Raw genomic sequence first — 212,959 nt, 5'->3', positions numbered from 1 at the left:
CATGGGAGATGAACCAAATGAATTAGATAGATTCATGAATCGAAATGGAGAATATACCAAAAATATTCAGGAATCCAAATATTTATGAACCGAATCTTCATGACATTTCTCAACAGGGTGACCTCTTGAAAATTTTCTTACAAAGCATATTAGAACGACTCATGTTGGTTTGTGAGAACAGTGTCCACCATGTCGCAGGGGATGCAAGAAAATGTTCCGACCATCAAATGTCAAATCCATATTCTAACTTCTAGCCACTGGGCGTTACAATAAGAACTATTTGATAACTATTTAAAGACAGTTTCTTCCTAATTAACATTTTTTGAATAGACGCATCATGATTAAGAAACGGATACCATTTTTTTGTTACTTCAAACGACCAATGATCAAACAATATACAAATAATTTAACCTTTATATCTCGATGACGAGATGATTTGAAGTCTCAATCTCAAAAAAGTTACGATAGAATGAATAATAAAACAAATAAGAAACACAAAAAATCAGTCAAAAAGTGTTGAATTCCAAAGTAATATGATTGTATCATTGAAGATGAAAAGAGGCCAAAGATCCATAAACTTAATAGTGAAAAAGTTATCAAAAAAAAAAAAGATGCCATAATTATGTTTGAATGCATTTGGCCTTTTCTTAATTTGATTCAAAATCTAAAGTTAAAAAAAAAAAAAATGCAATTTGGTCAAATATTTTAAGTAAATAAAACGCCAATCATGTTTCAGATCAATCTTAAAACCGAGTTTTAACGTGGAAACAGTTATAAGCCAAGAAGATAACGATTATTGACTGACTTTTGAAGAATCTTAAGAATTCGTTTATGATGTAGAAGATCAAGCAAAGCTACAACCATATAACGTATTAATAATTCTAAGATATCAGACAACTTACACCAACCTCGCTCTGATACAAGATTGTTGAACGCAACTCTTTTGTGTGAAACACTCACACTTATATTAAGATCAAATTAAGAAAAGATTACAAAATACTCTGTAAAATACTATTTAATGGGTTGGAGCGGTATTTATAGTGGATGCTAGCGGTATTCTGAATATGGCTTTGTCTTAATTTTGACGTACACATGAAATCACATCATCGGAAAAAGATAAACGTATCAATGTAAATAATAAATAAATGAAAAAAAAAAAGTAAATGAAATGAAATTGTTTTATTATTTGGGTTAATAACAAGGATGGTGTTGAATTGAATTGAATGGGTTCCATGTGAGTCCCACATGAAAGCTCTCTGAAACTAATCAGAGTTTTGAGGCAAAGCCCTCAATTATGTGCCTTTCATTACGTACCTCTTCAGCCCCTGTTGGAAAGAGGGATAGTGAAAGAGATAGGAATAGATGAGAATAGATAGAAGCTGCAGTGCTTTATTAATGTCTACTGACTTGATGATTAGAGGGTTACACAATTCCCGTATTTATAGCTAATACAGTGGACCAGAAATAGTAAATCATAGAAATCTAGATAAACTCAAATCTAATAACAATCTCCTAAAATCTTGTTAGTTTGAATATTTGAATCATATCTAACTACTCTAAATCATATCTTGATTTTGAATACTTTGAATCATATCTCAACACTCCCCCATGATTCAAAGTTGCAGATGTAAGTACAGAGCTTTTCTTCTGACAAGACCTTCGTAAGTATGTCTGCTTTAACCCGTACATTGTCTGTCTCAGCTTGTATACCTTTGTTTCTTTGTCTTCCTTTATGAATCCCTCTGGCGGTCTTACATAAACCTCTTCTTGTAAATCTCCATAAAACTTTTCGTTTGGTAGGTAAACCATATCCCATGTTTCATCTTTCTTAAAGGACTGCATCTCTACTGTCATGGCTTTCTTCCCGTCTTCAGTTGCTTCTTCATAATTCATAGGGTCTGAAACAGTAAGAGCAAATTGACATGATGCATATATGTCAGCTAAAGATTTATACTTCCTTGGAGGTGTCTCATCTGAAAGTTCTTCAAGAGAGGAATTGCTGTTAAGTGATTCTGAAGATGATGAATTTGACACACTTTGTGTTGCAGTGGATGCACTGGGAGATGCACTGGAGTTGACCCTTGTCTCTTCATTTGGGGAAACTTCAACTGTAATCTTTTGCTGCTCCTGTTCTTTACTCCAATCCCAACTCACGTTTTCATTAAATATTACATCCCTTCTAACTAAAATCTTTTCACTAACGGGGTTGTATAGTTTATATGCCTTTGATTGAGTACAATAGCCAATGAAAATGCATTTTTCAGATTTTTCATCAAGCTTTTGACGAGTTTGAGGATGTTTCAAAGCATAAGCAACACAACCAAAGATTCGTAAATGACTTACAGATGGTTTCCTTCCATGCCATGCTTCATAAGGAGTTCGATTCATAACCGCCTTTGTTGGTGAGATGTTTAATAGATAAACAGATGTTGCTACGGCTTCGGCCCAAAATTGGTTTGGAAGTCTCCTTGCTTGTAACATACTTCTTGCCATCTCCACAATAGTTCGATTTTTTCGTTCAGCGATTCCATTCTGTTCTGGAGTGTAGGGAGCTGTTAATTCCCTTTGGATGCCCTCTTCTTCACAAAAGAGATTGAAATCTTTAGATACGAACTCGCCACCTCTGTCTGTGCGAAGAACTTTAATGTGACAGCCACTTTGGTTCTCTACCATAGCTTTAAAAATCTGGAACTTCTGAAAAGTTTCTGACTTATGTTGTAGGAAGTAAACCCAGCTCATGCGACTATAGTCATCAACGAATAGTAAAAAGTATATACTTCCACCCAAGGACTTCGTTTGCATTGGCCCACATAAATCAGCATGAATTAGTTCTAGATAATGTGAAGCTCTTTTAGCTTTTCCAACAGGAAAGAACTTCCTAGTCTGCTTGCCATAAATGCATCCTTCACATAAATTAGTTGAGTCAATTCTTGGTAATCCGAAAACCATACCTTTATCCCTGAGTATTTTCAGGCCGTTCATATGAAGATGTCCATATCTGAGATGCCATAATGTTGAATCATCTTTCATGCTAGCAGTAAGAGCAAAATCCTCCATGTTAGAAACATCAAGTGGAAACATCTTATTTGAAGTCATGGCAATTTCAACTTTATGGCCTGATTTCTTATCTGTGATGACACATGTGTTATCATCAAATAGAACTGAGTGTCCTCTGGTCATCAATTGTCCAACACTCAATAAATTGTACCCTAAATCAGGTACAAATTGAACATTATCTAATTGTTTTATCTTACCGTGACTGGTTTCGACTTTCACTGTACCTTTTCCTTCAACTTGCATCTCTTTTGTATTTCCAAGTTGCACCTTAATCTTTTGCGTCTCATCAAGCTCTTTGAATAAGGATTTGGTGCCTGTCATATGGTTCGAGCATCCGCTATCAACAAACCATAAGTTACCTTTTTCTGGATTAGTATCCATGCACGCCACAAACAACTTTTCTTCTTCTTCTTCATTCTCTGCTGCAAAATTCATTCGTTGATTTTTATACCAACAATCAGATTTTGTGTGACCATACCTTCTACAATGGTAACATTGTATGACATTCCTTTGTTCATTAAATTGTCTCTGTCCATCACTTCTCCACCTGTTATCACGACCACCATGGAAGTTGCGAAATCCTCCTCTTCCACGACTTCTACCTGCTAAATGAATATTTTCTCTTTCGTTATTGGTTGTCTCCTTCACTTGTAGTGCCTTTTCTTCGTTTCTTTCTGATGCTCTATTGATTCTTGCCTCATGAGCCTGAAGCGAGCCCATCAGTTCATCAACGGAGAGTATGGATAGATCCTTAGCTTCTTCTATGGCGGCCACCACATGGTCAAACTTTGGAGTCAAGCTTCTCAACACCTTTGCAACAATTGTTTCGTTTGAAATTTTCTCTCCATAGGTACGCATCTGACTGACTATTGCCATTGATCTTGACAAAAAATCAGCAATTGATTCGCCATTCGTCATGAGTAGAGTTTCAAAATCACGTCTTAGAGATTGCAATTTCACTGTCATGACCTTTGAGTCTCCTAGAAACTCCTTCTGTAGAATTGACCATGCCTGCTTTGATGTGGTTGCTGCTGCAATTCGTGAAAAAATAGTCTCATGAACTGCTTGCTGAATAATGAATAGAGCCTTGGCATCGTTTTTCTTGGTTTCTCTTAGTCTCTCCTTTTCTTCTATTGTGGGTTCTAATACATCAGCAAACCCGTGCTCCACCAAGTCCCATAGCTCCTGCGATCTGAGCAAGGTCTTCATCTTGATGCTCCACCACTCGTATTTCTCACCATTAAATATTGGTAACAACGGTGCAGAGGAAGAAAAACCAGCTACTGCCATTTTTGTTTTGTGAAAGAAAATAATCACTCGCCCTCGTGTCGAACGAACCTGGCTCTGATACCAAAATTGTTGGAAAGAGGGATAGTGAAAGAGATAGGAATAGATGAGAATAGATAGAAGCTGCAGTGCTTTATTAATGTCTACTGACTTGATGCTTAGAGGGTTACACAATTCCCGTATTTATAGCTAATACAGTGGACCAGAAATAGTAAATCATAGAAATCTAGATAAACTCAAATCTAATAACAATCTCCTAAAATCTTGTTAGTTTGAATATTTGAATCATATCTAACTACTCTAAATCATATCTTGATTTTGAATACTTTGAATCATATCTCAACAGCCCCACCACCAAACCCCCTAATTGCTACATATTGGCGCGTAATACTTCACTATTTAACTACGGCAATCAGTGTACCAACTCAAGTCCACCGTTAGTCGATAGAGTTCAGTTTGATCTGTTACGTATCGTCACTAGTCTTACCGTTTTAAAACGCATGTGTTAGGGAGTTCTTGCAGAGTGGAACTGTACAAGACTTTTTTCGAATAAGCCAATTCATTTGGAATCCTGCCGATCCACTCTTTTTCCATTTCAAAGATCAGCCTTTTTCTCTGTGTTTTCGCATCGAGAATTCTTTGGAGACGAAGAGATATGATAGAGATATACAAGGTAGATATTTGGTAAAGGTTTGATAGAGATATATTTGTCAGATTATACGTCGTTCCTTTAAATCTTTGCAAGCTATATTTAGTAAATTGGCAGTGCTCTACTTCTATTTATTCTCTGTATTCTCTCTGTACAAACCTGTAAGTCATAATAATAAAACCTTTAGCCAATATTTGTCAATATTCTTCTTTGTATTTTCTCTCTCCTGTTATTTGTGTTCATCTTGATCTTGTATTTTCTCTCTCCTGTTCTTTGTGTTCATCTTGATCGAGTATGTGCGTTGTTGAGCGATACTAACAATTGGTATCAGAGCTAACAACTGGTATCGATCCTAACACAATATTTACCAAATATGTTCTTATTTAACGGAACGCTATTAGATCAAATGACAAAGACGTTGTTGAGAAAAAAATGGCTTTTCGGGGATGAAAATTTATAAAAAGATTTTATGCATTAAGATTATTAAATGCATGAGAGGAGAGGCACTTTATTCCCCTTCTCCCTTTATGAGTGCATAGGTGAAAGCTTATAAGCTAAGTAAGCTAAGTAAGCTCCTTCCACTAAAACCCTAAAAATACAATAAAACAAAAAGATAAAGAAGAGAATGAAGGGAATAAGAGACCAAAGTTCATCAAAAGCTTCCTCTCCATACCTTTAATTCTCTTCTTCCTTTTCTCTTTTACCTTCGTCTCTGCTTACGATTCTCCGAACGCATCGAATTCCGCTTTATAAAAGGATAAAAGATCAGTCCTTCCATGGATTTCTCCTCTCTTCCACTCTTTTTAGATCCTCCTCCCAATTGCCTTCAGGTTAGGGTTTTGTGTTCTTTTCCTTCTTCCTCTTGAATATCCCAAATATCTCAACTTTTTTCTTTATTGGGTTTTTTTGCAGCCATCAAATCATGTCGGTGGCAGTGGAGTTAGCTCGATTCGACGCGGTTCCATGGCCGACCGAGCTCGGTTGGCTAACGTACCTCTACCGGAGATGGCCCTCAAGTGTCCTAGATGTGATTCAACCAACACCAAATTTTGTTACTTCAATAACTATAGTCTCTCTCAACCGCGCCATTTCTGTAAGGCTTGTCGCCGATATTGGACTCGTGGTGGTGCGCTTCGGAACGTCCCGGTTGGAGGTGGTTGTCGTCGGAATAAGAAGATTAAAACTCGACGCTCGAAGTCTCCGGTAGCTCGGAATGAAACTCAGCTGAATGTTATTGGTGATTTACAGCCTCAAAATCCTCCCCTTTCATTCATGGCTTCATTCAACAATTTTCCTCAATATGGAACAATGAATTTAGGGTTGAATTTCAATGATATTGGAAACGATGCTCTTCAGAATCATCAATGGCGCAGTGTCATGAACTTTCCTGTCTCAGGTGGCTTAGAAACCCCATCGGGATGGTACCCAACAAATTCAAGCCTAATACCAAATTCAAGAGCGACCCAGTTGCCTTTAGGGAAGATTGAAGATAACCCAAGTGCTGAATTTGGTGAAATCCTCAAATTTGGGTATCAATAATTGTGATAAGCAATGGAAATGGGTGCACAGATCTTTCAGCTGCTATCAGTTCTTCTTCAAGTGGCGCCTCCCACGGCTTTGTTGTAAGTTTCATTGATATATATATCAACTTACCAAGATTTAAATGGTCAAGTGAGTTGACAAATGATTAAAAGAAAAAAAGACATCACTTGATCAGTTAAATCTTATATTAAGCTACTTAGGCTTTATAGATGTTAATCATAACAAAATATTGTTTTTTTTTTTTTTTCATTTCAATTTCTTTTGAGAATATGTGTGATTATGATCTGCATATGTTTATGTTTGTTAAGGTACTGAAATCGATCGAGTTGAATCTACATGGAAGAATGTTTTTTTGTTTGGGTATAAAATAAGCACACTATGTTGAAGTGATAGATCTAAGCTCAATTCTTAGATTCCATATCGGTTGGAGAGGAGAATGAAATATTTCTTATAATAAGATTAAAGCGGACAATATCTATTAGTGGTGAGCTTGGGCTGTTACAAATGATATCAGAGCCAAACACCAGCCCATGTGCCAGTGAGGACATTGGGACCCTAAGGGGGGTGGATTTTAAGATCTCACATCGTCGGTGGGAGAGAGGAACGAAACATTTCTTATACGGGCATGTAAACCTCTCCCTAGTAGACGCGTTTTAAAACCATGAGGCTAACAACGATACGTAACATGCTAAAACGGACAATATCTACAAGCGGTGAGCTTGAGCTATTACAAATGATATCATAGCCAGACACTAGACGGTGTGCTAGTGAAGACGCTGAGCTCCTAATGGAATGGATTGTGAGATCCCATCTCGATTGGAGAGAGAAACAAAACAGTGAAAACATCTTTCTAGTAGACATGTTTAGAAACCATGAAGCTGACGGAGACGTAAGATTGGAAATTTCATATGGTTTATGCGAGCATAATAAGTATTGAAGAAAGCTACCCACAATGGGAATTTGAGGCAGAAAATTTGAGTACATTATTCTCAAAGACACACCTTTTAATGCAGCTCTGATTTTGAAGAGAAAACTGTTGACCTGATTTGACACCTACACGTCCTTTCAACGTCATCGCTTATTATTGGTGTCTTTGTCTTCAAATTGTTTGATACAAAAAAGAAAGTGGTGTGAGTGATGAAGCTTTAACAGGTAATGGTGTTCCTTCCCACATGCTGGATTTTTCTTTTACTGATTGCTTCATATTTTTCGTCAAAACGTCAAGACATGTGTGTGTGAGTGTGTGCATGTGTGTAGAAAAAAACAAGACAGAGTTAGAACAATGATATTGTCGTAATATGTGTACAAGTACGGATGTAATGAAGACAGCAATCTTAAGAAAACGCCAACAACCAAACTAAAAAAAACCAAGAACACAACATTTTTCTAGAAGTTTTGTTTCTTGTTTTTTTGGTTGAAGATCTTGTGTAAAGATCCAAACTACTTGGAGTAGTTACTGAGATTCTCTAGGATTTGTTTGGATAATTCGAAATCTATGTTGGATATATTCGATATTAGATGACTATGAAATTTCGTCTCAAAACCAATTAGGATAAGTATCAGGTCTCATCTCTTTAAGACGGTGTCTCGTTAAGTTCATCATGCTTGGGTTGAATCTTTTTCTATTTCATTGAATACATGTTTGGTCTTTATAGGCTGGGTCCATTAATCTAAGAAATAATGAGAATTCTTGATCTCTCAATTCGAAAATCTAGGATTTGAATTGATGGTCGTTCATTAATTCAGACCTCCTAAATTGCATTGATTTATACTAAAGATTTCATTTTTATTGGAATTTGGTTATTCACCATGTACGAGAATCACCGCTGATGTAACAACAAGAAAATAAGAACTTGGAGAGAGAAAAGCCGAGGGAAAGGAGCAAAGCAGCTTTACCGAGTTCTCCCGGGGAGAGGAAAAAAAAAGAGAATAGACCAGTAGGGAGAGTAGTTTAGTCTCATTCACCTTGAGTCTTTCCTTCCTTAATAAGCGGAACACTTTCTATTGACAGGACATAAAAGATTGTTAAATTAGGTTAAAAATCAAAGGTAGAGAGAGAGAGAAAAGAACGGAATCGATAGCCTTAGATAAACATATGATTCTAACTTAAAATCAATTGACGGTTAAAGAAATACCTCATGTATCTTATTAAGAATGTGAAACCTCTTCATATTTTCGTATGAGATTCTCAACATTCAAGTGATTTCTTCTTTATAACAATGAACATTACATGAATTCAAAGGCCATATCTCCAACTCTTATACTGTGAGATTCCACATCGATTGAACAGAGGAATGAGTGTTAGCGAGGATGCTAGCCCCAAAAGGGGATGTAATATGAGATCCTATATCGATTGAAGAGATGAACGAGTGTCAGCGAGGACCTAGACTCCAAAAGAAGTGAATTGTGAGATCACACATTAGTTGGAGAGGGAAACAAACATTTTTTATAAGGGTGTGAAAATCTCTCCCTAGCATACACGTTTTACAAACTTTGAGAAAAAACTCAAAAAGAAAACCTCAAAAATGACAATATCTACTCGTAATGGACTTGAAGTAATGGAATGAATGCATAAAAGAAAGGTCGGATCAATATAACTTTCACACAAACCGAGAGAGAGATGAGATTGTAAAGATGTGTGTGGAAATGGGTGACAAAGAGAAAAGAAAGGGAAGAAAGAAAGACATAAAAGAGGAGTGGTTGCTGTTGTGGGTACGTACGAACACCACCCATCAAAGGCCCCTCCACACCTCTCTTTCTCTTCCACTTCCCATACATATCAATTCCGACCCTTATCATCGAAATATACTTTAAGCCCACCTACATCGATTAAATATGATTCAAGATCGAAATATACTGAAACTATGAAATGAAACAGAAACAACAATTCGAGGGAGAGATTCTTTGAACCGAAGAACTTTAAGCAAAAGAGGAGTAGATGAATAAACGGATAACGCATCTAAATGAAAATGATCTAGAAGATAGCATAGTTAAGAACGGCTTATAAGAATTGAAAAATATAATCTATACCAACGAGGTGCATTTTCTTTTTCGGTGGGTGTAAAATAATTTTGTATTGATTGACCTCGTAGAAATTTTCCTAGAGTCCATGTGTTCGAGGACAAAACATTATGAAAGGATCTGTGTTGGTTTGTGAGGATAGTTTATACTCTTAAAAGCGAGAAATAAGTAACGTAACTAAGTCGGTGGTTTTTCTTTATAAGTTCAACGTGCGAATGGATGCAACTTGTTCAGGTCCGACAGGGACACTGTTAAATCCATGAACACCCACTTAAAGCTATGTCTTTTCATTTATTTATATTATATGGTTATTATTATTATTATGAACGTAACGTTTCACATCTAAGTGGGTATGAATAATGGGGTGATAAAATATAAAAACGAATCTCCATGGGACCTTCTATTTTGGATTCGTCCACGTCATCATAACATTTGGAAAATCATTTTGCCCTCAACTTTACAATATGTTCATATAAATTTTTTTATATGTTACCCGAGTCGAATATTACGATTATATGAGTAAATGCGTTAGCCAAAATATGTTCGTGTGGGTAATGAGACTTTCAAAATTAAAGAGGTCATCCATGTAAGAAGGTTGTTGGAAGGTAGAGTATCATGTCATGGCAAACGGTATAGTCACCTCAAAATATGCAGAAGCCACAGTCACCAATCAATACTAAATTTGATTTTGTAACGACTCAAACCCACCACTAGTAGTTATTGTATTTTCGTTTCGGGCTTCTCCTCAATGTTTTTAAAACAAGTATGATAGCGAGAGATTTTCCACACCCCTTATAAAGAATGTTTCGTTCTTCTCTCCAACCAATGTGGGATCTCACGGATATCTTTGTGTTTATATCTTACTCTTTCGATACAAATGTTTGTATGGTTCAAGCCGAATGCAACAAAATTATATCTTCAACCTACCCTAATCGACATGTACAATCGTGAGTCAAGTTCAATACTTAAACCGTTCTTTTTTAAGTACTTTTAAGAGTTTAAGTAATTAAACACATGTCTATGGCTAATGTTTAAGTTAGATAATTAAATCATACAACTTCATGGACTCTAGAGATTATTCTCGTGTTTGTTGGATGAAAAGTCCCACATCGACTAATTTAGAGAATGATCATGGGTTTATAATCAAGAAATACTATCTCCATTGTTATGAGGTCTTTTGGGGAAGCCCAAAGCAAAGCCATGAGAGCAGTAGACAATATCATACCCATTGTGGAGAGTAGTGTTCATGTCTATGTACAAGAAGAAAAATATAATTCTCGATACTTTTTCTAGATTACTTTCATGAAAGCACGTGTTCAGTTTGTAACGACCATAATTTCCAAAGAGAACTAGAGTCGCTACCATCTATATGATATATTCTTTTTATACGAAAACATAAGTGACCTCACTATTGGAATTAGGGAATGCAAATGCATGAGATATGATATAATCTTTTTATACGAAAACATAAGTGACCTCACTATTGGAATTAGGGAATGCAAATGCATGAGATCTATTCTCTTAGGTGGAGGCGTGCGACATGTTTATTATGGAAGTTATCATCTCTTCCTCTCGTCAACTCTATAAAGCAGTATCACGCCTTCGTCTTAGTAGTATCCTTCAAACTCGAGATTGGATCTCAATTATTTCTTGTTTGTGAGTGAGAAGGAAATTGAGTGCCATTACCGAACTTAACCCTCTTATTTTCAAGTTGGGTTGGGTCACTATGGTTCATTTTTTTAATTATTTTTTTCGTTAGGATGGGTTGAGTTGTGAACCCTATAAATCGATTGTATAGTTCAAATTATTCGTAAATAGATTGTATAGTCCGAATTATTTGACACCCTTAAATCGATTGTATAGTCTGAATTGTTCGAGTCAATCAGTAAATCGATTGTTTAATCTAAATTGTTCAGGTCAACCCGTAAATCGATTGTATATTCTAAATTGTTCGAGTTTGGATGATGAAAGTCCCACCTCGGCTAATTTAGGGAATGATCATGGGTTTATAAACAAATAATAATACTCTCTTCATTGGTTTGAGGCCTTTTGAGTAAGCCCAAAGCAAAGCCGGGTTTGCAAAGCCATGAGAGCTCATGCTCAAAGTGGACAATATCATACCACTGTGGAGAGTAGTGATTCCTAACAGACTAACAGAGTCAACCTGTAAATCGATTATTTAATCCGAATTGTTCGGGTGACCGTGGACAATATTTTACCATTGTGGAGAGTCGTGGACAATATCATACCATTGTGGAGAGTCGTGATTTCTAACAGACTAACAAAGTCAACCTGTAAATCGATTGTTCGGGTATCTGATTGTATAAAGGGTAAATATTAAATAATGGTTGGAGGGCAACAAACTTTCGGTGGCCGAATCGCGTGATATAAACAATGACATTTCTTGTCGTTTGGGTAATCGATCAACTCAAACTTTCACAACTAATTTAAAATGGTTTATTTAAATTATTCTATTTTTCAAAGGGGTTTATTTAAAATAATAATAATAATAATAATAAATGACAAAATCATATTCAATTTCTTTTAAAAAAATAATTTTTTATTTATTTTCAATTATACTTGTTTGCTAATAATATTTTCGTAAACTTCTCACATTTTTATTAAAAAAATCAAGTTTTTAAAAAATAATTTTAAAAAAGAAAAAATTAAAAATAATTTTTTTTAGGTGTGCTAGGTTGATTGAATTAAATTACACCAAACCAAGCTATTATTATTGGAAATTACTTCATATTATTCAATTATAAATGCATTATTGAGTAGAGATTTAAAAAATATATATATATTAGGACAAAAAATGAAAATATTCTATTATAAATGAAATTATAAAATAATTTAATTAAAAGTTGTATAGAATTATTAAAGACATAAAAATAATATAAATAAATTATAAAGCAAGAATATCACTTTTTAATAAATAAACATAAAAAATGAAACCACTATTTATAATTTTTTTAGACATAAAATTTTAATTTAATTTTAAATTTATGATATATTTATTAGATAACATTAAATTTTTTTTATTAAATACTTATAAAATTTTAGAGAGTAAATAGATACATCTATTTTATCCTAAATATATATATATAGATATACACTTTTGAATAATACCATATATGGGTGTGTTCATAATTATTATAATTCAACTCAATCTCACCCTACTCTTATAATTATTATTAAGATTATGAATATTCGACAATCCAACTTAACATTTGGTTGAGTTGGGTTAGGTCGTGGACTCTAAATTCAAGTTTTCAGAGTCACCGATCCTAATTCAAAAGATTTTCACAAATTTTGAAAACTTTTCTAAAAAATAAAAAATAAAAAATAAATAAAAAAAGAAACCAGAGAGAAAGAACCTGATAAGAGATTGAAGAGGAATAATGTGAGATCCCTCAATTGGAGAGGAGAACGAACCATTCTTTAGAATGGGTGTGAAAACTTCTCTCTAGCAAACAGCGTTTAATAACCTTGAATAAAAATCCAAAGGAGAAAGTCCAAAGTGGACAATATCTACTAGTAGTGGGATTGGGCTTAGGCTGTTACAAATGGTATCAGAGCCAGACACAGAGCAATGTGTGAGCGAGGAGACTGAGCCCAGAAGGTGGTTGGACATAAGACGGTGTGCCATCAAGAACGTTGGGCCCCAAAAGGAGTTGATTGGGGGTCCCACATCGGTACTAGAGCCAAATACCAGGCGTTGTGTCAGCGAAGAGACTGAGCCCCAAAGGAGTGGATATGAGATGGTGTGCCACCAAGGACGCTGGCCCCAAAGGGGTGGATTGAGAGGTCCCACATCAATCGGAGAAGGGAACGAGTGTGAGCCAAGACGCTAACGAAACGAAATGATTTGATTATAACTTTTTGGTTCTCTGGGCTTCTTCCATTAGCCTTTTGCAGAGTTTCTCCTCTGCATCTCTAAGAAATTTGAACTTTGGAGGAGGCGAAGATTCAAACAGGGGATTGAATCCATGCAGTTTATACGAATCTAAACATCTGAGAGGAGGAGGAGGAGGAGAAGCCTTCAATGGCGGAGACGCCATGGGAGTGAAATATGGAGTTTCAATTGCTGTAATTATGTCACTCAACCTTCTGGTTCTTGATTCTTCTGATTCCAAATCTTCGTTTGATTCTTCCTTGATTGTGAACAGAAATCTGGGTTGCCCTGCCAGATTGTAAATCCCCATCACCTCTTCTTCATGTTCTTCTTCTTCTTCTTCTTGTTCGTCGCCGAGCTCAAGGTCCAATCCATGGCGGATCTCAGGTGGGTTTCTGGTGAATTTAGCATGGTCGCCGTCGCCGTCGCCGTCTTCAACCTGTGTAGTATTGATTATTTTCTTCTTCCGGCATAGAAGATAGTAAAGCTCTGCAATTATGCCCATGATGAGGAACCCCAAAACTACGGCTAACCCAATATTCAGGCAGCTGAAAGATGCCATTCCCAGCTTCGAAATTGCATCTCCTCCGATGGAAAAAGCTCCGGAAATTGATGACTGACAGAGACGGCAGCGGAAGGAAGACCACAACTACTTTATTTTTCACTAAATATCTACTTTATTGTAATTAAATTAGCTTTTATTAATTTTATGTCATTATCAAAAATAATTTTATAAATTATATCATAATTATTTTTCATTAATTAATCAAAATTTAATGTAAAGTTTGAGGCTAAAGTTGTAAAATATCAATTTTATAACAAAATAAAATTTATTTATGAACCAAATAAAAACTAAACGATAAATAAAAAAGGTAAATTAGATGCTCTGTGTCATTATATCTTCACGATTGCTCTCATTCAGATATGGTATTGGTTCATCCATGTGCTACTTATTTACTCGAGTATTAAGGGGAATGTCATACCTACATAGAAGAACCACTGTTCGTTGTCGTTGGAATTACTATTCTCATTAACAGTACTTTAACGAACCTACCAACTATATAGTTCGATCCACGTTGAAAATGTTGAACTAGCAACTAATCCCATCATTTGTGTCACTTATCATTGACCTATACAAGCTCGATTAGGAGGTAGACTGTTCTTCGAGGGGTTGATTTAATCGAATGTTTTTCTGAACACGTTTTCCGCCTATCTTTTGTACCTTTTTTAATATGATGTTCTTGATTACAAGGGACAATAATAGCAAAGAAACATGATATTTAGAGGCAAAAGACATAGTTCATGATTGGTGTAAGGACAAAAACTAAAGCAACATGTTCAGTTCATATGAAGATAGATCAGAAGTATCTACACAAAATCAAACTAACTTGGTAGCGATAATGTCAATAATGAGCAAGAATTGGTGTATTCAAATCATAGCTCTCGTACCTCAGTTCGAACTTTCATGGTGCGTCGTGCCTCTACTCATGAAATGGCGTCAAGTCGATATTAAAATGCTGCTTACCCTTGCTCGCTCGCTGAGGAAAGAAAAACAATCTTGGTAAATTTTGATAAACATGTATGAGAAAATAGGTATAGATCCTTGGCTAGTACGTCGACTAAACGGTACCAATAGCAACAAGCATTGATAATGTAACAGCCCAAGCCCACCGCTAGCAGATATTATCCGTTTTGGCTCGTTACATATCGTCGTCAGCCTCACGATTTTAAAACGCGTCTACTAGGGAGAGGTTTCCACACCTTTATAAGAAATGTTTTGTTTCCCTCTCCAACCGATATGGGATGTTACAATCTACCCCCTTGGGACCCAACGTCCTCGCTGGCACACCGCCCGGTGTCTGTCCCTAATACCATTGGTAACAACTCAAACCCACCGCTAGCAAATATTGTCCACTTTGGCACGTTATGTATCGTCATTAGCCTCATGGTTTTAAAACGAGTCCGTCAGGGAGAGGTTTCCACATCCTTATAAGGAATGTTTCATTCCCCTCTCCAACCAATTGTAATAGCTCCCCTTGGGAGCCCAACGTCCTCGTTGCCACACCGCCCGGTGTCTGGCTCTGATACCATTTGTAACAGCTCAAGTCCACCACTAGAAAATATTGTCTGCTTTGGCCCGTTACGTATCATCATTAGCCTCACGGTTTTGAAGCGCCTTTGCTAGGGAAAGGTTTCCACATTCTTATAAGGAATGTTTCGTTCCCCTCTCTAATAGATGTGGGATCTCACAGATACAGATTAAGATGGTGTAAAGAAGACGACGACACATCGTGTTCAGTCAACTTCAATTCAATCTAAAGGGTCATGTCTCACCAGTCACCAGAAATGGCTCAGCAAAAATATGAAAGAAATGTAAGTGAACTTACTGCAATTGCCACAAGCTCTTCCAGCAATTCCTCCAAATGACGCAAAGGCTAATCAGAAAAGGGAATATTCATTGAAAGGTTCAGCAAATAATCTCGTGAAAGATCTCAACTTATAAATGAAACTCAAACCCATTTAAGCAGAACTCACCCACTGCGTTGGACCATCAACTGGAGCGTTCATAGGGTCATCATGCACCTTCAAACCATAAGGAAACTCTTGAGACAGTTGAATTACCCATATAAATATCACCAAGTATTGATATATTTAAATTTACGGTAACCCATAAAAGTTTAAATTTTTTGGTTCATTGGTGACGTAACACGGTATCAAGGAAGGTCCTACGTTCGAACCCTCGTAAATGTCATTTGCTCCCTAATTAATATTGAATTCATTGATATAATCAAATTTACCATAACTCTAGACTTTTTACCATCATTTTATTTGTGTAACAACCCAAGCTCACTGCTAGCACATACTGGCCTCTTTGAGCATTCCCTTTTGGGCTTCTCCTCAAGGTTTTAAAATGCGTCGATAGGGAGAGGTTTCCACACCCTTATAAGGAATGTTTCGTTCCCCTCTCCAACCGAAGTGGGATCTCACAATCCACCCCTTTGGGGACCCGGCGTCCTCGCTGGCACACCGTCCAGTGACTGGATTTGATACCATTTGTAACAACCCGATGACTCGGCTAGGGAGAGGTTTCCACACCCTTATAAGAAATGTTTTGTTCCCCTCTCCAATTGATGTGGGATCTCATAATCCACCTCCTAGGAGACCCAGCGTACTCGCTAGCACACCGCCCGATGACTGGCTATGATACCATTCGTAACAAACCAAGCCCACCGCTAGCAGATATTGTCCTCTTTTGGCTTTTCCTTTTGAGCTTCAACTCAAGGTTTTAAAACACGTATGCTAGGGAGAGATTTCCACACCCATATAAGAAATGCTTCGTTTCCCTTTTCAACCGATGTGGGATCTCACAATCCACCCCCTTGGAGACCCAGCATCCTCGCTGGCACACCGCCTGGTGACTGGCTCTGATACCATTTGTAACAGCCCAAGCCCACCGTTCACAAATATTGTCCTCTTTGAGCTTTCCCTTTTGGGCTTCCCCTCAAGATTTTAAAACGTGTCTGCTAGGAAGACGTTTTCACACTCTTATAAAGAATGCTTCGTTCCCCTCTCCAACCGATGTGGGATCTCACAATTTTTCCCCCAAAGTTTAATCTACTACGGATTCAAACACATATTCTTACATTTACTGATCACATGAACAAGCAAAAGATGTTCAAACACCAGAATAGAATAAACACGAAAGTCTAAAGAGAAACAGACAAGTATCAGAAAAATAAGAATACCTCCATGAATATCCCATCTACTCCAACAGCCACTGCTGTCCTCGCAATGCACGGTATTAATTCACGTAGGCCACCACTAGCAACACCTCCATCACCCAACTTCAAAGAGACAAAACACTTAGATTTAACCTTCTAAATTCAAATATCCACTGAAAAATGTTATCAGGAGATATCGAGAAACAAAAAACGAGCTAACGAGGAAAATGATTGAGTATTGAATTATTAAGTCCCCGTTTGATAATGATTTCGTTTTTAGTTTTCTCCTTTCGAAATTTATGCTTGTTTTTTTCTCACTTTTTAATTATGGCTTCACCTTTATGACAAAATACTTGAATTCCTAGTCATATTCTACGAATAAAAACTACTCGCTTGGCTCGATTATTAAGACGTTAGTAGAAAAGTGGACAACATGGCTTAAGGGTCGAGCTTAAAAGCTGGATTTAAGCAAATGGTTTGAGCTACGTGCAATCAAACAACATAGAAGACAAGTCGATGTGTTACACGTCTCGTCTTGTTCTATGCAACTGTCGAATACATAAAACATAGAAAACAATATTAGACATACCTGTCTCCCAGCAGGTTGTTGCAATGAATGGGTAATGTCAGCAACCTGAAATGAAAGCATTTAGCAGATTACTTTAGCCCCGACAAGACCGATGCACGTCCAAAATGGATTATATACGTACAAATCCCCTTCTCCCAGCACCCCAAATTTTATGCAAAATAAATTGAAATATGCTCTTGAAGAACAAAGTTTTGAATATGTAAAGAGCTATTCTTTTCCTGAATAGAATAACTCAACATAGAGAAGCAAAAGTTGCAGGATCAAACAACTTACAACAGGGCAGTTTGCCTCTCTCATCCACTCCAGGTTCCGAGGATCAACGATTAAGTCATCTATAAACCAAATCATACTTATTATAAGATGAACTAAACGAGACGAGAAATAAGTAAATGTTGGTTGATTGAAAAAAATCTTTTCTTTTTGTAACAGACCAAGCCCACCACTAGTAGATATTGTCCGCTTTGGTCCGTTACGTATCGCCGTCAATCTCACGATTTTAAAACACGTCTATTAGGGAGAGGTTTCCACACCCTTATAAGGAGTGCTCGTTCCCCTCTCCAACTGATATGGGATCTCACAATCCACCCCCCTAGGAGACCCAGCGTCCTTGCTGGCACACTGTCCAGTGTCTCGCTCTGATACCATTTGTAATAGCTCAAACCCACCGCTAGCATATATTGTCTGCTTTGGCCCATTACGTACCACCGTCAACCTCATGGTTTTAAAACGCGTCTATTAGGGAGAGGTTTCCACACCCTTATAAGGAATGCTCGTTCCCCTCTCCAATTGATGTGGGATCTCACAATCCCCCCCTGGGAGGCCCAGCGTCCTCGTTGGTACACTGTCCAGTGTTTGGCTTTGATACCATTTGTAATAGCTCAAACCCACCGCTAGCATATATTGTCCTCTTTGGCCCGTTACGTATCACCGTCAACCTCATGGTTTTAAAACGCGTCTATTAGGGAAAGGTTTCCCCACCCTTATAAGGAATGTTCGTTCCCCTCTCCAACCGATGTAGGATCTCACAATCCACCACCCTTGAGGGCCCAACATCCTCACTAGCATACTACCCAGTGTCTGGCTCTGATACCATTTGTAACATCCTAAACCCACCGCTAGCAGATATTGTCCACTTTGGCCCGTTACATATCGCCGTCAATCTCATGATTTTAAAACGCATCTACTAGGGAGAGGTTTCCACACGCATCTCGCCATGACCTCATTTAAATACCAAAAAGTATACAGACAATAATTTGAAACAAATGCAAGCTTCTCTTCAACCAAACAAAAAAGAATGATAAACAGTAACTTACTATATCCAAACATAGTTCCTCTCTCACAAACCATCACATTTGAATTCCCAGCCATTCTGATCTTTTCAGCTGAATTTTTCATTACCTGAAGAAATGGATATTTGGAAAATGAAAAAACGATACTACATCGTATCGAATGGCTCGAAAACATTTTTAAAAAATAAAAGAACTAAGAAAACATCTCATTTTTCGAGTTATCAGAATTCACTCACAGAAGGAGCACAAAACTGGCCTTTCTTAATATTTATAATTCTCCCAGTCTTGGCTGCTGCAACTAGAAGATCAGTCTGTTATGGTGAAAATGAGATGAATAATTAAGACTCTAACTTCAAGTAAGCCAAACTCATCAACAAATATTAAATTACCTGTCGACACAAAAACGCGGGAATCTGAATAATATCTGCAACTTTGCCAACGGCTTCGCACTGTAACAGATGATACGTTAAAGTTCCACATTCGCGCACTAATTCTTAGTTCACACGCGTAACGGAAGTTCCATCAGTGACTTGAAGGAACATCGATCGGAAAATTACGAGTAAGAATTCAGATCTTAGAATGTTCCAAACATTGGTGGATCTAACAAGACATTGTTTAGACTTTTAACTAATGACCATACAAACATAGTGTTTATGTGTCGGTGAAGTAAACGAAATAAAATACCTGTATGGTTTCATGCACATCAGTCACTATGGGTATATCATATGCTAATTTAACCTTTTCAAGTATCTGCAACGATGGAGAAAACAAAAGATTTTGTAAGTATGCAAAATTGCTTGATAAGCAGCACGAGATCAAAAGAAAAGGCAAAGCAATAAACTCAAGGAATAAACAAATGCCACATCTAACAAATAAATATATGAATTTGTGAGATCCCACATCAGTTGGGGAGGAGAACGAAACATTCTTTATAAGGGTGTGGAAACCTCCTCCTAGCAGACGCGTTTTAAGAACCTTGAGGGGAAATCTGAAAGGGAAAGCCCAAAGAGGACAATATCTACTAACGGTGGGCTTGGGGTGTTACAAATGCTATCAAAGTCAGACATCGGGCGATGCCAGTAAGGAGGCTGAGCTCCGAAGGGGGGTGGACACAAGGCGGTGTGCCAGCAAGGACGCTAGACCCCGAAGGGGGGTGGGTTGGGGGGTCCCACATAGATTGGAGAAGGGAACGAGTGTCAGTGAGGACGCTGGGCCCCGAAGGAGGGTGGATTGTGAGATCCCACATCAGTTGGGGAGGAGAACGGAACATTCTTTATGAGGGTGTGGAAACCTCACCCTAGCAAACGCGTTTTAAAACCTTGAGGGGAAGCTCGGAAGGGAAAGCCCAGAAAAGACAATATCTGCTAGCAGTGGGTTTGGGTTCATGAAAGGTGTAACTATGCCTATACATGGTCGTGCAATTCACAAATGGACATATGCATGTGGAGGAACATGCACCACCATGATTCAAACATCAAACAAATAAATCATTAGAAACCTTCAGGCCTTCGACCATGCCTGGACCACGAAAGGATTTTGCAGATGTTCGGTTAGCTTTATCGAAGCTCGACTTGAAAACCAGTGGCAAACCAAACCTGCCAGATAACATATAAAGTATTTACTAAAGACAAAGTAAAAAAGAAAGCCAAGTTAAGAGTGCAATGTGTATCCTTGGTCACCTACAAATCAAGGATGCCATGAAATTATTGGCTCCATAAACTTACCTTCATCATTTAATGCTATATGATGGAATAAGTACAATTTTGTGCACAATCTTATTCAGCAATTTAGAATAAAGAACCTAAGACTCGAAGAATCTCGATACATACTTCGACGATATATTCTTGATGTGCTTAGCCATCCTAAATATATGCTCCTCCGATTCGATCACATTTGGACCAGCCAATAGGAAAAAGGGTTCAGCAGCCTGCCAAATTAGTACAATCATCATATAAAACGCATACACTGATTAATGGCTGATCTATAAAACAAATTGTCACGAAAACGAAATGGTTCAAACCCGGAGCTGGTTGAAAAGCAGCGAAGATTCCATGGCGTTTACTTCGGTGCAATTCAAGACTTACAGACAATTAATTCAGGATGTCTTGAGCTGTAACAAATGACCATCCAGTTAACATTGGACATTGCAAAAGTGAAGTTAAATGCACATAGAATGCCATAATGAGAGAGATCTTAAACACAAACACACACACAAAAGAAGAGGTGGATTCGGTATGCATCACAAATTCTAGCTAATCCAATAGATCTTAAATTTTTCAGTAACTATTTTCAATTTCCCACAACAAAAATCAGATGGCAACCATAATCTGCAGGAACAAGGACAGTGATTCGATTTTCGCTTGAAATGTTGTTGAATTCTTGTTTGTTTCTTGGGAAAATGCCTTCCAAATTCATGTTTTTCAAGATAAAGATCTAAAAACATGTTCATCTTCAAGAAATTGTTGGCGTTCTTAACCCCCCAGAAAAAACCCACTAATCATTTGAGCTAAAAAGAAGAACCCAGATGAAAATTTAGTGAAAATAAGAACATAAGCGAATGAACTGAACAAACCAAACCCGATTCCTAAAAGATAAAACACAAAAGGCATACAAAATTTAGAGAAGAACTACATTATATCGGCTTGTCTGAGATTGGATCAGGATCAATAGGTGGCAAAGTATGAACATTAATTTTAGCTTCTCACATGGGATCAAGTGAATGATTTGTATGAGAGATTTAGAATACGAAAATGAGCAAAAAGCAAAAGGAAAAAATCTAAAGTTCAGGGGCAGAAGAAGAATTATTAAAGTAAATGAGAGGGCAATGGATATGTGAGGTCGAGAAATGTGAAGAAATGGTTAATTACCTTTGAAGATGGTGTAATGGCGATCAGGCAGTGGAGGAGGAGAAGATGGAGTGTAACAGAGCTGTGCGAGACGGTAGAGACGGAGGGGAATAAAAATAAAACTAAATTAACAAAAATACCCCAAAACTTTTTATTTTCACCTAAAATACCCTTAAAAACTTAAAATAAAAAAAATATAAAAAAATAGATTTTGAATTAAAACTATTCCTATTTTGTTTCAAAAATACACTCTTTACATTTATACACGAAAACCTTCTAATAGACTTCAAATTTTTTAATATTACTTCTAAAAATTCATACTTATGTTTTAAATATGATACTCATGTCAAAAATATTTTTGAAGTTATAACAGTTACGTATGTTAGATGAACACGACTTTCCACAATACAATGGTATGATATTGTTCACTTTAAGTATAAGCTCGGATGGTTTTGCTTTGGGCTTTCCCAGGAGGTTTCACACCAGTAAAGAAAATATTCTTTGATTATAAACTTATGATCATACCCTAAATTAGCGGACGTGGGACTTTCATCATCCAACAACATATGCCTCACGATTTTAAAGTGTTGACCAGGAAGAGATTTTCACATCCTTTATCAAGAATGTTTTATTCTCCTCCCCAACCGACGTGGATCTCACAATCCACCTGTGAATGTTTGCTGAATCCACCACACCTAAATGGTGGTGAGAATTCTCTTATTTATAATCATTTACAGAATACAGAAATATGGTAAATTACAAATAATATGGAAATAGCGATAAAAGAAAAGAATAATAAATGAATACAATATATTTGCCTTTAATAAAATGGCAAATATGGTAACCCGTAATGTAAGGCAGATATTTGCCTTATAATGAACGGTCAACTATCCTTAACACCCCCTGCAAGCTGAGCGTCGGATTTGAACGAACGTGAAGCTTGGATCTGAAAAATTCAAAGAGAGGTCGAGAAATACTCTTTGTGAAGATGTCAGCAACTTGGAGATGAGAGGGTACATATTGTGTGCGAAGTTTGCCAGCGATAACAAGTTCTCGAAGGAAATGATAATCTAGTTCAACATGTTTGGCCCGCTTGTGAGAAACGGGATTAGAGCTCAAAAAAATAGCACTTTTGTTGTCACATAAGAGTAAGGGCTGCTGTGAAATAGGGACCTTGAGGTCATGCAAAAGATGCGTAACCCAAAGAAGTTTAGCAGCAGTTGTGGCAAGAGCACGATACTCAGATTCACAGCTGGAGCGTGAGACCGTAGGTTGCTTTTTGGCACTCCAAGAAACGAGATTGTTACCAAGGTAAATAGAATAGCCGGATGTAGAACGACGAGTATCGGGACAACCAGCCCAGTCAGCATCCGAATAAGCGACTAGCATACTAGGAACAGTGGATGGACGAAAGGTAAGACCAAAGTGGAGTGTTCCTTTGACATAGCGAAGAATACGTTTGACAGCAAGAAAGTGATCTGCAGTAGGGGCATGCAAGAATTGACTGACAGAATTGACAGCATAGGCAATATCTGGACGCGTAATAGTCAAGTACTGAAGGGCGCCAACAAGAGATCTGTAGAGAGTAGGATCAGAGAAAGGAGAACCATCAGCAGTTAGGTGTTGAGAAACAACCAAGGGAGTGTGAACTGGTTTGCTATCGAGCAACTGAGCACGAGTAAGAATATCTCGAGCATATTTTAATTGACTAATAAAGAGATCATCAGGAGTGGGTGAAGCTTCAAGACCAAGAAAGTAACTGAGAGAACCCAAATCTTTGGTAGCAAACTCATAATGAAGCTTGCGAGTAAAGCTGTCAATAAGAGATGAGTTGTTGCCGGTAACAATAATGTCATCAACATAAAGAAGCAAATAGATAAGGTTAGATTGCTGATGAAAGACAAAAAGGGACGTGTCAGCGCGACTGCAAGAAAACCCAAGTGTGAGAAGAAATAAGCTAAAACGCTGAAACCAAGCACGAGGAGCTTGCTTTAAGCCATAGAGAGCTTTCTTTAATAGACAAACATGAGTGGGAAATCGAGGATCAATATACCCAGGAGGTTGTTCCATATGAACACGTTCAATAAGAGTTCCATTGAGAAAAGCATTCTTGATATCAAGTTGTCGAAGAGGCCATTTATTTGTGACTGCAATAGAAAGCACAACACGGACAGTGGTAGCTTTGACAACCGGACTGAAAGTGTCAGTGTAGTCAAGACTAGGAACCTGAGTATAACCTTTGGCAACAAGACGAGCCTTGAAACGCTCGACGGATCCATCAGGCAAATATTTAATACGAAACACCCATTTAGAGCCCACGATGTTGGTTTTGGCAGGGCGAGGAACCAAAGTCCAAGTATCATTTTGTTGTAACGCTCGAATTTCTTCATCCATGGCAGCCACCCAAGCAGGATTCTTAGCTGCAGATTTGAATCCTTTTGGCTCAGTGGATGCAAGAAGAGCAGAAAGAAGTCCAGATGAGCCCAAAATACCAAGATTTGTTGGATGACGAGTCTTGAATATACCAGCTTTGGCTCGTGTGATCATAGGATGAGTGCCTAAAGAAGAGAAATCAACAGGAGGTTCAATAGAGGTCGAATTAGAAGTCGAGGGTGGCAAAGTGGAACTTGCAAGAGAAGTATCAACCTGCACAGACTCATCTACAAGGTCAGAACAAATATCATACGGGGATGAACTGGATCGAGGAATGTGCGGTGATGAAGTGGTAGGGGGGATAAATCAATATGATGAAGATGTGGTTCCAAGAAATTTGAAATAGGAATAGAGGAAAGAGGTTGGGGCTGGGAGCTAGGGATAGCAGGAAAGTGAGTTTCATCAAATTGAGCATGGCAGGTGATATATAGCTTAGTGGTGGCAGGATCAAGACAGCGGAACCCTTTATGAGCAGAACTATAACCCAAAAAAATACAAGGAATGCTGCGGGGAGAAAGCTTGTTAGGCATATAATCACGCAAATAAGGATAAACACGACAACCAAAGGGATGAAAATTGCATAATGTGGAGTCTAGCCATAAAGGAGTTCAAAGGGTGACTTACCACCAAGAAGTGGAGTAGGCAACCGGTTGATAATGTAAGCGGCAGTGCTGAAGGCGTCAACCCAAAAACGAGGAGAAAGATGAGAGTGAAAGAGAAGGGCCAAGCCAGTCTCGGTCACATGACGATGTTTTCTCTCAGCACGACCATTTTGAGCAGGTGTATATAAACAAGAGAGTTGATGGTGGATGCCAGAATTACGTAAATGAATTTTGAAACAAGTACTAGTAAATTCGGTACCACCATCGCTTTGAAATACCTTGATACGAGAAGAATATTGATTTTCCACAAATCTTTGAAATTGAAGAAAAATATCAAAAAAATCAGATTTAAATTTTAAGGGTAAAACTAAGTGAATCGAGAATAATCATCAATAAAAATAGCATAATAAAGAAAACCCGAATTTGATTTGACGGGAGAAGGACCCCAAAGATCACAATGAATAAGATCTAACACATGAGACGACCTACGTTCATTGCGGGAATAAGGCAATCGATGACTTTTCACAAGCTGACAAGTATTATATAATGATGGAGAAGGCAATAAAGACGTAAGAGAAAGATGACCTTTTCTATTTAAAAAAGAAATAACAAAATGATTCACATGACCCAGACGAGCATACCATAAATCATATGAAGCACGTAAAGATTTGTTTCTAAGGGCTGAAATAAAGGCAGAGTTGCCGCGCTCCAGCACATATAGCCCTCCATCTCTTTTACCGGTTGCCACCACCCTTCTTGTTTGACGATTCTGGATAGTAATAAGATTATTAGTAAATGTAACGGAGAGAGGAAAATCAGACGTTAATTTACTTATGGAAAGAAGATTTTTAGTGAGGTGAGGGACAACCAAGACATCTAATAAGTGAATATTTGGAACAGGAGAAAGAGTACCGGTGTGGGTAATGGGTAGGGATGCACCGTTTCCTACGATCACAGAGTCCTTACCCGTGTAATTTTTAGACTGATCCAGAATAGATGGGTCGGCAGTCATATGGGCCGAAGCTCTAGTGTCCAGAAACCAATCAGCAGCATCGGGTCCAGCAATAGAACATGACGTGTTAAAGGCTTCAGCAAGGTGAACATGAGAAGAATCAGGTCGAACATACCGTTGGTTGCAACGGTCAGCATAATGGCCCTCTTTGCGGCATATTTGGCAGTGAGGTGGTCGACGACCCTGACTGGAGTGGGTTCGTCCTCGATTAGAAGAGTTGTTTTTGTGAGAATAAGAACGACCTCGCTGGTTGGTAAAGGAAGCAGGGTGGCTTCCATGGGTGCGACCACGATTAGTAGCTGTGAATGCTGTAGGAGTGGTGTCAGAGGACTCAAGGGAGCGCTGGAACAACTCAAAACTTTCAGCTTTAGAGACTAAATCTGCAAAACATGGGATAGGCGTGAGAGCCATCTGAGCAGTAGAAAAAGCTGAAAATTCGGTGCCGAATCCACGAAGGAACCAGTGCACTTTATCAATGTCCTCGACGGGTCTGCCAATGGCATGAAGTTGGTCACAAATTTTTTTGAAGGCACGAGCATACTCAGCAACAGGTTTGGTGCCACGTTTCATCAACTGCAAGTCATCCTTGAGTCTCAGTTCACGAGCTTTCGACTGATGGCTGAACGTAGTTTCCAACGCAAGCCAAACATCACGTGCAGTAGATAGACCAACGACAACAGCCATGGCTTCCTCAGTGAGAGAGGAGAGCAGGAGACAGAGAAGTCGTTGATCAGCTGCTCTCCATGCCAAATATTTGGGGTTGAATGTTGAGGAGGTTTCTGGTTCAAAGCGAGGTGGTGGAACCATAGTTCCATCGACATAGCCCAGCATGTCTTGACTCTCAAGGAGAGGGAGAAGTTGGCTTTTCCAGAAAAGATAATTGGAGGAAGAAAGTTTGATGATGTGTAAGTTTATTTAATCTTGTATTAACCGTAATTCATTTTATTTACTGTTTGTATTTCAAATTATGTCAGTTGAGGGAAGTTATTAGCGGTTAAGGGAAGTTATTAGCAGTTAGTGTGGCTATTCTGTCTATATATGTACTGTGTAACAAGTTGAATAATGAGTAAGTTGGTTTATTGCCTCTCTTAGTTGTACGAGTGTTTTCTAACAATTGTATCAGAGCTTGGTTACATGCCAAAGATCATGCCGAGAAATAATAACAACACTGGAGAGAGAGGAGAGTCGTCGAAGTTTGCAACAAAGGAAGGTCTGGTAACACTCCAATACCCGACGTTATCGAGAACCAACTACTCAGCATGGGCTATGAAGATGAAGGTCTATTTGCGTGCTCAAGGGGTGTGGGACGCAATCGAATCAACCGAGTCTCTAGATAGACTTGATGAAAGGAAGGATCAAATGGCCTTAGCAGCTATCTATCAAGCAATCCGTGAAGAGATGTTGTTTTTGTTAGCAGAGAAAGAAACAGCAAAAGAAGCATGGCAGACGTTAAAAACTATTCATGTCGGTGCTGAACGTGTAAAGGAGGCAAAGATCCAAACTCTGAAGATTGAGTTTGAAATTACGAATATGAAGGAGTCCGAGACTATTGATAATTATGCAGCAAGGTTGACAGAAGTTGTTAATAAAATACGTACGTTTGGAGACAAGTTTGAAGAGGCATACTTGGTGAAAAAATTTCTCCACTCAGTACCTCCTAAGTTTCTTCATTCGCATCGGCAATAGAGCAATTTGCCGATTTAAAGGTGAGACCATGGAGGAAGTCATCGGCCGTCTTAAAGCATATGAGGAACGGATCGGTGGCAACAAAGAGAATGCTGAGCATGTCTTATTGACTCAAGGAGAATTGAAAGAGAAAGAATGTAGCGACAATGGAGGCCATAGCCGAGGGCGAGGTCGCAGTGGTCGCTGGAGAGGGAGAGGTCATGGACGTGGAAACGACTCGTTCCATCAAGAGAAGAAGGCTGACAAGAGCAAGGTAAGATGCTACAATTGTCAAGGCCTATGCCACTATGCCTCAGAATGTCGGAAGATGAAGTGTTATAATTGTCAAAAAAATTGGCCATTATGCATCCGACTGTAGATCGAAGAAATTGGAGGATCAGACGCACTTGGCTGAGACGCAAAGTGATGAGGATGAGCCAGCCTTACTTACGGCACAAGTTTGTGAGGTCCGAACTCTCGATTCACCAGAGTTGACGGAAATGGCTCTTTATGAAGAGAAGATTGTCCCGGAAGAAATTGAGAAGAAAAACAACATTTGGTTCCTAGATATGGGAGCCAGCAATCACATGACTGGTTGTAGAAGTTGGTTCTCGGAATTGAACGAGTCAGTGACTGACACGGTGAAGTTCGGAGATGGATCACTTGTAGAGATAAAAGGACGTGGAGATGTGAAGGCTGCGTCTGTGAAAAAAACAGAGAAGATGATCGATGAGGAGAAAATCGATGGCTCTGTGAAGATTGAATCGGAGGAAAAAATAGAGAAGCGAGAAGAGAAGAAGAGCGATGGCGAGAAAATCGTTGGCGGTGTGAAGTTTGAATCCGAGGAGAAGAGCGATGGTGTTGTGGCGGAGGTCCAGAATGTGGCAACGGAGGTAGCGAAAGCAAAGGAGATAAAAGAGAAGGACTGTGACGACGAGAAGAAGGAGAAGGAGGACGGAAACAATGGCTGTGCTATTGAAAAACAGGTCGCCGGAGAAACGAAAGCAGAGAAGGAGAAGGAGGCCATTATTTCCGGCAGTGCAATTGAAGTAGCACAGATAATTAAACCTGTTGAGGAAAAGCTGTTGGCCGGACAAGTAGAACAGGTAATTAAAATTGTCAATGAAAAGCAGTTGCCCATTGAAACGAAGACAGAAAAGAAGGAAGACGGCGATAATGGCGGTAGCGGTAGCGTTGAACAAGTAATCAAACTGGTGAAAGGAACTATTGATATCGAATGTCATTATGTGAAGGCAAAGCAAGCAGAAAGAAACAATTACATGGAAATCCAATTACATGGACTTCAAAGAAACAAAAGATGGTGGCACTTTCATCCTGTGAAGCGGAGTATATTGCGGCAACGTCAGCTGCTTGTCAAGGAATATGGTTAGGACGTTTACTGAAAGAATTGGCTTGAAGAATGTAAGAATGTGAAGATCGAAATACAAGATTAAGGGGATGATTTGTTAGTTTTTTTTAACTTGTATTAACCGTAATTCATTTTATTTATTGTTTATATTTCAAATTATGTCAGTTGAGGGAAGTTATTAGCGGTTAAGGGGAGTTATTAGCGGTTAAGGGAAGTTATTAGCAATTAGTGTGGCTATTCTGTCTATATATATGTAGTGTGTAACAAGTTGAATAATGAGTAAGTTGGTTTATTGCCTCTCTTAGTTGTACGAGTGTTTTCTAACATGGTAATCATATGGATTAGAGTATTGAAAGGAAGAAGATGATAAGAAGAATCGGAAGCCATAGAGAAGAAAGGATCAGGATTGTTAAACCGAAAGGGCTCTGATACCATGTGAATGTTTGCTGAATCCACCCCACCTAAATGGTAGTGAGAGTTCTCTTATTTATAATCATTCACAGAATACAGAAATGGTAAATTACAAATAATATGGAAATAGCGATAAAAGGAAAGAATAATAAATGAATACAATATATTTGCCTTTAATAAAATGACAAATATGGTAACCCGTAATAAGACAAATATCTGCCTTATAATGAACGGTCAACTATCCTTAACACCACCCTTATTCGGGGTCAGCGTCATTGATGACACATCGCCTTGTATCCACCCTTTTGGGGCTCAGCCTCGTCTCTGGCACATCGCTCAGTGTAAGCAAAACCCACCATTAGTAGATATTGTCCTCTTTAGGTTTTTCCTTTCGGGGCTTCGCCCTCAAAGTTTTTAAAATGCGTATGCTAAAAAGAGATTTCCACATCCTTATAAATAATGTCTCGTTCTCCTCCCCAACCGCTGTGAGATCCGATGATGAACATATTTTTGATGGATATATGTGAATTAGTGATTGATTTTGATTGCATTTTTTGATTTATTTTTGCTCATCTTTTGTTAAGCATCCAATTGTAAACAGGTATGTAATAATGATATGATAATGATATTTGATAATAGAAAAGCAGTAGAGGAATACAGTTTTTTATCTTTTGAACACAGAAACAGATAGACAGCCAAAACGCCTGCTTTGGTCACTTCCTTGATGGAGGCCGATGATTCCCCTCTGGATTTGGCACTGATGGCCTTTTATAACCTCTCTTCTCTGTTGCCTGCTTTCAGTCATCACATAAATGAATCACTTTCAGGTATGTATTTTCTTTTTTAGTGTAATCTTTTTTTGGAGTTCAATGATTGCAGGCATGAAATATGTGCATGTTATTGAAGGACGCTATCTTTTAGAAAGAATGATGAAAATTAACTTGAGATCCCACATCGATTGTGAAGGAGAACGAAACGAAACATTTTTTATAAGAGTGTGAAAATCTCTTCCTAGCAAACGCATTTTAAAGCTCCACGTGAGGCTAATAGTGATACGTAATGGGCCAAAGCAGATAATATATGTTAGCAGTGGGGTTGGGCTGTTACAAATGGTATCAGAGCCGACGATGTGCCAGGAGGTTGAGCCTCGAAGGAGGGTGGACACGAGGCAGTGTGCCAGTAAAAACGTTGGGTCTCAAAGGGGGTAGATTGTGAGATCTTACATTGGTTGGGAAGGAGAACGGAGCATTATTGATAAGGGTGTGGAAACCTCTCTCTAGTAGACGCGTTTTATAAACGTTGAGGAGAAGCCCGAAAGGGAAAGCTCAAAAAGGAGAAGCCCAAAAGGGAAAGCTCAAAGAGGACAATATCTACTAGTGGTGGGCTTGAGCCGTTACAAATGGTATCAGAACCAGACACCGGGCGATGTGTCAGTGAGGAGGTTGAGCCCCGAAGGAGGGTGGACACGAGGGTGTGCCAGGAAGGACACTAAGCCCCAAAGAGGGTGGATTGGGGGTCCCACATTGATTGAAGAAGGCAATGAGTGTCAACGAGGACGTTATCCATGTTCCACTAGGCCTCAAAGGGGGTGGATTGGGAGGTTCCACATTGATTGGAGAAGGGAACGAGTGTCAGCAACGACACTAGGCCCTAAAAGAAGAACAAAGCAAGAGTTGTGGAAACTTCTCTCTAGCAAACACGTTTTAAAAACATTAAAGAGGTCTGAAAAGGAAAGCTTAAAAAAAACAATGTCTGTTAGCGGTGAGCTTAAAGTGTTACAATTAAGCTTGTGGTAAGAAAACGAAAACAAAATGGATAAAAGAAATATAGATAATACCTTTGAAACTAGAGGAACATGGATATACCTCGAGTTCCAGCTCCAATCATGAACTGAGCTTAGCTCTACGTAGAAGCAACATTGGTTGGTATAAGAATATATGAAACAAATATAATCCAACATATATAATCCAACATGAACTGAGTAGTGATGAAGTTTACCTGTGTCGGGGACAGCTCCAGAAGCCATTGGAGGAAGGGAAGGTTGCAAAGCTGCAAGCAGAAGAAATGAGAATAGAAGCCGACACACTGTAATTGCTTTCATATTGAGCACATAAGAGAGATTATTTGGAGGACACATAAAATAGGGTTTGGGTTAAGGAACATTCTTTCATAATTATGACCTATTTTTAAAACGAATGGTTGACAATTTAGAGAGAATCCAATGCCACCATCATCATGATTTCATTGCTTTTGATTTTCTTTTTTAATAATTTCTTCATGTGGGAAGTCTACCAATTTTGAAAATTTTATTTATTTTTAGGGATATGATGTGATTTTTTTTTTGTGTAATTTAGAAACTCTACCACGGTTATCGGCTAAGTAGTCTGTTTTCACGACCCCGACATATGTCTAGAAGTGAAGTAATTTTCTTATACAATCATTTAATGTTTGGGTTTACGACACCTTCAAACTGGATCTTCATGCTATCAAAACTGATACCCGAGGATTAAAGAGATGATATTTGGAATGTTTTTTAAAACATAAGAAAAATGGTTTTAATCCTTTCAAAATTACTCTCAAACATGCTCTAAGAGCTAGTGGTAAAGTTTGATAGTTGATCCTGATATAGTCGAGAGTGAGTGATATTTCGTTTAAGGGTTGGAGAGTTCGATCATAGTCCAAGGTCACCACTAGCGGATAAATATTGTCTGCTTTGACGCATTATGTATCATCGTCAACCTCACGAAATACAAAAATCATCTAAGAAATGTTTCGTTTTGTTCTCCAACCGCTGTGAGATCTATAAAAAATGATTTCATAATATATTTGAGAATTATTTAAGTAAACAAAAATATATGTTTGTTATAATATTTTGAAATAAAATTCACCCTAAGAGAACGAAACATTTTTTATAAGAATAAGAAACTTTTCCTTAACAGATGTGACAATGATATATAACACAGCAAAGTGGACAATATCGGTAAATACAACCATAAACAAGTTAGGTTAAAATTGATGTAATTAATTAACTGAAAATATATGTCATAAATCATCACTTTTTTGTTCCACTAATGTCATATCAATGTTTAACAAATAGTTGTAATAACAAATGCGTGTAATCATTAGGTTAACCTTTTATTAACAAAGTCAAAACTTTAAATTTGGAAATTTAAAATATATAATTTAACTTTAAACTTTTAATTATTGTTTTGGTAAAGAAATTGTGGTGTAATTCTCATTGAAGATTGACATCAGAGGAACGTGGTTCGCGACGTTAAAATTTCTTTTATGACATTTTTAAAAAGTAAAAGTAAACGGTTTGGAAACTGACCTAGCTTCAACAGATATTGTCCAGTCTTACTTGCTTATGAAATAGGTTACGATGTTTAGTTCAACTTTTTTATTGAAGATAGTCGTTATTGTCATGTTTAGTTTGACTTTTGGTTGGAAGAGAGCCTACTCTTTGTCAATATAGTACGGTTATTATCTTGGACCTGGTGTTCTGGCTCAAGAGAGTCGGCAAATCTCTCGAAGTAGGTTCACCCGATGATGTTGATTGTTCAGATCGTGTGACCTGGATTTACTTGTCGTGTGGGTCTTTTTTTGGTTGCTAGTGTTTAGGAGTTCTTACGTCCTAAGTATCATGTAGTGCCTTACTCCATGTACACTTTCATATTTTTGGATTTTGGTTGTGTTCTTTGCAAAAGTAAGGTTGCATTTCGAGACCATTTATTTTTTGAATATCGCATTAGCTAAGTTGTTTGAAGATGTGCTCGGATTTGATAATAGGGCGTAGAGCTTGAATAGATTGTCATTATAGTGTAGGGGGTCGTCTACGAGTTACCTAGTTATATATCATTTTGAGAGAGCATAACTTTCGTATCCATAGTGCTAACTTTAGCTCCGAGGTGATTTGTCAAGTTGTATGATCTAATATATTTATTTGTTGTTCTCAATGGCTGGAGAGTAAAAGTACAGTGTTTACAAATATTTGAATTAATTTAAATTTTTTTTTATTTTTCCTTTTGTTTCTCGAACTTTCTAATATCGGTTTTTTTTTTTTTTTTTAATTGAAAAAATTGGGGGTAAAGGTGGGAATAAAATAAAAATAAAAAGACGGTCAAGGCGGGCAGTTTAGTGATTGGTGGAAGGGGGGTGGCGTCCAACTCAGCGTAAATCAGCGCCGATGTCTGTGCTCATCGGCAGTTGCATCGGATTCTCTGTTCATTTAGGTTCTCAAAATGATTTTCCCTCCATTTTCCTCATTTATCGCCAACACAATTTTATATTCTTTTTTATTTACTAAAATATTTAATTCATCATTTATCGCCAACACAATTTTATATTCTTTTTTATTTACTAAAATATTTAATTCATTAAGTTTTGATAAGCCTAACCAATTTTTTTAACTTTTAATTTCATGGCCTTAAATTAAATTAAGTTGCACGTGAACTTTGTTTATGCTTTTAGTATCATTTTTTTTATTAAAAAAATTAAGGATGCTCAAATAACTCAAAAATTCAACCAACTTCAACTATTCAATCCAAATTATAAAAGTTGGGTTAGGTTAGATTAATTGATGTTCGTAGTATGTAAGGATGCATGCTATTAATGTTTATGATTGAGACGAGCTAATTTGACGGATGATAAGAATGTTGAACCATTAGGATGCTCAATTTTTATTTATTCTAATTTGAACGAAACTAAAAGCATGAGTAGATATCCATATTCATGGATTATTAGAGTTAGGCAATTAATTTCATTTTATTAAACCTCTCGAGATAGTGATGATCTTATGAGCGAAACATTTTTTATAAAAGTTTGGAAATCTATTCCTAAGACGCGCTTTAAAAACCTTTTAGGAAAACTCGAAAAGGAAAATCCAAATTAAGCCGTTATAAATAACGATGTATCAGCGAGGAGGCTAAGCCACAAAGGGAGGTAGACACGAGACGGTGTGCCAACAAGAATGGTGGACCCAGTCAAAATTAGTCAATTATACAGTAATGTGAACAAACATACTTTTAAAATATATATTGGAATCTGGAGGCATATACCCATATGCATGAACAGAACTACTTTTTAAAAAGCAAAAGCTTACACAGAGTTTAAACAAACCATAAACATACAACAATCATACCCAAAAGCTTATTGTTAACACAAAACAACGACACGTCGACAATGTTAAGTGGCAGGAGAATGCTCACGTGGCAGCTCCATGTAAGCAAGCTTGAATCAATGGCAGAAGATAACCTTAAGCTCACGTGGCGCGGCGCACTCATGCATCAGCGACGGAGTGTCATGAGCGTAGGTGAAAGCGGAAGGACAAGCGTGCTTGAAGAACAGTGAAAACGACGACGGTTTGCAAGTATGTGGACTGTTGTAATGCCCTCTGCAGCAGAGCTGGTCTTTATTGAAGGCCTCACACCCGCTCTTGCAGGCTATCACTTGGCCGTAGCGGTGCGGCGCGTGGAGTTGTAGCTCGTTTGGGCAGGTCTTGAGGAGGTTGGCTTGGCAGCCGACCACCGGGCAGACACCGTGACCTTCGTGTGGGGTTATGGTTAGTGGGATGTTGAAGCCGTCGACTAGGCTGACGCCGTAGGAGGAGAAGTCCTTGTGGCCGTGGTGAAGGCTGAACTGGGCTAGGGTCGCTGGGGTTTTTCCGCCGGCGCCGTTGCATTCCAGCTTCCCGCCGCAGTCGCCGGTCAGGCAGGTTAAATGGTGGTGGTCCCCGACGCAGCCGGTTCGAGCCCAGATACGGCCGGACCAGTGGTGGTAGGGGGCAGGGAAGGAGCGGTGGGAGAGGGACGGGAGGAAGAAGCCGCCGCGTTCCGGGACTAGGTGGCCAGCGTTGGGCTGGATGGCGGGCCAGATGGGGTACGGGCAGTTGTTGACGAGGGTCAGAGTGAGGCCTCTGCCCGGAAATGTGGCTTCGGAGAGAGAAACGACGGCGAAGAAAGCGAGAAGGAGAGGGAAAGAGGAAGAGGGCGACGCCATTGATGAGGAAATGAGAGCTCTGAGAGATGATGTGAAGGAAGGGAGAAGGGTTTGGTTAGGGTTTTATAGGGGGAAGAGAAAAGGTGTGTTGGGTGATGTGGAAAGACCATTTTGCCCTTCGAATCTGTGTGTATGACGTGGATGGATTTGATTGGATGTGTTTGGTGGGCTCATATGAGAAAATTGTATTTGACAATAGGTTCAAAATAAACGACCAACCTAACCTCGATGAATAAAATACGAATGAAACCCTCAATTTTTCTTTTTCCTTTATTTTTATATATATTAATTTATAAATTAAATTTGGCATTCAAAAATATTTTTCAAACTATAAATTATTTAAAAACATATTCAAATAGTCATATAGTTGTTAATAATATTTTGGTTAGTTAGCGAATGATATTGTTATTATTTTTTTTTTTATTAATTAGGATATTATGATTATTGTTTGGTAATTGGGTTTTGAATGATGACGTGGCAAAAGAGAAGACAAAAAAAAAAAGTAATAATAAAATACCAAAATTAGAGTTTGAATGCTTTTTTATATTTAATTTAATTATTGTTAAACCACCATTGATAAATAATAAATTTAACAAACTCAAAAAGTTAGTTGTTTCCGCTTATTTATTCAAATTTGCTTGTTTTTAATAAATAAAATATTAATTTATTTATTTTTAAATCCCACCACTCAATTTTAATATATATTTTAAAAATTATTTTTAATAGAGAATAAATAATAAATAAAATTAATTATGAAATTAAAAACAATAAATAAATAGTTATATATATAAAAGTTCAGGTTCAACTTCTCGCATTACGTTAGCGAACCCACATGTTAGATTGGAATTTTGTGTTATTTCTTTCTATGTGGGACGATGTCGGGGGATAGAAGGGAATGTGTCGAGACGACAAACAACAATACTACAACTCAATTTTGATTTTTCTCTCCATGAGATGAGCCATGTGCATTGGACTGATGGATAAGAGAATGAAACATGCATAAAATAATGATTGGACACAGTACATAGAATGTAAACTCTATTAGATACATATCGATTTCTTTCAAATAGATCAAGAATAGATAGAAACGGGAGATTCCTCCTTATTTATGGATGGATCCCCTCATGAGACATTTCGACTCTATCAATCTGTCTAATATGTATATATTTATATACGTATGTACATACATGTCATTTAGTACTCATTAAACCCCTGAACGTTCATACGTACTTATTTTTTTAACTTAAAGGTCATATATCTAAGCTTAACTAGACTAGGTGTGTAACTAGGTAGTTCCCTATTTAAGCAACTAAGATGTGTGTATGTGAGATTAATATAATAAACTCATCGTCTATAGAGGTTAGTTGATGACCCTTTAGTAGCTCCTTCATGGTAACCTGATAACATCATGACTACGATGGGAGACGCCTCGTGTCAGAACCAACTACGATACATATGTGAGTCAATTCGTAATAGACTGCTCGATACTAAAGGTTAGTTGACAACCCTTTAGTAGTCCACTATAATAACCTCTTAACTCGAAGAGGCATAGAAATATACAGGGAACAATGATTGGTACTATAGATGGTTAAACATGTTCACACCTAATCCTTACTTGGAAACATATGTGTCATGCTATAACATTTCATTCATAGTTAGTTCACGAAAACTCTAGCGCTAAAATCATACCTAATATTATCAAACGAAATTGGTTGAACCGAATGGTCAAAACCCTACTAGAGAACAACAACAAACGTGTCTTCAATGCAATTTCTTTGGGCGACGTGGGTGGCTTTCTACAATGGTGACTGGGGTAGACCCGGCGACGCTGCTCATGATTCTGTCATGAACCACAAGGTACAACTTGATGAGCAGCGACACAGTGACGAAAATTTTATAGAGATGAGATAGAGAGTGAACAACAAAATTTCGACTGTGAAATGAGATTGACGATAATAGAGCTCTTAGATAGGCAGTGGAAGATGAGAAACTCCGAGGTGGTCGTTAACATAACTAAAATCGAAGGCGAACGTAGCTTTCTTGAACAAACAACATGCAAATTAAGAAGCGGAGAAAAACAAAAATTGAACTCAAACAAGCGATATCAAATGAATCAAACATTGGACGAACGACAAATGGACAAAGCACAAGAGGAAAAGGCTGGGAGTCATGAGGTAGTTGACAATGACATTGAATTTATATCCGTGTCGTTAACGAGTGCTGGCGGTCACCGGTCGTCATTGTCGATCATCGTTCAATTATTTTTTTTTTGGCACTATATTTTAATAATAAGTATTTAAATAAAATAGTCCAAAAATAAATTTGGAAGGTAGCAACTTTGAGATGGTAAGATAAGATACAATGGGCTCCCCTCCAATATATCAACGGTTCTTATTAACCCAAATCCCGTGCAGAAAGACCACAGTCGTTCGGCCCCTCGGAACAACATGGGAATCACGTTGATTAAAATCCTGTGCGGTACTCACACTGTTCATATATAAACAGATCTCTAAATCACATACGTGGCAGCCTACGATTGGAATGAATATGAAGTTCCCATGTATTTACCCGTGTGTGATTATTATTATTATTATTAATTTTTTTAATTTTCCTTTACAGTCCACATTCCGTAAACTCCTCGTCTATATAAATAGCGTGAAGTCACAACATGTTTAGACTCTCTCTGTTATTTTCCTTTTCCTCCGCCCTCCGCAATCGAGGAGCACGCAGGGCTCGCCGAATCGAACGATTGTAATCTCCCATGGCTGTTTCTCAAGCAAGTCTTCTCCTTCAGAAGCAGCTTAAAGGTAGATTTTTATTTACTTTGATTCGATTCTTTTTTTTTTCTTTTCCGATTCTGTGAATCATCGACTCGTAGGGTTTATTTCGATGCGTTCTTTTGAACTGTTGTCTGGCTACTCTCTTTTGTGCCTTTCAGATCTCTGCAAGAACCCTGTCGATGGATTCTCCGCCGGTCTGGTGGATGAGAGCAATATATTTGAATGGAGCGTCACGATTATTGGTCCCCCTGACACGCTTTAGTATGTTTTTACACTGCTTCAATTTTCAATTCCTTGTTTTCTTTTAAATTTAGGGTTTATATTGGTTTTTATGGCCAGGTAATATAGTTGATCTTGAATAAAATGGTTTAGGTGTTGATTTGCCTTATTTCTCTTGTTACATATGGGTTTTAGTCTAATTATTGTTCATTTGCGTTCTTTGTTATTCTTTTTAATTCATACGTTCTATCATTGTGGAAAGGAAACTCCCCTCAATTCCGATTGCGAATGTTTGGTTATATTTGTGTTTTGCCAGTCTTGATCATTTGAAGTTAGTTTGGCTGTTTTTGTATTGGTTAATATCTGAATGTGAATCTAATGAGAATTCTTGTTATAATAATCTAATTGCAGCGAGGGGGGTTTCTTTAACGCCATTATGAGTTTTCCATCAAATTATCCAAATAGTGCTCCGTCCGTCAAGTTTACTTCAGAGATTTGGCATCCTAATGGTCTGTTACTCTTGTTATTATATTATTTGGTATTCTCTTTCTTCTCAATGAAGAATTTGAGTTTGATTTCTTGAATTGTAGTCTATCCTGATGGGCGTGTTTGTATTTCAATCCTTCACCCCCCTGGTGATGATCCTAATGGCTATGAGCTTGCTAGTGAGCGTTGGACCCCTGTTCATACGGTATCTATTATTTTATATCAATTTTTTAATATTTAAATATGTCTTGCTTTTCATTCATCAATGAAACTCTTTCTTCTAAAAAAGAAACAAAGAGAAAAAAAAAATGTTTCTTTTTATTTTGTCATTATCATCCTGTTGGTAAAATGGGTTTAGAAGTTTAAATTTGAAGTTATGGATGTCCGTTATTCTCTATTTACTTTGTACTTTGGCAAGAGCGTGTAGAGCCACTTGTATAAAATGGATGATGACTGGTTAGGAAGGTTTATTAAACAATTTAATATTATTCTAGAGTTCCATCATTCACAAGATTTGAATGCAAGAATATCCCCTAAGAAGCACAAATATGATATAGGGACACGACACAAATACGGTGACATGCCATCTTTTTTAAAAATCTAGGATACGGACATGACAATGACACGTTTATTAAACGGGACACGACACAAATACGGTGACATGTCATCTTTTTTAAAAATCTAGGATACGGACATGACAATGACACGTTTATTAAACTAGGTCTAATTTTTATACAATAAAGAAGTTCAAAGTCAATCAGTTTATGCATTTATATGCCTACAAAATAAGTTTGATATATTTCACTCTTAAAATTTTTCTAAGTCAAGTGTTAGATACATGTCTAACAAATAAATATTGGACCTATGTTGACTTTGTACAATTAGTGTCTAATATGTCCATTGTGTTAACAAGTGTCCAATAGCCAAACTAAAGTATCCATGCGTCTTAGAATTTCACCCTTGAATACTCGAGGCAGAAGCAATATTAGACTCTTGAATAATATGACCACCTTGTGTTGACCTAGAGATCAATTAGGCGAGGTAAATAAAGGGCTTATAGGGGATCAATTCAAGCCATAGTAACCACCTATGTAGGATTTAATATCCTATGAGTTGCCTTTATATTTAGACATAGAGACTTTCTTCCCTGCAATGTTCATTAATCTTCTTTTTTTTAGCCTTCTCACAACTAGAGCAAATGATGTGGTGTAGGCACTTTGTTTTCCTTGGGGTTTCGTAAATATTAACGAAGACTCTGTTGTTATTGGTGTAGGTTGAAAGCATAGTTTTGAGTATTATATCAATGCTATCGAGCCCCAATGATGAATCACCTGCGAATGTCGAAGCTGCTGTAAGTGATTGTGTTCCAGCTTGTTTACCAACTTTTGTTTTATCTATGCTTCATATATGGCTACATGCATTGGTTTTTGTTTTGAGTATTTTACATGGGATTGCATTATGTCTTTATATTAGCTGAATTAAAGAAACACCTGCAGGATCTTAATATGCATTATACTCTTCTTTTGTGTACATGGATATCACATCAAAGTTAATGTTTTCCCTTAAACCTATAGAAATGTTGATGTACATGGATATCAGCGCTAAAACAGTTGACGTCGTTATTTGTATATGGGGCCCTCTACCTATAGAAATGTTAAATATGGTTTGAGTATTTAAAAATACCTTATAAGTGACCCCATTGTTGGGATGGAAAAATGCAATCACATGCAACATGGTTCATAGTAGGTCCTACTTTTTGTGACTGTTTTCTTGAGTTTTGCTTTCTTTTTTGGGTAGGGTTGGGTGCATAGTATTTCTCTACACACGGTTCATGCACACACTTATGAACCCATTAGGTGGGCTCGTATACGTACCCCTTAAACCTGACTAGGGGCTAGTGCATGCTCATGCTGGTGGAAGCTAATGAAAAGAAAAGAGCGCATCATATCATGATGTACACGTCCATACAAAACATACTAGGAAAGTAACTTGTGCCAGTGACATATACAACATGCACGAGGTCTTGCATTTTAAATAATGGTACATGGTTATGAAGTACATCATTCACTCATACTTTTCATGACATATTTTTCATATGAGACAAACATACATGTGCATGTTCAATCATTCGTACTTATCGTACATGGCTCATCAAGTGTCTCATAGAGCATAACATGAACGTAGTTTCATAGCATACATGGATTAACATACTGGAAGTATATGCATCATAGATAATTTATAAGAATATTATAATTCAAGAATTAACACGTAGATAAGACACATAGTACGTGCTATAATCATATGTAAGTAGAGGTTTGGTTTTGAAGTTAACTTCGAACTTGCTTCCTCTCCTTTTTTTCTCTCTCTCTTCTTCTCCTTTCTTCTTCCTTTTTTCTTGTTATTTTCAAAATTGGTGTGACTGGAGATAAAAAAGGATGATATGGAGATAAGAAATAAGGAGAGGGATGAGTTGGGATGATGGAATGTTTGGTTTAGGAGATCATTTATAGGGGAAAGGAGAAGAAGAAGTGGAAGAAATGAGGAGAAGTGGTTGAGGATTTGAGGGAGTTGTGTTGAGATTTTTAATGGAAAGGTAGAAGACCATTTAAGTTGTAGACCAACTCTAGCCTCAACCATTCACATTCAACTTAAGGTAGAAGACTATTTAAGTTGTAGACGAACTCTAGCCTCAACCATTCACATTCAACTTAGGTAGAAAGACTATTTCAGAACGAGGATGCGTATGACCCGAAGTAGATAGAAAAGTTACGCCGATATGAAGCGTAGAACTTGGAGTTTGAGATAGGCGACAAGGTATTCCCGAAGGTGGCACCGTTAAAGGGAATTTTGAGATTTGGATGTAAGAGCAAGTTGAACTCACGCTACATTAGACCTTTTGAGGTGTTCGATTACTATTGGGGACAAAAGTTTTTTTAGATGTAACAAAAAAAAAAAAAAAAAAAAACATAGTAATCTCACATTTTCCCCTTAAAAATCTCAACCCTTTAACTCAACTCCCTCAACCTCTTCTTTCCATTTTCTCTTTTCCTTCCCTTATAAATAATTTCTCAAACCCACTATTTTTATTATCTCAACTCATTGCTTTTCTTATTTCTCCATCTCCATATCATCATTCTTTTATCTCTCTCCAAAATCAATTTGGAGAATTAAAAGATGAAAGAAAGGAGAAGAAAGAAAGAAGAGAGTGAAAATATATGTTCAAAATTAGCTTCAGAACTAGGTCTCGACAAACAGGATCAAATGAACATCAACCCAGGAATTTAGTGATTATGGTTTAGGCCTACAAGTTATTGAACTTCCAGTTGGAGCACTTTCAAGCTTAGTTGGATAATTGTATGATATATGATTATTACGTACTATGTGGTTTATACATCTTAATTCTTGTATTATGGTATCTTAATTCTTGTATTATGGTATTTCTATGAATTTTCTATGATGCATGGACTTTTGAGTCTATTGATTCGTTTATGCTATGAAACTATGTTGACATTGTACCATATGAGACACTTGATGAGCCATGTATGCTGGACATTTATGTATGTCTCATTATAAAGGTTATGTCATGAAAAGTATGTAAGTATGAATCATAAAAATGTTCCATGATTTAAAATGTGGGATCTCATGCATGTTGTATGTCACAAGCATGAGTACTTCTCCAACATGTTTTGTATGGATGCGTACACCATAATATGATACATGCTCCTTTCTATTGGTTTTCGGTAGCATAAGTGTGTATTAGCATATAGTCAACTTAGGGGGTACGTATACGAGCTGCCTAGTGGGTTCTTGCACGCATGTGTGAACCACGTGTAGAGAAATATTATGCATCAAACCTTATATGAAAAAGAAAGTAGATCCTAAGGAATAGTCATGAAAAGTAGGTCCCAACATGAATCTTGGTGGTTATTTTAAATAATCAAACCACATTTAACATTTTACCGCTAAAAAACAAGGGTCCCATATGCGGACAACGGTATCAGATGAGAAAGTTATGGAACCCATACCAGATAGTTAGTTTTTACGCATTTAAGTTGTAGACTCCATGTTGAAGAAGGATCTGAGCATTTTATCTCAAAACTTTGATAGGTGTTATTTTTTTATTTTAAACCATGCTATTATTATTGAAATGAATTTATTCGTGTAAGTTCTAAACTATTTTTAAATGATTTTCTACCCATAGTAGTTATGACATGTATGTAATAGTTGTCTTATTTTAAAGGAAAAAGTAGGGTCGTTACACGTTTCACCAACCTGGTGGTGTTGACCGAGAGTTGTGTTGAATATAGGTTGATGTCATGTTCTAAGTCGAATTGGGTTTGATTATATGGTTTTGGGATCTTCTAGAAACCTCTTGAATATCTATAGTTTTTTTTTTTCTTGTCCCAGTTTGTTAAATGCTTTATAGGCGATGGGCTTGGACACCTATTTTTGGGAGGATTGTTGGGTGGGGGAAAACCCCTTTGCTGGTTGAGTATTAAGTTTTAATTTGTGGCGTCTGTTTTGTTGGCTTGGAGTGAGTCTTTTTCTGTTTTGGGGTTTGGCTGCCTTTCATGGATAGGCAGTCATTGAAGGTTTTTACTTCAATCTTTCTTTCAAGGGATTCTTACTTATGTCATGGGGCAGGAGGGATTCTTCGTATCATGGATGAACCCTTGCTTTTCAGAGTTTTTTTTTCCCTTTTCTTTTCTAGTTTCCTCTCCCATGTTTTTAAGTGTTTCCTCACTACTCACTTCCCCGTCACCCCTTCATTTTCCTCGCTTTGGAAGGTTAGATCTTTTAGAAAAAGTTCTTTGCCCAATAGGTCTTGTAGGGGGAAGTTCATTCTTCAGGCCATGTGCAGAGAAACTCTTCCGTTTATTGGAGAGCCCTAGTGGTGCTGTCTTAGAGTTGCATCAAATGACCTTGACTATATCCTTGAGAGTACTATTTTGATCGGTTGATTTGGTCTAGGTTCTTAGACGCTTTTGGAGTTTCTATGGTTGTGGAGCATGAATTGCAGGGATATGAGGGAGAGATTTTGTTGGATCCTCTTTTTAGAGGGAAAGAGAGGGTGAGAGAACTACGGGGGAGTTGCGGGTATAAGGCCTTTTGTCATTCTTTTGGATTGAGCTTTTTTTTTTTGTTTTTTTTTTGCTTTTTTTGTTTTAATAGTGTATATATAAGAAGTTGTATTGAATCATTGATCTTATTGGGTCATCTAATTTGATTCAAGGAATTGTTTACATGTGTGTTGGTGCAGAAGGAATGGAGGGAGAGGAGGGAAGATTTCAAGAAAAAGGTAAGCCGCTGCGTGAGGAAGTCACAAGAAATGTTATGAGGAGGAAGCAGCAGCAGCAGCAGCAGCAGCAGCAGGAGCAGCAGGCAAGTTCTTTGGCTTTGTCTCTTCTGCTTTTTGTGGCAGTGAGTGTTTAAATTTTACATTTGCCCTAAGTAAGGAGGACTTCACCTGTTTCACTTGGTGCCAGTGGGTCTTGTTGTAGAACGAACGTCGTCGATGGAGCTGTCACCCTCATCATATTTTTACTCTCTTTGTTTTTCTCTTTCTTTCTTTCTTTCTTTAGTCATAATTTTTATTTTGCTCTCTTCTTCTCCTATCTGCATTTTTAGAAGTAAGCATTAAAATGATTTGTATAACAAAAGCATCTTGTTTAATGCTTTTTGCTTTGTTAAAAGAAGGGGAAAAAAAAAAGAAGAAAAAAAAAAAGAAGAGAGAACCTTGTCTGCCAAATGACTGATTCATCTCCGATATACACTTCTAAGCCTAAGTGTTGTGGTTGATCAGATAAAAGTCTTCTGGTTATGATTGTAGATTTCCAAATGTAATAATAATGAAAAAATGTCTTGGATTTTGGATTTGAACCCTCCAAGGGATTGTTCTTTTTGGGTTTCTAATAGCTATATACGTAGCCTAGCACACATAAGCAGCCTGTCTGCTTGCAGGATGGTTCCCACCCGAGTACGAACTAGTGTGTTTCGTAATATCGGTTAGATAAGGACTTTCTTTTCAAGGGGCGAGAATTTGAACTTTGAACTTCCTAGTTGGAGATAGTATTTCAAGTTAATTGAACTATGTTGTGGTTGACTTTGATTCATGGTTTTAAAATGGAGGGTTTGGGTTAGTTTTGCTCTACCTTAGATAAATCTAAATTTAATAATCACGGATCCCCACACAGATCTACTTATATATACCTCATAATATTAAATATACCTTTACATTAGCCATATCTCACACTTATATCATATGGCTTCCACGACTAGAGATTCCAATTTGTCTTTTACCTAGAAACATGGTAGCAATCAAAAAATGCAAACACATAATATTTAATAGGATTGATGAGACTTTTATTACACTTGTGCTCTCATGTTGAAGGTTGGAGTTTTCACCTATTATTGAGTACGGTATTTGTAAATAACATGACTTGATCATGGAAGGGTTAATGCCTTGATAGAACTCAGATAGATGGATGTTCGGGATTTTTTGATGTTATGAATGACATGTAAGCTTGTTCTCGATGGCATGATTGAGTAAGCTACGATGGTCGATGACATCCCATGACTTGGGATGACATCAAGACGTGAGGACCATGTTAATTGGGAATCAAGATGATGTTGGATGTAACGTTGCATTGAGACCTTGACTCCGAGTAGAGTAAGGTTGAGCTGAATGACTTGGCCTGGTGTAGAGACAAGTGGTTGTGTCGCATATGATTGAACATGTATGCACAAATGAATGTATAATACTTCTCTATACAACCCACACGTATACATGGACCCAAACGACGATATATTTAATAGCTACTACTCACCACTTAAAATGGTATTTGACTAAAAAAACTTGTGAGAAATATTTCTAAGTTTGTGATAACAAGGTAGCAAGAAATTTACTATTTACAAATTGCTTAAAGAAAAAATTTAGTATTTTTGGATATAACCTCCAAAGTCTATCATTAACAGATATTGTCTATTTTAAAATGTGTCTAGTGAAAGGTTTCCAAAACCTCAAAATTCCTTAATATTTTGTTCGGTTATGTCATGTCGAGACATTCATTTGAGAAAACATTCTACATTTACCCAATTATTCAAATTTCTCGAGCGAGATATTTATAAATTATAACAAAACAATACTTATCTACTAACTAGTTCTCAAAACGACAGATTCTCAAGACGGATTAGTATATTATTAAATGATATCGTTTCTTTTAAATTAACCCTTTACACCCTTTTGTACAACATGAATCTTAGACATGATTTCATTGAAATCAACATGGCTTGAAGGATTCTCCCATTGAATCAACTCTCTAATTCCCTTCCCAATTTCTTCAACCTCCTTCATCAAACAGTTCAAACAAAAAGCCAAAGCACCTAAGCTCACAATTGCTTCACTTTCACCTCTCTGCTCAACAATCTCCACTGAATGCTCCAGAAATGAACTAACCATCTTTTCCTTCGCCATTTTCTCCATTTCCATTACCCTTTCAGCTTCTCCCATCTCAACGTCCTCTAACCCATCCTTCTTCTTCTTCTCTGCTTCCTTCTCAAGCTTCTTCAATGACTCCAATGAACTCACATCCACACAACATCTCACCAACCCACCAACCCTCTCCTTATAATCCTCGACGTCCTCTGCTAAATTCTCGCCGATTTTCCCCCACGACGACGAATGATTCTGTCGGATTTCGAGCATAGAACGATGAGCGAAAGCAAACAAATCAACCGTTTTCGACAAAGATCCAAACAACTTTCCATATAAACCACTCTGAAATGGCAAAAACCAAAAGTTTGGTTCCATCCCAGCTTCATCAATCAGCTGCTTCAGCTCACCGACATGAACTCCCAAATCTTTGGAGCTTTTCTCCAATTCTTCCCCTTGAAAACTCAATGAATCAATGCATTTTTGAAGAGCTTGTAAAGTGGAAGTGAGCTGAATTTTAGCTAATCTAGAAGCTCTGGTCGGGTGTAAAATGATATCAACAATGATTGAAGATGATACTCCAATGATTGTCTCCACGATTCTAGCAAAGGCGAGATCTTTAGGAGAGCCGTAATTTGTTCTTCCTAAAATGATGACAGCTCCAATAATCGCGGAGACTCCACCAGCTGGGCCATACATTTTGCTTCTTTGAAGAAAGCTAGTGAAAACAAAACATGGAACAAGGCAAAGAAGCCTCCCCAATAAGAACTTCTCAAAAACAACGAAGCTCAAAAGGCCATAAACAGAGCCCACCACGGTTCCTTGCAGCTTCACATTAGCTACCTTGAAAGTAGCCTCTCGAGTACAAGAAATGCTGACAGCCACTCCCAAACTTGCCCAAAATCCATTCTTTTTGCTATACATTAGTCCCAAAAACACTGCCATTCCCAACGAAACAGCCGATTTTAGCGCTGCCATTAGTCTCTCGCAGCTCAAAATCGGCCGTTTTTGTTCTTGTTCTTGTTTTTGTTCTTGGGATTTCTTCGGTTTTTGAGGGTCTTTTTGGGATTTTTCAAGGAGGAGTTTCATGCAGAATACGAAGAACAGGGAGGGAAGATTGTTGATTTGAATGGATTGGACATTGTTGATTGGATACTCATCTGGGTTTGAATTGGGGAAGGTATGCACTGAATCAAGGTGTGGAAAGGCATTGGCTTGGTTTAAAGCTTGGGTTATGTGCTTTTCCAAGGCGTTTACGCCATTTTTGAGAGCTTCATTATGAATTGGATATGAAGGAATGGTTGATAAAGCTAATTCCATTCCCCTTATGGGCCTTTCCAAATCTTCTAATCTTTGGCTGCTGCTTAGCCATCCCAATTGCCATATTTTCAGTGGTATCCACTCCCATTTCATGCTTTCCTGTTCGTCCCAATTACAAATTTTAGTCCCTCCACTTTCAAATTTTTATCAAATAAGTTCTTAAACGCTAACAAATTCCTACACTTTCGATGATATTGTATGTCGGGTAGGTCATTAAACTACCCAACGTCTCATAAATCCATAAAGTTTTGGTTTTTATATCTCTGCTCAACCCAAAATTCATTTTTTTTTTTGTCATAAATTTGTTTAATTTAAAAAAGGTTGAATTTTCCAGGTGAAATTACAATTTTGTCCCTTTAACTTATAAGAATAAGTCCTTATACTCTTAATAATTTCTAATAAGTTCCTAAACTTTCGGTGTTGTATGTCTCATATATCATTGGATTGTAAGAAGTGCCTGATAATCCCATAAAGTTTTGATTTTATATCTCACATGTCGTTGAACATTTTCAATTTTTTTTTTTTGTTTAATAAATCGTAAGTCTTTGAACCTTTAATGATCTACTGACACAAAAATTTAATTTTTTATGTCATAATTTGTTTAATTTAAAAAACGGTTGAATTTTTAATAATTGTTGTAATTATTATTCTAATTATATTCTTTTATTTGCAAAAAATAAGAATATAATGCTTACTTGGTATTGTTTTATGGGCCGTAGGAGTTTGGTTGCTGACGTGGACAATAGTGAGGCTTTAGAAATGGACCCTACTGCCACTGTGTCACTGTCAGCAAGAAGTGCTTTCACCAATAGCCTTAACCGCTCTGCCACGTTGTCCACCATTGCTTCGCTCTTCTTTTTCACCTTCACATTTATATTATTATTATTATTATTATTATTATTTTAACTTATTATAAAATTTTCAAACAAAATCATTATTTTATAACGTGTTGCAAAATGACATCACACATATAAATTCAGCTTTCATTTTCATTGATAAGTTGATCTGTCGTGTGTGTATAATTATAGCCCGTACGTCTTGTACCAAATTTTTTTAAAAAATAATAAAAATTATTAAAAAAAATAGAACGGGTACGAAGATTTGAACCTATCTCGAAAAAAACGATACCGTACATGAAAACTAGCTTTGATTTTCATTGATAAGCTTATACTTGAAAAAATTTCATAAAAATAGCTTATACTTGAAAAAATTTCATAAAAATAATTTTTTTTTAAAAAAAAATTAATAATAGATATGTAGATCTGAATTTTTAATCTCGAAAAAAGCAACATTGTACATGAAAACTAGCTTTGATTTTCGTGGATAATGTATCTTATGTATAATTGCAGCTTATATGTCAGAAATTTTTATAAAAACTATTTTTATTAAATGTTTAGTACAATACAATTAAAACCCATAAATTTGAACTTCGGATCTCGAATAAAAGAAAATATATATTAAATTATGATTGAGGTATGCTCGAGTTAAGAACTTACCAGAAGAGAAGCAAGGCGGGGAACGGGAAGGAGGGTGGCGACGATAGTGGCGAAGACGCCCATGGCTGTCGAAGCGGCGACTTGAACAGGGTGCATGAGCGGCTGAGTATGAGCGCCGCCAATGAAACCGACCACGTAAATAATCACAATCTGACCCAACGCAATCCGTTTAGCCAACACATGGGTGGAGCTCGGCAGCACCACCACAACCGAAGCCAGCGCCACCGTCAAAGCAATCGTTTCGTACGAGAATTTCGTTGGTCCGATGAACCAAAACACCGCCATGGCTGGACACACTGTCTGCACCGTCGCGTACACCGCCAGCCAGCAGCCACGGATGGCATCGCCCACCGTGGCGTTCGTCACTATCAGGATGGCGGTCACGTAAGAGAATGCCGGAAACGTCACAACCCGGCATAGAGAAGCCGGGCCGTACATGGTGGCTCCGGCAATTATAGCGCAAGCCACCGCCGTGCGACAACCGGCGGCGAGGCACGTCAGCCACAACGAGGCCATTATAAAGACAGTGGCAGTGATGTAATTTTGGAGTTTAAGGTTTGAGGCCGAATATGGAAAGGGTTTAGATGGGTTTAAGTAATGAATGGGAAAGGCTGTGGGTTACGTTATTGGAACCCATGTGGCCCTACGTTTTATTATTTATTTATTTATTATTTAAAAAATTCCACAATTGTGGTGGCTCTCAATTTTGCTGCCCATTAATTTAACACAATTTTCCCTCTCTTTCTTACGTACTACCTTTTCGTCCTTGCTCCCATTCTTTATATAATTTGGATTATCGAACTCAAACCATATTTGGGTTGGTTTGCGAGTTAAAATCTTTTTGTTGTAAGGCCTATAGCAGTCTAAGCCTACCGTCCGTTACGTATTGCCGTCAACCTCACAGTTTTAAAATGCGTCCGCTAGGAGATGTTTCTACACTCTTATAAAAAATGTTTTGTTTCTCTCTCTAACTGATGTGAGATCTCACAATTTATCCTCTTTAGGGCCAACGTCCTCGTTGACACTCGTTTCCCTCTCCAATCGATGTGGGATTTCACAAGGTCAATTCGACCAACCTGAAATCAGGGTTACAACCCAATTTAACCCTACCTTACTTTTAAGATTATTATGAAGATTAATGATATTTTACGTTTGTAATCGATATTAGTGATCGATAACTTATGAATGGTCAAACCCAATGAATAATATGAGTCTTCATTCAACTATTTCACGGACTTTTAGGTAAGATGAAAAGCAGCAAGCCCATAACATAGGAAGTTGTGGCTCGATCTATCTTTTTGTCTAAAATGAATGCCCAGCGGGTAATCTCCTTTTTATTTATTATTAATGGTATAGGTGGATGAAAACTCGAAAACTAGGGTTCTAAAAAGCATATTTGAAATTTTTTGAGATTTTAGTTATTAATGTAACATGTATCGTGGAAAAGTATAATTTTTTAAATAATAATAAAAAAAGAACAACCCAACAACTGAACGTAATCCAACCCGAAAATAGAAGGTTGGGTTGGGTTGGACTATGAAATCTTTTCGGGTTGCTAGAGTCACCAACTTAGCAAACTTGAAATTTCAGATTGGCTCAAAAGATTTCATTAACCCAACCCATGCCAGCCCCTACTTTTTGCACTTGAGTGTAACGAAGAAACCATATTATATTATATATTTTTATGCATAATGCTTTTACCTAACTAATATATGGAAAATAATAAATTATTATATGGTTTGATTTTGATAACGACACTCCAAACTTTAGATTATGTATGATTAAAAATGATATATAGTTAGAGGATGGATGAGGTTGTCCTTTGGGTAAATGAGTGGTTACATACTTTCTCATGATTTTATTTTCTTAATGGTAAAAATAATATGCTTTTGTTTTTTATATTATATATATATATATATATATATTTTAAATTCTAAAAATTATATATTTATTTTTTATTTTCTAAACGAGACATATATAACGCACATGGTTAGGCCTATATTAAAAATAGCTTTCAAAAAAGTGTTTTTTTTTTTTAATAAAAAAAATCACTGTTTTTTTTAAAAAATATTTCCAAAATTCACCCATTAATTACTCTCTCAAATGATTAAAAGTATATAATTAACTATCGATATTTAATCGAGTACTCTCGACTTAGAAGACATAATTCATTTAAATTTTCTTGCTTTTTTATGTAACTTATATGACTCGACCCACTAAAGCACGAGAATGCAAAATATTTTAGAAAATGGATTTATGATTAAATGCACTTGAAAAAAAAAATAATTTGACACTTATGCGAGTGGTTGGGGAAAAGCCTTCTATTTTTATCAAATGACTCGACCTCCCTCGACTCTTCTACCATGTGGACCCCCTTTTCCACTTATGTTATGCTCTCGAGCGCAAGTCTACCATACTTTGCGCTTGTGACATTTTCGCTAGACGGTCTATAGTGGTAATGTCATCCTCTCTACTGGATGTATGGGGAAGTTGCCTTTCGTTGAAATCCCTCTTTATTGACTGTATGGGCAAATTGCCTCTCGTTTAAATCTCTATCTATTAGATGTATGGATAAGTTGTCCGTCATTCAAATCATTCACTACGGGTTGTATGGATGAGTTGCCCTACGTTAAAATCCGTTATTATTGGAAATAAATCATTATTAGAAATGATGATTGAATTATATATTTGGAACAAAATTGAAAAATGACATAAATGTTTAGAGGCTAATAAATAATATATTTAGGATTGTGCTAATTCTCTCCTATTCTAAGATCCCACAATAGTTGGAGAGGGAAACAAAACATTCTAAAACCTCTCCTTAGTAGACATGTTTTAAAATCGTGTGACTAACGACGATACGGGCCAAAGTAGACAATATTTGCTAACAATGAGCTTGGACTATTATAAATAGTATAAGAGTCAGTCACCAGACGGTACGAGACACTGGTCAAAGTAGGGCTAGACCTTCTCCATAATAGACGCGTTTTAAAACTATGAGAATGATGATGATACGTAATGGAAAAAGCAGACAATATCTATCCCGTGGGGTTAGGTTGTTATCTTCTTATTTCAACTCACATTTTTCTAATTAAATTTATATATTTATATACATTTTTTCTTACCAATTTCTCACAACGTTCTAATCTTACCCAATAAAAATATTGCATTGGAGATGAGTACAAGTAACGTATAAAGAATTTGACGTATAAATCCTAACAATCTTCACATATCTTAAAAGTTACATAATTATCATGATTCTACCTATAGATAAGCTCCCATTACATAATCCTATTCAAAATAAAATTAGCGTTATGAAAAAAGCATTTTTGTAACGCACCATGTTCAGGATTTGAAATTTGGATTCGACACCTATATACCCCGACATTTTCTTGCATCCCTTGTGACATAATCACGTTACTTACTTTTCTCTTCTAAGAGTGAAGACCATTCCCACATACCAATACGAGTTCTTTCAACATGTTTTGTCCTCACTCACATGCATTCTAGAAAAATCCTAGGGAGATCACCGAATATTGAATTAAATTTGGAGTTTTTATGATTTAGTCACCGAAAAGAATGATGCAACTTGTTGGTATAGATAATAATTTTTAATTTTTTTAAAAAAGTTTTTCTTAACCATTCTATCCTTAGGATCGCTCTCATTCAGATGTGGTCTCGATTCATTCACTCGGGGGTCACATTATAGCTCCAAGTAACTTTTCAGGTTATTAGGGCTTTAGGTCTAAAAGAGAGCTCATGTGGGTTCTACCCTTTAGGTTCTATTCCCATGAATCGTACGTGTTACTTGAAATCTTATTTGGTGCATCGATTTAATTTCTTATTGTCCTTTTCTTATAACCTTTGTAGTTGGTTTTATTCGTATCTTGATCTCAAATCGTAAAGCCATCTTTTTGTTCGTGCAAGTCAATATATTTGCACTGTATGACATCAGAACAAACCACATGATCGTCTCTAAGATATTATCTAAAACAAATTAAAGAAAGTCGTTCTATGTCAGCGTCCGCTCGTAGGACAGCTATCATGTCTTTAGTGGCTGAAATTTTAAAAATAAGAAACAAAAATAAAAAATAAAAAATAAAAAAACTTGCCAAAAGAATGATAAGGTTGACCTAATTTTGTAGAATTAAAGAGAAAGTTGAATGGCACTAAGTCACAAACAAAGGTAATGGATTTTACAGTGTACATATTACTATTTTAATCCACCAACCCATTGTGGAAGACATTTTAATTAATATTTTTCTGTTTAAAAAATTACTAAATATTAAATAAATCAAATTCCAAGAGAAGGGGTCGCTCTCTAATTAAAAATTTATTACTTTTTCACTAATTATAAGCTATTTATTTATTTATTACCTACCTGATTTAGATGTTATACGTAATTAATAATCCATGTTAATGATGAATTAATTATACAAAAATAAAATTAAAAATAGTAAGTTTATTTTATTAACAAAATACGATGGGACTAATCAAATATTAAAGATTCCTATAGTCCTTATACTTTCAAATCTTTAAATTTTAATGTTGAGTTGGTATCGGTTTGAGGAGCCTATGTATATGTTGGCTTATCTAGAACAAACAACCATCTTTGGTTCTTCGGGATGTGGCTCGATGTAGGAATCAAGGGTATGGGTTCAAGGTTGCTTTACTTATTGAGAATGAAACCCGACACATGACGAATGAGACCCCGCCACTGACATATGAGATGTGGATGAAGAATTACTTCAATCATTTCATGACTTACACTAGCGTTATGTTTATCAACATCATTTTAAATTAAGTTAGATTAGCATAATAGGACGACATATAAAGAAGGAATTCAATAAAAACTTTATAATAATATAAAAAATTGTGACATCCGAGTAAAAAAGAGGGAATGAATCTAGAACACATCCGAATGAGAGCGATCCTAAGAAATAAAAGTGCACGTTCTTTTTACGTGGCTCAATCATAGGAACTCAATGGTTAAACGTGTTTTACTTTCAATTTTATGTCTAATTAAACATTAAAAATTTAGGGATTATTTACAAATTTAGACACCAAACGCCCCATGCATGGATCAAGAATTTAGATTTGGTACCCGATGACTCAATCACGTTACTCATTTCTTGCTTTTAAAAAGTGCAAACTAATTCCACATACCAGACCAACATGTGTCTTATCAAAAATTCATAATACATCTCCTAACATAGAACTGCTCGAAATAGAACATGTTTACTATAAAGTTCTTATGATTGAGTCACCCTATATGTAATAATTTTCATTTCTTATAAGTATTTTTTAATCGCCCTGTTCCGATAGGAGTCTCTCAGTTAGTTGTTTAGATATTAATCCGCAAACTTTGAAGAAAGGAGAATTAATAATAATAATAATAATAATTAATTAGTAAATTAATTAATAATTAAAAAGATGATTAATGGGTTAAAGTTGAGTACAAAAATGGTTTGCATGGGGAGGAAGCTCATAGTTATGGAAGTCCTTGTTGGAATTTGTTGAAATGGAATCCCTTTAGATTTCCACTAACACTTAACTTTTCCCCTCCTTGTCGTTGCTCTTTCGAAACATCTTTGGGTCAAATTGTGTACGCGGAGGATCAAAATCGTTCCCACTCTCACAACCACAGATATTTCCATTTTCCTTCTCATATCTAGTATTCCGATCACGATTTTATATCGTATTCGACACCTGATGGTTCCCGGCATCCTCTGCAACATGCCCATCATGTCCATTTTATTTACCTGTCGTTTGTACGAGTGAACACTATACCTACAAACCAACACGAGTTCTTAAAAAAAATTTCAGAAGGTTATTCTAACATATGATTGTTCCAAGCTAAACGTGCTTAACTTTTGAAACCACGACAACATGCCTCTAACGTTTCAAAGAATGAAGACTATACCTACAAACCAACAAGGGTTATGAATAAAATTTTCAAAAGGTCGTTCAACATATGATTGTTCTAAACTAAACATGTTGAACTTTTGAAACTGTATCCGACACTTAATGGCTCTGATGTTTTCCTGCATCCATTACGACATGACCATTTTACTTCTTTGTTGTTTCTAAAAGTAAAAACTATACCTAAAAACCAACACAGTTTCATATAGAATGGTTTCTCACTCATACTTCATAGGAAAATTTTTAGAAGTTAAACGTTCTTAAGTAACTTATGAGTTTTTATAATTGAGTTATCGAAAATAAAATATATTTTGTTAATATATAATAATTTATAATTTTCAATCTTCCTATTAGATCGATATGTGACATAAAATTTCAAATCAAATCATGATATTGGATAGTTTTCGCCACAGTATCTATATCTATATATATATATATATATATATATATATATTTTTGAAGTAAATAGTATTTGAGAAAGAAAGGCTGCTGACGTCCGAAGACAACATTTAAATTAAAACATTTAAAAGTAAGAGATTTTTTTGGAAAATGGTGTGCAAAAACAAAACATTGCTTCCTTAGCCATACAAGGTGAGATCTTATGTAAATAATAAAGTTCAATAAGTTAGGTCTTTCCACTATTTATTAATATCATCACATTTTCATTGTCTTTTATTCTTAGATTGCATTAATGTATTTAACCCTAATGATTCGATTTTATGCTTTGGTTTGTGATATGAACTCTGAATCATGTAATATAAACTTCAATAGAAAAATAAAAAAAATGTTCAACTTACCATGAGAAAAACTTAATTCGCAAACAATGATATGACTTTGAGATATTTGATCAACAAGATAATTTAAATCTTGTTTTCCTTACGGTGATTTTTTTAATCATTTTGGGGCTTTTTGATATTTTAGATCTGATATGGAATCGACCCAAGGGAAAATATGGAATGGATTACGTTGATGATCAAGATCAAGAGAGAAAACTTGTTTCTAAACTCGTGATTCGAATTACTCTACAAGAGGTTTGATCAATATCACTTGAATGACTCTAGCATGCAAGTTCTAAACACAAAAATTTGCAAACAAAATCTTAGCTCTCAACAGAAGCTAAATAAAATAGAAATTCTATTTTTTTTAATTCCAAAATGTGATGTCGCTAATAAAAGAGAAGAAGGTTTTATAGCTTTTACAATCTTAACTAACACATAACTCCCAAATTAAATTGACTAGTAAATGAGAAATACCGATAACCTCCCTACTAAAATGGCTAGTTAAGGGTGGAATATCGTAACCTATGTCGGTTACAATATAACCTTAACTCCTATATTAAAAACTAGCTTAAATATAACAAACAAATATTTAAACTATAATTAAATAGTGCAACGAAATAGTATCTTTGGACTAGTTCCATAAATTCACCTCAATTCATTAAATGTCATTTATTAGTGAGGTCTCCAACATCTTCTAAAATTTCCTTTGATAAGCGCACCATAGCTTGAATATAAGTGTACAAAGTTTGTTGTAGCTTCTTGGTTCTCGTCCTTGTAATTGGACCATGAGGTATGGAAATTTCTGGGTCGTGGTTCATATCAAGATATGAATGTCTTGTTCTTCAACAAGGTTGTTAGATCAAATTTCTAGGAGTTTCATATCATGAGATGAAATCATCTTAATTTGGGAGTTTTAGCATTTACGCTCTAGGGGTTTGTTGTAATACTAGAGTAAAAAAGGGTATATGAATGAACCATATGACCATATAAGAATGAAAACGATCTTGAAGATAGAATGACTAAAAAATACTTAAAAAAATTGAAAGTTACTACCTATACTAGTGTACCTTCTTTTTTAAGTGGCTCATTTATAAGAAGTCTAAGAGCTATACCACATAGATGAAGTACTAGAAAGTTGGGTTGAATTGTCGGCAAGTCTCAAATGAAGTTCAACTGCATAATGAAGTACTAGAAAATTGGGTTGTCAATGCTAAATACTTTATTGGAGTTGGTCTGAAGCGCACTGAGTGGAAGCCCAAATGGCCCATAGTGGAAGCCCAAATCGGTCCATATTGGAAGCCCAAATCGGCCCACAGTGAAAGCTTATTGGCACATATTGGAAGCCCAAATAGGTCCATAGTGGAAGTTCAAATAAGCCCATGTGAAAGCCCAAACTGGTCATAGTGGAGATTCAAGTCGGCCCATAGGTGGAAGCCCAACTAGGCCCATAGGTGGAAGCCCAAGTCGGCCAATAGGTTGAAGCCCAAGTCGGCCCATAGTGGAAGCCCAAGTCGACCGTAGGTGGAAGTCTAAGAGTCGCCCCATAGGTTGAAGCCCAAGTCGGCCCATAATGGAAGCTCAAGTCGGCCCGTAGGTGGAAGTCAAACTCGGACCAGAGTGGAAGCCCATGTTGGCCCCCAGTGGAGGCCCAAATCGGCCCATAAGTGGAGGCTAAAATCGGGCCATAGTGGAAGCCCAAGTCGGCCCATTGTGGAAGCCCAAGTCGGCCCATTGTGGAAGCCCAAGTCGACCCATTGTGGAAGCCCGTCGGCCCATTGTGGAAGCTCAAGTCGGCCGATAATGGAAGCCGAAGTCAGCCCATAGGTGGAAGCCCAAATCGGGCCATAGTGGAAGCCCAAGTCGGCCCATTGTGGAAGCCCAAGTCGGCCCATAATGGAATCCCAAGTTGGTGCATAGCGGAAACCCAAATCGGCCCATAGTAAAAGCCCAAGGGGCCCATGTGGAAGCCCATGCGGCCCATAGGTGGAAGCCCATTTCGGCCCATAGTGGAAGCCAAACTCGGCCCATAGTGGAAGCCCATGTCGGCCCATAAGTGGAAGCCCAATTCGGCCCGTAGGTGGAAGCCCAAGTCGGCCCATAGTTAAAACCCAAAAGGCCCATAGTGGAATCCGATGGCAGCCCATAATGGAAGACCATGTCGGCCCATAGATGGAAGCCCATGTCGGCCCGTAATGGAAGCCCATGTCGGCCCATAGGTTGAAGCCCAAGTTGGCCCATAATGGAAGCCCAACTAGGCCCATAGGTGGAAGCCGAACTCGGCCGATTGTGGAAGCCCAACTCGGCCCAATGGAAAACGAAATCGGCCCATGGCAGCGAAAATCGGCCCAATATGGAAGCCCAAATCGGCCCATAGTGGAAGCCCATGCGGCCCATCCTCGAAGCCCAACTAGGCCCATTGTGGAAGCCCAACTTGGCCCATAAGTTGAAAACAGTCCGTCCCATAGTGGAAGGCCAAGTCGGCCCATAGTGGAAGCCTAACTTGGCCTATAGTGGAGCCGAACTAGTCCCGTAGGTGGAAGCCCGAGTAGGCCCATAGTGGAAGCCCATGTCGGCCCATAGGTTGAAGCCCTAGTGGGCCCATAACGGAAGCCCAAATCGGCCGTTGGTGGAAGCCCAAGTCGGCCCATAATGGAAGCTTATGTCGGCCCATAGTGGAAATCCAAATCGGTCCATAATGGAAGCCCAACGCGGCCCATAGTGGAAGCCCAAGTCAGCCTGTAGTGGTGGCCCAAATCGGCCCATTGTGGAAGCCGGAACCGGCCCATTGTGGAAGCCCATGTTGGCCCATAATGGAAGCCCAACTAGGCCCATAGTGGAAGGCCAGCTCGGCCCATAGTGGAAGCCCAACTCGTTCCATAGTGGAAGCCCAAGTCGGCCCATAGGCCCATAGTTGAAACCCAAATCCGCCCATAGTGGAAGCCCAAGGCGGTCCAGAATGGAAGCCCATGTCGGCCAATAGGTGGAAGCCCAAGGTGGACCATAGTGGAAGACCATGTCGGCCCATAATGGAAGCCCAACTCGGCCCATAGTGAAAGCCCATGTCGGGCCATAGTTGAGGCCGAAATCGGCCCATAGTGTTAGCCCATGTCGGCCCACAATTTAAGCCCAACGGGGCCCAAAGTTGAAGCCCAAGTCGCGCCGTAGGTGGAAGCCCAGGTCGGCCCATTGTGGAAGCCTAAGTCGGCCCGTAGGTGGAAGCCCATGTGGCCCATAGTGGAGGTGCAAAGAGGCCCATAGTTGAAGCCCATGGCGGCTTATAATGTAAGCCCAACGAGGCCCAAAGTTGTAGCCCAACTCGGGCTGTAGGTGGAAGTCCGCGTGGTCCATAGTTGAAGCCCATGTCGGCTCATTGTGGTAGGCCGAGTCGGCCCGGAAGCCCAAGTCGTTTAACAAAATAGTTCAGCATAAATTAGCTAAAAATTTTCAAAAACAAGAAAATAACAAAAAGTGCAGATAATGTAAATAAAAAAAATTGAAGAATAATAATTAAATATTTAAATAAAGGTATAGTGCCCTAAATCGGAGATAGCCCTAACTCTGATTCAGTCTCGTTTTCTCTAACGATCATCCCTCCGGCAGTGGCTTCCTGGTGGGCGGCGGCGGCTGTTGCCTCTCTCACGAGCATCCACCTCAACGGCGGCGGCCGTACATTATTATCCAGTTAGCAGCAGCTCCTTTGAGACTTCCATAAATCTCTCTCTCTAAAACCTGACAGTTTGTGGACATCATGGCTAGAGTTTTGGTTCAACCGACAAATTTTCCTGGTTTGATTGGTGGAAGAAGGTGTCCGCCTTCAAAAGTATCAGGTAATGTAAGACAGGCTGTGAAAATGATGTCGACTGTCCATGCGCCTGGTTTGAGGATAAGAAGCTTCTCTGGACTTAGGGGGCTTAATTCTTTGGATGACATGTTAAGAAATGGGCAAGATTTCTATTCGAAGATGGCAATTGCAATCTCTTCCAGGGGAGGAAAGGCTAGCAGATGTGTTCCAAAAGCCATGTTTGAGCGATTCACTGAAAAGGCAATTAAGGTAATTATGCTTGCCCAGGAGGAAGCGAGGCGGCTTGGTCACAATTTTGTTGGCACTGAGCAGATCCTTTTGGGCCTTATTGGGGAAGGCACTGGTATTGCTGCTAAGGTTCTTAAATCTTTGGGAATTAATCTTAAAGATGCACGCGTGGAGGTGGAGAAGATAATTGGTCGGGGCAGTGGTTTCGTTGCTGTAGAAATTCCATTCACTCCTCGTGCAAAGCGTGTTTTGGAACTTTCTCTTGAGGAAGCTCGCCAACTTGGTAATCTTAAACATGTTTGAACTTTCTTTGGATAACACAGAATGCTTGATAAGAAAAGAACAATATTGTTTTCTCCGAAATTGTGTCTCAGAGCCCGGTGTTGAAGCACTAATAATCTTTCTCTGTAGTTTTGGATGTGGCTTGATACAATGTATATAATTTTGAAAATCATGGTATTGATATTAGTAGTATTTTGTTATTTTTTTCAACTTAAAAAATTGATGCATTTCACCATTTCTATTCGTAGATGTTAAATTTATGCTAACTTCTTAGAAATCTAAAGGGATGTGTATCCCTGTGTATTTATGTTGGCTATAGAAATATAAGTCCATGCTCTATTATATGGACCTTATCTTATGTGTATCTTAAGTGTGCTTTACGTTATTGTATTGATGCGAAACTTACATGAATTTCCTGCATTTTCAGGCCACAATTATATTGGATCAGAGCACTTGCTTCTGGGACTACTTCGTGAAGGGGAGGGTGTTGCAGCTCGTGTTCTTGAAAATTTAGGTGCTGATCCCTCTAACATTCGGACTCAGGCAAGAATTTCGTCCGGACAATATCAATTTAGTTTATTTGAGGCAAATATTCAACTTTAACCTAATAATTTACAAATTGAGTGAATAGGTTATTCGAATGGTGGGTGAGAGCGCAGAGGCTGTTGGTGCTGGTGTTGGAGGAGGGACCAATGGGAACAAGATGCCTACCCTGGAAGAGTATGGGACAAACTTAACTAAGCTGGCAGAAGAGGTGCTTTGGAAATATATTTTCAGTGACACCTGACAAGGAGTTTTTTATTCTGTGGAAACACAGGTTCTAATTTCAGTTTCTTGCCTCTGTAGGGTAAACTAGATCCTGTTGTTGGTAGGCAGCCGCAAATAGAACGTGTAACCCAAATTCTCGGTCGGCGAACAAAGAATAATCCTTGCCTCATTGGTGAACCTGGTGTTGGGAAAACTGCCATTGCTGAAGGTCTGGCTCAAAGGATTGCTAATGGGGATGTTCCTGAAACGATAGAAGGGAAGAAGGTTAGAATTTGTTTTTACAATAACTGGCCGCTTTTCAGGAACTCAAGAACATATGTCCTTGTTGCTTGTTGAACAATCAATCCAACCATAATTATAATTAAGCAGTACGCTGTACCTTGTTATGCTGAAAAGTCCCAGATACTCTGTAGGCTATTTATATGGCCCAACTTAAATTAAAATAGTCTTTATTTCTGCTAGTCAGCAAGCTCTGGCAATTGTTCTTTTGAGACAAATCAAGGAATTATTTTGTTTGTCAAACCCGTTCTACACCGTTGTTTGAAGTTTGACCTAGTAGGCTATTTTTCTCCATTATGTTTGTGGGGCATTTGTTATTGAAATATTTATTTAAAATTTTCCGTTGTGCAGGTTATAACCTTGGATATGGGCCTTCTTGTAGCTGGCACAAAATATCGTGGGGAGTTTGAGGAAAGACTAAAGAAACTGATGGAGGAAATAAAACAAAGTGATGACATTATCCTTTTTATTGATGAGGTGCACACATTAATTGGCGCAGGGGCTGCAGAAGGAGCTATTGATGCAGCAAACATATTAAAGCCTGCCCTTGCAAGGGGTGAACTGCAGGTAATCTTGAGACCCTATAATTCACTATAATAAAGCCTAAACAACTTAAGAGGCCATGGTGGAGGAAACGCCCACCAAAGAAAGCTATTGTATGAAGACCTTCCACTCTAGTTAATAAAAGAAAAAACTGGATAGTTATCTAACATTATTTTGTGATAGGAGACCCTACATTCCCCAAAGAAGAAGGCCAAAACAACTTAGAGGCTGGGCAGAGGAAACCCCAGAAAAGAAAGATATTGGATGAAAACCCTCCACTCTAGGATAGTTAAAAATAAAATGTGGGCAATGAACAATGTTTTCTTATATATATATATATATGTATGTATATATATATATATATATATATATATATATATATATATTGTGAGAGACGCTTCAACATGAGGTTATCTAATGAACAAGATAAAAAAAAAAACTACATATGAATTTCTGTTTCTCGTTACAATTTTATGGTTTCTTTAGAACTGTATGAGCCACAAAAATGCTCTAATGGCGCAGTTTTAAAGATCTTTAGCTTTTCTTTTCAACCAACTAGTAGTTTTACTTCGGAGTCTAACTTGAGTAACTAAGCTTCTGTAGGCAAGGGATCACCAAAAAAACTTGTCCTTCTTTAGCACTTGAATTTTGTAAACTAGATGCCCAAGGACGAGCTTCAATTTCTGAGGGAGTAGTTTGGAGCTTCAAGTCTAAGAACTGGAGCTATCAAGGGTCCACGTCACCATATCTTTGTTAGAACGAAAACTAGTCACCTGGATCTTGTCTCTATTTTTAGCAACCAAGTTGTATTGTAAGGAGGATTCTTCTCAATGAAGAGATATCCATCATGACAAAGTAACGAAAGGTACTATAGTTGCAAAATATAGGATAACAAATGTTTATAAAGTTTTTAACCGTACTAGCTGGTATTTTTCAATCATTGTAATCCTTATAATGTTTCTAGTGTCGTTCCACATCTCAATTCTTTCTCCCTGTGCTACCAAAATAAATTTTCCGGTTTTCTATTTTTTACAGTGCATTGGAGCTACAACCTTGGATGAATACAGAAAGCACATTGAGAAAGATCCAGCCTTAGAAAGACGATTTCAGCCAGTCAAAGTGCCAGAGCCATCTGTGGATGAAACCATACAGATTTTGAAAGGCCTGAGAGAGCGCTATGAGATCCACCACAAACTTCGTTACACAGATGAAGCATTAGAGGCTGCTGCACAGCTGTCATACCAGTACATCAGGTATGTTATCGTTGCCTTGAAAGATATAATATTTAGCTAAGTGGAAAGAAAAGCTCTGTGGTGTTTAACCTCCATTTATTTTACCTCCTAATAGACCGTTTTGGTTGGATAATATTTGATAACATTGAAGTCCACGTATTTGAGTGGATTATGTAAGCATGATAACGTGTTTGAGGTTATTGCCTTGACATTTTTATGTATTATGATAATGTTGATGTGTAGTTGAGAGATTGCCTTGTAATATCTGTGCTTCGCAATAATTAGTTAAGATTGTAGTTAATTTTCATAATTAGTTTGTGAAGGGTTTGTTTTGATGGGTATCTGTAAATTTCAGTGATCGATTCTTGCCTGATAAGGCAATTGACTTGATTGATGAAGCAGGTTCCCGAGTTCGCCTTCGTCATGCTCAGGTCTGTTCTCATCATCCTTGCAACTTCTCCAATCCTGGTGTTTTTCTACACGATTTTGCTACATTTTTAATGTTATTTGCAGCTACCTGAGGAAGCTAAGGAGCTGGAGAAAGAGCTCAGGCAGATTACGAAGGAGAAGAATGAGGCCGTTAGGAGTCAAGATTTTGAGAAGGTAATTTTGTTCTCTTTTATTTTTCTCCCCTGTTATTTGCAATGTTTTACAGTTAAGCTTCCTGAAACTGCATGTTGGTGTTCTTTCTCTGGGTTTTTCTATGAATGATCAAGTGGTTGCAATATTTAAATTTTAGTATTTCCATGCCATTTTGATAGTTGATTCAGCTCTAGCAAAGGAAACTTAAGTGAATTTTTACTTTAAACAGGCTGGAGAATTGCGTGATAGAGAAATGGAACTTAAGACTAAGATCTCTGCTCTCATAGATAAAGGCAAGGAGATGAGCAAGGCGGAAAGTGAGGCAGGAGACGTAGGAGCTGTTGTGACTGAAGTTGATATTCAGCATATTGTCGCTTCCTGGACTGGCATTCCTGTCGATAAAGTATCCACTGATGAATCTGACCGCCTCCTCAAAATGGAAGAGACCCTCCATACGAGGGTCATTGGTCAAGATGAAGCAGTTAAAGCCATCAGCCGTGCCATACGTAGAGCTCGTGTTGGACTCAAGAATCCCAATCGTCCCATTGCAAGCTTTATATTTTCTGGGCCAACGGGTGTTGGTAAATCTGAGTTAGCAAAATCATTGGCTGCTTACTACTTTGGCTCTGAAGAAGCAATGATTCGTCTCGACATGAGTGAATTCATGGAAAGACATACTGTCTCCAAGCTCATTGGTTCACCCCCTGGTTATGTTGGTTACACAGAGGGTGGTCAATTAACTGAGGCCGTTCGTCGCCGTCCATACACAGTGGTTCTCTTCGATGAGATTGAAAAGGCTCATCCTGATGTGTTCAACATGATGCTTCAAATTCTGGAGGATGGAAGGTTGACAGATAGCAAGGGCAGAACTGTAGACTTCAAGAATACACTTTTGATTATGACATCAAACGTGGGAAGCAGTGTAATTGAGAAGGGAGGTCGCAGAATAGGGTTCGACCTCGACTACGACGAGAAGGACAGTAGCTATAACCGTATCAAGAGCTTGGTGACAGAGGAGCTGAAACAATACTTCAGGCCTGAGTTCTTGAATAGGTTGGACGAGATGATCGTGTTCCGTCAGCTCACAAAACTGGAGGTGAAGGAGATTTCAGATATAATGCTGAAGGAGGTGTTCAATAGGTTAAAATCCAAGGAAATCGAGCTTCAAGTGACAGAGAGATTCAGGGATAGGGTAGTCGAGGAAGGATATAACCCAAGCTACGGTGCGAGGCCATTGAGAAGGGCAATCATGAGACTTTTGGAGGACAGCATGGCTGAGAAGATGCTGGCAAGGGAGATCAAGGAGGGTGACTCTGTAATTGTGGATGTTGATTCAGATGGAAACGTGACAGTACTGAACGGCAGCAGTGGAGCTGCTACTACCCCTGAGGCTTTGGCGGATGCTTTGGTTTGATAGAGATGAGAACAACAATCCATATTATTTACAAGGTACGAAATGAAACGCATGTTCATCTTATTTATTGGCTTGTTCTTGTATAGTCCGTTTCTATCTGGATGAATGTGTCAGCTGGTGTTATTGGATTTGGAAGTGCGTAGTGGAGCTTTCTAAGTTAGATTTGAGTAATGAATGCCTATTTTCCCCTACGAGGATTGGCAGGACTTTGAGAACTTTGTTGTATGAATAAAAAATTATTAATGCCTTTTACAGTTCATCCACATTGCATTTGTAACTTACTTTCTTACCTCCATTGATTAAGATTTTTTTTTTTTTTTTTTTTTTGGTCTTATAACTGATCTGCCACTGATCTTAGAGGCAGCTTGGTTTGAGCTTTGTTGTGTGTAGAACACAAACTTTATGTCAGAGAACTTGAGGCGATCTATGAACCAAAATTGCATCATTTTTTTTTTTTTTTTCCAATCAAGGCTTTTTTGAGTCTGAAAACAAACATTTGCTACGAGAGGAGCTTGACACCATGTATGAGTTTTCTTGAATTTGAAGCCAAAAGTTTACCTTGGAGAGTTTGGTGCTATGTACTGACTATAAAAGTGTTCAGCTTTGACTTGGTTTGAATTGTTTCGGAGTATGAAACTAAAGGTTTAAGTGAAGCTTTCTCTAATATTGTCACTTGAAGTGTACAACCATAACCAAATTATCTCAACTCCATGAAAACTTATAAAGGAAAAAAGTATTCATGGGAATACTTTTCCTTTATTTTACTTTATTCCATCTATTTTATTGGGTAGAGTTAGATGAAAGAGTAGCAACTAGCGTCTTTTGCAACTTTTACTCTAACATTTGAGACTGTCAGTCCGGTAGGTTAAGTGAACATCTCTATTTAAAAATAGTCTTAGTAGTTGGACACTTCAACCACGCACTTAAACTTTAAACTTCCACCAACTAAATGTTGTGTTACTCGAGAAATACCAAACACAGTTATCTCTCTTCAAACCATACATTTCTGAATGTTTTCTCGATGATTTCTTCCATCCCTCTCTAAGCTAAATGGATGATTAAACTAACAAATTAGAAAGAAAAAGAAAACAACAATATAGCTTGAATTCAGTGATTCTGCCTCAAAGCACACAGTTCTATCATTTCTAGTTTGTATTGCAGTTGAATCCTTCCCTCCTACACATCACAAATTCCTCATCTCCAACTATGCAAATTTCAACTAAGAAAGTCTCCAGAAATTCTGTTTCGAACTCCGAAATAATCATAAGGTAAAAATCTAGAAATTAACAAAAGGTTACTCAAAAGGGAATAAACAGCCCATTAAAAAGGGCTAGATGTATACATGAATCAGAGACTTTGTTCCTAACCGGTGTGAAGACGATATATTTACTAGCTCTGATTAACACTTCTCGAAGGATTTAAAGTTTCCTCCATATGTTGATTATACCATCTACAATTGACTTAATGCGTCCTCCCCAGGGTTTTGAATCACTTGTTGAAGGCTGAACCAGATCCATTGTCCTATTGTCAATGTTCTCCCTGGAAAATAGAAGAATTGCAGGAAGGAACATCTCAGTTATTTCATAATAAGCAGCCATGAAAACTTTGAAGTAAAACATGGAAATGGGCATGTGAAGAATCCCAAGGTGAAAAAGATCAGCAACATGATTGGCACATCTTAAGGAGTCCAAAAGGAAAAGGTGTTTGAGGAGTACCCATCTAATCCAATACGAACAACCGTACCTTTTTTTAGAAATAGTTCTCAGGTCCATGTTCATGATTCTTAGATACAAGTATTAATTATTATTCTAATTATCGGAAACTTGACGGTGAATCGAGCATATAAAATACAAAAATTTGTAACTTAAACGCAACAATAATTAAGTAATTATAATTCAAAACAAAATATGAATCATCAAAATATAAAGATTTCTCTTTTTACTTGTGCAGCTAAAGGGTATAGTTTAACTGCAAACCTGTCTATTTCAGGAGAACTATGAACTTGTTGCTCCTTACAATTTGGGTCTTCATGCTTCAGCTCTTCCGATGAAGAACTACTTTCAAGCTGAACATCAGAAACCACATCTCGTTCATTTTTTACTACGTGGCTATCAGTACAAACATGTTCAGAAATGTCCGACTCTTTATTATCATTATCTGGTTTCTTATGAGAAGAAGAAATAACTTCCTCGGAGTCGTCCAAAAGATTGGTTCTCAATGGAATGCCAGAATGGCTAACCTGTGTACAATTACAAAAATCAATTAACAAACATAACACAGAAGGCCGCCTCAACCAGTGTCAACATTTATGATCGAATATAAAGAATGATAGAAGTCTCTTTAAAATTGATGTTATATAGCCATGTGAGAAAGAAAGTTTATATCATTTCTAAATAATTCGGGACTAAAGTAAAATGAAAACTGTGATACTTGTTTCAAAAAAGAGAATTTCTTGATATGATTAACCTCAAAAGAAAATATACTTAAAATAATTTGATCCAGTAACTCCCTTATTTCATCACTAATTCCTACAAACATATAAATTAATATATGTGTGTGTAATTTCGTACTTCCAATGAAAGGAGTTCATAATAAATAAATAAAATCCAATCATTTTTTTTGATAGAGTAACATGTTCAATCATAACCTTATTTTCCATCTTTTGAAGTATATCACTTTGGTGAAAAAAACAAAAACAGGCTAGCGACGGAATTTCAACATGCAAATGACGAGATAGCATCTAGGTGTCCCATTGCAAAAAAAAATTTATACATGCTGTGGCACCAGTAACGAAGTGAATCCACCTATACGGTCCTAATTAGATCAAAACGTAAGCTTACAACTTTCTTAAGAGAGCCCTGTAAACTTCATATCTCCAAATTCAGTGCGAATACTTGTTTTGACAAAGATAAGACTTACAAGAGTTGCAGGCTTAACATCCTCATTAGCAGACAAGATCTTCTCAGCACAAGAGGACTTTTGCCAATCGGACGATGCTTCCAAATCTTTGCCAACAATATTAGGGTTCTCTGCATCATGAACGATCATTGAATGGGAATAGTTCTTGTTGTTGAACTCAAAGCAGCAGTCCACTCAATATATTAAAAGATAACGGTGGCCTTGTGCATTAAAAAAAAGAAGAGGAAACTTCTGAGATAATGAGATGTAAACTTCACAAAAAACAAAAACAAAAACAAAAAAGTGTATATATATCTATACACATCGATCAAAGTCATAAAAATGTAATCCATTATTCAACATTATATATAAATAGAAGTATAGAAAAAAAAAATCAAGTCTCAATGATCTTTTTCTTAAATAAATATTCATAGGGTTGTTTGATAGAATCAGTAAGCCTCCAATTTAAGTTTTTTTTTTTTTTTCCTTTGGGTAAAAGAACTTGGTTTTCATAGAGAAAAAATGTAACTTCCCAGATCCACCGCTAGCACCGCTAGCAGATATTGTCCTCTTTGGGCTTTCCCTCAAGGCTTTAAAACACGTCTGCTAGGGGAAGGTTTCCACACCCTTATAAATGGTGGTTTGTTCTCCTCCCCAACCAATGTGGGACATCACAATCCACCCCCCTTCGGGGCCCAGCGTCCTCGCTGGTACTCTTTCCTTCCTCCAATCGATGTGGGACCGACCCCAAATCCACCCCCCTTTGGGGCCCAGCGTCCTTACTGGCACACCGCCTCGTGTCTACCCCCTTTGGGGAACAGCGAGAAGGTTGGCACATCGTCCGGTGTCTGGCTCTAATACCATTGTAACATCCCAGATCCACTGCTAGCAGATATTGTCCTCTTTGGGCTTTCCTTTTCAGGCTTGCCCTCAAGGCTTTAAAACACGTCTGCTAAGGGAAGGTTTCCACACCCTTATAAATGGTGGTTTGTTCTCTTCCCCAGCCAATGTGGGACATCACAAAAAATTTGAAGAATACACGAACATACAAAAAGGAAAAGCCTACGACAGTTCAGTCAAGAGCAAGAGAAATAACGCTCAACAAATAGTTACCGAAGAGTCAAGAAACAAAGGTCCGAAGAGAAATAGAGAATCCAACCAGGGACCAAACATGGATATTCAAGCTCTCACATCCTCTAAAGATTCTATTGTTTCTCTCTCCCCAAAGCCCCCACAGTACAGCACACACCCCAACCTGCCACAAAAATCACTTTTCATCACAAAAAGGCAAGTGGAGGAAAAGCTTATCTAACAACTTCCTGCAACTTCGATGGGTGACAAAACTAAAACTGAATACTTGAAAGAAACTGCTCCACACAATACGGGCAAAATAACAGCTTCACATGATATGCTCTAGGTCCTCAACTCCCTTCTTGCAAAAATACAACAAAGTAGCCCAACCACTAAAGACCTGATGTTAACTCTTCCATGCAACCCTTGCCACAAGAAGAACTGAAAAGAATAGAACCCCCACTAAGGATGGGTTGGATAATCATTGGAAGAAGAACTACAAAGAAAATCTTTTGAAGGACACAAGTTCAAAAGGCAAGAATCTCTACCCCAGGTTTAAAGCGAAAAGAGGAGAAGCACGAAAGTAGAGTTGAGAAGTCTGATGCTTCCTTATTGGTCAATGAACAACGAGCACACAAGGAAGGAGACGATGATAAGTCTGACTGACCAAGGATTGAAACAACTGAGTGGTTCCTCAGAGAAGATAAGGGATATAAACAAGGTACAAGGAGTAGAGGGGTCGATCCCCCAACCACTTGTCCTCCCAACAATAGGTATCCACCCGTCCTCAAAATCATTATTAAGAAATTGAGAAAGCAAAGGAATATTTGCTACCATCACTTTCCACAGGTTTTTGAAAGTGTCTTTTAAACCCACACCAATCCACTCAAAGAGGTGGGACTCGTATTTCTTAACAATAACCTTGTGCCATAAGATATCGACTTCATGATAGAATTGCCACAACCATTTAGCTAGCAAGCTAGTGTTTCTCATTCTCACATTACCAATACCTGAACCCCCTTAAGTCCAAGGGCCTAGAAACCACCTCCCAATGCACCAGGTGCAACCCTTCCCTTCTTCTAGCTCCTCTCATAAGAAATCTCTCCTAAGCTTCTCGATCTCCTTTCCAATCGAACTTGGAACTCTAAGAAGAGATAAAGTAGAAATACCAATTGAATAAGAGAGTGATCCTTTTGCTCATCTTCCCTATGATATCCCACACTGAACAGAGAAGAGAACGGACCACCCTTTATAAGGGTGTGGAAACTTAGGAGAGATTTCTTATAGGGAAACATCTTCCCTATCAGACGCGTTTTAAAAATCTTGAGGGGAAGCCTGAAAGGAAAAGCCCAAGAGAACAATATCTACTAGCGGTGGGCCTGGGCTGTTAAAAATGGTATCAGAGCCAGACACCGGGCGATGTGCCAGCGAGGAGGCTATTCCCCGAAAGGGGTAGACACGAAGTGGTGTGCCAGAAAGGATGTTGGGCGCTGAAGGGGGTGGATTGTGATATCCCACATTGGTTGGAGAGGGTAACGAAACACCCTTTATAAGGGTGTGGAAACCTTTCCCTAGCAGACGTGTTTTAAAAACCTTGAGGGGAAGCCCGTAAGGGAAAGCCCAAAGAGGACAATATCTGCTAGCGGTGAGCATGGGCCGTTACATTCCCAATGACAGGGTCCCAAAAGAAATGACCACCAGGGGAGTGGCCTATGGGAAAATCTAAGTAGGATGAAAGGAAAACCCCAACATCAAAACCCACAAAGCCAGATCACCTCTCGAACTTGAAAGAGTTACAATTAATGCCCAAAAAGCCAGATCACCTCTCGAACTTGAAAGAGTTACAACTAATGCCCAAAAAGCTAGATCACCTCTCGAACTTGAAAGAGTTACAATTAATGCCCAAAATTTGTCATTTACCTCCATTAATCTTAAGGCTCGAGATAATCACAAAAAGCCCGAATATGATTGAGCTTGAGAAAGGAATCCTTTTTACCATAGCAAAAGAAGACTATCAACAGCGAACTAGAGATGAGAGGTGAACCTTGTCCTTTCCAACTTGAAAGCTTAACAATATTACCTTCCACCCCTTTTAAGATCATCCTTCTCAAAATGTCAACCACCAAAAGAAATATAAACGGAGATAGGGTGTCACCTTGTCTAATTCCTCTAGAGGCACAAGTTCTACCCCTTGGATTCCCAGTTGACATTCCTGAGGCAAGTCCCTATCCAAGCTCTCCATTTGGAACAAAATCCCTTCTTCGTCATTATCTTGTCTACAAACTCCCACAAGCTTCAAAAAGTGATGCAAATTTCCGTAGCACTGAGGAAGGAGGAATAGGAATCTCATTTTCACATTCTTGAAATAATGATATTAGATATTCAGCAAAAGATTCTTCAACCACTCTCATGCCCTCCAAAGATTTTGTTGTTTCTCTTGCCCTAGATCTAATCCAAGGTGTTATTTCTTCCATGTAAAACCTACCACATGAAGAACTTCACCTTCTAGGAAATTTTCAGCTTCCAACCTGAGGAGAAAATAGAATCACCCACCAAGGAGGTCTTGGAAAAGCACTGGAAGAATGAGCTATGAGAAAAACCTTTGGATGGACAAGGAGTCCAAAGGTAGACATTCTCCCTCCTGGACTTAAAGAGAAAAGAGGAAAGCGAGGATAAAATAGCCAAGACATCCGATGTTTGCCTATGGCAATGGATGCCAGAGACACAAGGAAGGAGAAGCTGGCAAATTTACCTAATTAAGGATTGATACTACCGAATGGTTCCTGAAAAAGGTCAGTGGTATAAGCAAAGGTATAAGGAGCAGATGAGTCTATCCCCAACCACTTGTCCTCCAAAAACAAGTATCTTGTTCATTCCCCACCACATTATGAATTGACTGAGAAAGAAAAGGAGGATCCGTCGCAATTGTTTTCCACAGGTTTCTGGAAATGGCTTTTAACTCCCCACTAGTCAATTCAATGGGATGGGGCTCGTACTTGCTAACAATAACCCTGTGCCAGAACGTATTGGGTTCAAAACAACATCACCATAACTATTTAGCCAACAAGACTGTGTTTCTCGTCCTAACATTACCAATGCCTAAACTCTCCTGGTCCAAAGGCCCAGAGACCACCTCCCATCTCATCTCACCAGATGTGAAACCTTTCCCTATCCACCCCCTCCCATAAGAAATCTCTCATGAGTTTCGCCATCTCTTTTTCAATCGAACTCAAGACTCTAAAATGAGATAAAAAAGTAAATAGAATGTGGTAAGCTGATGGAGGCGTGCATCTCTCGTGATCTAAAGAAGGCAAGAAACAAAAAGCCAAAAAAGAAAAGGAGATTCTCACTCTTAGAGACTAAAACCCTTCTAAAAAACAAGAATACTTCTGGTAAAATTTACATCTTGAGCTAAACTTCCATTACCTTTGATTTCTGTTTCTCGAAACGACTTTTTACTTTTACTCATTAAGGACGTCATTGTAGATTCATTTTGAAGCTCCTGAAGGATTTTCCTAATAGTATAAAATGAGCCACCTACTTGTTTCTTAGTGTCTGATACCGAAGGGAATTTCCCAGTATTTGATGCCTTGTACCTGCAGAAGGAATAATCAAGTATTGAACCACCAAAATTCAATTACCAAGAAAGTATTAGATGCAATTAAAAAACTTGCTCACCTGCAGACAACAAAAAGAGTAACCAAACAGAAATGAATACATTATTTCTTCAAATTGACGGGCAAAAAGAAGCTTGCAACTGAGGATGCATTAAAACATTCAAAAGCTATCGAATTACTCCCATGTGATCAGTGAGCAAAGTACAATATGGAAAGATGGAACATTCTGTGATCAGGTTAAAAGAAAATGATATTGAAAAGAAAACGGAAATCAATTATTAGTTATTTTTCTCAGGTTGCATTATGAGTATGAGCAATGAATATCTTTCTAGGAACACATGTCAATTCCTTGAGGTAAACAGTAGTAGTAAATGTAATACCAGTCTTCTTAATGGTCATGATAGATGCTCTTATTGTTAAAACTAAAGAGTAAAAGAGTGAATTTCAAATGAGGAGAAAACAAGAAAATACTTGTCTACAAAAGATTCGACCATTGCTCGCCGATCTTGTTTAGAGACTTTTTTACGACCCTTCTCGGGACGGGGTACATCTGAAGCAACAGACGCAGCATATGATCTTCCAAGCCACCATGCATTTGGGGTAGGTACAAAATTGTCGACCTCTTTCCGAGTGAACGCTGCAAAACGATGAAGATTAATCAAGCCCTAATAGACAATGAACTAAAAACCGAATAATTCCATTCAAATCAAAGCCGGAAATTGAAATAGCTTCAGTCATCAAAGAGGGAGAGGGAGAGAGGGTTTATACCCGATTTTAAGCCGGAAATAGAGTGCTCGAAAGAACAGTTGGAGTGGAGTCCTCTTCCAGCAAGAAGCTTAAGCCTCATTTTCACCATAGATTGTGGTTCCTCAGTCCATCGGAATAGGAAGAAGAAGCAGAGGGGAGTGGAGCAGGGAAGAAGGCCCTCAGGGTTTTAGGGTACTCTTCCGCTTTTGAACGTTTGTTTGGCCCTTTATTTTTTATTTTTTATTTTTTTTAACCAAATAATAAAAGTAAAATATCAAAACATTTATTTATTTCTTGAATATTTAATTAAAATTTGTAATTTATTATCAATATATATTTTATAAAATTAACTTTGTTATAAATTATTTTTAATAACATAAAAAGTAATTATTAAATTAAATTAAAAATAAAATAAATGTATGTATATATATAATTATATCGGAAATAAAAATGATAACAAATTCTTTAGTTAAAACATTTTTTTTTTCTTTTTATTTTTATCACTTCTTCATTTCTTATTCTTCTTCTCTTCTTCTTATATATTACATTTTTATTTAGCTTTTGTATAATTAATTCTTTTATTGGACTCTGGAAAAAGTTTATATAATTTTATTAAATTTAATTTTTTTTAAAGATATTATTAGGATTGATTGTTATGTAACCTCAAAAACTTAAAATTTAAAAAATATTATTCATAATATATTTATAAATTAATGAAATTAAAATAAATTTTAATTAGTTAAATTATTTTATAATTTAACATAGTTAAAATTTAAAGAATATTATTCACGTGAAATTAAAATAAATTTTAGAATAAAATAACTAAATGCAATAAACATGTTAAAAGGAAAAATAGGAACGAAATAGAAATATTATTTATTATTATGAAAATTGCTTCACCTAATTTCTAAGCTTAGCTCAAATTAATTTAAATTAGCTAAAAAGTGATTATACCGACATTAAACACCTTCTAAATTGCAAAAAATGTCTCCCAAAGAGTCAAAAGTGGTAGAAAAGAGTTTGAAGGTATCATACCTGAGCCAAGATCAGCTGCCCTCAAAAGGGTTCAAAAATATCAAATCCGAGTCGAATCAATTGAGAGATAGAGCTGAAGCCATCAGAACATGTATTCTCCGACTGGCTCTGAATCGCCAAGGTGGGATGAAAAGATCAGCTGCTCTCGAAAGGGTTTAAAAATATCAAACTCGAGTCGAATTAGTCGAGAGACAGAGCTAAAGCGGTCAGGACATGAATTGTTATGACTTAGTGTAAGCCAAAGAACCTCCCTTTTTATATTAGAGTCCATCTCTCCACTTTCTAGTTACATTTGCGTTCTCCATCGAGTACTTCATCTCTTGATAATATTTAACATCTTTTTATCTCTATCTCAAACTTGTAATTTAGTTTTAAAACCTCTAAATAATATTTTGGAACGTGTCTCTTTCTCATGACTTCTTTAAATTCTTTAGAAGGTTCTATATAATCCTCCTCATTTCTTCTTCTTCATGATTTCAGACGTTGATATCATTCACCATGTTAAGAATGAGAAATAGAAATAGAATTAGAATCCAAGGTGTGTATTCTCATTGATATTCATAAGCTGTAAATAGGATACAAGCTAACAACTAATATCTACGAATAAGCAAAATATAAACTAATTAAATATCAAAAATAAAATAAAATATACTATAAATTAAATTATAAAGAAAGAATATTAAGATATAATATCAAAAATATATTCCATAAATAATATATATTCCAAATATTATATCTCAATACTCCCCCTCAAATTGTAGAGGGTATGTCAATCACACCCAACTTGTCTTTCAAAAAATCAAATTGATGTCTTCCTAAAGCTTTAGTGAAAGTATCTACCAATTGCATTTTAGTCGAAACATAACACGATTGGATAATTCCAGCTTGTAATTTTTCTCGAACTATATGACAATCTATTTCAATGTGTTTCGTACGTTCATGAAAAACTTGGCTGCTATGTGTAATGCTGCTTGATTATCACAGTACAATAATGTTGGTTCGGACAGTGGAACTTTCAAGTCTTGGAGAATGTATTTTAAACAAGTATTTTCCATAGCTCGAAACTCGGCTTCTGCTGATCTGGACACATTGGTTTGTCTTTTAGACTTCCAAGAAATAATTGAATTTCCAAGAAAAATGCAGAGCCCAGAAATAGACCGTCTGGAAGTTCGACAGCCACCCCAGTCTGAATCGCAATATGCTTGTAATCTTAAGTTATTTTCAGATGGTAATAGAAGTCCTTGACCAGGAGTACCTTTGATGTATCTTAGAACTCGAAGAGCTGCCTTCCAATGTGGTTTTTTTGGTTCAGGCATAAATTGACTAAACATACGAACTGAATACACTATGTCAAGCCTAGTAACAGTTAAATATATTAATCTGCCAACCAACCGTCTGTATTTACTTGATCATTCATGTTAAGGATATTTAGTAATAAATTATACTTTCCCGTATATATTATATTTGATATTTTATTATAATGCAAATATCTAATATTTGCCTTATTACCATAGGTATCTTTCCATTTATTGTTATTTCCATTTATTACTATTTCCAAATCCTTGTAATTTATTTGATTATAAATAAGATAACTTTCACACCATTTAGATGTGGTGGAATAATCAAACATTTACATGGTATCAGAGCCCTTCTGGTTTAGCAACCATGATCCTTTTTTCAATGGCTTCTGAATCATCTACTATTCTTCTTCGCCACCCCTGCTGACTTTGATGCCGCAGGTGCAATCTCCATGACAGCCTCAGGTAGAGCCGATTGATTACTCTTTGGCTCCTTTCTTTTGAGCTCCAAATCACCCTTTGCCATACTTTGTACATACAACCTCACTTTTTCCAAACATAGCCTCTTTCATTTTCTTCCCAATTTTCTCTTCATCCTTCACATAAATCCTAACATAAACCTATCAATCTTCTACAGAGATTTACCTTTCGAATCTGGGCACTTGCCTCTTCGCCAACCAAGTTGCCGCTGCCCTTCTCGCCAAAATTGGCTCCTTCGCCCAATGTGGCGACTCTTCCGGCTGCCCTTCTTGCCAAAATTGGCTCCTTCGCCCAATGTGGCGACTCTTCCGGCTTCAACATTGTCTTTGTCCCTTGCTCTAGGTTTCCCCTTCTACTTCTTGGGGTTAGACATATTCTCACCAGAGCCAAGGTAGCATCGTTGCTAAGTGACAATCCCTCTTCATGGGTTAGACATATTCTCGTCGAAGTCAAGGTAGCATCGCCGCTGAGCGACGATCCCTCTGCAATTTTCGATGGCCAAGAAAGTGTTTCTCTACGCCTCCTCTGAACCAGGTTGTTGACATCTTCACGAAAAGTGTTTCTCAACCACTTTGAATTTTTTAGAACCAAGGTTCACGTTCGTTCAAATCCGACGCTCAGCTTGCGGTGGGGTGTTAAGGATATTTAGTAATAAATTATACTTTTCCGTATATATTATATTTGATATTTTATTATAAGGCAAATATCTAATATTTGCCTTATTTCCATAGGTATCTTTCCATTTATTGTTATTTCCATTTATTACTATTTCCATATCCTTGTAATTTATTTGATTATAAATAAGATAACTTTCACACCATTTAGGTGTGGTGGAATAATCAAACATTTACAATTCAACTTTTCTCCTTCGGTTAAAGAAAGTTTCAAATTTTGCTCCATAGGAAATTTTTCTGGACGTGCTCCTGTAAGATCTGTGTCTTGAAGAATAGAGCATACTTCCTTTGAGACCTAAAGATTCCTTGTCTAGACCTAGAAAATTCAATACCTAGGAAATATTTCAAATTCCTTGAATCTTTGATAAAAAGTTTCTTGAGTAAACTAGTTTTGAGATGTTAAATTTCTTTGAGATCATTGCCTGTCAACATAATATCATCAACATAGATAAAAGTTGCAGTGAAAGAAGTACCTTTACTCTTAGTAAATAAAGAGTAATCTGCTTTAGACTGAGTGTAGTCTGCATTTTGTATAGTGGTAGAGAATATGGAGAACCAATTGCGAGAAGCCTGTTTTAAACCATAAAGAGATTTATGGAGCCGACATATTGTATTCTCCCCTCGTCTAGATTACCATGGAGAAAGACATTTTAAACATTCAACTGATGAGTGAACCATTTTTTAGCAGTGCAATAGTGAGTAAGCAACGAAGTGTAATAAGTTTCACTGTAATCAACGCCTTCAACCTGAGTGTATCCCTTTGCTACCAGTCGAGCTTTATAACGTTCAACAGAACCATCAGAGATGTGTTTAATCTTGTACACCCAATGGCAGCCAATAGCTTTATGGCCAGGTGGTAGAGGAACGAGAGACCAAGTATGATTACGTTCCAAAGCTGCAATTTCATCATTCATAGCATGCTGCCATAATGGGTCGCCAACTGCCTCATCATAGGTTTTAGGTTCTGTCTGGGCTGTAATAAGAGCTAGAAAAGCACGTTGAGTAGGTGAAAAACGAGAGAATGAAAGGTAATGATGAAGGGGATACCTGGTGCTAGTGTTGGGACTTGAGCTAGAGTTTAAATGATTGGCTCCAGAAGACATCTCATAATCATTATAACAAGCTGGAGGTTGTTTGGTACGAGTAGAACATCGGAGTAGAACTGATGTATCAGGTGGGATAAGATTAGATTTAGTGGGTGAATCTAATGAATTTGGAACTGATGAATTTGGAGAAGGAATAGAAGGCGGAGGAGACGACGAAGGAATAGAAGGAATAGAAGGGAGGACTAGAGTGGATGTTTGAGTAGGATGGATCATGAAGTGGTAAAATGGGAGTTGAAGGAGCTAATGTCAAAGTTTGAGAAGCTCATGAAAAAGGAAAATCATCTTCACAAAATTTAACATCACGACTGATAAAGATTTTTTTAGATTGCATGTCATATACCTTGTAACTTTTGTGACCACAAGGATATCCTATGAAAACACAAGGATTTGCCTGATGTTCAAATTTTTGCTTAGGATGTATTACAGTTGCATAACACTTACAACCAAAAACTTTAAGATGGTGAAATGTAGGTGGTCGTTTGTAGAGTGTTTCAAAGGGTGTCTTGTTAGATAACAATGGTGATGATGTTCTATTTATAAGATAAACAGCAGTTAAAATGCATTCTCCCCAAAAATTAAGTGGAACCTGTGACTGAAAAAGAAGAGACCTAGCTACATTTAGGATGTGACGATGCTTACGTTCTACGACTCCATTTTATTGTGGAGTATAGACACAAGTGCGCTGAAATTCAATGCCATAAGAAGTAAAAAATGGTTACAAAGATAGGAACTTAGTCCCATTGTCTGATCTAATTATCTTGATAGTAGTATGAAATTGAGTTTGAACGAATTTAACAAAATTTACTAACAAATGACGTACTTCTGATTTGTGTTGCATAAGAAAAACCTAAGTACATAGAGTACAATCATCAACAACAGTGAGAAAAAAACGCAAACCAGAATAGGTTGAAATGGTCCCCAAACCTTACAATGTAACGAATCAAAGGTAGAATGGGTTGTTATTGAACTTCTTGGGAAAGACAACCTAGTTTGTTTTGCTAATGGGCAAATAGTACAGTAATGAGAAAGAGTAGCATTATTAAGATGCAATTGATCAGGTAGAAATTTAAAACGAGAAGAAGAAGGATGACCTAGGCGTAAATGCCACAAATCAGATGATTGAGATACTTGATTTGCTGAATATTTGATTGGAGATGACGAAATATGATAGAGACCTCCGAATAGTTTACCCGAGCCAATCTCTTCCCCGTAGCCAAGTCCTACATAACACAAGAATTAGGATAGAAGGTGACATAACATTTAAGTCATTGGTAAGTTTGCTGATGAACATTAGGGAAGGCACACATAAAACATTGTTTAATTTAAAGTTAGGATTAAAGGAGACATTGCCAGTATGTGACACATGTGTTATCTCTCCATTAGGCAAATTTATCATAGATATGGTGGTAGCCTTTGGTTCAATCATAACAGAAGCTTTGGATACTATATGATCCGTAGCTCCACTATCGAGAATCCATGGATTAGAACTTGTAGAGTTAATAGATAATGCAGATACTGGAAACAAACTTGCAACATTGATGTTATTATTAGAATTACCAAAAGGATGATGATTGAGTGCAAATAAGGCTTGTACAATCTGTTGTAATTGCTCAGAAGAAAAATTTGGGTTGGAATTAGGTGACTGTTCTTCTGTATTCAACTGAGAAACATCAGCCATATTTGCAGATGATCGATATCCTCGATTGTTGCGTTGATTGATTTGTACTGCCCTTCTAGAATTATTTTTATGTTGACATTGATCTTCTGTATGTTTTATCACAAAATTTACAGTGAAACTTAAGGATTCGACACTCATCAATTGTATGACCACTTTTATTGCAGTGTTCACATGACTTATCCTTCGTGAATTTTGAATATGTTGTTTTCTTCTGCACTGCTGTGCAATCGAGAAATTCTTAGTAGGTTCAGAAGTTACCTGACACTGCATCTCTTCTTGTACAAGTAATGAATAGGCTTGTCTCACATTAGGTAATTGAGTCATCATCAATATGTTAGATCTTACCGTTTTATAAGACTTATTGAGCCCCATGAGTAGTTGCATCAACTTGTCTTCTTCGCGTTGATCAACATGTATTTGACGTTGATTATAGGTAAATGGTGCATAGTATGCTTCTAATTCATCCCAGAGTGCTTTGAGCTTGGTGAAATATGCTGACAGTGTCATGGTTCCCTTGATATCATTGCTATCGACTTTTGTATCTGAAAAATTGTTGGAGCATTCTTTTGTGAGAATTGATCGTGAAGATCAATCCATACTTAATGAGCTGCCTTGGCGTGAATAATACCCTCAGCGATATCTGCTTCAACTGAATGAGTTAACCAAGATTTTATCATACTGTTGCACTAATTCCAGAGTTCAAATTCGGTTGAATTTGCTTCTTAATGGTTCTTCAATTGTGTCATCAAAGAAGCCAATTTTTTTTTTTGGCAATAAGAGCATGCATAACTGATTTATGCTAGGATTGGTAATTTGTTCCATTTAATTTGATTGGTATAAGTGAATATCCTTGCTGATCAGAGTGATGAATAAGTCAGAACGTAGATTAAAAGCTATCTTGTGATCATAATTGCTTTAGAGTTCAAGAAGGTTCAGGAGAGAAGCTGTGAGACTGTAAAGGAGAGTCATGTCTTCTTTCTTTCATGCAAGAAAGAGTTAGGTCTTAACGCTCTCCGCGCTGGCTCCTTCTAGTAATGCATGAGAGGCTGTCTTCCTCCATGACCCAACCATTCATATCTCCCGTTTCTAGATCATCATCAATCGCGATAATAAAGTCTTCGTATATCAAAGAGAGTAAGGAATTTCTCGAACAAGCATATCAGCAAGCTACAACTAAATTCAACGAAAAGCAAAGCTTTCGACGATTTCGATTTGAGTTTCTGGGTTTCCTGGCAGGATGGCTTTTCTTAAGACCAGAATGCTACCCCCGCTCGAACTCAAGAACGAAACTCAAGTCATTGCTCATTCTCGCTCATGCTTGCTATAACAATTCCTTACGAGAGGCTACTAGACTTGTCTAAAAGAGATGCACAAGCCACTCTTTCCTCCGGTCATGGAATAGATGAAATAAATAAATGGATTTTTGTTTAAGAATGAAATCTTATTGTAACTGTCCATATCCAGTTTATCCTTCGGAACCATATCACATCCCGGATCTGATGAAATAGGATGAATTGAGACGTTATTTTGTAAATATGTAATTATCTTGAATATATTAACTGTGTTAAATCAACATCCGAAACTTTGAAGGTAGATTTGGCTGATTCCGCCATAGAGGAAATTTTGATATTTAAGAATACCAAGATCGTGCTTTGATGCCATGTTAAGAATGAGAAATATAAATAGAATTGGAATCGAAGGTGTGTATTCTCATTAATATTCATAAGCTTTAAATTTTAAATAGGATACAAGCGAGCCACTAATAACTACCAATAAAGAAAATATAAACTAATTTAATATTAAGAATAAAATAAAATATACTATAAATCAAATTATAAAAAAAGAATATTAAGATATAATATCTAAAATATATTCCATAAATAATATATACTTCAAATATTATATCTCAATACACCATTATGATTGGTAAACTCGAAAATGACAACAAAACTTTTGAATAAGTATGATTAATCAAATGAAATAAAGTAGCTCGATAAGACCCTATACCCAAAGCTAACATCATATAACCTAATTGAGAAATTGTAGAATAGACCAAACTTTTCTTAATATCTTTTTGAGCTCGAGCTAAAGTAGCTCTAAATAGTATTGTTATTATACCTATAAAAGCTATTAGATTCATGATGTAAGATATTACTATACAAAGCGGAAGAAGTCGAACGACAAGAAAAATTCCAGTTGCTACCATCGTAGCAGCATGATGTAATTGTGAGTTTAACTCCGCTATGTTATTTCTTCCTCTTGTCTTACACATTCTCTTCCCAACTTATCTTTTTTGTACAACTAAGTCAAATGTCCTCTTATAACTAAGTCAAATGTCCTCTTATAACACTCGTTCTTCTATTTGTTGCGTTGTATTCTTCTTTCTCTCATTTCCATCGGGCATTGAATTGCTTGAAGAATAGCTACTAATTAGCTTAGTTACAACTCTTAGGTCTAATTTATTAAGTGATTCACTCTCAAATTAGATTAATTAGAGCTAATCCAATGAATCGATTAAACATCAAACATAATGCAAGATTTGAAAAATAACCAATACCAAGGTGAGTTTTTTAGAAATTGTGCATAGTTTTATGGTCCATCGTACCATTTTTCAAATAACGTAACTTTTTTCGATGTCATCTAAAATGCTAAAATAACATTATAAATAAATTTATGTGCAATTAGCTAGTCGTTAGAGATGCAATGTAAAATTCTCTTTGCATTTTCTTTATCTTACTTCTTGCAATAATCTCTTCGGATATGAACAATGGATCAAATATTGTATTCACTACGGGTGTACATTCAACCCGGAAACCCGACAACCCGGACCAACCCAACCCGAACTATAAGGGTTGGGTTGGGTTGGATTAGCATTTCGGGTAGGGTTGGGTTCATTTTGCTGAACCCAAACTGAAACGGTTCGGTTTCGGGTTCACGGGCAAAATCTTCGGGTTGACCCGATCCAAATACAAATATATAAAATATATTAAGAACCTTTTGATATTAATGGATTTGCCGGAGTGGAACTGAGTCCAGTCTAAGTACTCTCACCCCCGAGTTCGACGCCAGCCAAATACATGTTTTTGTTTTTATTTTTAATTTCTTTTATTATTTTTAATTTGTTTGTTTAGTGTTTAGTTTGTTTAGTTTCTTATTTTTAATTGGTTTGTTTAGTTTCTTAATATATATATATATATATTTAATTTATATATATATTTAGAAAAAGTTTTTATTTTTAATTTCTTTTATTATTTTTAATTTGTTTGTTTAGTTTCTTTTTTTATATATATATATATATTTATTTAATTTATATATATTTTTATTTTTCTATTAGTTTAAGGTAACGTATAAATAAATAAGCATATTTCAATTAAAATATTTTTATATATTTTTTATTTTTGTTATAAAAATACAATTAAATTAATCATTTTTATTTAAATTAATTATTGTTTATTTAATTTCATTATTTATTCTTGTATTTTTGTTACTTTAACGAATTCTCAAAAAATGTATTGTATTTAATTGTTTTTAGTTTTTATAACAATGTTGAACTATGTTAATATGTTATAATTTTCGCTCGTTACATTTTATTATTATTTTTTTTTGTCAATAATTATAGATTGATTTATGTTTGTTTGTATCCGAATAATTATAATTATAAATTGTGGATAAATAAAACTTCTTAACAAAATTTAACAACCCAATCCAGACTCAACCCAAACCCAACCCAAAAATAGAGGGTTGGGTTGGGTTGGGTTGTGAAAAATTTCGGGTTGGGTTGAGTTACCAATTCAACCAACCCGAACTTTTGGGTTGGGTAAAAAAAATCCCCCAATCCGACCCAACCCGGACCATGTACACCCCTAGTATTCACATCGATACATTAAATTGTAGCAAAAAGCCATGGGCGGTAATGTTGTCACCTCGATCTATAATAGATTATTCAAGACGTTTCTTCTTCAAATAGACACAAGAAAAAGGAGGTTGATTGTTCTTAACTACGTTTTGATTTTCTCTAGTGGAGGATCATGATCCTCCTCTCATGGTCTCTTTCTTCTTGCATGGACAAGGTAGTTTAATAGGTATCTCATCAGTGGTAAGGGGAGTAAGTAGCTCGAGATCATTCCGAGGGGATTGGCTGGATCAAGACTAGGAGATATGATCCCCAGGATGAGAAGAAATTGAATCCATACACTCGATCCATTGCTTCTACCCCTCCCTGATGCAACCAGATCAGGACCTAGACTCAAAATTTAGCCGGCCCAAGATCAAGACTAGAAGAGATATCTAGTAGAATTGTTAGTAGTTTTAACCGAGTAAGTTAGTAAATTTGTTAGTGATTTCTTCCTTAGTGATTTCTTCCTTATAAATATTCATCATATGTATGTTCTATTAACAACAACAAAAGAATCGAAAAGCAAGTTGTTCTGGCTGCTTTACTAATTTGTTTTACCTCGATCAAGGGTCAAAACCAACAAGATGCACAGCTGTGTTCTTGATTAATCCCTTTATCCATGATTTAGACTAAAAGTTGGAATCAGAATTTGGCATCGGATGGCCTCAACATTCTATTTCATCAAGAGACATGACCCCTTATCTCTTGTCATAGACCAACACGAGTCCTTTCATTTTGTTTTGTCCTCACTTATATGCTTTCTATAAAAATTCTCGAGATGATATCACCCGATATACCATTTTTCTTAACCATCATGTCCCATAATCACTCTCATTCTTATAATTCGGATTTATTTTCATACATTTTTCTTTACTCGAGCATCACAATCAAGGAACTAGTTGTCGAAACTGACCCTTCGCTTTCTTCTTTTTCTTCACCACTCGGGTTCCCCAATTATCCTCATTTATTTTGTTGCTAAAAATTTTAAAACATAAAGTACTTTCCTAAAGGAAATCATTTTCTACCATAAGATTTGACTCAAGAAAAAAAAAGGCATCTATTCAATAAGCACAAAAAAAAGATACATACATAAAAGATGATGAACATGTCATTTCAGGTTAAATATTAAATACAATTTAATGAGTAACACTATTAATTAAATTATTGTACTTTTTCAAAATATCTTATAATATATCTTTTTATATTTATTTTATTTTATTTTTATTTCAAACCCTCCATGAGCTTCCCATAAACATAGTATTAATTTTGGGAAACATTTTCATTATCAATACATGTTCTTGTTTCAACCATTATAATGATTAGAATAATCTTTCAGGGTGGTTTTTAATTTTATTATAATTTTTTTTTTCTTTTATTTTATTTACTTTTGTCTTATTTCTTTTATTCGTGGTCTAAAATTCGAAGTCTCAAAAATCAGGTCACGACAAATTGAACGCATAAAATTTTTCTAACCCAGATCAAATAAGTTGATAATCCAATTTAAACCGTACAAGTTATGTTAAAATATCATCACTCGCCTAATTAAGTCAAACCCAATAATTGTATGAACCAATTGTCTACGTAGGTTAAGAATAAGTATATACGTATTTTAAGAATAAAGATATCTACATAGTTTCGGAAAATGATTTAGATATTGTAGGAATAAATTGTTAAACATCTACTATAAATACCTTTCCACCCTACTAAGAAATCCCGAGCAACCTCAAGTAAAGTAAAGTGTAGTAGTATTATACAGAATGTCTTCTAATCTCTTCTCGATTGGTCTTAATAAAGAGTGTGAGTGTTTCCTACGAAGAGTTGTGTTCAACACAAGCTAGATTAGATTGATCGAGTTCTTCACGCCATCAACATTTTATCAATATTTTCATCAACAATTCTATAAAATTGAGATCTCGAAGCTCGAATTGGTGTGACATTTAGATTAGTTTTGTCTCAACCCGAACTAATTTTAGGTAAACTCATGAACCAACACCCAAACTCATTCTCGTTTGTAATAAATTCGATCCGCTTATAATTGGTGTTGTTTGTTTTTAATTTTCATAAAATTTACCATATTTTATTTTATTACACTTTATTTATTTTTTTTACTTTTGTCTTGTCTTTTTAGTGACGGTCCGACATTCGAAATCTCGAAAATCAAATCGTGACAGATTGAACTCATAAAACTTTCATTTATTTAATTCCACCCGAACTTAAATCGTGCGAGTTAGATTAAATTGATCGAGTTCTTCATGTCATCGACATTTTATCAATAATTTTACAAAATTGAGATCTCGAAACTCGAACCGAGGTGTCATTTAAAACTTTGGTTAAGGAGGAAAAGTTGGATGGGTGTTTATAAGGAAACCCTAGCTGTCAAAGAGTAAAATTGAGTATCATATAGAAGTGGGTTCTTAATTGAGTAGGTGATGTTCATAATGGCTGTTTTAAAATCTACTTTTTCCACCATTTTCTTCTTTTGTTCCTCACATTTAATGCACTCCACCATTCCCATTTGTTTTTGTAACACCAACCAACTAATTTCAATTAATATCAAACATTATGATATGATAATAAATATCACATTTACAAATTCAGTTGTCAAGTTTGCTCCTTCTTCTCTGGGTCGAGTTAGTTCGGGTTGAGACATTTTTTTCAATCCAAACGACCCTTATTAAATAATGAACCCAACTCAACTCAACCGCTGAGATCCCACATCGGTTCGGGAAGAGAACGAAACATTCTCTAGGTGTGAAAACTTTTCATTAGCAGCGTGTTTTAAAAACCTTGATTGGAAGCTCGAAAGGAAAAATCCAAAAAAGATGCTAGCGGTGTAAGACTTATTGGAAAATAAATAGTCAAAAGTAATTATGAAATTAAATAAATAGATGTACATATAATTGTATCCTAAAATTACTCATAAGAGTGTGAAAATCTCTCCCTAGTACACCGTTTTAAAATAGTGAGCATGGCCGTCATACATAACAGACCAAAACATACCATATTTGCTAACGGTGAGATTGAGCTATTATAGAGTTGGTTAAATTTAACTCATTTTAGTTTTAAGGGAACCATGAATCTATTTAAATTTAAAAAAATTCAAAGTTAGTATCTATACCAATAATGTCCATTTCTTTTTCAGTGCCTCAATTATAGAAACTTCACGATTAAACGTGTTTTTGCCTGAAGAAATTCTGGAAGGACCTTGTGTTGGTATGTGGGAGGACGGAGCGAGGAATATATAAAGTGACCATGTCACGAAGGATGCAGGAGAAAATCGGAGCCATCAGATGCTGAGTCCGGATTAGCTATTTTAAATAGAAATAAGTGAAAATAGTCATAAATCATTAATAGATGGTCTAAATTGATTTCAGATACGAAATTTTATAGTTGAAATCGATACACAATAGACTCTCGATCTCATTATTAAATGATGATATTAACAATATTTTAATATTTAAATTTAAGATATTGAAATAAAATAAAATCTATCTTTGCACCACTCCTCAATTATTCATCACAAATGCTTTAGTTTCAGCTTTTTGTAGGGTATACCCACACAATAAGTCTTTCTTGTTGGACAAGAGTCCCTACAGGTTCTCAAAATTAATTAATTAATTATTTGAAGTATTTATTTTTATTGCCATAATAGAGAAGCTATTTTTTTTTTTTTAATAGGAAAATATCATTTTGTCACTAAAAATAATCTAGCTAAGAAATTCTTAGTAGTTTTTAATCTAGCTTCATGTAGCAAGGGTTGATTCAGTTGGTTTCTTCGATCATTCTGCGAACGTAGCAGAAAAGGGTCGGTGTGCAGTGGCCTACTAGGCCGAGAACACGAGCAAGCTTGGACTCCCAAGCTTGCGTAGCTTCGAAGATGAGGCTATTCTTCGGGTTTGTTGTCTATTGAGGCTCTGTTCAGATTTAGATTCAAAATTTGAGCTTGAGGTCTAGACCCGAATTAGAAAATTATCCACAATCCATCTTTTTGCAATTTTTCTCATTTTTGGCCCTAACTCCGGCCGAGTTCTTGGTCCATTTTTACCACCAGTCTTTTCTAAAATTTTCTATACCACCACAAACAACATTTATAGTTTTTCTAATGCTAAATCGAGAGATATTTAGTGAAATTTGAACGAGTTAACACGGAAAAGAGGGTTAGGGATTTGATTTACCGTGATGGCTTCTTTAAACGATGGTTGAGATATTTCTACATCATATACCTTTAAAAAAAACTTTCGTGCTCGAAATTGGAATAGCTTGAGATATTTCTCCATCATCTTCTTCTCGTGTTCCCATGTGGCTTCTTCTACTAGGTGGTTTGACACAGTAACTTGACAAAAGCTATTTCTCTCCTCGTACAGCTTTCACCTCACACCCTAAAATTCTTATGGATCTCTCTTCATAACTCAAGTCCTCATCTATCTATAGAAGTTTGTAATCTATCGTGTGGGTCGAGTCAGTCAAATACTTAGGAAACATAGATACGTGGAATACATTATACATGCAAAGAGAGATGATGGTAGAGCTAATCTGTATATTACTTCTCCAATCTAATATAGAATGTCCAAAGGTTCGATAAAGCGTGGATTCAACTTGTCTTTCCCTCGGAACCTCAAGACACCTTTCATTGAAGCTACCTTCAAGCATACATTGTCGCCTACCTCAAATTCCAAGTTCTTGCACCTCACGTCAGTGCAACTCTTTTGTCTACTTTGAGTTTTGCACATCCTCGTTATGATCTTTTACACAACCTCATTGGTTGCTTGAACTAACTCTGGTCCCAACAGTTTTCGATCACCTACTTTGTCCAAGCACGTCGAGAACCTACACCATTTTTCGTATAAGACTTCAAAGGGTGACATACCAATAGTTGCTTGAAAGTTTTTGTTGTAGGCGAACTCCATGAGACGCAACTAAGAGCCCCAACTACTTGTAAAATCTAACACTAGACACATAGCGTGTTTTCCCAAATTTGGTTCAAAGGTTCAGTCTAACCATCTGTCTGTGGGTAGAAGGTAGTACTGAAGTCGAAGCAAGTTCCCAACGCTATTTGGAGGTCGTACCAGAAAGCTGATGTAAAACGTGGGTCTCGGTCTGACCCAATCGACACTAGAACTTCGTGCAATCTAACAATCTCTCTCTTGTACAATCATACCCAATTATCCACCGTACATGTAATCTTACCAAATAGGAAATATGCCTCATTGGTCAATCTGTCGACGATCGCCCATATCATTATATAACCTTTTAACGTCTTGAGGAGGCTTATGATAAAATCCATGGCTATATTCTCCCACTTCCATTCTGGTACGCTCAAGAGCTGCAACAATCATGTTATCCTTTGTCTCGGTGCCTTCACCTGCAACATACCAAGTACTTAGTTACAAATTCCACGATATCTTTCTTTCATACTACACCACTAGAATTTGTGTTGGTCTGTGGAGATAGTTTTTACTGTTGAAAGCCGGAGTAAGGAACATGACCATATCGCAGAAGATGTAGAGGAATGTCAGACCATCAATTATCGAGTCTAGATTTCGGATCCTAGTTCGAAACTTGGACATAAGTCATTACCGGATGAAAAAATTAGTTGTTATATATAAAATAACTTACAAATAGGACAAATTTGTCCTCTTGTATCACTAGCATACCATTTTGTATCACTCGCAACATCTATCACTCATACACCTAATACAAAGTATATCATTAATACACCATTTATATGACAAAATATATAACTCTACATAGTATAAAGTATATCGCTTTGTTACGTAAATTATGCATATACAAACTATTACATTTGTATCTTGACTAAAAATATGTACGTAATTTTTATGAATTCTATTTTTATTAAAATATATGGATAAAGGAAAACTTCTTTTACGAGTATTCATGACTTGAAGATTCGATAAACCTGGACTATCTAACCCGAACTTTAAAATTGGGTTAAGTTAGATTACCAAAAAAAATTAGTTCAATTTGTGGGTTGATATTTTTTTAGTCGAGACAACACGACCAACCCGAAAATACTATTACAACCTAACCCTACACTACTTTTAAGAAGATTAAGAATATTGAACGTTAGTAACCAATAGTAGTGATACATTATAACCTATAAATTTTATGAGACTTTAGTTATTAATGTAACATGTACCGTAGAGGAGTAGAATTTCTTCAAAAAACCGACAACCCAACTCAACTTGGGTTGGATTGTAAACTCTAGTCACGGTGTTTGAGTCACCAACTCAGTCAATCTGAAATTTCGAATTTGTCCAAAAGATTTTTCCAATCTAATCCAATTCAACGTGGGTACACCTCTATTTTTAATTTTTTGGCGTCGAGAATGGTCAAAGGTCAAAACTGCCGATGCATCATTGACTTGTGTAAACTAGACTTTTGTACCATTGGTAGTTGAGCATTGACTTTTGCAATAATTTTTCATTTATTACATATTTATGACATACGGCGTTAGTTGGTAATTTTGTGGAGAAAATTATAATTTTAGTTCATAATATTATGAAAATAATTTTTTTATATTTTATTTTATGATACAAATATGAAATTAATTGGTATTCAAAATCAACATAACTCCATAATAATTTGCATATATTCATTGTTCGGGATTAGAGGTTTAAATCAACGAGATTAGGGTTTGTTTTACGAGATTCACATTTTTTTCGTAATTGAATATTGTTTTTTAATTAAAAATTACATTGACTTATTATTTGATAATACGTTTTAACGAGTTATAATATATCGGATTCCAATTTTGACCCCGACCGTCTCTAATAAACAACATTAATAAGCTTCGACATCGGTTTCCAGACCACTATGATCTTAGTAAACAACAAATGAATAACATTTTCATTTTAACTAATGTAAAGGTATTTCTATTCTTGGTAAGTGAACAGGGGCCTTATCGTCTTTTCACTATTGTTTTTCCTTTTAAAGAAAGAAAACAAAAATATATATTAGTATTGTCATTTTCTCTTCAATAATATTTATTCATAATCGTTCTGTCGTTTTACAAATTTATTTCTTGGATTTAATTTTTTTTTTCTCTTCTTAAAAAATAATGAAATTAAGAAGATATTAAAAAAGTTAGAGAAAAAATGGAAAATAAAAAATGAATTTAACGGTATTAATGCTAAATTTTATAACGATTCCATGTACGAATATTAATTTTTTTATAAAGTTTAAGGATATTATTTAAACCGTTTTAAAAGTTTTTATCCATTTTTTATTTTTATTTTTTAAAAAAATTAAAGATATGTTTTTTAGACAAATAACTTAATATTTATATATTTTATTAATTTTTTAAAACCAAATTTATGTAGAAAATATTTGAACTGCAAAATTCTTAATAGTATCATCTAAATTAATTGAAAATAACCTTTTTTTTTTAATTAAAAAAAAAATCCAATCTCTTGAATTTGCAAAACATCAGTCAATTTTTGATGTACCTCCATGGAAGGCGAGTCTTCTTCAATGTTGCACATGCTCTTTACTTTCAACCTTGTGTTCATTTGCTTGAAATATTCGAATTTATGATCTTTTGATCGATAATATAGATCTGAACTAGGTGAGTTAAATTGTAACGATCCACGTTCAAAATTTGAATTAAGATTTAAAATTTGGTCTAGTAAAATTCTCGAGAAATAACCTAATATAGAGTTCTTGTATTTTGTTAGTATAGGTAATAACTTTCATTTCTTTTTAGACTTTTTTAGTCATCTTATCTTCAAGATCGCTTTGATCTGGATGTGATCATGATTTATTCATGTACCGCTCATATTTACTCGGGTATCACATAAATTATAAAAAATATCTTGAATTTTGTTTTAAACGTTTCATTAATATTCTTAAAATTGATTATCCCGATATTCCCTTGCATCTTTTGTGATATGGTCACTTTACTTACTCTTAGTCTTTTAGAGTGAAAGACTATCCTCACAAACCAATACGAGTCATTCCAGCATGTTTTGTCCCCACTCATATACATTGCAAGAAAATTTTCAATTTATTGGTATAGATAGTGACTTTCAATTTTGTTTGAGCATTTCTTAGTCATCCTATACTCAGGATCGCTCTATTCGGATGTGATCTCAGTTTATTTATGTATCTCTCATTTACTTAAGTGTCATATACCCAACTTCCGTCCTATTTCGTTCCCAAACGACATCTTACTAAGAGAGGTACTGCTCTAATACCATTTGTAACGACCCAACCTAAGTTTAAGATAAGAATTTCAAATTCGGATTCAACACTTTATGGCCATGACATTCCCCTGCATCCCCTACGACATGGTCACATTACTTTCATCTCAGCTAACTTTGCTATCTCCTCCATTGCCATTTTCTGGTGTAGCTGGTGTAGCTGATGATTCTCTTGGACTAGCTACAGATCATCGACTTGATAAACTATTACCTCACCAACTAGCTAATCATACCCAAACCCTTCCTTGGATTTATTCCTCCTCTTGCTCCTCAACATGTGGAGTACACAGTCGTTTCCAACTATTTTTCCCTCCCGAGGGTAGGTATTTACTTGTTACTCGCTCTGTAATAGCCCAAGTCCATCGCCAGCAAACATTGTTTGCTTTGACCCGTTACATATCGTCATCAGCCTCACGATTTTGGAAAAGTTTCTACACCCTTATAAGAAACATTTTATTTCTCTCTCAAACTGATGTGAGATCTCACACACTCATTCCCCACTTCTCGCTCGACTTGCATGTGTCAAGCATGACACTAACGTTCATCGTGAACTAGGATCTATATCTCGTGTAATTCAAAATTATATTTCATTCCAAGGCATAACTCACATTCGTTCGCTCCCATAAATATAGTCATCCCAAAACCTCACGGAAAATTTTTAAATTCATCGATGATTTACTTTAATACACGAAATAGAGTTAAAAACATCCCACGTCTATATTTTCAAGCATTTAATGGTAGATAGTATCCTTTCAAACTAAAGAACTCTAAAAAAAAAAAGGGGAGAAATTGAAGAACTTGGCAATTTGCATTCATATACGCGTTAAGCCAGCCAGCTGCTCCCTTGCTATAAGTGCTCCTCTTTTCTTCCAAACCCATTGCTCCATTTTCAGTTCCCAAAATCTCTCTCTCATTATCTTTCTCTCTCTCTCTCTCATCATGGAGCCATTGTTGTTACTCTACGCACTTCCATTACTGTTTTTGGCACTAAAAATATGGAACCATTTCGATGCAAAAAGGGACCAACAATGCTACATTTTGGACTATCAATGCTTCAAACCCACCGACGATAGAATGCTTGGCACTGAGCTCTGCCGTGACCTTATGAGACGCACCAAAAATCTCGGCCTTGAAGAGCTCAAATTCCTCCTCAAAGCCGTCGTCAACTCCGGCATTGGCGAGCAAACCTACGGCCCTCGAGTCGTCTTCTCCGGCAAAGAACAACGCCCTTCTCTCCTTGATAGCATCTCCGAAGTTGAAGAATTTTTCCATGACTCTCTCCTTAAGCTCTTCCAAAAATCCGGTGTTTCCCCTTCTCAAATCGATCTCCTCGTCGTCAACGTCTCCATGCTCTCCACTTCCCCGTCCCTCGCTTCCCGTATCGTCAATCGGTAAATTTATCGTAAACTTTTCGATCTAATATTCATAGCCTTGGACCAAGTTTTGTGCTTTAATAGTAAGATTTGTCCGGGATTCTTAACTCGAGAATAAAGTTTAGGAAGCAAGTTAGTACTTTCTCCACTATAAATACTTCCCGTCCCGTCACTCGCTTCCCGAATCGTCAATAAGTAAATTTACCATAAACCATCAACTTAAGCTTTTCGATTTAATATTCATAACCGGTTAGTAATTGACAAATTATAGATAAAGTTTTGTGCTTTAATTAGTAAGATTGTCAGTGATTCTTAACTCGAGAACGATGTTTAGGAAGCTAGTTAGTGTTTTCTCCACTATAAATACTCGCGAGATGTATGTATTTTTTTTTTTTTTCACAATAAACCACGACGAAGAGAATTGAAAAGCTAAGTGCTTACGATTTTTTTGCTCCAAAAGATCTCTCTCCTCGAGTTGTTTCTGATCATTTTATTTATAGGTACAAGATGAGAGAAGACATAAAAGTGTTCAATCTAAGCGGAATGGGATGCAGTGCGAGCTTAATATCTGTGGACGTTGTAAGGAGAATGTTCAAGTCATACAAGAACTCATACGCCATTGTTGTCACCTCCGAGTCCCTCACTCCAAACTGGTACTCCGGTAACGACCGATCCATGATACTATCCAACTGTTTGTTCCGATCTGGTGGCGCCGCCATACTTTTGACCAACAAAAGGGATTTGAGACACAAATCCATGTTTAAGCTCAAGTGTCTTGTCCGAACTCACCATGGAGCTCTCGACGAGTCCTATGATTGTTGCTATCAAAAAGAAGACGACCAAGGCAACCTAGGTAAACAAATAATACATATGGCCTCTCCTTGATAATGTTTTTTAAAATTAAATTAACCCATCTTATTTATTACTTTATAATTATTCATATTGAGGTGACCCACAACGTGACTAGCAGATCTTATGATTATTAGGCCATGCACCTTTTTGAATCTATATCGAGAGTTAAATTGTAACCGTCTTACTCAATTATTTTTGTAGGGTATGCACTGTTGACGATATTTAATGTTAAACATAGTTTACTATATGTATCATATTTGACTTTTTATTATACGCAAATATCTTTGTATGATTGATGATATTTAGCTTTCGATCATAGTTTATCATAAATATCATATTTGACTATTTATTACAGGCAAATATCTTGTATAATTGATAATATTTAGCTTTGAGTTTATCATAAGTATCATATTTGACTATTTATTACAGACAAATATCTCGTATGATTGAAGATATTTAGTCTTATATTACGGTTTACCACATGTATCACATTTGACTATTTCTCATAGACAAACATCTCATATTCTTTTATTATGTAAATGATTATAAATAGAGAACTTTTGTGCCGTCTCTAAAAGATTTACTAACTCTTTCCAGGTTTTCATTTGGGGAAGAGCCTCCCGAGGGCGGCTACTAGAGCATTCACGGACAATTTAAGAGAAATCTCTCCCAAAATCCTCCCGATAACGGAGATATTCCGACTAACAATCCTAACAATAATACACAAACTCTCGTCGGCCAGCTCCTCGAAGCCGCGGTGGGGAAAGCCAACGGCGAACTTCCGAAGCGGGGCGGAGCATTTCTGCCTACACACGGGAGGAAAGGCAGTGATAGATGGGGTAGGAAAGAGCCTAAGCCTAACGGAGCAAGACCTGGAGCCAGCAAGAATGACCCTTCACCGATTCGGGAACACATCGGCTAGTAGCCTATGGTACGTTTTGGGGTACATGGAGGCTAAGAAGAGGCTGAAGAAGGGAGATAGGGTGTTGATGATAAGCTTTGGGGCAGGGTTTAAATGCAATAGCTGCTTGTGGGAAGTGGTGACAGAGTTGGGTGGTCGGAAGGGTAACGTATGGGAAGATTGCATTAATGCCTATCCGCCTCTCACTTTGGCTAACCCTTTCATGGAAAGGTTTGGGTGGATTCAGAAGGAAGATGCAGCTTCATTCAAGTCACTTTGACTCTCAACAAACTATAAATAAATTAAAAAAAAAAAAAAAAAAGATTTTATTATTATTATTTTTTAAAGGAAAAAGTGTTTCATTTGTTGAGATTTTTCTTTGTTTCATGTTGATATAGGTTATTGGTAATGCTATTTAATTTTCATTTATATGGCTCCAAATTTTATTTTATTTATAATGTATTTATGTCCATCAATTTATGAACGAAACTGTCTACTTACATTTCATACATCATTTCAAAACGTTTTATATTTAATTATCTTTATTTTAATTTTTTTTTTTTTTTTTTTTTGTAAGGTTGGAAGATCTTTAACAAACATGTAAATCTATAACATTGTTTCATGAAGTTGTTTTAAATTAATATTTCTGTACGAGAAGTTGTTAACTACTTTATTCTTTTATTTCTCGTCTCTAACAAGGAGGAACTCTCTCCACTCTGTAGCAAGCAATTTGTTTGCAAGTTCGTTCTTTCCAAATTCAAGATAAATTTTAAGAAATTGACTATTATAAATGTAGATAAATAACTTACATTTATATATTAACGAGAGTATCTTTAAAACATAGCATTAACGGTGTTCCTAAAATTTAACCATATTAATAAAATTGAGAAAAAAAAAAAAAAAAACCTTCGTTGTATTTTTATTAATTTAAAGAATTCAAATATTAAAAAGAAAAAAAAAGGAAAGCATTAATGGGTGAGTTGAGTAACAGTATAATTTACTCTCTCGCCATTCCCCCTCATTAGTTAGGTTAACCTAACCTCTCCCCAAACTTTAATTTCTCTTATCTCTCTCCCCCCATAACTTTCTCCTCCTACTACTTCCATGATTTTGATGTATCTATGAACCCTTGACACAATATCGCACTTTCGAAGGCAGCGGACTAGCGATTGTGCGGCACTCACTTTCCAACGACAAGTGAGCTAAGCCAATTTGTTCTTGCGTCGCCTACGGCCAAGCGACGTATGATCGAGCCTCTAGCCTCGGTTTTAAAAGAAGGTTTTAGAAAACGAGGAGAGAGAGAGATTTTAGAAAGAAAGATTTTGGAAAGAGACGTTATATAAGCAAGCAAGAGAAAGATAACAACGGCTTAGCATATATAACTTTGGACCGGGAGAAGTTGGCTTATAAATATTGTTCGGTTATTACTAGTAGATATTATCCGTTTGTTTTGACCCATTAGAAAAAATCGAATTTAATTCTGTTCTCTAACGTCCAACACTAGTGGATATTGTCTGTCATGTGAGAACTTAATTCCATAAAAGTAGAAAGTGATTGAAAGAGTATTGGAATTTAAAAGGAAGGACAAAGAATAGAGTATTGGAATTTAGAAAGTGTTAAGAGATATAGAGAGAAAGAGAAACGTCATTTTATGGTTCTCTAGAGACAATTGGGAATAACTTTGTAAGTAAGTCTTTACGGTGTAAGAATGTAATAGATACTCTTCTAAACACGTTGGTTATACTAATTGAATATCGCTCGTAGACATAGGAGAATTTCTTCTGTTCGAACCATATAAATTTTTGTGTCGGTCTAAAAACAAAAATAAAATTCAATAGGTAATTTTGTTGTAGAGATTTATGAACCAAAACTTTTTCGGTCCATAGGAACTCATTTTATTTTAGTTCGTACTTTTATAATGTTTAAACATGGTCAACATATTTTAATTAATTTAAAATTTGTTCTTATTATTAATTATTTCTAATTTAATTTTCATCTAATAATAATAATTAGAAAAATTGTACCTTAATGAATCGATACTACATCTAAACGAGAACGATCCTGAAGATAGGACCGACTAAGAAATACTTAAAGAAATCTTACCTGGCGTAATTTTAACGATAATTAATAATAAATAAATAAATAAATATGGAAGGTTTTTTTATTTAAAAAAAATGTAAAAAAATCAGGAAGGTGATTTATTTATTTTTGGTGGCGGTCATAATGACGAATGAAATTATGGGGGCCAACCAGCCAATGGCTTCAAATGAGCAAAAAATGAAATAATTTTCACGTGCATGCATTAATTAATTTTTTTTTCTTTCATCAATATTTAAATTTTAAATTTTGTTTCACGCTCATAAATTAATAAAAATATTCATAAATTTGTATTTTTTCTAAAAAAGAATATTATTAAATTTGTAAAACTTTCAATAATATATTTAAACTTTTTTGTTTTATTTCAAAAATAGGATTTAAAAAAAAAACGCTATTTAACTTTTGAAAAAGTTAAAAATCTTCATTAATAATCTTCTACTTTTGAAAAAAAAAAAAACTTCGAAAAATACCTTTAAACATTTTTTAAAAAGCTTGCCATTAAAATATGGATGGAACCATTAGTACTACGTGTAACGCCTTTGCTAGTAATAGAAAGTTGTTACTACATGTAAGACATCAATGTAAAGTGCGAAATACTTCATAAATGAAAATTTAAAGCAAAACAATGAAAATTTAAACAAAATAAAGAGAATAATAAAACGATGCCCTAATCTTACATAAGGGCTACAAAAAAAAATATACATTCATGAGGTTGGTTGTAATTACCTGAAATTTTCTACTTAATTTAAGGTCGCTACTGTATACATACATAAACATTGAATGCGGAAGACTTCATTTAAATTTCATAAAACATAACCTTTATCTTAGAACACAGTCATGGACTTACGTGTTTCGAAAACATCTTTAAAACGACACAACAAAAGACTAAATAAAATGAATAAGAGTTTAAGTTAAAAACATCCTATTCTAGCCTAAGACTAAGAAAATAAATACCACTACCCTATGCATGTGCCATGGTCTCGAGTTGTGATGTCATCGTCAGCCGTACAGGAATGCCTTGCCTTCACCTGAAAAATATAGTAGCACATGGCTTGAGTATTTAAAGAAATACTCAGTAAGTGACCCCACTATTGGGGTTCAATGCAACAATCACATGCAATGAAATGATGGGGACCTATATTTTCGTTTCGTTTTCCCTACGGTGCTGTCTCAACGGGTAATTTTGAACGTGTACCATATACTCTACACACGGCCCATACGTGCGAGTATGGGCTCACCAGCTAGTTTGCACACCACTGGGGCCACTTTCCTTATCCAGTGGGCATACTCTGAGAGCCCCTTATGCCGGGACCCGTTAGAACTAGTAACCGTCACGGCAACGCTATGTAAAGCGTAACGATCGTTGTCCTGCCATTGGATGTACGCGTCCGTACCCTCGTGATGGGATAGGGGTATCTCCCCAGATGCATGAACACACATAATGCATGAGGCCCCACTACTTCTACAATTTCATTATCCTTTAATACAACCCCGCTAGCATTATGTACATGTCATCATTTTTCATATCGTTTCAGATATCGTTCATCATTCATGTCATATCGTTTCTCATTCTTCAGTTCTCAAATCATACATAATTCTAATAGGGTTATACTCATGCCATTTATCGTAATTTCATGTCATTCATATCATGCTGTATACACACAATTAAGAGACCTAACATAACGTTCTATGCTTTTAACATAACATTTCATCATATACACATCATACCATGACATATTGCATCACAATGTATCATATCATAAACGAGTCATAACGTAAACACTTCATAGTTATATCGTTCTCTAACTTATCATAGCCTTAACGTTCTTATACCTATCACAGACATATCATTACGTGAACGTGCCTTAGTCATATCATCACAACAACTTAACCTAACACTATCGTTCTATCAATCTATCACAAACCTATCCCTTTCTACTCGTAACCTAACCGTATTCTTCCATCAATCTCTCTTACCCATATCACTCCGGTATGTAACCTAACCTTAATGCTTCATGAACGTATTTTACTCCTATCGTTACATTTCGTTTTGTGCATTCTTCTTGTATCCTATCTCAAACATATCATTGAGCACATTGTACAGTAACTATTATCATACAATTCACATATTATAACATATACATAACATATAGGAAGCATATCGATCCACAGACAATTCACACATATCAATATATATGACACGTGCAGAACCACAGGGCACGTGTCAACATCAAGATATAACCATGCCGATAGTAAGGTCACTTACCTGACTAGCTCAAGTCGTTGTCACGAATATATCTTTAATTAAAGTTCGATTCCGTCCTTTGAAATCCGAGTCATCCTATATGAGCCCATGACATTAGTTTCATATTTGAACTCACAACATTATTTCTCTAATCTACATTGATCCATTCTTAAAAGTCTGAAATGTTATATATCTATAATTATAATTTTATTAAAAATATTATTGTTCATGGCTACTGTTGTATAAGAAAGTAATACAGCTCTTTCAGGTTATTCTTGGCTTTAGTACTCTGTGTATTTACCCTCTATATTTAGTTTCCCTCTATATTTGTGTGTGGTTTTTAATTCCCTAATCTCCTTCTTTTTATCTGTTGTCTTTTCATTCTGTTCTCATGTATTCCAAATTTGTAGTGGATCTCTGTTTCCAAATCTTTCCTTATCTCAATGTTTCCTATAGAAGTTTTCTTGGTCATTCTATCTTTAATCTATTCATTTGGCTACGGATAAAAATTTAATCTAATATTACTAATCTGACTTGATTGACATTTAGTTCCTAACTCAAAGCTAGACCATTATAATAATTCAATGAATACCTAGACCATTGTAATAATTCAATGAATATCTAACTATAGTTGGTTGTGATTTCTAAAAAAAAATAGGATAAAAGAAAATGAAGATTTAATATATACCTTATTGATAATATAATTTGTTATGATTTTTTTTGTTTATTTATTTATTATTATTATTTTAACTACTTTTTTATAATGATTTTTATTTGTTTATTTGTTTATTTATTTTTGGGCTATTACATTCCTATTCATCGCAATGGGGAAATATCCTGATGAACGTGTTACATAAACATGCATGAGGTCCACGTAGCTTATAATCATGACATAATGTATGATGCAAGACAAACTTCCATATATCTAAGTTTGTGAATTATGCTTACATAATTCTCGTACATTTTGTAATCCATGGCGTAACTTTCATAATATGGTTTGATGAGGTTTATGTATCATACATTAACAATTCATAAAAACTTTATACAACATATTATGATCACAAAATAACATAGTTTCATAACATGACATGACTACAAATAGTATAACACAACATACCATAGCATATCATGACATAATATCACATAGCATGATATATCATAACATAACTTTGCATAGTATAGCATAGCATACCAATTATACATATGAGACGTGCAGGGACCATGGGGCACGCACATCATACATAATACAATTTAGTTAACCTAACACTGATTCCATGACCTTCATTACAACATTATCGTCATTCGTGCAGAGGTGTCTTACCTTTACCTGAAATGTAAGAGTAGCATAAGACTTAGTATTTTAAGAAACACTTAGTAATTAACTCCACTATTGGAGTTGGGAAATGCAATGCAAATACATGTAACATGGTGAGACTATCATTTTATCATGTAACGACCTTAATTTCTACTAAAATAAAGTCGCTACCATATGCATGACATAACCTCTTTATGCAAAAACAATCATTTAAAAGAGTTTCATAAATCAATGCCATGAATTATATGTTTGCATAAAAGTTTTAAAATAAAACAAGAGAAATATTCAAAACAAATTAAGATAAAGGAAATAAAATATTAAAAAGAACACTGCCTTATGTGATGTCGTGATGTCGTCGTCAACCATTAGTAACATGCATTCATAAGCTTTCATACATTACATATAATGGTAGTTAGGGGTTGTGTGTTAGAAAACTCTTCATTGCCATACATGTCGTAGCATGTCATATATTTCATTGCCAATCATATCTAGGTCATAGTGCAACATGACATCTCATACATACATATCATCATAACATGATATATCATCATAATGTATCATATCATCATATATCTCATGTCATCATAACATATCACATTATGATAACATACCACAACATCGTAACCTATCATATCATCATAACGTAACCTATCATCATAACGTATCACATCATCATAACATAACATATTATCATAGCACATCATAACAACCACATGAGGCGTATTGTCACGGCCTCCTCTGCCATCACGTCCGCGCCCATGTCCACAATGACATCTACGACCACGTTATGGTTGCCAAGTCCCCTCATACTTGAAAAAAAAGAGTCAACCATATCATTCCTTTTCGTCTGTGCGAGTCACTCCTCATGTGTGAGTAAGAGGTGTTTCTCTCCTCTTTGTCTTTATAACTACAAAGTCTCTCCTCATGGACCTTAAGACGACCAACAACCTCCTCAATTGACATGCTCTTGAGGTCACCAAACTGCTTGATGGAGGTAACAATTTGCATGAATCTCGAGAGAACAGCTCGAAGGAACTTCTTGACGATGGAGATCTCCTCCACCATATTTCCTAATGAACGGATGCTGCTAACGATCGTCATCAACTTCATGGAAAATTCGTCTATTGACTCACCGTCCTTCATGTGGATAGCCTCGAACTCACTCTTCAAGGTCTCCACCTTTGTTTTTTTAACATGTTTCACACCCACATGCATTGTTTGTAGTGTCACCCAGGCTACCTTTGCCGAGTCCTTCTCTACTAATATGAGAAGAACGTCCTCCGAGATTGTTTGGTAGATGTCGACAAGAAACATCTTGTCCTTACGCTCCTCAACGTCACCATGCTCGACGGTGTCCCACACGCCTTGTGCTTGTAAGTTGACACGCATCTTTATCGACCATGCTTCGTAGTTACTCTTCGTGAGTAACGGGTACTGGAGCGTTAAACTTCCCTCCTTTCCGCTCTTTATTGTTGTCACTTCTCCTCCAGTGATTTTGTATGGTGACGACATTTGTTTCGACATCCTGGGAGCTCTGATATCAAATGTTGGATGTGACCCTTGATCGGAATTATGTCAAAGCAAGTAAAAGTGGCAAATGAACACCTTGACGGGAGAGATCTTTTGGAGCAATGCGTTTCAATTCTCTTTGTTGTTGTTATTGTAGTGAAAAAGCATTTATAGGGGAGAAACCACTTCCTAGCTTCCTAAACTTTCTCAAGTTAAGAACGGTGATCTTCCTAATTAAACCATAAAACTTAGTCTACAACTACAAAATTTGATCCACAATTTGAAAACTACTACCAATTCTTCTATAGTTGCTCCATAAGTTACTAACTTATTCTACTAAGCCAAGTTTATTCATACCCCATGCTTCTAATTGTATGTTAAATGTCGATGCAACAATCGAAGAAATCAGCTCTCCATTGATTGCTTCCAGTGAACTATGTGTCGCCAATCAGCCACATGGTATTTTGTGATCAGCGCCTGCAAGCAAGGTGCATGCGGCGATGGCCTCAAGCTATAACTATCCGTAACGTATAATATAGAATTGAATATCTATAATTACCTACCATATATATATTTACTATATATAACTTTATTTATTACACATAATTGTTTAAGTGTATAACTCATTATCGTATATAGTTTTACTAGATATAATAAGCAGCATGATCTGTCCTCGACATGGACAAAAACAAGAATATATATTTTAATTGTTTTCAATGGATATTAGAGAACTTACCAAATATAAATGGATATTAGGGGCTATAAATGGAACGATCATATTACCAACTCATGTCATCTTCCTCCATTTCAAAGCTCATGGAAGGAACAACAAGTGTGAAGATAATTGAGATCTGTAAAGTGGCTCCTCCGCCGGAGGCGTCACGAGCGGCGGCTGTGCCGCCATCTCTTCCTCTAACCTACTTCGACCTGTTATGGCTGAGGTTTTATCCAGTCCAACGCCTTTTCTTCTACGAGTTACCATCTAATGATATATCTTTTGTTGACGAAATTGTTCCGAAGCTCAAAAGCTCTCTCTCTCTCACTCTTCGCCATTATCTTCCTCTGGCTGGCAACCTCGTCTGGCTTCCACAGTCTGAGTTTCCGACCATCGAGTTTGTCGATGGGGACGGCGTTTCTCTAACGGTAGCCGAGTCCGATGCTGACTTTTACCAACTTTCCGGCAATGGGTTGCGTGAAGCTTCTGAGTTTCATCCTCTTGTCCCCCTCTTGCCAGATTCTCATGATCGTGCTGCACCAATTGCTATCCAGGTTCGTAGCTAACAATGTTTGATTTAAATATACACGAATCTTGGAGGTTGAGAAACATAGTAGATAAGTTAGGAATCTTTGTTTCATGCATTTAGGATACATGTACAAGAATCATGAACCTCTACAATAGTATGATATTGTCACGAATCTCCACACTAGTTTGATATTGTCCACAATGGCTTCCCGAAAAGACCTCATATCAATAGAGATGTATTCTTTACTTATAAACCTATGATCATTCCCTAAATTACCCAACGTGGGACTCTCTCCCAACAATCTTCAACAATCCTCCCCTCAAACAAACTACACTATAGAGCCTTCCCATAATCGAGTCTCGACTCTGTCTCTAGAGTCCTCGAATAAAGTATACCCTTTGTTCGACATTTGAGGATTCTATTGACATGACTAAGTTAATGACATGACTCTAATACAATGTTAGGAATCACAAACCTCCACAATGGTATAATATTGTCGTGCTCTCAAGGCTGTGTTTTGTAGTTCTCCAAAAGGCCTCATACCAATGAATTCCTTACTTATAAACCGAGAATCATTCCTTAAATTAGCCAATGTTAGACTCCAAGAGTTAATCCATTTGGTAGATACATATATTAGATTATTCATATATACCCATGAATATAGTACATGTATTAAGTAAATTCGTTATTTAATATTTAGTACGTGCATGTCTATGGAGGATACGATACATTTAATCAATCATTTATATTCTTAACAGGTCACCACATTTCCAAATAAAGGATATTCCATTGGCATAACATGTCATCATGCAATTCTAGATGGAAAAACCTCAACTTCATTTATCAAATCATGGGCTCAAATTTGCATGGACGAATCATCTGTTCCGATTACCAACCTGATGCCAGACTATAAGAGATCGATTATTGATGATCCAAAAGGTCTTGCAAAAATTTATACAAACGCATGGCTGAAACTAGACGGACCCGACAACAGGAGCTTGAAACTTAAATTACCCAAAGCTAAACCTAGTTTAATCCGAAGAACTTTTGAGTTCACACACCAAAACTTGGAAAAGCTAAAGCAATGGGTTTTGAAGAAGAATGATGAGAAAATGTCTTCATTTGTAGTGGCAACGGCTTATCTAGATGGAAAATTATTGTTCGCATTTTCTGCTGATGGTCGATCTCGTTTAAAGCCACAAGTGGGTTTGAATTACTTTGGAAATTGTTGGATTAGTTGTATTGTTTGTATTGAAAGAATTAAGCTTTTGGGTGAAAAGGGAATAGCTTTGGCTTGTGAAGAGATCTCGAAAGCTATTAAAAATTTAGGAGGAGGAGGAGGTTTAGAGGAGTTAGAAAATTATGGGACACTTGTGAGTGAAGTGACCAATGATTATTCTAAAGAAATGGCTCTTACCCTTGCTGGGTCACCTAGATTTGGAGTTTATAGTGCAGATTTTGGGTGGGGAAAGCCAATGAAGGTGGAAATAGTGTCAGCTGAATCACCATTAATGTTTACTTTGAGTGACAGCAGAAATGGCGATGTGGGAATGGAGATTGGAGTGGTTAAAGAGAGAGATCAAACGGAAGCTTTTGCTGCTCTGTTTAATGAAGGTTTTGAAGCTCTTTGAAATCATCAGAGTTGATCCAAATGCGTTATCTAGGTTGAAACGGATCTAGTTTTTCTTTTTAGAATAAGATCGTTGGTGCATGTATGTCATGATTAGTGTGTACGAAAAATTATTAAAGATTATTTATCTTAAACATTGTCATGAACTTAGTCCGAAAATGCAATTACATGCATCATGATTCATGATAGAACCTACTTTTTGTGACTATTACTTCGACTCTTGCTTTGTTTTTTGGATTGGGTTGGATGCATAATAGTTCTATACACATGGTTGATGCACTCTTGGATGAACCAACTAGGCAAGTTCTTATTACATAATAGTTCTATACCAACAAGGCTTTATAAAAGCAGCCGTTATCCTTCCATGAAGATTAATCAATTCCCTTTATTTTTATTTGGTATGAGAGCCTAATTGAACCTGGAAGAAGAAGGAAGAAATACACAAATTACACAAATTGAGTGTTTGAGAGGAAAAACACTAAACAAATGACAAGTGATTTAGGAAGCAATACTGAACAAATGGCAAGTGATTCACGAAGCTTTGCTGCATCATGTGTTCCTAAATTCGATGGAGACTACGAGCATTGGAGTTTGGTCATGGAAAATCTTTTGCGTTCCAAAGAATATTGGAGTGCTATCCATTCTGGTTTTGAGGACCCAAAAGGAAACGAAGCACTAAGCGCGGCCCAGCAAAAGGAAATCGATGAAGCAAGGCTCAAAGATCTCAAGATAAAGAATTATCTCTTTCAATCCATTGATAAGAGTATCCTGAAAACTATCATTCAAAAGGATACTTCCAATCAATTGTGGGATTCAAAGGATCAATTGTGGGATTCAAAGGATGCTTCCAATCAATCGTGGGATTCAAAGGATGCTTCCAATCAATTGTGGCATTCAAAGGATGCTTCCAATCAATTGTGGGATTCAAAGGATGCTTCGAATCAATTGTCGGATTCAAAGGATGCTTCGAATCAATTGTGGGATTCAAAGGATACTTCCAATCAATTGTGGGATTCAAAGGATGCTTCGAATCAATTGTGGGATTCAAAGGATGCTTCCAATCAATTGTGGGATTCAATGAAACTCAAGTATCAAGGAAATGCTAGAGTGAAGCGAGCCCAGCTACAACGACTTCGCAGAATATTCGAAACTTTAGAGATGAAAACAGGAAAAGGTGTTTCTGAGTATTTTACAAGAGTTATGTCTACTACTAATGACATGAGGAATTGCGGAGAAGATATGTCGGATGTCAAAATTGTTGACAAAATACTTCGAAGTCTCACTAATAAATTCAACTTCTTAGTATGCTCAATTGAAGAATCCAAGGACATTGACCAATTAACAGTCGATGAATTACAGGTATTTTTGCTTGTACATGAACAAAAGGTGATTGATAAGAGGAGTGAAGAGCAGGTTCTGCAGGTGGAGAATGTACCAAGGTATGGACAAGGAAGAGGCAAAGGGACATTTCAGAGTGGAAGAGGTTACTCTAGAGGACGGGGAAGAGGTAGATCTTTTGTGAATCTGTCGGCCATCAACTGTTTTCGATGTGGAAAGCAAGGACATTACCAATTTGAATGTCCGGGCTTAGAAAAAGAAGCTGCCAATTATGCTGAATTTGACGAGGAGGAAGAACTGCTATTGATGACATACACAAAGAAAAGTAAAGTTGAAAGAGAAGGCATTTGGTTTTTCGATTTCGGGTGCTCAAATCATATGACAGAGGAAAAAACATGGTTCTTGAGCTTGACGAAAGTTTCAAAATACAGTGTCAGGTTGGGAAATAACTCAAAATTGGCAGTTGAAGAAAGAGACAGTGTCAGATTCGAAGTTGAAGGTATCACACAAACCGTGACAAATGTCTACTATGTCCCCAATCTCACCAACAATTTGCTAAGCATAGGGCAGCTACAGGAGAAGCGCTTGGTGATCTTAATCAAAGAAGGAACTCGTAGAGTCTATCATCAACAAAGGGGCCTGATAATGAACATACAAATGATGACAAATCGCATGTTCTCAGTTCATGTAAAGATGAAGCCATTGGTTGACAAATGTTTGAAAATAGAAGATGAAGACTTGGAGGCTCTGTGGCACAAGAGGTATGGACATTTGAATAGTAAACCTATTCAAATCATGCAGCAAAAACAAATGACGGAAAGATTACCCAAATTAAAGGAAGCTATCAAAGTTTGCGGCAAAAATTCCCAAAGAAAAGCAAATGAAGAGCATCAAACAAACTGAAATTGATTCATGAAGATCTTTGTGGACCCATCACTCCAACCTCTCACAGTGGTAAAAGGTATTTGTTGGTACTTGTAGATGATTTTTCCCGCAAGACATGAATTTATTTTCTTACAGATAAATTAGAAGCTTTTGAAACATTCAAAAACTTCAAAAATCTTGTTGAAAATGAAGCAAAAACAGCCATACATGGACTCAGAACTGATCGGGGAGGAGAATTTACGTCAAATAAATTCAACAAGTTCTGCAAAGATAACGGGATCAAGCGACAACTAACAGCTGCTTACATCCCCAGCAAAACGGAGTTGCAGAAAGAAGGAACCGGACCATCATGAACATGATACGGTGTCTTTTATCTGAGAAAGAGATGTCGAAGAAGTTGTGGGCAGAAGCAGCTAGATGGACAACTCATGTTCTGAATCGAAGTTACACAAAGGCAATCAAGGACATGGTTCCTGAGGAGAAGTGGTCAGACATAAAACCAAATGTGGAATACTTCAGATTATTAGGTTTAATTGCACATGTCCATATTCCCAAATAGAAGATAACCAAACTTGATGATCGAAGTCTCAAATGCGTCCTACTTGGAGTTAGTGGTGAATCTAATGCTTATTTGGGATGTCATATTTAAAGAAGGTGCAAAATGGGACTGTAATTTAAGATAATTGAGATCACCTTCCATCAAAACAGAATTGAGATCACCTTCCATCAATGTGAGAGAATTACGCATCTACTTTCCATATATTGGAAAGATTAATTCCATCTTATAAAATTACATTATCAACTCTCTATTTTGTCAAGTCTCCAAAATAGTAGACATATTAAATCGACTACAAAAATCATTCCTACCCATGCAACTCTGAGACAAGCCCTCATAAGCAAGAGTGCTTCATAACTCACTAAAAATTAAGATTGAGACATAATTTACCAAGAGATATTAAATATTTACTTCGTGGATCACTCTCATACATACTCATCTTCCATTGATTTTTTTTTTATTTTTTATTATTATTTTTTTATTTTTGAGTTTTCATCCATTTATAGTAATTTTTTTATTTGATTGGATTTTTCTTTAAAAGAAGTTGAAAAAGTTCAAAATACTAGATTTTCCAGTCATACATACTTGGTTTGAGGGTCAATAGAAGGAGAGTTCTTAATTTAGAAGCCATTTTTGTCTCTCTTACAAATGGGACATACCTCCTCAAAATTCAAGGAAGGAATAAGAACCATGAAGAACAAAGACTAACCCAATTCATCATGAATTATAAGTAAAGAACCCAACTTTTTAATTTTCCACATCACTAATATCATATCTCCAAAAACCTACTTTCCAATGGATCACCTTCCATCTGTTAAGATAATTGAGATCTGTAAAGTGGCTCCTCCGCCGCCGGAGCCGTCACGTGCGGCGGCTTTGCCGTTGTCTCTTCCTCTCACCTACTTCGACCTGTTTTGGCTGAGGTTCCATCCAATCCAACGCCTTTTCTTCTACGAGTTACCGTCTAATGATATATCTTTTATTGACGAAATTGTTCCGAAGCTCAAAAGCTCTCTTTCTCATACTCTTCGCCATTATCTTCCTCTGGCTGGCAACCTCGTCTGGCTTCCGCAATCGGAGGTTCCGACCATCGAGTTTGTCGACGGGGACGGTGTTACTCTGACGGTGGCTGAGTCCGAAGCTGATTTTTACGAACTTTCCGGCAATGGGTTCCGTGAAGTTTCTGAATTTCATCCTCTTGTCCCCCAATTGCCTGTTTCTCATGATCGTGCTGAAACAATTGCTATCCAGGTTCTTAGCTCCAAAACTTAGTAGCTAACATGATTGGTTTTCGTTTTTAGTTATTAAACTTAGGAATCACGAATCTACACAATACCATGATATTGTTCAATTTGAATATAAACTCTCATGACTTTACTTTTAGTTTTCCAACAAGACCTCATTTCAATATAAATGTATTTCTTACTTGTAAACCCACGATCATTCTCTAAATTAGCCAATGTGGGACTCCCTCTCACAATCCTCAACAATCCCACGTCGATTGGAGAGAGAATGAAACGTTGTGTGGAAACCTCTCCCTAGCAGACCCATTTTAAAACATTGAGGGGAAACACGTCAGGAAAGTCCAAAGAGAACAATATTTGTTAGTGGTGAGCTTGAACCGTTATAAAGGAGGTGGATTTAGGGGTCTCACATTGATTGGAGAAGGGAATGAGTGCTAGAGAGGACGCTAGGTCCCGAAGGGGGTGAATTGTGAGATCCCACATCTGTTGAAGAGGGGAACGAAGCATTCTTTACAAGAGTGTGGAAACCTCTCCTTAGCAGACACGTTTTAAAAATGTTAAGGGGAAGGTTGAGAGGGAAAGCCTAAAGAGGACAATATCTATTAGCTGTTGGCTTGGGCCACCACAAAAAGGTGTGGATTGGAGGGTCCCACATAGATTGGAGAAGAAAACGAGTGCTAGAGAGGATGCTAGGTGCGTTTTAAACATTTTTTATAAGAATGTGGAAACCTCTCCGTACCAGACGCATTTTAAAAACCTCGAGTGGAGGGTGTTACATTAAATATATATTAAACACAAAATTGAAAAGTTTAACCGGTAATTTAATATACTTTTTTTATTAATCTCAATTATTTAAAAGTTTTTTGTTTACTTCTTTATATTTTAACTTTATTCCACTATTGATTAATTTACCATACTTGATATGCTTAAAATCAGAAACTTTATGGAAGTTTAAAATTTCTTCTTTGTTTCTATTTTAAGAAATTACCTGAAAATTTTAGCGTATTCGATAAGGACTAAATTAAAAATTACTCCATTGAAGATAAAAATGTATATTTAATAATCATTCAAATTCTTAATACAGGTCACCACATTTCAAAACAAAGGGTTTTCCATTGGAATAACCAATCACCATGCAGTTATAGATGGAAGAATCTCAACTTCATTTATCAAATCATGGGCTCAAATATGCATGGACGAATCAACCGTTCCAACCGCCAAGCTAAAGCCATTCTATGACAGGTCGGTTATTGATGATCCAAAAGGTTTTGCCAAAATCTATGCAAGCGCATGGCTGAACCAAGACGGACCCGACAACAGGAGCTTAAACCTTAAACTACCCAAAACTAATCCTTGTTTAATCCGAAGCACTTTTGAGTTCACACACCAGAACCTGCAGAAGCTAAAGCAATGGGTTTTGAAGAAGAATGATGAGCAAATGTCTTCATTTGTAGTGGCAATGGCTTATCTTTGTGTATGTACAGCCAAGTTGGAGGGTTTAAGCGATGGAAAATTGTGGTTTGGATTTGCTGCTGATGCTACGTCTCGTTTAAAGCCGCCAGTGCCTTTGAATTACTTTGGAAATTGTTTGATTGGTGGTATTATTCCCTTTGAAAGAGGTGAGCTTTTGAGTGAAAATGGAATAGCTTTGGCTTGTGAACAGATCTTAAAAGCTATTAAAAATTTAGAAGGAGGAGGTTTAGAGGGGGGAGAAAAGTATGGGACTATTATGTGCGAATTGACCAATGATTATTCTAAAGCACAAGCCATTTCCCTTGCTGGGTCACATAGATTTGGAGTTTACAATGTAGATTTTGGGTGGGGAAAGCCAATGAAGGTGGAAATAGTGTCAGCTGAATCACCATTAGTGTTTTCTTTGAGTGATAGCAAAAATAGCGATGTGGGAATGGAGATTGGAGTGGTTAAAGAGAGAGATCAAATGGAAACTTTTGCTGCTCTCTTTAATGAAGGTTTTGATGCTCTTTGAAATCATTGAAGTTGATCCAAATGTGTTATCAATTCGCGTCTTTGTAAGAATAAATGCATTTTAAGGCCTATTTTATGTACTCTCATGTTGTTGAGGTTTATACTCCTAATTAATGCATTATTTAATTTCCATTTTAATTTCATCCATTATATACAAAATATAAAGTTGTTAGTGGAATGTTGAACAATATGTGGTTGATATTCGAAGAATCACGTTCAAGTAATAACGCAAAGGGTCGGAAGATTTGCCTTAAAAGAAATTAAATTTCAGAGAGCAACGTTAAGCTAGCATCAAAGAGTTGTAGTAGCTTCAGCCTAGGCCGACCAAGTAAGTGACCTTATTATGTATGACGACATGTACATAGTAGCCCTTGCATGTGTCATTTATGGTTTATGGTTTATGTTACATGATGATGTAATGATGTTGTATGATGATATGTTGATATTATATGATGATGTGGTGATGTTATATGATGATGTGATGATGTTATATGAAGGTGTGATGTTGTTATATGATGATGCGATGATGTATACGATGATGTGAGATGATGACATGATATGACGACAAAATGATGATGATGATGCATTATAAAATGATGATGTAAGATGTATGATGATGAGGTAACTTAATATGATGATATTTCATATTAAGATCATGTGTATGTGTTAAATTTTATGATGCATTATAACGAGTTTTCTAAGACACAACCCTAATTGATGTTAATGATGATGAATGTATGAAGGCTAATGCATGCATGTTACCTAGGGTAATATGTGAATGATGTATAGGATTGTGTGATAAGAATGATTTAAAGGCTAACACATACGGTTGTGTGTGATTTAGAGGCTAGTGCATGTTACCTAGAGTAATGTGTGAATGATGTATAGGGTTGTGTCATAAGAATGATTTAAAGATGAAGATTATAGGGATCTCATGCATATTGTGTGTTCATATACATTAGGTTACTTTCCCATTTATGATGATAAGTACAGACTCGCACACTATGATGATGATGATCATCATGCCTTGCATGAGATTCGGGGGTTTAGTGACCTCCGGGCATCTACCTGCGGACAACTAGCCTGACTATGATGGGTTCAGGGGGGTGCGAACCGCCTAAGGACTCACGCTCGCACGTGTTGGTTGTGTGTGGGGAAGTACTACACATCCAATTTTGTTCGGACTGGAGGCAACAACTACGATAGTGGTATTTCATTTCTTAAACTTTAGGTTAGTATAGAGTGTTTTAACTTTTAATATTTGTTTGTTTGATTTAGTATTTTGTTATGTTGTTTTAAAGATATTTTTAAACATGTAAGTCCATGACAGTATTTTATGAAGAAGCTTTAAATGTTTATTTTCATATAAGAGAGTATGTTATGGTGAGGGTAGTGACTTTAGGTTAGTAAAAGTCTAGGATCGTTACAATAAGTCCCACCATGTTGCATGTGTTTGTATTTACTGACCCAACAGTGGCGTTATTGAGTAGTTCTTAAAATATTCAAGTCACGTGCTATAGGTAAAGATAATACACTCCTATACGGATGACGTTGTTGCGATGAAGGCCATGGGACCAGTGTTAAGAGTAGTTGCATTATTTTATTCTCTTCTTTGTTTTATTAAATTTCACATTATTTATTTTCCATTGTTTTGTTTCAAAGCTTTTATTACCCAAGTTTAAGTCTATGACACTGTTTACTTGACTTCTAAAATGAATATTCCACATGATAGTGGCAACCTTCAAAATCATTTCTACACTTGGCATACTCAAATGCCTCAAGGTTCTCTTTCCTTCATCGATTGGTTATTCCTCCCCGTTCGTCTCTCTTTTTCCAATTGCGGTCTCGATTAGTTTACAAGATTCAATGGCTAATTTGCCTCCGGACCCTCGATTCAATTGTTTTCCAAGAATGTTGAGCGGCGTATGTAAGCCGTGTATCTCGGAAGAAGTGAAAATGAGGGCTTTCGCTTTTTTGCACCTTGTTTTGGTCTGGCAGCCATTCAAATTAAATAATAATCTCTTTCCCTTATCTTTCCCATGATGTAAGGAGCTACACTTAGTGCTATCTTTGATTATTTCTGTTTCCATTGGTCTCAAATTTGGTTTTCATGGCGGCTGAGAGTTTCAATTTGAGCATTATTATCTTGAATCTTCCGATATTCTAAATTAGCATGAAATTTTTTCCTTGTGCGATATCACTTTGTAAGAAGTCGGAGCTCTCTCTGGCACTGATGTAGAAGGTGACTTAAACGTAGCTAGATTTTTTAATGAGATGCTTGCTGGCACTAAAACTAGAACTAATGGAGACAAAGCTGGTCTAGTAGCCAGGGCACAATCGATTTTCCAAACGTTTTCTAGAACTTTCTTTGTCTCATTTTCTAAAACATTTTCTCAAGAACTGGACTAGAGACTTGAGTATACCTCACCTATGCAAGGATCAAAATTTCAATTGGTTGACTTAATTGAGAGCGAGACTAAATGCCACCCAATTGCGTTACAAACTCTAACTAAATGCAATTGTGACATGGGTGGGATTCTCCAAAGGAGACCATCTAATTACAATTATGATTCTCACTTTTTAGCAATATTTAATTTTTAATTTTAAGGCTAATAAGTGTTTTAAACCAATTTTAAAATTGACAAACTAATCAACATACAAAATAAAAAATTAATTGTATTGCAAATAAAATACTAATTTTGTCTTTTTATGGTCAATAAAGAACATAGCAAGGATATGGTACCCACTTAGACAATAACCTTCCTTATTAAAATAGTAAAGAAAGTCAAAGAGAAAGCAAATTTGTGCACCCAACAATCATAAGCTCAAACCAACCTTTCTACAATTTATTTCCATACTTCCATGTCGGCCAATACGAGGAGAGCTTGATTTACGCGTCATAAGTCTTGTTCATAACGAACGAACACGAACCCTTTAGTCAGAAAGTAGGTCCCACCATAAACTATGTCTTGAGGAGAAATTAAATATTTGATTTTTTTTAAAATTGAATTTTTATTGATGGTCTTAGATTATGAATTTCATGATGATGTAGAAAATAAAAATGTTTCCAATAATTTTGAAAACCTAAAAAAAATATAGGAGAAAAAATAAAAAATTATTGGTTAAAATTAATTGATGAGGGATTGGAGAGATCACTTGCAAATAAAACAAAAGGTTCGGGTTTGAGAGGAAGAAGACGACATAGGAAAAATCGAAACAAATCCGTTGAAGGTTGAATTTGACTGAGAGTTCTTCGTAAGAAACTCTCATCAACATGAGGAGATTCATTATGAGGGCTTGATTCGTTCGATTCCTTCAAGAAGCGAGGAAGAACAAAAAGGTTAGTTTTTGAGTTTTAGATCTTAGGTTTCCTCTAGAGATCCATAAGTATTTGATGGAATTAGCCTCTTTAATTTTAGTATGTTGTCCTAGGTGAGTTTTCACATTTTTTTTGTGAAGAAATAATTCTGAAAAGCCTTCAAGAACGGTAAGAACATTAATTTTGACCAACTTGAGATTTGAATATATTTGTCTGTAGTTAATTAAAAACTATAAGAAAAATACATTCGTGTAGGCAAATTAAAACTCTATAACTTTCATGAAGAAATCAAGTTGAAACAAATTTTGTAGGAAAAGTTATGAAAATCTAAAGTTACTAGAAAACTCATCGAAATCTGAAATTTGAAATACATTTTAAGACGTTTCTAATCTTTCTGGAGTAGACATCATTTTCACGAGCGGTCATACAGCTCTATGGAGCATCTGTAACATATTCGATTGACACCAAACTTAGTGAGCTTTCATCTTTCATATAAATGAATTTAACTCCAGAGCCACATGCCGCAACTCATATCGAAACTCTAAATTTGAAGTTATGACTAAGGGCCCTTACTCGGCCCTTTTCAAGTTTGTCTTCGACACTCGGGTCGCCTCGTTCTCTCCAACGTTGCTTATATCTCAGCTTTGCTTTGATGCACACTCTTCTTGGTGTGTTGGATGATGCACCGTCCTCCTCAGTCGCATCATGACACTTATCTGTCTCAAACCCTAGTGATCGGATGCATGTCACTTGAGAGTTGCCACCTTGTTGGTTTACATGTGAGGGTCGCAACCTACTTGTCTTCTTAGTGAGGTTATGACATGTGATTTCTCTACCTATTTGGCCCCCATTCGATTGCTTTTCGTCTTGATTTTGATACTCACCTTATTATGACTTGAATTAGGACATACCAGAGAAATTTCAGTAATTCTAAAGCTCCTAACATATAGAAAAACTAGCTCGGGAAGACACGCGTCATCTAGGTAAGTAACACACGGACTAGGCAAGTAATACTTGTAAGTATCACTAGAACGTGCTAACATGCGAGCATTCCTTACCTAAGGTGGTTAGAAAATGCATGTTAAGGACTTAAGAATGACGTTTAAAATCACTAGTATGCCCTAAGTTAAGATTTCCTAGAAGCATGTTGTTTTATGTATAATGCAAAGTTAGAAAGAGAATATGCATGACTAAAATACGAGTTGGGTAATATGGATGAGTATGTTATACATAATGTAAGAAATTACTAAAATGACCCTATGAAGAGATTTGTGATCAATGTTATCTTATATGATTTCCGCTTTGTTAGAAAGGAGGATAGACTATTGGGTTCTGTGCTTTGAGTGATTAAGGGATGGTATTTCCCCGTTGAACTTGTTTTCTTGTATGTTTGCATGATATAATATGTTATAGCTCCACGTGTTAGATTATGTGTTCTCCCTATAGAACGTGTTTATCTACACAGAGTTAGGACATAGAGTTAGGTTGGCTAGACGATGACTTGGGTCAGAACGTCTCTAGTAGACTGAATACCTTAGAATTGTGAGTGATGGTCAGAGGATTTAGACCATAGTGCTCCTAGACTAAGAAAGACTTGAGGAGTCAAAACAGAACAACCTGAAGCCAGAGTCGATGAGGCAAAGTGCAATCCAACCAAGTATCGCATGGAAGCAAAATTACAACTCGAAAAAGTTGTTGAAGGAAGCTTGGTGAATTCCACAAGTATAGACGCGTCATCGAAAGTTTGAGGTACTTAACTGATACTCGTCCAAACCTTCCTATGTTGTTGGAATGATGAGTAGGTACATGAAAAAGCCTACTATGATGCATCATCGAGCGATTAAGCATATTATTCGCTATGTGAAGCAAACGACATGCTACAAACTGAAGTATCAAAGAGGCCGAGGCCCTAAAGAACTAGTCGGTTTCACTGATAGTGATTTAGCTAGAAACATTGACGATAGAAAAAGCACCGCAAGAACAGCGTTTTATCTAAACGAAAATATGATTTCTTGGCATTCTCAAAAGCAGCGAACTGTGACACTTTCTTTCAACGAGGTCGAGTTCATGGAAGCAACTGCAGCATCATGCCAAGCATTATGACTAAGAAATTTTTTGAGCAAAATGACCAGAAGTGAACCAATATTAGTAACTCTCTACATCAATAACAAATCTGTGATTGCATCGATGAAAAATATGATATTTCACGGACACAGTAAACACATTGACACTCGCTTCCACTTCAACTGTGTGTGTGTGGAGAAGAAATAGATCGTTGTGGAGTTGATATGCACCCGAGAGCAACATGCCAATATTCTCACCAAGGTTCTAACCAGAGTTAAGTTGACTAAGGCACCAAAGTTATTGGGAGTGAAGAATCTCAAACAAAGTCAAGCTTACAAATCAATTTGAGGATACTGATTAGTAGTTGCCAAATCGTCAAGAAAGGTAAGTGATTTATTTAGAAAATTTGTTACAATTTTCTCCATTATAAATACTCATCAGATGTATGCTCTATTCATGGCAACATAGAGAATTGAAAAGCATAATGGTTAAGATATTGCATATGGTTATTTCTAATTCACTCATATCAATTTGTTTTCACATCCCACAGGTACCCACTCATACATTTATGTGTTTCTATTATTGGTTCATATTATAGTCTAAAGAGGAGGAAGAGAAAACTCATGTGAGCTTTATAATATGAAACCGACACTTTTGCAGTTCATTTACATTCTTCCTTGTCGGTCAATACAAATAAGCCTTCATTTACACGCCATTTCTCTCTCTCTCTTATAAATCGGCAAACTCGTCATCCTCCTCCTCATCACTAATATCATATCTCTACAAACCCACTTTCCAATGGATCACCTTCCATCTGTTAAGACAATTGAGATCTGTAAAGTGGCTCCTCCGCCGCGGGAGCCGTCACGTGCGGCGGCTGTGCCCTCGTCTCTTCCTCTCACCTTCTTCGACATGTTATGGCTGAGGTTCCATCCAATTCAACGCCTTTTCTTCTACGAGTTACCGTCTAATGATATATCTTTTGTTGACAAAATTGTTCCGAAGCTCAAAACCTCTCTTTCTCTTACTCTTCGCCATTATCTTCCTCTGGCTGGCAACATCGTCTGGCTTCCACATTCGGAGGTTCCGACCATCGAGTTTGTCGATGGGGACGGTGTTTCGATGACGGTGGCTGAGTCGGGAGCTGACTTTTATGAACTTTCCGGCAATGGGTTCCGTGAAGTTTCTGAATTTCATCCTCTTGTCCCCCAATTGCCTGTTTCTCATGATCGTGCTGCAGTGATTGCCGTTCAGGTACTTAGCTCCAAAACTTAAGTAGCTAACAATGATTGGTTTTTCTTTTTTAATTATTGAAGTATGAGTTTAATCTTTAATAACTCTTTCAATTGATTATTATTATTTATTTGATGTTCGTTTTAAATCAATTAATTTTAAAAAATTGAGGAATTAATTAGCCATTTTTAGAACTTCAAATGTGAGATCCCATTTTGGTCAGAGAGGTATAGAGTCATACACAAGGGGTGACAACAAGGAGACTAAGTCCCGAAGGAGGTGGACACCAGGCGATGTACTAGTGAGGATGTTGAGCCCCAAATGGGGGTGGATTGAGAGGTTTCACATCAATTAGAGAGGGGAGCGAGTATCAGCGAGGATGCTGGACCCTTAAGTGGTGGATTAGAGGGTCCCACATTAATTAGAGATGGAGAACGAGTGTCGGCGAGGACGCTAGGCCTCAGAGGGGATGGATTGTGAGATCCCACATCAGTTAGGAGGAGAACGAAACATTGAGAGGAAGTCCAAAAGAGAAACCAAACGATGTGCTAGTGAGGACGTTGGGCTCCAAATGGGGGTGGATTGGAGGGTTTCACATCGATTAGAGAGAGGAACGAAACATTAAGATGAAGTCGGAAAGTAAAACCTAATACTAAGAAACTAGTTGAAATTTGGCTCCATTAAGGATAAAAAAAAGTATATTCAATTAATGATTTAAATTCTTAATACAGGTCACTATATTTCAAAACAAAGGGTTTTCCATTGGAATAACCAATCACCATGCAGTTGTAGATGGAAAAACCTCAACTTCATTTATCAAGTTATGGGCTCAAATTAGCATGGACGAATCATCTGTTCCAATCACCGAGCTGATGCCAGTCTATGACAGATCGGTTATTGATGATCCAAAAGGTCTTGCCAAAATCTATGCAAGCGCATGGCTGAACCAAGACGGACCCGACAACAGGAGCTTAAACCTTAAACTACCCAAAACTAATCCTCGTTTAATCCGAAGCACTTTTGAGTTCACACACCAAAACCTGCAGAAGCTAAAGCAATGGATTTTGAAGAAGAATGATGTGCAAATGTCTTCATTTGTAGTGGCAACGGCTTATCTGTGTGTATGTACAGCCAAGTTGGATGGTTTAAGAGATGGAAATTTGTTGTTCGTATTTGGTGCTGATGCTAGATCTCGTTTAAAGCCACCAGTGCCCTTGAATTACTTTGGAAATTGCTTGGTTGGTAGCTTTCTTTCCATTGAAAGAATTGAGCTTTTGGGTGAAAATGGAATAGCTTTGGCTTGTGAACAGATCTCGAAAGCTATTAAGAATTTAGAAGAAGGAGCTTTCAAGGGAGAAGAAAATTTGGGTGCAATTATGAGTGAATCGACCAATGATTATTCCAATTCACACGCCATTTCTCTTGCTGGGTCACCTAGATTTGGAGTTTACAATGTAGATTTTGGGTGGGGAAAGCCAATGAAGGTGGAAATAGTGTCAGCTGAATCACCATTAGTGTTTTCTTTGAGTGATGGCAAAAATAGCGATGTGGGAATGGAGATTGGAGTGGTTAAAGAGAGAGATCAAATGGAAGCTTTTGTTGCTCTGTTTAATGAAGGTTTTGAAGCTCTTTGAAATCATTTGAGTCGACTCAAATGTGTTATCAATGGTGGATGTATTTTAAGGCTTATTTTATGTATTATTTTGATTGTTTTGTTTGCATTTTTATGTCATCCCTTATATAAAAAATTTAAGGTTTTTGGTGTAATCTTGAATGGTAGGTGGATGTCTAGGGATAAAATAAACTTTTGACTTAACTCTAATTATAAAAAACTATGTAAATGAACTACTTTCTCTGTAATGACTATATTAATTAATACAATTTGTCCTACAAGGCATAAGAGTACACTTCAATGTCTTTAGTTGTAAGGTCGAGTTTAAAAGAAAAAAACACACAGAAAATGTGTGTGGCAATAGCCACCGTACCATTTGAGGCCAACATCGGATAGAAGAAGGTAAATATTAAAAGACAGCTCCCCACCCAGTTTTGAGTTGAGGAGGTTGAGGAGGTCGGGGAGGTGATTTAAGAGATGTAGGAGAAGAACAAGGAGGAGAAACATGCGAGATTTTGGGATTAAGTCGCTAAAGAAGTTGGAGTTTAACCCAGTTTAACCCACGTCTGCCGAAGAGTAAATAGCCCATATTAGATACCAGCAAGGGAAATGGCTTGTGCCAATGCCTCGACCGCTATATCAACTCTAAGACACAACTGTGGAGTCCTGTCACTCATGACAGGTTTCAAAGGAGGCTTGTGTCAATGCCTCGACTGCTATATCAACTCTAAGACACAACCGTAGACTCCTGTCACTCATGACAGGTTTAGGAAAGGAAAGCTAACTGAAAAACTTTTAATATTCCCCCTAGAACAAAAATCATAAGTTATTGTGAATGTTTGCTTAATCCACCACTAGGTGTGAAAGGTATCTTATTTATAATTAAATAAATTACAAGAATATAGAAAGAGTAATAAATGGAAATAAACAAATATACAGATATTTGCCTTATAATAAAATATCAAATATGATATATACGGTCAACTATAATTTAGTACTAAATATCTTTAACAATTATGAAACATTAGATACCAGTTCTATGGTTATATGAACTTCTAACAATCGAGTCAGATTTACGGTTAGGGGTTAGTTGGCATCTAACCAGAACTGCATAACTCACATTCATGAACAATAATCATAGAAAATTAGTAAGATATAACTGTAGACTCCTGTCACTCATTACAAGCTCATTACAGGAAGCTAACTGGCAAAATTCATCGTAGTCTCCACACAGTACAATCATAAGTCATAAAATATCTTAAGCAAGTTCTTCTTCTTTCGGAGAGCGAACAACCCAGATCTGTTGTGCGACTGCACCTTTCTCTCGGCTCCTTCTTCCTTCAACCAACATGTGCCCATACTAGCCTCCTCCACATTCGGCTTCTTCACATATCTTATAGATCTCGTCAAATGGAACCAATAGGGACAAGAATCGTGGCATTTAGTTGACTTCAAGATAGATATAAGTTGAGGAAGTTTTGGTTGACTTCAAGATACTGATGTGTGTATATATATACAATTTTCTATTGACTCTAAATCTTGTCTAGTCGACCCGATCATGATATTTCACTCTAGATCTGGCCTGAGCGACACAATCATGATATTAATGTATCAGACATTTTCTATAAAAAAAAACTTTAGGCCCGGACAAAATCTATGAAAGACAAAAAATTAGATTTGTGGATTTTAGTAGAATTCATTCTCATCAAGTAGAAATGAGAAAATCAGAGGCAGGGTCAACGATCACTCACGTCACAAAGGTAAGCTCTGTTTGGGTCGGAGCATTGATTCCACATCACGAATAGGTTAGATCGAGATCTCAATTATTTACACTTTTTTCTTCATAAAATGGTCGACTAGAGTGCTAGTGAGAGAGGACATAATTTGAATTTGAATTTGAATTCTATCTTTCACGTGTCTCTTTTTTCATTTTTTTTAAAATTAAAACATCACCAACTCACATTTATTATTATTATTATCATCATTATTATTTTACCCCACGTTTTATTTTCTTATTTCTATTGTTTTTTTATGTCCATTTATTTTCAGCACTTTACCAAACTTGCAAATTTGTTCATAATATTTAAAGTTGTGTACAAAAAAACTTAAATGCACTGTCAATATAATTAAATAAAAATAAATATAACGTGCTTGGTGGGCTCGCACACTCTTTAGGTCCACCGACGAGTTAGGCCGAGGGAATGTGCGAGCCCGCTTGGTGGGCTCATGTTCCTATGGGTGGACTATGTGTATAGAAGTACTATACATCAAACTTTGTCGAGACTAGAAAGATGCGTGAGGCCATTCCAAAATATTTTTAAATGATAGGTCCGAGCATGTTGTATTGTTTTTATTTATTGACCTCAGCACCTAGTTAGTGAGTATTTCTTAAAATAGGCAAGCCACGTAATACTCAGATAACGGCATCTCGAAGGCCATGAAAGCAGGGTAGTTGCATTATGTCTTTAGTAGCCCTTATATTAGATGAAATTATTTTATTCTTTTCTTTGTTTGATTTAATTTCATATTTTATTCTAAAGTTTTTATTACGATAGTTTTAAGTCTATGACACTGTTTACTTGATTTCTAAAATGCGGATAATAGACATTTGATGCATCCTTATTTTCAATAGAAAATGGTTATTTGCCACATTCATGTTTACACTTGGCAAGGCTAAAATGTCTCAAAATCAACTACAAGGGGACGTGACTAGTCGTCAATTCTTCCAACCCAAGTTACACGCTATCAAAATTGAGTTATTTATTTGCTTAATTAGCCTATAACATTTTCCAAACGTTTTCTAAAACTTTCTTTATCTCCATTTTCAAAAACATTTTTTCAAAAACTGAACTAGAGACTTGAACATACGTCACCTATGCTAATGGCGACCAAAATTTCAGTTAGTTGACTTACTCGAGGTTAAAGTAAATGTCACTCAATCATATTACCAATCCTGACAGAGTACGACTGTGACACTCTGCCGTTCACACGAAACGTGATTGCTGAGGTTGATGGCCAATTTAGGGGTAGGGACAAATTTCATGTTGTATTGCAAATAAAATATTTTTGTTTTTTTGTGGTCATCAAAGATCATAGCAAGGATATGGTACCCACTCATACAACAACTTTTCTTATTATAATTGTCAAGAATGTCAAAGAGAAACCAAATTTGTGAACCCAACAATAATTTCATAACCTCAAACCTTCATGTCATCTTCCTCCATCTCAAAACTCATGGAAGGAACAACAACTGTGAAGATAATTGAGATCTCTGAAGTGGCTCCTCCGCCCCCGGAGGCGTCACGTGCAGCGGTTGTGCCATCGTCTCTTCCTCTCACCTTCTTCGACATGTTATGGCTGAGGTTCCATCCAGTCCAACGCCTTTTCTTTTACGAGTCACCGTCTAATGATATATCTTTTATTGACGAAATTGTTCCGAAGCTCAAAACCTCTCTTGCTCTCACTCTTCGCCATTATCTTCCTCTGGCTGGCAACCTCGTTTGGCTTCCACACTCCGACGTTCCGACCATCGAGTTTGTCGATGGGGATGGCGTTTCTCTGACGGTAGCTGAGTCCGGAGCTGACTTTTACCAACTTTCCGGCAATGGGTTCCGGGAAGCTTCTGAATTTCATCCTCTTGTCCCACGCTTGCCTGCTTCTCATGATCGTGCTGCAGTGATTGCTATTCAGGTAGCTAACACATTCAAGACACCACCTTTAAAACTTACTTAACTGTTAAACATAAAAGATTCGAATATATCATGTTTATTTTTTAAAAATTAGTTAAATTAGTTAAAATTTATAAGACTAAATTACCTCGCTTTTTAATTCTTTTTGTTGTTGGAGCAGTAACAGGTTAAAATCACTAACGTTGTTCCTAATTAAACCATAAAATTTGGTCAATTCTATCCGGTCAATTCTATTATAGTTGCTCCATAAATTAATAATTTATACTCTTTATACAGGTCACCACATTTCAAAGCAAAGGGTTTTCCATTGGAATAACCAATCACCATGCAATTCTTGACGGATTAACCTCAACTTCATTTATCAAATCGTGGGCTCAAATTTGCATGGACCAATCATCTGTTCCAATCGCCAACCTAATGCCATTCTATGACAGGTCGGTTATTGATGATCCAAAAGGTCTTGCCAAAATCTATGCAAGCGCATGGCTGAACCAAGAAGGACCCGACAACAGGAGCTTAAACCTTAAACTACCCAAAACTAATCCTCGTTTAATCCGAAGCACTTTTGAGTTCACACACCAGAACCTGCAGAAGCTAAAGCAATGGGTTTTGAAGAAGAATGATGAGCAAATGTCTTCATTTGTAGTGGCAATGGCTTATCTTTGTGTATGTACAGCCAAGTTGGAAGGTTTAAGAGATGGAAATTTGTTTTTCGTGTTTTCTGCTGATGTTAGATCTCGTTTAAGGCCAGCGGTGCCTTTGAATTACTTTGGAAATTGCGTGGTTGGTAGTTTTCTTTCCTTTGAAAGAATTGAGCTTTTGGGTGAAAATGGCATAGCTTTGGCATGTGAACAGCTCTCGAAAGCTATTAAGAATTTAGGAGGAGGAGGAGCTTTAAAGGGAGCAGAAAATTTGGGTACAATTATGAGTGAAGTGACCAATGATTATTCCAAAATACAACCCATTGGCCTTGCTGGGTCACCTAGATTTGGAGTTTATAGTGCAGATTTTGGATGGGGAAAGCCAATGAAGGTGGAAATAGTGTCAGCTGAATCACCATTAGTGTTTTCTTTGAGTGATAGCAGAAATAGCGATGTGGGAATGGAGATTGGAGTGGTTAAGGAGAGGGAGCAAATGGAAACTTTTGTTGCTCTGTTTAATGAAGGTTTTGAAGCTCTTTGAATCATTTGAGTCGAATCAAATGTGTTATCAATATGGTGTATGTATTTTAAGGTTTAAAGGGTATGGATAAGAATGAGTGTTTTATCCCAATAATCTCATTGATATGATCTAGTTTATAATTGTTACAAATGATTTAATTGAAATAGTTAGTGTGAAGATATGTGAGTAAGGGTTTGCTATAGAATGAATTTGTATATGATTTAACTACGAAATATTTAATTTCTCTTTATAAATCTGTTAATTCAAAAGATCTATACTTCACAAGATGATCATGTGCGACACAATTCTAATCCGTAGTGAATTATGAACTCCTGCTTATTAGGGATTGTTCTTTGATTTGCAGGACTGAGAGTGGTTTTTGTAGCAAATTTAATAAGCCTATCATTTTCGGACTTGACCAAATAAGGAGCTGAAAACATAATTTCATAAGATGAAATTCATTTCTTCTGGTATAGAAAACTAAATAAATAGTTTCTTTAATGTTGATTTAAAAATTGGAACTGTCACATCCCAAAATTTGAATCTCGAAATAAAGGGCGGGACTCACAGACTATGCAATGAAATCATGTAAAACAAGATCGACAAAAGAATTTACAAGAAAAAAAAAAAACTTTAGCAATTATGTAGAAAGTTAAAAATCAAAACAAAGTGTTGAAGTAGCGTATGAGTTCCATGAAAAGTATTTAAATGGTTTACAAAAAATGTATGACAGAACTAAAACAAAAACATGTGTAGACTCGTAAACGCCCCGGAACACTCCTTAGTGGCTTTAAGATTCAGCACGCGTTCCCGCCTCGAACCATGGCATCACTCACCTGAAAAAAAAAAAAAAAAAAAAAAACAGAAAGGAATGAGTATAAAAATACTCGGAAGCAGCCTAGTTGTAGGCTCTTCTCGCATCCTTATCTTAGTAGGTATCCACGGTCTTATCTCGGGGTTCTAAGGGAAGCGATCTAAGCTGCAACTCTCTTTTTTTGTATCTTAAGAGACTTGCTCATCTTATGCAGTGGAATGCTTAGTGTCCTGAGGTGAGGCGCGACCTCACAAGCAAATTTGAGGGGATCGTATGGCTGGATTTAAATAAGTAACAATGTCTGAACATCATCCGTGGAGGTTAGCTGGCAACCCTCCCACGGGACCATACATCCACTAAAATCGGGGGTTGCAACCCCTGTGTGCCGGTCAGCTACTAAGTCATCCTACGTGGCTCCACGTTCCCCGCTCAGGGATGGGTTCCTATAGCCCAGGGGTCCTGTTTAGAAGACCCCCTAGCTAACACCACTAGGTCGGGGCACCTGTCACACTTCCCTGTCCGGATCTGTCTGGCTCAACGATCTTAATACTGGAGCTTTGTCTCGACAGTACGATATCGGAGCAGAGAGGGAAGTGGAGGTTCTGGTGACACTATCCCCACTACTCAACTCTAGCGGGCTACCTACAGTTACCGTGGTGTCCTACTATTCTTTTTAGGGTGGAACTTGGTGGCTTAGACTTGGATTCATACGTCTCTAGGATTCTCGTGCAAGGTCTCACAAACCTATCCAGTTTGGAATTCTGGGCTATGGATTCGCCGGTAGTCGTTTTGCGGGTTTAAATGTACGTTACTCTAGAGGTCTCCGAACCTAGGGTCTCGTCTAACCTACTTAGTCACAAACACCCTAATCTAAGCATGTAGTTTCTTCCTATTCAACGAGAAAGATAACACAAGCAATCATACACAGGAGTTAACATGCCGTAGTTCATGCAATATTAACAAACATGCTCAACAGGAATATAACGTCCATCTTGACCCAGAGCGCAGATTTCACAAGTTTCCCATCCTCTTCATGCATACATACATTATCAGAATCTCAATCTAAACAGATTATATTATCATTCATATATAGAAGCCATAGGTTTCCTTGTTTATTTCATTTTCACGGTTTCCGTACTAATATGCTAGGTTCGACTAGCTAAGTTTATGGATATGATACCATGCAGGCTTATTCCAAGCGGTTCCTATAAGTACTGCTCGTGGGAATCCAAATGGCTACTTACTTGGTTGACGCGTGCGTTCCCTAGCTCGAGTTTCTTGGCGGAAAGGATTCCAAAAATTCTGGAATTTCCTTGACATATCCTAATTCACATAACAATAGGGTCAGTATCGAAATCGAGACGAAAAACAAGCAAACAGAAATGTAACGGAGGAAAAACAACTACTCGCGCGCCTACACGGGCGACTAGCGCGCTCTGGTGAATTACTACGCATGGTTCCACTCGTGCGTATCTACTCGCGCAACGCCTACTCAGTCGCGGACCAGAAAGCCGGGTCAGACCAATTGCGTCGAGGCTGTTCTCCAGATGCGGTTTGGGTTGCCCACTTCGGACTCGGGTTGGCTTGAATCCCGCGCTCTGCCGCGTGTCAGCCAACGTGTGGAGCACACCTCACCAACCGGAACACGACACGTGTCTAACGTCGATTCTGCCGCGCTCCTCCTTATGTCGGCCGACGCGTGGCGACGTCCTCTCTCTCTCCTGCATATGTTTAAATTTCCAAATCGTTATGCGTATTCGCATTCTCGATCTATTTTCTTCAGATTTTTTTATGTTCAAATCTGTAATCCGAATCAACAAGTTTTCTTCATGAACATTGTAGATCTCATATTCTATTCATTCGATATGATTTTCTTATATTTTTCTGATTATCATCGGTCTTAATATTTGAGTTCAAATTTAGAGAAAAATACGAGTTCTTACCAAAAATCTCGTTTTCTTGAAACTCCGATTCGAACGGAAGTCTCGACCGCCTTCACTCCAAAACTTGCGAAGATCACAGTCCTGAGGATTAAAGTCCAAGAATCACTCAAAAACGCCACTAGCACACGAAATTATCGATAAACATTTCGATCTAGACATCCGCGAACTAACCTTGAGTTCTTGGTTGTTTTTGACGAAATAGGAAAGTGCAATTCGTGAACCCACCTTGCCTTGGACTGCTGAAGGTCTAGGTCGAGAATTCTCAGATCTTCGACATCAGTTTTTTATCCGACCTTCTCCTCCAACCTCAAAACCTTGATCTCCTTTCTCTTTTTTCCTCTCGCCTCAAGTAATAATAGTAGGGCAAAATGACTATTTTGCCCCTATGTTGACCTTGAGCATTTTTTTTCTTTTTTTTTTTTTTTTTTTAAATAAAAACTCCGGTGCTACAATTCTCCCCACCTTAAGAACTTTTGTCCCCGAAAGTTGATCCTCCTCGAAAGAGTTCGGGATAAGACCTCCTCATGTCTTCCTCACATTCCTAGGTGGCTTTGTTGTCCCGTATATTTTCCCATAAAACCTTGACTAAGGAAATTTACCTTTCTTCGTACTTTCCTCACATCACGTGCCATTATTCCTATGAGTTTCTCTTCATATGATAGATCTGTTGGATCGGTATGGCAACCCTAGAGGGGGGGTGAATAGGGTTTTAACGATAAAAGTGTTTAAACGTGATTAATTTTTCTAATGATGAAACTTTTTACAAATAAGTAAAAGATGATAATTACTATAACAAATAATTCAAGTCAAAACAATAATCAAGTAGAACATGCAATAAATCACAATAATAATTTTGAAATTAAATAGGAAAGAGTTAGAGAAAATGACACCGTAGTTTTATAGTGGTTCGGTCAAACTCGACCTACTCCACTCCCCAAGCGCCTCTTGGGAATTTGAATAAAGAACTTTCTCGACTCTTTCCACGGATCTGGGTCAAACCGCTACACCGCTCTTTTTACGAGTTCAAGAGCAAACTCAATCCTTTCCACGGCGCAGGATCAAACCGATACAAGTATTTGAGTTTGATAATAACACACCACAACTCTCTCAAAGAGTAGATTTACAATTTGGGATACTCACAACTATTTCCTCACAATACAATAATAATCCCTCTCAAGAATAAGATGAAAAGAAATAAACTTGTAAGCTTGGAGAGAGCAACAAACAATGAAGACTTTGAACAAATGAGGATTGGAGAATGTATGTAAGTTGTGTTTTAAAATGTGGGAAAGATGAGTTTATATAGAGGAGAAAAGTCGCAAAATGTAGGATTGAATATTGACCATTGGATTGTGTTAGGAATAATGGAAGGTGGAGATTAAAAGTAAATAAATAAGAAAATTTTCTAAATTCATTTATTTCAAAATTTTAATTTAATAGTAATATAATATAATAATAATAAAAAGTTATGTGAGTAACGATCAAATGAAATTCAAAATTTATTATAAATATAATAATATAATAATAATAAAAATTATGTGAGTAACTACCAAAATTTTAAAATATAATAATATAAAAATATAATATAGTAATAAAAATCGATGTGAGTAACGGTTAGATTCAAATTTATATTTTGTAAAAATAACTTTATTTAAAAATATAGTAATAAGAAAAACTCCACCATTTGTTACTCTCCCAAAATCATAAATGTCATACTTTCATATATTTTGATTTGTCCATCATTTTGATTTTGCTGCCACATCATCACGTCGGGTATGTTGTCTCGACTGTAATTTCTTCGTTTTAGCTCTGATTTGAGTAATTGAAAAGTCGTTGAAATTGTTATTCCCGACCTTATACTGTGGACAGTTCAAAATACTGAAAATAATTAATAATTAAAAAGTAGGTTTGTTATCATCAAAACATCAATTAATTGATTGAAATTAATTAAAGTGAGATCAAGGCCAAAAAGCCAACAATCTCCCCCTTTTTGATGATGACAAACCATTTCAAGAAAAATTCATAAAAACCAAGGTAATACACCATCCATGTAATAATACTAATACATGCTAATATATTATCATAAATTTTACTCAAGCATATTCTCCCCCTATATTAATGCCTCAACCTCAAGAAATTATAAACATCAAACAAGTAAATGATTCATAAATAATAAAACAACAAACTTAGAGCATATTTTTCTTAATTTTCTCCTCCTTTGTAATCATCAAAAACAACAATTGAAAGAGAATACATTTAAGAATGACGTAATGGCTCCCCCTAAAAACATGCATTAAAAAATTATAAAATTCAAGATATATCACAACGAATAATACCAAGCTCAAGCCTATTTTTGCAAAAATTTTCTTCATTTAATGGCTTGGTAAAAATATCGGCTAGTTGATTATTAGAGTTTACAAAATCAAGAATAATATGTCCATTTTGCACATGCTCTCTAATAAAATGATGTCTAATGTCAATATGTTTAGTTCTAGAATGATGAATAGGATTTTTAGTTAAATTAATAGCACATGTATTATCACAAAATATAGGCACACTATGAAATTTTAATCCAAAATCACAAAGAGTTTGTTTCATCCAAAGAATTTGAGCACAACAACTAGCAACCGCAATATATTCCGCTTCGGTAGTAGATAAGGCAACCGAATTTTGCTTTTTACTAAACCAAGAAACTAAGGAACTACCAAGAAATTGACAAGTTCCACTAGTACTTTTACGATCAAGTAAGCTTCCGGCAAAATCCGCATCAGAATATCCTACCAATTTAAATTCAACATTTCTAGGATACCACAATCCTAAATCAATAGTTCCAAGCAAATATTTAAATATTCTCTTAACCGCATGTAAATGAGATTCCTTAGGAGAAGATTGAAATCTAGCACAAAGACACACACTAAACATAATATCGGGTCTACTAGCGGTCAAGTAAAGTAAAGATCCAATCATACCTCGATAAGTTTTAATATCCACACTTTTACCTTTTTCATCCTTGTCAAGCTTAGTGGATGTGCTCATGGGAGTTCTTGCAATATTACCTCCATTGAACTTGAATCTTTTGAGCAAATCTTTAGTGTATTTCTCTTGATTGATGAAGATACCATCCTTGAGTTGTTTGATTTGAAGTCCAAGAAAGAAACTAAGTTCTCCCATCATACTCATCTCAAACTCATTATGCATACATTTAGCAAATTCTTCACATAAAGAAGGATTAGTAGAACCAAATATGATATCATCCACATATATTTGCACTAATAGCATATCATTTTCTTTAATCTTAATAAAGAGTGTAGTGTTGAGTTTGCCCATTTTAAAATCATTCCCGATAAGAAAATTGCTAAGTCTATCATACCAAGCTCTTGGAGCTTGTTTTAAGCCATAAAGAGCCTTTTTCAACTTATAGACATGATGAGGAAATTCTACATTTTCAAATCCGGGAGGTTGTTCTACATAAACTTCCTCCATAATATAACCATTCAAAAATGCACTTTTCACATCCATTTGATATAATACAAAATTTTTGTAAGAAGCAAAAGCAAGTAACATTCTAATAGCTTCTAATCTAGCAACGGGTGCAAAAGTTTCTTCATAATCTATGCCTTCCTCTTGACAATAACCTTGAGCTACAAGCCTAGCTTTATTTCTAATGATATTCCCATTTTCATCCATTTTATTTCTAAAAACCCATTTGGTTCCAATAATAGAAGTATTAGATGGCCTCGGCAATAATTCCCAAACTTTGTTCCTTTCAAATTGATTTAGCTCTTCTTGCATGGCTAAAATCCAAAACTCATCATTTTCGGCATCCTTATGACTTTTTGGTTCAATTTGAGAAACAAAAGCAAGATTATTAAATAAATTAATAGAAGAGCGAGTTTTCACACCTTGTTTGAGATCACCAAGAATCAAGTCTTTGGGATGAGACAAGGCATACCTCCATTCTTTTGGCATTGATGAAGAACCTTCTTCCTTTAAGCTCACCTCTTCTTTACTCGTAACCATTTCTTTGCCGTTGTCACTAACGAGTAAATCTCCAAAATTTCTTTCTAAATCATCACTACAAATAGACTCATTAGAAATATTATTGCAAGATTCATCAAATACCACATGCATAGATTCTTCAATAACTAGAGTTCTCTTATTGAAAATTCTATAAGCTTTACTAGTAGATGAATAGCCAAGAAAAATACCAATATCCGTTTTTGAATCAAACTTTCCAAGCTTTTCTTTGTTGTTCAAAATAAAACATTTACAACCAAAAACTTGGAAATACCCAACATTCGGAATTTTGTTATGCCAAAGTTCACAAGGAGTTTTATTTAATGAAGGTCTAATTAAAACTCTATTTAAAATATAACAAGCGGTATTAACGGCTTCCGCCCAAAAATATTTAGGTAAATCATACTCATTTAACATTGATCTAGCAAATTCTTGTAAAGTACGATTTTTTCTTTCAACCACACCGTTTTGTTGAGGAGTCCTCGGAGAAGAGAAGTTATGAGAAAGACCATTATCTTCACAAAATTTTTCAAAGGCAACACTATCAAATTCTCCTCCATGGTCACTCCTAATTTTAGTAATTAAAAATTCTTTTTCATTTTGAACTCTTTTTACAAAACTAGCAAATCTTTTCAAAACATCATTCTTATGTTTTATCATCAAAACCCAAGTAAATCTTGAAAAATCATCCACTATAACAAAAGCATAATAATTTCCTCCATAACTAAGCTATTTTAGAAGGGCCAAATAAGTCCATATGGAGTAGTTGAAGAGGTCTAACAGTAGAAATCATATTTTTAGATTTGAAAGAAGACTTAGTTTGCTTACCCATTTGACAAGCGTCACAAATTTTATCTTTTTCAAATTTAAGTTGAGGACGACCTCTAACTAATGAATTTTTTGAAATATTTGAAATCAAGTACATACTAGCATGTCCTAGTCTTCTATGCCATAGCCAAGAGTTATCAAGCAAAATCGAAAGACATTTATCATTTGTAGGACAATCATTCAAATCAATAGTATACACGTTATCATCTCTATTTCCTACAAACAAAACTTTTCTATCACTAGCATTTTCAATTATGCAATTATTATTATCAAATACAACTCTAAAACCTTTATCACATAATTGACTAATGCTAAGTAAGTCATGCTTTAAACCATCAACTAATAATACATTTTCAATGAGAGTACAAGAGTCATTACCTATAGTACCCTTACCAATTATTTTACCCTTCTTGTTATCACCAAAAGTTACTAAGCCACCATCCTTCTTGGAAAGATCCACAAACTTGGATGGATTACCCGTCATGTGTCTTGAGCAACCACTATCCAAGTACCACTTATTTTTCTTGGAGGCTTTCAAACAAACCTAAAAACAAAGATATTCAAAATTGACATTTTGGTACCCATACTTGTTTGGGTCCTAGAAAGTTAGTGTTCACAAATTTAGGAATCCATTTCATATTTGCATTCATATTAAAGACATTGTATTTGGATAAGTAACAAGAATAATCTTTATGTCCAAACTTACCACATGAAAAACAAACAACATTATGCAATAATTTATTTCTTGGACTAAATTTGTGTATTCTATTTTTATTCGAAAAATTATTTTCTAAAATATTGTTAAATTTTGTATTTTGAGAAACTTTTCTTCCTAAAGGAATGTTTTGAGAATTTTTCAATTTAAAGCACTTAGGTCTAATATGACCTTCAACACCACAATAATGACATATAGGCACAAATCTAGATTTATCATACTTAGATACAAATTTACTGTTAGATTTAGACAAGATAGGGGATGCTTTAACAAATATTGTTTTAGAACTTGAAGGTGTAGAACATTCATCAATATAGCCTAATCCTCTTTTATCACCATATGACTTACCTCCCTCAAGTATTTTATCTAATTTTTGAGCACCTATTGTTAACATTTTGATAGATTCCTTAGCCCTACCAAGTTCTTGCAAATTATTTGATTCATTTTCTGTGAGCAATTTAATTAATTTATCTTTTTCACAACAATCATTCTCAAGAGACTTGACTTTATCAATTAATGCATTTTTCTCATCACAATCAAATACATGCTTTCCACAAGGTACATCAATTTTAACAATATTATGATCCTTCTCTTTTAAGCAAGAAATTTCATTTAGTAAAGACTTATTTTCAATAATTGAAGTCTTATATTTCTTTTTAAGCACAACATACTTTGAACTAAGTTTTTCTAAATCAATTGTCATCTCATCAACAAGTTTAAATAATTCATGATAAGAAAGAGATTCAAGAGTTACCTCATCTTCTTGTTCATCTTCTTGTTCATCATCTTTGTCACTATGAGCCATGAAGCAAAAATTTGCTACTTCTTCATCACTTCCACTTGCACTTTCATCACTATCATCCCAAGTAGCCTTCATTGCTTTCTTCTTGGATTTCTTAGATGATTTGAGGAGAGGACAATCCGTTCTTATATGACCCGGCTTTTTACATTCATAACATATTACCTCATCGTTTTTGCTCTTTTCACCTTTTGACTCTTTTTGATTTGTGAAATGTTTCTTGAATTGTTTCTTCCTTTTAATAAAATTTTTATACTTACGTGTGAAGTAGGCGACATCATCTTCATCAAGGACGTCCTCATCTTCAGAGTCAACTTTGATGGACTTTAGGGCTATACTTTTCTTCTTTTTGGATTCTTCTTCCATGTGGCCGTTCATGGTAATCTCATGTGTCATGAGAGAACCAACGAGTTCATCCAAAGGAAGCTTTGTGAGATCCTTTGCTTCTTGAATCGCCGTCACTTTTGCCTCCCAACTTTTAGGTAGAGACCTAAGAATTTTTCTTACATTTTCGGAAGTAGAATATACTTTTCCAAGATTTTTCAAAGCATTTAAAATATTAGTAAATCTAGTAAACATATCACCAATAGGTTCATTTTCCTCCATTTTAAATAGTTCATAATTATGAACTAACATGCTAATTTTTGTTTCTTTAACTTGATTGGTTCCCTCATGAGTTACTTCAAGAGTTTTCCAAATTTCATATGCCGAAGAACACATACATACTCTATTAAATTCATCATTACTTAAGGCACAATACAGACAATTGATAGCACTAGCATTTAAAGAACATTTTTTCATATCATGCTCATCAAATTCATTTTCTAATTTAGGCACCTCAATATTATTAACAATTTTTATTGGAATGTAAGGACCATTACTAACATTTAACCACAATTGATAATCAACGGATTGCAAATAAATTTTCATTCTAGCTTTCCAACATGTATAATTTGTTCCATCAAAATAAGGTGGCCTAGAAGTTGATTGCCCTTCACTAAAACCATTTTTAACACGTAGGTTTGCCATAAGCTCGAACAATAAAGTTTAGATAAAAAATCTATGGGAGCAACCTGCTCTGATACCAATTGTTGGATCGGTATGGCAACCCTAGAGGGGGGGTGAATAGGGTTTTAACGATAAAAGTGTTTAATTTTTCTAATGATAAAACTTTTTACAAATAAGTAGAAGATGATAATTACTAGAACAAAATAATTAAAGTCAAAACAATAATCAAGTAGAACATACAATAACTCACAATAATAATTTTGAAATTAAATAGGAAAGAGTTAGAGAAAATGACACCGTAGTTTTATAGTGGTTCGGTCAAACTCGACCTACTCCACTCCCCAAGCGCCTCTTGGGAATTTGAATAAAGAACTTTCTCGACTCTTTCCACGGATCTGAGTCAAACCGCTACACCGCTCTTTTTACGAGTTCAAGAGCAAACTCAATCCTTTCCACGGCGCAGGATCAAACCGATACAAGTATTTGAGTTTGATAATAACACACCACAACTCTCTCAAAGAGTAGATTTACAATTTGGGATACTCACAACTATTTCCTCACAATACAATAATAATCCCTCTCAAGAATAAGATGAAAAGAAATAAACTTGTAAGCTTGGAGAGAGCAACAAACAATGAAGACTTTGAACAAATGAGGATTGGAGAATGTATGTAAGTTGTGTTTTAAAATGTGGGAAAGATGAGTTTATATAGAGGAGAAAAGTCGCAAAATGTAGGATTGTGTTAGGAATAATGGAAAGCGGGGATTAAAAGTAAATAAATAAGAAAATTTTCTAAATTCATTTATTTCAAAATTTTAATATAATAGTAATATAATATAATAATAATAAAAAGTTATGTGAGTAACGGTCAAATGAAATTCAAAATTTATTATAAATATAATAATATAATAATAATAAAAACTATGTGAGTAACTACCAAAATTTTAAAATATAATAATATAAAAATATAATATAGTAATAAAAATCGATGTGAGTAACGGTTAGATTCAAATTTATATTTTGTAAAAATAACTTTATTTAAAAATATAGTAATAAGAAAAACTCCACCATTTGTTACTCTCCCAAAATCATAAATGTCATACTTTGATATATTTTGATTTGTCCATCATTTTGATTTTGCTGCCACATCATCACGTCGGGTATGTTGTCTCGACTGTAATTTCTTCGTTTTAGCTCTGATTTGAGTAATTGAAAAGTCGTTGAAATTGTTATTCCCGACCTTATACTGTGGACAGTTCAAAATACTGAAAATAATTAATAATTAAAAAGTAGGTTTGTTATCATCAAAACATCAATTAATTGATTGAAATTAATTAAAGTGAGATCAAGGCCAAAAAGCCAACAAGATCCTCCCAGAGGGGCAGCGTCTCCTGATCAATGATGTGAATGAGATCTGGAGTGTACTTTCTCAACATCGATACATGGAATACCTTGTGCACTACGACAAGTGTGGGTGGTAATGCTAGTCTGTATGCCACGAGTCCTACCCTTTCTAGGATTTCAAAGGACCCATGAACCTCATTTCTCTCTCTCTCTTACAAATTGACTGCCTCTTGTCATCTTCGTCCTTGTCAAAACTAACGAACAAGAACTCTGAAGATGATTGAACAAAGAATAGTCAGAAAAGAAGGTCGGACCATAAACTATGATAGGTAATACTTAAGCATTGACGAGAAATTAAATATTTGATTTTTTTTTAAATTAAAATTTCAAGAATTTATTGAGAATCTTAGATACTGAATTTGAAAATGACCTAGAAAATAAAATAATATAGTAGAAAAAAAATATATATATTGGTCCAAGTTAATTGATGAGGCATTGGACAGAGCAAATAAAACAAAAGGTTAGGGTTTGAGAGGAAGAAAAGACCACAATAGGAAAAATTGAACCAATCCGGATAGAAGGTCGAATTTGATTGAGGGTTCATCATAAGAAACTCTTGTCGGCATGAGGAGATTCATTATGAGGGATTGATTCGTTGGATTCCTTCAAAAAAAAAAAAACAAAAAAAAACGAGGAAGAATGAAAGGTTAGTTTTTGAGTTTTAGATCTTAGATTTCCCTCAAGATTCGTGAGTATTTGATGGAATTAGCCTTTTTAATTTTAGTATGTTGTTCGAGGTGAGTTTTCACATATTTTTCGTAAAGGAATTTGCAGCCGAATCACGCTAGAAGAAAGAATTCTGAAAACCCTCCAAGAACCGTAAGAACGTTAATTTTGACAAATTTTAAATTTGAATATCTTTGTTTGTAGTTAATTCAAAACTGTAAGAAAAATCCATTAGTGTAGACAAATTAAATCTCTATAACTATCAAAAGAAACCGAGTTAGAAACAAATTTGGTAGGAAAAGTGATGAAAATGTCAAAGTTACCAAAAAAAAATTCATCAAAATCTAAAATTTGTAGTACATTTTAAGACGTTTCTAATCTTTCTGAAGTAGACATCATTTTGACGAGCGGTCATATAGTTCTATGGGGCAACCATAACATATTGGAATGACACTAAATTTAATGAGCTTTCATCTTTCATATAGATGAATTTATCTCTAGAGCCACGTGCCGCAACTCATATCGAAACTCTAAATTTTGAGGTTATGGCCAGGAGCCCTACCCGGCTCTCTTCGATTTCGTCTTCGACACTTGTATCGCCTCGTTTTCTCCAACGCTGCTTATGTCTCAACTTGGCTTTGATGCACAGTCTTCTTTGTGTATTGGACGATGCATCGTCCTCCTCAGTCACAGCATGACACTTATCTGTCTCAGCCCTCAGTGACCGGATGCACGTCACTTGAGGGTTGCCACCTTGTTGGTTTACATGTGGAGTCACAACCTACTTGTCTTCTTAGTGAGGTTGTGACACGTGATTTCTCGACCCATTTGGCCCCCATTCGATTATTTTTTGTCTTGATTTCTATATTCGACTTATTATGACTTTAATTAGGACGTACCAGAAAAATTTTAGGAATTCTTAAGCGCTTAACATGTAAAAAAAAACTATTTCGGGAAGACCCGTGTCATCTAGGTAAGTAAACACACGGACTAGGCAAGTAATACTTGTAAGTATCGCTAGGACGTGCTAACATGCGAGCATTCCTTACCTAAGGTGGTTAAAAAATGTATGTTAAGGACTTAAGAATGACGTTTTTGGATGAGTATGTATTGTATGTACGTTATGATAAAATCACCGTTATGCCCCTAGGTTGAGATTAACTAGAAGCATGTTATTTTATGTATAATGCAAAGCTAGAAATAGAATATGCACGACCAAAATACTAGTTGTATAATATGGATGAGTATGTTATACATAATGTAAGAAATTACTAAAATGGCCCTATGATGAGATTTGTGATGAATGCTATTTTATATGATTTCCACCTCGTTAAAAAGGAGGATAGACTATTGTGATCTGTGCTTCGAGTGATTGAGGGATGGTATCTCTCCGTTGAACAATGTATGTTTGTATGATATAATATGTTATAGCTCCAAGTGTTAGACTATGTGTTCTCCCTGTAGAGTGTGTTTATCTCCACAGAGTTAGGACATAGAATTAGGTTGGCTAGATGATAACCTGGGTTAGAACGTCTCCAGTAGACTGACTATCTTAGAATTGTGAGCAACGATCAGAAAATTTAGACCATAGTGCTCCTAGACTAAGAAAGACTTGAAGAGTCAGAATAGAACAACCTGAAGCCAGACTCGATGAGGCAAAGTGTAACCCGACCAAGTATCCCATGGAAGCAAAGTTACAACTCGAAAAAATTGTTGAAGGAAGCTGAGTGAATTCCATTAAGTATAGACGTGTCATCGTAAGTCTGAGGTACTTGACTCGTACTCGTCTAGACCTTTCATATGTTGTTGGAATGATGAGTAGGTACATGGAAAAGCCTACTGTGATGCAACATGGAGTGATTAAACATATTCTACGCTATGTAAAGCAAACGACATGCTACGGGCTAAAGTATCAAAGAGGGCGAGATCCTAAAACTAATTGATTTCACTGATAGTGACTCAGCTGGAGACATTAAAGATAGAAAAAGCACCACAAGAATGACGTTTTATCTTAACGAAAATATGATTTCTTGGCATTCTCAAAAGCAGCGAACTGTGACACTCTCTTTCTATGAGGCCGAGTTCATGGAAGCAAATGCGGCATCATGCATTAGTATCATCATGACTTAGAAATTTGTTGAGCGAAGTGATTGGAAGTGAACCAATGTCGAATCTGATATTTCACTGACGCATCAAACACATTGACACTCGCTTCCACTTCAATCGTGCATGTGTCGAGAAGAGATAGATTTTTGTGGCGTTCATATGCACCAGAGAGAAACATGCGGATATTCTTATCAAGGTTGTAGCAACGGTTAAGTTTGCTGAGATGTGGGAGTGAAGAATCTCGAACAAAGTAAAACTTATAACCGAAATTGTGTAACTTGGTAAAAAATATTATTAGCTTATAAAAAAAAAAAAAGTGAGGAAAATGATTAGTACTTGTCAAATGGTAGAAAAATTGATAGTAGTTTTTACTTGGGCAGAGCGTAGAAAATTTGTCGGTACTCTAAAATTTGTCAGTACTCATTTGGATACCTCACGTTTAATACAAAATTGTGAGCATAATTTTATTATATGAAATTCATTTACATTCTTCCTTGTCGGTCAATGCGAAGAGGCCTTCATTTGCGACATTTCTCTCTCTTATAAATGAGTGGCACCTTCCAATAACTCTAAATGGTAACCCACCCAAAATTTATAACAATCAAACTTTATTCATCTTCAATCTGACATGAATTGCTGGATAATTTTGACAACATTTTCTTCACATCTTCATTGAAGTATATTGTATGATTGATGTTTTTTGATTCATATCATTCAACACTTGTTCAAGAGTATTCGTCCTTGAATCTATTTGTGAAACTTTGCTGCAAAAAATAAGATATGGAAATGCAAACGACCTCACAATAATCTCTTACCTCTATACACTCAAGAATTTTCTTAGGGCACTCTGTTTGCACTCATTTACACAAATGAAGCTCTCAATCTCACCTCTCAAAATTTTGAATAGAGCAAAGATTGAATTTTGAACTCTCGGTCGATTAAAATCTAAAAAGATAAAGAAAATAAAAATCAAATTAAAAAAAGATGCAAAGGAAACATATATCCGATCTTTGATTCCAAGGGAAATAAGATTCGGATTACCTTGTTGATTGAATATCTTGTTAGGATCACACAACAACGCACACGCTCGATCTAGATGATCACAAAGAATAGGATAGAGAGAATTGCAAGGAGAACTCTGGCTAAAAGGATTTTTTATTGATGACTTCAAGCATGTACAACAAGAGAGTATAGAGAATAGAAAGTACATTTCAAAGCTTTACTGGACGGGATATATATATGGTTCAGTCTACTAAATATAGCTTTACCAGATTTAACCATCTACTATATATAGCTATGTACCATATATAGTTATACCGGATATAGCTTCACCATATATGGCTTTACCAAATATAGCTTTACCGGATATAGCCATTGACCAAGCTATAAATACAGGGAGCAGACTCCATAACAAACAATTCTCCCACTTGGAGACTGATCCTACACCATACCAATTAGGGCTTTGCATAGCTTTAATTTTCCAACATCAACACATTTTGTCAACATGTCTGCTGGATTCTTTGCACCCTCTATCTTCTCCAAACACATATCGCCTTCTTCCACTAACCTGCGAGTGAAATGATACCGTCTTCTAATGTGTTTTGTCCTTGAATGATAGACTGGGTTTTTCACCAACTGTATGGCACTCTGACTATCTGTATAAAGGATCTTCTTGCATTGCTTCCGGCCTAATTCTTCTAGATAGTCTGTCATCCATATCATCTCCTTTCCAGCTTCAGCTATGGCCACGTACTCAGCTTCAGTAGATGAAAGAGCAACGCATTTCTGAAGCTTGGACATCCAACTCACTGCTGTTCCATCTATAGTGTAGATATACCCACATGTGCTCTTGCTGGAGTCTACATCTCCACTCAGATCAGCATCCACAAAACCTTGCAGAACTACTTTGCCATTGCCATAATAAAGTGTAGTATTGGATGTACCTCTCAGATATCTCAGAAGCCACTTCACAGCTTCCCAATGTCCTTCCCTGGATTTGCCATGTACTTGCTAACAACTCCCACTGCATGTGTTATGTCAGGTCTAGTGCAGACCATAGCATACATCAAACTCCCAACTGCAGAAGTGTACGGAACTGATGCCATGTGCTCACGTTCCTCAACTGTCTTGGGAGATTGCCCCTTTGACAATTTAATATGATTTGCCAAGGGGGTAGTCCTGGGTTTAACGTTATTCATCTTGAATTTGGACAACACCTCAATGTACTGCTCTTGGGATAGATTTAATGTGCCAGCAGATCTATCTCGAGAAATCCTCATCCAAGGATCTGCTTCGCTGCACCTAAATCTTTCATCTCAAATACTGAAGACAAGCTTGCCTTCAGGTGGTTTATCTCCCTCATACTTGATCCAGCAATTAGTATATCATCCACATACAGGAGTAGAAACACATAAGAATCAGTGTATTTCTTGAGGTAGCAACACTGATCCTTTTCACTTCTGTGGAAATCACTCTTGCTCATGAAGGAGTCAAACTTCTTGTACCATTGTCTCGGTGCTTGTTTCAGTCCATACAAGCTCTTATTGAGCTTACACACCATGTGCTCCTTGCTTGGAGCTGCAAATCCTTCGGGTTGTTGCATATAGATCTCCTCATCTAGATCTCCATGTAAAAATGCCGTTTTTACATCCATTTGCTCAAGGTGCAAATTCTCCGATGCAACAATACTCAGTAGAATTCGGATAGTAGTTAATTTCACAACTGGAGAAAAGATCTCAGCATAATCAATGCCTTTTCTTTGTGAATATCCTTTAACTACTAACCGAGCCTTAAACCTCCTTCTGCCATCTGGTTCAACCTTGATTTTGAACACCCATTTGTTCAACAGAGCTCTCTTTCCTGTAGGCAACTCAGTCAGCACCCACGTATTATTCCTTTCAAGTGAGCTCATCTCATCATCCATGGCTGGCTTGCTCCCACTTAGTTGAATCTTCCACTTGTAGGGCCTCATCAAAGGACTCTGGTTCTCCTTCGTCAGTCAGCAACAGATAATGTAATGAGGTTGAATATCTATCTGGTGCTCTGGTAGTTCTGGATGATCTTCTCAACACCTGCTCAGGTGCAACTTGCTCCACGTCTGGTTCTTCAGCAATAGGATCAGCCACGTCTGGTTCTTCAGCAATAGGATCAGGAGTTTCTTGAGCTTCTGTTGTACCATCACTGTGTGAATTTTCTTGCCACTCAAATTCAACTCCCACTTGCTTCGTAGTCTCAGAGTTTATCTTCTCTCTGTCCTTGTACATGACATTTTCATCAAAGGTCACATCACAGTGTCTTAGGATCTTCATATTTTTCTCATCCCAAAACCTATACCCGAACATGTCAGAGTCATAGCCTATGAAGTAGCATTTCACAACCTTAGCATCAAGCTTATTTCTCTTCTCTGGATCAACATGAACATACGCAGTACAGCCAAAGGTTCTCAAGTGAGAGTACTTGAGTTCTTTTCCTGTCCATACTTCTTCGGGCAATTTGAACTTCAAGGGTACTGACGGCCCTCTATTAATCAAATATGTTGCTGTGTTCACAGCATCAGCCCAGAATGTCTTTGGCAATCCAGAATGAATCCTCATGCTTCTTGCTCGCTCATTCAAGGTTCTGTTCATCCTTTCTGCAATACCATTTTGTCTTGCCTTACAGAGAATTGTTCTTATTAATCTAATTCCCTCAGCTGCACAAAATGTTATAAACTCTGATTTGTTGTACTCTCCTCCATTGTCAGACCTCAAGCATTTGATCTTCAAGCCGGTCTGATTTTCAACTTCAGCTTTCCACTTCTTGAAGGTGGTAAACACATCTGACTTGTGTTTCAGAAAGTAAACCCATACCTTCCTGCTGAAGTCATCGATGAAGGTGACGTAGTACCTTGATCCACCAAGTGATGAAACTGGAGATGGTCCCCAGACGTCTGTATGGACCATTTCCAACCGCACTTTCTTCGGTTCTCTGGCAGCCTTTGTGAAACTAACTTGTTTCTGTTTGCCCATAACGCAGCTCTCACAAAGACCCATATCAACAGATTTTAAGCCTTCTAAAGCTCCTTTCGCAGTCAGCATCTTCATTCCTTTGACGCTCATATGTCCAAGTCTATTGTGTCATAGACTTGAATTGGAAGCACTCTCAGCAGCAGCAGTCATGTTTATACACTCTGCAGTAGTGTATAAGGTTCCGGATTTTGTGCCACGCACAACAACCATGGCGCCCTTCACAATCTTCCAGGAACTATTTCCAAACTCTGCTGCATAGCCTGTGCTATCCAACTGACCAATAGAGATCAGGTTCTTCTTGAGACTAGGAATGTATCTGACATCTTGTAATGTCCATTGATTTCCTGCTGGAGTTTGTACGGAGACATCTCCCTTTCCTTCAATCTCCAAGGTTTTATTGTCGGCAAGATACACCTTCCCGAAATTTCCTGATTTGAAATTTCGAAACAATTCCTTACTTGGAGACGAATGGAACGATGCACCTGAATACAAAATCCAGGATTCAGCTGGGCTATCCACACTAAGGATTAAAACGTCCTCAGCATCTTCTGTTGTGTATATAGAATCATCATCATCTTCAGATTTATGATTCTGCTTCTTCTTTAGCTTTGTACAATCTGTCCGAAAGTGTCCTTTTCCCCCACAGCTCCAACACGTTACGTTGGGTTTGTTTGGAGATTTTCCCCGGTTCTTTGATTTTGAACGCCCATGTTTGTTTGAGCTCTTTGATTTGCTTCTTCCCCTTCGATCAACACTGAGAGCATTGCCTGATGAATCTCCAGTTTCCCGTTTGCGAATACTTTCACTGAGAACTACATCTCGAATTTCATCAAACTTCAGTTTATCAGATCCTCGGGAACTGCTGATTGCGGCAACAACAGTATCCCATGACTCGGGTAAGGATGACATCAAAATCAACGCTTTAATTTCATCTTCGAAATTAATTTCCACCGAACCCAGTTGACTTATGATCATATTGAATTCATTTATATGATCCGCAACACGTCCACCTTCAGACATCTGTAGATTGAACAATCTACGCATCAAATACACCTTGTTCATAGCCGACGGTTTTTCATACATATTTGACAGCGCCTTCATCAGATCTGACGTTGTCTTCTCCTTGATGATGTTAAACGCCACGTTTCTGGATAAAGTCAACCGGATCATCCCTAAGGCTTGTTGATCCTTGAGCTTCCACTGTTCCGTGGTCATGGTATCCGGCTTCACCCCCAACAAAGGTTCGTGAAAATCTTTCTGGTACAGATAATCTTCAATCTGCATCTTCCAAAAACCGAAATCAGATCCATCGAACTTCTCAATTCCAATCTTTGAACTTTCCATCTTCACAAATCGTGGTGAATTTTGCCTTGCTCTGATACCAGTTGTTAGGATCGCACAACAACGCACACGCTCGATCTAGATGATCACAAAGAAAAGGATAGAGAGAATTGCAAGGAGAACTCTGGCTAAAAGGATTTTTTATTGATGACTTCAGGCATGTACAACAAGAGAGTACAGAGAATAGAAAGTACATTTCAAAGCTTTACTGGACGGGATATATATATGGTTCAGTCTACTAAATATAGCTTTACCAGATTTAACCATCTACTATATATAGCTATGTACCATATATAGTTTTACCGGATATAGCTTCACCATATATGGCTTTACCAAATATAGCTTTACCGGATATAGCCATTGACCAAGCTATAAATACAGGGAGCAGACTCCATAACTCAACATATCTCAAGGCAAGAACATTGTTTGAGATTCGAATCGCTCCACAAGCAAGATCGATCATGTCTAGCTTGAATGATTCTTGTTGATCAAATATCTCAATGCAAGAACACTTGTTTGAAATTCGAATTACTCTACAAGTAAGATTGATCATGTCGAGTTTGAATGATTCTACATGCAAACTAAACTACAAAGAATTGCAAAGAAACTTAGCAATTGGCTAAAAAAGATTACAAATGCTTCTTTAATAATATTTTCCAAAGTCTACTTACAAATACAACATACATTGCTTTATATAGCCTCAAAATGAAACTATCAAAGACATTCCAAGAGTTGTAACCTTCGTACTTAATGGCCATAATTAACCATTATGTAATTGTAACCTACAGTAAATTAAAAGTCTTAAAATACAATAATGAAATACAATTACTCTAAATTGTAACCCAGCCAAAATTTATAACAATCAAACTACATTCATCTTCAATGTGGCATGAATTGCTTGATAATTTTGACAACATTTTCTTCATATCTTCATTGAAATATATTGTATGATTGATGTCTATTGGTTCATATCAATTCTTAATATAGGTTACCACATTTCAAAACAAAGGGTTTTCGATTGGAATAACCAATCACCATGCAGTTGTAGATGGAAAAACCTCAACTTAATTTATCAAGTTATGGGCTCAAATTAGCATGGACGAATCATCTGTTCCAATCACCGAGCTGATGCCAGTCTATGACAGATCGGTTATTGATGATCCAAAAGGTCTTGCCAAAATCTATGCAAGCGCATGGCTGAACCAAGACGGACCCGACAACAGGAGCTTAAACCTTAAACTACCCAAAACTAATCCTTGTTTAATCCGAAGCACTTTTGAGTTCACACACCAGAACCTGCAGAAGCTAAAGCAATGGGTTTTGAAGAAGAATGATGAGCAAATGTCTTCATTTGTAGTGGCAATGGCTTATCTTTGTGTATGTACAGCCAAGTTGGAGGGTTTAAGCGATGGAAAATTGTTGTTCATACTTACTGCTGATGTTAGATCTCGTTTAAAGCCACCGGTGCCTTTGAATTACTTTGGAAATTGCGTGGTTGGTAGTTTTCTTTCCTTTGAAAGAATTGAGCTTTTGGGTGAAAATGGCATAGCTTTGGCTTGTGAACAGATCTCAAAAGCTACTAAAAATTTAGGAGGAGCTTTAAAGGGAGAAGAAAAGTTGGGTAGACTTATGAGTGAAGCGACCAATGATTATTCCAAAATACAAGCCATTTCCCTTGCTGGGTCACCTAGATTTGGAGTTTACAATGCAGATTTTGGGTGGGGAAAGCCAATGAAGGTGGAAATAGTGTCAGCTGAATCACCATTAGTGTTTTCTTTGAGTGATAGCAAAAATAGCGATGTGGGAATGGAGATTGGAGTGGTTAAAGAGAGAGATCAAATGGAAACTTTTGCTGCTATGTTTAATGAAGGTTTTGAAGCTCTTTGAAATCATTGAAGTTGATCCAAATGTGTTGTCAATTCACATCTCTGTTAGAATAAATATATTTTAAGGCTTGTTTTATGTACTCTCATATCCTTGAGGTTTATGCTCTAAATTAATGCATTATTTTGTTTGCATTTTAATGTTGAAGAGTATGTAGTTGACAATTGAAGAATTATGTTCAAGTAATAATGTAGAGGGTTTATAGAATATGGATAAGAATGAGTGTGTTATCGATATGACATACTTTGTAATTGTTACAAATGATTTAATCGAAATTATTCATGTGAAGCCATGTGAGCGAGGGTATCTTACACAATAAATCTGTATATGATTGAACTATGAAATATTTAATCTCTTCATAAATCTTGAGTAAATTATGAGATCGTACTTGTGGGAGGTTGTCCTTTGATTTTCATAATTGAGAGTGGTTTTTGTAGAAATTAAACAAGTTTATCATTTCGGCAAGTAAATAAATAGTTTCTTTTAAGTGTTAGATTTCAAAACTGAAACAAGGGTGTCCCACTCTTACACTCACTCTTAGTTTGTTTGATCATAAATAAATTATTCATGTGAGGATAAGTGGTACATAAGGTATAAAATGTCATTATAGGAATAGACTTTTGACCAACTCTAATTATGAAGAACTCATGAACGGATAACTTGCTTGTAATGACTATATCAATGAACACAACTTGTCTAAGAGTACATAAGAGTACTCTTAACATGATGATGTAAGATACATGATGATAAGATTACTTAATATGATGATATTCCATATTAAGATGATGTACATGTATTAAATGTCATGATGCATTATGATGACGAGTTTTCTAAGACATAACCCAAATTGATGTTAATGATGATGAACGTATGAAAGTCAATGTATGCATGTTGCCTAGGATAATGTGTTATAATGTATTGGGTTGTATCATAAGAATAATTTAAAGATGAAAACTATAGGGATCTCATGTATATTGTGTGTTCATATACATCGGGTTATTTTCCCATTTATGATGACACGTATACTATGATGATAATCATCATCATGTCTCGCATGATACTCGGAGGTTTACTGACCTCTAGACATCCGGCTACAGACAACTATCTCGACTATGATGGGTCTAGGGAGGTGTGAACCGCCTAGGGACTCATGCTCGCACGTGTTGGTTGTATGTGGGGGAAGTACTATGCATCCAATTTTGTATGGACTAGAGGTCAGATCTACAATAGTTTTAACGATAGGTCTCTAAGCATGAGTTGCATGTGTTTGCATTCCCTAACGCCAATAGTAAGGTCACTTACTGATTATTTCTTAAAATATTCAAGGCATGTCATACCTCTATTTCAGGTAGAGGCAAGACATCCCTATACAACTGACGACAACAACACAAGTAAAGAACATGACACATGCATCAGATAGTGGTATTTCATTTCTTAGACTTTAGGTTAGTATAGAGTGTTTTAACTTTTAATGTTTGTTTGTTTGATTTAGTATTTCGTTATGTTGTTTTAAAGATGTTTTCGAACATGTAAGTCCATGACAGTGTTTTGTGATGAAGTTTTAAATGTTTAATTCTTCATAAGAGAATATGTTATGATGATGGTAGTGACTTTAAGTTAGTAGAAATCTAGAGTCGTTACAATAAATCCCACCATGTTGCATGTGTTTATATTTCCTAACCCTAATAGTGGGGTTACGTAGTAGTTCTCAAAATATTTAAGTCACTTGCCACTCTTATTTTTTAAGTAAAGATAATGCATCCCTATACGGATGACGTTGTCGCGATGAAGGCCATGAGAACAGTGTTACAATAGTTATATAGCTCTTAGATTAGATAAGGATTTTAATTTATTCTTTTCTTTGTTTTATTTAAATTTCGCATTACTTATTTTCCATTCTTTTGTTTCAAAGCTTTTATTACAAATGTTGACGTTTGGGGCAAGGTTTAGATTTTTAAAAGGAATATTTGGCATGATAGTGGCAACCTTATTTTCAAAGAAAAGTCAAATCATTATAATGGTCATCCGCAAAAATTATGTCTACACTCCACAAGTTTAAAATGCCTCAAAATGAACTATAGGGGGTGTGACTAGTCGCTAATTCTTCCTACCTAGGTTATACGCTATCAAAATTAGGTTGTTGTTGATTTGTTTAATTAGCCTATAACATTGCTTTCTAAAATCAAGTTTCCAAACATTTTCTAAACTTTCTTTGCCCCATTTTCTAAAACATTTTTTCAAGAACTGAACTAGAAACTTAAGTATACGTCACCTATGCTAGGTGCAATCAAATTTCAGTTGGTTGACTTATTTGAAGGTGAGCCTAAATGCCACCTAATTGCGTTACGAGTCACCTATGCTAGGTGCAATCAAATTTCAGTTGGTTGACTTATTTGAAGGTGAGCCTAAATGCCACCTAATTGCGTTACGAGTTCAAACAAAGTGCGATTGTGACATTGTGCAGTTCAGTGGAAACGTCGTGGCCAATTTAAAGTCAAAGAGCATAGCAAGGATATGGTACCCACTTATACAATAACTTTTCTTATTAAAATAGTAAAGAAAGTCAAAGAGAAAGCAAATTTGTGCACCCAACAATAATTTGATAACCTCAAACCAATTTTTCTACAATTTATTTCCATACTTCCGTGGGGGCCAATACGAGGAGAGCTTGATTTACACGTCATTTCTCTCTCTCTCTTACAAATTGACTGCCTCTTGTCATCTTCGTCCTTGTCAAAACTAACGAACAAGAACTCTGAAGATGATTGAACAAAGAATAGTCAGAAAAGAAGGTCGGACCATAAACTATGATAGGTAATACTTCAGGGTTGACGAGAAATTAAATATTTGATTTTTTTTAAAATTGAATTTTCAAGATTTTATTGAGGGTCTTAGATACTAAATTTGAAGACGACGTAGAAAATAAAATAATATAGTAGAAAAATTAAAAAAAAATATTGGTCCAAGTTAATTGATGAGGCATTGGAGAGAGCAAATAAAACAAAAGTTTAGGGTTTGAGAGGAAGAAGAAGACCAAAATAGGAAAAATTGAACCAATCCGGATAGAAGGTCGAATTTGATTGAGGGTTCATCATAAGAAACTCTTGTCGGCATGAGGAGATTCATTATGAGGGATTGATTCGTTCGATTCCTTCAAGAAACGCGAGGAAGAATGAAAGGTAGTTTTTGAGTTTAGATCTTAGATTTCCCTCGAGATTCGTGAGTATTTGATGGAATTAGTCTCTTTAATTTTAGTATGTTGTTCGAGGTGAGTTTTCACATATTTTTGTGATGGACTTTGCAGCCGAATCACGCCAGAAGAAAGAATTCTGAAAATCCTCCAAGAACGGTAAGAACGATAATTTTGACAAATTTTAGATTTGAATATCTTTGTCTGTAGTTAATTCAAAATGGTAAGAAAAATACATTCATTTTAGACAAATTAAATCTCTATTAACTTTGGTGAAGGATCTGAGTTAAAAACAAATTTGGTAGGAAAAGTGATGAAAATGTAAAGTTACCAAAAAAAAATTCATCAAAATCTAAAATTTGTAGTACATTTTAAGACGTTTCTAATCGAGTAGACATCATTTTGACGAGCGGTCATACAGTTCTATGGAGCAACCATAACATATTCGAATGACACTAAATTTAGTGAGCTTTCATCTTTCATATAGATGAATTTATCTCTAGAGCCACGTGCCGCAACTCATATCGAAACTCTAAATTTTGAGGTTATGGCCAGGAGCCCTACCTGGCCCTCTTCGATTTCGTCTTCGACACTTGTGTCGCCTTGTTTTCTCCAACGCTGCTTATGTCTCAACTTGGCTTTGATGCACAGTCTTCTTTGTGTATTGGATGATGCATCGTCCTCCTCAGTCACAGCATGACACTTATCTGTCTCAGCCCTCACCAGATGCACGTCACTTGAGGGTTGCCACCTTGTTGGTTTACATGTGGGGTCACAACCTACTTGTCTTCTTAGTGCGGTTGTGACATGTGATTTCTCGACCCATTTGGCCCCCATTCGATTATTTTTTGTCTTGATTTCGATATTCACCTTATTATGACTTTAATTAGGACGTACCAGAAAATTTTCAAGAATTCTTAAGCGCTTAACATGTGCAAAAAAACTAGTTCGGGAAGACACGTGTCATCTAGGTAAGTAAACACACGGACTAGGCAAGTAATACTTGTAAGTATCGCTAGAACGTGCTAACATGCGAGCATTCCTTACCTAAGGTGGTTAAAAAATGTATGTTAAGGACTTAAGAATGACGTTTTTGGATGAGTATGTATTGTATGTACGTTATGATAAAATCACCGTTATGCCCCTAGGTTGAGATTAACTAGAAGCATGTTATTTTATGTATAATGCAAAGCTAGAAATAGAATATGCACGACCAAAATACTAGTTGTATAATATGGATGAGTATCTTATACATAATGTAAGAAATTACTAAAATGACCCTATGATGAGATTTGTGATGAATGCTATTTTATATGATTTTCACCTCGTTAGAAAGGAGGATAGACTATTGTGATCTATGCTTCGAGTGATTGAGGGATGGTATCTCTCCGTTGAACAATGTATGTTTGTATGATATAATATGTTATAGCTCTAAGTGTTAGACTACGTGTTCTCCCTGTAGAGTGTGTTTATCTACATAGAGTTAGGACATAGAATTAGGTTGGCTAGATGATAACCTGGGTTAGAACGTCTCCAGTAGACTGAGTATCTTAGAATTGTAAACAACGATCAGAAAATTTAGACCATAGTGCTCCTAGACTAAGAAAGACTTGAAGAGTCAGAATAGAACAACCTGAAGCCAGACTCGATGAGGCAAAGTGTAACCCGACCAAGTATCCCATGGAAGCAAAGTTACAACTCGAAAAAATTGTTGAAGGAAGCTGAGTGAATTCCATTAAGTATAGACGTGTCATCGAAAGTCTGAGGTACTTGACTCGTACTCGTCTAGACCTTTCATATGTTGTTGGAATGATGAGTAGGTACATGGAAAAGCCTACTATGATGCAACATCGAGCGATTAAGCACATTCTTCGTTATGTAAAGCAAACGACATGCTATGGGCTAAAGTATCAAAGAAGGCGAAATCCTGAAAAACTAATTGATTTCACTGCCAGTGATTCAGCTAGAGACATTGACGATAGAAAAAATGGTCTGAGCTTAGAAAATTTGTCGGTACTAAAGAGGAGGAAGCGAAAACTCATTTGGATACCTCACGTTTAATACAAAATTATGAGCATAATTTTATAATATGAAACCGACACTTGTGCACTTCATTTACATTCTTCCTTGGCGGTCAATACAAAGAGGCCTTCATTTACACGACATTTCTCTCTCTCTCTCTCTCTCGCTCTTATAAATCGGCAAACTCTTGTCACCTTCCTCATCACTAATATCATATCTCTACAAACCCACTTTCCAATGGATCACCTTCCATCTGTTAAGACAATTGAGATCTGTAAAGTGGCTCCTCCGCCGCGGGAGCCGTCACGTGCGGCGGCTGTGCCATCGTCTCTTCCTCTCACCTTCTTCGACCTGTTATGGCTGAGGTTCCATCCAATCCAACGCCTTTTCTTCTACGAGTTACCGTCTAATGATATATCTTTTATTGACGAAATTGTTCCGAAGCTCAAAACCTCTCTTTCTCTTACTCTTCGCCATTATCTTCCTCTGGCTGGCAACATCGTCTGGCTTCCACAGTCGGAGGTTCCGACCATCGAGTTTGTCGATGGGGACGGTGTTTCTATGACGGTGGCTGAGTCGGGAGCTGACTTTTACCAACTTTCCGGCAATGGGTTCCGTGAAGTTTCTGAATTTCATCCTCTTGTCCCCCAATTGCCTGTTTCTCATGATCGTGCTGCGGCGATTGCTGTTCAGGTACTTAGCTCCAAAACTTGAGTGGCTAACAATGATTGGTTTTTCTTCTTTAGTTATTGAAGTATAAGTTCAATCTTTAATAACTCTTTCAATTTATTATAATTTTCTTTTTGATGTTCCTTTATGATGGTGATTAATATGTTTTTAAATTCTTAATTTTATATTAAATTCAATTGTATATGGAATAAATCAATTGATTTTTAGAAATTGAGGAATTCATGAGCTATTTTCACTCGATCTCATATCGGTTAGGGAGATATCAGAGTCAAACAATGGTGGTGTACTAGCAAGGAGGCTGAGCCTCTAAACGGATGGACACTAGGCAATGTGCCAACGAGAACGTTGGACCCCGAATGAGAGTGGATTGGGGGATCTCACATCAATTAGAGAGCGGAATGAGTGCCAGCATGGACGTTGGACCCTGAAGCGAGGTGGATTGAGGGTCCCACATCGATTAGAGAGAGGAACGAGTGCCAGCTAGGACGCTAAGCCTCGAAGGGGGGTGGATTGTGAGATCCAACGTCAGTTGGAAATGGGAACAAAACATTCCTTATAAAGGTGTGGAAACCTCACCCTAGCAGACGCGTTTTAAAACCTTGACGGGAAGCACCTATGGGAAAATCCAAAAAGAACAATATCTATTAACGGTGAGCTTGAGCTGTTATAATGAGGTGTGGATTGGGAGTTCCACATCGATTGGAGAAGGGAACGAGTGCCAGCGAGGACGCGAGACCCCGAAGTGGGGTAGATTGTGAGATCCTACGTCGATGAGGGAGAAGAACCAAACATTTTGAAGAACCTCAAAAGTGAAACCCGAAAGAGGACAGGTGTGTGAAATACTAAAGACGCATTTTACCATACTACGCTTAAAATCACAAACTTAAATCACAAACTTCAGGGAAGTTTCAAATTTCTTCTTAGTATATATTTTAAGAAATTAGTTGAAAAAGCGTATTCGATGAATTACTCCATTAAAGATGAAAATGTATATTTTAACTAATGATTTAAATTCTTAATACAGGTCACCATATTTCAAAGCAAAGGGTTTTCCATTGGAATAACCAATCATCATGCAGTTCTAGATGGAAGAACCTCAACTTCATTTATCAAATCATGGGCTCAAATTTGCATGGACGAATCAGCTGTTCCAATCGCCAAGCTAATGCCATTCTATGACAGGTCGGTTATTGATGATCCAAAAGGTCTTGCCAAAATCTATGCGAGGGCATGGCTGAACCAAGACGGACCCAACAACAGGAGCTTGAACCTTAAACTACCCAAAACTAATCCTCGTTTAATCCGAAGCACTTTTGAGTTCACACACCAAAACCTGCAGAAGCTAAAGCAATGGATTTTGAAGAAGAATGATGAGCAAATGTCTTCATTTGTAGTGGCAACGGCTTATTTGTGTGTATGTACAGCCAAGTTGGATGGTTTAAGAGATGGAAATTTGTGGTTTGGATTTGCTGCTGATGCTACGTCTCGTTTAAAGCCACCAGTGCCATTGAATTACTTTGGAAATTGTTTGGTTGGTGGTGTTCTTTCCTTTGAAAGAGTTGAGCTTTTGGGTGAAAATGGAATAGCTTTGGCTTGTGAACAGATCTCCAAAGTTATTAAGAATTTAGGAGGAGGAGCTTTAAAGGGGGCAGAAAATTATGGGACACGTATGAGTGAAATGACCAATGATTATTCTAAAGCACAAGCCATTTCCCTTGCTGGGTCACATAGATTTGGAGTTTACAATGTAGATTTTGGGTGGGGAAAGCCAATGAAGGTGGAAATAGTGTCAGCTGAATCACCATTAGTGTTTTCTTTGAGTGATAGCAGAAATAGCGATGTGGGAATGGAGATTGGAGTGGTTAAGGAGAGAGATCAAATGGAAGCTTTTGTTGCTCTGTTTAATGAAGGTTTTGAAGCTCTTTGAAATCATTTGAGTCGACTCAAATGTGTTATCAATGGTGGATGTATTTTAAGGCTTATTTTATTATTTTGTTTGCATTTTTATGTCGATCTGAGGTTGAGAGGATTATGTTCTAAGTAATAACTTAAAAAAGGGCTTAAAGAGTATGGATAAGGAGTGACTTATCCTAATAATTTTATTAATGACCTAATTTATAATTGTTACAAATAATTTAATTGAAATTGTTCGTGTGAAGATATGCGAGTGAGGGTTTGCTATACAATGAGTTTGTATATGATTTTCTCTTTATAAATCTATTAATTCAGAAGATCAATATTTCACTAGAGGATCATATGCGACACAATTCTAATCCTGAGTGAATTATTAACTCTTACTTAGGAGGGATTGTTCTTTGATTTACATGGGTCAGAGTGGTTTTTGTAGCAAATTCAATAAGCATATCATTTTGGATCTTGACCAAATAAGGAACTGAAAACATAATTTCACTAGATGAAATTCATTTCTTCCTTTATAGAATTAAATAAATAGTTTTTTAAAGGTTGATTTCAAAATTGGAACTGTCACAGCCACCGACTATGCAATGATGAAATCATGTAAAACAAGATGGACAACAAGAATTTACAAAAAAAAAATAGCAAATATGTAGAAAGTTTAAAATCAAAACAAATTGATCAAGTAGCGTATGAGTTTCATGAAAAGTATTTAAATGATTTACAAAAATGTATGACAGAACTAAAACAAGAACATGTGTAGACTCCTAGACGCCCCGGGACACTCCTCAATGGCTTTAAGATTCAGCACGCGTTTCCGCCTCGAACCATGGCATCACTCACCTAAAGAAAGAAAAAAAAAAGTAGAAAGGAATGAGTATAAAAATACTCGGTAAGTAAAGCCTACTTGTAGGCTCTTCTCGCATCCTTATCTTAGTAGGTATCCATAGTCTTATCTCGGGGTTCTAAGGGAAGCGATCTAAGCTGCAACTCTCTTTTCTGTATCTTAAGAGGCTTGCCCATCTTATGCAGTGGAATGCTTAGTGTCCTGAGGTGAGGCGCGACTTCACAAGCAAATTTGAGGGGATTGTATGGCTGGATTTGAATAAGTAACTCTGTCTGAACATCATCCGTGGAGGTTAGCTGACAACCCTCCCACGAGACCATACATCCACTAAAATCGGGGGTTGCGACCCCCTGTGTGCCGATCAGCTACTAAGTCATCCTACGTGGCTCCACGTCCCCCGCACAGGATGGGTTCCTACAGCCCAGGGGTCCTGTTTAGAAGACCCCCTAGCTAACACCACTAGGTCGGGGCACCTGTTACACTTTCCTGTCTGGATCTGTCTGGCTCAACGATCTTAATACTGGAGCTTTGTCTCGACGGTACGATATCGGAGCAGAGAGGGAAGTGGAGGTTCTGGTAACACTATCCACACTGCTCAACTCTAGCGGGCTACCTACAGTTACCGTGGTGTCCTACTATTCTTTTTAGGGTAGAACTTGGTGGCTTAGACTTGGATTCATATGTCTCTAGGATTCTCGTGCAAGGTCTCACAAACCTATCTAGTTTGAAATTCTGGGCTATGGATCCGTTGGTAGTCGTTTCGCGGGTTTAAATACACGGTACTCTAGAGGTCTCCCAACCTAGGGGCTCGTTTAGCCTACTTAGTCACAAGCACCCTAATTTAAGCTCGTAGTTTCTTCCTATTCAACGAGAAAGATAACACAAACAATCATGCACAGGAGTTAACACGCAACTATTCATGCAATATTAACAAACATGCTCAACGAGAATATAACGTCCATCTTCTCCCGGAGCACAGATTTCACAAGTTTCACATCCTCCTCATGCATACATACATTATCATAATCTCAATCTAAATAGATTATATTATCATTCATATCTAGAAGCCATAGATTTCCTTGTTTATTTCATTTTCACGGTTTTCGTACTAATATGCTAGGTTCGACTAGCTAAGTTTATGGGTATGATACCATGCATGCTTATTCCAAGCGGTTCCTACAAGTACTGCACGTGGGAATCCAAATGGTTACTTACTTAGTTGACGCGTGCATTCCCTAGCTCGAGTTTCTTGGCGGAAAGGATTCCAAAAATTCTGGAATTTTCTTGACAGATCCTAATTCACATAACAATAGGGTCAGTATCTACTCGCGCAACGCCTACTCAGTCGCGGACTAGAAAGCCGGGTCAGACCAATCGCGTCGAGGCAGTTCTCTAGATGCGGTTCGGGTCGCCCTCTTTGAACTCGGGTTGGCTTGAATCCCGCGCTCTGGCGCGTGTCAGCCAACGTGTGGATCATGCCTCACCAACCGGAATGCGACACGTGTCTAACGTCGATTCTGCCGCGCTCCTCCTTATGACGGCCGACGCGTGGCGGTGTCCTTTCTCTCTCCTGCATATGTTTAAATTTCCAAATTGTTAGGCGTATTCGCATTTTCGATCTATTTTCTTCAGATTTTTTTATGTTCAAATCCGTAATCCGAATCAACAAGTTTTCTTCATGAACATTGTAGATCTCATATTGTACTCCTTCAATATGATTTTCTTATATTTTTCTGATAATCACCGGTCTTAATATTTGAGTTCGAATTTGGAGAAAAATACGAGTTCTTAACGAAAATCTCGTTTTCTTGAAACTCCGAATTGAACGGAAGTTTCGACCGCCTTCACTTCAAAACTTGCGAAGATCACAGTCCTGAGGGTTAAAGTCCAAGAATCACTAAAAAACACCACTAGCACACGAAAATCTCGATAAACATTTTGATCTAGACATCGGCGAACTAACCTTGAGTGCTTGGTCATTTTTGACGAATAGGAAGGTGCGATTCGTGAACGCACCTTGCCTTGGACTGCTAAAGGTCTAGGTCGAGGATTCTCAGATCTCCGACATCGATTTTTTATCCGACCTTCTCCTCCAACCTCAAAACCCTAATCTCCTATCTCTTTTTTCCTCTCCCGTCAAGTAATAGTAGGGAAAAATGACTATTTTGCCCCTATGTTGACCTTGAGCGTTTTTTTCTTTTTTTTCTTTTTTAAATAAAAACTCAGGTGCTACAATTCTCCCCACCTTAGGAACTTTCGTCCCCAAAAGTTGATCATCCTCGAAAGAGTTCGGGGTAAGACCTCCTCATGCCATCCTCACATTCCCAGGTGGCTTTGTTGTCCCGATGATTTTCCTATAAAACCTTGACTAAGGAAATATCCCTTTCTTCGTACTTTCCTCACATCACGTGCCATTATCCCCATGAGTTTCTCTTCATATGATAGATCCTCCCAGAGGGCCAGCGTCTCGTGATCAATGATGTGGATGGGATCCGGAGTGTACTTTCTCAACATCGATACATGGAATACCTTGTGCACTACGGCAAGTGTGGGTGGTAATGCTAGTCTGTATGCCACGGGTCCTACCCTTTTTAGGATTTCAAAGGGACCCACGAACCTCGGGCTCAGCTTGCCCTTCTTCTCAAATCTCAGCACTTCTCTTATGGGGGTTACTTTCAGGAAGACGTGATCACCCCCTACAAACTCGAGATCTTTCCTACGAGAATCTTCATATAACTCTTTTGTTGAAATAAACTTAAAATGCCAAATGCAATTAATTTGTTTTGAAAAAGCCAAATGAAAGAAAAGGCCCAAGAGTTTTTTTAGGGAATGATGATACGGTTTATCAGCGTTTCTCTCACCCTATTATTAGTGTTAGAAAAGATATAAATACGTAATCCTTTTCCTATAAAGTTAGATAAAAAACGGAGAGAAAAAGGATACATAGCAATAGAAAAGGTTTTTTTATTATTTTTATTTTTATTTATTTATTTATAAAATCAGTGTTCTTTGTCTCGTTGTCTCTCCTCTCTCAACATCTCCTTCACAAGTACACGAGTAGTACTTTCACAAAGCGGTATCGGAGCATTCTATCGTTAGTGTGTGTGAGATTTACTTCACAGATTAATGAGTCTTATGTTAACACAAATTGGTATCAGAGCAGATGGCGAATGTGATGGGTCAAATGCTGCTGCCGCGACTAACGAAGACGAACTACGAGAATTGGAGCATCCAAATGAAAGCTCTTCTCGGTTCTCTAGATGGATGGGAGGTGGTCGAAGAAGGTTTCGAAGAACCAAAGGATACCATGGGTTATACGGTGACACAAAATAAGGCGTTAAAAGAATTGCGATCAAAGGATAAGGCAACATTATACATGTTGTTGCGGGCCGTTGACGAGTCGGGCTTTGAGAAGATTGCCAGGGCAACTACTTCAAAAGAAGTGTGAGACACTTTAGAAAAAGTATTCAAAGGAACCGACCAAGTCAAGCAAATGCATCTCCGAACTCTTCGTGGCGAGTTAGAAAGAATGAAGATGAAGGAGCCAGAAAATGTATCTGACTACATTACGCGCGTACAGACTGTGGTAAACCAACTAAATCGAAACGGAGAAATGTTACCCGAGACGCGGGTTGTGGAGAAGATCTTGAGGTCATGAACCAACAACTTCGAGAATATTGTATGTGCGATAGAAGAGTCAAAGGACCTAGTGACGTTCACGTTCGATGAGCTCTCTGGTTCTCTCGAGGCACACGAGCAACGTAAGAAGAAGGAGGAAACACTCGATCAATCACTTCAAATCAAGGCATCAATAAAATATGAAAAGGTACTCTACTCTCAAAATTTTCAAGGTAGAGGTCGTGGAAGTCGCGGAAATGGTCGAGGTGGTCAAAGTAGCAGTAATGAAGAATATTATAAGGAGAAGAGTCGAGCCAAGAAAATTTGCGTGGAAGAGGACGCAGTCAAGGAAGAGGCGGTCGATCAATTTACTCCAACATTCAGTGCTGTAAATGTCACAAATCTGGTCAGTATGTGAATAATTGTAACTCCGAAAAATGTTACAATTGTGGTAGAATGAAGCATGTTACAAATGATTGTCGAGCCAGAAAAAGGGTGGAAGGAGCAACCAACCTAGTCTTGGAAGACGTAACAACTGAAGGTCTTCTCTTGATGGCTCAAGATGAAGACAACATCAACCACGACACTCTTATCAAAGCCTGGTTACATGCCAAAGATCATGCCGAAAAATAATAACAACACTGGAGAGAGAGGAGAGTCGTCGAAGTCTACAACAAAGGAAGGTCTGGTAACACTTCAATACCCGACGTTATCGAGAACCAACTACTCAACATGGGCTATGAAGATGAAGGTCTATTTGCGTGCCCAAGGGGTGTGGGACGCAATTGAATCAACTGAGCCTCTAGATAGTCTTGATGAAAGGAAGGATCAAATGCCCTTAGCAGCTATCTATCAAGCAATCCGTGAGGAGATGTTGTTTTTGTTAGCAGAGAAAGAGACAGCAAAGGAAGCATGGCAGACATTAAAAACTATTCATGTCGCTGCTGAACGTGTAAAGGAGACAAAGATCCAAACTCTGAAGATTGAGTTTGAAATTATGAATATGAAGGAGTCTGAGATTATTGATGATTATGCAGCAAGGTTGACAGAAGTTGTTAATAAAATACATACTTTTGGAGACAAGTTTGAAGAGGCATACTTGGTGGAAAAATTTCTCCGCTCAGTACCTCCTAAGTTTCTTCATATCGCATCGGCAATATAGCAATTTGCTGATTTAAAGGTGATGACCATGGAGGAAGTCATCGGCCGTCTTAAAGCATACGAGGAACGGATCGGTGGCAACAAAGAGAATGCTGAGCATGTCTTATTGACTCAAGGAGAATGGAAAGCAAAAGAACGTAGCGACAATGGAGGCCATAGCCAAGGGCGAGGTCGCAGTGGTCGCTGGAGAGGGAGAGGTCATGGACGTGGAAACGACTCGTTTCATCAAGAGAAGAAGGCTGACAAGAGCAAGGTAAGATGCTACAATTGTCAAGGCCTAGGCCACTATGCCTCAGAATGTCGGAAGGTGAAGTGTTATAATTGTCAAAAGATTGGCCATTATGCATCCGACTGTAGCTCAAATAAATGGAAGGATCAGGCGCACTTGGCTGAGACGCAAAGTGACGAGGATGAGCCAGCCTTACTTACAACACAAGTTTGTGAAGTCCGAACTCTCGGTTCACCAAAGTTGACGGAGATGGCCCTTTATGAAGAGAAGGTTGTCCCGGAAGAAATTGAGAAGAAAAGCAACACTTGGTTCCTAGATACGGGAGACAGCAATCATATGACTGGTTGTCGAAGTTGGTTCTCGGAATTGAACGAGTCAGTGACCGGCACGATGAAGTTCGAAGATGGATCACTTGTAGAGATAAAAGGATGTGGAGATGTGAAGGCTGCGTCTATGAAAAAAACAGAGAAGATGATCGATGAGGAGAAAATCGATGGCTCTGTGAAGATTGAATCGGAGAAAAAAACAGAGAAGCGAGAAGAGAAGAAGAGCGATGGCGAGAAAATCGTTGGCGCTGTGAAGTTTGAATCCTAGGAGAAGAGAGATGGTGTTGTGGCGGAGGTCCAGAATGTGGCAATGGAGGTAGCGAAAGCAGAGGAGATGAAAGAGAAGGAGGTCACCTGTGACGGCGAGAAGAAGGAAAAAGAGGATTGAAAAATGGTGGTGCTATTGAAAAACAGTCGCTGGAGAAACGAAAGCAGAGAAGGAGAACGAGAACGAGGCCATTGTTTCCGGCAGTGCAATTGAAGTAGCACAGGGAACTAAACCTGTCGTGGAACAGCAGTTAGCCGGACTAGTAGAACAGGTAATAAACCTGTTGAGGAAAAGCCATTGGCCGGACAAGTAGAACAAGTAATTAAAACTGTCAATGAAAAGTAGTTGCCCTTTGAAACGAAGACAGAGAAGAAGGAAGGTGGCGATAATGGCGGCAGCTTTCATCCTGTGAAGCGGAGTATATTGCGGCGACGTCAGCTGCTTGTCAAGGAATATGGTTAGGACGTTTACTGAAAGAATTAGTTTGAAGAATATAAGAATGTGAAGATCAAAATACAAGATTAAGGGGATGATTTGTTAGTTTATTTAATCTTGTATTAACTGTAATTCATTTGAATTTACTATTTGTATGTCAAATTATGTCAGTTAAGGGAAGTTTAGTAGTTAAGGGAAGTTTAGCGGTTAAGGAAAGTTTAGCGGTTAAGGGAAGTTATTAGTCGTTATTAATGTGTGACTATTCTATCTATATATGTACTGTGTACACAAGTTGAATAAAATGAGTAAGTTGGTTCCTCTCTTAGTTGTATGAGTGGTTTCTGACATTTGGTATCAGAACCATGCCCTAAACTTAACCATGTCAATAGAATCTTCAAGTATCGAAGAAAGAATTGTGAGCCTCGAAGGTGTAGTCAAAAGTGACTAAAGCGTCGAACAAAGGGTGTATTTTGTTTGAGGGCTCCAGAGAAAGGAGTCGATTAAGGGGAGGCTATTCGAGAGCTCCATAAGCCTCGGGGGAGGCTTATAGTGTACTTTGTTTGAGGGGAAGATTGTTTTGGATTATTGGGAGTGAGTCCCACGTTGGTTAATTTAGTGGAAGATCATGGGTTTATAAGTGAGGAATACTATCTTCATTGGTATGAGGTCTTTTGGGGAAGCCCAAAGCAAAGCCATGAGAGCTTATGCTCAAAGTGGACAATATCATACCATTGTGGAAAGTCGTGTTCGTCTAACAACTCTGTGGTACCTCGACTCAGGGGCAAGCAACCATATGTGCAGTCACAAGTACCTATTCTAAGAGATGCAATAGATTGAAGATGGTCATGTGTCATTTGGAGATGCGTCAAAGGTGGAGGTCAAAGGCTGATGTACAATACATTTCTTGAAAAAGGATGGTGTAATGGGGTAAATCCAAGATGTTTATTACGTAGCAGTCCTCAAGACCAACATATTGAGTATGGAGCAACTCACAGCAGTCCTCAAGACCAACATATTGAGTATGGAGCAACTCACAGAGAAAGGTTACTCGATATTCTTAAAGGACTGCCTCCTACACCTGAAGGATAAGCAAGGGCGTTTGGTTGCTCGATTTAAATGGCCGATTTTTTAAATGGATGTCAAGTTGGCATTCTTGAATGGTGTACTTGAAGAAGAAGTTTACCTCGAACAACCACCCGGATACATGAAAATTGGAGAAGAGAAGAAGGTACTAAAATTGAAGAAGGCGCTTTACGAGTTGAAGCAAGCACCGTGAGCAAGGAATACTCGTATCGTACATACTTCTAGGAGAACGGGTACAAGCAATGTCCCCACGAGCATGCACTTTACAGTGTCACAATCTCTCACGCTCAAAGGTGTGAGTAAATATGAAACTATTATTACTCAAAGAGGGTGATACAGGAACAATTGAAATATAATACTGTGGCTTGTGTTTAACTCAGCCAAGGGCTCCTATTTAAACAAAAGTAAATGCCATAAATAGCTCCTACAAAAACTCAAATAAACTATTACAAAAACTCAAAAACTCAATAAACTATTACAAAAACTCAAATAAACTATTCCTCCTAATAAGGATGCTGAATTAACAATTTTGACTAATTTCATCTAAAATAAGCTGCATTAATTTTGACAGCCTCCCAATGCAAGTTTATTTCTTAATAACTCCGAGAGTCTTTACGAAAGAGTTCAAACTTCACTTTGGCAAGTGCCTTAGTAGTTTTTGTTGTCTCTCGATCTGACATTTCTTTTTCAACCTCTTTATCTGATATATCAAAATCTCTGGTCTTCACTTCGTGATCGATGCCCTTGCTTTCCTTGCACTCGTCATCCAACTGAACTGAAGATTCTAACGAGTTCTTGTCATCCATCCCCTTACCTTGTTCTCTTTCACCAACCAAACTGTTTTTCAATTTGTCGCCTTCGCCAGTCACAACATCACGTTCATCCTTGGTATAATTCCCCAAAATAATCGATACATCTCGACTTTCTGATAAACCAACGTCATCACTGCTATCTTCTATCTCTTTAGCCAGGAACAATTGAAATATAATACTGTGGCTTGTGTTTAACTCAGACAAGGGCTCCTATTTAAACAAAAGTAAATGCTATAAATAGCTCCTACAAAACTCTATTGAAATAACCATTCCTACAAAAGCTCGGCTGAAATAACTATTCAGGATGAATTCCATCTTAAAATAGGTTGCACTAATTTTGACAGCCTCCCTTAGTGCAAGCTTATTTCTTGATCACTCCGAGAGACTTACTAAAGGTTTCAAACTTCACTTTGGCAAGTGCCTTGGTGAATATGTCTGCAACTTGCTTATTAGTATGTATTTTCAGCAATTCAACATCCTGCGATAACACTTTCTCTCGAACAAAGTGATAATGAGTTTCAATATGTTTCGAACGAGCATGAAACACCGGATTTCCAGCGAGTTTTATTGGACTTTCATTATCACAATTGATTTGAGTTGGCTGATTGAGAGTAGTCACCATGTCTTGAATAAGCCTTCTGAGCCACACGCATTCTTGAGTAGCCATTGTAGCAGCTACATATTATGCTTCACAACTTGACAAGGCAACGGTACTAAGCTTCTTACTGCACCATGAAATTGCAGCAGAGCCTGCTGTAAAACAAAAACCTGTTGTGGAGCGTCTGTCGTTTACGTCACCAGCCCAATCAGCATCTACAAAACCACTCAATAAAACTGACTTTGACTTCTCATACATTAATCCATAATTTAGAGTACCCTTGATGTAACAAAGAATCCTTTTTGCTGCAATTAAATGAGACTCATGTGGTTGATCCATAAATTGAGACACAACTCCTACTGAAAAGGCAATGTCTGGCCTTGTGATAGTTAAGTAGAATAAGCTACCGACAAGTTGACGAAAGAATGTCGTATCTGCAAGTTGCTTCCCTTCATTTCTCGCTAATTTTAGATTTGGTTCCATAGGAGTAGTTTTTTCTCTTGAATTTTCCATACGAAACTTTTGCAATAAACTTGATGCATATCCTTTTTGAGACAGAAAATAACCATCATCACATTTCTTAATTTCTAACCCCAGAAAACAATCAGCTTCAACTAATCTTGAAGACTATTGATTTCAACACTATCATCACCAGTAATAATCATGTCATCAACATAAAGTAAGAGCAAGGTGCATCCAGTTGTTGTTTTCTTAACAAATAAGCTCGGATGAGCACATGAACACTTAAAACCACAAAAATTAAGATATTGAGCAATCTTACCAAACCAAGCACGGGGAGCTTGTTTGAGTCCGTATAATGCCTTCTTAAGTCTGCACACGTAATCAGGATATTCCTTAGAGGTAAATCCTTGCGGCTGCTCCATAAAAATATCACGATCCAACTCTCCGTAAAGGAAAGCATTTTTCACATCAAGCTGCCATAATTTCCAGCCTTTATTGGCAGCTAAAGAGATGATTGTCCGCAATGTTCATCTCGTTTGAGTAATAATTTCAGCCGTATCAACGAGGCTCTGATACCAATTGTCACAATCTCTCACGCTCAAAGGTGTGAGTAAATATGAAACTATTATTACTCAAAGAGGGTGATACAGGAACAATTAAAATATAATACTGTGGCTTGTGTTTAACTCAGCCAAGGGCTCCTATTTAAACAAAAGTAAATGTCATAAATAGCTCCTACAAAAACTCAAATAAACTATTACAAAAACTCAAATAAACAATTCCTTCTAATAAGGATGCTGACTTAACAATTTTGACTAATTTCATCTAAAATAAGCTGCACTAATTTTGACATACAGAACATCTAATGTGATACTTGTCGCTCTTTATGTCGATGACCTCATCTTTTCAAGAAACAATGATAAAATGATAGAAGAGTTTAAAAGCACAATGATGCGAGAATTTGAGATGACAGAGTTGGGCTTGTTGAAGTTTTTCCTTGGTTTGGAGGTTAAACAAGGAGAGACGGGTATCTTTATATCACAGGAGAAATATGCAAAGGAGATTTTGAAGAAGTACAAGATGGAAAATTGCAACCCGGTATCAACACCAATGGAACCAAGTGCAAAACTCTCAAAGTACGATGAAGGAGAACGAGTAGATGCAAATAGGTACCGGAGCCTGGTATGAAGCCTTCGCTATCTTACATGCATAAGGCCAGATCTTTCATTAAGAGTCGGCATTATAAGCCGGTTCATGGAGGAGCCGATTTATTCACATTGGAAGGCGTTGAAGCGAGTCCTATGGTACATCAAAGGAACGGCGTCACTTGGGTTATTCTACTTGAAAATAGAAGATTACAAATTAGTTGGTTACTCTGACAGTGATTGGTGCGGAGACATAGACGATTGGAAAAGTACATCGAGTTATGTATTCTTCATGGGCAACAGCATTTACTTGACTTTCAAAGAAACAACCGATCGTGACACTCTCGACGTCTGAAGTTGAGTATGTGGCAGCATCTTGGTGTGTGTGTCACGCGATATGGCTTAGAAATTTATTGAGCAAGATAGAGCTAAAGCAAAAAGGTGCAACCGTGATTCAAGTTGACAACAAATCAACAATTGAGTTGGCAAAGAACCCAGTGAACCTTGAAAGATGAAAACACATTGACGTTCGATTTCACTTTATCCGAGATCATGTGAAGGGAGAAAACGTGAAATTGTTGCATGTGGCAAATCAGGATCAAGCTGCGGGCATCTTTATAAAATCGCTATCGAAAGTACTTTTCGACAAATATAAGAAGATGATTGGCATGACAAATGGTAGGAACATCTAAGTTTATGGGGGATTTTTGTTAAATAAACTTAAAATGCTAAATGCAGTTAACAAAAATTAATTTCAAAAAGCAGGTGAAAGAAAAGACCGAGAGTTTTGTAAGGAATGATGGTAGGGGTTTATGGACATTTCTCTCACCTTATTATTAGTGTTAGAAAAGGTATAAATACCTAATCCTTTTCCTCTAAAGTCAGATAAAAAACAAAGAGAAAACAAATACAGAGCAATAGAAAAGGTTTTTTTTTTATAATATCATAGTTCTTTGTCTCCTTGTCTCTCCTCTCTCGACATCTCCTTCACAAGTACGCGAGTAGTACTTTCATAAAGTAATATCGGAGCATTTTATCGTTAGTGTGTGTGAGATTTACTTCAAAGATTAGTGAGTCTTATTTTAACACATCTTTTGTCGACTTTGTGCAGAGAGTATCCTCTGTCTGATTTTCTGTACTACTACGTTGGTTGTCTGTACCAACTCTGGCCCCAACAACTGTTTCTTGCCTACCTCTTCCAGAATATAGGGGTTCTGCACCTCCGCCCATAATAGAGCTTCGAATGGTACCATCTGAATGGTTGTCTGGTAACTATTGTTGTAGGCAAAATCCATAAAGGCTAGGTGCTCATCCCAACAACCTACAACGTCTATAACACACGCCCTCAACATATCCTCTAGAGTCTGATGAAGTCTCTCAGTTTGCCCATCGATTTGAGGATGGAATGCTGTACAGAACTTGAGTTGCGTTCCCAACGCCTTCTGTAACCCTTTCCAGAAGTTAGAAGTTAACTTAGCATCCCCATAAGACACAATGGTCACTGGCACGCCATGCAGGTGGATTATCTCCTTAACGTACAACTGGACCCACTGGTCCACTCGATAAGTAGCTCTATCGGGTATAAAGTGGGCTGCCTTAGTCAATCTGTCCACAATGACCCAGATGACATTAAAGTCTCGTCGATGTCGAGTCTTTGGTAGGCCCGCGATGGAATCCATGCTTATTTCCTCCCATTTCCACTGTGGGATATTCAACGGTTGCAACAACCCTACTGGTCGCTGTCTTGGGGCCTTTACCTGCTGATAGGTCAAACACCAAGTCACATACTCGGCTACATCCTTCTTCATTCCTGGCCACCAATAACTACACTTCAAATCCTGATACATCTTAGTACTACTAGGGTGGAACGTGTAGGACGTGTTGTGTGCCTCAGTCATGATTTCCTGTAGGATCTTCTCATCCTGAGGTACGCATAATCGGTCCTGCCACATCAAACCCTCTTCAGAAGAAACTGAATATCCCTCTGGTCTCTCAGTTTCTTGCTGACCCCAGATCTTACTAAGGTGCATATCAGTTCTCTGAGCTTCAATGATACGTCTCTTGAGGGTGGGTTGGACTGAAAGTTGCTCTAGTTGAGCGGTGATGCCTCTAACCAAGACTTCTATTTCGGCCCTCTGTATCTCATCCTGTAGATACTTCTGCCTTGTGATCAGGGCAGATGTGTGGGTTGTCTTTCTGTTCAAGGCATCTGCTACTACATTAGCTTTCCCTGGGTGGTAAAGTATTTCAATGTCATAGTCCTTAACTAGTTCTAATCACCTCTGTTGTCTCATGTTGAGCTCTTTCTATGTAAACAAATACTTGAGGTTCTTATGGTCCGTATACACCTGAACTCTCTCCCCATACAGGTAGTGACGCCAGGTTTTCAATGCATATACCACGACAGCTAGTTCTAGATCATGGGTGGGGTAGTTGCGCTCATACTCTTTCAGCTGTCTAGAGGCGTATGCTATCACCTTGCCTTTTGCATGAGTACACAACCCAGCCCTTTTTCTGAAACGTCGCTGTAAACCACAAGTCCCCCTGATCCGTCGGGCACTGTAAGTACAGGCATAATGACCAACCTCTTTCTCAATTCTAGAAAACTCTGTTCACACTCTAGTGTCCAGATAAAAGGTTTCTCCTTCTTGGTTAACTGTGTCAAAGCTGCAGATATTTTAGAGAAATCTTATACAAACCTTCTATAATAGCCTCCTTACTTCAACGACCATGGTTGGTCTAGGCCATTTCAAGACTGCTTCGATCTTAGCAGGATCCATAGTTACCCCCTTGCTGGATACCACGTGTCCAAAAAAGGCCACTTCGTGTAGCCAAAATTCTCACTTCAAGAATTTGGCATACAACTGATGGGTTCTTAGTTGAGTTAAAACTCTCCTCAGGTGTTCCTCGTGCTCCATCTCAGACTTAGAATACACCAAGATGTCGTCAATGAACACAATCACGAAGGTGTCTAAGAATTCCTTAAACACTTGGTTCATCAACTCCATAAACACTGCAAGAGCGTTGGTTAAACCAAATGACATGACTATGAACTCATAATGTCCGTAGCGGCTTCTAAAAGTTGTTTTAGGTATGTCTTCCTCTCTGATTCTCATCTGGTGATATCCTGATCACAGATCGATCTTAGAGAACACCGTCACACCCTGAAATTGGTCAAACAGGTTGTCTATCCTTGGGAAAGGGTATTTATTCTTGATTGTGACCTCGTTTAACTCTCTGTAATCTATACATAATCGCATAATTCCATCTTTCTTCTTAACAAATAGCACAGGAGCTCCCCAAGGTGAGACGCAAGGCCGTATGAATCCCTTGTCCAAAAGTTCTTGTAACTGTACCTTCAGCTCCTTGAGCTCAGCAGGTGCCATTCTATATGGCGCTTTGGATATCGGTGTTGTCCCGGTTCGAGGTCAATAATAAAATCTACCTCTCGATTAGGGGGCAGCAGCGGAAGCTCTTCTGGAAAAACATCCTCAAATTCTCCAACCACAGGAACAGAGGATACCATCAGACTAGACTCACCGACTTTCGTTACACTAGCCAGAATTGCCGAGGCTCCCAGATACAACAACTTTCTAGCCTTCAATGTTGTGATGACCCTAGAGGTGCTTCTTGATATATCCCCTTTGAATTCAAAATTCTCTCCTATCAGGGGCCTAAAGGTTACCTTTCTCGCTTCGCAATCGATGAGGGCACAATTATCGCCCAACCAATCCATCCCTAAGATCACATCGAAGTCTTGCATACACAGAACAATCAGGGATGCTACAAGCTTTCGCCCTGCAACTGTCACACTACCACCTCCAACTCTATGGGTAGCAGTCAGGTATTGTTTTACTGGTGTAGACACAGTAAGGGGGAACTCTAGGGGTTCTAGTTCTAAGTTTGCAGATTTCACAAATCCCTCAGAAATAAAAGAGTGAGTAGCACCAGAACCCCTCAGAAATAAAAGAGTGGGTAGCACCAGAATCAAATAATGTAAATGCTAGGTGACCAAAGATAGGTAGTGTACTTGTTACCACTGTGTCAATCTCTTCTACTTTCCTAGTCGTGATAGCATGGGCCACAACTCAGGTCTACTGTGGGGCTCCCCGACCTCGCTGATCTTGTCCCATTGGTCTGTTTTGTTGGGAATAAACTTAGATGAAAGAAAAAAAAAAATAGTAGTTTCTATTTTTAGTTAATGTGGGTTTTAAAATTCAGTCAAGAGCCAAACATTTATTTCAGGAAGTAGTGGTTTTATGGGATAGAAAATGTGGGATTCTGATGGCCATTTTTAGCTTTAGAAAAATTATAAATATGTTTTGGTTTCTCATTGTAATAGAAGAGAGCAAAGAGTAGAGAGAAAAGAGCAAGAGTTACAGAGTTAAAGTACAGTGTAATAAAAAAGGGTTTTGAGAATTTCTTTGTCTACTTGTCTCTCCCCTCTCGACACTTCCTTCACAGCTTCGTGAGAGTTATTTAAACAAGTTTGTTTCAGAGCGAGCGTTTATTTTCTACAAGTTGGTATAAGAGCTAATTTTTATTTCCACATGTTTCCCACATGGTTTCTCTTATGAGGACAGTCTGCTACGCGATGGCCTAGCTTGCCACAACCAATGCATTCTCCTATTCCAGTAAAACACTCTCCCTCGTGATATCTCTTACAGTTAGCGAATTCAGGTATGTTCGGCTCTAGGGTCCTAACCTGACGCTCAAATCGCCCTCGAGGCTATCTATCAAATCTAAAGGAATTTCTTTTAGGCATTCTTCGTTGGCCAGAGGTATTCTGAGTGGTCACTATCGGCACATTTTTCTTTGCCATCTGTCGTGGCATATCCATCAGCGTTGCCACTCTCAGGGCTACAGCATAATCTGATGATGCTTGTACCAGAATTGGACCCTGAATCTCTATCCGGAGACCAGCGACAAAATGATCAATTTTCATCTTCTTATTACTAACATACTCAGGAGAGAACCTTGCCAGTTTATTAAACTCAAGATCGTATTCCTCAACAGTTCTGTCCCCCTGTTTCAGTTCTAGGAATGCTGTCTGACACTTGAGTCGGGCAACTACTAGGTAATATTTATATAGGTAACAGTCCTCTGTGCACCTTTCCACCAAAAATGGGCTTCATCCTTCAGCATGTAAGTCCCACAATGGACTTGATATTCTAGTGGACATTTCATGTACATAAAGGCTATCTCTACAACCTCCAGCCAAATCTCAGCTGCAACCGGGTCCATCTTACCCCCGTAAAAAGTGGGCAGTTTATACCTCTGAAAGTCCTTCAAATAACGGGACTCCACAGTCGTACCTGGATCTCTCATCCCTTGCACAGTTGCCTGATTTGTCACCAATATCTGCATTAACTGTGTCATCTGTGCGTGAGTTTCCATGGTGGTTCTCATGAATGTCTGAAACTCATCCCTTGAAACAGTCGTCGTTGACTGAGCAGGCACCACAGGAATCGGTGCTGGCGTTGGTGGATATTCTTCAGGTACCTGATCCTGAGGAGTAGTCTCTAGAACAACTCGAGGCTCGACCTTCCTTCAACCTCTCCTCGGCACGGGTGCCGGTGGCGGCGTCTGTTCCTCATTTGAGGTCAGCTCTGTGTTCTCCTCTAGAGGTGGGTGCTACTCCACCTCAAGGAAAGGAAAATTTGGATCCTCTTCGACCCTTCTCCTGCCCCTCTAAGGGCAAGGCCCAAGATAATCTCCTCTTCTCTTAGGCGCCATTATCTGTCAACAGAAGGGGAGTGAGAGTCAATACTACGTTCTCATTGTGCCTAATTCAAAAGAAGCACATTCCTTAATATTTTTAATTCTCATCTTAAATCCCGTAACATATAACTCGAGTCTTCCTTCTTCCCAATTATCAGAGAACATACCAGGTCGCGGTGGAGCGTGTCGAAACTTAAGCCACAGAGATACTAGACTCTACAACCTAATGTCTACAGGACCTAAAACCATGCTCTGATACCAAACTGTCAAAGCCCAAAATTTGAATCTCAAAATCAAGGGCTGGATCAACAAACTATGCAATGAAATCAGGTAAAAACCCGATGGTCAAGACGAAATTACAAAAAAACTTTAGCAATTATGTAAAAAGTTTAAAATTCAAACCAAGGTGTTCAAGTAGCATATGAGTTCTACGAAAAGTATGTAAATTGTATACAAAACCATCCATGACAGATCTAAACAAGAATATGCACAGACTCCTAGACGCCCCAAGACAATCCTCTGTGGCATTAAGATTCAGCACGCATTCCCGCCTCGAACCATGGCATCACTCACTTGAAAAAAAAAATAGAAAGGAATGAGTATAAAATACTCAGTAAGCAGCCTACTTGTAGGCTCTTTTCGCATCCACGGTCTTTCTCGGGTTTCTAAGGAGAGCGATCTAAGCTACAACTCTCTTTTCTGTATCTTAAGGGGTTTGTCCAACTCATGCAGTAGAATGACCAATGTTCTGAGCTGAGGTGCGACCTCATAAGTAAATCTGAGGGGAACGTATGGCTGGATCTGAATACATAACTCTCTCTGAACATCATCCATGGAGGTTAGCTAACAACCCTCACGCGGGACCATACATCCACTAAAATCGGGGGTTGCGATCCCCTGTGTGCCGGTCAGCTACTAACTCATCCTAGTGGTTTCACGTCCCCCGCTCAGGGACGGGTTTCTAAGGCCCAAGAGTCCTGTTCAAAAGACCCCTTAGCTATCACAACTAGGTCTAGGCACCTGTCACACTTCTCTGTCCGGATCTGCCAGACTCAATGATCTTCGTACAGGGGCTCTGTCTCGACAGTATGGTATCAGAGCAGAGAGGGAAGTGGAGGTTCTGATGACACTATCCACACTGCTCAACTCTAGCGGTCTACCTATTGTTACCGTGGTGTCCTATTATTCTTTCTAGGGTGGAAACTTAGTGGCTTAGACTTGGATTCATGCATCTCTAGGAATCTCATGCAAGGTCTCACAAACCTATCAGGTTTGCGATTCTGGGCTCTAGATCTGCTTGTAGTCGTTTCGCGGGACTATATGCGCGATATTCTAGAGGTCTCCCAATCTAGGATCTCGTCTAGCCTACTTAGTCACAAGCACCCTAATCTAAGCTCATAATATCTTCCTATTCAACAAGAAAGATAACACAAGCAATCATCATGCATAGGAGTTCACATGCAATAGTTCATGCAATATCAACAATCATGCTCAACGGGAAGATAACGTCCATCTTCACCCGGAGCGCAGATTTCACAAGTTTCCCATCCTCCTCATGTATACATTATTAAAATCTCAATCAAAATAGATTTAATAAACATTTCATATCTATCTTTCCTTAATCATTTCATTTTTACGGTTTTCATACTAATATGCTAGGTCCAGCTAGCTAAGTTCATGGGTGGTAGAATGCATGCTTGTTCCTAGCGGTTCCTACAAGTACTACTCGTGGAAATCTAAATGGCTACTTACTTGGTTGATGCGTGCCTTCCTAAGCTCGAGTTTTCTTGACAGAAAGGATTCCAAAAATTCAGAAATACCCTTGACAGGTCCTAATTCACATAATAATATAGTCAGTATCAAAATCGGGACGAAAAGCAAGCAAACGGAGACCGAACGAAAAGAAAAAAAATGACTCACGCGCGTCACACACACCTTAGAGGGTTTCTACGCACGCGTGTCCACGCGCGGCTTCTCGAGCAGTCGCAAGTCTGAAGCACCGGGTCGGGGCGGTTTATGTTGGGATCGATACCAGTTGTTAGCTCTGATACCAGTTGTTAGGATCGCACAACAACGCACACGTTCGATCTAGATGAACACAAAGAATGGGATAGATAAGAGTGCAAGGAGAACTCTGGCTAAAAGGATTTTTTTTTTTTTTTTTTTTTATTGATGACTTCAGGTATGTACAACAAGAGAGAGTATAGAGAATAGAAAGTACATTTTCAAAGCTCTACTGGACGAGATATATATATGGTTTAGTTTACTATATATAACTTTACCAGATTTAGCCATCTACTATATATAGCTATTTACCATATATAGCTTTACCGGATATAGCTTTACCATATATAGCTTTACTATATATAACTTTACCAAATATAGCTTTACCGGATATAACCGTTGACCAAGCTATAAATTAAGAGCAGGCTCCATAACCTAACAATTCTCCCACTTGGAGACTGATCCAGTCAACCAAGAATTTCATTCTCAAACGATCACTGCACCATACCAATTAAGGCTTTGCATAACCTTAATTTTCCAACATCAACACATTTTGTCAACATGTCTGCTGGATTCTTTGCGCTCTCTATCTTCTCCAAACACATATCGCCTTCTTCCACTAACCTGCGAGTGAAGTGGTATCGTCTTCTAATGTGTTTTGTCCTTGAATGATAGACTGGGTTTTTCACCAACTGTATGGCACTCTGACTATCTGTATAAAGGATCTTCTTGCACTGCTTCCTACCTAATTCTTCTAGATAGTCTGTCATCCATATCATATCCTTTCCAGCTTCAGCTATTGTCACGTACTCTGCTTCACTACAATGCATTTTTGAAGCCTAGACGTCTCATCATCCATGGCTTGCTCCCACTTGGTTGTATTCTCCAACTGTAGGGCCTCATCAAAGGGTTGTGGTTCCCTTTCATCAGCAACAGATAGTGTAATGAAGGTACATGCATATCTGGTACTCTGATAGTACAGGATGATCTTCTCAACACCAGTTCAGGTGTCACTTGCTCCACTGCTGATTCCTCCGCAACAACCTCAGGAGTTTGTTGAGTATCTGCTACAAGATCACTTGATGATTTTCTCCGCAACTCAACCTCAACTCCCACTTGCTTTGTTGTCTTGGAACCTTGCTCCACATCTGGTTCCTCAGCAGTAGTCTCAGGAATTTCTTGAGTATCTGCTACAACATCACTAGGTGAGTTTCCCTGCAACTCAAGCTCAACTCCCACTTATTTCGTGGTTTTGGAACGTTGCTCCACATCTGGTTCCATTTCCAACTGCACTTTCTTCAATTCTCTGGCGGTCCTTGTGAAGCTAACTCGTTTCTGCTTGCTCATAACGTAGTTCTCACAATGACCCACATCAACAGATTTCAGACCTTCTAAAACTTCTTTCGCAACCAGCCTCTTCATTCCTTTCGCGCTCATAGGTTCAAGTCTATTATGCTGTAGACTTGAATTTGAAGCACTCTCAGCAACAGCAGCTATGTTCATACACCCTGCAGTGGTGTATAGGGTTCCAGATTTTGAGCCACGTGCTACCACCGTAGCACCCTTCATAATCTTCCACGAACCTTCCCTAACTTTGTTGCATAACCTGTGCTGTCCAACTGACCAATAGAAATCAGGTTCCTTTTGAGACTAGGAATATATCTGACATCCTTTAATGTCCACTTATTTCCTGCCGGAGTTTTTATGCAGACATCTCATTTTCCTTTAATCTCCAAATCTTTGTTGTCGGCAAGATACACCTTCTCAAAATTTCCAGACTTGAAATTCCAGAACAACTCTTTATTTGAAGACGAATGAAAAGATGCACCTGAATCCAAAATCCAGGATTCAATCGAACTGTCCGCGCTGAGGATTAGAGGATCCCCAATGTCTTCTGCTCAATTTATAGAATCATCATCATCTCCAGATTTGTGATTCTGCTTCCTCTTTGGTCTTGTACAACCTGTCCGAAAGTGACCTTTTTCTCCACAATTCCAACACGTTACGTTTGGTCTATTTGGAGATTTTTCTCTGTTCTTTGATTTTGATCGCCCTTTGTTTGGGCCCTTCGGTTTACTTCTTCCCCTTCGATCAACACTGAGAGCATTGCCTGATGAATCTCCAGTTTCTCGTTTGCGAATACTTTCGCTGAGAACTACATCTCGAATTTCACCAAACTTCAGTTTATCAGATCCTCGAGAACTGCTGATTGCGGCAACAACAGTATCCCATGACTCGGGTAAGGATGACATCAAAATCAACGCTTTAATTTCATCTTCGAAATTAATTTCCACCGAACTCAGTTGACTTATGATCATATTTAATTTATTTATATGATCAGCAACACGTCCACCTTCAGACATCTGTAGATTGAACAATCTACGCATCAAACACACCTTGTTCATAGCCGACGGTTTTTCGTACATATTCGACAGCACCTTAATCAAATCTGACGTTGTCTTCTCCTTGATAATGTTGAACGCCACGTTTCTGGATAGCGTCAACCGGATCATCCCTAAGGCTTGTCGATCCTTGAGCTTCCACTGTTCCGTGTTCATGGTATCCGGCTTCACCCCCAACAGAGGTTCGTGAAGATCTTTTTGGTACAGATAATCTTCAATCTGCATCTTCCAGAAATCGAAATCGGATCCATCGAACTTCTCAACTCCAATCTTTGAACTTTCCATCTTCATAGATCGTGTTGAATTTCGCCTAGCTCTGACTTCCGCCTGGCTCTAACTTCCGCCTGGCTCTGATACCAGTTGTTGAGATCGATACCAGTTGTTAGGATCGCACAACAACGCACACGCTCGATCTAGATGAACACAAAGAATGGGATAGAGAAGAGTGCAAGGAGAACTCTAGCTAAAAGATTTTTTTTTTTTTTTTTTTTTTTATTGATGACTTCAGGTATGTACAACAAGAGAGAGTATAGAGAATAGAAAGTACATTTTCTCAAAGCTCTACCGGACGAGATATATATATGGTTTAGTTTACTATATATAACTTTACCAGATTTAGCCATCTACTATATATAGCTATTTACCATATATAGCGTTACCGGATATAGCTTTACCATATATAGCTTTACTATATATAGCTTTACCAAATATAGCTTTATCGGATATAACCGTTGACCAAGCTATATAAAGAGCAGGCTCCATAACCTAACAGTTTACGAGCAGAGCGGTTCGCCAATTTTTGGTCGTGTGCGGTTCAGGGTCGGGTCAGACTGGATCCACATGCTTGACGCGTGTCCTCTGTCGGGTGAGGACGCGCCTCACCAGTCGGTGACTGCCACGTGTCAGTCACCAGTTATGCCGCGCTCCTTCATATGCTGGCCGACGCGTGGCGGGGTCTCTTCACTCTCTCCTACGTGTTTCAATTTTCCAAATGTTAGCCTCTTTCGTATTTCGATATATTTTCTTCTGATTTTTTTATCTTCCAATCCGTAATCCGATTCAACAAATTTTCTTCACGAACCTTGTAGACCTCATATTCTATTCCTTCGAAAAAAATTCTTACATTTTTCTCATAATCACACATCTTAATATTCGAGTTCGAATTCGGAGAAAACACGAGTTCTTACTGAAAATCACGTTTTCATGAAACTTCGATTATAAGGCCAATCTTGGCCACCTTCACTCTGAAACTTAACCAGATCACGGTGTTGAGGGTAAGAGTCCAAGGATCAACACAAAACGTTGCTAACACACGAAAATCTTGATGACTTCTCGATCTAGACACTCACGGACTAACCTGAAGTTCTTGGACGTTTTGATGAAATAGGAAGGTGCGATTTGTGAGAGCACCTTGCCTCGGACTGTGATGGTTTAGATTGGGGGCTCAGATCTCCGGTGTTAGTTTTGATCCGATCTCCTCCTCCTACCTCAAAACCCTAATCTTCTTTCTCTCTTCTTTCTCTTCTTTCTCTCCCCTCTCTTCTCTCTTTTCAGATTATGACTCTATCAAATAAGACCCTCAAGTAATAATAGGGTAAAATGACTAGTTTGCCCATATTGTGACCTTGAACTTTTTTTTTTTTTTTTTTTTAACTCGGGTGCTACATTTCTAGCCTTCAACGTTGTGATGACCCTAGGTGTACTTCTGGATATATCCCATTTGAATTCAAAGCTCTCTCCTATCAGGGCCTAAAGATTACCTTTCTCGCTTCCCAATAGATGAGGGCACGATTGTCGCCCAACCAATCCATCCCTAAGATCACATCAAAGTCTTGCATACAAAGAACAATTAGGGATGCTACAAGCTTTCACCCTGTAACTCTCACACTACCACCTCTAACTCTATGGGTAGCAGTCAAGTACTTATTTGGTGGTGTAGACATAATAAGGGAGAACTCTAGGGGTTCTAGTTCTAAGGTTGCAGATTTCACAAACCCCTCAAAAATAAGAGTGGGTAGCACCAGAATCAAATAATGTAAATGCTAGGTGACCAAAGATAGGTAGTGTACCTGTCACCACTGTGTCAGTCTCTTCTGCTCTCCTAGCCGTGGTAGCATGGGCCACAGCTCGGGCCTGCTGTGGGGCTCTTCGGCCTCTCTGATTCTGTCCCACTAGTCTGTTTGCCTCATGGTTTCTCTTATGAGGACAGTCTGCTACATGATGGTCTGGCTTGCCACAACCAAAGCAACCTCCTGTTCCAGCAAAACACTCTCCCTTGTGATATCTCTTACAGTTAAGGCATTCAGGTCTGTTTCGCTCTAGGGCTCTACCCCGACCCTCAAATTGTCCTTGGGACCGTCTGTCAGGTCTGGAGAAATTCCTGCTAGGCCTTCTTCAATGGCTAGAGGAATTCTAAGTGGTCACTACCGGCACATTCTGTTTTGCCATCTGTCGTGGCATATCCATCAGCGTTGCCACTCTCAGGGTTATAGCATAATCTGATGATGCTTGTGCCACTACCTGACCTTGAATCTCTATCCGAAGACCAGCGATGAAGCGATTTGTCCTCATCTTCTCGTTACTGACATACTCAGCGCAGAATCTTGCAAGTCTATTAAACTCAAGGTCATAATCCTCAACGGATCTGTATCCCTTTTTCAATTCTAAGAATGTTGTTTGACACTTGAGTCGAGCGACTACTGGATAATATTTATGCAGGTAGGCTTCCTTGAACTGATTCTAGGAAATATAACCTCCCTCTGGTGCAATAGTCCTCTGTGCACCTTTCCACCAAAAATGGGCTTCACCCTTCAGCATGTAAGTCCCACAATGGACTTGATATTCTAGTGGACATTTCATGTACATAAAGGCTCTCTCTACAACCTCCAGCCAAGTCACAGCTGCAACTGGGTACATCTTACCCCCATCAAAAGTGGGCGGTTTATACCTCGGAAAGTTCTTCAAATAACGGGACTCCACAGTCATACCCAGATCTCTCGTCCCCTGCACTGTGGCATGATTGACTACTAGTGTCTGCATTAATTGACCCATCTATGTCTGAGTTTCCATGGTGGTTCTCATGAATGCCTGAAACACATCCATTTAACGGCCGTTGTTGGCTGAGCAGGCACCTCAAGAAGCGGTGCTAGCACTGGTGGAGCTTCTTCAAGTACCTGGTCCTGAGGAAAAGCCTCTCGAGTAACCTGAGGCTCGACCTTTCTTCGACCTCTCCTCGGCACGGGTGCCAGTGGCGGCGTCTGTTCCTCATCTGAGGTCAGCTCTGTGTTATACTCCAGAGGTGGGTGCTACTCCACCTCGAGGATAGGAACATCTGGGTCCTCTTCGACCCTTCTCCTGCCCCTCTTAGGACTAGGTTTGAGATAATCTCCCCTTCTCTTAGGCGCCATTATCTATAAACAGACGAGGAGTGAGAGTCAATACTACGTTCTCATTGTGCCTAATCAAAGGAGCACATTCATTAGTATTTTTTAACCCTCATCTTGGATCTCATAACATATAACTCAAGTCTTCCTACTTCTCAATTATCAAAGATCTTACCAGGTTGCGGCGAGGCATATCGAAGCTTAATCTACAGAGACACTAGACTCTATAACCTAATGTTTAAAGGACCTAAAACTCAGTTGTTATACTTATCAAAATCGAGACGAAAAACAAGCAAACAGAGGCAGAATGGAGGAAAAACAACTACTCACACGCCTACACGCGCGACTGACGCACTCTGGTCGTGAATTTTTTCTCCTTATTTCAAACCCGTGAAAATATCTGGTCGTGAATTTTTTCTACACACACGTGTTTGGTCACAGAAGATACGACTCTCTATCCTAAATGTCTACAGAACTTATAACCTGGTGCTCTGATACCAATTTGTCAACCCAAGCCCACCGCTAGCCGATATTGTCCTCTTTAGGCTTTCCCTTTCAGGCTTCCCCCAAGGATTTTAAAACGCGTCTACTAGGGAGAGGTTTCTACACATGGGGTAGACACGAGGCGGTGTGTCAGCAAGGACGCTGGGCCCTGAAGGAGGTGGATTTGGTGGGAGTCCCACATCGATTGGAGAAAGGAACGAGTGCCAGCAAGAACGCTGGGCCCTGAAGGGGGGTGAATTGTGATATCCCACATCGGTTGTGAAAACCTCTCCCTAGTAGATGCGTTTTAAAATCCTTGAGAGGAAGCCCGAAAGGGAAAGCCAAAGAGGACAATATCTGGTAGCTGTGGACTTGGGCAGTTACACAATTTGAGCAGGAAATGAGTTGGTGTAAGAGAGTGTTAAATGTTTTGATCCAAGATAACATATGTGAAAATGTTATTATGTATGTTACTAAAACGCGTACGTACTATCTTATGAACTGAAATTCATGACTGGGCATCCACTATGCTATGTCTTTATTTCATATGTTATGATGTATGCGGTTATACGGGGACGATTAGGGGTTCGCCAACTAACCCCTAATTGTGAACCTAACTCGATTGTAACATAAGTGACAGAGGTCTACATTTGTACCTTATAAGTTGGTTATGATTACTGTTCATGCATTTGATTTATGCGGTTATACGAGGACGGTAAGGGTTCGCCAACTAGCCCCTCATTGTAAACCTGACTTTATTGTCAGGGATCCGGATAACCATAAAACTGGCATATGATGTTTTTTGATATATGATTTGTGCAGTGGGGATTATTAAGAAGTTTGCCCCTTAGCTTCCTTTTAGTGAGCCTATTTGTATCGAGGTCGTGCCTCGAAGATCCAGAGATATGATAATGACGAGAGACTAGCAGAGATGATGATGAGAGACTACAAAAACGACTAACGGGCCGAATGCATTAACTAAGATTAATAAAACTCAATAACGAACTGCAAGCCACAATAGAAGGATAACACTCAAGTCAATGAAGTTTTTTCGTTTTGTTTCATGTTTCACCATTTATCTTTTATTTGGTCAAAATAGAAGAACAAAACAAAAAAGAGTAGAAGCTACTTAAAAGATAATACTCGAATAAGAATAAGAATAAGAATAAGAGATCAGAGATGGCGAGCTAGCAGCTAGGATATTTTCTTCGTGTTCAACATTTTTATGTCATTGTTGCACTACGTGCTGGGGATGCTCACCAAAGTTATTTAAAACTATCTCCACGGACCAACATAGATCTTTTTTTAAGCTTATTTTGTCTTTACTTACATACTTGTTAAGAAAATTTCAAGAGGTCACCTAACGTAAGATTGTTCCAAACTAAACACGCTTAAGTTTGGAATCTTATGATTGATCCACCAAAAGTAGGTAACGTGATTTTTAAAGATAGTTTTCACTCTTAGAAGCAATTCAACACAAGTAAATAATGCGATCATATCATTGAAGATGCAAGGGATTGTCGAGGCCATCAGGTGCCAAATTTGGATTCCAAACCCTGGTCCAAATTCTAGGTATGAGATTACATTTTAGGAGGCATTTGAGTAAGGAAAACAATGCTAAAAGAATGCCGGTTGGTAATGTAGCCATGTCACACTAAATGTTGGAAATGTCAAGGGAATCAGTTGCTGAATCCAAATTCTAAATTGCGGTCCAAATCTTCAACATAGGGCACCATTTGAAATTTCCAAAACATAAAAATCAAAAAATTTAATTATTTAATAAGGGTTGTTCGGGTTTTATTACTTATTTTTATTTATTTATTTTTGGAGTTATTATCTTTAGTTGAACTTCCTCTCAAAATGCTTTAATCACTTAAACTTTACCTAATCCACACAAATCCAATTGAAATGTGGCATTCAATGGTTGATTCTCTTTCGTCGGCCAACAATAATGGTTGATTCAATAGTTGCATTTTTTCTTTGGTGTTAGATATGTAATCTATAATAATTGTACTCATTGATATAATTATTAAAAGTGAGTCGATATTTACGAGTTATAAATACATTTTGTTATCTTAACTACCACCCTTTATCCTCTAACGGATAATTTTTTATAATTGAACTATAAATTAAGTCTCTATCGAACTAGTGAGGGAGAGTTCCACTATCCAAGTCCCGAAATCAGCGCTTGAAAACTACTCATCTACTCGTCCCCAAAATGATAGACATATTGAATTAATAAGGTCAATCAAACAATAAACCCTTATAAGTAAGAATTCTCATCATTCACTCAGAATTAGAATAAAAATATTAATTTTCTCAATTAACGGATTTACAAAGAAAATTAAATACTTTGAAATTCAGTCTTATCCAAACGCATTGTATAAGATATCCAACTCACACGCTTTCGTATGAATTATTTGGATCAAATCATTTATAATAATTATAAAGTAGGACGTACCAATAGAAGACATCAAATTTTATTCATATACCATACATACCATTTAGGTTATTATTTGAACATGATCATTTCATACTATACTGTAACTTTTGATTTTTTATACAATAAATAATATTAAATTACAAATAAAATTATTTAAATTATTATTAAAGTCAAATACTTAATTACAAAGTGTAATTAGGTAATAACTCCGACCATAATTATTTGTATTAGTAGTTCCCAAGTCTACAAGGAGAGATCTTTAATATTGTAAATTCAACTTTAAAGCAATATATATAACGGCCATTTTTGTGACTTTCTCTTGTCAAAACTCAAGGAATCGGTTTCAATGGATGATCTTCCATCTGTGAAGATAATTGAGATATGTAAAGTGGCTCCGCCGCCACCGGAGGTGTCACGTGCGGCGGTTGCGCCGTCGTCTCTTCCTCTCACCTTCTTCGACATGATATGGCTGAGGTTCCATCCAGTCGAACGCCTTTTCTTCTACGAGTTACCGTCTAATGATATATCTTTTATTGACGAAATTGTTCCGAAGCTCAAAAACTCTCTCGCTCTCGCTCTTCGTCATTATCTTCCTTTGGCTGGCAACCTTGTCTGGCGTCCTCGGTCGGAGGTTCCGACCATCGAGTTTGTCGACGGGGACGGCGTTTCTTTGACGGTGGCTGAGTCGGGAGCTGACTTTTACCAACTTTCCGGCAATGGGTTCCGTGAAGTTTCTGAATTTCATCCTCTTGTCCCCCAATTGCCTGTTTCTCATGATCGTGCTGCAGTGATTGCCGTTCAGGTTCTTGGCTCCAAAACTTAAGTAGCTAACAATGATTGGCTTTTTTTTTTTTTTTTTTTTTTTTTTTAAGAAAATTAAATTAAAAAGGTTAATCTTTTAACAAGTCTTTCAATTTTTTATTGAGTTCGTTTTAAAACGTATCACCCTATGCATGAGTTACAATGTTGTCGTCAGCCGTACAAGAATGTCTTTGCTCTCTCTTCTTCCTCAATCATTATTTTATTGATTCCCCTCCACGTCCCATTGATACTAGCAATCAGTTTATCCTCTTGGCCGACAAAGTTACGTCACCGTTTGGTAGTAATCACTCGTGTGCATCAAGGTGTTTCCTGGCTCGTTAGTCCTCTCTTTCATGATGTTATCTGCACTATACGGCGGTGTCACAGGGTTTCATGACCGTTCGTCTCCCTCTTCCTTCCCTCTCGTTTCTCGATGTTTTTGGTGGACAAATCGAGGTAGATAGACTTAGTGAGAGGGGGACGGGCGTGTCCTTCGAGAGGTTGCCTGAAAATTTCAGTGAGTTGCCGGAATTCTCGAGATTGCCATCGATTGGTTATCTTTTTTTTTTTTTAACCATTAGAGACTGAATTGAAAAGTTATAATATAAAGGACTAAATTGAAACTTTTCAAATAATATAGGGATTAAAAAAAAAAATTAGAAATTTTGATATATTGAATTGATGATTTAAGTTCTTATTACAGGTTACCATATTTCAAAACAAAGGGTTTTCCATTGGAATAACCAATCACCATGCAATTCTTGACGGATTAACCTCAACTTCATTTATCAAATCGTGGGCTCAAATTTGCATGGACCAATCATCTGTTCCAATCGCCAACCTAATGCCATTCTATGACAGGTCGGTTATTGATGATCCAAAAGGTCTTGCCAAAATCTATGCAAGCGCATGGCTGAACCAAGAAGGACCCGACAACAGGAGCTTAAACCTTAAACTACCCAAAACTAATCCTCGTTTAATCCGAAGCACTTTTGAGTTCACACACCAGAACCTGCAGAAGCTAAAGCAATGGGTTTTGAAGAAGAATGATGAGCAAATGTCTTCATTTGTAGTGGCAACGGCTTATCTTTGTGTATGTACAGCCAAGTTGGAGGGTTTAAGCGATGGAAAATTGTTGTTCATACTTACTGCTGATGTTAGATCTCGTTTAAAGCCACCGGTGCCTTTGAATTACTTTGGAAATTGCGTGGTTGGTAGTTTTCTTTCCTTTGAAAGAATTGAGCTTTTGGGTGAAAATGGCATAGCTTTGGCTTGTGAACAGATCTCAAAAGCTACTAAAAATTTAGGAGGAGCTTTAAAGGGAGAAGAAAAGTTGGGTAGACTTATGAGTGAAGCGACCAATGATTATTCCAAAATACAAGCCATTTCCCTTGCTGGGTCACCTAGATTTGGAGTTTACAATGCAGATTTTGGGTGGGGAAAGCCAATGAAGGTGGAAATAGTGTCAGCTGAATCACCATTAGTGTTTTCTTTGAGTGATAGCAAAAATAGCGATGTGGGAATGGAGATTGGAGTGGTTAAAGAGAGAGATCAAATGGAAACTTTTGCTGCTCTCTTTAATGAAGGTTTTGATGCTCTTTAAAATCATTCGAGTCGATCCAAATGTGTTCGTGTTTATTAGGTTAAAATACTATTTTGATGGTCGATTTATTTTTAGGCTTATTTTATGTACTTTCACATGTTTGAGGTTTATTAGTGTAATCTTAAACCGTATGTGGTTGACATTAGAAGAATCAGGTTCAAATAATACCTATCTTGAGTATTTTTAGTGGAGATTGCACAACAGATCTTCTAAACTTTCTCCTAAGTTACTAAACTTTCTCAAGCAACTACTCACAAATCTTCATAATCTATCTCCTAAACATTCAAATCAATAATTACTCAATCTTTCTAATGGATCTCCAACTTTTAAATCAATAGCTACTAAATCTTCATCCTAAAATCGCTCTACGTTAATAACTTTTTTTGCTACCTCAACTTTATGAGTGACTCATATGGATGAAAAAGAAAGATGCAGATAACTCTTCTTTTCCAGGTACGAGCGGACATGGCAGCCATAACAAAGAAAAAAGAGTTCGTAGACGTTTGCGCGGAGGTGGTAGCAGAGGAGGCCGTGACAATACCTCACAAACCCATGACAATGCCAACTCCGGAAAGACAAGAGTATGATCAAGTGTTATGAAAATACGGGCATTATGCGGCAGAGCGCTGCAACAAGGAGAGCGACGAGGAGGCAAACCTCATGTTCTCGGATGATGAAGAGCCCACATTGATGTTGGTCGAGAAAATGTCCAACCTGTTGATGCTCAATGAAAAGAAGGTTATGACGAACCCCTTCATAAATAGAGAAGACCAAGTGGAGACCAGCATGTGGTACCTAGACGACGGAGCGAGCATCTCAGATTCACCTATTTAAATAATTATTTTATCATAACCATGGCCGAGAGTGACCAACTAAATTTGTGCCACTTTCCTCCAAATGGCCACCTAGAAAATTGGTAATCCATTTAACGTGTATGGCAACCTAAAAAATTGGTTGTCATCTAAAAAATTGGTAATCCAATTCAACATGTTTGTCAAATGGTCAAAAGAAAATATTCAATAACTTAGTAAAATGTGTAAAAGCTAAATAAGTAAACCTCATGCTTTTATCTAAGAATCTCCTCCTAACAATCTCCTCCAAAAACATGTGGTATATCTATCTTATTATTTGAACTCCGATCTTTGAACGTAGTTCCTCAAATTTTACCCGCACCAGAGACTTGGTAAAAATGTCTCCAAGTTGTTCCTCTGTTCAGATGAAGTCAATCTTGATAAGCCCTCGATCTGCACACTCCCAAATGTAATGGAACCTGATCTCTATGGGCTTGCTCCAGTCGTGCAAAATCGAATTTTTGATTAGGGAGATCGTAGCTTTGTTGTACACGTAAAGCATTGGTGAATCGCCTTCTTTTCCGATGAGTTCTTCCATTAGTCGCGCAAGCCAGACTCCCTGTGTTGCTACTGTCGAAGCGGCAATGTACTCTGCTTCGCAAGAAGATAAAGCAACTACCTTTTGCTTAGTTGATTGCCAGCAGATCACGCCGCCTGAGAGGAAGTAAATCATCCCGATGGTGCTCTTACGATCATCAACGTCACCGACCATGTCACTATCACTGTAGCCAACCAGCTCAAGCTTCTCCTTTCCTCTCCTTGCGCAGTATCTCACACACCAGCCTCTGGTTCCGGCCACATAGCGCAGGATATGCTTGACAGCCACAAGATGCTCCTCCTCAAGTGCTTCCATAAACCTACTCACGTATCCAACGGAATAAGAAAGGTCAGGGCATGTGTTTACCAGATAGCGCAGGCTCCCGACAATGTTGCAGTAATTGGTGGAGTCGACTGCTATTGTAGTGTCGGCTTTCCTTAGTTGGAGTCGGGCTTCCATTGGCGTCCTTGTACGGTTACGTTTGCTAGCCCAACTGTGTTCAACAGCTTCTTTGCGTACGCACCTTGACAGATGGTGATGCCGGCAGTACTCTGTTGCACTTCGATGCCGAGGTAGTAGCTGAGCACGCCGAGATTGCTCATCTTAAAGTTCTTTGACATCTCCCTCTTGAATCTTCTAAGGACTTCCATGTCGCCTCTAGTGATTATGAGGTCGTCGACGTACACTCCCACGATCAGTCGTTGCTTGTCGTAGCCGTGCGTGTACGTGCCATGTTCAAAGGCGAACTTCAGCGACAGTAGGGTACTGTTGAGCTTCGCATTCCAGGCTCGTGGTGCTTGCCAAAGCCCATAGAGTGCCTTGTGTAGGCGCAATACCTTGTCAGGGTTGTCGTTGTCCAGGAAGCCCGGTGGTTGTCAGACATAGACGATCTCCTTTAGCTCTCCGTTGAGGAATGCGGATTTCACGTCCATGTGGTGGACCTCCCAGGAATGATATGCCGCGATTGCCAGCAATAGGCGGACAGATTCTAGCCTTGCCACTGGCGCGAATACCTCCTCGAAGTCCACTCCTTGCTTCTGGACGTAGCCCTTCGCCACTAGATGGGCCTTGTGTTTCACAACTTCTCCCTCTTCGTTACGCTTCAGTTTGAAGACCCATTTGAGCCCTATGGCTCGGTGTCCCGGCGACATGTCCTCCAGACTTCATGTCTTGTTCTCAGTGATGGATGTCATCTCCTCCTGCATTGCCTTTAGCCAGCACGGGTTCCTTTCTGCTTCGGCGAAGGTGTTCGGTTCATCTGCACTGATGGCATGCAGTTCGGCCATCTCTTGTTCGAGTTTGCGCGCCGCCAATCCAGGTGGTTCACCTCCTCCCACTAGGTCTTCCATCCTCTGGTACCTGGCCACCAGATCATCATTGTGATCGGTATCCAACGTCGAATTCGTAGTCCGTGGTGTTGCAAACTCCACTGGTTCAGGAGGTGTAGCTGCTGGAGGCGGTGACGGTTCCCGATGTTGCGCTCCTCTTTCTCCTGGCTCGGTGACGAGGTACTCCACCGTGAATTGATTTGGGTTTTGGTCTGCCTTGGTCACGTCGTTCCACTACCAGAAGGTGCTTTCGTTGAAGATGACGTCGCAAGACATGTAAGCTCGCCCCCCGCAGGATCATAGAGTCTCGCCTTGCTCTCGGGTTCGTAAATGAAGATGACCTTCAGTCCCCCGGGATCGAGCTTGGCGAGGTGGGGACGCACTATGTTCATGTATGCGACGCAGCTAAACACTCAGAGATGATGTACCGCTGACTTTTTGTTATACCAGGCCTCATATGGCGTCTTCCCGTCGAGGCTTCGCGTTGGCGAACGATTGAGGAGATAGATTGTCGTCATTACTGCCTCTCCCTAGAACCTCCTAGGCATCCCGACCGTCCTCAGCAATGACCTTGCTGTCTCGACGATGGTCTGATTTTGGCGTTCCATCACCCCGTTCTGCTGGGGGGAGTAGGGCAGCATTAGTTGTCATTGCATGTCGTGCTTGTCGCAGTACTTACCGAAGCTTGCTGAGGGGAATTCTCTGCCTCGGTCCGTGCACAACATTCGCATCTTCTTCCCGCATTCGGCCTCCGCTCGCGCTTGAATGCGCTTAATCGCCTCTGCCGCCTCACTTTTCGCTTGCAGCAAGATCAGCCACATGAAGCGGCTTTTGTCATCGACCAGCAGGAGGAAGATGGTCTTTGTTGCCCGGGGTCGCCAGCTTGATGGGCCCCCAGATATCCCGTGCACAAGCTCCAATGGCTCACCAGCACGGTAGGATGCCTAAGACGGAAAGGGGGTGCGCCTCTACTTACCGATGAGACACCTGTCGCAAAACATGTTCAAGCCTTCGATTGCCTGCAAACCGTGCACCATCTCCTTGTGTAATTTTTGTAGAGTAGGAAAGTTCAGGTGCCCGTACCTTGCGTGCTACCTCCAAGATACTTCTTCGGTCTTGGCCGAGAGGCTAACCAGTTGCTCTATCTCCAACTCCAGGATGTAAAGACGGTTTGCCGCTCGTCGAACTTGCGTGAGTCACCGTCGTCGATCATTGCAGATTTTGAGTAGCTCGCGCTCGATGGAAATGAAACAGCCGGCCTCATCGAGTTAACCCAGTCTCACAGAAAATGAAAGAGAGAGAAATGTTGGGATTTGATTTACTGGAAAAAAAAAAAAAGCTTTGATTTTGTTTCAGATCAGATTTAATCAGATAAGATTCACCCATTTAAATAATTATCTTTATCCTAAAGATGGCGGATAATTATTTTATCCTAAAAAGGCGAAATTGGCCCATCAAAATTAAATATGTGCTACTCCTGCTAATGGCCACCTAAAAAATTGGCAATGTATTCTAGGTGTTCAAATGGTCCAAATAAAATATTGAATGTGTAAAAGCTCCACAAGGAGACTTCAGGCTTCTATCTAACAATGATCTTGTTCCAGTGTAAGAACGACAATCAACGCCCATTGACCAAGGTGTATTAAATTCCGAGTTTGAAGAGCAATATTATTAACCTTGGTCAAATTACAGAAGAAAGTATTAGGGTGGAGATAGTCGGCTCGTTTCTCAAGATATACGACATAAACGGAGCACTCTTGATGAAGGTAAGAGGGTCGCAAAACTGTCTGTATAAGATACTTTTAAAAAACCTTCAACATCTTCAAAAAGTGTCCATTGGCGTTGACAACAAGAAAGTGAAGAAGAAATCAATGAGTCAAGAGAAAAAAGAATCGAAAAATAGATCTAAGAAGCAACCAAAGGCTGCTCCAATCAGCGAAGTGCAACCTCAAGTCGATGTGTTTCATCAAACTTATCATCTCAATCAAGGAGACCTAGAGGAAGACCACCCGGGCATAAGAGATAAAAGAGAAATGAGACATCAAACTTTTCAAAGAAATTAGGGACATGCTAGAACATAGGGATCAAATTAATATTTAAATTTTTTAAAAACAAGAAATGTATTTTAAATTAATTAGAAATATTTAAGAAATTGAATGAGTATATCTCAATTCCAAATACGTAGCTTAGTGGAGAAAACAAAATTCAATTTCAATTCCTTTGTGGAAGTCCACTTGTTTTCGGGTTTGGCTCTGTGATACCAAAGGCAAAATGGACGCTGAATTGCTAGAACTTCAGCGACAGTTCGAATTTGCGCAACAAGCGAAATCAAGCATTCGATTATCGGAAAGAAATGTTGTTGAATTGGTCCAAAAGCTTCAAGAGCTTCGTATCCTCGATTTCGAGCTCCTCCACACCGTCACCGGCAAAGAATATATCACTCCTGTATGACATAATTTTCTTCTACCATCCACTTGTTAATCGCTTAATGCAAACAATTTTACTGCAGATATATCTGATTCTGTTAAACTGATGAATGTAATTGAAATTTTCTTAGCTGCTTGGTTTGTTTTTGCTCTCTCTCCGCAAGAGGCTTACTTCTTGAAGTGAAGGTTATATGCGAATATATCTTAGGATATTATTAGGTTTTGAACAATGTGTTTTGTTGGAATGGAAAAATTCAATCACTTATGCAATTTCCTTTAGCTGGAAGGAGAAATTATTGTACGACTTCGTATTGGATTGCCATTTCTTTTGTTCTAATGCACTCTAATACAATAGGAGCACCTACGGCGTGAAATATTGGCTGAGATTGAGAAGTTAGGACGCATTTCTTTGATAGATCTTGCGGATAATATTGGTGTGGATCTGTACTATATCGAGAAGCAAGCTGAACAGATTATATCTGATGATCCACGGCTTATGTTGATTCAAGGGGAAATAATATCTCAATCTTATTGGGATTCTGCGGCGGAAGAAATAAATGAGCGGCTTCAGGAATCTAGTCAAATTGCTTTGGCTGAAATTGCTGCAGATTTGCAAGTTGGTTCAGAATTGCTTGCATCCATGTTGGTTCAACGGCTTGGGACGCTGGTAATTTCTGCTCACCTATCATGATCAGCCAAATTTAGGATAAGAAGGAAAATATTTCACTGTGGTTTTGTGGATTTAGGTAAAAGGTAGGCTTGAAGGTGGTCAGCTATATACCCCAGCATATGTTGCTCGGGTTTCTGCCATGGTTCGTGGTGCCACCAGAGCTATTACCGTTCCTACAAATCTAACTGTAATATGGAGCTCTTTACAGCAATTATTGCTAGGAATTGATGGAGCTAGTGGTATAGCTGTTGACGGTTCATTTTTCCAGTCCCTTTTTAATGGACTTGTTAAGGAAAATGAAGTTCTTGGATCACTTCGTGCAGGTGTTCATTGGACACCAAAGGTATGTAATGTTTAACCTTCAAAAAATGTGTACATTTGCAATTTTTTTTTTATTCAATGCTTATTTGCAGTTGAGTTATCTTCATATTTTATCATGAGTAAACCATGTGCTAGCTGATTGCTGCTGATCATTGGAGTTATATTTAATTATAATAGGAAAAAAAATCAGATAGTTGGTGAAGGAGGCAAAAAAGAAAGAAACTGGGTCTGTAAGAGAATAGATACGGCAGTAGTCATACAGATACTTTTGTTCCTCTTATTTTTGAAAATCTAATGTTGTTGTTTGGTTAATGTGAAATTATAATGCAGATATTTTCCATTGCTCAAAAAGAATGCATAGATTCGTTCTTCTCACAGGTATGGAACTCTTATTATTCTACTGTATTTATGTTGTGAAATTATGAATACGGATTTCTTTCTCATTTCTATAATTAATTTTGTGTATCAATATCATTTGAAGGAATCATAGATTTCCTATATCATACTCTTAAATATGAAGCATATGTAACAGATTTGATTTTCGTCTTAGTTTAGGTTAAGTAGGTAGCTATTTCTTAATCTCTTTTAGCTTAGGAGTGGGAGCCTTTATCTTTCCTTCTTTTCCTGGTAATTTTATGCCATTTATATGTTTGTTGTTCTTAATAATAAAACACATGCACAAGATTTTATATAAATATGGTCAGTAAGTGCCTAAACTTATATTGTGAGATCTCACATCGGTTTTAGAAGAGAACGAAACATTTCTTATAAGGGTGTGAAAACTTCTCCCTAGCAGACGCGTTTTAAAACCATAAGGCTCATGACGATACGGAACGGCCAAAGCGAACAATATTTGCTAGTAGTGGGTTTGAGTTGTTGCAAATGGTATCAAAGCCAGACACTGGGCGGTGTGCAAGGGGGTGGGGATTGTGAGATCTCACATCAGTTTGAGAGGAGAACAAAACATTCCTTTTAAGGGTATGAAAATCTCTCCCTAACAGACACGTTTTAAAATTGTGAGGCTGATGACGATACGTAAGGGACAAAAGTGGACAATATCTGCTAGCTATGAACTTGGGCTGTTACATATATATCACATAATATACATAGAGAAATATACATATATTATAGTCTAGTATTGTAATGTAGTTTAGATTTTAGATAAAAATATAGGTTCTTTTATCTAACTCTAAACAAGTTCCGTTCCTTTAATTACTACATTTCAACCTAATCTTGTCTAGCATCCTAATCTTGTTTAGATGGAATGTAGTACTTATGTATTAGGTGAGTTCTTATTAATATTTTGTCTTCATTTTTTCGCCCTCCACCTCCACACATACACACACACACACACAAAGTCTGTATATAACGTGAATCCATGATCTCTTCATCTATTATCTCAAACAGAAAAGACACAGCATCTCATTTTATTCTAGAGACTATTGGTTTCACTTTTGCAACAATTAATTGTGGCTATAACCGAAAACTTGGAGAAGTTTGGACTTAGGAGAGCGTTGGAAAATATTTTTCCTCAGTAATACTATGTGCTCACTTATGTTATTTCTATAATTTAATACAGAATTCCGTCATTAACTATGAGTTTCTGCGAAAACTTGGGATTCCCAACCCCATTCAGTTCTTGCAGGTATTTTGTTTCTTTTATCTCGAGTTTTCACTTTAAAATAATGGAATCTGTCCTTACATTATAAACTTATGGTAGAGATGTTGCTTCATTCTAGTCCAGATATCCTGATGGCATTCCTTTAAGTACTACATTCATTCACCCTTCAATAATTGAAATGTTGGATTCTACTGTTGAGGATATCCTTGAGCGTGGTAGCTGGTAAGGATTATCTTTTGTAATATAGTTAATTTGTCTTTCATATTTGTTGTTCATAAATATTTGGAAGTTGGAACTTATTCCATTTAAAATATTATTTAGACCTGTAAATACCCAGGGGCTGAATGGAACTTAGTAGGAATGTTTTACAATAGATCTTTCTTTATTCACAAACCTTTTTTAAATGCTTAATTTACCTTTTATGTGAACAATTATTTGCACGTTTTAATATCAGTATTCAGTATAACGTTTGCAATGCTTCCCCTGCACTTAATTTCTAATGGCGCAGGACCAATTCTCTTCTTGTTCTTCCTTCATCATTTGAGCCCCAAGATGCATCTAAAATTTTGTTATCTTGCCCATCTGTTCAGGTAGCTCTAAAGGTGAGTATAATTGCGAAGTTGTGCTATTGCTCATTTAATGACATGTGGAACTGAAAAATTATTATGTTTCTTTTTCTTTGCAGTGTAATAAAGCTTTCATATTTGGTGATTCATTTATATTCAGCAATATTTTTATCAAGGTATGGTTTTTTCTTTTAAAATTTTGTTGTTCTTCAGTTTCATAAGAAGAATCTAGGATTCCTTCCGTCTGATGAAGCATGGACATTTTGTTTTCGCCAGGGTGTTTGTCTGACATGTGTCTGACACCCTAATAAACGTGCTTGAAAGAAGTACTTTATTTTTCTAATTTTGGACACGGCTTGGACATGACTCTCAAAAATATTTAACCTTAAAATTAGAAAAAAAAAAAGTTCAGATCCTTATATATTGATCAATCCTAAAGTATTAGGAGGACATCTTCATCCTGTAGTCTTAGCCAACTAATTTCTGTAATATCTTTTAAACATGTTCCCAACATGTCCATGTCCTACTTTTTAAGAAATTGACGCGTCGCCTTGACCTTTTGTCATGCCCCATGTTCATGTCCGTGCTTCTTAGCTTCCTTCTTCTTGTGAATTTGAGTTGTAATTATTACTAGATGGTAGTTGTGTACTAGTTTACTATCTGTCTGCTAGTCTTGACAGGTTTGATAGTTTATACCATAGTGGAAAAGTACCTGGGGAGTTTGGAGTGGGAGGGGGAGCAAGGTTGTGGTTTTACATGATAAATTGGGAGGTTGTTTGTTGAATAGACTTTATGACCATTTTGAATGTCTTGAGCGTTGCATTGTACATGTAGTCATCAGACTTTGACTTGACCTATACTCTCTCCTTTGCCTCTTATCTCTTTCCTGTGCAAATTAAGGAGTTTGGATTTGTAGCCATATCCCAGAATTATGTGAAACTTGTGGTCTAATTTCCAAGATGATGGATAAATAAATGACTCATAAGAAGTAAATCATACGGAACATTTAAAGAACTCTTGAACCTAGTTCCACTCTTTAACTTAATTGTTTAAATTGGTCTACTAAACAATCTTGTACCTGCTTAAGCCAGGATCTCTATGATCGCATGGAGAAGGAAATGGAGACCATGAATGTCCCAGGATCTTCTACTGCCAATATTTCTGGAGATTCACTGAGCATTAGTAAAGTTGGAAATGATCCAAGCATGTCTGCTGAGTCAATTGAACCGGGAAATAATAGTGGTAAAATTGGAGAAATCATGGAGAAAAAGTCAAAGAAAAAGAAAGGTAAATCAACTGGAAATACTCAAACTATAGCTGCTGAAGGTGCTCTGGATGACCAGGAATCTTCAACGAAATCCAAGAAAAACCAGAGGAAAGCTAAGGCTACAACGTCTGTACAAGTGGCAGAGACTAAAGCTGGGGGTAAAAAGGAATCAGTTAAAACAAAAGAGAGTAATATTAATTACCCTACTGAAGAATGGGTTATTGAAAAGCTCAAGACACTGATACCTGATCTTGACGAACATGGTTTGAAACTTGTTTTCAATGAAATTTAAAATTTTATAGTATTTTGCATTCCTTTTAGTCCTTATTCTGGCATACTAAATTGTATTAGGCATAGATGATCCTGCAACAATCCTCCAACCTTTGGTAAATCATCTTAGACCTATGCTGAACAATTCGTGGCGGGAGAGAAGAAAGGCATTATTTACAGAAAATGCAGAGAAAATGAAGCGCTTACTTGACAGTACACAGCAGAAACTTGATGAGGTAAATATAGTTCTATTGCCCTATGTTGGTGGCATCATATGAGTATTTCATTTCAACATTGCTCTCATTCTGTTTTGAATGGGTAATAAGTTTGAGAAGTTGGTGGCATCATATGACTATTTCATTTCAACATTGATCTCATTCTGTTTTGAATGGGCAATAAGTTTGAGAAGTTTATGAGATATTATTGAAAACATACACAGAAGGAACTGTATGCTAAGCTTGCATTTTTCCATGCAGTCTTTCATAAATTTGCAGCTGTATGAAAAAGCCTTAGATTTATTTGAAGATGACCAGTCAATCTCTGTAAGTGAAACGTTTGGTAAATAATTTTTACAGAGATGTGAATGTGAATTGGGTATAACCACAAAAGAGATATTGGTAATGCTTTTACAGGTCGTTTTGCACCGGCATTTGTTAAGAATGTCAGCTGCACCAATTGTGGATATGCTTTTTCATAACTTGGTAAAATTATAGATATTTCTCTTTAATACTTTAATTGAATCCAGAGAATGAGATAATATTAATGTTTTATTAGTGCTATGGATTTCTAATGTAGGATTTGTACAATAAGTTGAAGAACGGAATTGAAGCTGCAGAAATGCAGAATTCAGAACCAGTCTCACTCAGTACTGGAGAGAGAACTACAATTGTACGGGAAAAAAACCTTTAGATGAATCATGTTATGACCATTCGAAAAAAAAGAAAAAAGGGACAGATTATCATGGTTTTTCTTTCATTTGAAACTTCTAAAACGCTTGGCTTGTTTTCAAGAAATGATATTTCACAGTCGTAATTATGTACCCGTGCATTTTAGGCTAAGAGCTTTCCTGGATCTCTGTCAAATAAGGCTGTCACTGTAGCTGAAGCTTTGGAAGGGAAGGTAAGTGATTGATTGCCAAGAAGATAGTGCTTGTTGTGGCATGTATATCATCATTATTATTTTTTTTTTTTTAACAAAAAAAACCTGTTGTAGAGAATGATTTTCGATTGCCTTTTGACTTTGGAAAATTGTGTGGCAGATAATTTATCATATTTCTGCTTCAACATTGTCAATCTCTCTCCGTCTTTTTGTTTTTCCATTCTTCAAAGTTATTGCAAGTTAGGGTTAGAGTGCAATTAAAAATATTAGTTAATGTTGTTTTTAAAATAATTTGATATATGAAAATAGTCATTTGGCAGTTGGTTTTTTCTATGTCCCTTGTATTCTTTCACTTTTACTCGATGGAAATTTGGTTTCTCATCAAAGAATACAGAAGCATAAATTGTTGCAGAGTTTTCTAGTATATAAGTTTTATTTTTTGTTAAGGCTTCTGAATTTAAGTCCTAATTTCTTGATAGATTGATTGCCAAAGTGCTGATCTTCCTTTTTCTTTTCTTTGTCCCATCTTGTCTTATCTTCTGTTTTTAGATTTTAACAGCCACCCGCCAAGGTCTCCGAACTCTCAAATGGACCATTAAATTTCAACAATTTTCTTTTGTTGTCTAACATCACAATCACTTTTTTCATTTAACTTTTTTGTTTGTTAGAGAGTAATGAGATACTATATCTTTTCTTTGTTATTTTTTAAGAATTTATATCAATTTTTAAGCTTCATTTTCAATCCGGCCCATTCACTTTTTTTTCTTTTCTTTTTTTGTATTTGATTTAATTGGAAAACTTCATTTAGTGCATAAACTGAATATTCGGTAACTTAAGTTGAATTTTATATTTTGTGCCTTTTAAAAAATGGATATATTTTACGACATATTTCTATTATATGTTAAGACTTTCAATCAACGAGTTTTTTTCAAGTTTCTTCCAGAAGCACTAAAGCTGGATTTATTTATTGTTAAATTTGCCAGAATGTCTGGTTTTTTATAATCAATATTTGACCGTTCTGAATAGTATTGATTCCAGTTTCTATAGTCGTAATTGTAGATATAGCTTACCTGTTTAGTGCAACTTCTCTTGAAGAAGCTGGTTTATCTGTATTCTAGCATCTGATTGCTAATAATTGGAAGGACAATGCATGTGAATGTTATGACTCAGAATTTTAGTGTTCTATGTAACAGCGGGTGGAGACCTTCGTGCATGCACTGGGGGATTTAGTAGAAGAGAGGTAGCCTTTCTAGTTATTTAGTATTCACCTCTCTCAGAACGCAAGTCATTATCACAGTGGGCTGAGCATATGAATCTGCATTTGTTTCAGTGGAATGATCTCGAAAAAGCTTGACAAGAAATTGGAGAGGACTCTTCTGCATTCATATCGTAAGGTAAGATTTTATAAGATTGTATTCTGATTTTATGGTTTCAAAGTTCGAAACTTTTGGACTTGCATTTACTACGAGATTTTGTCATTTTCTCATATGTTTTTCCCAAACGTGCAACAGTGATTCTCAATTAACTGGGACTTCAAATTTTAGTTTAGGAAAGAAGTCAATATTAAGGAAAGATTGTTACACCTTGCAAATCTAGTACTATAACAATAACAAAGAGAATCTCTTAAACAGCCAAGCTAAGAAATTCACCTGTACAATATTCATAATAAAGTTGTTAAAATGTGTTATTATCCAACACTCATCCTCAAGCTAGTAAAGGAATATTTTCCATTCCCAGTGATAACCAAGTTCGAAAGCTTGTCTGGCAAACCACTCGACTTAAAGTGCAAGCGCTTTCTTGAAACATTATATATAATCTATGTTGCGTCGTTAAGAAATTAACTTTAGATGCTTTTTCCAATGGAATGTTAGCTTCTTCGGTTACGTACACAAACAATGTTGCAACCTTAATTTCCAGCAAGATTGTTGTACAAGAAAGGAAATAAAGCTGACAGCAAGAAATGTACAAGGAAAGGAAGGGAAGATATTTGAGAAAGGAGGAAAGCAATTTGAGAAAAATATGCATGAGAGAGAAGAATAAAAGGGAAAATTAAGACATGGTCCATGAGGCCTTGGGCCAAGTGGGCCTTCTTGCATGGGTTTTTCCCCATGCTCCCCAGTGCCCTGAAATTGGGTTATGTATGTTAATTATTTCCAGCTTAGCTTTTAAGTCTTCAAAAGTGTTCCTTTGTGAGGATATGTTAGGCCTCCAATCTAGAAATTTATAAATAGAAGGAAAAAGGGACTTGGGGCTGTTTCTTATTTTGGAAGTGTTAGGTTTAGTTCGTTTCTTTGTTGGGTATTTTGAATTAGGGAGTTATAACTCCTTTAGTCTGTTATGTTGCTTCTGTTTATATCGTGTCTTTGTAAAGACGGGGGCATCTTGTATTTTATGTGGTTTCTTATGTTATGTGGTGAGATTGATGACCCTATCAAATTAGTCCTTAGTTGTGTGTTGAATTTTCTTTGTGGATTTAGTGAATTGATCGGAGATTCCTATCAAATTGGTTTGAGTGGTTCGAACTGGGAACAAAGAAGATAAAAGAAACTATGGGGAAGGTGGATGAGAAATTTGAGGCTGTTGAGAAGGAAATTGGAGAGATAAGTGAAAGTCTTCAATGTTGACCTGGATTGGAACAAGCCATTGAAGCGCTCAAGGAAAGACGGCTCAAATCTTGTTGACACTTAGTGAAGTAGCTGCCCAGAAAAGAATTGTATCATTAGATAGTGAATGGATACAATGTAATGATTGGAACTTCGAATTGGAGGAAACTTTTTAAAACATATCCGAACAGAACACCATGGTAATAGTGTGGGTGAGGTTTTTGAACTGCGCTGCAAAAAGAAAAGTGGAGATGCCCTTGCTGAGTGTTATTTTGAAGAATAGTGGAAAAATGTTGCTTCTAACAGAAGCTGGAAGGAGCCTTCTGCCTGCGAGATTGGTGTGTTGAAATTCCTCTGATTCAGGGTGGGTAGTTCAGAGGCAATGCCTCTTCTGAAAAGTGTGGAGGCGATGTGAAAAAATGAAAAATACAAAATAGTAATATGATAAACCTCATACATGGTTGTGATGCAATGCTTCGTACTATGGAAAATTACCTTCGTCAATTTCTGCACAAAGAATATTACAATTCTAGAATTGAAATAGAAGCTATTGTACAAGAAAGGAAACAAAGCTGATGGGAGCAAATGTGCCGGTAAAGGAAGAAAATATATCTGATTAATAAGGACAAAAGCATGAGAAGTATGTACATGAGAGCGAGAAGAATGAAAGAGAAATTAAGACTTGTTCTCAAGGCCGTCTTCTTGGATGGACTTTTTCAACATTCGTTCCTTGTTTAGGTTGCTATTGTTGCTGCCATGCTAAGTCCATGGCGGGTCAAAAATATGAAACACCTTCAACTAATAGTTCTTCATAATTTTCTAGTTTCAATAATTTATAACCATTATGTACATGGTTATGCATGCTGCGAAGCATTAAATTGAGAGTCGTCAAGGTCCTTGGTTTTGTAGATCCAATCACTATTTTTTTTATTCTTTTTGTTTTTAAATGGTCAGGATTTGACATCTCAAGTTTCTGCTGAAATGGATCCAATTGCTCTCCTACCAAAAGTTGTTTCCCTTCTCTACGTACAGGTTAGTGAAGCTTGACTATAAAATGAATTAAACTCATTGAACCCGCACCTTAATCTCTCTTGTTCTTGGCTTGTTGATCTGGGTTTCTTTTGATAGATTCATCATAAAGCTCTTCAAGCTCCTGGAAGGGCAATCTCTGTTGCTATTTCTCGATTGAAGGTATGTTTTCTCATAAAACTTGATAAAAGAAAGATGATAATTAAATTTTGTGGCCTGATTAGTGGAATAGCCAGGTGTTTTTTATTTATTTAATTTTTTATTAGAGTAACTGTGCTTGTGTAGCAAATGAAGTTGCACATCAGTATTGTGCTCATATGTTCATTAGGTAAACAACTTAGAGACCCATGTAGAACCGAGAGAATTTCCTGTATACATGGAGGCCGAAATGTCACTACTTTTATCTATTGATGCTATTGGTCTTTGCTGCAAGAATAATCGTTTTCAGAAACTAGTGATAGGGCTAAGAAAACCAAGATTTTATGTTCTAAAATGGAGAATAAGTTGATTTAACTCCTGGAATTACACGAGGTGGATCTAACTTGGTTGGTTCAACCAGAGCTCCTTGGAGAATACTATGGTTAGGAGTCACGCTGTTCGAGTCAATTTGTGAAGCAAAATATTTTCCACCCTTTTTTGGAATTATACATGGTCCAAACGAGCTTCTCCATTTTCGATATCCACTGTTCCTAATAACTCAGTGGCTAGTGTGTGAAACTCTGAAAATTAAGCTGGGAACCTTGGGCTTCGACTTCATCTTAATGCAGCGGAAATTTCTGAATGGCTCACTCTCTCTCATCATTTATCTTTGACTACTTTAAATTCGGTTAAGGACTTTTGGAGTTGCCCTCTTGATCCATTCAAATCCCTTACAGCCAAACAGTGATGGGAAGAGTTGCTTCAGAGTAGGGGGTGGGAGAAAAATCCTTCGTTTAATGTGATTTCAAAGGACAATTATCCTAAGAAAATTGAATCTTTTTTATGAGAGCTGAGTCATGAGGACATAAACACAGTGGATCGCCTCCAAAACGCGTACTTTATTTTTCTCTGTCCCATTGCCACCTCTTTAGTACTTCCTGATTTGCTCATAAGTTCTGGGACATTATTCAGTTTATACAAAATTCAGCTTATTCAGATTGGCAATGCAAAGTTTTTGTTTTGTAAATAGATATATTTATGTTCAGAGTTCATACGTGCTGTTGACTCATGAAACCTGCCATTCCCCTTTTTCATAGGCTAGGTTGATATGTTACCATAAGTAGATTAAATCATTAATTTCATTTAGAACTGCTGAGGCTCCCCCTCTGAAGTTATGTGCTAATTTTCAGGATAAACTGGATGAGTCAGCATACAAGATCTTATCAGATTACCAATCTGCAACCGTGACTCTTCTGTCACTTATTTCAGCTGCTGTCGGTGATGTAAGTGAAATTTTCCTTCTCAAATTAGTGTTTAGCATTTTGATCCAGGATGTCTAGACTTGAGCAAAGAGAACAAGAAATTGTCATTCTGAATTAGGAAGATTGAAGTCTTTAGATTTACTAATGTGTTTTTTATCCAACGTGTAGTAAACTCCTCCAATTCCAGCTCTAGCTACAAATAAGTGTTAGAGGTCTATGATTCTTTGTTTATTTTATTTTACCGCGCACAGGTTATGACCAAAAATTGTATAAAGTCAAAGCATACTCATCAAAAAAAGAAAAAAAAGAAAAAAAAAAAAAAAAGAAAGAAAGAAAGAAAAAAAGAAAAAAGAAAATTACTATGATGACCCCTTTGATTACTTTCACCAGAACTCAAACTTCCATTTCAAATCTGTTATTTTACTTGCGGGGTGCTTTTGAATTAATATTAAGATTCAATTATCTTCCTTTTCAGTTTATCTTTTTTCATATTCCCAAAACAGGAAACTATTTACATTTCTGGTAAGGCCCAAGCCCACTGCCAACCGCTAATCAATATTGTCCTCTTTGGACTTTCTCTTTAAGACTTCCTCTCAAGGTTTTTAAAACATGTCTGCTAGGGAGAAGTTTCCATACTCTTATAAAGAATGTTTCTTTCTCCTCTCCAACCGATGTGGGATCTCACATTTCACCCCCCTCCGAGGCCCAACGTCCTCGCTGGCACTTGTTCCCTTCTCCAATTGATGTGGGACCCCACCCCCAAATCCACCCCCTTCGGGGCCCAGCGTCCTCACTAGCACATCGTCTAGTGTCTGACTCTAATACCATTTAACGGCTCAAGCCCACTGCTAGCAGATATTGTCCTCTTTGGACTTTCCTTTTTATGCTTCCCCTCAAGGTTTTTAAAACGCGTCTGCTAGGGAGAAGTTTTCACACCCTTATAAAGAATGTTTCGTTCTCCTCTCCAACCAATGTGAGATCTCACATTTCTTTTAATCTGGTGGTAGAACTTATTTGCTAAAGAAAGCGCTAACAAATGTTACTGTACGTGTAATTTTTCAGGAAGACGACTGTTCATCCGACAGAATATTGACCAAAAGGGAGTTCCTGGAGAGTCAAATCCCAGCACTTAAAGGGCTAGTTTTATCTGCATAATTAGATCAGGTATGGCGCTGTTCTAATTTCGTTAATTTGATAGACTAACAGGTGATCATATTTTTAGTTTTCACAGTTGGACCTGTATTAGAGTGAAGCTATTTTCTTCAAATTAATCGTTGATTGTAATAGAATGCCAAAAATTTCTGTGTTTTGGGGGCTGTTAGCAGTTAGCACAGGTAAACTTTCATGTGAATAAACAGATTTCTGTATTTTGGGGCAATTACCAGTTATCTTTTAACTATTTTTTTTTTAGGAACGAAAAAATAAAAAAACAGTTTGTCTCTAAACTTTGGTGTTGTATCAACTACTTCGTAATTATTCCAAATGTTGGATTCATTGGTTTTCAATGGAGGTTAAGTTCTATTGCTTTGAGCTGCTGATTGATAGAAATGGTCCAAAACTGAAGGGAAATTGAAAGAAAATCTAGAGTTAGCTTGTTGGGAAGTTAAGAAAACAAATGAAGTTCTTGATGACTAAGAGGATGAATTGAGAAGATCTTTTACGGCTTTTATTCCTTGAGAGCAATGGGTAAGAGCTCCATGGAGTCAACTTTGGAAAAGGAAACCGAAGCTGAAAGCAGGAAACGCACGCGTAGGAAGAGGAGGAAGATGACGTGAGTGTACACGCATAGGCAAGTGATGGCCACACATGGGGGCGTGTGGGGGCAGGTTGGTTTGGTTCCGTTCGACCCCCTGTTTATTTGTTTTTCGATCTAATTTTAGTGTCATTCTTAATTTTTTATTACTTTAGGTCATAAAGCTCGTTACTAGCAAATATTATCAGGTTTGTTATGTATCGTCATCAGCCTCGCGGTTCTAAAATGCGTGTGCTATGGAGAGTTTTCCACATTTTTATAAGAAATGTTTCGTTCTCCTCTCCAATCGACGTGGGATCTCACAATTGGTATTAGAGCCAGACACCAGGCAGTGTATCGACGAGGACGCTAGATCTCAAAGGAAGTGGATTGTGAGATCCCACATCGGTTGGTGACTGGAACGAAGCATTCCATACAAGGATGTGCAAACCTCCAAAGTAGATACGTTTTAAAACTGTGAGGCTGACAACGATACGTAACGGATAAAGCGGATAATATCTACTAGCAGTGTACTTGAGCGGTTTATCATGACCCAAAGATTACTAGTAAAAAATTGGAAGAGCTTGAGACACCCAATAGTCATAACTGAAAGCTGTCTTTGAGAGCAAGTATACATACATAGGTTTTTCAGCTCGTTTTTTTTTTTTTTTTTTTTCTCGAAAAGTCCAATTTTCGTTACGTGAGAAATCAGAAGGTTTAAAATCAACATCAACCAAGTTAATACATTTAAAATCTTTCCCTATACTTCTAGGTTGTTAACTTACCTAGACCGACAATCTCATGACCTTCAACAACAATGCAAAGTCAATCCGGAGATAAATTTGATAGACTAATTGTTGTAGAATTACTTATCTCATTTCTATAGTCAATCGAGAGATAAACTTGAATACCCTCGAATAAAGTGTTCTAAGTTAGACTCATTAAAACAAGCACATGACTCATTTGAAATTTGAAGTTATGATAATGTTGAATTTTCATCTCATCTCTCATCATATTATTCGATAGTAAATGTTATTTGTTTATTAGAACCAGTTTTATTTATTTATTTATTTTTAAGATCAACAATTATAACAAATTAATCACCGACCTTTGAAATGATAGTGATCGACTAATTTTATTTATATAATTAACTAAGAAATTAGAAAGAACAAAGCGTATAAATTATATTTGTAGCACTATGGACCTCTTACACGTGGCCCAAAGGAGTTATATTAGAGGTACACGTGGCAGATTTTCGTACAATTATTGGTCTCAATAATTCAATTTAAATAAATCGAGGCCGGCGTCCGTTTTTTAAATTTTATGTGTCACAAATTAAGTTGACTTAAAAAAATAATTGGGGTTTTAATTTATTTTTTAAAAATATAATTATTAAAGTAAAATTTTTTAATTTTTAATTTTTAATTTTGTTGCTATATATTTTACTTTTAAGTTGCAACACAGAGAGATTGCACTTTATTTATTTATCTTAATTTTTTAAAAGATATTTATCCTTTTAATTGTTTTTTTTTTTAATTTCATTTATAATCTTTTAACTCAGTTTGTATATTTTTTTACTGTAAGAATAGTAAAACAGTAAATGAAAAAAATTCAATAAGTTTGATATACTTTTAAAATGAATAATGACCACAAAAATTCCAATTATTCATTGACTTAATATTAATATTATGTTCATTAAAAATTATAAAAAGAAAATACAATCATATATAATCTTGTCACATCAATTTCTATATCAAATGAGTCAAATATAGATAATTGACATTAAATACACTTTAAAAAGAAAAATGGATTTATAATCTTTTTTTTAGATTTATATAAAAATGGAGCTATAACCAATAATATTTATTTTTCTATTTTGTTTAGACATTTTTTTGTTTTATAAATTCTTATTTTTCTCTTCGGGGACTGATGCTTCTCAATTTTGGTCTTCATGCGGCTGGATGGGTGCCACTTGAGGGTCGTTCCTTGTTTGTCTTGACCTGTGAGGTTCACAACCTTTCTCTCAGTGAAGTTGTGACACTCTCCCCACTTAACCTAGTCATCGTCCTTGATAACTTTCTTGGGGCACAATCGTATCACCAATTGTGATAGAGAGCTGACATCATGTCTCTCCTATAATATATTTTGAGGCATTTCCAATCCTTCTTGAGTAGATGTCTTTTTGGCGAACGGGCATACGACCTCGTACATAATCCATCAAGTATCCGTTTGACATCAAATTTGGTGAGGTTTTATCTTTCATATCAACGGACTTAATTCTCAAGCTGCATGTCGAAACTTATATTGAAACCCTGTCTTTTGAGGTTATAATTTGAGGCTCTATTTGGCCCTTTTTCGAGCTTGTCTTCGACACTCGTGTCGCCTCGTTCTCTCGAACTTTGTGTATGCCTCGACTTAGCTTCAATGCACACTCTTGGTGTGTTAGATGATACACCATCCTCCTCGGTCGCATCATGTCTCTTCAAATTTAAGTGTCCATAGAGAGAATTATATGTTGAATATGTGCAATTGATGTCAATAGGACGTGGCTATATAGGTGTATTCATTCTCGTATAAGTGTGATCTATGCAACCGACCAGGTGGAAGTGGATACGCATCGAAAATACTGTTATCTATCTATTTTCTCTTCTACCCTAAAAAGTTATTTATATTCACGTTAAAAGTAAAAGATCATGAATACAAATACATAAATGAATCATTTTTTACCATAAATCTTAAGGGAGTATCAATTAAAATCTAAACTAATAATATCAATTTAAAATCAAAATTTTATAAATGAATCAATTTAAACTCTCCATTGTTCATAATAGTGTTAATTAATTAAAATATTATTCATTAAATCTCTAATTTTATTAAATAAAACATAAAACATATGAAAACATTACAACAAGACAAATATATACATTAACAAGACAGAAAATTATTAATTGTTACAAATTTTTATTCATTTTTCATACCCAAAAAAAAAAAAAAAAAAAAAAAAAAAAAAAAAAAAAAAAAAAAAACCCAAAGAAGAAGACAAACAACGTTTGATTTCACAAATTCACTTACGACCGTCAACTTTCGCCACGCAAGAAAGCAACCGCCGGAACATGGAGAGCAAGGCGCCGGAAGAAGCCTTCGCAGCGGCGGCCCTCACGATGGCGAAACACCGGCTCCTCCTTCCGCCGCCGCGGATCTCTGCCGGCCTCCGTCGCCGCTTGAGCTTCCCAAGGCAGGTCTGCGCTGTACTCTCATGGACTTCGGTGTCCTCCCTTGAGAAGGTGTAGCTCCTCAAGTACATTTGCCGGCGAGAGATCCCGTCCGCCGCTCTCAGCCGTGGCCGGCGGGGCTCTACAGACCCATCCTCCTCCTCCGGCCACCGCTGCAAGCTGAAATACGTCGGCCGGCCGGCGGGGATAATACAGGCGTCGTTGATGCATTCGGATATGCAGACGGAGGCCATCGCCGGTGAGGGAATTCCGGCGATTAGAGATCTTTGAGATGGAAATGAAAAATGGGGAAATGGAATTGAAGAGAATTCAGAGTTTAGTCTGTTTTATATTCTTTTTTTATTGATTATTTATTTATTTATTTATTTTGTTGAATTACATTTTTGTCCCTATATCATATATTTAATTTTGATTCTTTTGATTTTTAAATCTTCTAAATTTTTTAATTAAATTATTAATAAAAGTTTATGTATCATTGTATATTATTAAATTAACATATATGGATACGTGAAAATTAATGGGATGTTATCGTCTCCATTAACTAAAATTGAACTTTCTAACTCGTAACCTCTATCACAGTGTTCTTATTGACTAGCAGGATCGTTCTTCTTCTTTATCTTTCTTTTGTAACGTTCAAATTGACTTATCCCTTGGCGTAGATGTCGTTGGTATCATTGTAGAGGTAACGGTTAAAGATCTTTTAAGAGAGTAAGACATTTTGAATATGATGTATGTGACGATGAAATTGTTGTGCATGTTGATCACATATACGTACGGAGAATTTGCTCAAGTTAACTAGCTTATTATATAGCAAACACAAGCAATAGTGATGGGACCTATCTTTTCATAAAGACATTATGACATGACCTTGAGCTCTGCCTTCTAGTTTTTGTAGGATTGGACGTGTAGTATCTCTATACATGACCCACACATGCACATGGACCTACCAGACAAGTTTGTATAAGTGCCCTCTAGGTCTGGCTCGCCGGGCTAGCACAAGTTCATGCTATCGAACATCATGGAGAGAGGGCTCACATAATATCATGGTGAACATAGATGTTATAAGGTATGTGTTCGTACTAAACATAATGGAAAAATATCTCGATGCACGTGTCATATTAAATACATAAGGTCCCATAACATTCAAATAGATACCTATATTCTTTTCCTTGACACAATTCGTATGAGATATTGGTTTCTTGTCATATTGTTCATGATTAACATACATGGTTTTCTAATGTCTCATAGGCATAGGACTAGTTCACATGGTGTAGTACATAGAGGTTCATGCATCAAGTAACAACGATAACATAACATATTTTCATGACATAGATTAATTTTCGATTTGGTTCCTCGAGTTTAGGTTGTATTTCTATTTTATCCTTAAAATTTTACAAATAACAATTTAGTTCATGATCCTTGATAATAGTTCTAAATTATTCCAAAGTTAGTTTGACTATTTGTGAGATTCCAGGTCGTAGAAGGGAACCAAATATTCTTTATAAGGGTGTGAAAACATCTCACCAGTAGACGCGTTTTAAAAACCTTGAGGGGAAGCCCTCGAAAGAAAAGTTTAAAGAGGGCAATATTTACAAGTGGTGGGCTTGAACGGTTACAAATGGTATCAGAATCAAGCACCGGACGGTGTGCCAATGGGGACACTGGCCTCTCGAAGCTTCTCCCTAGCATACGTGTTTTAAAAACCCTAAGAGAAAGCAGATAAGATAGTGTATTGAGCATTTTCTCTCTCTTCCTCGTTGAGTGATTTGTTCTCTATCTTAAATGAATGACATTTCAATTTTACAACTACGGGATCTGAAACAAATATTCTAGATTTAGGGTCGTTGGAGTTGGTGCCAGGTTGACTATAGCTACATTTACTTTATCGGTGGAAGCAGATGAGATAGCTCAATAAGTTTGTTTCGTGCATCGTACATTGTTCTGACAATAAACTACCACGTGAACTTCCGCTATTAAAATTAATTTAAGAGCTTGTCATGACCCAATTTTCGAGGATTCGAAAAGTCGAGTTGTGACTAAAAAGATGAAATCGAAAGAAACAAAAAGAAATAAATAGTAAAGCAAAAGGTAAAAATGTCATTTAATTAAAACAAAATAGAAAAATTTTTTGTTTCAAATTAATAAAAAAGAAATTACGAATACAAAATTAAAACTAAATATTTCCAACGGAAATACAATTATTAAGAAAAAATACAAAAGACTCTAAAGACCGACAAGGGACTGACGCTCCGGAACGACCCCCTCTGTGACCGCACAGCTCTCCAACGCTCCTCCACCTCAACCAGCACCTAACAAAAAAGAAGGTAGAAAGGAATGAGTATAAAAATTATACTCAGTAAGCCACCTACTTGTAGGCTCTCTCCGTATCTTAGTTTAACAGAATGCCCACGGTTTCCTACTTCGGTTCTAGGACATTTGGTTCTAATCTTAGTCCCTTGGGGCTTGCCCCTTGGGTTTCACCGGTTCGTCGTCCTTTCATTAAAGGCCTAGAGGTTCCTTACGCCTAGCTAATGTGGTCGGTATCTCTCTATAAGGTGCTACCTCTACATGGCTATCTGGGACTACATGGTATCTAGCCTAGGGGTGTGCTGAATACCCCTACGCCCATATAGTCCCCCTATGGGGGGCGCGACCCAACCCGTTCCCATGCAGCTAATGGGCTGTACGACGTGGGGACACATTTCCCATGCGAAATGGCTAAGAGCAGTAAGGATTGATCAAGGACCCTTGGTCCTCCCACGGAGCTATAGATACTGTTCTCACGCTAGCAACCTATTAACACTCCAAGGTACCCTCTTGCCATGGTAAACCGCTAAGTTCCTAGGGGAAAGTTAAATCTGGCTGGAGTGACATATCGCTCCTAACAATAATTCCCTAAGCTTATCATAGAAATGGGCCCTACAATTAACAGAGTGTGCATACAATCGTCTTCTAACATCGTACTATTAATTTATGCAAACTAGGCATACCGGCTCAACGGAGCGATGACCTCCATCAAGCACCCAGAGCACGAAGCTCGCGCTCAGTGGGGCGAATTCGTCCATCAAGCACCCGGAACACGGAATACACACTTCCAGCATAAATTAAATGCATGCATACATACAGCGGAAGCATAAAGCATACAACAACACTCATGTAATTCACCCAATACAATCATATTAAATACTCTGACAAATAATTTACATGGAGAGCTAATCTGAGGTAACACTATTAGCATGCATGCAATCCAAGCGAATCCTACAAGTATTTCTTCCTAAATACCGGGTGGTGACTTACCTGGTTGACGCGTGGCCTTTTTCTAGCGTTTCTTTGCCCGTGAGGTGTCCAAAAATACTGATTTCTTTAAATTAGGTCCTTATTCACGTAAAAACAGTATTAGAACTGGAACCGGGACAAAATTGGGCAAATAGAAAGTAACTGGGCCAAATTGGCCATCCCACGCGCGCTGACGCGCCAGCAGCGCGCTGGGAGTGCGTGGTCACGCGCGCGGGAAGGCGCTAGTCGCAGGCTGCACGCGCGCCCGCTTCCGCGTACTCGCGGGTCGGCCAGTCCGGTTCGGTCCGGTCGGCTCGGCCTGCGTTGCGGTTCGGCCCGGCTTGCAGGCAACACGTGTCGACACCTCGCTGGAGCTGTGTTGCTCCAGCCGATGGTCGACGTGTGTCCGGCGCCTGTCGCCGCCCTCCGCCGCTCGCCGGCCGACTCTCTCTTTTTTTTTTTCTTTCTTCTTTCTTCTTTCTTCTCTGCCCTCTGAAAACCGAAACACAGTTCTCTTTTTCGATTTTCCTATCTTTTGATCCGTAGGTCGGATCGACATGATTCCTTCGACAAAGTTTTAGATCGTGTTACGGGTTACATCCTATTATTTTTTTTTGTAATTTTTGCTTGACTACCGGACGAGTTAAGAACGACGGAAGTTCGCTCACCGTTATCGGACGACTCTTGGATCTCCGCCTTCGGGTTGAGGTCTCGGCCAAACTTCTTCACAGATCATGCGTAGAGTTGTTCCTAGATAAATATATCAAGATTTCAGATCTTGATTCACAAAGGAAAACCGTAGATCTGAGAAAACGTTCAAGATCCTTACCTTGCGGGTTTTCCGATTTCTTGATGAAAAATGGGACTCCGGCCACCCACATTCTCTTTTCCCTTCCAAGAAAGTCTCTCTGCATCATGATCTTCACCGGAATAGACTCCGACGGTAGTTTTCGGTGAGTCTTCGGCAGTTCATCCTTTCTCCTCTCTCTAGGTTCTCTCTACCCCTTTCTCTCACTATTTCTCTTTTGCAAGACTCTGGATGGAGTTTCATTTGGACCCCTTAGATGGTTGGAGGGGCTCTCGACTTTTTTTTTTTTCTTTTTTCTTTTTCTATTTCTCTTTCTCTTTCTTCGAGTATTACGGAGCTTAACTTTATAATTTTACTTTATAATTCAACAAACAAAAATAGTGTCAAGAAGACCATAAAAAAAGATGTGTTCTTGAGTAATATTAAAAGTCAAAAGTTGTCACATTTAGTGGTGGCACAAGATGATGCATTTTCCAAACCAAACGACCAAAAAAGAAAGCTGATGCTGATAGAGACGTAGACGATAGTGGTGTTTCCACCTCTTTGGATGTTTCTATTCCCACTAATTCAACTTACCTTTATTCTCTCCTCACTCCCATCATTTAAAATTATCGAACAATCGGGTAGTGTACTGTAACACAATCACGTTGCTTATTTGAATTGAACCCGATATTCTCTAACAATATGAGTATGATATCTACTTGAACTCGATATTCTCTAGCAACATGACTATGATATCTACTTGAACCTGATATTCTCCAACAATATGACTATGATATCTACTTGAACCCGATATTCTCCAGCAACATGACTACGATACCTACTTGAACCCGATATTCTCCAGCAACATGACTACGATACCTACTTGATTTGAACTACTTCTAAAAGTGAAGAATATTCACACAAACGAACACTTTTTTTTAGTATATTTTTTATTTGCTCACATGTAATTGCTCAAAGTCAAACATATTTAGATTTTAGAGTCCTTATACTTGATCAAATATCTCAAGACAAGAACACTTAATTGAGATTCAAATCTCTCCACAAGCAAAGATCGATCATGTCAAGATTAGACGATTCTAAACATGCAACCTAAACTACATAGAACTGTAAATAAACTGGGTTAAAAGAAAGCAAAACTTCTCTTTTTACTCTATTTTTCAAGTTGGTATATTCATGACGTTATATATTCTCAAAATGAAAACCACTCACCTTCTATGAGGCATTTCAAGAGTGGTAACCTTCATGTTTTATCATCCTAATTAGCCACGATATAAATATAACCTTAAAATAAATAAAAAGCCTTAAAATACATTAAAATTTGTAAACATCTAAGAATAAATGAAGTTTGATTTTTGTTTAATATGACATGCATTGCAACTTGTTGTGATAATTTGAATGAAGTTTATCTTATATGATTGATGTCTTGGTTCATATCAATAGAGTTTAATTATCGTCTCGTTAGTAGCTTTGAAGGAGCGATCTCCAACCTCGACTAATTAAGATACATAGGTGGGCCAGTTTTAATATACTCATCGCTACTAGTGACGATCCTCGGTAGCCCCATAATAACCTAATAACATGAAGAGGTACATACATAATCATAAACATGGAGGAGTGACCCTATATTTGGACCAACGAGAATGAAATTGATCTCCTATTTTAACGAAAACTTCACTTCCTTGATTCCCATTTTTTTAAGAATAAAAACACCAATGAAATGAAAATAAACATTAAAAACATTTGGGAACATTACGTGAGCTTTAGAATTTTATGTTACTTTACTCAAATATCTTCACATGAACGATTGATCGAATATTTTGTAACTTTTCAAACCATAACATATTAATATTGTTGTCAAAATAGGACATAACTAGCCATGTTCATATATTGTAGACTAAGTTACTCCTCGAACCTAAACTTCCCATGAATCATACATTTCAAGATTACACGAAACGGGTAATGAATATTGTGAGTAAAAATAGTAAAATAAACAAAAATTGTGAAATTGACAACAAAATGTAACGAAACACCGAACGATGTCGCCATCCACTTTGCAATCGCCATCCAACTTTGTCACAAACTTAATTAGAGTTGGCGAAGCATTTCCTCATCTCCATATTAATTAAGAATTTATTTGGAAGACTTTTGAGTTATTCAAAACTATTTCACCATTAAGAAAGTAATTGTTGCTTTCAAAACTATGTTTGAATTGATGATACAAATGATGTTGGTCCTAACAATCAAAATCAATACAACCAACGAAAGTTGTTTTTGTCTTGACTTTGGATGTTAGCCCTCCAAAAGTTTCTCATTTTTTATGTGCCCGAGATTTAAAACGAGTTGTCACGATCCAATTTTTGAAGTTTTTGAATTTTGAACCTGACAATTACTCGTGTATTTCTCAGTCTCTCTCTGAGACTAGTTTACGAAGTCGTGGCATTAGCCTTGACCCGTTTCTACACTCAATAAAAGTGCTCACCTTGACAACTACTCATTTAGTCCTAAGTCTCTTTTTAGACCGATTTATAAAGTCGAACCTGACAACTACTCGTGTATTTCTCAGTCTCTCTCTGAGACTAGTTTACGAAGTCGTGACATTAGTCTTGACCCGTTTCTACACTCAATAAAAGTGCTCACCTTGACAACTACTCATTTAGTCCTAAGTCTCTTTTTTAGATTGATTTATAGAGTCGCAACGTCAGTCTTGGACCCGTTTTGATAAGAATCACGATGTTCCAAATGGACCTATTGCCAAAAATATTCAAAAAATGTCATGAAGATTAAAAAATGTCCACAACAGAATTCAAACCTACGCGGAGAGAGCTCAATGGATTTCAAACATGCCGGTTTAGCCACTCAAGCACATCAACATTTGTAGGAAAGTATTGTTTTTAATTTCATAAAATATGTAAGGTCAAATGGTCGATTTGACTTCGTCTTTTGTAGAGATTAAAGGAGGATCGAGAATAAATCCCAGCCACAAACGTCTTTTGTCGGGAGACTATAAATACCCACAATATGTTAGATAAAAATCAGATTTGCAGATGAATGTAATTCATATCTCAAATTGAGACGTTTTCCTTAGAAATTCGAGCATCATATTTGTCATTCCTAAGTTTCAAGCAATTCTTGTGGTAGAATTGAATCCGAGCCATTCAATCCAGCCTTGATCAAGTTCGATTGTGGAGTGACTCAATTTAGAACAAGGTTTCAAATCTTGCTTCTACGATCGAATCAATTTAGAACAAGGTTCCAAATCTTGCTTCTAAATCTCGTAAGAGGTAATCTAATTCTAGTCTTATCTCTTGGTTGATCCAAATTTAGTATAAGGAGGTGTTAATTACTTTAATTCAAGGGTTCTTGCTTCAACAAAAGCTTGGATCGTTGGGCTGATGATTAGGGTTGTCTTATCACGTTTCTACACTCAATAGAAATATTCACACTAAGTGTAAGAAATATTCACCCTGAGATACAATTAGTAGAAATATTCACCCTAAGCCATCTCCTTGCATAATCCCTAATCTCTTCCAAGACCAGATTATGGAGTCCCAAAGTCAGTCGTGACCTGTTTCTACACTTAATAAAAGTACTCGTCTTGAGCTAACTACTCGTGTAGTTCCAAGCCCCTCCTCAGAACTGATTTAACGAAATCACAACATCAACCTTGTCCTGACCCTACACTTAAATAATAACTCAAGTCGTCTCAAGGTTTAGTTAAACTTCAACTCAAGTCGTCTCAAGGTTTAGTTAAGCTTCCTTAATCCTACCTAGATTAGATTCTTAGGGGGAGTTTAAACCATTTAGTCCACATCTCATATTTTCAAGACCTACGGGGTTAGCTCCTTGGGGCTAATCCAATTTCTAGGTGCACTCAAGTCTAAACTGATAGTCGCTCATTATCCTAAAGTACTTGGTCCACTAGAAACATATTGACCTAGGTCAAAGTATAAACCGCTCTAACCCTGGCGACAAAAACCTAGCTTAGCTCACGTATATACGCTTTACGAAAGAGATATTTCTATCGATCACCTAAAATACAAAAAACATAATATATTCATTCATACACTTTTATTAGAGAGATACTTCTATCAAACATATAACGCACAGAGATCGTAAATCATACATTCAAGCAAGCTCAATGGGAAAATAATATCTATCAATCACCTAGAGTGCAGATCACAATATCTCATCCTCCATTCTAGCATAGCAGAAAACATCAAAATAGGCACACTACTTGAATTCCCATCCTAGATCCATTTTTATAATTTTCCATAACACATGGTTCATTTATCAAAAAATTTCCATTATAGTCGTAAACGTGCATAATCTAGTCGTTTAAGGCATGATAGGCTCGCACGCTAGCACGCCAGCACGCCCTACCGATCATTACAAGTATTACTTGAGAAAATATGAAAGGTGGCCTACTGAGCTTTTTTTTTTTTTTTTTTTTTTTTACTACAGAAAGGTCACTTATCGATTCTAATTAAGTAAAATTAAGGTCAGTATCAAAACTGAGTGAAAGACTATTAAATGGAGGTCAAACAAGTGAAAATTGAACACACATGCACTGCTACACGCGCATGTTTGGGTGGTGTGAGTGCACCTATTGTGCTACACATGGTGCACTAGGAGAGATGGGGTAGGACTGAGTCAAGTAAGGCGGTCGGCTTGGGTCACAGGTATTGAACTAGGTCGTGCGCGGGGTGACGAGTCGAGTAAGACGATCGGATTGGGCCAAGTGACATGCGTCTCCATAAGAAGCAGATGTGTTGCTCCAACCGTTGCTTGACACATGGCAGTCGTTGCTCGCCTCCATAATAAATTT

The 212,959-nt window shown here is 37.3% G+C and overlaps 20 protein-coding genes, 3 long non-coding RNA genes and 1 pseudogene across 31 annotated transcripts; 14 read left to right on the top strand and 10 right to left on the bottom strand.

Moving 5' to 3' along the window:
* Positions 1-5,567: 5,567 nt before the first annotated feature.
* LOC111783220 (dof zinc finger protein DOF3.6-like) lies at positions 5,568-6,870 on the top strand (annotated as a pseudogene). Its single transcript, XR_015414655.1, has 2 exons — positions 5,568-5,823; positions 5,906-6,870. The product of XR_015414655.1 is annotated as a dof zinc finger protein DOF3.6-like (transcript).
* Positions 6,871-13,187: 6,317 nt separating this feature from the next.
* Positions 13,188-14,570, bottom strand: LOC111783445 (uncharacterized). Its single transcript, XM_023664372.2, has one exon. The coding sequence runs from the start codon at positions 14,011-14,013 to the stop codon at positions 13,429-13,431; it is 585 nt and encodes a 194-aa protein (XP_023520140.2). The 5' UTR covers positions 14,014-14,570; the 3' UTR covers positions 13,188-13,428.
* A 139-nt stretch (positions 14,571-14,709) lies between these two features.
* Positions 14,710-22,058, bottom strand: LOC111782462 (2-dehydro-3-deoxyphosphooctonate aldolase). Of its 2 annotated transcripts, none has more exons than XM_023663212.2 (14): positions 21,919-22,058; positions 21,072-21,161; positions 20,881-20,978; positions 20,550-20,646; positions 19,736-19,801; positions 19,441-19,500; positions 19,288-19,362; positions 19,076-19,160; positions 18,036-18,094; positions 17,763-17,807; positions 17,198-17,296; positions 15,987-16,034; positions 15,839-15,886; positions 14,710-14,989 (listed from the first exon to the last, which is right to left on the bottom strand). In XM_023663212.2, the coding sequence occupies exons 2-14, from the start codon at positions 21,102-21,104 to the stop codon at positions 14,933-14,935; spliced, it is 870 nt and encodes a 289-aa protein (XP_023518980.2). In that variant the 5' UTR covers positions 21,105-21,161; positions 21,919-22,058; the 3' UTR covers positions 14,710-14,932. The 2 variants fall into 2 exon arrangements, with proteins under 2 accessions (XP_023518980.2, XP_023518982.2); XM_023663214.2 differs by lacking the exon at positions 21,919-22,058 and adding an exon at positions 21,683-21,830.
* A 5,032-nt stretch (positions 22,059-27,090) lies between these two features.
* Positions 27,091-27,630, top strand: LOC147786545 (uncharacterized). The gene has a single exon (XM_087120504.1). It carries the CDS (start codon positions 27,091-27,093, stop codon positions 27,628-27,630), a length of 540 nt encoding a protein of 179 aa, XP_086976630.1.
* A 2,382-nt stretch (positions 27,631-30,012) lies between these two features.
* Positions 30,013-31,527, bottom strand: LOC147786544 (uncharacterized). Its single transcript, XR_015414616.1, has 3 exons — positions 31,388-31,527; positions 31,227-31,291; positions 30,013-30,180 (listed from the first exon to the last, which is right to left on the bottom strand). It is a non-coding gene; the product is annotated as an uncharacterized LOC147786544 (long non-coding RNA).
* Positions 31,528-34,398: 2,871 nt separating this feature from the next.
* Positions 34,399-35,432, bottom strand: LOC111783165 (osmotin-like protein). The gene has a single exon (XM_023664063.2). It carries the CDS (start codon positions 35,384-35,386, stop codon positions 34,625-34,627), a length of 762 nt encoding a protein of 253 aa, XP_023519831.2. The 5' UTR covers positions 35,387-35,432; the 3' UTR covers positions 34,399-34,624.
* Positions 35,433-38,032: 2,600 nt separating this feature from the next.
* On the top strand, positions 38,033-44,474 carry LOC111783623 (ubiquitin-conjugating enzyme E2 13). The gene is made up of 6 exons (XM_023664541.2): positions 38,033-38,193; positions 38,325-38,427; positions 38,797-38,894; positions 38,976-39,076; positions 40,145-40,222; positions 44,132-44,474. The coding sequence occupies exons 1-6, from the start codon at positions 38,148-38,150 to the stop codon at positions 44,207-44,209; spliced, it is 504 nt and encodes a 167-aa protein (XP_023520309.1). The 5' UTR covers positions 38,033-38,147; the 3' UTR covers positions 44,210-44,474.
* A 1,572-nt stretch (positions 44,475-46,046) lies between these two features.
* LOC111783248 (uncharacterized) lies at positions 46,047-49,672 on the bottom strand. Its single transcript, XM_023664163.2, has 3 exons — positions 49,120-49,672; positions 48,319-48,486; positions 46,047-47,722 (listed from the first exon to the last, which is right to left on the bottom strand). Exons 1-3 carry the CDS (start codon positions 49,633-49,635, stop codon positions 46,097-46,099), a joined length of 2,310 nt encoding a protein of 769 aa, XP_023519931.2. The 5' UTR covers positions 49,636-49,672; the 3' UTR covers positions 46,047-46,096.
* A 9,712-nt stretch (positions 49,673-59,384) lies between these two features.
* LOC111782757 (ATP-dependent Clp protease ATP-binding subunit ClpA homolog CD4B, chloroplastic) lies at positions 59,385-65,213 on the top strand. The gene is made up of 9 exons (XM_023663558.2): positions 59,385-60,133; positions 60,560-60,675; positions 60,764-60,886; positions 60,979-61,164; positions 61,531-61,746; positions 62,758-62,975; positions 63,310-63,385; positions 63,468-63,557; positions 63,766-65,213. The coding sequence occupies exons 1-9, from the start codon at positions 59,569-59,571 to the stop codon at positions 64,948-64,950; spliced, it is 2,775 nt and encodes a 924-aa protein (XP_023519326.2). The 5' UTR covers positions 59,385-59,568; the 3' UTR covers positions 64,951-65,213.
* An 822-nt stretch (positions 65,214-66,035) lies between these two features.
* On the bottom strand, positions 66,036-73,490 carry LOC111783410 (uncharacterized). Its single transcript, XM_023664334.2, has 6 exons — positions 73,305-73,490; positions 73,008-73,173; positions 72,346-72,515; positions 67,870-67,979; positions 66,927-67,189; positions 66,036-66,489 (listed from the first exon to the last, which is right to left on the bottom strand). Exons 1-6 carry the CDS (start codon positions 73,390-73,392, stop codon positions 66,369-66,371), a joined length of 918 nt encoding a protein of 305 aa, XP_023520102.2. The 5' UTR covers positions 73,393-73,490; the 3' UTR covers positions 66,036-66,368.
* Positions 73,491-92,528: 19,038 nt separating this feature from the next.
* Positions 92,529-95,235, top strand: LOC111782644 (3-ketoacyl-CoA synthase 12). The gene is made up of 3 exons (XM_023663427.2): positions 92,529-93,059; positions 93,542-93,894; positions 94,491-95,235. The coding sequence occupies exons 1-3, from the start codon at positions 92,608-92,610 to the stop codon at positions 95,072-95,074; spliced, it is 1,389 nt and encodes a 462-aa protein (XP_023519195.2). The 5' UTR covers positions 92,529-92,607; the 3' UTR covers positions 95,075-95,235.
* A 5,156-nt stretch (positions 95,236-100,391) lies between these two features.
* LOC147786543 (uncharacterized) lies at positions 100,392-101,975 on the bottom strand. The gene is made up of 2 exons (XM_087120503.1): positions 101,382-101,975; positions 100,392-100,463 (listed from the first exon to the last, which is right to left on the bottom strand). The coding sequence occupies exons 1-2, from the start codon at positions 101,973-101,975 to the stop codon at positions 100,392-100,394; spliced, it is 666 nt and encodes a 221-aa protein (XP_086976629.1).
* Positions 101,976-102,767: 792 nt separating this feature from the next.
* LOC111783681 (phenolic glucoside malonyltransferase 2-like) lies at positions 102,768-104,835 on the top strand. Its single transcript, XM_023664599.2, has 2 exons — positions 102,768-103,229; positions 103,963-104,835. Exons 1-2 carry the CDS (start codon positions 102,777-102,779, stop codon positions 104,833-104,835), a joined length of 1,326 nt encoding a protein of 441 aa, XP_023520367.2. The 5' UTR covers positions 102,768-102,776.
* Positions 104,836-105,353: 518 nt separating this feature from the next.
* LOC111782798 (uncharacterized) lies at positions 105,354-107,616 on the top strand. Its single transcript, XM_023663596.2, has 2 exons — positions 105,354-106,933; positions 107,355-107,616. The coding sequence occupies exons 1-2, from the start codon at positions 105,354-105,356 to the stop codon at positions 107,614-107,616; spliced, it is 1,842 nt and encodes a 613-aa protein (XP_023519364.2).
* A 696-nt stretch (positions 107,617-108,312) lies between these two features.
* Positions 108,313-110,906, top strand: LOC111783253 (malonyl-CoA:anthocyanidin 5-O-glucoside-6''-O-malonyltransferase-like). Its single transcript, XM_023664168.2, has 2 exons — positions 108,313-108,864; positions 109,942-110,906. Exons 1-2 carry the CDS (start codon positions 108,409-108,411, stop codon positions 110,842-110,844), a joined length of 1,359 nt encoding a protein of 452 aa, XP_023519936.2. The 5' UTR covers positions 108,313-108,408; the 3' UTR covers positions 110,845-110,906.
* Positions 110,907-116,925: 6,019 nt separating this feature from the next.
* LOC111782797 (phenolic glucoside malonyltransferase 1-like) lies at positions 116,926-119,226 on the top strand. The gene is made up of 2 exons (XM_087120716.1): positions 116,926-117,480; positions 118,191-119,226. The coding sequence occupies exons 1-2, from the start codon at positions 117,025-117,027 to the stop codon at positions 119,091-119,093; spliced, it is 1,359 nt and encodes a 452-aa protein (XP_086976842.1). The 5' UTR covers positions 116,926-117,024; the 3' UTR covers positions 119,094-119,226.
* Positions 119,227-122,305: 3,079 nt separating this feature from the next.
* LOC111783250 (phenolic glucoside malonyltransferase 1-like) lies at positions 122,306-124,789 on the top strand. Its single transcript, XM_023664166.2, has 2 exons — positions 122,306-122,761; positions 123,037-124,789. Exons 1-2 carry the CDS (start codon positions 122,306-122,308, stop codon positions 123,940-123,942), a joined length of 1,362 nt encoding a protein of 453 aa, XP_023519934.2. The 3' UTR covers positions 123,943-124,789.
* Positions 122,606-127,168, bottom strand: LOC111783254 (uncharacterized). 7 transcript variants are annotated; one of them, XR_002813333.2, is made up of 5 exons: positions 126,850-127,164; positions 126,679-126,759; positions 126,142-126,456; positions 125,980-126,058; positions 122,630-122,765 (listed from the first exon to the last, which is right to left on the bottom strand). It is a non-coding gene; the product is annotated as an uncharacterized LOC111783254 (long non-coding RNA). The 7 variants fall into 7 exon arrangements; XR_015414614.1 differs by having other exon boundaries at positions 126,146-126,456; positions 126,850-127,162; XR_015414612.1 differs by having other exon boundaries at positions 122,606-122,741; positions 125,980-126,456; positions 126,850-127,167.
* Positions 127,169-144,626: 17,458 nt separating this feature from the next.
* Positions 144,627-145,482, top strand: LOC111782796 (malonyl-CoA:anthocyanidin 5-O-glucoside-6''-O-malonyltransferase-like). The gene has a single exon (XM_087120806.1). The coding sequence runs from the start codon at positions 144,666-144,668 to the stop codon at positions 145,455-145,457; it is 792 nt and encodes a 263-aa protein (XP_086976932.1). The 5' UTR covers positions 144,627-144,665; the 3' UTR covers positions 145,458-145,482.
* Positions 145,483-150,860: 5,378 nt separating this feature from the next.
* Positions 150,861-153,338, top strand: LOC111783252 (phenolic glucoside malonyltransferase 1). Its single transcript, XM_023664167.2, has 2 exons — positions 150,861-151,359; positions 152,381-153,338. The coding sequence occupies exons 1-2, from the start codon at positions 150,904-150,906 to the stop codon at positions 153,281-153,283; spliced, it is 1,359 nt and encodes a 452-aa protein (XP_023519935.2). The 5' UTR covers positions 150,861-150,903; the 3' UTR covers positions 153,284-153,338.
* A 27,681-nt stretch (positions 153,339-181,019) lies between these two features.
* LOC111783346 (phenolic glucoside malonyltransferase 1-like) lies at positions 181,020-183,285 on the top strand. Its single transcript, XM_023664271.2, has 2 exons — positions 181,020-181,492; positions 182,195-183,285. Exons 1-2 carry the CDS (start codon positions 181,037-181,039, stop codon positions 183,092-183,094), a joined length of 1,356 nt encoding a protein of 451 aa, XP_023520039.2. The 5' UTR covers positions 181,020-181,036; the 3' UTR covers positions 183,095-183,285.
* A 4,704-nt stretch (positions 183,286-187,989) lies between these two features.
* LOC111783157 (E3 UFM1-protein ligase 1 homolog) lies at positions 187,990-200,460 on the top strand. The gene is made up of 20 exons (XM_023664056.2): positions 187,990-188,256; positions 188,593-188,904; positions 188,984-189,250; positions 189,559-189,606; positions 190,808-190,873; positions 190,968-191,071; positions 191,358-191,451; positions 191,535-191,591; positions 192,507-192,945; positions 193,034-193,188; positions 193,429-193,494; positions 193,585-193,653; positions 193,748-193,840; positions 194,006-194,071; positions 195,244-195,290; positions 195,381-195,444; positions 197,608-197,685; positions 197,782-197,844; positions 199,011-199,103; positions 200,145-200,460. The coding sequence occupies exons 1-20, from the start codon at positions 188,083-188,085 to the stop codon at positions 200,235-200,237; spliced, it is 2,448 nt and encodes an 815-aa protein (XP_023519824.2). The 5' UTR covers positions 187,990-188,082; the 3' UTR covers positions 200,238-200,460.
* Positions 200,461-203,878: 3,418 nt separating this feature from the next.
* On the bottom strand, positions 203,879-204,280 carry LOC111782795 (uncharacterized). The gene has a single exon (XM_023663593.2). It carries the CDS (start codon positions 204,278-204,280, stop codon positions 203,879-203,881), a length of 402 nt encoding a protein of 133 aa, XP_023519361.2.
* Positions 204,281-206,124: 1,844 nt separating this feature from the next.
* Positions 206,125-208,416, bottom strand: LOC111787558 (uncharacterized). Its single transcript, XR_015414654.1, has 3 exons — positions 208,153-208,416; positions 207,992-208,073; positions 206,125-206,356 (listed from the first exon to the last, which is right to left on the bottom strand). It is a non-coding gene; the product is annotated as an uncharacterized LOC111787558 (long non-coding RNA).
* Positions 208,417-212,959: the final 4,543 nt, after the last annotated feature.

Source organism: Cucurbita pepo, chromosome 20, assembly GCF_057944985.1.
Source record: "Cucurbita pepo subsp. pepo isolate OVF chromosome 20, ASM5794498v1, whole genome shotgun sequence".
Lineage (NCBI taxonomy): Eukaryota > Viridiplantae > Streptophyta > Magnoliopsida > Cucurbitales > Cucurbitaceae > Cucurbita > Cucurbita pepo.
This window is presented reverse-complemented; position numbering and strand designations above follow the sequence as displayed.

Coding starts and splice junctions, on each gene's coding strand:
- LOC111782798 (XM_023663596.2), top strand. CDS start 105,354: ATGGCAAGTGATTCACGAAGCTTTGCTGCATCATGTGTTCCTAAATTC. Junction 106,934..107,354: donor GAGGCTCTGTGGCACAAGAG/GTATGGACATTT, acceptor GACAACTAACAG/CTGCTTACATCCCCAGCAAA.
- LOC147786545 (XM_087120504.1), top strand. CDS start 27,091: ATGCCGAGAAATAATAACAACACTGGAGAGAGAGGAGAGTCGTCGAAG.
- LOC111782644 (XM_023663427.2), top strand. CDS start 92,608: ATGGAGCCATTGTTGTTACTCTACGCACTTCCATTACTGTTTTTGGCA. Junction 93,060..93,541: donor GCTTCCCGTATCGTCAATCG/GTAAATTTATCG, acceptor TTTTATTTATAG/GTACAAGATGAGAGAAGACA. Junction 93,895..94,490: donor AGACGACCAAGGCAACCTAG/GTAAACAAATAA, acceptor AACTCTTTCCAG/GTTTTCATTTGGGGAAGAGC.
- LOC147786543 (XM_087120503.1), bottom strand. CDS start 101,975: ATGTCGAAACAAATGTCGTCACCATACAAAATCACTGGAGGAGAAGTG. Junction 100,464..101,381: donor AGGTTGTTGGTCGTCTTAAG/GTCCATGAGGAG, acceptor CTTACATTTCAG/GTAAAGGTAAGACACCTCTG.
- LOC111783248 (XM_023664163.2), bottom strand. CDS start 49,635: ATGGCCTCGTTGTGGCTGACGTGCCTCGCCGCCGGTTGTCGCACGGCG. Junction 48,487..49,119: donor CCCGCCTTGCTTCTCTTCTG/GTAAGTTCTTAA, acceptor ATAAATGTGAAG/GTGAAAAAGAAGAGCGAAGC. Junction 47,723..48,318: donor GGCCCATAAAACAATACCAA/GTAAGCATTATA, acceptor TGGGACGAACAG/GAAAGCATGAAATGGGAGTG.
- LOC111782757 (XM_023663558.2), top strand. CDS start 59,569: ATGGCTAGAGTTTTGGTTCAACCGACAAATTTTCCTGGTTTGATTGGT. Junction 60,134..60,559: donor TGAGGAAGCTCGCCAACTTG/GTAATCTTAAAC, acceptor CTGCATTTTCAG/GCCACAATTATATTGGATCA. Junction 60,676..60,763: donor CCTCTAACATTCGGACTCAG/GCAAGAATTTCG, acceptor TTGAGTGAATAG/GTTATTCGAATGGTGGGTGA.
- LOC111782796 (XM_087120806.1), top strand. CDS start 144,666: ATGGACGAATCATCTGTTCCAATCACCGAGCTGATGCCAGTCTATGAC.
- LOC111783445 (XM_023664372.2), bottom strand. CDS start 14,013: ATGGCATCTTTCAGCTGCCTGAATATTGGGTTAGCCGTAGTTTTGGGG.
- LOC111783623 (XM_023664541.2), top strand. CDS start 38,148: ATGGCTGTTTCTCAAGCAAGTCTTCTCCTTCAGAAGCAGCTTAAAG. Junction 38,895..38,975: donor AGAGATTTGGCATCCTAATG/GTCTGTTACTCT, acceptor CTTGAATTGTAG/TCTATCCTGATGGGCGTGTT. Junction 39,077..40,144: donor GTTGGACCCCTGTTCATACG/GTATCTATTATT, acceptor TTATTGGTGTAG/GTTGAAAGCATAGTTTTGAG.
- LOC111783346 (XM_023664271.2), top strand. CDS start 181,037: ATGGATGATCTTCCATCTGTGAAGATAATTGAGATATGTAAAGTGGCT. Junction 181,493..182,194: donor CTGCAGTGATTGCCGTTCAG/GTTCTTGGCTCC, acceptor TTCTTATTACAG/GTTACCATATTTCAAAACAA.
- LOC111783410 (XM_023664334.2), bottom strand. CDS start 73,392: ATGGTGAAAATGAGGCTTAAGCTTCTTGCTGGAAGAGGACTCCACTCC. Junction 72,516..73,007: donor GTCGAATCTTTTGTAGACAA/GTATTTTCTTGT, acceptor TTCCTTCTGCAG/GTACAAGGCATCAAATACTG. Junction 67,980..72,345: donor TCGAGAAACAGAAATCAAAG/GTAATGGAAGTT, acceptor TTCATGATGCAG/AGAACCCTAATATTGTTGGC.
- LOC111783157 (XM_023664056.2), top strand. CDS start 188,083: ATGGACGCTGAATTGCTAGAACTTCAGCGACAGTTCGAATTTGCGCAA. Junction 191,072..191,357: donor ATCCTTGAGCGTGGTAGCTG/GTAAGGATTATC, acceptor CTAATGGCGCAG/GACCAATTCTCTTCTTGTTC. Junction 193,495..193,584: donor AAGATGACCAGTCAATCTCT/GTAAGTGAAACG, acceptor ATGCTTTTACAG/GTCGTTTTGCACCGGCATTT.
- LOC111783252 (XM_023664167.2), top strand. CDS start 150,904: ATGGATCACCTTCCATCTGTTAAGACAATTGAGATCTGTAAAGTGGCT. Junction 151,360..152,380: donor CTGCGGCGATTGCTGTTCAG/GTACTTAGCTCC, acceptor TTCTTAATACAG/GTCACCATATTTCAAAGCAA.
- LOC111782797 (XM_087120716.1), top strand. CDS start 117,025: ATGGATCACCTTCCATCTGTTAAGACAATTGAGATCTGTAAAGTGGCT. Junction 117,481..118,190: donor CTGCAGTGATTGCCGTTCAG/GTACTTAGCTCC, acceptor TTCTTAATACAG/GTCACTATATTTCAAAACAA.
- LOC111783253 (XM_023664168.2), top strand. CDS start 108,409: ATGGATCACCTTCCATCTGTTAAGATAATTGAGATCTGTAAAGTGGCT. Junction 108,865..109,941: donor CTGAAACAATTGCTATCCAG/GTTCTTAGCTCC, acceptor TTCTTAATACAG/GTCACCACATTTCAAAACAA.
- LOC111782795 (XM_023663593.2), bottom strand. CDS start 204,280: ATGGCCTCCGTCTGCATATCCGAATGCATCAACGACGCCTGTATTATC.
- LOC111782462 (XM_023663212.2), bottom strand. CDS start 21,104: ATGGAATCTTCGCTGCTTTTCAACCAGCTCCGG. Junction 20,647..20,880: donor ATCAAGAATATATCGTCGAA/GTATGTATCGAG, acceptor GTTATCTGGCAG/GTTTGGTTTGCCACTGGTTT. Junction 17,808..18,035: donor GAGAGGCAAACTGCCCTGTT/GTAAGTTGTTTG, acceptor CTTTCATTTCAG/GTTGCTGACATTACCCATTC.
- LOC111783681 (XM_023664599.2), top strand. CDS start 102,777: ATGGAAGGAACAACAAGTGTGAAGATAATTGAGATCTGTAAAGTGGCT. Junction 103,230..103,962: donor CTGCACCAATTGCTATCCAG/GTTCGTAGCTAA, acceptor TATTCTTAACAG/GTCACCACATTTCCAAATAA.
- LOC111783165 (XM_023664063.2), bottom strand. CDS start 35,386: ATGGCGTCGCCCTCTTCCTCTTTCCCTCTCCTTCTCGCTTTCTTCGCC.
- LOC111783250 (XM_023664166.2), top strand. CDS start 122,306: ATGGAAGGAACAACAACTGTGAAGATAATTGAGATCTCTGAAGTGGCT. Junction 122,762..123,036: donor CTGCAGTGATTGCTATTCAG/GTAGCTAACACA, acceptor CTCTTTATACAG/GTCACCACATTTCAAAGCAA.